Genomic DNA, 249,821 nt, shown 5'->3' on the forward strand with positions numbered 1-249,821 from the left:
ATAAATGTTTGTCGTTTAAGCCACAGTGGTAATTAGTTTTGGCAGCCCGAAAATTTTAAGATACTGGGCATTGCAGCGAACACTATAGACAGTAATACCCTGACTTATATTAACAGTAGAACATTTCTCAACTCTGTCCTGCTCAGGTAAAACATGAGAGGCAAATTAATAGTTGAAGGTAGAGGTCTTAAGAAAGCAGTTATGCATTTTAATCGAAAAGTATTTATTTGACTTCCAGAATGGTAAAGTAGGAATAATTGTTACTCTCCACCTCTTGCCCTGTTATCAATCCAGGTCATGTAGTAAGTTGTTCTGTTAATAAAGAAGTGAACTTAGTATCCAAGAGAAAAATTTGAATTATATTTGTTTCCCTCTGTTTCTGTCACTGTCACTTTTCTATCTTATTTGGAAGACTAAAAAGGCCACTTAGGGACTTCCCTGGTGGCACAGTGATAAGATGCCACACTCCAAATGCAGGGGGCCTGGGTTAGATCCTTGATCAGGGAACTAGATCCCACATTCATGCCGAAACTAAGAGTTTGAATGCCACAACTAAGGAGCCCGAGTGCCACAACTAAGGAGCTGGCAAGATGCAACTAAGGAGCCTGCCTGCCACAACTAAGACCTGGTACAACCAAATAAATAAATAAATAAGTTAATTAATTAATTAAAAATAATTTTTAAAAGGCCACTTAGGGTAGGCTGCTTACATTTCATAATAAACAGTGAAAATTCTTTTGTTTTTCTTTTCTCTTTTATTGGCCATACTGCTCAGCTTTGGAGATCTTAGTTCCCTGACCAGGAATTGAACCTGGGCCCCAGCACTGAAAGTGCCAAGTCCTAACCACTGGACCTCCAGGGAATTCCCAATAGTGAAAAAGCTTTGATTTGAGTTTTATCTTGAAAAGTGAAATAAAAATTGTGAAAGTGTATTTACTTTATATTTACCAAAATACAGGCTATAATGATAACTACAGGCTTACTCTTAGAGCTAAGAACAAGTCCAATGACTGACTGGAATTTTTGGACATAATTTTTTCCAACAAAGTCTTATAATGGCACAAGTGACATTTTTCCTTTGTATTTTATTTGTGCAGCATGAAAATGAAGATGGATATTTAACAAAATGCTTGAGGGTTTTATTAATTTTCCCACAGTCTCTCAATCCTTCAGTTAAAACTCACGGGGAGTTGAACTCATCTTTGGAAACATCTCTGCTGTCTTCATTCTTTTGGATGTTTCTCTCTAGTTGTGGACATTTCCACTTGGACATCCAAGAGACATATCAGTCTTCACAAGTCCAAAACAGACCCTTGGTTCTCAATTTTCCCTGCCCCTTCCCCACCTCTACTCCATTTTCTCTCCTCCAGCTGCCCAAGACAAATATTAGGAATTATCCTTGATTTCTTTTTTTTTTCTTCTCTCACATGTGACATCCAATCCATCAGCAAGTCCACCTGGCTCTGCACCCCCAACCTGACTCCTTCTCACCACCTCCACTGCTTCCTTCCAGAGCCAGCCACCATCTACACCTGCCCAACCAACTTCACCACCTTCCTAATGGTCTCCCAGCTTCTACTCTTTGTCCCTACAACTTCTCTCCACAGAGCAGCCAGAGTGATTTTTAAATGTATTTTTTTTTATTAGGTACAACATTTACATGGTTCGAAGTTCAACACACTATAAAAAGATAGGCTCAGAGAACTCTATAACCTACTCCTGCATCCCTCACCCCAACTCTCTAATGATATTTATTTCCATTGGTATCTTTTTTTTTAATCCTTCTAGGATTTTTTTTTTTTGCAGTACGCGGGCCTCTCACTGTTGTGGCCTCTCCCGTTGCGGAGCACAGGCTCCAGATGCGCAGGCTCGGCGGCCATGGCTCACGGGCCCAGCCGCTCCTCGGCATGTGGGATCTTCCCGGACCAGGGCACGAACCCGAGTCCCCTGCATCGGCAGGCAGATTCTCAACCACTGCGCCACCAGGGAAGCCCTATCCTTCTAGGATTTTTAAGGCAAATGCAAGCATATGCAAATATATCTCTCACCTTATTACATAAAAGGTAGCCTACTATAGAGACTATTCTACAGTGTTCTATATCTTGCTTTTTTTCACTCACCAATACATCCTAAAGCTCTTTTCATATTAGCACATAGAGATCTTCCTTATTTGTTTCTCCCGCTGCTTATCATACCATCGTTTATTTAACCAGGTACCTTTTGCTGAACAAATAATGCAACAATGAAAAACTTCATACAGGTGTCATTTCATACATGTGGAGCTGCATCTATGGGACAAAATCACAGAAATACAGTTGCAAAATCATATATTTTAGTGTATTTGCCAGTTTCAAAATGAAAATTTTAGAGATAAATCTGATTGTCACCTGCCCCGCTTAAAGGCCTCCCCCACTTCCCCATCCCAATCAGAATAAAAACAAAAAGCACTAAGACCCACAAGGCCATCCCTAATCTTAATCCTAAACAAGGCCTTCGCCTACCTCTTCAATGTCAATGTCTTTTCCCCTCTTTCACTGTGCACTAAGCTCATTGGCCTTCGTTCATCAATCTCATAAAATTATCTTTCGTGAGACGCGCAATTTCACTTTGTAGTTGATTTCCGTCGTGTTTGGACTGTATTGTCAAATATGTGTAAAAATCCAGTCATCAACTCGAGACTTGACAAAGAAATGGACCCTAGAAGGGGAGAATAGATGTCAGTGTTTAATGGGGATGGGTATATATAAGCAGTCATTTGATAAGTAAACGTTTCTAAGTTATGATGACTTTTACTCTCCTTCATAACTTCAAACTTCAGGGATTCAGAGAATGAATGCTGAGATAATGAGGACTTTCTATCATTCTGTAGCTGTGTGACCACAGATCCCAGGCACATAAAGGTGGAAGTCTAACCTTACACAGAAATCCAACACGGTCGGAAAAGAACAGTGGGCTGGAAATGGCAAGCGCTGTGTTCTGCCACCAAGTAAGCTGTGGGAGCTTAGGCAGGCCATTTTAGCTTTCTCTGCCTCATTTTATACGTATGAAAAGGAAGAAAATGGAATTCATCATGAGTCTCAACCTTTTCACTCCCCAGGGATTCCTTTTATTACCCCCACTCATTTTTATAATATGTTGAGAAATTTTATCTACCGAAAGGCATTTGTTATAATTTGTTACCACGTTCATTGCTCACTGTTAGCATGCTCATTGTTCATTTATCAACACTATATATAATTCTGAATTCTGTTTAGCATTAAATAACCAGCTGCTGTTGGTTGACCCAAAGCAAAGAAATTCATATGTTCATTTGCCCGTGTAGCTCTATCTTGTTTAATTCCTAAGGCTGGGAATCTCAGGACCTACATGACTGTAAGTTTCGTTACCAGTCTGGGAGTCAATGTCATGTATATAATCATCTAGTCCAGAGGATTTTTATTTTTATTTTTAAAATTTTTATTATTTATTTGTTTATATTTTCGCGGCACCGGGCGGCTTGTGGGATCTTTGTTCCCCGACCAGGGATTGAACCCGGCCCTTGGCAGTGAAAGCATGGAGTCCTAACCACTGTACTGCCAGGGAATTCCCTAGTCCAGAGGATTTTTTTTTTTTTTTGCGGTACGTGGGCCTCTCACTGTTGTGGCCTCTCCCGCTGCGGAGCACACGCTCCGGACGCGCAGGCTCAGCAGCCATGGCTCACGGGCCCAGCCACTCTGCGGCATGTGGGATCTTCCCGGACCGGGGCACGAACCCGTGTCCCCTGCATCGGCAGGCGGACTCTCAACCACTGCGCCACCAGGGAAGCCCCTCCTGAGGATTTTTAGATGGTGCCTCACAGAGCCCTGGGGCTCAGAGCTGAAGTGACGGTAGGGAAGGAGGAGGTGAAGCAAGGAGTCTTAGGGCCCCCAAACCTATTTTATCTAGAGTACCTCCACTTTTTTTTCTGTCCTGTATATTGTGTTCTGCCTAGGATTTTGTTTGAAGAAAGGGTTTAAGCTATTAAAAATAATTTGAAAAATACATCAATCAAACTCGATTGTATAGATGAGGATAATGAGGCTCAGAAAAGTTCAGTGAAATTTGCCCAAGGTTACAGAGCTAATTAATGGCCAAATGTTCATTCAGTCAATCAACACATACTTATTGAACATTGTGGAAATTAAAATTATAAAACTTTGATTCAGTCTTGGTCTAAAAACAATCTATGGGTCACCATGATGTTTCATCAGAAGCATTAGGATAAAAGAATCTTCTTTTCTTTTTTTTAATTCAATTTTTTTTGGCCACACCCCGTGGCTGGCAGGTTCTTAATTCCTCGACCGGGGATCGACAGTGAAAGCGTGGAGTCCTAACCACTGGACCACCAGGGAATTCCCTAAAGAATCTTATTTTCACGAACTGGTGGAGAATTGACATTAATGTGCATGCTACTCCTGTTTGGTAAGAAAAGGAAGAGAGGGCAGAAGAATATCTGCATGCTGGTGACCGTGGGAGAGCGATGAACAAAGAGTCCTGTTAGAAGACAGGCCAGGTGGGGTAAAGGTCTTATTTCAGTTTAAATTCTTAGGGGTTCTGTCTCTGACTGTCACACTATTGCTATTTTTTAGTGTCACAGAGGAGGAGCCAAGATCATCTATAAGGCTTTTTATTTCATTTCCCAAATTAAGCATGTTACCTCTAAGCTTGGAAAAACCTGTGGCTATGTGAAATGTGTTAATTTAATCTATAAGATATATTTGTAATAAAAGTCAATTGATTGAATTTGCTCAACTTAAGCTGATAATAAATTCTCTGGCCTTATGATAGTTTACCTACAACGGGGTGTTAGGTATGTTCGGTTTTTAGTCCAAAAACTACACACTCTCTGGTTCTAGCTTTCTCCCTGCAAACTATTTGAAATAAAGCGTGTCTTTGGCAGATTCAAAGACAAATGTACCACAAAGCCTCGTTCTTTCTCAGCACCAATCAAGTCAGCCATTCTTCTAGGCATTGAGGATACAGCAATGAACATGTGGAAAGAGTTTCCTGCTTCCATGGACCAGAATTGGTTCTCTTGGTTTCTGGTCCAATGCTGTTTCTGCTACACTGTGCAGACTGAAGACTCATTCTGCTCTTTTGCAAATACTTGTCATTACAGAGTGTGCTTATGTCTCCCCCATGTTATTTATTCATTTATTCCACAAATATTTATTGAGTAGCTTCTATTACCAGATTATGCTAAGTGCTAGGCATCCTGATATGAATTAGCTCTCAAGGTGCTCACAGACCTATGGAACAGAGACTTGTAAACAAATTTCAAACCAGCATAATAATAAGTACGATGGAGGGAGAGGAACGAGCTACAGACATACTACACAGCTGCAACTGATTAACTCCCTCTGGCATGATATCCAAACTTGGATTTGAAAGGTTAATAGAGGTTTCCCAGGCAAACCCAATGACCGCGGGAGTAGGAATGGCATATACAAAGGTACAGAAGAAACAAGAGAGAACATGCACATTCTCAGAACTATCTGCTGTTTGGTATTGATGGAGTTTGAAGCACAAAGTGGATTGGAGACAGGAAATTGATGGAATCTCTATGTAATGGCCTCTGTTTTCTCTGTGAGTGAAGAAAGACAGCATTTTTGGAGACTAAGGGAGGCAGAGGCTGGTAGGAAGTTTGAAGAGAGGTTTAAAAGAGCTGCTGAATTGTTTATAAAATAGAAAGGATTAGGGAAAAAACAGAAGGTCCATTCATGGAAGACTGGCTTAATAGATTATAGCTCACTCGTGTGATGGAATACTATGCAGCCAGGAAAAAGGATAGATACTGATATGAAAAGATCTACACGATATCTTATTTAGTGAAAAGAAGCAAGATGCAGAACTGTGTGTACTACTTTAACTTTTGTGTAAAAGGCAGTAGGAAATTAAAAATATTTCCTTACATGCATAAAATATCTCTGGAAGAATGCATGAGAAAGAGATAGCTTTGGTTGCTTATGGTAAGGGAAGCTTGATAGCTGGGTTACATTGTAGGGGGGAACACTTTACACTGTGCAGTTTTTATTTATTTATTTATTTGGTTGCACTGGGTCTTAGTTGTGGTAGGCAGGCTCCTTAGTTGCAGCACATGGGCTTCTTAGTTGTGGCATGTGACCTGTTAGTTGCAGCATGCATGCGGGATCTAGTTCCCTGACCAGTGATCGAACCTGGGCCCCTGCATTGGGAGCGTGGAGTATTATCCACTGTGCCACCAGGGAAGTCCCCTATACTGTATATTTTTGAATTTTGGATCACAGTAATGTGTTATCTACTCAAAAATAATTTAAAAGTGAAATCTCTAAAATTTTTTTAATAAAATGAAGAGGAATAGTTTCTTAGGACAATGGAAGATAAAACTAAATTTTGGCGTCAAGGCTATGTTCCTCTGGAACCTGGTACTTACGCCTAACTTGAGGAAATGCAAAGGGGAATCTTTATTTTCATTAGCGGAGCCTATTTGAGAAAGGTGATTTGGTTGAATCATGGGGATCAGAGCTGTAGAGAGTCTATAGAAAAACCTAACCAAGGCTTCTGGCTTGGCTTCTTGCAGCCCAGGGTCTCCAACCATGGCTTCTGCAGCTTATTTACAACATCTCTTTGGTTACATCCAAGCAGCCCCTTAAATTCCTTTACTGCACTTCTTGGTGCAAAACCATGTTGGTACAAAGTGAATTAAAACAGAACTTTGCTCTTCAGGAGCTAGGAAATTAAAGGACCCTGATTATTTCATAATGCGTGAACAAATAACGAACAGGACTAATTTTTGCATGTGGATTGTTGAATCTGGTTCATTCTCTCACAAGCAAACCCTTTTATCTCTAAGCAAGTATATAAAGAAATGTTCTAGGTGTCCGACAGCAAGCCTGTGAAGTACTGTCTATGGGCCACATAACATCAGGGAATGAGGATGCAGGGATGACCAATCTGTCATCCCTGGGGTCTGGGACCACACGGGGCAATGACAGAGACATGAAGAGAACATTGGAATAAAATGTGGTCCTTGCTATCAGGGAGGCATGAACGAAATTCCGTGGGAGCCCAGAGGTAGGAGCAAGTAACTCTGCTTGGAAAGAGTTAGTAAGGGCTTCATGGAGGAGAAACTATGTAACCCAAGTCTTAAATAAGGAGTTGAAGTTGAGGGAGGTTGAGAAAGACATTCCAAGCAGGGAGAATACAGTGGGCAAAGGCAGTGAATATCAGAATAACATGGTTCGTTCATGGGACACCAAGCAGCTTGCTCTGACTCCATGGCAGCTGCTTTTCAGGGAGTGGCAAGTATCTGGGCTAGAAAGGAAGGTCCGGACAGGGTTACAAAATGTCTTGTGTGCCGGGCGAACAAGTTTAGACTTTGTTGTGTCAGTAAAATGCCATGCTCTCAGTCAACAGGCTCATTCGGTACTTTGCCATTACTCTCAAACCTGTTTTAAGCAGGTCGTCCTTCTGTTGGCTTTCATACTCTTGTTAGACACAGAACAGGGATGTGGAAGGCAGGTTGGTAAACAGTGTTATCTTCCCCATTCTTCCTTTTTATTCTTCTCTCACATCTAATTAGTCATCAAAGTCTATTCTGTCACAAATGCTTTCTTTGTTTTTGCCTTAGATCAACCATTTAGCAAGCATTTGCCTGTGGCGAGTACTGGGCTAAAGGCTTTATACACACCATCTTATTCAACCTTCAAACAGCCCTGTGAGGTCACGTTTTAGTCAGTGTTCTTGGTCGCAGGCAACAGATGTCTTAAGTAGAAAAGCAATTTACTGGAAAGTTATCAGGCAACTCACAGAATTTATAGGAAGGTAGAAGACTAGGTTCAGGGAAGAGCCAAGGGAAGAAGCAGAGCACAAAGTTGGGATCCAACCTCAGCTACAATTCCCAGGACATGCCCCGCCATGCCTCTGGATGCTAATCTCACCACAGAGACTTCGAAGATTCTCAAGCTGACCACAGTGCCTTTGCATCACCACCCCCCAGCACAGAGAGGAGGGAGAGCATCAACTGGCTCTACTCAAAGCATGAGGAACAGCTTCTCTTTTGTGGCTTCCCAATCCCATTGGGATTCATTCAAATTAGGAAGGATGTCTAGATAATGCACTTCAAAAACGACAAACACCCACGAGTGCATTTTGTAGATGAGGGAATAGCCTTATAGCAGGTAGGTGAGGTAGTCAAGCAACTCAGCTAGTCAGTGGGGGAGCCAGGCTTGGAGCCCGAGTCAGCTTGTTTGCAAAGCCCACGTGTGATGCAGTCCTTTGCACTGCCTTCTCTAAGCCATCCCAGCTCCATTTCACAGCCCACACACCAGTCCACGCTCCCGTCACCTCGTCTGCATTACCGCCTCCTACCTGATCTCCCTGTTTTGTGTTCCCCCGTCTCAGTTCATTCTCTACACAGTTGCTAAGATAATATTTTTTGAGTACCATCCACATTACATCAACCACTTGTTTAAAAATCCGTGACTCACCCCTTCGAGAGCCTTTCCTGATTGATATCATTCCACGCCGATCACTCAGTAATCAGTGAAATAACGTTGCTACAGTGCTATCACAGATGCATAATTTATACTACACTAGGTTATATTATGCATAGTCTCTAGCTATTCCATTGATGTGTGACTCTGCTAAGGTCAGAGAGCCTGTCTTCTGCTCCTTTTGCGACTCTAATGACAGATACTAGCATCTAACACCTTGACTGTCTTCTAACTGAATCCTGGGGCCCTCCAGGAGAGTTGTGGTACTATCATCAATGTTATTATTTGCAGAGCACTTCTCATTGGCGAATTCATTATTAGCTTCCCTGACGTTTCCCAATTGCTTCCTGTGTTTCTCTGCCATATATACCGTGCCCTACCTAGATTAAGTGTGTTACAAAATTGCTAATAATGCTAACGATTTTATTTCAGCTTTTGGAAATGTTTCTTTACTCCACCCCCAAATACTGTAAGTTGAGGAAAGGTAAAAAGTGGTATACCTTTTCTTTGAGCTGGGAGGTGAGAGGAAATATTATTTAGAGCATGTCCCTCCTTTCCAATTAGGAATAATAAAGGTTATATAAACATGGTGCACCACATGCGATTAGGGAATCTGCCTGGCCAGGTGACCAGCTTGAGTTTCCTATAAGAAAGCCTCTTGCCTGGTTCCTGAATTGCTTTCATATGGCAGAGGGCATCATTACAACTAATAATGCTCTGGACTCTCAAAAACATCTAGATCCCTCTAAATCCAGATCAAGGAGGCCAAGGACCAGGGCGCTGTAGGTGTTTTACCTCCCACCTCTCTGTGCTCCAGTCTCTAGCAACATTTTTTGAAGACTTGTCTCTCTCTTGAGTTTATGACATCAGAAGAGGTCATACCTACACACACAGCACACAACTTGAGGATCGCTCCCACCACTAGAATGAACAAAACTCAGCATTTATTTAAACAATACTCATATATGCTATGGTCTCTTCATAGATGTCAAGAGGAAGGATAAAAAGATTAGGGTTTCTGTCTTCAAGGGGTTAACCTTCTGTATGGGGAGACAAATCTATTAAATGTACAATTGATGAATAATGGGATGAGGCAATAAAGTAAGTCTATACTGGGTATAAGAATGGCACATGGAAGGGAGTAATCCACTCTGTTTGGTGGCGGGGCGGGGGTGTGGATACACAGAGGCCTTACAGAGGATGAAATGCTTGAGCTAAGACTGAGGAAATAGTAAGAATTTGCCAGACAGATGAAGTGGGGAAGAACATTCTAGGAAGAGAGCAGAGAGGTGCACCATGGGATGAAAGGCTTAGGTTATTGTCAGGTATCTTGGATTCTGAAGATGCTTATTGAGCACCCATTCTTTCCTTCTCTGCAAATTTCCTAGACAGGGGGTTGAGTGTAACTGACCTCACTCCCGGCTCCAGGGATGGGTCTTGATTGGCCTTAGCCAGCTGGCATAATCCATTCCCCTGTCATAGCTGGTTCCCAGAGAGGCAGGTCCTCCAGGCCTAAGAAAATCAGCCATGGCATTCCTCAGGTTTATTAGTTCAGGGCTGGCTATGTCCAATCAGAAAGAAGCCCAGGACTTCGGCTTGAGAGTTGGGGAAGAGGAAGCATGTAAACCCGAGACCCGCTAGTTTCCACTTTGTTACTTCAAGGGGAGCCCACCAGAGGAGAAAGACGTCACATGGAGCTAAGGGAATTGCAGAGAAATGGAGCCAAATGACCTGAACAAACTCTGACCAGAGATTAAGTGGAGCCTTGTGTTCCCTTCATTCTCTGAAAGATCAAGTCGGATTTTTTGTTACTTGCGGCCAAAATCATTCTACCTGACGCAGTGTCACTGGATTTGAGGTTGGAGCAGGTAGAGGGTGGGGAATGAATGGACTGGAGAGGTAGGCATGGGCCAGACGATGGGTATAGTTTCAACTCTAGAGACAGGGAAAGCTGTCAAAGGTTTCAGGCCGTTTTAGGGAGTAACAGGATCTGATGTGAGTTTTAGAATGATTACTCTAGCAGCGATGAGAAGCGTGGCTTCTAGGGAACACGTCTGGGGCCGTGAGAACAGGAAACCATGACACATTGCCACTTCCTTCATCATGCCATTCAAGGGTGCATGTTCTAGCTCCTTTTTGCACGAATCTCAAAAGGGAATCAGATTTTTAAAAATGCTTAATCTGTGAACATATGAAATAGGACATAAATTCTTCAGGATTTTATACCTGGGAAGTAAGGATGTATGTTTCAGATGCCCATATAATTCTTCAGGGATTGAATGTAGGAGATCAAAGTTAGGGTTTTACTGTTTGGGCTATCAGTAATATGTTGGCCTCCTTCTGTTTCTCGGTAGAACTTCCAATTTGTTCTATATTCCCTCTTAACTCTTTTTATTTATTTGTCAGTGCAGTCTTTTTTCTCATTGTTTTGAGATTTTTGTTTTTGCTTTTTTCTCCCTAGAGACAGGATGGCAGTTGAAGAAAGAGAAACGTTGAGTCAATTGGCACAAAAGCCCTTTTCCCATGGTATCTCTTCTCTTGAGGGGAATTAACCTGATGCTAACCAATTTTACTCAAGAGGAGGCATCTTTGATAACAAATATTTGTCCCAATCTCTTTGGACTCCATTTATTAATTGCCAAGTAAATTCTACTGATAGGAGCCATGTGGGTATGTGACTCTGCTCCACTTCACTGGAAACTGTTCTGTAAAGATATTAAGATTTAGTTAATCTTTCTGCTTGCTTGTCGTCGCTGAGCTTCCTCTTCATGCCTTGCACTGTGCTTGATACTGGGGACAATAGGGGAGGAAAGCTGAGTCTCTGCTTAAAAAGGCTTGTGGTATAAATTCTGATGATGGGAAGTGTTTTCCTAAAACCAAGTCAATGAGGCCTAAGCAATAACACTGGTTCATATCTAAGATGGCTGTGTTATGTTGATCCTTAAACTCATGAGAGGTTTTAAAAAGCCTGATCAGATATATACAAAGAGTTTCAGATGCCATTCTGCCAGGACTCCAGGGACATTAGAATTTTGGTCATTGACCACTGACCTTCAGTCAAGGTCTTTGAGGATAAAGATGATCTCATTCTTTGTTAACAGAATCATTTCTCTCCCTCATGTGTATAATTTTAGATGGAAAATGGAGCCAAAAGCAGGTACTTGTAGAAGAAGGTGTTACCCCCAAAGTTGCCACAATACACAAAATGTCCATTCTGTAAAGAACTGTAGTTATATGTGAGAGTTAGAGATTGTTTCCTCCAAATGAATAAACCATCTTGCCCAAATGGCAATAAATTTCACCTCTTCCCCATTTCACTGTTTCCTATGGGCGATATTCATTCTCCAAAGTTCCCATTTAATTCCTTCTTACACTTTTTTTTTTCTCTTTTTTGGCTGTGCCATGTGGCTTGAGGATCTGCGGATCTTAGCTCTCCAACTAGGGACCGAACCTGGGCCCCCGGCAGTGAAAGTGCCGGGTCCTAACCACTGGACCACAAGGGAATTCCCCCTTCATACATTCTTTTAAACATTATTTGATGTAGGAGATTTACAGCAAAACTGACCGCATACTTGTGCACCAGAACCCGAGCGTAGTCCTGACCTTTATTTTCAAACCAAAATCTTTTCACATCAACTCCTCTCCTCTGCTTGCTCATTGGACTCTAGAGCCAGTGACCCTCTAATGATAAAACCAAGATATGAACCAAATCGAGCTCTGTCCTTGACTTCGCAAGGGAGTTAATCACATCTAGAGCCTGGCTCAGAGCAGGCACTGAGCAAATATTTGCTGGATAAAAGAATAAATGAAGATAATGTCTAAGGAGTTGTGAGTTAGTTTGAGTTTTCTTGAGCTAAACTGAGGACTCTGGCAGATTTAAGACCCTTGAATGACAAGCTGAGGAGGTTATATTCTCATTTCTGCTTTCAGTCAGCAAGTTTTTGAGACCCACCCCACTCTAGGAATAATAGTCTCACTTCCTCTTGACCAAAGGCACTTGGGGTTCCTCTGCTCTTGGGTTCCTAAGGAGGGAGTTTACTGGTCACAGTCCCTGCCCCTTGCTTCAGCCCAGGTCGGGGCTAGTGTAAGGGCAGGTCTGCAGTGGCATCAAAGTTATTAGTAAAGAGAAAGCCAAGAAGGAACAGAAGCATGCACTCTCTTCCTCCTTCTCTTTTCTTTCACTATTTCACCCTAACTGTCACCATTTCCCTAGAGTGGGTTCCCACTCCCACTTCATTCTACCCTGTCCTCCGAGTTCCTCTGCAGAACATTCCAGAAGAGCTGGTTTTCCTTTGAAATACAGATGACCCTAATTCCTGTTTATTGCTGGCAGGAATGCAAAATGGTGCAGCCACTTTGGAAGACAGTTTGGCAGCGTCTCACAAAAATAGACATACTCTTACCATGCAATCCAGCAGTGTGGCTCCTTGGTATTTATCCAAAGGAGTTGAAAACTTAAGTCCGCACAAAAACCTGAACACGGACATTTACAGCGGCTTTACTGATAATTGCCAAAACGTGGAAGCAACCGAGATTGAGTAGGTGAATGGTACCTTCAGACAATGGGATATTATTCAGACAGTTCAATATTATTCAGTGCTAAAAAGAAATGAGCCATCAAGACGTGAAGGAACTTTAAAAAACATGTTACTAAGTGAAAGAAGCCAATCTGAGAAGCCTGCATACTGTATGATTCCACCTTTACGACATTCTGGAAAAGGCAAAACTATGGAGGCAATAAAAAGATGAGTGGTTCCTGGGGGTGGGCGGCAGGGAGGGTGACTAGGCAGAGCACAGATGACTTTTAGGACAGTGAAATTATTCTGTATGATACTATATGATGGATACATTTCATTATATTCTTTACTTTTATTATTATTTTCTTGGCCGCACTGCACGGCTTGTGGGATCTTAGTTCCCCAACCAGGGATCTAACCCACACCCTCGGCAATGAAAGCACGGAGTCTTAACCACTGGACCGCCGGGGAATCCCCTATACATGCCATTACATGTTTGTCCAAACCCATAGGATGTACAATACCAAGAGGGAACGCTAAGTTAAATGATGGACTTGGGGCGATAATGATGTGTCATTGTAGGTTCACCAGTTGTAACAAAGGTACCACTCTGGCAGGGGAGGCTGTGCGTATATGGGGACAGGGGAGATATGGGAAATCCCTGTACTTTCTGCTCAATCTTGCTGTGAACTTAAAATTGCTCTAAAAAAATAAAGTCTATTCAAAACATACATAGATGGGTAGTTAGATGATACAGCTGTAGATGTAGATATAGATATAGATATATAGTTATAGATATAGAAATGAACTTTACTTCAGACCTTTGAGTACATGAAAACCTATTTTTAGCCCAAGGTTTCCTGGGCTAAAGAGGAGTGGGGAGGATTGAAGAGGAAGATTAAGGAAAAAGCCTTGCAAAAGCCTTGTGCTTGCTTCCAGCACAGGTAAGTAGGTGAAAAATCACAGGCTGTTTTCTGTTACTCAATGGGACCCCCCACCAAAAAAAAAAAAAAAAAAAGACATTGGTCTGATCAGAAACATTAGCTGCTACCAGTGGAAGAGCATGCAGGCTGGCTAGTCTCTCATTCTGGGAAAGGAAGGGCAACGGGAGATGGGCCCTGTGCTTGGAGACCCAGCCCTCTGTGTCTCGGATCACTTTTCCTGTACCCTTCCATTGGATTCCCAGGTCTGTGGTTCCCGGATTACCCTAGACACCAAGGGCCACCTGCATCAGAATCACCTGAAACGCTTTATAAAAAGTCAGATTCTCAGGTCAAGCTCCCAGAAAACCAAGTTCAGCCATTCAGGGATAGGATCCAGGAATTTTCCAGAATTTCCCAAGGCACTCAAGTGCAGCCGGATTTCAGAAGCAAAAAACCCTTGTTGCCGAGGGAGTCCTAGTGCCTGCTGCTGGGAAGGGAATGGGGAAGGAAGGGAGGAGGGAAACAAATGGAGGGATGTTTATCTGATATTCCTGCATGTAATTTAAAAGATATTCTTCTGGAGAAGCATCATTCGTCATGGAAGCCCTATGCCAAGGGACTGCTAGTTCTGCACTGGAGGGATTTTGTGAGCCTGCCTGGGACCCACAAATGCATATTTGAGTCAGCAAGAAAATTCAGAGTTCAAAACAATGAATGCCAGGCTTCCAATAAAGACGGAATCTCTATTCTCAGATTTTTGCCCTTTGAAAAGTTGGGACTTCTGCTGCAAGATGTTGTGGCCCTGACTTGTGACCCAGTTCTGATCATTAGATTTCTCCTTTGTTTTGAGACTAAGTCATCATCTCCACCCCTTTTCTTCTGTCCCCATGTTTTCCCTGTGGTCCCCTTCCAAGTCCTTCTCAGCTTTCCCCTCTTCCTTTAGAGGAGCTACTTGCCAGACGCTGGCCTCTTCCTTCAGATGATCTTATTCTTGTTTCACAACAACTCTGGGAGTTTGGCGCTGTAATGTTACAGATGAAGAAAGGGGGGCTCCAACAGATTCAGTGACTTGCTAAAGGACACACTGGTAAGTGGCTCTACTCCCACCTTGCCCCCTAGTTTTGACACCTAGGACCCTGTCTAGGCCTCCTACTCAGAACACCAGTCCTTCAGACCCGGGCCCTACCTTGCTTTCCTAAGTTGTCACCTCAGATTTGAATGCCCTGCTCTTGAACCCAAGCCTGGAGGTGGGTGCACAGCTGCCTCTCCGATGTCCTCGCTGCTCACTGACTGCCTCTGGCTCTCACACCAGTATCCCAGACCCCTCTTGCTAAGTGTGGGTTTCGTCTGATGAGGCCGGATCCCCAGATCCCTGCTGCATTAGGGAAAACCCAGTTCTTCTCCTGTGTTTCTCCTTTACTCTCACACAACTTCCGCATGCACACTTCTGACACCAGATGTGTGGGGTTATTCTCCCATCAAGCAATTCTCTGACACCAGCTGGGTGTCCTATACTTTAATTCAATTCTGACGCTGTCTACCCAGAGAGAGCACCAGTTCCCACAGGTTAAGGGCTCAGTCCCATGAGAATGCCCCCCACTTCAGATGCCAACTGAAAGTAGTAGGTCTCCAGGTCACCCCCACTTCTGTCCAATTTGGCTATAAATCAGAGGTTCCCACCACCCCCTCCTCTAATTCAACTGATTTGCTAGAATGGCTCACAGAACTCAGGGGAACACTTATGTTTACCAGTTTATTAAAGGATCTGATAAAGGATACAGATGAAGAGCCAGATGAAGAGATACATAGGATGAGATCTGGGAGGGTCCAAAGTGCAGAAGCTTCTGTCCCTGTGGAGTTGGGGTCCATCACCCTCCTGGTGTGAATGTTCTCACCAGCCTGGAAGCGCACTGAACTCCCTACCCTTGGGATTTTGTGGAGGTTTTCTCACATAGGCATGAGCAATTATTAACTCCACTTCCAGCCCCTCTCCCCTCATGGGGTGGGGGTGGAGGGGGGGCAGTGCATCTGCAAGCTTCTAATCACAGCTTGGTCTTTCTGGTGACCAGCCCTCATTAGAACAAGAGATGTTCCTAGTGCTCTTATCACTTAGGAAATTACAAGGGTCTTCAGAGCTCTGTGTCAGACACCAGGGCAGAGGCCAGTGTGTATGTTTCTTACTATTTACACCTGCCCAGCTTTCTATTGCCGGACTAGATTGCTGAGGATAAGCCAGAAAAATACATGCTGCTTACTATTAGAAAAAGCTTTGAACTCAGCTCTGACCCTTTTCCCTAGACTCACCTTGCTTCCTATAATTGGCCTTCCAAGAGTGAGGAATCAATCCAAAAGAAGTTGCCTTGGTCCAATTATTAAGCACAATTCTTCTCGTTTAATGCTTCCCTAAAAGCTCCATGTCCTGCTGGAGTGGCAGCCCCCTTTCTGTTTCCTAGATCAGTGGTATCCAAACTGTGGCCTGTGGAGCTCTGCTCTGTGAAAACTTGTCAAGTGGTACACGGACACACATCATTATAAGGGTATTCATTTCCAGATCCTCAACATTATTATTATTATTTTTTTTGCGGTACGCGGGCGTCTCACAGCTGCGGCCTCTCCCGTTGCGGAGCATAGTCTCTGGACGCGCAGGCCCAGAGGCCCTGGCTCACGGGCCCAGCCGCTCTGCGGCACGCGGGATCCTCCCGGACCAGGGCACAAACCCGCGCCCCCTGCAGCGGCAGGCAGACTCTCAACCACTGCACCACCAGGGAAGCCCCCCAGATCCTCACCTTTTATAGGTACTTTTTCCTAAAACCAATTTGCCTGAGGATCTGCCTGCATTTATGTCAGATGTTCTCCCATCTCATAAACTTTCCCCATTCCATGTCTTACTGTGGTGCTTTGCATGGGGTAAAAACAACAACAAAAAGGTACTACAAAATATTGATTTGGGGACTTCCCCAGTGGCGCAGTGGTTAAGAATCCGCCTGCCAATGCAGGGGGCACAAGTTCGATCCCTGGTCTGGCAAGATCCCACATGCTGCGGAGCAACTAAGCCCGTGCTCCACAACTACTGAGCCTGCGCTCTAAAGCCTGAGCGCCACAACTACTGAAGCCTGCGTGCCTAGAGCCCGTGCTCCGCAACAAGAGAAGCCACTGCAGTGCGAAGACCGTGCACTGCAACGAAGAACAGCCCCCACTTGCTACAGCTAGAGAAAGCCTGTGCGCAGCAAGGAAGACACAATGTCGCCAAAAATAAGTTTAAAAAATAAAAATTAAAAAAATATTGATTTGGTGGAAACTTTTGTATCGAGATATAATTGATGTCTTAGTTTCAGGTGTACTACATCATGATTCAATACTTGAATATATTGTGAAATGATCACCACAAGTCTAGTTATCATCCATCACCACACATAGCTACAATTTTTTTCCCCTTGGGGTGAGAATACTGCATCATTACATCCCCAGGACTCATTTATTTTATAACTGAAAGTTTGTACCTTTTTGACTACCTTCACCCATTTCACTCACCCTCCATCCCCTTAGGGGATTTCCCCTATCCCCCTTAGGGGGAAACTCTAATGGTTTCTAAGGCAAGTTAACTCACAGATCTTTCTGGCCTTCTTTATAAGTATTCCTGATAAGGGAGAAGAAACAAGGATATTTTAGCTCCTCTTAAGAGGTTTTGAATTCTATAAAGCAGAAATGGGGGTGCATATATCTTTTCTAATTAATGTTTTTGTTTTCTTCAGCAAAATACGGAGGGGTGAAATTACTGGATCATATGGTAGTTTTGTTTTTTATTTTCTGAGGAAACTTCATACTGTTTTTCATAGTGGCTGCACCAATTTACATTCCCACCAAAAGCGCCACCAGGGAAGCCCCAACCTCTCCATATCTTTGTCAACATTTGTTTTTATCTGTATTCTATTTTAGCCATCCTAATAGTTGGAAAGTGGTATCTCATTGTGGTTTTTGTTTGTTTGTTTTTTAATTTGTGGTACACAGGCCTCTCACTGTTGTGGCCTCTCCTGTTGCGGAGCACAGGCTCCGGATGCACAGGCTCAGCGGCCATGGCTCACGGGCCCAGCCGCTCTGTGGCATGTGGGATCCTCCCGGACCAGGGCACGAACCCGTGTCCCCTGCATCGGCAGGCGGACTCTCAACCACTGTGCCACCAGGGAAGCCCCTCATTGTGGTTTTGATTTGCATTTCCTTGATGACTAATGATGTTGAGCATCTTTTTATGTGCTTATTGGTCATGTATATATATTCTTTGGGGGAATGTCTATTCAGATTCTTTGCCAATTTAAAAATTGGCTTATTTGTCTTTTTACTATTGAATTGTAAGAGTTACTTATATATTCTAGATATAAGTCCCTTGTCAGATATATGATTTGCAAAAATTTTCTCTTGACAATGTGATTTTTGACATGTAACTCAGAAAGAATTCAAAGAGTTGAGTAGCACTGATATAACAAGACTCGTTCCACTCACATATATTGGGTTGGCCAAAAAGTTCCTTTGGTTTTTAAGTAAAAATAAAAGACACATTCTTCATTTTCACCAAGAACTTTATTGAACAACATATTCACCCTTTTGTTCCACTACCTTCTGCCATTTTTCAGGCAACTTCACAATCCCATCTTCCCAAAACTTTTTATCTGTTTGAGCAAAGAACTGTTCCAGGTGCTTTTACAGTCTTCCAGGGAATTGAAATTTTTTCCATTAAGAGAATTTTGTAAACACCAAAATAAATGGAAATCTGAAGGTGCAATGTCTGGTGAATATGGTGATGAATCACAACTTCCCAGCCAAGCTCTAACAGTTTTTGCCTGGTCATCAAAGAAACATGCGGTCTTGCATTATCCTGATGGAAGATTATGTGTTTTCTGTTGACTGATTCTGGATGCTTTCTGTTGAGTGCTGCTTTCAGGTGGTCTAATTGGGAGCAGTACTTGTTGGAATTAATCATTTGGTTTTCCAGAAGGAGCTCATAATAGAGGACTCCCTTCCAATCCCACCATATACACAACATCACCTTCTTTGGATGAGACTGGCCTTTGGTGGGGTTGGTGGTGGTTCATTTCACTTGCCCCATGATCTCTTCCGTTCCACATTATTGTACAGTATCCACTTTGCATCACCTGTCACAATTTGTTCTAAAAACGGAACGTTTTCCTTACATTTAAGTAGAGATTCGCTGGCGGAAATACGGTCAAGGAGGTTTTTTTCGCTTAACTTATGTGGAACCCAAACATCAAAGTGATGAATTTAACCAAGCTGGTGCAAATGATTTTCAACACTTGATTTGGGTATTTTGAGTATGTCTTCTATCTCCTGCATGGTATATTGTTGATTGTTCTCAATTAATGTCTTGGTTTGATTGCCATCAACTTCAACTGGTCTACCTGACTGTGGAGCATCGTCCAGCGAGAAATCTCCAGCATGAAACTTGGCAAACCACTTTTGACATATTTGATCAGTCACGGCACCTTCTCCATACACTGCACAAATTTTTTTTACCTTTCTTGAAATAATAAAGCATAAATGGCTGAAAATGTTGCTTTCTTTCTTCCATCTTCAATATTAAAATGGCTACACAAAAATTCACCAATTTTGATGTCTTTTTTTAAATGCACGCTGATATGACAGCTGTCACATACAATCTAACAAAATTGTTTTGACTGAAGTTAAAGACAACAAACCATCTTATGGAAAAAATAAACGAACATTTTGGCCAACCCAATATTTATATAAATGAGATTTCTTAGCCCTTATATTTACAAGATAAAATATAGGAATAGAATTCATCCTGAATCCTCTTAATTCTAGCAGTAAATCATTATTTATCCTTGGATACAGGGGAATGTAAAAACATAGCCTTGTTCATCTTGAATAATAATTTTCATTAAACATTCTAGTTAAAATTTACTTTTTATGTTTAATAATTTTTATATACATTTCTAATATACTTATGTTGTTTTGACCTATTGTGTACTAACAATTGTAAGGATCAGTTAATGTAGAAGAAACTTTTAAAAATCAGAGCTTTGTGGCCTTAGTATATTAAGTAAATCGTAGAATTTAAATATATATACATATTTTTTTGTTTGTTTCAGATAGTATTACAGGGAAATCAATAAAAGATCATCAAGCGTGAACTATTTACAACAAATGTTAATATTTACAAGATGCTAGAACTCAGACTTTTTGGAATATTTAAATTTATATACTGAAGTTCTTCAAAATTCTTTAAGGTGGAATATGAACAAAGGAGTTTGAGAATCATTTTTCTAGCAGTAGTCTACTTCTTTCCGTCTTTAATCTCCATTAGAATGCCCTTTCCTGAGGGTGGGGAATTGGGGCTGAGTGGTCTTAGATTCCCTGAGAGTTAGCAAGAGTTCCCAACCTGGGTCTCTGATACTTGTGTGCCTTGCGAAATTGCACGTAAAATTGCACGTAAAATATAAGTGTACATATACATACACTCCCCCACTCCAGTTGATCTGTAATATTCAACTGATTTTTCATAAGGTCTGTGACCTAAAACGTTTAAGAACTACTGTAACTACTACCTTCCTCTCACCTGCCTGTTAGTACACCTCATTTATCTCATGCTAGGCCTTTCTCTTGGGTACCAATTAATCACTTGCTGCCTTTACCGTACCGCTATTATCGTCTGCCTGCTGGATGTCATCTGCAGTTTTGTGTCTTCTCCCAAGGATCACCCGATCCCAGGAATTAGGGCAAGTTCCAGATACCAGACTTTCCATTATGCTCTAGTGGAACAGAGTTAAACAAATCCTGAATGGCCTTTCTATTCATTTATTTAACGAATACTTAACAACATGCCTCCTGATATACCAGGTACTATTCTGAAGGCTAGGAATACAACGATGAACAGGCAGACAGGTCTCTCCTCTCCCAGTGTTTCTCTTCTGGAAGAGGAAGACTAAGAACTAAATAAGAAACACACAAGATTATTTTGGGCAGAAGTAAGTACTGTGAAGAAAACAAACCCGGGTGATATGACGAGTGTTATGAAGAAGTAGGGTTCAGTTGGAAGGTCAGGACTCTTTAAGGAGCTAACATCGGAGCTGAAGCCTGAGTGGTGAGAAGAAAGTAGCCGAGAGGTGAACATAGTTGGTGCAAAGGCCACCAGGAGGAAGGAGGTTGGTGTTTCTGGGGAATTTCCAAGCCAGAGCTTGGAAAGTACTGAGCAGAAGAGGTGAGGTTGGAGAGGCGTTTCATCCCGAGTGCAACAGTAAGCCAACGATGTGTTTTAAGCAGAGGAGGAACTGATCTGGTTTATATTTTAAAACAAAATCCTTCTGGCTACTTTGATAAAAATGGATTGTATGGGTTCAAGAGAAGAAATAGAGAAAGCAGTTAAGTTACCATGGTAGTAGAGGCCAGAGATTATGGTGACTTGGACTGGGGTGGAGATGATATAAATGGGAAAATTCAAGATATACTTCGGAGGTGGAGCTGATAGGACTTCTAAATGGTCTGGATAGAATTGTGAAGGAAAAGAGAAGAGTTAAGGATGACTCCTAGGAAGTTAGTTTTGAACAAGTGGGTGAATGATGCAGTAGATTTAAAGATACTATTTGGGAATGTTTGGAACACCTATTAAACAGTTAAGTGACAAAGTGGAGTAGCTTTAGATACATGAGCCTGGAGTTAGAAATGTGGTCAGGGTAGAGATTATTATGGGAGTCAGGAGCTTATGGATGGTATTTAAAACAACTGTGGCAGGCTGAATAATGTCCCCCTGAATATGTCCATGTCCTAAGTCCTGGAATCTTAAAGAACCTACTGTGTATGAAGGCACTTAAAATCTGTCACTTGTAAGCCTCACAACAACCCAAGGTAGGTGTTACTATCCTCCACTTGGCAGATGGGAAACTGGAGGCTCAGAGAAGTGGAAAACCCTGTTTTGCACTGTGCTTTGAGACAGGTCCCGCTTACCTGCCGCCTCGGCTGCCCAAAAACCTGCCTTATAAAATGCATTTCTACGCGGCCTGTCCCATTCTTTGTCTAGCTCTGGCATATTATTTTTCTCACCTTCAGAGCCCTTGCCAGCCCAATTACACCACAGAGACCGTGACCACTCCTCAGATAGCTTGTTAACTGTGGAAGGGCTTAGTGGGATTATCACATAACCAACTACTCCGCATGCCAGGCCCTTTGCCAGGCACCTAACATGCATTCACAAATCACAGATTACTCTATCCATCGTCTCTGGAGCAATCTAGAAAGGAAGGATTACTGGGGAATGGGAAGAAGTCAGGAGCAGGGGCGCCTGAGTTCAAGTCTGGGGGTGCTATAGCCCTAACTTGAAGCTAAAGTAATCCTGGTCTAGTAACTTAACCATCTAAGAAAACGAGGAGGTTAACACTACAGATCATCTCTAACCTCTATCAAGGATGCTTGCATGACAGCTTTTCTTCTTTTCCCACTCCTGGAGCTCCACTATTATGTGCAGTGGCAGGGCCGTAGCGACTGTCTGCTCCGCGATGGCTGCCCTTCAGTTCCCTGCCTTAGAGGCCAGACCCAGCCGTGACTCGGCCAGTCGCCCGGGAGGCCGCGGAGCCCCTCAGGCCAGGAGCGGTGAGAAGTGGGCGATAGGTCATTTCAGGACAAGGAAGCGAAGGCTCTGAAAAACTACAACTCCCAGAAGCCCGTGGGGTTGCCAATCGGAGGACTGTGGCTGGTGCGTCTTGGGAGCTGTAAACCACGCTTCATTGCAAGGCCGCGCCGGGCAGGTAACTCGGGCGCATGCCCAGTCACGTCCCCACTAGCTCAGCTTCTTTCCTTCCTGCGGGTTACTTCTCTTTCCGGCCTCGCCCAGGCGCGCTTTTCCCCGCCCCACCTCCGCCCCCTTTTCAGGGATTTCGGGGTGGGCGGGGCCACTGGCAAGCGCGTTCCCAGGAATGTGTACGCGCGCGTTCACGGGAGATTAAAGAGGGAGGGGACTAAATACTGGGTGTGGAAGGTGGCGAAGAGGCCGCGGATCATGGAAGGCGCATGCGTTCTAGAGGCGGTGCCGCGCGGCTTCGGGAATGGCGGAGGGGCGGGGTGGAAATGGGCTCGTGGCCTGACGCATGCGCATTGGGCCGCCAGCGCCCCGCCTCCTTTTTCAGTTTCCCCTCCTCCTCCACCACCCTTCCGGAAGTGCAGCCGCCCTGGCGCCCACCAGCGGCCACCCCCTGCGGCAGGCTCCGCCCCCGCCGGCCCCGCCCCCCCGGCTCTCCGCCCCCTCCTCCGGTGGTGGTGCCGGGTTGCAGCGCCGGTCGTGGAGGTTTCGGTGCCCGAAGCCGGGAGCGCGGAGTCGTTCCCGGGAGCGCCGGCCAGGCTATGATCGCGGGTCCCCGGCGGCCCGCTCCGGCCAACCAGAGTCCCTGTCTCAGCTTGTGCCCGTGCCCGAGCGGTCTCCTCAGCTCGACCCCGCGGCGCAGTTGGCGGCGGCGCCCGCAGTGCGCCCCCTCCTCCGATGGCGGCAGAGATCCAGCCCAAGCCGCTGACCCGCAAGCCGATCCTGCTGCAGCGGGTCGAGGGGTCTCAGGAGGTGGTGAATATGGCCGTGATCGTGCCCAAGGAAGAGGGCGTCATCAGTGTCTCGGAGGACAGGTACGAACCGCTGCCCCTCGGCCGCGAGGAGGGGCGGGACGGGCCGGCGGTCCCAGAGCCCGCTTCAGGGGCTGTGCCTCCACGTCGGCGCGAGTGTAGAGCGCTCTCCCAAGTTGTTATTATAATGCGCATCCTGGTGCTGCCGGTGTCCAGCTGCGCGTGGCCGCCGCTGCGTGGCTCCGGAAAGCGGAGCCCGGACAGCGGCGTTCTGTCTGGCCTTGCCCGGGTGGCGCCTGCCGGGGCCAGGGTGGCCCTTGGACTAACGGTGCACCGGCCACTGGACCTTGGTCCAGCTCCTAGGACAGGAAGGGGAGAGGGTGGAGCTGCCCGGCCCTGCACGTGTGTGCGTGGGGAGGATGCTCCAAGCCGCTTGTGTGACATAACTAAGAGGTTTTGAGAACTCTGGTATAGTTCTTAAGGCTCCAGACCCAGGAAAGCAAATGCCACTCCCTTCTCCCAGACATTCCCACCGAATCCAGATCTCCCAGACATCTTACACTGAATTCAATGAATATTGCAAGTTGTGAAGAGTATTAGGGCTTCTGCCCAGGAGAGGTGACTTCTCTGCTTTGCCCTCCTTGTCTCTTCAAGCTCAAGGGGAAGCTCCTAGAACTTTCAAGGGACCACTGCTGCAAATAGCTCTTGAGTTCCTTCCCTTTGCTTGCTTCCTTTCTTTTTGCCTAATTTTGCTTAATTTGCTGAAGTAGAACTAGTTGTTCTGCCTTTAGTATTCTCCCTTGTTTTTCAGACAGTGCGTTTTTTGCTTTAACTTAATGACCTTTAATGCAGAAATTATGCAGAGGAAGCTAGTTTCCAGAGGAATGAAGCTTGAATATAGTAGTTATGGTTTTGATCTGGAATTGTTGCTTTTATAATATCAACTAGTATTCTAAAAAATGTCACATTATAGAGGTATGTGTCAAGGAGCTTTTAACCTTAAAATAGTAGTTACGTTTTCTTAATGTAAGTTCAAATTATGCTGAGGTAGAAAATATTTTTTTCTTGATGACTTGTAAAATTTCCAGGCAAAGGTAAAGCAACAAAGTGTTCATACTGTCTTTATAGTCATTTCAGTGCTTTGCATACAATGTGGCTTCAAAAAATATGCCTGAAAGGTCTATTCATATCATAGGTTCTTCAGTATAACTAGGATGACTATATTAATGACATATTTTTGTCTACATCATACTCCATACAAATGGCCAAATGGTGCCTGATTCACTTCCTGTGCAGATTCAAGGGAAAACATTGTAAACATACACCAATGGCAAGCAGTCTGCCAAGAACAGAAGAAATTCATGGCTGCAGTGGAATACATGGATGTAGAAACCATTTGAAATTCACGAAGAAGGCTTATGAGTGTTTAACTTTTCCATGGAGGCAAAATTCTACAAAAGAGATTGCTTCTGGACCTAGAAATTCTTTGTCACAAAATCGTGTTTTAAAAAGAATATATTGATAGACATCACTTTCTCTGTCTGTAACTACTGGAGATGAAACTGCTCAACCGAACTGCGGTAGGAAATTCATAAGTAAGTTTGTTGAATCAAGTAAGAGAGGCAGAAAGGTAGCTAAACCTAAGCTCCTTTAATAATTAGTTTTGAAACTTTTTGCTTTGGTTGATGCTTTGGGAGTAGAGGTTAGTTTTCATAGTTTTTTTTCCTAAGTGTTCAAAGGGATCTTAGAGGTTATTTGCTGTAACGGCTTCATTTTACAGATGAGAAAATTAGGCCAGAGAATTTACCTGCCCAAATTCATGTAGCTAGTGGTGGAGCCGGGCCTGGCTCCTGTCTTCTGATTTCCATTTCACTATGTTTATCCCGAAGGAAACAGCTTTAGTCGGGGTGCATTTCAGAGTATTTGGAGAAGCTGAAGTCGCGTATATGACAGAGAGTGAAGATAAGTTTCATTTGATTATGGGACAACATAAATGCAATGTTTAGCTATTTATTAAGCTTAATTTTCACTTTCCCAGTTTACAGTGTGATAGAAGATATTTTATTATGCAGTTGCTGTTAAATAAGTAAAGCTAGGATTTATTCTTTACATAATCTTTTTATTATTATTCAAGTTGACCAGTCTGTGTTTCTGTAGGTCATATAGTCACATATGACAAGAACTTTGTTATTTAGAGTTCAGTTTCTATTATGGTTTCCATTAAAAGAGAACTGATCTGTATTCTTGCTTTTCAAAATCCAGTGTCACTGTCAGTTGACATGATGATAAAGATATGAAGAGAGAATATTGATTTTCATCAAAACCTACCAAGCCATTTCCATCAACCACTTCAGTTAGAAACTAGTAGTTTTCATTCCTGAACTGTAAGGTTAAGCCACAAAATATTGTCCCATTCCTGAATGGCAGTGTCCCGTAAGTTCTTTTGAAACCTTGGTTTTCCTTTTTGACCTCTGATTCCCAATAGCCTTTGAAAACGCTTAACATTTTCCATCTATAACAGTGTTATAGGTACTTGTTATCCATTTATCTTCTTCTCCATGAATTCCCTAAGATGCTATGTGCGTCTTACTCATTGTAATATCTGTAAGGCCTAGTATGGTGGCTGGCACACAGTAGGCCCTCAAGAAACATTTATTGTGTTGGTGACTGGTCTTTTTCTTGTTCCTGAAAGCACAGCATCTTAACTGTTGTAGACATTTCATTGATATTTGTTTGAATGAACTTTATGACAACCTGTGAAAGTTCTGTTGGACAAATGTACGGAAAAGGATTGGACTGGATGGCCTTTAAAGGTGCCTTAAAACTTTGAAAGTCAATGCATTGCTTCATTCATTCCATCAACAAACATTTGAGTCCCTACTGTGTTCCAAGCACATGTGTACACTTCATTGGTGAAAATGACAAGGTCCTTTCAAGATACTCACAATTTATTTGGGGGAGGGGCAGATTTTAGAAGAAAATAAAACCACAAACTCTAAGATTTAATATTGAAAAGAGAATTTTTAGATGAGGAAGAGTATCTGGATTCCACAGCCATTGTTGTTCCCTAAATTTTACTTACCTTTGGAGGATTCTTTCACTTGGACTACCATTTTCACCCTACGGCTGCCTTTAGTCGTGGGCTGGTGATATTCTAATCTTCAGGCCCAAGAGTGGTAAAAACCCTTACCCTCAGTTAAGCACAGTTGAGCACAGTTAAGACAGCCTGGACCTTTACTGGATACCAAGGGAGAAAATATAAGGAAATAGAAGAAATATAAAAACGGGAGTTCCCTGGTGGTCTAGTGGTTAGTGGTTAGGACTCGGCACTTTCACTGCTGTGGCCTGGGTTCAGTCCCTGGTTGGGGAACTCCCGTAAGCCTCACCTCACAGCCAAAAAAAAGAAAAGGAAGAAGAAATATAAAAACGGTCTGACTTACAAGTATAGATTTGTGGTGCTATCATAAAATGGAATTTGTCCTGAGAACTCACTGTCCTTATCTGAGTCTGTCTTTGCTTTGGTTGTAGCTGGATTCTGTCTCCAAAGAATATGCCCAACTTTGGTACATTGGGTTCCTCATTTCCCAGCTTCTGTCTGGACTGTCTCTTCTGAGTGACTGCCATTTTTTTTTTTTTTTTTTTTTTTTTGTGGTACACGGGCCTCTTGTGGCCTCTCCCGTTGCGGAGCACAGGCTCCGGACGCGCAGGCTCAGCGGCCATGGCTCACGGGCCCAGCCGCTCCGCGGCATGTGGGATCTTCCCAGACCGGGGCACAAACCCGTGTCCCCTGCCTCGGCAGGCGGACTCTCAACCACTGCGCCACCAGGGAAGCCCGTGACTGCCATTTTAACATTCCTTGCTTAGGACTTTCCTCACAGACATCTTGGGTGTATTTTGGTCAATATCGATCTCTAGCCTGCAACTTACCAGGGTAGCTGGTAAGCCACCTGCAGCCCCCTTGTCCAGTGGCAGCCTCTTCAAGTGTTGAAAGCCAGAAGAGACTGCTCCAGGTGGGAGCCAGCCCTGTCCAGACGTTTTAACTTTGTAAGTTCTTTATATGCATATCTTAACACAAGTCAGCAATCTTAGAATTCATACAGAGAGTTTCTCTAGGTAATTACTATTAGACAGTTATAGAAAATTGTTCCTTCACCAGGAGTAAAAGGGGGTCAGATTTTTATCTCATAATAAGGAGATGTGTTGAAGACGGGTACAAACACCATCCACTGGGGTCATCGAAGCATCTCCTCTGCTTGCAGTGGTTAGAGAAGAGACCAAGGAGCTCTCCTCCAGGTGGGTCTTGCGGGATGAGTAGAAGTTCATGTAAGAAAGCTAGGGTGTTGGAAGGGGCATTCTAGCTAGAGGGGGAAGAGAAAACTCCTGGGGCACTGAGAAGCACTAGAACGAACTGGTTAAGAATGCACTCAGGAGCCATGCAACTTGAATTCAGAACTCAGCTCTGAGTGTCACACTTGGAGGAATCTGGAAAATTGGTGTCTCCACAGGAGTAATTGTGATAGCGAACATTCCCAAAACCTCTGAGTGCAAGAATTTGGAATTCTCTTGGGAGATAAAAAAAGAGCTGAGGGTGTGGTGGCAGGGTGTTGTGGAGGAGACCATGGGGAGGGGTCTGCAGGGGAGAGGGTAATGGGGAGGGACTGCGGAGTTTGCTTTTTCATTTTTGGCTGTGGCTCGCAGCTTACTGTTTCTTAGCTCTCTGACCAGGGATCGAACCCGTGCCCCCTGCAGTGGAAGAACGGAGTCTTAACCACTGGACCACCAGGGAAGTCCCGGGGAGGACTGTGGAGAACTGCCACCTTATATTCTGACTTCATTCGGGACAATTTAGGCAACATTGTTATCTGTGTTCTCTGTAGGCCCTAAGGGCACATAGGACCATGCAGTGGGTAATAGGAGGTCCCATTTTTGTCTCAATATATGGTCTGACCTCCAGTGCCTAGCACAGAGGAGGCAGCCCATATATATGTTCATTGAATGGATTAAGCAATGGCTGATCTATCAGCTGTTTGGAATGGAATGGGCCTGAGGAGGTTGGGAGTTGCTTAGAGCAAAGGTTTAAGTTGAACCTGAGAGAAGCTTAGCTCCTTACTTTGGGCCAGGGTAGTGTTTACAACAAGGGATAGGGGAGGGAAGCGGTTGGAATGAGAGAGTGGTTTGGGTTTTTAAAAATCTTTAAGGCCTTTTTTCCCCAACTCTGATTTTTTTTTTTTTTGGAATATTTATTTATTCATTTTGGCTGCACCGGGTCTTAGTTGCAGCACGTGGGATCTTCATTGTGGCAGGTTTTAGTTGTGGCATGTGGGATCTTTTTCAGTTGCGGCAAGTGGGCTTCTTAGTTGTGGCATGCAGGTGGGATCTAGTTCCCCAACCAGGGATTGAACCTGGGTCCCCTCCTGCATTGGGATCATGGAGTCTTACCCACTGGACCACCAGGGAGGTCCCTTTTCCCAACTCTGAACCACTCTAAGAGTTACTACTTGACTATTTCTTCTTCTTCTTTTTATTTTATTGGAGTAATAATTTTTATTGGAGTACAGTTGATTTACAATGTTCTGTTAGTTTCTGCTGTACAGCAAAGTGAATCAGTTATACATATACATATAGCCACTGTTTTTTAGATTCTTTTCCCATATAGGTCATTACAGAGTATTGAGTAGAGTTCTCTGTGCTATACAGTAAGTTCTCATTAGTTATCTCTTTTAATATATATAGTAATGTGTATATATCAATCCCAGTCTCCCAATTTATCCCTCCCCTTCCCCTTGGTAACCATGTTTGTTTTCTACCTCTGTGATTCTGTTTCTGTTTTGTAAGTAGGTTCATTTATGACTATTTCTTGAAAAGATATGTTAAAATATCATTTATAAATCCTCATACTATTGGCTCATACCATTGATTCTTTTCACTGTGAAATTGTACTATCTCGGTTCTCTGGTTGAAACCATTAGTTTTCACTAAATACTTAGACCTTGGATCAGTTCAGTTGAGCTCATGGAGTTTTATGTACCATGCATTTTATAACACTTGCATCAAAACATTTTGTAAATGCAAATCAAAGTTTTTCCCAATGTGCAAGCATAATTCTGAAAGTTGAGGACTTCCTAGAGTGATGGCGTGAGGTCTCTGAAGTTGACAAAGTTAGAAGCCATCTGAACTATTTTTTGAGTGTGTCAAGTCTCTATTTAATGGCATAAAATTAATAAACTTTCAACTATGCACTAGAGATTCATCACTTGGAAGTAGTAATTGCTGGTTTCAAGGTTCCAAAATGGGAATTTGCCCCATATGATTTTGAAAATTAGACCTTTACCCTAAATTCAGAGCATGAGGCAGGCTTCATGTCAGCAAATCTGTCTGGAAACAGGCTGCCTCTGGGTCTCTAAAGGTCAGAATACAAATTGTCTTTTTAAGAAAAAAATCACTATGGGAAAGCTGTTTAAGGAGGTTAGCTAGAGGGGCTTAGCTTCTAGTGACCCCAAAGTTCCTGAGGGTTCTGAATTTCCTACTTGATTTACATAGTTAAACCAGACTCTATCCAGGACCTCAAAGATCTTAATCAGGATACATTCATCTGGATACTGCAAGATAATGGAAAATGTTTGACGCTCCTAAAGTGAGTGACTCTCAGATTTTGAAATCCTGAGCAGCTATCTTGTATCTCAAATGTTGCTAAACTTACTTTGAAAAAGAAAAATAGGTAAAAAATCATAGGACAGTAGTAGCCATAAGAGACTTCAGAGAGTTGATCTTTTTCCAAGCAAACAAAATCAAAACTTTAAAAATGGAAATAGTATTTTTTCCTTGCACAGCATCTTTCGCTGGCTCTGTCTTCAGTTTGAATTTGCCTTTGAGAGGGAGAGATTTTATGTTTGTTGCCGAGAGCTGTCTGGATGTCCTTACAAAGTAACAGCTTTGGGGAAATTAAAACAGCACCATTTAGAAATCAATAAGTAAATGGTGCTTTAAGACAAAATAAGTAGTGATCTCTTGATATCTGTAACACTAAACTAAGTTATATTCAGTGTATACGTACCATCAAGCCAAGCTGTTTTTCTCAATTACAGTATCAGAATGGAAGGAATTCAAAAGCAGGCAGCACTCGTTTATTTTTATGTGAGTAGGTCTCCCAAGGAGAGTGCCACAATTAACCTAGAAATTCCCTAATGTAGAAAAAATAACTTCCCTCGTGCAACTTCAGTAAGCAGTCTCATTAACTTTTTTTTTTATTTAAAGGGCCGGGGTCCTCCCCATCCAAATGCTTCATTTAGTCATTAGTCTGAAAAATTGATTCAGAGATGTAAGTAACAAGACCAAAAGAGAAAAAAAGTCATCCTACTTGTCTCTTGGCAGGGAGTGCTGCTTTGTGCTCTCATGTGCCTTTCATTTAAGGAATCTTGGAAAAGAACTGGACTGGGAGTCTGTTCTCCGCTCAGCCCTGCATTGACCTTGGGCATTGGGCATTTCATTGCTGTAAACCTCAGTTTCTCCATCTGGCAGAGGAGAGCCTAGGATTTCCTAGCTGTGACTCTGACACTGTGATGTACCCACATAAGGACTAGATAAGTGTAAAGTCTCTGCAGACCTATCATCCTACACCTGGAGCTGAAGAAAGTGTGCAGAGGGGGCAAAAAAGTGGCATGCGCTCTGTGAGGTGATGTAAAACGATGCCTTTGGATAGTGGCGGTTCTTTATTCCTGGATGAAATATTAAAGAGCCGTTTGTTTTGTATTGGTGCCTAACACCTAGTTGAACTGGGTTCACTACATTCTTATTTCCAGATAAATCCTTTAGTTTCAAACACTAAGCAGTTTAGCTCTGGGTGGTTTTCTGGGCCTTAAGTCAGGGCCTGGATTGTCTAGAGTAACGCTTTTGAAACTTTTTTGACCATAAATCATAGTAAGAAATATATTTAGCATTTGCTACCCAAGACTCATGTACACTGACACATAACACACATATGTAACTGAAACGGAAGTTTTATTAAATGGTGTCCTTTTAATGTGACACACATACTGATATTTTCTGTTTTGTTGTAGCCTTCATAAAATCCTAGCTGTGACTCATGCAAATGATTTCATGACCTGTAATGGGTTGAAAACCACAGTTTTGAAATACAGTGCCTTAGAAAAGCTGTTGAAGTTTTGTATCCTCTTTTTCTCTCTATGTAGTTTTGGTTTTCTAGGAGATGGCAATACAGTTCAACTCAGGGACCTGTACCCACCAGCCTACCCCACCCCTGGCCTGTCTTACTTTTCTGAATTTCCATGGATTAGAGAATTGGCCTAGTCTCATTGGAAGCCTTGGTGTCAGAAGATAACTATTCTAAGCCCTTTCAGCCCAGAGCCGGAGAGAGTTCAGAAGAAACCAGGAGTGCAGCAAAAACAACTGTTTACGTGGCTGCATTTTGACTTCCTGTGATGTGTTCATTTATTACTGAGTTAGGACTCAGAAATGATACATCTCATCTAAGTTATGAATGTCAGGTGCTAACCTCTCTATATGACTGTGCTTTTCTTTTTAGCTGGGTGGATTTACCTATAATGTGGAGCTATTTGGGGATTTTATGTATTTTTTATGTTATTAAATTTTTAATCTCAGTTTCTAAGGATCTATTTTAAGTAATCATAATCCCTCTGGAGTGTGTTTACATTTTAAATGAAGGTAATATAACCATAATAAAGAAGAATTGCTCATAAATCTCTTAGCACAATGACTGTTTGTATTTTATGTATTACCTTCTAGCAGTTTTTTTAATGCAACTTTCAGAAATATGACTGTAATCATACACTTTAATGTTCTTGCTCCCACTTAAAATTGTGCCACCAGCTACCTAGTCTTTAATTATCATTTTAAGTGGCTGTATATTTTTCTTTTCCTTCAGTATTCACCCATATTTATTTAAAGCTTGTACTATATGAATTTGGCCCTGGAACTCCCATTGTGAATAAGATATCCTGCTCTCAAGGTACTGGTAATCTATTGGGTACAGCATCATCATTTATTTATCACCTACTGTTGGCTATTTATTTTCACTTTTGTAAATGTTATGATGAACAACATGGTTGTGCATATAGGTTTTTTTTTTTTTCCAGATTTTGGATTATTTCCTTAGGAAGAATTGTAAGAAGATTGCCATGTTGCTTTCCAAAAGTCTTGTGCCACTTTATAATATTTACAGCGACATATGAAGTATTAGTTTTGCCACATCTGAACAGCCATGGATATTATCATTTACAATTTTTTCTGGGGGAGAGGGATAAATTGGGATATGGGGATTGACATATACCACACTACTATATATAAAATAGATAACTAATAAGAACCTACTGTATAGCACAGAGAACTCTACTTAATACTCTGTAATGACCTATATGGGAAAAGAATCTAAAAAAGAGTGGCTAGGGCTTCCCTGGTGGCGCAGTGGTTGAGAGTCCGCTTGCCGAGGCAGGGGACACGGGTTCGTGACCCGATCCGGGAAGACCCCACATGCCGCGGAGTGGCTGGGCCCGTGACCCATGGCCGCTGAGCCTGCGCGTCCGGAGCCTGCGCGTCCGGAGCCTGTGCTCCGCAATGGGAGAGGCCACAACAGTGAGAGGCCCGCGTACCGCAAAAAAAAAAAAAAAAAGAGTGGCTATATGTATATGTATAACTGATTCACTTTGCTGTACAGCAGAAACTAACACAACACTGTAAATCAACTATACTCCAATAAAAATTAATAAAAAATAATTTTTTTCTTGATAAATTGTAGTACTTCATTGATGTTAATTTGTATGTTTTGGCTGACTTGTGAATATTTTTCTGTTTGCTTGTTTACTTGTTATTTTCTCCTTTTGTGAATTGTCTGTTCCTGTCCTCTGTTTCTCCATTGAAGTCTCCTGGTTCTTCTGAACAATATTTTGTAAATATATATTCTATAAATATAGTAAGGATATTAACCGTGTGTCTCTTATGTATCCAGATATGTCTTATACTCCATTGTTTGCCTTTTTACTTTTTATATAGAAAAATGTTTACTATTTAGTTTAACCATCTATCCTCTTTTATAATTTAAATTTCTTCCATCATTCCTAATTTTTGAACGTAATTCTTTACCCAGAGATTCATTGAATATTCATTTTTCTTTCATCCTAGTTATATAATTTGGTAAAAAAATAACTTTTTGATTTATTTTGAAATGTATTTCATTGGATGGTGTAAATTGAGGAATGTAATGATTTTTCTAAAAGTTGCTGTTATTCAGCATCATTTATTTATTTATTTATTTTTTGCGGTACGCGGGCCTCTCACTGTTGCGGCCTCTCCCGTTGCGGAGCACAGGCTCCGGTCGCGCAGGCTCAGCGGCCATGGCTCACGGGCCTAGCCGCTCCGCGGCATGTGGGATCTTCCCGGACCGGGGCACGAACTCGTGTCCCTTGCATCGGCAGGCGGACTCTGAACCACTGCACCACCAGGGAAGCCCCAGCGTCATTTATTGTATGGTCCTTATGCTTTCTTTTATGTTTATTTGTGAAACTACCTTATATTCTCATAAACAAGGCCTACTGTGGGCTGTGTTGTATTTTGAGGATCTCTGCTTTTAATACCTGCCCTATACTTAAAAAAAATTTTTTTTTCTTTTCTTTAAAATTGAAATACAGTTGATGTACAATATTATGTTACTTTCAGGTGTACTACGTAGTGAATTGACATTTGCATATATTATGAAATTATCACCATGCTAAGTCTAGCAACCATCTTTCCCCATACAAAGTTATTACAGTATTATTGACCATATTTCTTATGTTGTGTGTTACGTCCCCATGGTTTATTTATTTTATAACTGGAGGTTTGTGTCAATCTCCTTTACCTATTCTACCTCCCCACCCCCTTACACTTTTAATTATTGTAGCTAATGTGTTGTTCTTGATTGTTTGCCATTATGTATCTATGATAATAGCTGGACTCTCTCTAGCGGGGTCAGCGAATTAATGGGAAAGGAATCATTTGGCTCTAAATGATTGGCTCTTTCCCAAACTTCAGGATTTCAGAGTCTCAGTTTCTTTATCTATAAATTGGGAATAATGATTCCTCCCAGGATTGTTTGGAGGTTTACATGAGATGATATTCCTGTAACACGTGGCACTGTACTTGGAGCATAGATGGTGCTCAGTACAAGTTTGTTTTATTGTTTGTTTATGGTACCACCATGCCTGTTGCTGTGGTTCCATTAAGGCTTGACTATTTTAAGAATCACCTTGGATACACAAAAGTGGGGCTATTGAATTTTTGTTGGCTTGTTTCATATAGTTCTGAGTCCCTTTATCTCCTCTAGATGTGCCAAGGTGAGGTTACTCTGTCATCTTTTTACTGCCGCTTCCCAAACTTGTTCTGTGAAAGCCAGGGGTCAGGGGAGGTATGTGACTGGTGGGTTCTGTGTTCTCTTTTGCAGCCTTTTCTCTCGCTCCATTTGCCATCTTGTCCTGAAATGATGAGTTCATTGTCCCTGCTGGTCTCCTGGAGGGCCAGGGCTGTGTATCCTGCGTCTTCCATGGGGAATACCTTGAGGTAGGGATGAAATTTTAATTACCCCAGTTTAGCTGCCCTCCACTGGAAGACTGGGCATTATAAACCAGCAGCTAGTGGGCTGAGGTCCACCCGCAAACAGATTTTATCTGTACACAATGTTTTTAGAAGTTTGAATTAGTAGCCAAGTTTTTAAAATCTGGATTTCACATAAAAGTCTGGCTTGTTGGCTTCTCTTGACAAATGGGAAGATGTAGCTGGGCCAGGCCGCAAGTTCCCCTGCTGTTGGTCCCTTGATCTGCCCACTTCGCCTACGGTCATCTGAGTGAGGCCATGAGAGGCCACGCCCATGCTGCCCCTGCTGCCTGCTGGTGGGAAAACAGGGCACAGTAAGTAGCCAGAGAGCTTTCCTGTTTTCCTCTGAATCTGAAAGGTATTTTCCCTTCTATGGAGTCAGTGGTTAGAGTTTTCTTGGTATTTGGAAGAAGAAGAAGGAGAAGAAGTTGAAAGATAACCAGAATGCCTATATTTTTAAAAAATTAGAGGTGGAGGGAGGAAATTAATACACCTTTCATAAGAGATCCTGATGTTGTACACACAGTAAATAAATGTATAAATAAAGGTGTGTGTTGGTAAATTAGGCATGGCATCTAGCCTGCCCCTCTCTGGACGCCTTGTAACAGTGATTGAGGCCAGGGATCCAAGTCCCAGAAGCCTGGGTTTGACTCTTGGCTCTGCCATCTCCGAGCTGTGTGATCTTAATCATTTCTTCAAAACCTTCCCAGCTGTAAAATGGGAGTTCAGACAGTACCTGCCTCATAGTGTTATTATGAGAGTTAAACAAATAAAGTGCTGGGTCCCAGCCAGTCCTCCAGGAATATTAGGGTTTTTGCTGCCCTTCCTCCAAACTAGTTTTCTAATTATTTAATAACTCTCTTTTCTCTCTAACTCTTCTTTGTCTCTTCTTTGTCTTTGAATCAGTTTCTCTTTCCCTTTCTCCCTTAGTTTTCTCCCTAGTGCTTCTGGAAAGAGTGCTCAAGCATCATTACACTAGTTCTGTGACATTTGGAAAGTCACTAACCCTCTTTGATCCTCATCTGAAATTGATTTTTCATAGTTTGAAATGACATAATATATGTGAAAATACTTAATATATCAAACGTCCTATAAAAATGTTAAGGATTGTTATCATTTAGCTGGTCATAAATATAAAACATGACTATATACTTTGAATTTAGAGAGTTTTGTCTTCTTTATCATTTTAAAAGCAGATGAATATAATATTTAAATACATTTAAATTCTAATTTTAGAAAAACTTAAAATTAACATTATTACCTTTTATTGTGTAGAGCTGGATTAATATTTTTCTGGAGTCAGTTATCCGCAATAGAAAAAAAAGCTTCCCATGTTGTTAGAGTCTCAGTAATCTGCTTTAGTATTGATATTGGCACTTAAGGGACTTGGAAAATCCTAGCTGTCTGATGTTTTATAGGAAGATTTTGTTTGGGGAGAAAGGGTGTTGGGACTAGCTAGGTTATTTCATTATATTCTGATTTTTGAAATATTTTTGAATTCATATTTGAGTGGCTTAATAAGTTCTCTTTACATTTCAAAGTTTAGATCTTTAAACAATTTGAAAGAATGAATAATTTTTCTCCAGAAGGTCAAATTAAATTAGAGAGGTTAGTTATGCTTAATCTGATGTGTGGATTATCTGTAGGTACGTATATGTCTGTGGGCTCTCATAGTTCTCAGGTGTGGTTCTCCTACCCCCTCCGTTTTATTTTTTGTTTGTTTTCTTTTAAAAAAATATTCTACCTTACTCTTTTTTTTAATTTAAGACAATTTTTTTTAAGCGGTTTTAGATTTACAACAAAACTGAGAGGGAGATACGTAGATTTCCCACACATATCCCTGCTCTTACACATGCGTAGCCTCCCCACTATCAGCATCACTCACCAGAACTGTACATCTTTAATCAAGCATGAGCCCACACTGACCCATCATTGTCACCCAAAGTCTACATTTTACTTAGGACTCACTCTTGGTGGTGTACATTCTACGAGTTTGGACATATGTATGATGACATATCCATGTATAATATCATACAGAGTATTTTCACTGCCCTTAAAAATCCTCTGTGCTCTGCCTATTCATCTCACCCTACCCCATCCCAGCCACTGATCTTTTTTATTTTCTCCATAGTTTTGCTTTTTTCCAGAATGTCTGTCATGTAGTTGGTATCATACGGTATGTAGGCTTTTCAGATTGGCTTCTTTCACTTAGTAACGTACATTTAAGGTTCCTTCATGTCTCTTCATGGCTTGATGGCTCATTTCTTTCTTTTTTTTTTAAATAAATTTATTTATTTTATTTATTTATTTTTGGCTGCGTTGGGTCTTCGTTGCTGCCTGCGAGCTTTCTCTAGTTGCGGCAAGTCGGGGGGCTACTCTTCTTTGTGGTGCGTGGGATTCTCATGGTGGTGGCTTCTCTTGTTACAGAGCACGGGCTCTAGGCGTGCGGGCTTCAGTAGTTGTGGCTCATGGGCTCTAGAGCGCAGGGTCAGTAGTTGTGGCTCATGGGCTCTAGAGCGCAGGCTCAGTAGTTGTGGCACACAGGCTTGGTTGCTCCGCGGCATGTGGGATCTTCCCAGACCAGGGCTCGAACCCATGTCTCCTGCCTTGGCAGGCGGATTCTTAACCACTGCACTACCAGGGAAGTCCATGGCTCATTTCTTTTTAGCACTAAATAATATTCCATTTGTCTGAGTGTACCAATTTGTTTACCCATTCACCTACTGAATTGTTTGTTTCCAAGTTTTGGCAATTATCAATAAAGTTGCTATAAACATCCATGTTTAGGTTTTTGTGTGGACATACGTTTTCACCTCCTTTGGGTAAATACCAAGGAGCACCACTGCTGGATTGTATGGCAGGAGTTTTGTAAGAAAGTGCCAAACTGTTTTCCAAAGTGGCTGCACTGTTTTGCGTTCCCACCAGCAATGTATGAGAGTTCCTGTTGCTCTGCATCCTCACCAGCATTTGGTGTTGTTAGAGTTCTGGACTTGGGTATTTTTAATAGGTACGTAGTGGTATTTTATTGTTAATTTCATTTTCATTTCTTTGATGTCAAAGAGTAGAGTATTCTGGTAGGGTATCTTTTCATAAGCTTATTTGCCATCTGTAGATTTTCTTTTTGGTGAGGTGTCTGTTAAGGTGTTTGGCCCATTTTTATTTTAGTTAAAGTCCTTTATCAGATGTGCCTTTTGCAAATATTTTCTCCCAGTCTGTGGCTTCTCGTCTTTTTTTTTTTTTTAAATTTTTTATTGGGATATAGTTGATTTACAATTTTGTGCTAATGTCAGGTGTATAGCCTAGTGAATCTGTTATACATATATCCACTCTTTTAGATTCTTTTCCCATATAGGCCATTACAGAGTATTGAGTAGAGTTCCCTTATTAGTTATCTATTTTATATATAGCAGTGTGTATATGTCAGTCCCAATCTTCGTGGCTTCTCTTCTAATCCTCTCAATATTGTCTTTTTACAGAACAGAAGTTTTTAATTTTAAAGAAGTTCAGCTTATCAATTTTTTTTTCATGGATTGTGTCTTTTGTGTTGTATCTAAAAAGGCATCATCACACCCAAAGTCATCTAGATTTTCTCTTATGTTACCTCCTAGGAATTTGTAGTGTAAGTGCCTGACATTAAGCTTTTAATTGCCGAGGCATCCATTTCAAATGACATCCATCTTTTTTTTTTTTTTGCGGTACGCGGGCCTCTCACTGTTGTGGCCTCTCCCGTTGCGGAGCACAGGCTCCGGACGCGCAGGCTCAGTGGCTATAGTTCACGGGCCCAGCCGCTCAGCGGCATGTGGGATCTTCCTGGACCAGGGCACGAACCCGTGTCCCCTACATCGGCAGGCAGACTCTCAACCACTGCGCCACCAGGGAGGCCCAATGACATCTATCTTAAATAAAACATTGCCAGCTGTATGACACAGCTACTAGCAAAACAACAGGATAATGAATTAGATGCCCCCCACCTGTGAAGGTCCCTTTTTCAGAAAGCCCTGGGTAGCTAGATAACTGACCACCTGAGTGACCCTGTTCCTCCCTTCCTGCATCCCATTTCCCACTCTTATGCTTGAAATTAGCCAATACAGAGTGAATTTATGAAACCCTAGACACCCCACCCTTGGACCCTAATAAAGGCAGGGCCCCAGGTCTGCTCTTGTATGTGCTCTCCCCCCTCATCCCTCCCAACCTGTGACCTTGCTGTGTGGCTCTTAGGTGTGCTGTATACCCTCCAAGGCCTGTGAGTAATAAATCTTGTCTCTCAAAGTTCCCTGATGGTGTTTTGCTGAAGTGCATCCTGAGATCAAAATAAGAACCACAAGAGCTAGCCATTCCATAAATAGGGGCCCCAGTGGGGGAGATGTCTGCTGAGCTCACTACAAATGATATGTTCCTGAGCAAGGGCTACAGGCATTCCTAACACAGGCCCCTCCTGAGCTAGGTCCAAGCATAGGCTTGGGAGTGATATAACAGAGTTTTATTGTTTTGCATTTTACATTTAGGTTATAGTCCATTATGAGTTAATTTTTGTGAAGGGGGTAAGGTCTGTGTCTAGATTCATTCTTTTGCATGTGGATGTCCATTTGTTACAGCACCATTTGTTGAAGGGACAGTCTTTCCTCCCTTGTATTGCCTTTGCTTCTTTGTCAAAGATCAGTTGACTATATTTATAGTGGTCTGTTTCTGAGCTTTCTGTTCTGTTCCATTGATCTATTTGTCTATTCTTTCACCCATACCACACTGTCTTGATTACTGTAGTTTCACAGAAAGTCTTAAAGTCAGGTAGCATCTGTCCTTCAGCTTTTATTCTTCTTTTTCTATGTTGAGTTGGCTATTCTGGGTCTTTCGCTCCTACTTATAAACTTTACAGGCAGTTTTTCAACATTCATAAAATAACTTGCTGGGATTTTGATTTGAATTGCATTGAATCTATACATCAAGTTGGGAAGAGCTGACATCTTGACAGTATTGAGTCCCCCTATCCATGAACATGGAATATCTCTCCATTTATTTAGTAGTTCTTTGAGCTTGCCCACCGGAATTTTGTAGTTTTCCTCATAGAGATCTTGTACATATTTTACTAGGTTTATATCTAAGTATTTCATTTTTGGGGTTGCTGATATAAATGATATTGTATTTTTCATTTCACATTTCACTTGCTCATTGCTGGTATGTAGGAAGCCAGTTAACTTTTGTATATTAACCTTGTGTTTTGCAACTTTGCTATACTACCTATTCTTGAAAAATTTATAATTATTAGAATTATAATTTATATTATAAATTATAATTCATTATAAATGAATTTTTAAGAGTTGCATCCATCTGAAGGTACAGATCAGTATCAATATTGAACCCAGAAGAAATATACACACTCTAAGTTGTTGATTTGTTGATAACTGAACAAAAGGTTAATTTCTTGAGATTACTCTGATCTGAGTAGCTCCCAGTGGTCCATTGGAACCAGGATGGCCCTCTTGTAAGTGTCTTTGACTTAACTGACATTTTATATTTTACACTAGGCCCTTTTTGATATCTTACCACTAAATAATTACTGGTAAATTCCATTCTTGAATCTGAAGGACTGAACTTGATCTTGAAAACTTGAAGCAATGGACATTTTTTACATTGCACAAATATCAAGTTTGTATTTTTAGGGATGCTATTGTAGTCAGTATTTTTAGTGTCCAGCATTACTTATTTCTACTTTTCTAAAATGTTTGCTTAAAAAATTGATCTGTTGCTTTTGTTGCCTAGTAGTCCCATGCCTACATATGTGGAAAATTGAGTTTAAAGCTGGTGGCAAGTACTGGATGGATTTGCAGGGAGAATGGATCAAAATGGCAAAATATTTAGTTATTTGAAATGGGTTTTAGCTGGGAGAGTGCCACACTATGAGCAATAAATAATCATAGTCAAAAGACACAGGTTTTAAGGTTAAAAATGGTTACTTATTTGGTAGTTTATTTCCCTTAGGGACTGGTTCATGGAGACTATAACTGAAGTTCTGAATATTTGAATAAAAAATAGCAGGTAAAAATAGTTAGATACTAGCAGTATATTTAAAAAATAATTAAACTTGTTTTTAAGGTGATAATACATGCATATGTAAAATTCTGAAGGCTATACTGAGAAAAGTTGTAAGATTTTATGAAAGGAAAACTGATAGGATTTGCACATGCTCTGATAAGTGCCCTTATATGGATCTCTGGGCATTTCTGCTTTAGCGACTGTAAACTTTTCATTTGCAGAGCTGCTCTGGGATTAGCAATGCTTGCACAGGGCCTCCTCCAGATCTCCTGATAGCTGCATTCCCTTAGTTCACTCTTCATGTAGTTCACTCCTCACATGCATTGACATTTTTCTGCTTACCTTATGTTCTGGGATCCTCATCACTGTTTCTCAAGGCCTCCAGCTCAGGGCTGAGAACATAGTAGGCAAAATTGGAGCAACAGAGGTTTGTGTTGTGTGTTAGTTTGAAGTGAGGCCTCCCTCTGGTTTATAGGGGTCACTCTGAAACTAGTTGCCTTCTAATACTATATCATGGTGGAGTCTCTTAGGTTTCTTTGGTACTGTGAACAGAAATCAGCCTGGCAGGAGGCTCAGGTATCTTGCAGAATCCAAGCAAGGATGGGGATGCCTTTGGGCCTTAGGAAGTGAACTAGAGACTGGAGCATATGGAGAACCAGGAAATGCTCTTTCCATGCTGCTCATGAGTTTGTCTGTGTCTGCTTCATTCTTTTCTCTTGCTCACACTGGCTTCAGTGTTTCTTACTTAGTCCACATGGCAGAACATGGCTGCCAGCTGCTCCTGAATTTTACATGTTCTAGTCTAGATAGGCAGGGAGAGATTGATGTCAGGCACCCAGTCCCAGTTCCAGAATTCCTTGGGAAGGGACTTATTGGTCCAGCCAGGTCAGCTGTCCATTCTAGGATTGTGGCCAGAAATGGGGTCATGTTGCAGGAATATGATAATCACTGCTGCAGCCTGTGGCTGAGGAGTGGAGGACAAGTCTCAGAAAAGAGATGTAAGGTCAATAATCCAGCATGTGCCCACCGCTGGGACGGGGTGGGCATGAGATGAGCCCATGCCCTAGCAGCCTGGCATGTTGTTGGTTGTTGTTCTGGTAGCAGCAGAATAATGAACACTGACTCTTGCTTTTCTCATGATTTTCATTGCCTTCTCTTTCTTGAAATCTGCTCATGTGTATAGTGTTGACATGTTCAGGTAGCCATTTTCTCCTCATTGCTTCATTTGCTGATTTGACATGTTGACTGCTGTTTTCCTCTAGTGAATATAAAGTGAGGAATGGGTAGATATTTCACAATGAATGTTTGCTGAGCAAAAAGCCATTGTTCTTTGACAAATTTCAGCACTGGTGAATGGACCCCATATGGTGACCATATTTCTAAACTCCACGTCAAAACACATGGCAACATAAAAGATTTTCTTCCTGATGGATGAATGTAGATAGATAGATGAACATATATGTAGGTAGATATAGTTATATAATATATTTCATTATACATCTAGCAAACTGAAATCCAAAAAATGACTTGAAACGAGACTGCTAAGCACATATGGACACAATATGTATCCTATTTCAGGGAGGAAGCTGAAAAGCCTCAAGGATATTAAAGTAATGAATAATAGTTAACATTTACTGAGTACATACCATGTGCCAGGCACTGCGTTTTAGGTGCCTTTTCTTATTTAATCCTCCAGATGATTTTAGGAAGCTAGTATTTTAGTCTGATTTGAAAGATGAAGGATCAGATGCAGCCGGGAAGAGGCAGAGTTGGGGATGTGCCTGCACCTGGTTCATTGGACCCCACAGCCCTTCATTCATCTTCACGGTGCTACACCAGCTCTCAGAGGCTCTGTTGAGGAAGGTGTAGAAGGACCAGTATGGAGCCTCTGTGGAAATCACAACAGGCTGAACTTGGTTTTTCAGAGGAAAAGCTAGCAAATCAGCTAACCGATCAACAAGTGACAATACAAATTAAGTAAAAAGAGGGTAGACATCCTTTTTACATCCTTGCAATGCCTTCTTTACCTGCTCTAAGTGTTGGTATTACAAAATTGTAGATATGACTTTGAGTGGTATCAGGAAGGGCTATGCATTTATTGATGGACAGCAGGGTCTGTGAATGAGGAGGGCCTTGTTGGCTGGGTGCAGGTGTTTATAGCCTGATTTTTCTCACATAACAAGACATCTGGAGATAGGTGGTCCTTATCTCTTTCTGTTCTGCCATCTCCAGCTTGTGGCTTTCATCCCTATGTTTGCCCCATGATTGAAGATGGCTCTTTGGCTTTTAGCTTCACATCTGGTCATAAATCTATCACAAGACCACCTAGCTACAAGGGAGGATGGAGCATTTGTTTATTCGTTGATTTATTCATTTTTAACACTTTAACAAATTTGGATATTGGGGAGATAAATAGTATGATCTCAAACAAGACCTTTGTCTAGGGGAACTGCACTGTACTCTTTGGACCAGTGGGCTTTAAGCTTAGGAATAGATTGGTCCCCACATGGGTTCCATTTGAATTTTGTACCCTGTAAAACTGATGACAGCTTTTCCTCCTATTCCCAACTGTGCCTCTTCTCACATTGCAGTACTGCCTTTGCTGCTTGGAACAGATTCCCAGATTGGACAAATGCTGTAATCTAAATTCTAATATCAGGATTAGAAACGTGTGGTTTGTTAAATTCATGGATATAGATCTGGGACTTTTATGATAAATGGATATAATTGGCCATGGACCACCCTAACGTTCATCAATTAATCTGGCAAATAGAAATATCAGAAAGTTTCCCAATTCTTGCCAGCCTTTTAGAACCACCTGAAATCATTCATTTGCTCTTCTCATTTATAACCAGGTATTGAACTGCTGGAAGAATTTGTAAATGCCCAAGTATGGATGCTCTCTAATATATAGTTATAGTGTGTTTTCCACTAACATATTTAAAAAATTTTTATTTTATATTGGAGTATAGTTGATTTACAATGTTAGTTTTACAGCATAGTGATTCAGTTAGACATATACATATATCTATTCTTCCCAAATTACAGAGTACTGAATAGAGTTCCCTGTGCTATACAGTAGATCCTTGTTGATTATCTATTTTATATATAGTAGTGTGTATATTTTATAATACATATTTGCCCCCCCCCCACCAAAGGTAACCATAATCTGCTAATGTTTTAATTCTAGAATATCTGGAGCAGAAGTCCTCTTCTGGGAGTTTAAGTTATAGGTGTGGTGAGGTAGTGATGCTTTCAGCCCTCAGCATTGCCTGTTAGGGCCCGGAGCCCCTGGAGCCCCTGGGATGAGTGCTTCTGGCTGGGAGGACCCCTGTCTCATTACTCAGGGTGCTGTCAAAGGTTGGGAAGCACTTCTGTAGGGACACTCATGGCTTTTTTTGTGTGTTTTTTTTTAATTTTTAAATATTTCAGCCGCGCCGCGCGGCTTACAGGATCTTAGTTTGACCAGGGATCGAACCCGCGCCCCTGGAGTGGAAACATGGAGTCTTAACCACTGGACCCCCAGGGAAGCCCCTCATGGCTTTGACGTTGTACTTACAATAACCAACTCATCAAACCTGGCCGTATTTTCTCAGTGACAATTTGAGCAAGATATTGAAGGATGTTTTCTTTACATTATAATGTAAGTCATTTGCCCCAAATTTAAATCATAGAACTGTTCTTGGACTACTGTCAAGCAGTATGTCCTGTGGTAGAAAAAGCATGAGAGAGGGAATTATGAGACCTAAGTGAAAATCACGCTTCTTTCACTGTCTTCATTTTTCTTTTAGTTTCAGCTTCCTAATGGATAAAACGGAGAGAATAAATACGACCTTCTTCATAAGATTGTGATAAGAATTAAATGAAATAATGGATATGAAATTTCTTTGTAACGCTCTGTTAGGGGTCATAGACTCACATGGCCATAGGCACAAAGCGTGTAATATAAATGAGTGGAAAAGTCTGCTTCGAGGATAATTACTAGTTGGAACTGGGTTGGGCCTCAGTGTCAGCCGTACAAGAGGGAGTAGTGAGGATTGTGGCAAACTGGAGGGTGTTTGCCTAGTGAAAGAGTACAGCTGCTTCTCAGCTCCAGCAGATGTTTGCCATGGGGGAATGCAGGCCCAGAGTCTCCAGATCACTGGATTTTTTCAAGAAGTACTGAAAATCCTGATGTGCATGTAAAATTCTTCAATTTTTAAAGTTAGTGCAAAAATGTTTTTAAAAACTCTGCCAACCAAGCAAAATATTAACATGGGCCAGAGTCTTCCCTTTGTGCTATAAATAGTAATTTCTTTCGAAAATAATGCATGCCAATTTATAATATTTATTGACAATGTTCTCAGTTAGAAAAAGCATTTTAAAAAAAAAATGTTTTGGCCATTCTGCACAGCTTGTGGGATCTTTAGTTCCCTGATCAGGAATTGAACCCTGGCCCCAGGCAGTGAATGTGCTGGACTGCCAGGGAATTCCCAGAAAAAGTATTTATATTAGGGTTGCCTTCTTCATTTTGTCCCCTCACAAATTTCTGCTTCATATTCTTCACTGAAAGGCCCTTCCCTGAGTATGTTGAGAGGAACATATAACTGTGATCCTGCCTCTATCAAATAGAAACTCATGAAGAGAGACTTTTTTCACAGTTAGGAATCAGATTAAGCGACTTCCCTGGTGGTCCTGTGGTTGAGAACCAGCCTTCTAACGCAGGGGATGCAGGTTCGATCCCTGGTCGGGGAACTAAGATCCCACATGCTGTGGGGCAACTAAGCCCGTGCACCACAACTACTGAGCCCACGTGCCTCAACCAGAAAGCCCGCATGCCACAACTACAGAGCCCGTGCGCTGCAATGAAGAGCCTTCATGCCGCAACGAAAGATCCTGCATGCCACAACAAAAGATCCCGTGTGCCGCAACAAAGATCCCATGTGCTGCAACTAAGACCCGACTCAGCCAAAAAAATTTTTTTAAAAATTAAAATTTAAATTTAAAAATATCTAACCTCTTAAAAAAAAAGAGAATCAGACTAAGTCATAACCTTTAGTTAATAAACATAAATGCACCCAAAAGCCTAAGGAAAGGGGAGTTTATTATGAGTCTCCTGGAGAACTCCTGGAACCCAAGGGGAGAGGGAAAGTGGCTGAGCCTTGTGAATGCCATGACTTGGGAATAGGAGAGACTTGAGGACTGGGTAGAGCTATATTGTCTAATATGGTGGCCACCAGCCACATGTGGCTTTTTAAGTGTAAATTTAAATTAATTAAAATTAAATACAATGAAAAATCCTTTAGTGGCACTAGCTACATTTCTAGTGCTCAGAAACCACATGTGGCTGGTGGCTACCATATTAGTGTGGATTATAGAACATTTCCATCATTGCAGAAACTTCTGTTGGGCAGTGTGGATAGAGGATCAAGGGTGTGAAGTGGGAGGTCTAGTTAAAGGTTAAACTAAATGGTGGTGGTGCCTGGACTGAAGCATTGGCAGTGGGGCACATTGAGAAGCAGTTCAGTTACTGAGGAAAGTTACCTTTGTGGAGGCAGCATTGGGTAGGGGTTAAGAGCAAGGATTGGTGTCGGATTTGAGCCCTTGCTCTACCATTTCTTAGCTGTGTGGTCTTAGACAAGTTACTTAAGGCTCAGTTTCCTAGGTTGAAAGATGGGGATTATTGAAGCCTCGGAAATGGATGCCATATTCCAGGGACAAGTAGAATGAAAAGGGAGGAGGTGAGCAGTGTGATCAAAGAAAGTGCTGGGAAGCTTGCAGTGAGGAACGTTAGTTGGGGAAGATCTCAGAAAGAGATGGATGCTAACCAACTTTCTGAAGATGAGTGGATTTTAGAGTTGGTCCGTGTCCACATAAGGATAGCAATTTGGATTGAGAGCATGGGCGTTAGAGTGAGACCTGGGTTCAACGTCACCACTAACTAGCTCTGTGGTATTGAATAATTAGCACACAAGCTTGTAATTACCGGGACCTTTGTTTCCTTATGTGCGAAATGGGCATAGTAATAGAATTTATCTCAAAAGGTTGTGAGGGTTAAGGGATGTAATTCATATAAAGATAGAGTAAAAAGCCTGATAGATTATAAACATTCAATAGATGTTATTAAGAATCCATCCTTGAAAGGTAAAAGTTCAATATCGAATAATAGAGAATCATGGTGGATGTGGATTGTACAAAATTGGAGAAGTTCCACCAAATATGTATTATTAAAACTAAAGGGCAGGGCTTCCCTGGTGGCGCAGTGGTTGAGAGTCCGCCTGCCTATGCGGAGGACACGGGTTCGTGCCCCGGTCTGGGAAGATCCCACATGCCGCGGAGCCACTGGGCCCGTGAGCCATGGCCACTGAGCCTGCGCGTCCAGAGCCTGTGCTCTGCAATGGGAGAGGCCACAACAGTGAGAGGCCCGCACACCGCAAAAAAAACAACAACAACAACAACAAAAAAAACTAAAGGGCACCCTGTTGGAAATTTAGAATGTGAAGAAAATAATTTTGGTGTAAATGAAAAAGTTTTGTTTTTGTGAATACAATCATTACTTGTGGAACTCATTATTCAGAGCCTTATAGACAAATATGTTTAAATAAAGTTAAGAATAATTGAATTTCTGGATGATAAATCCACACTGCACGATTGAGGAGGATGCTAGGGGTGTTTGGTGCATCTGAGAGAGCCTGTCAAGATGCCGGAGACCTTTTAAATGTTCTCATTGGGGACTAATGGTCACATGCCTTACGGGATGCAGAGGAGGGGTTTCCAAGCATTTTATCATGATGAGTTGCTTCCAAGATGACTTTTTTTCCCTTGTTACTCTATGAATTTGTTCTTGTCTTTTATTCTAGCATAAATTGAAGCAATTCTCTTCTCACCATAAATCAAAAGCACAAGGCAGAGACAGCAAAAGGCAGTGTTGGGTGGTAAAGAAAAGCCAGATAGACCTGCCTGAATTAAACCCCAGCTCCTCCACTTACTAGCTGTGTGACTTCTCTCAGAGAGGTTAAAGTCATTTTTAAAAGGTGTCATGGTGGGGCTTCCCTGGTGGCGCAGTGGTTGAGACTCCACCTGCCGATGCAGGGGACATGGGTTCGTGCCCCGGTCCGGGAAGATACCACATGCCGCTGAGTGGCTGGGCCCGTGAGCCATGGCCGCTGAGCCTGCGCGTCCGGAGCCTGTGCTCCGCAACGGGAGAGGCCACAACAGTGAGAGGCCCGCGTACCAAAAAAGAAAAAAAAAAAAGTGTCATGGTGCTTGTATGTATTATAAGTATTAAAGTACAGAAGGAGTTGTAAGTAAAGCTTCTGGTGCATGATAGGATTTTTAGATGTTAGAAAATGCCTTAATTCAGTTGATTTCCAATTCAGAAATTTAGGAGATTTGGTTTTGGGTGGGGATTTTCTGTCCATAGTTTTAAGTATAGTGTCAGGCACATTATAAGCACTCAGTAACTAACTCTGCATTAAATTAATAATTCAAGAATTTATGTAAAAAAAACCCCAAATAAACAAAACAACAACAACAAAAAAGAATTTATGTAACTCTTTGTATAGGTGGAGAAGAAATTGCCTAGGGGTAAAGTTGTTACTTTTATTGCTTATTTATCTTCAGTTATACACCCAGGTCAGGTATTATTATTTGGTTGTTTGGGAAATAAGCACTTTGTAAATGGTAGCTATTATCACAATCCAGAAACTGGATTCTAAAGCAACAGTGTAGGAAATGCACCTGTCACAAGGGAACTGTCATTTGACCTTTTGTTAACAAAATATATCTTGTTTATGTCAGTGGAGTATGAACAAGGTCATAACATGCCTATAAATACAGTATTGTAATAAGAGGGAACTGGAACCTCTTTTGTAATTAGAATCATTTTGGTTAAAAATTGCAAATGTAATAAATACAATTCACAGTATGCCACTGCATTTTCAGTTTTTTGATAAAATTATACATTTTATCTAATAAAATTGAGATATTTGCCAGCACTGTCACTCTTAATTTATGATTCACAGTACCTACCTGAATGACAAAGTAATAATTTTTCACCATTTAATTCTAGTGATTGTTAGTTTCTTTCCCATTGGATGGACAAGATAATTTATCTTGCTCTAATATTCTGTGGCAGAAAGCAGTATCCTTGCAGTGCCAGTGATCACTTAATTCAGTGACTTCAACTACGTGAAATGTAACCAAAAACCGGAAAATAAGCAAAAGTGACCTTTAGCAGCCAAAATGTGATATAGAAACCCTACTCACTAAAATTTGTGTATTTTCCTCCTAGACACACCCATTAGACACTTAAATACGCTGATATTATACTGAAATGTACTTACTGAAATACAATATTTCATTGACTTGAAGATCCACATTCTTTTTAACCTTTAAATTTTTCTGACGTCAGGATTTTAGTGGCTTCAAACAATTACTGTTTACCCAAGGTCAGTGAGTTGGCCGGGGTGTCTGGTAGACCTGCCTGGACTTGTTTACTTGGTAGAAAGGCAGCAGCAAGCGAAAAGGGTAGCCCCAGTGTGCAAGCAGTTTTCCAGCTTCTGTCTGAGTCACTTTTGCTAATGTCTCATTAGCCAAAGCAAGTTACAAGGCCAAGCCCAGAGTCAAGGAGTGGAGAAGTAGACTGTGCCTCTTGATGAGAGGGGCAGTCACATTGCAAAGTATGTCCACAGATACTGGGATAGGAGGGATTTCTGAGTGTATTTTTGCCAACCATCTACCATGATATTACAATGAAATCATAGTTTAATCAATGTTTTATCTTTCTCGGTCATAAATAAAATAATGTATCTATGATTGGTATCTTAGAGTTGATGAAATAGGGTATATATATTTAGTTTTTAATTAAAACAATACATATTCAATGTCAGAATTTAAAGTAATATGTAAGTATATGAGTTGAAGTGCTTCCTCTTTCCCCCACATTGCAGATCCTAGGGGCATCTTCCAAGGACAGTTCCGCGTATATCTTGTGTGGTGGCCTGAACAGTGGCCCCCCCAAAGATGTCTCCATCCCTATCCTAGCCTCCAGATCCAGAGAATATGTTACTTTATATGGTAAAAGGGACTTTGCAGATGTAATTAAGGATCTTGGGATGGGGAGATATCCTAGATTATTGGGTCTTTAAAAGAGGGAGGCAGGAGGATTAGAGTCAGAGGAGGAGGCAATGTGAAGATGAAGGCAGAGATTAGACTGATGTGACCATAAGTCAAGGAATGCCAGCAGCCTCTAGAAGCTGGAAGAGACAAGATCCTTCCCTGGGACCTGCAGAAGGAACCAGCTATGCTGACACCTTGATTTTAGCCCCTTAATTTAGACTCATTTGGACTTCTGACTTCCAGAACTGAAAGAGAATACATTTGTGTTGATTTAAACCACTAAGTTTGTTGTAGTAGTTTGTTACAGCAGCAAATGGAAATGTATTTATTTAATTTTTTACTTTTAAAGAAATGCTTGGTTATTGGCTAGGAATTCAAATAAAATCAAAGGGTACAAAGTAGGGACTTCCCTGGTGGCACAGTGGTTAAGAATCCGCCTGCCAGTGCGGGGGACATGGGTTCGAGCCCTGGTCTGGGAAGATCCCACATGCCATGAAACAGCTGAGCCTGTGCTCTACCACAATGAGAAGCCCACCCGTAGCAACAAAGACCCAATGCAGACAAAAATAAGTAAATAAAATGAATAAATTAAAAAAAAAAAAGGGTACAAAGTAAAATCCCCTATCTTTTCTCATCAGCTCTTCCTACTGTTAATAGTTTGTTATGCATTTATAAGACTTCAGGATTAGTCACATTCATTCTCTCCTTTTTATACAAATAAGATCATATCAGACATGCATATTTCATTATGCAACTTGCTCATTTAAATATGGTCTTGGACATATTTTCATATCAGAATAAGGTGATCTGCCTCATTCAGTACCATAATTTATTTCACCATTCCCCTATTATAGAACACTTATGTTTTCCTTTCTTTCCTTCTGTTACAAACAGTGCTGAAATGAAGGGTCTTCTGCAAATCTCATTGGCTGTCACCTAAAAATATAATTGCAAGCAATTGAATTACTACCTGAATGAATGTCGCTGAGTGTGTGTGTGTGTGTGTGTGTGTGTGTGTCTGTTTATGCAAGTGTGTGCTGGAATAAGGGTAGGGAAACGTATCTTCCCATTCAACTTTTTACATATATGTTATTTTAATGTTTTTTTTAAGTTATGAAAAACACCTAAAACATAAATGTATAGTTAAGTGCGCTATTGGAAAGGAAACACCCATGTCAAGAAATTGAACAGTGTTGGCCCCTCAGAAGGACCTTGTATGCCCTTTCCTGATTACAGCCCCCAGAGGTAAACAGTATTCTGGCTTAATTATTTACCACTGTTAAGTAGAACTCTAACAAACTTGGTCATCTGGCCCTCAGAATATTAGGATTGTGATGTGAAAAAAGGCTATATGTATGTATATATATATATATATATATATATATATATATATATATGAATCACTTTGCTGTACACTTGAAACTAACACAACATTGTAAATTAACTATACGTCAATTTAAAAAAAGAATATTAGGATTATGAAAAGAGCTAATTAAGGTCTTCATAATAATATGATCAAGAATTGACAGTTGACCTTGGAAAAATTATAGAAAGTGGATATAAGAACCAAAAGCAAAGTGAGAGTTTGGGACATGTAGTGTTAGAACAGGCAGTTCTGGGACAGCTATATTTAAGGCATCAAAAAAAAAAGGTTAATTTATGTTTAAGAACAGATGAAAATATTTTAGAAAGGATACCATAAACGTGATTAAAAGAAAAAAAAATAGAATTTGAAAAGCTAACTGCCTGTTACCTTGAAAATTCACTCCGAGAGATTGCCTCAGTGTGCTGAGATGTCAAATCTATGCATCCGTTGTATGGTGCATTTGGAGACCTGATCTTCATTTTTAAAAACTGAATTGATTCTAAGGGAAGTTCCTAGGAGACTTGATTTAGAGCAAGCCCTGAAGGTCTAGTTCTCGTCCATTATGTGGTACATTTGGCCACCTGATCTTCATTTTTAAAAACTGAATTGATTCTAAAGGAAGTTCCTAGGAGACTTGATTTAGAGCAAGCCCTGAAGGTCTAGTTCTTCCTCTGTTCTGTTCTGTAGACTCCCCAAAGGAATCCTTTCTGATCAGTGCTGATTAGTCAAAGGTGGAATGGAATCTTAGGCACATGTTAATTATTATCTTTTTTTTCTGACCTATACCCAAGCCCAGAGGGTAGTACTAAAAATTGCAAAGACAAGTTTCTACCGTCAGAAAGCCTTAACTAGGTTCTTTGGTTGTGGTGGTGGAGATGCGCAGACAGAAAGGTAACATCCCTCATCTCTCATCTCAACAGCCGATAGCTGTGAATGTCCTGAGTTGCATTCAGAGTTGTATCATCTTGGCTGTGTTGCTCTCAAACTTATTTGGCTTTCTTTGGCCAAATAGCCAACTAGCTAATGCCTTCCACTGATTTTTTATGGATATAAAGTTTCAGGGATTTCAGAAGTAAGAGGAAAGTTAAAACAGAAAACTTAAGGGAAGAGTAGTTAGAGTTTGTCATTTGGTTGTCACTGCGTATGTTGCAAATGCAAAGGGGAGTGGGGAAGTGGCTTTGTAACACAAAGCAATGCTTTCACACTGTCCTCTGCTTAGAAACAGATACAGGAAATCATGTATCTTTCTGAATAAAAAGAGAAAAGTTGGCATGGGCTTGGGTAAAGATCTCTAAAATGAATCCTTAAAAAGCTCTGCTGAACACTCATTTGTTTAGGAAATAATTTCTTTTCCCCCTCAAATAAATGTGTATAAGTATTATATATTTATTGCATGAAATTACTAGAGAAAAGTTCTTTTAACTGGACTTTCGATGAATACTTGCTTAAGTACGAAAGTTTCATTCCCTTTTCTGATTTGTGTGACTCCTTGGTATCATATAACTCTGCTTTTGTGGATATGAACAGTTAGGCAACCAGATCCTCTTTGCATCCAATAATATTATTTATCTTGTTTGGTAAGGATTGCTGTGAATGTAAAATTTACAGCTGTCCCTCAGTGTTCGAGGGGGATTGGTTCCAGGACCCTAGAGGATACAAAAATCTATTGATGCTCAAGTCCCTTATATGACATGGTCTAGTATTTGTATATAACCCACACAAATCCTCCTGTGTACTTTAAATCTTCCCAATTACTTATAATACCTAATACAATGTAAGTGCTATGTGAATAGTTGCTGGTGCTTGGCAAATACAAGTTTTGCTTTTTGGAACTTTCTGGAATTTTTTTCCAATCCAAGGTTGGTTGAAATCCATGGGTGTGGAACCCACAGATATGGAAGGCCAACTGTACTTGTAAGATTCTCGGTAAAATATATAATGTCAAATCTGCCGTTAACGGATGACAATCATGGAAAACATCTGTTGTAGGTTTGTTCTTAGGATTCTTTGGTTATCTGTATTTTGTGTGTATTTGATTGTTTTTATTCTATAGATATTGATGCTATTTTAGCTCTACCCTTTGCTAGTATCATCTTTAGAAATGATAGCTGAAGTGTGGTTCTGCTTTTTGGCCTTCATCCAGAATTGGGGGTTGGGGGGAAGCAACAAAGAGGAATCTGGCTAACTTATCCTTTGTTCTAATGATGAGAGCCTGTCAATTTCTTTTCCCCCCCTACATTCACGATTTTATTTATTTATTTATTTAAAAAAATATCAGAGAGTGATAATTTTTCTTTTAAATTTATTTTATTTTATTTGGTTTTGGCTGCGTTGGGTCTTTGTTGCTGCGCGGGGGTTTTCTCTAGTTGAGGCGAGTGGGGGCTACTCTTCGTTGCGGTGCACAGGCTTCTCATTGTGGTGGCTTCTCTTGTTGTGGAGCACGGGGTCTAGGCACGCAGGCTTCAGTAGTTGCAGCACTTAGGCTCAGTAGTTGTGGCTCGCGGGCTCTAGAGCGCAGGCTCAGTAGTTGTGGCGCACGGGCTCAGTTGTTCCTCAGCATGTGGGATCTTCCTGGACCAGGGCTCAAACCCGTGTCCCCTGCATTGGCAGGCGGATTCTTAACCAGGGAAGTCCCCATGATTTTATTTTTGAGTGGTATGGGAAAGTAGGAGAAGTCAACAAAAACCAAAGTTATTGTAATTAACTTAAAATTACCCATGCTCTGATAATTTCATATGTTGGTGATTAAGAATGCTTGTCTTCAAAAATAGTTATGCAGTTAAGTATCAACAAGGTAGAAATTTTGCTTTGTTTGCTGTGTTATCCCCAGTGCTTAGTACATAAGCACTGGTACATAATGGGTGCTCAGAAAATACTGCTGAATATAGAGTAGAAGTATATATTGGCTGTAGAACCTATTGCTGATGCTTCATATTGTCAATCTGTGTGTATTTGAAAAATGCATATATTCATCGTAATTCAAGACCTCACATTTTATTATTTGAATGGTGGTCATTAATAGTTTGCTGTTTAATGACTTTTTAAAAAAGAATATCCTTTATTATCAATGAATCTATTTCATCATTTGAGATTTGGGGGAACTCTGCTTCCTCAGTACACAACATTCTCCTTGAATGAATAATAGTCTCTTACATCTGTAAAGCATGTTATACTTGACAGTTTTTTCATGCTTTATCACTTGATCCTCACTGCAGTACTGTGAAGTAAGGGGTTCCCAACACTTGATTGTCTGCCTGGTTGTCTACTTCATTCTTTCTTGCTGGCTGAACCCCAGTTTTGTTCAGGTGTCCATCCCTACCCAACATGACATCAGAACTAAATTCTGATTAGTCTAAGCCTGTTATGGTAAGTTCCTTCCCTTTGCCATGGATTGGTTTAGGAATAGGCATGTGACCCATTTCTGGCCAACGATGTGAGAGGGGAGGTCGTCTGGGAGTAAGGGAGGGAGGTACATCTAGGAAAGTTCCCCTCCCTTTTCCCCGGACACACAAGGAAGAAGCAAGCTGTGTTTTTCTGCTGCCTGCTGTCAGGACTGGATGTGACCACCTGGAGCTGCTATAGCAGTTTCATGACCGTAAGGAGAGGTAGCCCGAAAATAAGTCGGCGTGTTGAATATGGTGGAAGAAAAAGATGGAAAGAACCAGCTACCAAATGAACCAGCCCTGGAGTTGCCCTGCTGATTGACTTGTTACCAGAGAATAAATTTTCCTTATTCCAACTGAGAACATCCTAACTGATATTGGTATCCTTATTGCCCTTTTATAGGCAAGGAAACTGAGACTCACAGGTCTTTAACTAGAATAATCATCATTAGAGGCTGACTTCACCAGGAGAATTGAAACACGTATTCTGGTTCCTCATCTAGTGTTCTTGCTGTTCCACTGTGTAGCTTCTCTATAAACAGCCCTGCCTCCCTGCTTGGGAGGGAACCGATTACCAAATTTAGGTACTTGTGTTTGAAACGCATTTTAGATAGTTCCTAATTATTTTGTGGCTGATTACCTGTGACAAAGACTGCTTTGAAATTCTCACTGATATTGTTATCTACCTTCTTACCTTGAGATTTTGGGGAACTCTGCTCATAAATTGGAACTTTATTTACAAATTAACTCATAAATTGGAACTTTATTTACAAATTAACTTTTACAATTAAAGTAAAAAAAGTAAAAAAGTAAAAAAAAATTTTTTTAATTACCTTGGGAATATACATTTCAAAAAGTTTGTTACACTCTGCCTAAGTTTGTAGATATATATTTTGAAAATTGTGTTAAATTCTGAGAAGTGGTATGGCTCATTTGTAAAGGAATTAAAATAATAACTGACTAACCTACTGGACTGAATGGGAGTAGGGGCTATATGTTTGGCTTTGGAAGCTGTACTGACATTTGTTAATATGGAAAGGTATGGTTGATCATATACTTGATGTTCTTTGCACTGCCATTTACAGAATGTCCTTTGACTTTCTTGTCTGCATTCCACCCCGCTCCTCTCTCATCTTCCTTCCCCCTTACAGGTTGAGGGTAGAGAAGACTGATCAGTGGCCTGCGGTCCATGCCTTCTTATTGCAGAGCCAAAGCAGGACAGTGTTCAATCAGAGGAAAGGAGTTCATTCATAGTTGAAGAATTCAGTTAAAAAATATTTAATGTCTTTTGAAAGACACTTTGATGGAAGAGGGTTGGGTTTTGTTTTTGTTTTTTTTTGCGGTACGCGGGTCTCTCACTGTTTTGGCCTCTCCCGTTGCGGAGCACAGGCTCCGGACGCGCAGGCTCAGCGGCCATGGCTCACGGGCCCAGCCGCGTCGCCGCCTGTGGGATCCTCCCGGACCGGGGTACGAATCCGTGTCCCCTGCATTGGCAGGTGGACTCTCAACCACTGTGCCACCAGGGAAGCCCGGGTATTTTTTTTAAAAGAAAATTATTCTTGGTGGAAGCAGTGACTGAGTCCCCCACCTCCTGGAGATTACAGTGTGTGTCTCTCCTTCCTCCCCTTCTTCCTCAGGCTGAAGCAGTGGCCATGTTGGCGAGGACCTCTGTCGGGGGCAGAACCTGCTTTTCTCTTGGCCCTTTTGCTCCTTCCTCGGGTTGGAGGGCCGTCCAGCTGAAGTGAGAGGACTCAAAATAGCTCTTTAGCAGAGTGGCTAAATAGTTCCCTCAGCTTGTTCTTTTTCTTCCTAATCTAGTGAAATACTTTGAAGAATCTGATCTTGGACAGTGGTGGGGCTTTCACTGGGCACCTTCTAGAATATTTTCTTAATTCTTAATTTTATTTAAAACTACAAGTGAGCCCAAATTCTTGGGAGTTGGTTAATGACAAAAATTAAAATTCAGTTTTGTATAATTAGTAAGAATATCCTCAGTGTGTGATTCCCCCCCCCACCATTGGAAAATTTTTTTTTAATTTCACAATAAAATGAGCTTGTGTGGTGTCCTGATAAGGGTAATTTAGCACCAGAATTAACATAGGTGACACCATATGTTGCTGACTTCTCCTTAAGGGTCCTCTTGGATTTCTGTTCAAAGAGCTTAATGATTTGATTTCCTCTTTTAAAATTAAATAAATCTGTGAATGGAGAACTTTCCCTTCAAACCAGCATAGCTGTTCTTCAGGAGACCATCTCGAGCCACAAAAATGGAGAGTATTTTAAGATCTATATGAAGATATTTGGGTTCACCATGACATGCAGTTTAGATATTACATTCTGCTGCAATTAACAGAAAACCTGACTCATTAATAATGTCTCACACAAGTAAGGGGATTATTTTCCTCTTGTATTAAGAAGTCCAGAAGTGGGCATTCCAGGATTGGTCAAAGCCATCAAAGACCCAAACTGCTTCTGCCTTTGCATTTGGCCATCTTTAGTGATCTTGTCACTTCGAAGTCTCAAGATGGCTGCTCTCCAGCCAGCGTTGCATCTGCCTTCCAGGCAAGAAGGAGGAGGAGGGCAGATGGCAAAAAGACATGTACCAGCTGTGCCTGTTCTCTTTCAAAGAGCTTCCTGGAAGCTCAGTTCAGTGACTCTTGCTTGCATCTCATTAACCAGAACTGTGTCATGCTGCCACCCCCAGCTGTACACGAGGCTGGGAAATGCAGTCGTTTGGGTGGGGCATGTTGACACCCTGAATACAGTTGGAATTCTGATGGAAAATATTTTGAGAAGAATTATGTGCCTCTTGTCTCTCAACTAATGGGACTCTGGAGGAATAAAATTAATGAACATTAATTGAAAGCCTGCTGCAACCTGGATCCTGTGCTGGATGCTTCTGGGTGCATTATCTTTTTAAAGTTTCATCACTCAGAGAGTTAGGTCATATATACATTTATTTATTTATTTTGAAATATTTTATTTAATTAATTTATTTTTTTGGCCACACCACTCAGCATGCGGGATCTTAGTTCCCCGACCACGATCGAACCTGTGCCCCCTGCGGTGGAAGTGCAGCGTCCTAACCACTGGACCACCAGGGAATTCCCATATATACATTTATATAAAAGACTAAAGTAAGTTCAAGGTGGATTTAAAGAGCTAAAAAAGCAGGATTAATTTATTTGTGGAAATATTCTTGTAGTTAACCTATTAAGCTTGGAATTAATTTAAAGGACTATATCTTGAAACCCAGATATTATAATGGGAACTTTTGACAAATTTAGTTATGTTAACTTAAAAGAAATCAATGTGTTGAACCCCAGCATTCATAAATGGAGGCTTGGAGAAAATATTTGCAATATAGATTAAAATGTCTTAATATTCATAATAAAAAGCTTCTACAAGTAAATAATAAAAAACTTACCTTATTAAAAAATGAAAAATATGGAAAAGCAGCCATTTCTCTGAAGCAAATAAACAGTCCAGAAAAGCTGGAAAAAAGCAATGCAAATTAAAAGAAATACTGAAACACCGTGTTTTTGATTCCTAGCTTGACAAATGTTTTATAAAATTGATAATATCCAGTTTTGTAAGATTCTAGGGAGAAAAGGTACTTTAATATACTATTGGCAGCACTGTTAGATTGATACCATCATTTTGGAGAGCAGTTTGGCAGTACCTGTCAAAATGTGAAATGTTTGTACCCTTTGACTCAGCAGGCCCCTTCTTGGGATAAATTTTACAGAAAAAAGTGGCCTGATTTTACAAAGATGTTTATTGTAGCATTGCAATTAAATACAAACGTGGAATGGGCCAAAATGTCCATCAGTAGGGACGTGGTTAAATAAATTATGTGATGTCCATACAATGCAATTGTTAACTGGAAAGATGTCTATGGACTGTTAAGTAGACAAGTAATAAAGTAACATGTATACTATTTTTGTGATACCTCTCCCTCTTAAAAAAGGAATCTATGTATGCATATAAAACAATTGGAGTGAGAGGTCTGACGATTTTTCAGTTTTTATATGTAGGTATTTTTTGAATTTTTTGCAAGGACCAATTACTTTTGTGTGTGTGTATGTTTTGCAAGGATGAATTACCTTTTTAAAAAACTAGTAATGACTTTAAAGCAGAATTAAAAAAATAAAGGAACGTATACATTTTTAATTCTATAAAAATGCTAATAGTGATTTTTATGACTTGTTTTCCGGGAGTTGTCGGGGAGCAGAGGGGCGCAAATGATGTGGTGGGGAGAAAACAGCCTGGATTAATGAACAGCATGAATGACAGAATATTGGAGAAGAAATATTATGTATCTTTCAACTATCTTCTATGAGTCAGAATAGGCTAGATTCTGTTGCAATGACAAACAGCCTCTAAATATCAGAGGCTTACACCACAGATTTATTTCTCAGCCACGGTTCATGGCTATTGAGAGTTGTCTGTGGGCTCTGCTGACAGAGCTGGGTGGGCTAACAGAGGCTCCACCAACTTGGTCATCGCCACTCACCACGACAGCGCAGGGGCTTGGTAGATCCTACACTGGCTTTTATAGACCTCTTCCCAGAAGTGACACACATCACTTCCACTTACACCTCATCAGTCAAAGGAAGTCTTGCGGTTACGCCTAAATTTAAAGAGGTTGGGAAGTGTCATCCTACCACTTACTTGGAAGGAGGAGGTTCAGAAGATTTGGGAATACCCAGGTGACTCTCATAGTGCTTCAGGGTGGAACTGTGAGATGGGCTTCTAGACCAGCGTCTGGCACGTAGTTATAAATGTTTTCATTTTCATAGATACACAGTAATTTATGCTAATCTAGATGAATTTCTTAAGAAATATGTAAGAGGGACTTCCCTGGTGGTCCAGTGGTGAAGAATCCACCTTCCGATGCAGGGGACGTGGATTCGATCCCTGGTGGGGGAACTAAGGTCCCACATGCCACGGGGCAGCTAAGACCTCGCGCTCTAGAGCCCCATGCGCCACAACTAGAGAGCCCACGCACCTCAACGATCCCACATGCCGCAACCAAGACCCGATGCAGCCAAATAAATAAAAAGAAATATGTAAAAGTGATTTGTATATTTATTGAATGAACGGGCATTTGTTGAGTTCACATTATTATACTAAACTTGTGAAAGCTAAAAAGATTTGTTTGTGAATAGGTACTTCTTAAAAAAAATTGAGGTATAGTTGATTTACAACATTATATTAGTTTCAGGTATACAACATAGTGATTGAAAATTTTATAGATTTTATTCCATTTAAAGTTATAAAATATTGGCTATAGTCCCTCTGCTGTACAATATATCCTTGTAACTTATTTTATAGATAGTAGTTTGTACCTCTTAATCTGCTGCCTCTGTCTTGCCTGCAGCCCCCCTCCCCATAACCACTAGTTTGTTCTCTATATCTGTGAGTCTGTTTCTATTTTGTTATATTTGTTTATTTTATTTTTCACATTCCACATATGAGTGATGACATACAGTATTTGTCTTTGACTTAATTCACTAAGCATAATACCCTCCAGGTACACCCATGTTGCTGCAAATGGCAAAACTTCATTCTTTTTAATGGCTGAGTAGTATTCCATTGTATAAATATACCACATCTGTATCCATTCATCTGTTCATGGACGCTTAGGTTGCTTCCAAATCTTGGCTACTGTAAATAATACTGCTGTAAACATTGGGGTGCGTGTATCTTTTCGAATTAGTGGTTTCATTTAACAGCTGTATACCCAGGAGTGGGATTCCTGGATCATACAGTAGTTCTATTTTTTTCCATAGTGGCTGCACCAATTTACATTCCTACTAACAGTGTGTGGATAGGCACTTTTAAAGTAAGATTTTGTGACAACTTTTCGTAAATATCTTGAAAATCCTCTTCCTCCCTTTGTACATTCTAACTCTATGAAGAAAGTGTTCATTACAGGTATAAAGGAAATTTCTGTGAGGCTTTTGGTGTATTTTTACAGAACTCTAACTTAGTGAGGTTTTAATGTATATAATAATAGATTCCTATTTATCGTAGCTATCAGGGATGCATTTTTTAGTAGTAACTCTTTAGCTATGCTTGTTGGCTGAGTGGGAAGGTACATTCCATGAACAGAAAGGACATCTTTTTCAACAACCCCCTACATGCTTGAAGTCCAAGGGCAGGGTTCTTATCTATTGTGATGTCCATCATTTAGTAGGAAGTTGTTCTCTTCTGGGCTTGATGGAGTTCCTCTTCTCTTTCTAATCTTTCTTCCTTTCCCCATAATCTTCTGTCTTTTTTTTTTTTTTTTTACTATTTTTATTTTGTTTATTTATTTTTGACTGCATTGTGTATTCTTTGCTGCACACGGGCTTTCTCTAGTTGTGGCGAGCGGGGGCTACTCTTCGTTGCGGTGTGTGGGCTTCTCATTGCGGTGGCTTCTCTTGTTGCGGAGCACGGGTCCTACGTGCGTGGGCTTCAGTAGTTGTGGCTTGCAGTCTCTAGAGCTCAGGCTCAGTAGTTGTGGTGCATGGGCTTAGTTGCTCCGTGGCATGTGGGATCTTCCCGGACCAGGGATCGAACCCGTGTCCCCTGCATTGGCAGGCGGATTCTTAACCACTGCGCCACCAGGGAAGCCCTCCTCTGTCTTTTTATCTTTATTTGGTCATAAGTTCCATCCTGTTTTCTCATAAATAAGCAGACTTTTCAGGTCCTTAAATTCCTCAGGATGGAACAAGGCAGACAAATCTTTCTCCTAGGGTATGGGAGAAGGTAGAAAATCTCTCCTGCCACTTTAATCAAATGGTGGGTTGAATCTCAAGAAATTTCAAAAAATGTGTCCATAGCCTAATATATTTGAGATGTAGGCCAACTTCCTAGGCCTTCAATTTTCCATGCTGGGACTTCCCCGGTGGTCCAATGGTTACGAATCTGCCTTCCAATGCAGGGGACGCAGGTTCGATCCCTCGTCGGGGAACTAAGATCCCACATGCCGCGGGGCAACTAAGCCTGTGCGCCACAACTACTGATCCCGCGCGCCACAGCGGAGGATCCCGCATGCTGCAACTAAGATCCGACACAGTGAAAAATAAAATAAATATTAAAAACAAATTTTTTTTCCATGTTAACTTGTTTGATTTCTTGGTTTTATTTTTCTTACCTCTCTAGTTGTTAAATAGAAAAAGCTCTTCATTCTTTGTAGTACTTAAAGAAGCTTGATTATAAAGGATGAAACAGCCCCTGTGTTTCTATTTAATGATCATTTGTCCTGCCATCATTCAGCAGTCTTGCACTGACCGTAGGACTCAAACTCCTGTGAAGAGAGAAGTCCCACCTTAGCTGATGTAGAGCTACATCAGAGTTTGGGGTGCCGCTTAAGTACAAGTGACAAGCACTGTATGAACTCAAAAGAATTTTGTCTTATTCTCAGGCCCCCTGGGATTAGGGCTACATTTTGACAGCATTTCTTTCAGAGTAGCAGTAAAGAGAGGATATGAAAGATAATTAACATTCCTTTTGAGCACTTAGACTGTGTGCCAACACTGTATTATTACACTGACCCCATTAGAAGTTTGCTCTAGGCTAACAGATGGCCTGTTTCTAAGACTAGTCAGTACCAGTGATATTGATAATAAACTAAGACTCAACAGTATGGTGCTTTACTAGTCTGTCTCTGCTACTAGCTTCTGAGCTTCTTGAGGGCAGGGGCTGTATCTTGTTCTACTGTGTATCCCAGTGGTGTCCCACAGTATGTATCAGTAAAGTTAGTTCAGTGAATGCCTGTGTAAGTGGATGGGTGAATGGAGGAACCGGTGGGCTCAGTCAGTGGTACCACCTGGTTCCTAATCTGGAGAACTTGGTGATTTACAAATAACTAATGGATCTTGATATGATCAGTGGATGTGTGAAGGGTTTCCTGTGGTAGAGTATAATGCAGCCTGACGGCGTTGTATAAAAGGAACCTACCTGTCTGTTCCCGTCACTCATGACATATGCCCAACCCTCACTGTTAGTATATAGCATCAGCCTGTGACTCATTAACCCACGTTCTGACAGAATGTTGCTGGAATTTCCCTGAACACAGAACATCCCAGTTCTAGAAGATGGGAGGCTTGCCAGAGCAAAACAATACAGGCTTGGAGGGCCTCCTCCCTGCCTGTCGCCATTGTGGTCCTGGAAGAGGGCCTGGTGAAGAGGAATGAGCAGTGTCACATTCCTGTCATCGAGCAGCTGTCATAAGACTGATGGAGCTTCTCCACCTTTGGTTAGGCTAGAGAAGTGAACAAAATATGTGATGCCTTTTGCCTCTCAAAAACTGTGCTGGGATGGTGAGCTGCAAAAGCTCAAAGTAGGGAAAAGCAAATGGTACCTCACTTTCTTTCGTTGACTTTCCATTCTCTCTCTCAGCTATGTCTGTTCTCTCCTTCCTCACAAGACCCACTTCTTCCACCTCCAAAAACAGTCAAAGAAAGAAGAACTCTAGCAAGTGTTTAGTAGAGGTTCTCCCCCGGCCCTTCCAAAATTAAATAAGGAACTGAGTTCCCTCAAATAGGATTGGGGACTGTTTTCCTTACTCTGCTTCATATTGTGGGCAGTCAAAATAAGGGTGAGAAGAAACAGTGGTTACTTAAGGTACACGCAGGCAGAGAGAATGATTCCTAGTTTCTAGTAATCTGGGCTGATCCTCTTTACAAGCCCCTTCCCAGTATGGAAATGGGGGAATGGCCTAAATATGGGTCAATCCATTACAATTAGTCTGATGCAACAGTTTAAGTAGCTTATAGATAAATGCCCACTTTTAAATATGTAGCGTGTTCTGATTATATTTCTTCTCCCTCCACATTTCTCCCTAAGGTGGCATCTGGGTGCGGTAGGGGTGGGGGGGTGGATGGGATGTGTAGACCCACCTGGTGACCTCTGGATCCTTTCTGGCTCTGCCACGGACTAGCTGCCCTGGTCCATCACCTGGACCGGGGATGGCCGAGGGGCGGCGTTCCTGCGTGGAGTCTGCCGCTGAACACTTCCGATGGTCGAGCTCCTGTTTTCCTTGTCATGCTTTGTCATGCCTGGTGGTGCCCTTGGCGGGCTGCGCTTCGCTTTGGCTCTTGCAGGTATGCTTCCCCTCTGGGTCTCTGACATATCCTTCATCCAGCTCACGGCCGAGTGGTCTGGTGCCCTGCAGTCTTTGTAGTGGCATCACCTAGCCCCTTACCGGGCACTCTGTGGCCCTCAACCCATCGCACCCCACCTGTATCTGCTCGCTTCCATCCCACATCCATCCAGGCAGGATTTTCTGGGTCTTCTGGAAACAAAAGTCAGGCCGTGAGGTGAAAGATAAGCACTAGCCATTGTTCTGTGTGACTTTTTTTTTTTTTTGCGGTACGCGGGCCTCTCACTGTTGTGGCCTCTCCCGTTGCGGAGCACAGGCTCCGGACGCGCAGGCTCAGCGGCCATGGCTCACGGGCCCAGGCGCTCCGCGGCATGTGGGATCCTCCCAGACCGGGGCAGGAACCCGTGTCCCCTGCATCGGCAGGTGGACTCTCAACCACTGCGCCACCAGGGAAGCCCGTTCTGTGTGACTTTGCTGTAGCAGAGTTTACTTTGCTTTGACTGACCTGGGGTTGGTGGCGTGGCCTGCGAGGCAGTCCTTCCCCAGAGTCCAAAATGGGAAGCATGGAGAAGCCCCTGCCCTCACGCTGTGGGCACACCTGCCCGTGGAGAGGTTGGGACAAGCTTACCCACTTCTCCTGATTCCGGCTCCCCTCTTTCCCACTTTCCTCTGGGCCAGGCCTCCCTCTTTTCCTCATCCTGTTAGATATAACTTTTTTTTTTTTTTGGGCCGCGTCATGCGGCTTGTGGGTTCGAACCTGGGCAGTGAAAGCGAGGAGTCCTAACCACTGGACCACCAGGGAGTTCCCCCAGAACTTCCTTTCCATATGAAACTCGATGTTGGCTTCAGTATGTCCTGTTGGCTTCAATGTTTATGAACTTTGGGATTCCTGCTGCAAAATCCCGTGTCCCCCCTCTCCCCTCACCCAATCACGTTTCTGCTCTAACAGAAGCCTCACTGAACCAGACAGGTAGGTGCCTTTGATAGATCGGGTGGTGGTCATGTTCGGTACAAGTACTTTAATAGCACAAAGATGCTCTCTTCATTAAATCTATAAGAATTAAAGGGACCATTTTGAATTGAAGAGTCTGCGGGCTTCATATCTTAAACAGAGTTTCAAGTAATAAAGGGGCAGCTGCCTCAGCTCTCTGAGTGAAAGTTTTAAAGTACACGGTGGCCAGATCCGTCCTGTTGGGTTCCCTCAGGCACACATGGCAGTTGCCAGCAGAAAAGATACAGAGAAGATTAGATCAGTTCTGGAGCGGCCACATGGTACTAGTGGCTCAAAAACTTGGGTGGAGGGGTTTAAAGAAAAAAACCAAAAACTTCAGTATTAATGTGATGATGCTGAAACTGCCCCAGTTAGTAATGCAGTGGGATGTTCTGGTTTCAGGTCAACGACAAAAAAAATACTTCCTTCAATCCTTTTTTCTTAATTTTATCTTTTTGCTCAGTTTAACTAGATGTGCAGAGCTAGGAGTGTGTGGTGGTTGAAGAGAGAACGAGCAAGGGAACGATGGGTTGTTCAGCTTCATATAAAACAGTGCACTTTAGGTTTATAAAATTACGCTGAAATTGGAGGTCATGATAATTTCCGGTTTCATGAGGAGAAAGGGGTTAACCCAGAACACATTTGTGTTGGGCTTTCTCCTCACTCCAGGAGGCCATATGCTGATAGTATGAGCTTTTGCAGTATTTGCATCCCTAAAGATGATATTTGAATTTTAAAAGAATGTTTAAGTGGAGCGCTCAACATTCCTCTCTGTGTTCTGAGTCCCTGCTTCTTTAGGTAGCTTCTTTGTTTTAATTATTGCTCCTTATTTCAGTCCTGTGAATCTGTCCAAATACGTATAAGCCCACGCCCATTGTCTTGCAGCCACTGTCTCCCGTGGCGGCCCTCTGGTGGGTAAATGACTGTTCTTTACTTGGCCAACAGCACGCATTTACAGTGTCCTGTAGCCCACTGGCTCTTTCTCTTGTTGGCCTCAGGGACAGCTGTGGAACAGTTTCCAAGTTTCCAATTCTGAACCTGGGGGAGGACAGTAAAATGAAAATTAACCAGTAGGGATTTTAGGATAACATTCATTCATTTGTTCATTTATTAAACATTACGAACAATATGCCTGGTACTGTGCTGGGTTGGGAGCATAAAAACACAGGATACACCATTCTGTTCTCCCAGTTACAGTAGAGAAGTTAAAGTAGAGAAGGGTGATTATTTAATCCAAACTGCAACACTTTTTTTTCCTTTTGGCCACGAGCAAGGCTTGCGGGATCCTAGTTCCCCAACCAGGGATTGAACCCGCGCCGTAGGCAGTGAAAGCACAGAGGCCTAACCGCTGGACTCCCAGGGAATTCCTAAACTGCAACACTTTAAAAGCAAAGGTACACTTAAAAATGGTTAAGATGGTAAATTTTATGTTGTGTGTTTTTTCCTACAATTGAAAAAAAAAAACAAAAATGGTTGTTACTACTTAGGTCAGGACCACAGACATATACAAGGGCCATCCTGGGCAAACCAGGTGAATGGACAGTGGAAGTCAGAGCTATGCTAGAAGGATGTAAGGGGGCCTGGAGGAGGGGCAGGGAGAATGACAGGGAAGTGAAAGCACACCTGCCTTACTTTCCTCATCTGTGAAATGGGGATGGTTATAGCACCTAATCCATAGGGGTCCTTATGAGGATTCAGTGAGTTAATTCAAGCTCCTAGAATTCTGCCTAAGAGTTCAGCATATTTTTTTAATCTCTTCACCCATTTTTCAGTAGTCACCTGTGACTCTCCTTGGTTGTAGATGTTGATTTTTTTTTTGTTTTTTTACACAGTAGCCTCTCAACAGCTGTTTGTAGTTTAATCTTTCGACCTCATCGTAGTCTCATCAGTGACCCACTCATCTCTCCAGCACGCCACAGATCAGAATGCACATCCTGTGGACATTAGGAAGCTGCCTTATTTTCTAGCTTTTTCTCATTCTCTCTAGAAATTCTGGATATTTCGTGGTTCCTGTCCTCCCAATCTTATGGTCATTTCTGTCTTTCCACAACAGGCAGTTTTATATGCAGCTCTCTTTTAAGGGATGTATCCTTTTTTAATTTATAGAAGTAATTTCTTCCCCTCCCACCCCTTGCTTTTAAAATAAAGGGGCAGAATAAAGAGACATAATTAAATGACTGTGCTCCCACTGTCACCTCATACTCCTTTCAGGAGCGGTCTTTGGAGTGATTGAACCCTGTTTTGAGATAATGTAATAAAAGATGAAGGATTCAAGGAAAGATCAGGTTGGGAGAAACCAATATAAGTGGAATTGATTCATTTAATCAGAGGCTGCTCCAGGCACCTGCTTTTCTTGGGGTAGATGTGGACAGATTACTGCTGGGTTCTGATAGAATGAATTTGCTAAAAGCAAGAGTTCAGATTTCATCCAAGATACTCTAACCCTGTATGTCTCAGGCCTTGCCTGATTACTTATAGTTGTTGCCAAGAACTGTGGTCTGAGCCATCACTGTTGCACTTTTGTGACTCTTGATTTGCTTTTCCGGTTCCATTCATCACTGGGAGTGGCTGGATCTTGTGTGCTGGACGTTCATGTGATCACATTAGGCCACTTTCACTCTGCCTGTTTTACTTTAATTCAGCCTCTGTTCAACAAATATTAGTTGAGTTCCTAATTGTGTCAGGCACTGTTCTAGGCAGGGGATAATATTAGTAAACAAAACAAAGATCCCTGCTACCGGGGAGCTTATGTTCTTACGGGGAGAAATAAACAATGATCCTAAGAGGTAAGTATTGGGCTGGCCAAAGAGTTCTTTCGGGTTTTCCTGTAAGATGTTACGGAAAAACCCAAACGAACCTTTTGGCCAAGCCAATAAAGAGCCTCTTAGAAAGTGATAAGCACTGTGGGAAAAAAACACATAGCAGAATAAAAGGACTGGGAATGCAGGTGTGGGGGGCAGGGAAGGAGGTGATGTTTCCACTTTTTAAAAAGGAATGGCCAGGATGGTACTCACTGAGGAGGCAGTATTTGAATTAAGATTGGTAAGGTGAGGGGGTTAGCCATGGGGCCTTCTGGGTACAAGTCTTCCTGGCAGAGGGAACCATTGGTGCAAAGGTCCTGGGGCAGAAGCATCCCTGGTATTGATCAGGGAGGTCAGTGTGGCTGGGAGGAGAATGCTAGAAGGCAAGGTCGGGGACTGTCACAGGGTAAATGGTTGCATTGTAGACCACTGTGAAGATGTTGAGTTTCACTCTGGTAAAATGGGAGCCACTGAAGAGTTTTGAGCGGTGGAGGGATGAGATTTGACTTGTTTTAGTAGTATCCACTGACTGTTGTATAAGAGTTGCCTAGGTGCAGGGTGGGAGTGAGTGAGCCCAGAAGCTGGGGGCCCTATCAGAGTAGTAGAGGTGATAATGACCGACCAGGATGAAGGTGGCAGAGGTAATGAAAGGTGGTTGGGCTCTGAATATACAGTCATCCCTCGGTATCTGAGTGGGATTGGTTCCAGGAAACCACCGCAGATACCAGAATCTGCAGATGCTCAAGTCCCTTATGTAGAATGGCATATGTAGTACAATGAATACTGTATATACTTTCATAATCCAAACTTTACTTAGCGGTTTCTGTTCAAGCATATTCTGAATGAATAGCAGTTTAACCACACACATTCCTAGTATTAGTGGATGGTTTCCTCCTCTGAGAGTGCATGTGTGTAGAACTTGTTTGTGTAAATGTTTGGGGTACAAAACTCCTGAGTTTAATCATTTTAAAGCTGGAACGAACGTAGCCATCTTTTAGCTTCAGTTATATAATAAAAGAAAAAGTATCTGTTTATCTTAAAAGTAGTAAGCCTTTTTTAAAAACCCAAAAAGATATTTATAATATACAAAGCAAAATTGTTTCACGGCAGCCACCACTAATGTTTGGCACCTATTCTTCCATAAGAGTCAATAAAGATATTCCTCAATTTGGAGGGTTTCAGAATTTCAGTACAAACATGGCAGTTGTTTATAGAATAAGTATCTCTGGACTTGAGAACTAAGCAAAAATAGTACTGAGGCCAACTAAAATCATGTGGCATTCAGCCAAGATAGGCAGCTCAGAGTAGGGCCAGCCCTGGCTGAGGGCGGAATGCTGACAGGGCAGGGTTGAGGTGCAGCCAGAACTTCGAAAAGGAAACTGATATCAATGGAGGGAGTTTTCACCTGATGTAGCATTTAATACTTAGCCCTCCAGTGAGTTCCTTCCGTTGGACTGTCTTAACATTTCCTAGTTGGGTGGCCCAGAGCCCCCTGGCTGCCATGCCAGGGCTGCTGCCACACCAGCGGCCTCCCAGGGAAGATCTGAGGGGAGAGAGATACTGAAGGGGAAAGAATATTCTAGAATTTCACTTGAAAATCTTGAACTCTTAATTAAGTGAGGGAATGAGGCCCGAGTTTGTCTTTAGAACATAAATTCTTCAACAGTAAGGCCCAGATCTTTTCTCATTCTTCGCAGGTACTTGCTCAGTGGAGGGAAGACAGGGTTTGGAGTGAGACTGGTCGGGTTTAAATTCCAGCTTCCTGTTATCTGTGAGCCGCAAGCAAGTTTACCTCCCGAAGCCTCAGCTTCCTTCTCTGTACAACAGGGTTTTTTTCACATCTACTTACTAGGGGTGCTGTAAGGATCGGACCAGGCAACATGCACAAAGTTACAGGAAAGAAGCATCTTCCATGCAAGGCTCATTAAATAGCTCCTTTTTCTTTCTCCACCAATGGCTCAAACCATTAATTTTGATGGACAATGAAATCATAGATGTCGATAGTTTGTTGAATTTTGTATATGAAGTATATCACATTTCATAATTTATGTGATCAATGTGGCAGGGCCTAAAACAAAGTGAAACCAACCTGACAAAAAATTTTATTTTGGTGAACTTTTGGTTTACAATTTGGTGTTTCCACATTCTTCTCTTCAGTGCCTCGTTTCACATTACTGAAGACAACGGTACCAAAGAGGCAAAGATTAATTTCCATTCTTTGTGGATGGAGAAGAGGAAGGGCACGTAGCTGCTTTACTCTGCATGTCATGATTTAACCGAATGGAATTTTCTTCCTTGAGGCTTTGTAATATGTAAAAAGGACCTTAGGAACTGATGGAGCAGCATTTTAAAAGTAGGCTCAGAACCAAAGATTAAGCAGCATGATGAATTCTTGCAGGGTTTGGCCCCTCTTCAGAAGACATCCTCATGTGCTCAGTAGAACGTTTCTGTTTATAACTGTGATCCATTTTGACGGTTTTCAACTATGTCTTGACAGCTTCCTTGTGTATCAAATGCGGAGTTTGACTAGAATATTTCTCATGTGTCCTTCAGTTTTGAAATTGAAATTCTGAGATCCAAATTTTTAATTTTAAGCTATGCAGAAGCAGTCTTGGAAGATGCCTGTGAAGTTAGCCGATTGATACTCTACACTGGGAAGTCACTGACGCGCACCAAATGGATCGTGTAGCCTTCTCGTAGCCTGCTTTGGTCTAGACATTCGTTTTGTCTACAGGAGATTTAGGAGCACAGATGGTTACTACTGGTCTTAATTAAATATCTAAGAGAATTGGAGCCCCTTGGAAATGGTGCAGTGTAACCATGAATTTGTCTTAATATTGTCCTTATGAAATATGGTACATGAAAAGAGAATACTATTGGGGTAAATTGTATTTAAGTTTCCCAATTTAGCGTGATTTTGAGAAAGACTCTTGAATGTTGGAAGTTTCAGATTCCTCACTGCGAAATGCTCTATTTATCTATTTTTATTTTCCTGTATTTATCTGTAGAGACTGTAGTCAGTATTCATGAAATAAAACCATGTGAAAGGGAACTGTTACATTCTGTACAAGTGTTACACTCTACATAGAGGATAATCATTAACAGCATCACAAGCTTTTTATACAAAACTATGCAGTGTGGTGGAGAATTAGAACATTCTTACACACAACACATCAATTTGAAAGAATTCTAATTGGAAAACAAGGAGAAAATACCTATGTCATATGGCCAAAGAGTTGAGCCCCTTTCTTCAGTAGCTCTTCTCTTTTCCTTTTTTTACTATGTATATATTTTTTTCTTGTTTTAGTTTATACACATATTACATTCTTAAAAAAATATGGAAAGTACAAAAGTCTATAAAGCAGGAGGTAAGGAACCACCCATGATCCCACCATCTTGGAGCAACCACTATTAACAGATTTCTTTTAACTCTTATATTCTTCTGATTTTGGTATAGTTAAGATCATGTAATATATACAATCTTATAAACCTTGTATTCGCCTACCAGGATGTCCACAGCACACCAAAGGTGACAGGGTGGAAATATGGAGCCTTGGCCATTAAAGATATATTAGAGCTACTGAATCAACCAGGAAATGCCTGCCTTCCAGTCTTTTTGTTTAAATCAGATCCTTTTTGTTTAAATCACTTTGGTTGGGTGTTCTGTTATTTGCAGCTCAAATCATCCTAAATGGAGGAAACTATCTTGAATGTATTCATCCTTTCCATGTATAATTTCTTTTATAACATGTGGATGTAGAATACATTTCTACAAATGGAATTTCTGGGTCAAAGATGATATACTTTATTAGTTTTTGACCTCTGAGGGTTTCCTTTTATTTTTCTGCCAGCTCATCATGAGACTTTAAAAAATATTTGTTTATTTTAATTTTTTGATGTTTTAAATTGGCAACGTGTCCCCTTTTCTTCTTCTTTTTTGAAGTGTTTGGCTCACCACAGTGCCTTAGTGTTCTTTCTTTATATATACTCTTTTTGCACAACTATTATATGCCTGGCATTTTCTGCACATGTGGCCTCGTTTAATAACCCAGGAAGGTGAGTGATATTTTGCTCTTTCACCCAGTTTGTGACTCTCTCTTTTATAGCCGTAGGTGTTTGATCTTACCCTTGGCATCTTGTGTTACGTTTTCAAATTATTATGCTTCCTTATTGTTGACCTTTTTCCAAGTTTTGTCTTGCTTTATTTATCAAGTTTTCTGTTCTTTTAAAGAAGAAAAAATGGGGAGAGATAAATTAAGAATTTGGAATTAACAGATACACAGTACTATACATAAAGTAAACAGCAAGGATCCACAGTATAGCACAGTAGGAAACTATATTCAATATCTTGTAATAACCTATAATGGAAATGAATTTGAAAAAGAATATATTGGTATAACTGAATCACTTTGCTGTGCACCTGAAACATGGTAAATCAACTATACTTCCATTAAAAAAAAGAAGAATGAAAACAGTTCTCTTTGTAACTGGGAGTTAATGTGTCCAATTTTTGTTCTAATTGTGGGTACCTTTAAAATTTGTACTTATCACTGGAACGGTGTCTGTGGATTCCCCTAAACCATATGCTTCAGCACATTCTTTCCTTCCTTCCTTCCTCTCACCCATGAATTTTGTTGAAATACTTAGAAACGTTTGTCCATACGATTTTTCTTTTATATTTTGCTTCTTCAAGCATCCTCCTTGCTGAATATTTTTATCACAATGTCAACACCATTAGTGTACATAATTTAGACCACTGTAGTTTCATTAGCTTTATTGCTCACTGGTATTTGCTCACTGGTATTTCTTCTTTCTTTTTTTTTTTTTTTTTTTTTTTTGGCTGTGCCACGTGGTATGTGGGATCTTAGTTCCTCTACCAGGGAAATGAACCTGTGCCCCCTGCAGTGGAAGCACTGAGTCTTAACCACTGAACCGCCAGGGAACTCCCTGCTATTTCTTTTATACTTCTGTATGCCTACACTAAAGATGTCTATACTCCCTAAGATTTTTTTTTCCCTGAAAAGTATGTGGAAAGTATACTTTTGAGTCTTTTTATGTCTATTAATAGATTTCTTCTACTTTATAATAATGATAAGTATCGATACAATATTGATAATTTAGTTAAGTTTAGAGTTCTTAGCCCACAGTCTTTTTTCTTCCGACTTCTGGAAATCGTACTCCATTGTCTTTTCGCAGTTAGTATGGCAGCTGACAAACCTGATGTCCATCTCATTCATATTCCTTTTTTATTTTTTAAAAATCTTGCCAGAGATTCAGATTTTATTGGATTATTTTTTTCTCCCTGACATTCAGAAATTTGGGGAATGCATGGATCTTTTATGATTAATTCTGCCAAGTTCTGAGTGAATAATTTCAGTCTGAAAAACTCATTTTAAGTTGTTTTCCCCCCTTATTAATTATTATTTCTCCTTATTATTTCTCCCGTTTCATTTTCTCTTTCTGAAATTCCATAATACACATATTTGATCGGTTGTTCAGGTGCTGTCTTTTCCCTGATAATTTCCAGTTTCATCATTTTCCTGTGAGTTCTGGGAGCTTTCACTAAGCGGATCTTCACAGGCACCAGTCTGGTTCCCTGCAGTAGCCAGTCTGCATTTCACTGCCTCTGTTCTTCAGGCCACCAGTTTCACTTTTACCTTCAAATACTATTTCCTGTTGTTTTCATCTGCCTTTCATTATTGTTACATTTGTATCAGAGATTCAGTCCTTTTGAATCTCCCTGAGAATGTAAAATTTCAAATTTGTAAAGTTGTCTTGTTTCTTGCAGTTGCCCTAACTGTTCAGATTATCCCACTGGTCTTAAACATCTGAGCCTCTCTGGTTTGCTAGCTTCTCTGCCCCTCTGACAAGTGAGGTCTAGTTTGTTCAATATTGGTAGCTGAAATCTGCTTCGTCAGAGACTGTGTAGGTCATTGTTCAGTTCTTTGCACTACAGGCGAAAGTAGGGGAAAAGTTAGGTGATGGTAGCTTGTCATCAGCAGCTTAGAGTTCTGATAGCTTGTGTGGGGTAGGGGCGGGGCTGTGGGCAGTGGAGACAGCTGCAGGGCAGAGTTTCCCTTTGTTGCAGAACAGTCTTCCTTTTGTGCTGCTTTGGCAGCTCTCAGCCTACTGGAGTAGTTTCCCTTCCCCCTGAATAGCTGCCTGGCCTGGCACCCAGGCAGAAGCTCCAGCACGGCTCTTTGTCCAGCACCGGTCTTGCTGCCTCCAGCTTGTGCTCTACTCCGGGAGCCGTCTGCAGGCTCTGAAGAGGGGACCTGGTGGCCTTGGCCCCTCTGTGTGTATGGAGTGCTGAAGAGTTATGCTTGAGTTTTACAGCCATTGTGTCCCAATCCTGGCTTGGCTACTTAGTAGCTGTTTAACTTGGGGCATCTTGTTTAACCCTCTGAGCACCAGTTTACTCATGTGTATAATAATACTGAAGTTTGTTAACAGCCTAAGGCACTTTGTAGGATCTCTGGTTCTGACTGATGTTCCCGGGCCTGGCTGTTGATCAGGCTTCTCCACTCACTGTGCTCTTTTCTAACCCACCTCCTGCTGACTCCTCAAGGGTTCAGCTTTGTGGGTGGGGCTCTTGTTAAGTGGCCAGTTGGTGGTGAAGAATGTTCCCAATTGAGTTAGTTGGGTGTTCTTACCAAGGAATGATGGGGGAAGGGAGTCACATGCATCCAGGTACTCTGGCTGTAATTCTTTAAGCCACTGAAATTTATTTTAATAAATGGTGTGAGGTAAGGGTCCACTTTTGGGGAACTAAATAATTAATTAGGGCAGCACCTTTGATTGTATAATTCATCTTTCCCCCATTATTTATAATATCTTTCTAGTATGCTGGGATTAGTACCATACTTGAATCTGTTTCTGGGCTTTTTGTTCCATTGCATTGGTCAGTCTGTTTAATCTGGTACGGTGTCATGATATTTGAGTCTTCCTTCAGTGGCAGGAATAGTTGTTAAGAGCATGGGGTTTGGAGACAGGCTGCCTGGGTTTGAATTTTGGCTCCTTTAATTCCAAAAAAGTTAAGTAAATTTCTTAAACCTCTCTGTACCTCAGTTTCATCATCTTGAAAATGGATGTAGTGATAGTGCCATCAATCTGTAGGACCCATATTATTAAATCAAATAATTCTCACAAAGTAATTTCAACTGAAACTTGGCTCAATGTAAGCACTCATTAAATGTTAGTTAGTATTATTACATCTTAAAATCTCTTGCCATATGTAACACAGACTTTCTAATTTTTTTTTTTTTTTGTGGTACGTGGGCCTCTCACTGTTGTGGCCTCTCCCGTTGCGGAGCACAGGGTCCGGATGCGCAGGCTCAGCGGCCATGGCTCACATGCCCAGCCGCTCTGCGGCATGTGGGATCTTCCCGTACTGGGGCACGAACCCGTGTCCCCTGCATCGGCAGGCGGACTCTCAACCACTGCACCACCAGGGAAGCCCCCAGACTTTTTAATTTTTAAGGCCACCTTCTCAAACTGGAGATTGAAAAACTGGAAAGATTCTTCTGTTTCATGACCTTTTTTCCCCCTTATTTCCAAGCAGAGACATGGCTTTAATTATATAAATAACAACACCAAGAACTAATAGTGTAGTCTTGTGAAGTCCTGGAGGTGTGTTTTTTGAGAAAGAGTGGATGAAAACCCAACTCTGTGGGCATGTGAGGGCTGGGACCCCATTTTTACACTTTTTGTGTTTCTAGTACTAGTCCTGGTTTGTGATAAGCACTCAATACATGCTTTTCAAAATGAAGGAAAAGTAATACTTCAGCCTCTTAATAAACAAAGATATTTAAAATATGGATCCAGCTGAGGGTCAGTTAAACGTTTGTAAATTTACAATACCTTTTAGCACCTTAAGAGTGGAAAAGGCTAATTTTCTCATATGTTCAGTAGCAAGAAATAACTTTAGTAGAGCAAGGAGGACTTTTTTGCTAAAACGTTTGTGTATTGATCAAAGCAATTGGATGTGTTATGTTTGGATTAAGTGGGTTTCATCCACACTGACAAAGCAGAGTTGGAGGAGAAGGTAGAGAAGTACATATAGTTGCCCCAACAGGAAGCCCTAATCCTTTTAAATGGCATAAGAACAGTGGAGAGGTAAATTATGAAGTGATCATCATTTTCTATGCCAGACTGTAAGAACAGCAGCTCTGTGTAACTGAGAGAATTTCACAGAGCAGCATGTTTTTTGTCTGGCGTACCTCTAAGCGTATTAGATGTGATCAGATCCAGACCTGAGTAATGCCCTGTGCAAGGTGCTCTAAATGCCTGCCAGCCATTTTCTTGGGTTCCTGTCTTCTGTTGTTGTCTAAGTAGTGAAAACTTCACCAGGCTTCCTTCATTTCTCCTGTTGTCCTTGTGGTCTGTTTTATTCCTCTTTCTGAGTGGTCAGACAACTTCAGGAATAGTGTGGTGGGTAAGTAAGACCTAGGCTTTGGAGTCAGACTGCCTGGGGTAACTCCTGGCTTTTCCCTTCTGTGGCCTGGGGACCATAGTTCCTCACTTCCGAAATGGGAACAAAAACAGGACCCCCTCAGAACATTTGTGAGGATAAAGTGAAGGAAGTAAGTCACAGTGTGTCTTACAGAACAGACGCTCAGGATGGTGGTGTCTTAGTCAGTTGGGGAGAGATCGTGTGTCTGCTGTTTCTTCCTAGAAGGATGCTACTGACCCCCTCCACGAGGGCCCCGCCTGCATGATCTAATTACCTCCCATCTCCTAACACCGTCACATGGGGCTTAGGCTTTCAACATATAAATTTGGGGGGAACCCATTTAGTTCTGAGCAGTTATTATTCCTTCTACTACTGTTAGCCAACTGTCTCAGCGGATAGAGGGAGAGACAGAAGCTTTACTGTAACCACACCACTGCTCTCCGCGTCTTTCCTGGTGTCCCCATATCTGGGCAGTGCCACAGTGTAACTCTCTTCTCAGACTCTGGAAGCTCCCATTTACACTTTCACCTGGCTTTACTCAATGGAGAGGATGCCCACCAGAAGTTTCTTCTTTTTTACAATGTGCTGGATGCCCACCTTTGTTTTCCTTGGTATCAGAAAGCCTGACAATTGTCTGTTGGGTAGTTGGTGATATTTCTTGAAAGAGTTTGGCTTTTGCTGGGTTTTGCTCATTTTTGGGTCCATGGGTCAGTTAGCTTCGGCTGCCTTCTATAGCTCACATTCATGCACGCGCATTTACAGTCACACACTCTGATTTATAAATGTGCTTTAGACTGAAAAATTCCTTATTTTATGATTCTTCTTTGTTATCTAAGATAATCTGGCCATCATTAACTGGTTATTATCAAAACAAACTGGTTATTATCAAAACAGACCTGTGGGACACAAGCAGTAAAACTTGGGGAGTGACGTTCCCAGCAGAGAGGGCGGAAGGGTAACTGACCTTGACCTGTTTAGGCAGGATGGAAAACAGCCAGTCCGGTGGATTTGTGTTCTGTCTTTTTAATCACAGAAAGAAAAATCATTGCAGCAATTACCCAGGGTCAGTTAATTGAAGGGACTCACAAGACTTCACGAAGTATACTTACCTAAGACTTTGATGGATGCAATATAACAGGAGAAAGAAAACACAGGTAAACATCAAGGAGGTCTGGAATATTCCAGGTCCTTTCTTTGCACAGAATAGTGTTGTTTTTGGATCATGAGCCTTCAAGATCATATGAGGAAACCTGGCCAAGACAAATAGATCAGTGGAACAGGTAGAGAGTCCGGAAAGAGACCCACACACATACATGGTCAATTGATTTTTGACAAAGGAGCAAAGGCAGTTTGGTGGAGAAAGGACTCTTTTTTCAACAAATGGTGCTGGAACAATTGGATATACACATATTAAAAAAAATGAACTTTGATCCATGCCTCACACACATACAAAAATGAACACAAAATGGATTATAGACTTAAATGTAAAACCTAAAGCCATAACTCTTCTAGAAGAAACAGGACAAAATCTTTGTGACCAGAATCTGCATTTTACAAAACCCCCAGGTTATTTTTATGCACATTAAAATTTGAAAAGGACTGCCTTATAAGGTGAGATTTAAAGATGGGTACTGGTTATGCAGGTGAAGAGGGGGGATGGAGGAGAAACAGGTGCTTCAGCAGAGGGTCAGCGCCTTCAGGGGCATAAAGATCTGATAAGTGAGGGCAGTGGTTTCATTGAATAAGTTCACATGAGAGTTCTCACCAATGTGCAGTGAAATTTTTTATAAAGGACAATATAATGAGCTTTTTGCATCTAAAATTAAATTTATTCAAATTTTAGAATTCTAAGATCATGTTCTTTTTGTAAAATGAATGTGTTAGCAAAATGTAGATTTTGTTTTTGTTGGCAAAGTACAAACCTGGTAAACTGATGTTTAACTCACTACCCTTTCAGGTTTAGTTTTTGTTTTTGTTCACCTGACCTATGATATCCAACCAAAAGTTACTGACTATTACTGAGTTAGAGAACTAAGAATAGTTTGGTAGGGTATTGGACAGATGGGATGGTAGGGCCAGAGAAGCAGACAGGCATCAGATCCTGGAGGACCTGGTAGACCATAGAGTTGGACTTGAACCCCGCATCTTTGAAGGCTGTGACGTAATTGGATTTGCACTTTAGAAAGATAACTTGAGTGACTGGGTGAAGGGATCAGAGAAGGGTGAAATAGGAGGTGGGAGACCAGCTTGGAGGCTCTTGCAGGTATCAGTGAGAGTGTGACCAAGGCAATACTATAGACAGTAGAAAGACAACGGGTGTTAGTTATATTTTAGGAGGCAGGATTGACAGGGTTTAGGAATGTATTGGATGGAAGAACAATGTAGACAGCAGAGAGAGGAGACTTTAGTTATTGTACATTAAGGAGAATTGGCAGGAATTAGCAACCTACTGGATGGAAGAAGTAACTTTACATAATTTAAATTATTCTCTGACTTTAAATTTTGGCGAATTTAGTATAACCAAATAAGTGCAAGTCTGCCCAGTTCTCAAAACTCTTAAGTGGATTGATTTAAATGACTAGAGTAGAGTGATTGAGCATCTGTGCAGTGTAGTCCCTCAAAGACAAAGAGAAACTCATTAAAATGAGATCAGAGACTTAATCCATCTTCACACTTAAGTACCCATTCAAGAAAAGCTACGCTGTGTGTCAGAAAATGCTGATTTCATTCATTTTATTACATATATAACTCCTTGGGAGAATGCTGGCTAGTAAAAACATTGGGTTCTTCTAAGCTTTTTGGACTTTTATTTTTGCAGGGATTAACTCACTACTGCATATTATGTAGAACAATAATTTACATAGCATGTTTGCTTTACGGAATGGCTTTTGGTGGAGGGGCTGTGTGTTATGTCAGCCTTAGCTCAAGATTCTTATGAATTTCAGAATCTTTTTGCAAGTAATGAATTCTTAAAAAGAATTTTAGAAAATAATTTTGTTTCAGCTATTACTTTTACCTTACTTCTCCCACAAAAGCATAAATGAGGGTTGACTAGTAAACAGAAGGTTCTGTTTTTTCGGCTTGCTCTTTTCATTTAATGAGTTTACACGTATGCTTTTCTGTTGGCATGGCTTAAATCAAACAGGTTTTCCAAGGGAGGCCAAGATATGGTGAATTATTTCTGGTAATAGACTTTTCTTCAACCAACATATGAAGAAATTTTGTGGTTGTAGGTTCATCTGCACTTTTTTACACCATGTACATCAAGGAAATTCTATAGAAGCTTATGGGGAAGGTTCAATATGGAAGGAAAGTTAATGTGATTTTGATTTATGAACATTCATGAGTATACATTGTGTACCTCAAAAAGCCACAGGAAGGGAGGTTGATTGTAGGAAGAGAGGATATCTGTATACTCTGGTTTCTCAAGATAACGTGAGATTTTTTTAACCATTCATGCTAAATCATCACTTTACTCAAGCAGAATTGTAGAGGACAGTAGCTACTGTTATATGTTTATTTGACCTGACAGAGTAAAGATGTAGTATCAGTGTCTTTTTGATTTTCCTGTTTTACACCTCCTTTGTACTACTACAAAGCATGTCAGATGCATTTAAAATTAGTGAGAAATATGGTTAGCCTTAGTTACTTTATAAAATAGGCTGGATTGTAAGGGCTTTTGTGATTCCATCTAGAAACTGAGTACTTGTCTTTGTCATAAAGGAGAGCAGATGGATGTTTGAAATAATGTAGATTATTTAATATGGAATCTGAGTTCATTTATGCCACTAGTAGCGAGGAGAATTTAATCATCTAATGAAATACACTTAAGCACTGCAGAAAATAGACATTTTATCCACTCTGCTAACTTCAAAACAGCCCATATGCTATTATTGTCTCCTTTATCATTGACATATGCTACTGTAATTTATATATTGAGAATATTTAACATGAGAACTCTAAAAAAAATTTCCAGCAGGATTATTCTGTTACTTTGTGCCACTTTCCTTTGGGTGAATATGTTAAATATTTTGCCCCAACCGTTTACACCTTTTAAAGCATAACTTTTCAAGGTTGTTCATTCATTTTAGAGATCTGGAAGTTGTTGCCTATTCTCTAGAAATAAAGAGTGTTTCATTTGTATGTGATTTAGTAATAACTACAAATGATACTAAACCAATGCAGATTGCCAAGTGGATGACAAAAGTGTTTAGTATTACTTGAATTAATATGCACTACTGTTTCTCTATTCATAATCTCTCTGTACTTCCAAAGGAGGCTATGCCTTTCTGTTACATACAGGTATATACAGTTGTTGTAATGAGTCAAGGCCTCAAGATTGTTAAAAACAATTTATTATGGACAGTTTCAAACATATACAAAACATGAACATAGCAATATATGATCAATATTCAATGATCAGTCTTTCGCCAATCTTGTTTTATATATCTCCCCACTCCACCCTTTGTTGGGTAGGGATGCTGGGATTCACTTTAAACGAATTTTGGATTACTGTATCATTTCATTTCACCTGTTAATACTATAAATGATAAGTTGTTCTATGTTCCACAATGCCATTATCATCAGAGCTAAATTAGCTATAATTTCTTAGCATCATTTAACATGTTCAAATTTCCCTAATTTGAATGTATATTTTTTATGGTTGGTTTATTCAGAGCAGTATCCAAACAAGGTTCACACACTGTATTTAAGACAATAGAGATTTATTTATTTATTTATTTATTTTTGGCTGTGTTGGGTCTTCGTTGATGCGCGCAGGCTTTCTCTAGTTGCGGCAAGCGGTGGCTTCTCTTGTTGCAGAGCATGGGCTCTAGGTGCACGGGCTTCAGTAATTGTGGCTCGCGGGCTCTAGAGCACAGGCTCAGTTGTTGTGACGCACAGACTTAGTTGCTCCGTGGCACGTGGGATCTTCCTGGACCAGGGATCGAACCCACGTCCCCTGAATTGGCAGGCGGATTCTTTTTTTTTTTTTTTTTTTTTGTGGTACGCGGGCCTCTCACTGTTGTGGCCTCTCCCGTTGCGGAGCACAGGCTCCGGACGCGCAGGCTCAGCGGCCATGGCTCATGGGCCCAGCTGCTCCGCGGCATGTGGAATCCTCCCGGACCAGGGCACGAACCCGTGTCCCCTGTATCGGCAGGCGGACTCTCAACTACTGCGCCACCAGGGAAGCCCCGGCAGGCGGATTCTTAACCACTGCGCCACCAGGGAAGTCCTGACAATAGAGTTTTTTTTTTTTTGCTGTACGCGGGCCTCTCACTGTTGTGGCCTCTTCTGTTGCGGAGCACAGGCTCCGGACGTGCAGTCTCAGCGGCCATGGCTCACAGGCCCAGCCACTCCACGGCATGTGGGATCTTCCCGGACCGGGGCACGAACCCGTGTCCCCTGCATCAGCAGGCGGACCCTCAACCACTGCGCCACCAGGGAAGCCCCGACAATAGAGTTTTGATGTGACTTTTCCCACCATCTTTCTCTGTAACTGCCAAATTCCTCTAGATTCCTAAAACCTTCACATAACCACTGGGAATTATTATATTTTTGCTTTTTTCATCTTAGAGTGTTTTGTAAAGGATAATGAGAATTAGAGGAAGGCAGACAAAATGGATGGACTTTATTATTTTCTGCCTTAGTCTATTTAATTTCATTAGTGAAAGTTACTTCCCAAAGCCGTGTTTGGCCTGTGTCCATCTTATTCATGGAGCATTTCCAGTCACCGTTGAATTATAAGAGGTGGTATTGAAAAATGTGTGTGGTATGTTTCTTATGAGAATGTGGGCAGCAAAGAAAAATGGTTATGATATAATGTTGCATGACTGGATTCCTATTTCCCTACCAAGGCCCACATACATTCTTAGAAAAATTTTTTTTTTGTCATTTTTTTTGTGTGTGCGTGTCTAAAGTTCTAGGATATCAGAAAAATAGGAGAGTAGCTGAGTTACAGTCACTATCATGGTCTGATCAGTTCGTCTAGGAAAGGAAGTAACTTTTGATCTGATCTGGGCTAATTTCCTGTCATTGCTTGTCTTCATCTTAGAATCAGCATCTTTCAAAATTTCTTTAAGAGTCTGAGCCGTTATCTCTCAACTATTGCCTCTTTCCCCACTCTCTCTATTACTTCTTATTTATTTATTTTTATTGGAGTATAGTTGCTTTACAATGTGTTAGTTTCTACTGTACAGCAAAGTGAATCAGCTATATGTATACATATATCCCCTCTTTTTTGGATTTCCTTCCCATTTAGGCCACCACAGAGCATTGAGTAGTCTCTATTAGTTCTTACAATTATGCATATCTTAGACCTTTTCATTCTAATCTTTTTTGCTCTGTCCTTCATGTTTTTAAACTTTTATTGTTTTCCATATCTTTGTGAGGACCGTATTGTAGATTGTTTTTTATTTATCTTCTAATTGATAAATTCTCTCTTTGTGTCTGATCTGTTTGATTTGTCCATTGAAATTTTAATTTCAGTAATATGTGTTTCGTTTTCAGAAGTTCTATTTGGTTCTTTTTCCAATCTCCTTACTTTTGTTTCATTTTTAAACCTTCTCTTTTATTCCTGAAACACATTAAATGTAGTTATTTTATATTCTGTTTCTGATGATTTTAGTACCTGAAGTCTTTGTTAGTCCCTTTTTGTTCTTTTGTTTTTGCTGGTTCTCACTCTGTGATACCTAGTTTCCTTGTGAATTTTGTCATTTAAAAAAATTGTGATCCATTCATTTTCCTTAGAAATTCACCTGGAGAAATTTTTTAAGGTCTCCTTGAAGTTGAGCTCCTCTGTACGACTGTGTTTACTTTTGCTTCTACTGGTTGCCCAAGGACATTATAAATCTAGGACCACTTAAAATTAAATTCTCCACTTGAGGCTGCTCAGATGACACAAGTAGGTTATATTTGTACTGAATCTTTCATGAGGGTCAGCTTATGGAGAATAGCTTGATTTTTAGGTTTTTTTTTCCTTTCATCCAGACAAGTTTCCTTGCTGTCCTGTTTTTGCATATGGGGGTTTATTTCTTATAAACTCTTACACTAAGGGTGTAGCCTTTGGAATCCCAGCTTAAATAGGGTCTCTTATTCGATTCTCCGTGTTAGTCGGGCCCTAGGCCTTTTCTCCTATATCCTGTGCCCAATGTGGGATATAGGAGTAAAATGGATGCTTAAAATCTCCAGGATCCAAAAGAAATTTTTAAGGTTAAAAGCTATTAAAAACTCCCTTATTAGAGTTTTGGGGATCTGCAGATCCTTCACTTCAAACAAGTTGGCAGTGTTTTAAAATAACAACAATAAAAAGAAAATCAAATTCTACTGAATTTTACCTAGTGTTCTGATTGTCCTAATCCCAGAAGATCTCACACTGCTGGAAATCAATGAGATTTTCCAGTTTCTGTCTCTCGGAAAAGTGATTTGACTTTGTGAGGGCTCTGCTTGTTTTTAAAATATGGGCTTGAGCATCCGTCGCAATCTGCCATCGTCATCCATATGGCCCTCCAGGCTGGAAATGTTGTAGTCACCTATGGCTCTTTCTCCTTCCCTTGATTCCCTCTTAAAAACATATCAAGGGTTTGGTTCTTCCTCCTTATTCTCCTGCCACCAGTGTATTCTAACATGTTGATCCCTATAGCAAGCTCTCACTGGTTTTGTAGCCTTTAATTTTTCTCCTGTCTAATGCAGGTTGCTCAGTACTGCCAAAGTAGTCTTTGAAAAACACCCCCTTTCATTATGTAACCTTACCCACTTATATCTGGTTCAGAAACTCTCCTTTGTTCCTCTTTTCATAGTATATCAAGTCTAATTCCTCCAAACCCTAATTTTGAATTGGATTTGAGTGCTGGATGGGTACCCTGCTGCCCTGCCCTGCTGGAGTGGGCAAGTGAATTCCTTTTACACATGCTCAGCCAGGACGCCCTCTGTAGACCTGTTCTAAGGCCAGTCTGTCCGCAGCTGTCTTCTAATTGCTGTGACTCCGGCAACTCTGTGAAGACTACAGTTTTAGAGAGATAGTCTTTCTGCTGTGTTTCTTTGTTTTAAAGATTAAAGAATTGTTTTCTCTTTTTTAATTGTGGTAAAATAGACATAAAATTTAGCATTATGACCATTTTTTAAAATAAGTTTTAGTGGGAACTTCCCTACTGGTCCAGTGGGTAAGACTCCACCCTCCCAATATAGGGGGCCCAGGGTTCGATCCCTGGTTGGGGAACTAGATCCCACACGCATGCTGCAACTAAGAGTTCACATGCCGCAACAAAGAAGCCTGCGAGCCGGGCTAAGACCCGGTGCAGCCAAAATAAGTAAATAAATAAATATTAAAAAAAAAACACTTTTATTGGAGTGTAGTTGATTTACAATGTTGTGTTAGTTTCAGGTGTCCAGCAAAGTGAATCAGCTATACATATACATATATCCACTCTTTTTTAGATTCTTTTCCCACATAGGTCATTACAGAGTACTGAGTAGAGTTCCCTGTGCTATATAGTAGGTTCTTATTAGTTATCTATTTTATATATAGTAGTGTGTATATCTCAATCCCAATCTCCCAGTTTATCCCCCACCATGTATTATAACCATTTTTAAGTGTACAATTCAATGACATTAAGTATATTCACAATGCTGTACAACCATCACCACTACCCATTTCCTAAATGGAAATTCCATACCTGTTAAACAGTAACTCCTCATTCTCTCCTCCCCCAGCTTTGCTGTGTTTTTAAGGTATAAAATTCGTGGGCCTTTTGCTACCTGTGGCTGCCTTGGAACAGAGTAGTTAATCTACCTAAGCATTCAGAGCAGTGGCGGCCAGGGGCATTCTCTGAGTCACTGCTCTTTCAGTTTACTATTTCATTAAGTCCCTGTTGAGCATTTGTCACATGCCTGCCATTGTACCCGGCTGTAGGAATAGAGTGGTGAGTGGGATGACATAGACCCTGCCCTCCCGCTGCCTACAGAGCCAAGAACAGTATTTAAATCTGTAATATATTGTTCCTCTAGTGATTCCATCCATGGTGCTCCTAATGGGTGATACTGATGAACACTCTCGTACTATTGACTTGCTCAGACTGACAGCTCAAGGCTCGTCCTCACGTTTCTCTGGCCTGTGAGGGACTTTGGCTGGGGAGCAGTTGATGTTGCTGATGCTAATATCCAGGAGCTGTCCACCCTCCGAGCTCTGGTGCTTCCCTATGGGCTGTTCTTCACCATTGCACTGGGAATGTGTTCATTTCTTCTCTTTTATTTCCCGTTCTTTTTTGTCTTTAGTGTTTTGTTTTTTTTTTTTTGCGGTACGCGGGCCTCTCACTGTTGTGGCCTTTCCCGTTGCGGAGCACAGGCTCTGGACGCGCAGGCTCAGCGGCCATGGCTCACAGGCCCAGCCGCTCCGCGGCATGTGGGATCTTCCCGGACCGGGGCACGAACCTGTGTCCCCTGCATCGGCAGGCGGACTCCCAACCACTGTGCCACCAGGGAAGCCCCCTTTAGTGTATTTTTATGACCTTTTTCAAGCATCTCTCTTATACTAAGTACTGTATGTATTCAAAATAAAAGTACTGTAGGTATTAAGAAAATCAAAGCTAAAAATTTTGAAGTCTTCAGGGAATTCATTGTCCAGTGGGGGAGACGGACTTGCTCACTAGCCTTGATGGCTAATGTGACTGTCCTAACAAGAAACAATGTGATCCCGAAGCTTGATTTTGCCCAGGAGTCCCGAAGGCTTGTGGGGGAGTTACGCTAATGTGGGACAGCAGACAGCCAGGTAAGAGTTGTTAGACGGAAGGAGTCTGCAAATGCTAAAACCCACAGCTGTGCCAGGGCAGGAAGGCTGTGCTTAGATGTTAGCCACTAGGAGTTAAATTACCAAGACAACAAAATATGCAAAACAAGTCTAGACTGCAAGGAGACTATTTGCAGACACAGAATAGTGATTATCAGTAATAAAAGTACTCAGAATTAAGGGCTTGTGGGGGCTTCTTTCTCTCAAGGCTCACTGTTGATTTTTTTTTTTGGCCACGCCATGCTGCTTGCGGGATCTTAGTTCCCTTACCAGGGATTGAACCTGCACCCTCAGCAGTGAAAACACAAGAGTTCTAACCACTGGACCGCCAGGGAATTCCCCCTACTACTGACTGATAAAGATCACAATTTCATATATTTTGTGTGTGTTTATAATCTCTCACCTGGCATCTGTGTCCGTTTAACCTCATTTGGAGACTTCACTTCATAGATTTTGAAAAGCAGTGAAGATATTGCCACTTGATTGTCATTTTTCTTTCACGACCTTTGGTTCGAGAGAAATGACCCAACCGGTTAAAATTCCCTGGGGGGATGGCTGTAATAAGGACACCTTGATGAAGCACAGGGCTGTAAATGACCAGAATGACTGTTTTTGTTTTTAAAGCAGGAATAGCGTCCAAAGCTCAAGGTGTTGAAATATAAAACAGCCAAATCTCTTCTCCAGCCGCTGATTGCTAGGTTGCTACAGCCATGGGAATCCAGGTATCTGCGGTTCAACAAAGTCGTTCAGGTCTGACGTAGTGAGGCGGTTAATACTTGGAACTGAGCCTCTCACAGGCAGTACGGCCTGGAAGCTGGAGAGCACCCAGCTTGAGCCCCTGTCTCTGAAACCCCCCGGCCGCCTTCGTTTACTCCACACAGCAGCCTCTGTCTGTCCCTGGAAAAACCCTCAGTACAGAGATGCACAGTGTTCTGTAGAAGATTGGGTTTAGTTTATTTACAACATGTGATCTGAATGCATATAATGAGAATCTCATAGTTTGTTCTTACTACAAATAATCATAGAAAAAAATCTTTCAGTTCTGTTTTCCAAGAATTTCCACAACATTCTCTGCATTAGAGGCATTTCTTTCCCTTTGAAACAAGTCACTGTAAAAACTACAAAAAGACATTGACTGACATCCCATTGCTCAAAGTTCTTCTTAGTTTGCAGATTGCTAGGGACTGCCTTCTGTTAGTATTGAGGTTGTAATGTGTGATCTATTAGAAAAACGTTCCCTGAAAATTCAGGGTCTTCAAAACACAGTAGGATTCACCCCCTGTCTCCCCCCAGTTACTTCAGTGGTAGCAAAAATAACAATTGTCCCCTGGGAAATGAAGCTCATCGCTATGGTAACTAATGAAGGTTGCATCATTCTAGGGCACATTTTAAAAAGCCTGGATTTCGACATGGGTAGACGCCCTGTCTTATTTTACTCAGTAGCTTAGCAACCTGTGGTCTCCTGTTTGTCAGCACCCCCAATCTTCCCTCTTCCCTCAGAAAAGTGACCTATATAGATGGTTTTTTATTGTGGGCACGTTCTCACTGTGAATTTGGTTCAGTCTTATGTATGTTTATAATGACCTTATTTTCTGGACTAAAAATTAGTACACGTGCTGCGTCTGAGAAGTAAAGGCTTTTTCTCCTACTTCCCTGGCAGCCCACACTGAGGTCTTCACAGATCTTTTATGTTCTATGCCCCTTAACTTTTAGTGTTATTGAGGGCTTTGTCTGTGGCCGTCTTTTCTTCAGCACCGATGAGTTACCTTCTGCTCGTGTGCTGGTGACTCCCGGATCTTCATTTTCGGCTCAGGTCTCGCACCGCACCGAGACCTCCCGCGAGCAGGCAGGCCGTTAGTTCACTCGCTCAGTCCCCAGGCTCAGCAAGTTCAAGATGAAGTCAACGTTGCTTTGCCACAAGAATCACTCACTGACAAATGGCACCACCGTTCACGTAGCACCCCACCTCCGGTCACCCCAAGTCCAGATGCTTCTACTTCCTAAATGCTCTGAAATGTGGCCTCTTCTCTCCTCTAGGGCCTCGTCCTTTTTTGCCTGCTTACTGCCCACATCTTCCAAACTGGTTACTTCAGGGTAACCAGGCTTCTTCCAGGCCTCCCCCAAACAAACAAAAGTATTAGGAGTTTGTGACCGGCTGCTTATCCTCCAGCGGCTCCCCGGCATCCTCAAAGTAAAATCCACTCTTCAGCGGCCTCCTGCCTGCTCCTTTGTCTAGGCTGGTTTCTCATTACTCCTGCCTTGCTCCCTCCCCTGCTTGCTCTCACCTCCTTCTGCTGCACCACCCTCTCCTCCTTTCCTCTGGCAAATGCCTCCTCATCCTACATTTCAGACACCATCCTCTCTGGGAAGCTTTCTCTGCTGTCACCTGACCGGGCTCCATCGTCAGAGTTAGATGCTCCTAGGTGCTCCTGGAGCAGCACGGGCTTCTCTCCCTACTGTAGATCTTACCTTGCAGAGGTGGCATTTGTTTGCATTTCACATACTAGTACCTAGTACTGTAGATCTTACCTTGCAGAGGTGGCATTTGTTGCATTTCACATACTAGTACCTAGTAGGTGTTTAATAAATGTTTGTCGAATGAGTTAATGATCAAGTCGATTGAATGTGTAAGTGCACTTTTGGGGCGGTGGGGCAGAATTCCTAACTTTTAGTAGTCTTAGAAAATCCAAGTTGTTCCAGTCCCGGTAGTTCATTGTCCCCACTAGTATAAGCGGACTTAAAGATTGCTAGAATGTAGAACAAAGGATACATTTGGATAGGATGTGGGAGGGTGGACCTGGCATGGTGCTTGGCCGTATATCTATGTATAAATGTGTTCACACACAAACACACATGCACAGACACACAGTTCAGTAACCGTGTCTAAACTCTACTGGCAGCGTGTGGGTATCAGCACAGATCAAAGCAAGGAAGTCAAACAAACGGAAATCTGGAGGAATCTCATAAAGGGAGCATGTGACTCCCCTGCTTGATTGAACCCCTCTGTGTGAACCTGTTGGCTGCTGGGCTGAGGGTTGCCTGTGAGGAGGACACCCCCATCCTGGCTAAGGTTGTAACTCAAGACTGGCGCTGGATTCGGTTCTATGGAGGGACTTGGGGTGGGATGGGAGGCAGCCTGGGAATACCATTCCCTTACTTATTTCTTTAGAGTGTTAGTGGATGCTGGAGCTGTAAAATGAAGAATTTCTAGCTGCTTCCCGTCATCTCGCCCGACACAGTGTACAGGTTTGTCGGTGTCAGCCCAGCTTGGTTGCTGCCATCCTGCCCAAGGCCCCTGTGCAGGTGTACTCAGAGACTTCCTGACAAGGACAGGTGGGACGTGGGTGACTGGAGGGACGAATGTTTAACCGATCCTTTTGATATGTCAGAAATGATGAGCACCAGTTTGGGACCTCGTGTGGGGCTTGGCCCTGGGGCAGATGCCAAGTACGATAAAGTGTGGTTTCTTCTGACTGTTTTTAGAGCTCAGCCACGGAGTCAGCCAGCTCTGATGCTAGGAGAGTTTTGATAAATTTATCTAACATCTATTTTAACCCTAGAAAACAACAACAACAGTAACACTTTTTTAGGTTTAAGGAATACTATTTAACGCCAATATTTTAAAATAAGTTTTACTTGCTGACATGTGGTCAGCTGTGTCCAATGTAGAGTAAGACTATGCTATTTTCAGAGTGGCCCAGCTGCTGGACTGGTTGAGGCCCGCTGCGGGTACCTTGTCTTACTATAATTGAGATGAGCAGTGATTACTTCTCCCCAGTGTCTGTTTCTGCCTAATGCTAAGAACTTGGGGGAGAGGAAGAGGCAGGGGGAGAAGAAAGCAGGACATGGCAAGGTGGGCTGTGCAGTGCTATGTTGGGTTCGTGTACCCCAGGGCTTTGTGTCGGGGGTGAATGCAGTTTCCCTGCCTTTCAGCAGGGTCATGCACTTTTCTTCCCCGGTACACTGACCTCTACTGGCTTAACTCTGACTCTTAATCACAGCTGTTTTTTCTTAAATTTTTTTTCAAGGAAAAAAGTTTTCACATACTATTAAAAGCTTTTTATGTTGCTCTTTAAATATAATTTGTGGAAAAATTAACACTTATAGGCTTTGTATAGTGGAATTTACATTTATTTAAGAAATTCCTAGCCACCCAAATTGTGCCTTTGACCTCTGGGTTGCAGTATCTTTTTTCTATTTTAAGCTGCTATTACACCTCTGAATATAAGAGAACAGATGTTTTTGTAGCAGCTTATTTTTAAGTTGTAAAACTTACCAGTTGCCAGGTACATGCTAGTGTAAGGAAGGTAGTATATTTAGTGCAGAGAGCACAGGATTTAAAATAACTGCATCCACTCACTGGTTCTGGGCAAATTGCTTAAGCTCTCTGGGCTTTACACTTTCACCTCGAAAGGATAGTTTCTATCTCATAGGGCTTTGTAAGGATTAAATGTGTATGTTTGTTACTATTATTAAAATTAAAACTCATAGTATCCTGCCACCTTTCTGACCTGTACAGCTATTTTAGAAAATCTTTAAACCCGTGCTGACTGTATTGATGTGTACCTTTCTTAACTGGGATTTTTAGGAACACTGTTACTTAAAAAAAATGTGTGTTTGTATATGCTTTTATATATTTTAAAAATAATTTATGCATCAGAAAGACCATTGGTTCAGCTAACATTACGATAGGGTAACAACCTTGGTGCACGTAGGGTAGGTGCTCCCTTTATCTGGAACCCTCATGTAAACGAAGCTGCTCCATGTGTAATCGTTACTCAGATGATCTGTAGCCATTTTAAACTCAGAATGTTGAAGTGAAACTCGCCGGTGTTTTCCTACCTTCCTCCCCACCCCTTGTTAGGGAGCAGCTCTGCATGGTATAGTGGATGAGAGAGCACAGCCTCTGAAGGTGGGTACCTGGCTCACCCTCGGGCTCTGTGCAGCCTGGGCCTCTCTGGGCTGCAGAACCTTCACCTGTAACATGACAGTAATAATCATACCCACCCTGTGGGATTGTTGGGAGGCCACGACGGGCATTCTGTTGGCCAAACGGTCCCCTGGAAAACCTGGTAGACTTCTTTTTCTTTGTTTATAGGAGTATCTCTAACACATAAACTCTTAAGCATCTGGTCTAGCTTGAAGTCTGTTGTCTTCTACTTACTGGCCTTTGTGCTCTGCCCATCCTTCTCTGGTCAGTCTAACTGCTGCTCAGGAAGAAGAGGAGAATGAATCTGGTGTAGACAACCAGCAGGCTTTGCCACCTGGGACTAACACCTTGTAGGGGTGCAGAATTTGCCATCCCCAAATATCTCTCTTTGGTATATATATATATATATATATATTTTTTTTTTTTTTTTTTTTTTTTTGCGGTACGCAGGCCTCTCACTGCTGTGGCCTCTCCCGTTGCGGAGCACAGGCTCCGGGCGCGCAGGCTCAGTGGCCATGGCTCACGGGCCCAGCCGCTCTGCGGCATGTGGGATCTTCTCGGACCGGGGCACGAACCCGTGTCCCCTGCATCGGCAGGCGGACCCTCAACCACTGCGCCACCAGGGAAGCCCGGTATATTAATTTTAAGCTGGTTATTTTCTAAGAAACAGTAGACATGGGAAAAACTCTGAAAATCAAGTAGGAGTTACCGTTTTGCAAGAAACATTTGCCTTTGTAAGGGAAATCTCCACTGTGTAAGGGTATCTCCCTGGATGCAGCAAGAAGAGGATGACCAAATCTCTGGAAACTCTTATCCACGCAGAAAGCAGTGACTTAAATCTGCATCACAATCCTCCCCTTGTTTACTGTGCTTCTCCTGGTAGCTTCCCACAGCTGACTCTCCCTGTCCTCAACATCCTCTTTTGTCTTTAGCTGAGGATGGTATTTAAGGTGAGGGCTTCAGCCATTTTGGAGGGTTACTCAGTTTTCCTGGGTCTCTCCCATGTATACATGTTATTAAACTTTTGTTTGATTTCTTTCCTGTTATTCTGTCTCATGTCAATTTACTTCTTAGACCTGCCGGAAGAACCTGGAAGGGTAGAGGAAAATTTCTTCCTACTTTCATTCACCCAACAAATATTTATCATACATTTACCATGGCCATGTACTCCTAGGCTCTGGGTAGACAGTGATGAGCAAGTAAGAATATTCTTTATTCTCATGTTTCTTTTCTTTCTTCTTTTTTTTGGTCGAGCCACGTGACTTGCGGGATCTTAGTTCCCTAACCAGGGGTTGAACCAGGCCCTCGGCAGTGAAAGCACTGAGTCCTAACCACTGGACCGCCAGGGAAGTCCCCCTCATGCTTATTTTCTAGTGGGCGAATCAAATTGTAACCGAGCAGGACCCTGTGGGGCCTTCCCTGGACAGACTCCTCCTCTGTATCCTGTGCTTTAACTCCTCTCTGGAGTACCTAGACAATAGTATCTGATGCACACTTCCTGAGTTGTTTTACAGATGCTAAAACCAACACCAAATGGAAGATGTTAACTACTTAATGACCATGAGCAAATAGCCGCCAGGCCTACTGGAGCCTAAGGATTGATGTTAACCCCTGTGATACCGCCCTGTTACCTCACCATCAGCCAATCAGAGAATTGTGCACGAGCTAATCACAAACTCTGCCCCCCACCTCCTTTAAAAATGCTATCCTGCAACCCATGGGGGAGTTTGGGGGAGTTCGGGCTTTTTGAGCACTACCTGTGCCAGATTACCTGTCTGGCGCCTTACAATAGTTGCTGTACTTCCCTTCACCACAACCCAGTGTCAGTAGATTGGCTTTACTGCCTGTGGATGAGCAAGTTTGGTTCGGTAACAAGATAATAAACACATTTACAAGTAGGTAGATCAGATAGCAGACTGTGGCCGGTGCCATGAAGGAAATACATGAAATAACAGATGGTGCTATTCCTTCAGAGTCAGCACTTCCTGAACCTGCCGCCCTTTGGTCATGTGGATTAGATACCTTTCCTACATGGCCTTAAATAGATATAAAATAGCTTGTAGCTCTTATCAGGTACTGTTTTAATGATGTTTCCTTGTCTGTCCACATGGAGCTCCTGCACAGAGCCTGGCACATAGTAGATGTTCAGTACGTGTTAAAGAAATGCATGCAGGAATGGATAAATAATTTATGACACCTTTGTAGATTGAGTGTAAAATCCCTTATAACAAGGAGTAAGATGTTCAGTATGTTGGCAAAGCAGGAAAAGGTTTGGGATCTTGAACTCTCCCAAGCTATGGTTGATTGATAGGGTTTTTTTTTTTTTTTTTTTTCGGTATGCGGGCCTCTCACTGCTGTGGCCTCTCCCGTTGCGGAGCACAGGCTCCGGATGCGCAGGCTCAGCAGCCATGGCTCACGGGCCCAGCCGCTCCGTGGCATGTGGAATCTTCCCGGACCGGGGCACGAACCCGTGTTCCCTGCATCGGCAGGCGGACTCTCAACCACTGTGCCACCAGGGAAGCCCGATCGATAGGTTTTTAAACAATAGTGATGATAATCACAATACTAATTGTTGGCATTTATCCAGTGCTTGCTATGTGCCAAGCACTATTGTCAAGAACTTTACATTTAATCTTCAGAGCAACTCATGCCATAGCCTCTAATTATAATTGTCGTTTGTTCACTCATTAGGAATTCTAGGCTAACTTAAAGATACCTCTCACTCAAATGTTCAAAGTGAACTCATGTTACTCCCCCAAATCTGGTCCTTTTCCAGTGTTCCTCATCTCAGTGAATGACAGTGCCATCCATGCAGTTGGACAAACCCAAAACCTAAGGAAAGGCATTCCTTTCTTTCGTCTTCTCTATCAGTTAACATGTATTCAGATCCTGGTAATAAAATCCACTAAACAGTGGCTTAAGGTAAGAAAAAATCAGATCATCTCACAAACAAGGCTAAAGTTAGTCTAAAGGGTTGGTGGGTCAATGGTGTTTGATGTCAGTTTTTTTTTTTTTTTTTTTTTTTTTTTTCTGCACCACACGGCTTGGGATCTTAGTTCCCCAACCAGGGATTGAACCTGGGACATGGCAGTGAAAGCGCTGAATCCTAACCACTAGACCACCTGGGAACTCCCCTTAGCATGTCAACTTTTATCCTCAAGCTTGTTTGTCTCATGATCAAAGATGATTGCCTCAATTCCAGGCAAAGTCTTTATTGATTCTGTTCATTTTTCTTCATTCTTTTTCCTCAGACTAGGTAATTTCAGTTGTCCTATCTTGAAGTTTGCTGATTCTTTTGTCTTCTCATACCTATCGTTGACCATTTCTAGTGAATTTTTCATTTCAGCTATTGTACTTTTCAGCCCCAGAATTTCTATTTATTTTATTATATAATTTCTATCTCTTTACTCATATACCCTAATTGTTCATACATCCTTCTCCTGATTTCCTTTAGTTCTTTGTCTGTGGTTACCTTTAGCTCTTTGAGCATATTTAGATAGTTAATTAAAGTCTTTGTCTAGTAAAGCCAGTTAGTGTTTGGACTACTTCATTGGTAGTTATTGTCACATTTTTCCCTGTGAAAGGGCCATTTCCTCTTTCTTTGCATACTTTGCAATTTTTGGTTGAGAACTGGATATTTTATTTAATTTTATTAAAAAATTTTTTGATGTCTAGAAATATTTTATTTTTTAAATTTATTTTTTAATTGAAGTATAGTTGATTTACAATGCTGTGTTAATTTCTGCTGTACAGCAAAGTGACTCAGTTATACACATATGTACATTTTTTTAATATTCTTTTCCATTATGGTTTATCCCAGGATATTGAATATAGTTCCCTGTGCTATACAGTAGGACCTTGTTGTTTATCTATTCTATGTGTAATAGTTTGCATCTACTAACCCCAAACTCCCAGTCCATCCCTCCCTCACTCCCCCTGCCCCTTGGCAACCACAAGTCTGAGAACTGGATATTTTAAATATTATAATGTGGCAACTGAAAATCACATTCTCCTTCCTCTCTAGAGATTGCTCTTGTTACTTGTTGAATGCTGCAGTTGTCTGTTTAGTGACTTTTCCCAACCCTTTCTGCAAAGACTATATTTCGTGTTGTATGTGATCATGTGATCATTGAAGTTTCTGTTCTTTTATCTCTGAGGTCAACCTGTGATTTCTTTTTTTTTTCAAATTTATTCATCTATTTATTTTTATTTTTGGCTGTGTTGGGTCTTCATTGCTGTGCGTGGGCTTTCTCTAGTTGCAGCGAGTGGGAGCCACTCCTCTCTGTGGTGCATGGGCCTCTCATTGCGGAGGTCCCTCCCATTGTGGGGCACGGGCTCCAGGCACGTGGACTTCAGCAGTTGTGGCACGCGGGCCCAGCAGCTGTGGCTCGTGGGCTCCAGAGTGCAGGCTCAGCCATCATGGCGCACGGGTCCAGTTGCTCCGTGGTATGTGGGATCCTCCCAGATCAGGGATCGAACCTGTGTCCCCTGCATTGGCAGGTGGACTTCCAACCACTGTGCCACCAGGGAAGTCCCAACCAGTGATTTCTTTTAATGCCTGAATTTCATATAGGAGAGAAAGGTCTTCCTTCCCTTTAAATTCTTTTGGCAGACATCGCCCGGGAAGCCCTTCAGACCTAGGGGATTGAAACAACGGCCAGTATCTTCTCTAGTCTCTCAGTGAACTGCCAGGCAAATCACAATATGCATCCCCAAATTTTGGAGGACAGGGTTCCCACCCTGGTACCTGTAAGTCACTCCATGACCATGAGCCACTGTCCCCACAGCTGCCTGCTACAGGGGTGGGGCATGCATGATGGTAGCTGCAAGTAAGATGTGAAATTCATTGACATATACCAGCTTCTTCATCAAGCATTCCCATGGATGCTGCAAGTGTCTAACTAGACTCTAGAATTCTGAAACAGTGATTCTGACAGCTCAGTAGTTGATTTGGTACAGGGACTGATTCTTGGAGCTTCCTATTCTGACATTTTCCATGATGTGACTCCTGTATTTATCCTTGTTGAGATAATAATCTCCATATTAAAATGTTGTTTTGACATATATTATAAAAAGAATTTAAGTGAAGGCTGGTATGATATGTGTATAAATAATGTATGTATTGAATTATTTCTTAAGAATTATTTTCCATTATACCATCTCACAAATTGGCTGGGTGACCAAAAAGATGGAGTTTTACATGTATATGTAGTGGTGTCACTATATATCACTACATCGTATCTTATGGCCATGCAGAGAAAGTGGCATTTCTTTATTGTGTCTGTAGTTAGTCTTTTTCTCCTATTCTGATGGGGAGACCCACTGATTAACTGGGAAAGAAATCCAATACAATTTAAAACTTAGTCTGTTATGATGACTTGAATAGTCTATTTAGGTAATGTCCATCTCTCTCTGAGATTAAAATTCTCAGTGTCTGATTTTTACCCTAGGATGGTTTAAGGGCGTGGGGTGAGGGGTGTGGTGTATATGATCTTCTAGCAGCGGTGGGGCACTGTTCGTTTCCCTTGGTTTGATGTTTGCTTCTTCCTCTGGTCTCTGGGGCAATATCCCTTTACCTCCTAGGTGTGTTTGCCTTGCGTGCATGTGCTGGTGTAATTCGTGGTAGCGCCTTTCTGGTTGATAAGAACCTCCCAGTATCCTCTGGTTCATTCTCTCTTTGGCCCCTCCTCTCTGAGCTCTCCTGGATGTCTGCTAGGTCTCTATCTGGCCTTCTGGCCTGGAACTTCATCCACAGCCTTTGCTGCAGGATTACCCTGTTCCATGGTGGGTTGCATGGCCAGCCCTCTAGCTCAGTAATCTGAGTCTCAGAGTTTACCACTGCTTGACTGTGTTTGCAAAAACCTTCTCTCAAGACGATGCCGTGGCTTGTGAGACTGTGAATTTACTATGTCATCCTTCAGTGTGTGTCAGATGTTGCATATTGCTTCATTTTATCTCTCCCTACTCCCTTCCGTAGTAAATCCTAATTACTTCCCAGAGAGATGAATGCTTCCAGCTGACTGGGGCAAAGGCCCTATACTCCCAGAGCAAAACAACTACAAAAATAATTTTCAAACACTATCCCATGTGTGTATATAAATATATATGAGTATAAAATTTAATTATCCTCAAATATTTAATTATAAAAGTCATATGTAATTTTAAATGTATACAGCCTTAAATTTAAGGAATACAGGAATATGCCTTTAGAGAGGCATAAATGGTGTGCACGCACATATGTGTATATATATAATTAAAATATATATGCATGTATTATATAGAGATATGTTATAAACACATATATGTTATACATATTTGTATGTAATATATTATTAATTATAACAATGTAGTTATGTCATATATACACACAGAGTTGACCCTTGAACAGCACAGGGGTTAGGGGCACTGACCCTCCGTGCAGTCTAAAATCTGCATATAACTATAGTTGGCCTTCTGTATCTGTGGTTCCACATCTGCAGATTCAACCATTCATGGATTGTGTAGTACTGTAGTACATATTTGGTGAAAAAAAAATATGCTTATAAGTAGAATTATATAGCTCAAACCCATGTTGTTCAGGGTCTACTGTATATATAATTAAGAGGTTTGGTTTCTATCTGTCAACACTCCCATGACCAAAAATAGTGTGATTTAACACACACATTTTCTTTTGTTGCAGGACTGTTCGTGTGTGGTTAAAGAGAGACAGTGGACAATATTGGCCAAGCATATACCATGTGATGCCTTGTAAGTATCTGGATCTCTGTCTAAAAATCAGACATGGACCCCAACTCCCCTTCCTTCCCAGATTGCCTTCTCTGTATTTTCTTGAGTAGAGATGCTTGAGGGTTGGGATTATCATTATAATGGAAAGTACCTTGTTAAATCATTCTAGCTCTCAGTATGTAAAATAAGAAAATTGTTCTGAAATTGACTATATATTCACAGTTTCTGAATAAGATTAATGGAAGGACTGCAGCACCTAGATTCCTTGATTACACAGTCTCCCTCTCTTTTCCAATTTTTTTGTAAAGTACTTCCTTAGACAACTCAAAATTTTGTCCAGTGATTACATTTGTGAAGTGTGTTCTTGCATTATTGTTATACTGTTTATTCAAATTCAAAACATTCAGTGTTGGACATTCAGTCCTGAAAAGGGTTTGCTTAGGATTGAAACGTTCTGATTAGAGGTCAGTCTTATTTCCCCAGAATCTTATGTGAGAAATATGTCCTTGCACTGATAAATAGTGAATCTTTCAAATATACCTTTAAAAGAAGATGACTGATTCTTAGATTCTTGCACTGGCAGAAGTTCTCCTGCAGGGAGAGAGCTGACTCCCTTAGATATGAAATTTCTTTTTTGTCTAGTGTTTTGTTGTTAAAATGACTGAAGTTTAATTGTCCTATTCCATATTTATTTTTGTGTAAAATAATTATTTAAACTTATTATCAGTTATATTATGAAATGTTTCTCTTACTCCCCTTCCTTCAAATCTTAATTAAAATTGACATGCTAGAAAAATGCCCCGGGTTTGTGGTTTGGGTTCATGTACCCTCTGGCTTCCTGCAGTGTGCACCTCTTCCCTTGATATGGGTATTCCAAGTTTGAGTAGTACGTGCCACCACGTACAACCAAAAGAAATTCATGCTACGCTGTAGATGTGATTAAGTTTATGCCTCTGGCAAAAGAATACTGTAATAACTTAAACAACAATTTTGCCTGTTTATGAACAAATACATTATTAAGGATGTAATGGATTTCTCTGATTTTCAAATTTGTCTTTGAGGTTTGCATTTCTTTAGAATTGTAGTGAATAGATGATAGCCTGTTGTTGAACCAAGCATCCCACTCTACATTAGTGAAAAGGCAGCCTGTAATTCCAAGTGCTTATATTTTCCCCTCACCGATCATGCTTCCAGCAGACACCGTTGCACAGCCAAGACCCTGGGGGAACTTCCTTTTAAGCCTTGACGGTGATGAGGGTTTAAGTAAATGGAAAGGGAAAGGGAAAGGAATTCTCTGATTGATTTTTTTTTTTTTCTCTCATTTTTAAGTGGTATAACCAGTCTTACCTACGGTCTTTTTCATCACACTTGACATAATATCTAACAGGATGAGATGGTGAAGTTCTATAGTCCAGCAAGTTGAAGTTGACCTCAGAGGCTTGTCATTCCCATATGACTGCGAAGACAGAGGAGAGGCAGACGTGGGCAGAGTGACGAGGGCTTGGGGATGGTGCACAAGGAGTCGTCTTCTTTTTTTTTTCTTTAATTAATTAATTAATTAATTTATCGCTGCGTTGGGTCTTCATTGCTACACGTGGGCTTTCTCTAGTTGCAGCGAACAGAGGCTCTTCTTCGTTGTGGTGCGCGGACTTCTCATTAGCGTGGCTTCTCTTGTTGCGGAGCACGGGCTCTAGGCATGTGGGCTTCAGTAGTTGTGGCTCCTGGGCTCTAGAGCGCAGGCTCAGTAGTTGTGGCGCGTGGGCTTAGCTGCTCCGCGGCATGTAGGATCTTCCTGGACCAGGGCTTGAACCCGTGTCCCCTGCATTGGCAGGCAGATTCTTAACCACTGCACCACCAGGGAAGTCCCAAGGAATCTTCTTGAGATGGACGTCGGTACTTGATAGGAACCTCTTGAAGATGTGGGATCCTAAGCAGTTGCTTACCCACCGCCTCCCGCATACACACATCCATACACATTTGGTGTCATTCTCTAATGTTCTCTTTATTTGAATATCACTGAGGATACAGAGACGCCTCAAGTTGTATTTTCATCCTTTATTAAGCTGTATCCTTGAATGACTAAAGGCTGCTGTAGCTCTTGTACCTGGCATAGGTGCTCAGTAAAGAAGTACCTATTGCAGGGCTTCCCTGGTGGCACAGTGGTTGAGAGTCTGCCTGCCGATGCAGGGGACACGGGTTCGTGCCCTGGTCTGGGAGCATCCCACATGCTGCGGAGCAGCTGGGCCTGTGAGCCATGGCCGCTGAGCCTACGCGTCCGGAGCCTGTGCTCCGTGGCGGGAGAGGCCACAGCGGTGAGAGGCCCGCGTACTGCAAAAAAAAAAAAAAAAAAAAAGAAGTACCTATTGCAGACTTGAATCTGATAATAAAGATGAGTTTCCCTGAGAATATTATCATACCTTTTCCTAAATGACTGAGCATGATCTTTGAGAAGAAGGACCCTCTGATTATTTGCATAGTTTGCCTATGGCCTCCTACTAAAGGGAGTAAAAAAGGAATTACTTTGCTATTAACATTTGGTCTGTAGACCAGCAGCATCAGGATCACCTGAGAACTTACTAGAAACGCAAATATTCAGTTTCACCCCAGATCTGCTGAATCAGAATCTTCATTTTAATAATATCCCTAGGTGATTTGAATGCCCTTTTAAGTTTGAGAAGATTGCCTTTTGGCGTTGTCTGCAACATGCTGATCTATTTACATATGTTTATATCAACACATGTGAAGCCTCATGCATATATAGTGTTTATTTGTAAATACACAGATATAAGTACACGCTCTAGTTGATCAAATATTTACTGTACACTGACCGTATACAGGCCATCAAGCTAGGTGCCAGGAGATGCAGATGGACAACGCGTGAATGGTCAAGATGATTTCTGTAATCTTTCATTGTTGGATGGTTCCATCTACCGTGGAGAGGGGTAAAAGAACAAAAGGCTGCATTCTTCACAGTTGATCAGAAATTGGCTTTTATTTTCCTAGGGGTCATATGCATTCAGATAACATAGGAACTGAGCTAGGCTATAAGTTTTGTTTAACTTGAGATAAGCAGAATCTTATTGCACGAGGAAATAGGCTACATTTTTGTGTCAGTTAGAATTTATTCCTTTTATTCATTTATTGAATTTCCAAAGGGCTTTTCTTTTTTTTTTCTTTTTTTTGGCAGTTCTTTCTATTGAAAGGTGTTTTGTTAAGAGGTTACTCAGTATTATCCCTAAATAACGGTTATGTGGTATTAATTACAAAGTAAGTGGAAAAGTACAGTATATCTGGAGGCTACAATATGGACACCGCAAGGCAGATATGACCACGTTGTGTGTTTTTAGTGGTACATAATAGGTAGTATTCCAAATCCAGAAAAAAACATACAGAGACTATCTTGTACATGCAATTTATGGTTTATGTGTTTATTTTGTCCATTAAAATACCTTAAAAAAAGAGCCGAATTCATAGAAACAGAGTAGAAAAGTGGTTGCCAGGGACAAGGAGGTGGGAGAGATTTGTAAGAGGGTGTAAAGTTCAGTTACGGGATGAATGGAATCTGGGGATCTAGTGTATAACATGGTGTCTATAGTTGATGACACTGTATTGTATGATTGAAATTTGCTGAGAGAGTACAACTTAAAAGTTCTCACCAAAAAAAAAAAAAAATTAAGTATGTGAGGTGACAAACGTGTTAACTTGATGGCAGGAATCCTTTCACGATACATACCAATTCATCACATTGTACACTTCAAATATCTTACAATTTTATTTGAAAATTATACCTTAATAAAGTTAGAAAAAAAATAAAGTCACAGAACCTGAAACAAACACTGGAAAAAAAAAACCCTTTTAATATAGGATTTGTCAGGACTTCCCTGGTGGCTCAGTCGTTAAGAATCCACCTGTCGATGCAGGGAACACGAGTTTGAGCCCTGGTCCGGGAAGATCCCACATGCCGCGGAGCCACTAAGCCCATGTGCCACAACTACTGAGCCTGCGCTCTAGAGCCCATGAGCCACAACTACTGAAGTCTGCATGCCTAGAGCCCATGCTCCACAACAGAAGCCACCGCAGTGAGAAGACAGTGCACCACAGTGAAGAGTAGCCCCCGCTGCAGCAACTAGAGAAAGCCCGCGGGCAGCAACGAAGACCCGACGCAGCCAAAAATAAATAGCTTTATTAAAAAATATATATATATAGTATTTGTCATGTTCTGGGTAGGATAGTAATGTTTTATAGCATTGAGAAGAATTTGAAGTTGATTGGAGGGACGGGAGCAGAAGGCATTAGACGAGAAAGAATGAACAGTGAAGGCCAAGTTTGAGGGCAGGAGTGAGCCTGAAAGGCAGAAACTGCGTGAACTTCAGAGAGTGGTAGGTGAGAGAAAGATGAAGAGGAGACTCATCACGATGAAAAACCTAACCACTGCTTTGGGGGTGTCCTCATACCCTGTCTTTTCTGAGAAACTCCTGCTTCTCCTCCAGGAGGGATCCAGGAGAAACCAGATGTGTCTGGTGAAGGCTGTTTGCCCCTGAGTCAGATTTTCCCAGGAATTTAGAGTTTGGAATAGGATATGCTAGTCTCAACCTAGGCTGGTCCCTTGAGCTGGGAACACAGAAATGAAACAGCTGTGAGGCATTTGTGTGCATGAAGAAACAGTGAAAGCTGATGCCCTGAAAAGGAAGTGTGAATCAGGGAGGAAGGATCACTTCGCTCCAGAGCGAGTGAAGCCTGAGCAAGTGTTGCCTTAAGGTTTTCTTCCTCATCCTCCGAACTCCCAAGCCTGGCTCTGCTTCTGCCTTTGAGTTCAAGAGATATCCTCTGTCTTACTGCCATGTGCCCATTTGCGCTTGAGTCCATGCCAGTGGGTATCTGCTACTTGTCACTGCAAGTATCTGACTCAGCCTTGCCCTGACTGTACACCTCCCACTTCCTGTCTTTTTACTTTCTCCTGGATCTGTGATCTTTAAAGAGGAAGAACTGAGCCGTGCATGTCCCTATTGGTGCCTCTGCGGTGTTGAGCTGAAAATAGTGTGGGAAACGTGAGGACAAGTAAAGATGAAAAGCAGAAAGAAATACCCTGTTTTCTTTCATTTCTTTGGACAGTGCATTCAACTAATTTTAAGTGTTTCTTCCATCCAAACGCCGTGCAATGTACAAAGGGTAGAGTGTTTAATACAACAGGTGATTCCCATCTTCATGGTGTGTGCAGTCTAGTGGGGGAGGCAGACCCCAGATGAGTACCGTGCATGGTGCATGGTGTGGTATAACCAAAGAAGTAGGTGTAATGGGCACATGGTCACAAAGGGTCCCCAAGGGAGGTCTGTTTTAAACCCTGCTGTCTACAGAGAATTTGGGGTTTCCTATAAGCTGATTTTTATGGATAAGTGAGAAATAAGAGCATATCCTTATCAAATATTCTTTCAAAAATAATATCTTCTTGACATATCTCACATAGTAGCTGGAAAGTAGCCTATGACACGATCAAGTTACAGCTTGCCCAGCTGGGACCTGCCTGACCTTGGATACCAGAGGGACCTTCCTGAGGGTACAGAGTTAAGGTTTCAGTTATAGCCATAAATGTGATGATTTGTTCCAGGCTTCTAATAGATACCATTTCAGCCACCACATTTGCATCACACAGCGGAGGAAAAAAACCAACACATGAAAAGCACAAGCATTCCTGTTTTCATGGTTGAGTTATTTTAGATTTACTTTACCAACTAGGTTTGCTATTCATGGCGTCAGACAAAGGAGTGGAGGAGAGAGAGTGCAAGCAGGAGCCAGGGTGGCAGGTGTTTGAGATTTTTCTTACTCTGCGGTATTGGGTATCAGGTCTGGGCTTTTATTGCCAACTTTTCCCCTATGGAGAATAGTTAAAGCAACTTGGCTGCCAAAGGTGTAGTGAATAGGAGGTTAAGAGGGCCAGCATCTCAGGCCTGAGTGAGGGTTAGGCAATTGGAAAACCTCTGTGGATTCTGTCATTGCCAGGACAGGCAGGTGGAATTTACTTTGGCTCCTAAGCGTTTATGGATTTGTCCTCAAAACAAAACAGAAGGTGGTTTTTCAAAGGTAATTACAAATGAAGGGTACACCTAATAACTAAAATGACCGATTTTGTCGTATATCCAGCTCTCTGCCTTGGCCTGGCGTGATGGCATTTGTCCAGTCTGAGGCTGTGGTTGGGCCCCTTCAGTTTTCCCACCACTGTGGCCACTTTATCATTTGCTCAGCTCACTTTTAAAGCATAGGATCTCTACTCAGTAAAGTAGGTTAGACGGAGAAAGACAAATACCATGTGATTTCCCTCATGTGGACTATAAAGCACTAACAAACAAAATAAATGAACAAACTAAATAAAAGTAAACACATAGATACAGTGAGAAGAGAGTAGTGGTAACCTGGGGGAAGGGAGGCAAAATGGATAAAAGGGATCAACTGTATGGTGACAGATAGAAACTAAATTTTTGGTGGTGAACACGCTGTAAGGTATGCAGAAATAGAAATATAATGTTGTACACATGAAACTTACGTAATGTTATAAGCCAGTGTTAACCTCAATAAAAAATACCTCTAAAATTTTTTAAAAGTTTAAAATTTAAACAAATAAATAATAGCTAAAAAATAAACAAGTACAGGAACTCTAGTCCTCACTGAAAAACTTAATTTTGAACTGTCTGCTTTCCAGTTTTTATCGACAGCCTGGTTGAGAGAAAGGCTGTTTATTATTTATGGTGGGCAGCATGAAGGACGTGCAGTTGATTATTCATCTGTATCCTGAGATTTCGTGCTTTGTGCCAGCCTTCTGCAGAAATGCCTTCGTTCACTATGCCCTCAGCACATATTGCTGTGTGTATACAAGAAATGCTTTATCTGCTTTCGAAGTAGTTGTCTACCATCGTGCTCAGCGCCCCTTTGAAGAAGCACCAGGGGAAATCACTTTTCAGGTAGGAGAGCCAGAAACTCTGCCTTTCTCTAAGGCAGAACCTCCCATCCTGTGTGCCTCAGCGTACTGGGATGATCCAAATGGATTACAGGCCCCGAGAACTGATTTCCTTTAGCTGGGCAGGGGTGATCCGGTCATCTGGGCCCTAGCAGTCTCTTCCATTTCCTCCAGGGACTGTTCACATCTAAGTTTCTGTGTGTATCATGAGGCGAAAAAGGTTAGGAGGAACAGCTCTAAGGACCTGGTACGAAGTCCTTATGGATAATGTGAAACATGGGATCTGTTATATTCCCAACGGATTTTTATTTTTATTTTCTTTCTGTTCTTTTATATATATTTTCCTCGGTCAAGACTTTTTGCTTATTTCTATCGTTTGTTTTTATCGTATCTGCTTTTAAAGCCATTTCCAATTCTTTGTGAAATGAGGTAGGGAATGCATTTAATAAGTTATCTTAGTTAAGACAGAGTGATGCAGTTTGAACACAGTCTTACTGTTTACATTAAATACACCGGAAAAAATGCGTCGTTTAAGATTATTCAGAATCGCTTGTAGGGTAACACCTGTGCCTGGGTGGGAAACTGGAATTTTTTTTTTTTTACATCTTTATTGGAGTATAATTGCTTTACAATGGTGTGTTAGTTTCTGCATTATAACAAAGTGAATCAGTTATACTTATGTTCCCATATCTCTTCCCTCTTGCATCTCCCTCCCTCCCACCCTCCCTATCCCACCCCTCTAGGTGGTCACAAAGCACCGAGCTGATCTCCCTGTGCTATGGGGCTGCTTCCCACTAGCTATCTATTTTACGTTTGGTAGTGTATATATGTCCATGCCACTCTCTCGCTTTGTCACAGCTTACCCTTCCCCCTCCCCATATCCTCAAGTCCATTCTCTAGTAGGTCTGTGTCTTTATTCCTGTCTTATCCCTAGGTTCTTCATGACATTTTTTTTTCTTAAATTCCATATATATGTGTTAGCATACAGTATTTGTCTTTCTCTTTCTGACTTACTTCACTCTGTATGACAGACTCTAGGTCTATCCGCCTCATTACAAATAGCTCAATTTCGTTTCTTTTTATGGCTGAGTAATATTCCATTGTATATATGTGCCACATCTCCTTTATCCATTCATCCGATGATGGACACTTAGGTTGTTTCCATCTCCTGGCTATTGTCAATAGAGCTGCAGTGAACATTGTAGTACATGACTCTTTTTGAATTATGGTTTTCTCAGGGTATGTGCCCAGTAGTGGGATTGCTGGGTCATATGGTAGTTCTATTTGTAGTTTTTTAAGGAACCTCCATACTGTTCTCCATAGTGGCTGTACCAATTCACATTCCCACCGGCAGTGCAAGAGTGTTCCCTTTTCTCCACACCCTCTCCAACATTTGTTTCTAGATTTTTTGATGATGGCCATTCTGACTGGTGTGAGATGATATCTCATTGTAAGGGAAACTGGAATTTGATTTTCATTTCTGCTGCCAATTTGCTGACTCACTTCGGGCAAGTCCTTTCATTTTCTCTGCTCTGAACCCAACAGATAAACTGTCCATTTTCTTTGTTCTCAGATTTTGGTTATATGTCAAATAAGTATTTGTAAAGTACTTTCAGGTTCTTTCAGTTAAGCAATGTATACTATCATTGCTGATCTCTTTTTTTTGGCCACGCCATGCTGCCTGCGGGATCTTAGTTCCCTGACCAGGGATTGAACCTGGGCCACAGCAGTGAAAGTGACGAGCCCTAACCACTGAACCACCAGGGAATTCCCCTATCATTGCTGACCTTAACCCAGAGGGATTAGGAAAGATTGGTTAATTTGTGAGGTTGTGGCTGGATTGGTTTTCTTTTCCCATTTGTTAGAACTGTAGTCTTAGAGCAACTTGAAATTGAGAACTTAGAAAATTAAAATGATTAACATGTTCATATTGATATGTTTATGTTTGGGATGGAAATGAGTTATTTTGTATGTAAATCGCAAATGTTAATTTTCCCATTGGTGAGGTCCAAGGATTTAGGACAATGTGCTGTAGTGTGCTGTCCTACCCCTTCTGCTGGGTTTATTGGAGTTTGGGGGGAAATTCATGTGGGAAGATTAGTGATTGAAAGGTATTTAAAATAATGAATTTGGCGTTTCTGTCTTTATAAGATAGTGATTGTTTGGGTGACTTTTAGACAATATCTTTAACTCAGTTGAGGGAGTATTTTGGCAGTGGGGGTTATGTGTATAATCGGGAAATGCTCATCCTGTTGTTTAATTTATATCTTATTTCAGATAACTTCTTGGTTCCCAGCTGTGAAGTATACTGCTCCCTTGTTGGTTTCTTTCTGGTATAGGTTGTATTATAGAACCATGTGTAGAAAATAACTTGTTGTTTTTACTGTTGACATTTCCAAAATTAATAGTATAATCTGGTCTTTTAATTCTCTGTTTACCAAGAAGAAAAGGTGCCCATGGAACTTTGATATGTAACAAAAGTGAAGGAAAACATAAATTATCCAAACTGAAGATAACAGATATTAATTAATCTGAATAATTATAGCATTTATTTAGCATACTCTTATTTGATTTTCATCTGACAGAGTAATTTAAAGCTTACTGTAGTTAGATCACTTTACTGTAACTTAAAACCTCTCTGGGAGAAAAAGGGACCACTGCCAATTCACTGTAATTTTGCTGATGTTACTTAGACTAAATTAAAAGAAAACAAAGGGTTAATTTCAGTTGAGTGCATAAAATACTCGATTTAAACAAAAAACCCTTTTTAATGCTAGTCAGTTGAAGTCCTAAATATGTGTTCTTAATAAAGTAAAAAATGGGCTGAATATTGTAAACCTAATAAATATCGTCTTGTGACACACAGTTGAATGGAATAGTGTCCATGAATTAAATCTTTGCTTTGTGGTGATGGGGCGATCTTTGTAAGCCTCTCTATTCAAGGCCCTCTTATCATAGGATCCTGACATTTAACTCCACCAGGATGCCTTTGACACCTGAAGTTTTATTCACAGAAGTACTGTTGCTTATTTAAAGTTCCCACCAGCACATCCCGTGAAGATTAGTGTCTCCTGCCAAATAATGCCTTTGGCATTGTAAAGCTGTCAGAGTGATTGAAATCCACAGTTCAACCTTCAACAGAACATGTGTTTATTTGAGTAAAGTTCAACCGATCAGCAAAGGACAGGAAATAAATTAGTCATAAAATGAAAGAATTATAGGTATAAATAATAGAAATTGGGAAACTTTCCCCCAAATAGAAGTATTTTGAGAATGCCTTCTCTCAATTTACATTTTTTAAGAAAGCAAGAGCAATATTTTTTCTTAGATTGCCTGTGGGATAAAAGTGTTAGAAATACGGCCTTCCCTGGTGGCGCAGTGGTTGAGAGTCCGCCTGCCGATGCAGGGGATGCGGGTTCGTGCCCCCGTCCGGGAAGATCCCACATGCCGCGGAGCGGCTGGGCCTGTGAGCCATGGCTGCTGAGCCTGCACGTCCGGAGCCTGTGCTCCGCAACGGGAGAGGCCACAACAGTGAGAGGCCCGCGTACCACAAAAAAAAAAAAGTGTTAGAAATACAAGTAGCCAGTTTCTCTCTAACCCACTTAATTATTGCTCTGTTGAAGTTGATGTTGGTTTCAGGAGCTCATTTTTGCCTACGGCTCATATCCTGAGCTTTTCTCCCTTCAAATTATATAGTCATTAATATAATCATCCAGACTTGTGTTTCTCTTTATTTTCACCCTCCCTAAATTTTAAGCTGAAAACCTGCCTTAAACTAGAAATATTTCATTTTTAAGAAACACTCAGTATTATGAAAGTGTTTAATTTTATTTATTTTTTATTTTTTTATTTTTTGCGGTATGCGGGCCTCTCACTGTTGTGGCCTCTCCCGTTGCGGAGCACAGGCTCCGGACGCGCAGGCTCAGCGGCCATGGCTCACGGGCCCAGCCGCTCCGCGGCATGTGGGATCTTCCCGGACCGGGGCACGAACCCGCGTCCCCTGCATCGGCAGGCGGACTCTCAACCACTGACCCACCAGGGAAGCTCAAAAGTGTTTAATTTTAAAGATAAGATTTTGACAGGCCATCAAGGTCTAAAGTCCTGACACTAGTATAAGAGAATATTACTTCCCATTACCCACAGACCCCTACAAATTTCTTTCCTATTGTATTTGTACTTTTCATGACCTTGCTTCCTAAAATTTTGCCAAGTACACGTCTTTTGATTGTCATCAGTCTGAGACAGAACGGAGATGGCAAATCTCGATCAGATAGCTTGGAAAATGAGAATTCTTCTCTCATTTCTAGATGAAATGTATTTCATCTAGAGTTTTGGGATGCAGTTTTGATAGAGGAGTCTGTAGAGGGGAGCTGCATTGTAATTTTGTAGTCCTGGTTGGCCACTGTGCTCAGCTTGTGGAGAATGCAGTTTTAAGGTGGGAGGATAGAACAGCCTCTCAGCCATGTTCATCTCTGACCTGAACTTTTAGCCATCAGAGACACCCAATTATTTCTTCTTCGACTAACTAATTATTAGCGTTATAGCATTTAAAGCTGAATTCTTCTTTGGGAAACATCACATCTTTGCAACCTGGCTATACATATTGTGTTTAAATCATATTTTGTTTGTTTCCTACCTTATTCTTCCTTCCAAAGGATTCCCGTTACCATTTGGTCATAATTACCATTACTTTACTGTGTCTTATTATGCTTTGCCAGACAGTTTTGCCCTTTGATACTTTCTTGCATGGATGGATAGGCGCTTATTTTGTATGGGCCATAGCACTGGTCTTTCAGAGGTTGCTTTTTTCATTAATTTCCGGTGAGTTGAAGTTAGAAGGATCTCTGTGTCAATTTATCTACTCCTCCAACATCCCAAAGGAAAGACATTTACTATAACAACAAATGTGGGCATTAGTATTTCTTTCAATTCATTTCTTTCCTCCTTGGCCTTGCGGGGCCTTTGGGTAACCAATACAAGGCCTCTTCCTATGGGAGTGTCACAGTTGGGAAATGATTTGAGGACCATCATAAGACTCACCTACCAAAAGTCTTTACACACACACACACGCACGCACGCACGCACGCACACACGCAGGGTTGCTTGGTGTTTTACCATAATGCCTCTTTGAAGGCATGTTTGTACCTTTGGGGGCACCTGGGAGGTAATGCTGTCTGTCTCTGGCAATCCCCTGTCTATAACCATCTGGGTTCAAGCATACGGGTTCTGCAACAACAGAATTTCTGTTAAAACTTCTTTTGTTTATGGTTCTTTATAGGAAAAGTCTTTCCTTTTGAATTCTGGTGGCGTTTCTTACTATCAGTATAAAGTGATGTGGACTAAGGAGGTGACATTGGGGACAAGTTTTATATTATAGGTCCTGTATATAGTTGGTGTCACAATCTATAAATTCCTGATGACATCTATAGTACCTTATATATCATTGCATCACATGTCTTGAACATAGTAAGCATTCTAAATTTTCGTTGAATAATAACAAGAAATTTAGTAAATGGGGGGAAAATAAGAAATAAAGAAATAGCAATGATGATTTAAGGGTAGCCTGTGCAGTATTGTAAAAAAGTCTTTTAAATCACATTCAAAGATCAGTGGGTTTTCCAATTATATAACCAGATAGGAACTTTGGAGTAAATCATATAGCAAATACTTTTATGTGGCCAGGCAGGCAGCTAAGTGATAAGATTTTTCTCGACTATGTGTAGCCATTTGGGCTGCAGTCAAGTTTTGCTTCATACACTCATGCTTATATCTTAATAAATTGTTAGATATTTAAAATTTTTAACAGGCGTAGCAAAATAATAAGTGAAGACAATGCTATAGGAATAATCTCAAACACAAGAACTGTGTTTAGTTTTTCCAGGTATATTTTTATGTGTGTATGTACTTTATGTAGTACCATAATCAGTGTATTTTTTTCTTTTGCTTTTTTCTGCTAACATGATAGTTTTCCATGAAATCATTAAATTTTAATCCTGCACACATGTTATGGGATTACGAGACCTGGTGCCGTAGCATCTGTGTAGAGATTTTGCCAAAATAGTTTATAGGCCAAAGGCAAGTAAGACTGGCTTTCTTAGGGCAGTGCATTAAATATCGTTTGATTGCTTTTTTTCCAGCAGTGTTCTTTTGGGAATCTAGTTTAAATTTGTGACTAAACCAGAAGAAGATATTCTGCTGTACTGGTGGAAGTTTGCAGTGTGGGGGGGGGGGCGATTATTTTTTACGTATTTCTATTTTCTAAATATATCATGTTTGAAAATTAGAAAAAAGTACTTTTATTTTTTACGTATTTCTATTTTCTAAATACATCATGTTTGAAAATTAGAAAAAAGTACTTAAGCAGTTTAGAAGATTTTGTAGTTGTGGTCGTTCAGCGGCCTTTTATAGAGAATCAAAAAAATGTTACCAAGTGATGTGTTTATCAAGTGGCTCTGTTAGTAGAACTTGAAGTTCTTTTATAAAGATAACCTAAGTTGGGTATTTGAATATAGGACTGTGTGTTTGAATTATGTCTTTGAACCTCCTCCAGCTTTTTTTTCCTGTGTGACCTTGGGTAAGACATCTAATCATAACTGAAAAGTGAGAATAAAAACATTTGATGCCAGTTATGATTTTGATGATGGGTAGTTCATGACCTACAGCGCTACCGTGAAGACGCGGGGAGAAATTTAAAAGTTATGTTGAGGCCTTTAGAACACTATTTCAGTATAGAATAAGTTGTCGAAAGGCCCCCATTCTGATGAACAAGCATAGACAGAGAAAGCTGGTAACCGGAAGCTGACTTGGCCCCTTGTGGCTTCCAAGCACGTTTCGTTTACTCAGGCTTGGTGGTACTCAGGAAGTCAGTCCTGCAGAACTGGGAGACCCTGTCCAGGACTGGGTGAACTGACTCACCTGATTTCTTTCCTCTGGAGCCTGGCCCTGTGTCGAGTTAGTTCTCTTTTAGATTGAGGCAAAGCCTCCGTCTTTTTCCAATTGGCAGCCTCCAGCATATGCCTTGAGTACTGAGAGTAAAAGACTTCTGTTAGTTCACGTGCCCCAAAGCAGTTCTGAATTAAAAAATAGATTTCTGTACTTGGTGGGGCGAGGGGCGAGGGGGTAATAAGAGCTTTCTTTCGTTTCCTTAGTTCAGAAAAAATTGGTTATTTCCATTAAAGATAGGGCTTGCTTGGAAGAGATAGATTGGTGACAGAAGGCTTATGCAGCACAAAACATTGTTAATCTAGTCAAAGCAAATTTAGACTTGATACAGAACAGCCGAGACCATGCCCCTTGGAACTTGTCCAGTTTGAGAATATCTTATTTGTTATATTCATTAAAAGGATAACTGAGAAACTAGGGGTTAGTTGTAAAATTACTGTTTTTATTTTTCGGTGAGTGGGAGTTAAATGAACTGTTTGTCAGGAAATTGTGGGAAAAAAATAGTCATACACTTTGAGCTAGTCACTCCTGAATCCATGAGAATCATCGTTTTGTTAATTTCATCAACATGTTCATTTCTTTCAGCTCCATGTTCATGCATGTCTTTTAACCCGGAAACAAGAAGACTGTCCATAGGTCTAGACAATGGTACAATCTCAGTAAGTACACATAAATAAGATTTTCAGTTGAAATACTTCCCTTCCTGTGGAGTATGTATATGTGTATTGTGATGAGAATTATTTATTAGGTTTTTTTTTTTTCAAATTAACAAATTAATTTTCTTGCTAAGTTAAGTGGAAATTGCAGTGCAGCAAATTCTGGTGAGGTGCAGGGAGAGCTATCATCAGTCTCCGCTTAGATGCTGACGAGATTCAGCTTGGCTTACACGTTCACAGCAGCTGGAATAGTAGGGGCATTACCAGGCCACAGAGGGAACTACATGATCTGCGGGCTGGCGAGAGCAAGCTGTGATACTAGGGACTTTGATCAGACGGTTAATCGTGGTGTCACACGATTCCCCACGCAAGTGACAGAACACAAGGGAAATGGCTCTCTTGGACCCTGCGTGTCTGATCTCGTCTTTGATACTGGACGTTGTCCTCCTTCCTCTTTCTGCTCTTTGCTGTCTTCTTAACACCCTCTAGTAGGTGAATAGAATTCTGTCAATTTGTACAAATTTGTTAAGAAAGCAGAGAATCTAGATTTAGTCTGTCGGGCAGATCCAGATAAATAGTAGACCCTTCGGTTATAGATCTTGAAGGAACTGAAGTGATCAGAGACTGGAATTTCAGGTTTTACTACTTAATCATGTTTTTGCATATTAATTTTCAACTAGTATATTAACTAGTAAGACAGCTGATCTGGTAAATTCTCCATTTTGGTATATTGTCCAGTATTGCCTTTAGAGACCCTGCTTTGGGACCTAGGAATTAGAGGACCCTCCTCTGGCCACACCTCCCCACAGGATGAGGGATCTGAGGGGCCAGGGGCATGTGCCCAGCCTAAGCCCTCACTCTACCCACCTCCATGCTCTGGGTACCTGACTCTGGAATTTTCTGCTCCCAGACAGCTTAGGGCCTGCTTCTAGGGCCTGCATGGGCCTTTTCCCTGAGTCCATCCAGAGGAGGATAAAAGTAATAAATGTACCCTTAGCCTCAAGGGTGCCCCAGGGGCAATGGTTTGAGGTGAGTAGGTGTCCGCACGTGTGGGCAAGGCCCCTCAAGGTGTCGATAGAGCTGGGAATGGGAAAGGGGGTGTGGGCTGGCCCTCCCGTGTCACCACATTATGGTGTGGAACTTCAAGAGGTCTAAAAATTCTAACTTTGTACCTGTGCCTCCAGGTGGTTGAAGGTATATTTGTCAAGATTGGAGGAAGAGACCGTATTTAATAGTTTAACTTGATTTATAACTTTTACGTATTTAGGTACATGGAATGTGGGTCTCCATTTCTAGTCTTTACCCAACCCCCCTGAGGGGTCTGAAGAGGTGGGCCTGACATTTGCTATTTGATCTTTAGTCAAAACACTTGTTTGGTGATCTTTATGGAAATTTTTAACAATATTGTTACATATAAATCAGTCCATTGACAAATATTTATGGAAGTCCTATAAGATCTAATGCATTGTAGATCTGTAAAACCTGCACCTTAGGAGGACGGAAGAGAAGATCACGATACAGACCTTTGTCTTCTTTAAGGAGAGCCATTTTTAATAAGTGGGGTGTACGTACGATAAACTTGTTTTTAAAAGATAAGGGGAGATAACTGGATTGTTCAATGAATTGAAGTTTCACCGCAAAGGAAAATCTGAAAAAATAAGCTGAGATCCATTTATTGCCCAGCAGTTCGTGCACTAGTATGTGTAACACTGTCCGCGGAAAGCCTTATGTGTGTATAGCATATAGGTGATTCTCTGTATTTTTGAAATCAGTGTAAGGGGTTAGTGGGTACCGATACATTTGGCTTTGAAGGCAAGTTGAGAGCGAACTAAGTTATGGAGAGTTCTGGCTTTTATTGTAAATAAGAAGAGGGGCGTCTTAGCCATGATTCCTTTAGTAAATGAAAGTGCCAGAGAATCAGGACTTAAATCAGGAACCGGATTCTCCAGGTGTGTCAGCTCGGTGTTACCCGATCTTCTAAAAAAGATTAAGGACCTGGCTTGTATGAAATAATTTCCTTAGAAGTATTTCATCTATGTTGCTGAAGAAGATGAGTTGTATAACCTACCTATTCTCATCTGAAGAATTGTAAAGAGCTCTGTGTTAGGGAACGATACAGTGAAAGAACAGGGTGTTTAAGGTTCCGAATTCTCATTGATCACTACAAAAATAACCGGTTCTTTACTGAAAATGCTTATACAGAGTCTCAGCTGTTTAATAGTTTACTTCCTGGATGTGAGAAATCCTTTCCAGAGACTGTAAGTTTTCTGTTCCTTGAATATAGCAAATACATTTTGGAAGAAATACTATTGGTTAACTTATTTTGAAACACAGAAAGGAGGAAATTGGAAAGTAAATCCTTATTTCACTTTATTTTACTGAATAAAAGAGATTTAAGAGGCAGTTAACCTTGTGTAACTGAGTGCTGTATTTAAAGATGAAGTAGAGGTAACAAATGCAGACCACTCTTTCAGAAGTTTGGCCACAGAAGGAAGTGGAGAGAGAGAGGGTGAGTGCTAGAACAAGATATGATAGTAGATGAGCAGCAACAGGGTCCAGGACGATTTCAAGAATTTAGCTTTGGGAAAGAATGGGGAGACTTTCAATTTTTAAGGTAGGGAAAGAAAGAGACAGTATTGAGATGTAAGGGAGGAATGACCTTTTATTTTTCTCATGAAGTAGCAAGTTGGATCACCTACTGAGAGAAGCAAAAATGAAGGTGGTATATTTTCATGTCTATAACTTTTGTTCTTTCTGATCATGTAGCCCAGAACCCACTTCTGCCATCTTGGTCTACAGTCCCGATTATCTCTCAAGGTCTTGTTCACATGTTATCTTTTCGTTCTCTCTCTCTCTCTTTTCCTTCCTTCCTTCCTTCCTTTCGACAGGTGGGTCCTGAGACCTCCCAAGTAAAATTAAAATTAATCACACACAGTACTCAATAGGTTAGTTATATCACATTGCTTGTTTAATCTGTTTTGTAAAAAGTTTTCAAGTCTGTCTCCTCCATTAAATTGTTGAGTATTAAGGAACTGGCCAGTCTTTTGTTCATCTCCTCTCTCAGTGGATCTTAGTGTGGTACCTTGTGCATATTAGGGACTCAGTGAATAATTTGTTAAATAAGTTGTTGACTAAAGTATAAACACTATTATTATTAATATAGCTGGTTGTAATAAGTACCTGCTTAAATTCTGAAACAGTTTATTGGTACAGTTCTTTTGCTATTCAAAATGTTTTTCACAATGGAATTAACTTCCATAGGGGAAGAAGGTATGCCAATAATTTAATTCACCCTGAGTTTGAGTTTTCAGAAATGCCTTCTGTTTCAATGTTGACAGAAGTCAGATTGTGCTAACTGCTATTCATACTGAAGCAGGACTTTAGATTTTTCTGTCATAATGACTCATATATTCTAGCCAACCAACAAATATATAAATATCAACTGTGTGAAGAAGATTATGCTCAATTCTAACATGTGGCTCCTGGTCTCAAAGAACTTATTCAGTTGGGGCAAAATGAAAAATGAAGTTATGAAATACCTAACACATAGTAAAAAAATAACAGCAAAAGTAGCAGCACCCCAGTGAGTGTGATGTTGGCAAGGCAATGAGGTCAGATAAGAGTAGGAGAGAATGGTCTGGGGCAGCTCCATGGAGACTGGATGTGAGCTAGGATTTGATTAGCTAAAGATAGGAAGGAAAGGTATTTCAGGCAAAATGAATGGCATGGGGAAAAAAAAAAGATACTCATCTTTATAAATATATTTTTTCTTCTTCATCACAACTCTTAGGGTGCCAAAATTTTTATTAAAATCTTGCTAAGATAAATGCATAGTCACTGAAGATTTTTCGAACAAGGCCCCAAATGATAAAATCTCTGTTCTTTGTAGATTACTCTCATACATGTGTTATGGGAAGTTTGATTGGGATGAGAGGAAACAATTGCTGTGTATAATGGTTAGCACTCAGGATAGAGGTTATTGTATAAAAATAAATGATATTGACCGTGTATGGCTTTGTTGTTACTGTTTTGGTAGTTCTTGTGGTTATTATATTCTTAGAGTTCATATAGTTTATTCAAGGGAATGAAAGAGGAAAGAGAATAAACCTTTATTGAGCATCTACTATGTACCAGGCGCTCTGCTTTACATACATCCCCTCATTCCAGCTTCACAGTAATTCTATGATGTAGGTGGTATTACTCACATTTTTCGGATAAGGAGACTAAGGCCTAGAGAGTTCACGAGCTTCTCCAGCTCACTTAGCCAGGAAGCAGCTCTCAGCAAAGCTAGGGACTCTGTGTGCCTTGAAGCCTGGGCTTTCTTCTCACCCCATGCTGCTGGCCAGGAACCACTCCTGCCTCTGTTAAAGGCTTTCCATCCTTCCTGTTGCCTCATTTGTTTATGGGTCTGTCTCCTTCACTAGACTGTCAACTACATGAAGGCAGAGACCATGTATGCTTCAGTGTTGTGTCCTGGACCACTATAGATGTTTTGTAAAAGTTCTGTTAAAGGAAGGAGAGAAGGCATTTCAGTTCCCATCATCAAGATGCTACAACCAAAGTTGGGCACTTAACCAGCAGGATAAAATTACTCTCAACAGTTGAGTGTTATTGTGTGCATTTACAGAGTGCATCGTGTGTTTAAATGACCGGTTTGGGCATGTAGAAGATTTTGATGTCCATACGCTGCTTCCTGAAATTAATAACATAGATACATGAAGAAAGCAACTAAAAAACCTAAGTAGAAACGTTATGTGTTCCTGAACGTTTGTGGGACTGATGGAAATCCTTGGAGTTCCTTTCCTTGTAGATGTGTCACTCTGGTCCCCGCCCACATCTTCACATTGGTTTCCTCTCTGTGTCTCTTTGTCTTCACATGGCCTTCTTATAAATCACTGGATGAAGGACTCACCCTAATCCAGTATGATCTCATTTTAACTAATTACATCTGCGGAGACCTTAGTTCCAAATAAAGTCATATTCTGAGGTTCCGTGTGGACATGAATTTTGGGAGGACACTATTCAACTCAGTACAACTGGTAATAATATTGTATCTACAGAATTTCCCTAACAGTGTCCTACCAATTGATTAGGAAACCATTTTGTGAATGTGTAAAATGATGCCTTTGGGAAGAGGTACCTAAAGATATTAAAAGAGGGGGAGATAGGAAAAGATTAAAATTGAAAGGGAGACCTTAATTTTTCTATCTAATGCCACCTTCCCCTAGATTAAGTGACATATATTAGGTAGGTCACGTGTCAAGATAGTGGTGGCAGAACTAGGACTTCCTTGATCACTGGACAGATTTTCTTATCACACCAGGCTGATTTCTTCACACAACTAGGACAACCGAGTTGCAAGGAATTGCCCTAGGATGGTCACTAATGAATTGGAAGCTTGTGTTATTCCATGGATCTGGCCATTGCTAAAAAAAATATTTTTTTAAGAATTTGAGCCTTTAATGTAACAAGGTGGTTTGGATGAGTTGTTTATTGCTATGAGTTATAATGAGCCTACAGGGACTGAACCCAAATGGTGAGGTCACGTTCTGCAGTGAAGAGAAGTAACTTATGAATAAAGCACTTCAGCTGTACCCAAGCTGACTGTACAGTCGGACCACTCCTGCTGGAGGGAAAGTCCTGTTAAAACCTTCACCTTGATTGGCTCGGAGACAACAGTGCTATAGCCGACTGGCTCCTGTTTGTCAACCATCATGGCACATTTCAGGTTTTGTACTTAGAGAAGAATTGATGTTGCTTCTGGAATTTCCCTGCCTCCCAGGATTTCTAATGTGGTACCATACGTGAAAAGTAGCCTAACCATGAAGTCAACGGAGGCTGGATTTGAAGACAGTTTCAAGAGGCCTTGTGTTCAGAGAAATGTGGACCTGGAATCTGTAGGGCTTCCTTTTAAACTCTTACATAATCTCAGTACTTACACTAGCTTATGATTGTCTCATTCTCCCATGGTTTCTACCACAAAAGACCATCATTTCTGAGTCATTTCATCAGTCTATGGCCCTGGGCTTTCTAGTGTGGGGAGTTCCTTTTATAGACTGTTAGGTGGCCATTCTCTTCTGAGCTTGTGCTAATAAGTTATAGTAAACTTAAATATGTATAAATATTTATATGTCAATATTAAATATCTACATATATATATATATATCTTTTTTTCTGCTTAGCAGAACAAGAATCCCTGAGTGCTGACATGCCAGTTGCTTACTGTTTATTCATACAGTATAATTCATCGAAGGTGGTTTTGTCAAAGAAAACACTTACTGCGATCATGGGAGTTGTTGTCCCTTCAGTATTTGTGTGGGTCACCAACCTTCTTAGAACCTCTCAAGGACAAGCCTGTCTCTTCCAATTGTGTCATTGTATAGGTAGCCCTGTTGTCTTTTGTTCAGTACCTGAATGTTATCTAAAAACCTGGTCAAGTAGTACTGAATGCATATGCCAAGGGCTTTCTTTGGCTGCCAGTTATTTTGTGGCACCTCCATTACAATTATGAATTTTTGAAGAACTTCTTGATCGCCCTTTTAGACCGATTCTGTAGCATGAATACTGGTAGGAACACCCAGATTGCCCTATATTTTAAACTGGGTGCTAAGGAGATCCTGTAGAGTGTGTGGTAGATTGAAATCATTTATACAATATCTACAGGAGGTATCTGCCACAAAGGATGGCCTCATTAGGGTCATTGTATTACTATTTTATTTATTTAAAAAATTTTTTTAGCCATGCCATGCAGCTTGCAGGATCTTAGTTCCCCGACCAGGGATTGAACCTGGACCACAGCAGTGAAAGCTCTGAGTCACTAAATCACTGGACCACCAGGGAACTCCTTGTATTACTATTTTAGAAGGTGGTCATCTTCTTTTTATTGGAGTATAGTTGATTTACAATGTTGTGTTAGTTTCAGGTGTACAGCAAAGTGAATCAGTTATACATATACATATATCCACTCTTTTCTTTTTTAGATTCTTTTGGTGGTCATCTTCTTACCTTGGCCACATCAAGCAGCGTATCTATGGTTCAGAAAGGCAATAGCTAGGAATTGATGAGCGTATTATGTTCCAAGTTACTTTCCCTTTGTCTTATTCCTTAATAATCTCTCCCTCCCCCTGGATCCTTCCCATTGGCTTTTAAACACACTCAAATTTCTTTTTATTAAAAACAAAAGTTGCTTATTAAAAACAACTCTCTTCCCTGTTCACCCAGTAGTCTCTCTCTCTTCTCTCATTATCAAACATCTCCAAAGACTTGTCTTTTTTTTTTTCTGCGGTACGCGGGCCTCTCGCTGTTGTGGCCTCTCCTGTTGCGGAGCACAGGCTCCGGACACCCAGGCTCAGCGGCCATGGCTCACGGGCCCAGCCGCTCCGCGGCATGTGGGATCTTCCCGGACCGGGGCACGAACCCGTGTCCCCTGCATCGGCAGGCGGACTCTCAACCACTGAGCCACCAGGGAAGCCCTCCAAAGACTTGTTCGTAGTTGCTGTCTACATTTCCTCCTTCCCCTCTTTACTGAAACCACTGCCATCTGGCCTCCAGTCCCATCAATCTGTCCAAACAGCTCTGGCTGTGATTATAAAAGCTCTCCACATGCATCTGTACCACTGACATGTTTAGGTCCTCATCATGTTTGACCTCCCAGCAGCACTCAGCTCTGCTGTTTCCTCCTGAAATACTCCCTTCATGTCTATCCACGACACAGTACTCCGCTGGCTTTCCTCCTGTTCCCTGGCTGTTTTGTCTCTGTTTCCATCACAGGATGTCCTCGGACCAGCTTTGGTTCAGTGTTGGAGTTTCTCAACATTTGCCCTCCTAGGCCCCCGCTTCTCCTCTCTTTGGGCAGCCTCGCCAGTGTCATGGCTGCATTTGCTGCCCATGTGATCATAACTCTCAACTTTTAAGCTTTGTCCAGACCTTTTCTCTGAAATTCCAACTTCCTTCTTAATATTTTCTGTTGAATGTCTCAGAAGAACCTCAAATTCATCAGGTCTAAAATCAGACTCCTTTTCCTCCCCTGGTCTTTTCCTCACCTGGTCTTTCTCAGTGTCCCCTGTTTACGTGACTATAACCACTGACCATCCTGTGGCACGAGCCAGGGCTCTTTGGAGTTACTTTCCTCCTTTACCCTCAACTCTGTCCAGTCCATTATTTATGGATTTTTGCCCCCTAAATACCTCTCAGCTCCCCTCTCTCTTCATCATCATCATCGTCATCGTCACCATCACCACCACCACCATCGTCATTATCCTGCTCTGTCGTCTCCTCGGACCCCGCCCCCTTCACTGGTCATCCCACATCTGCGCTGCCTCTTCCACTCTGTTTTCCATATTGGAGCTATAGAAGGATCTTTTCAGAATACACATTTTATCTCGACATATCCTCTGCCAGACCTCTCTCAGGCTTCCCTTTGCTCTTAGCACACAGGCCAGAATTCTTCCCATGGCCTATGTGACCCTGCTGGGTCTGGCCCTGTCCTCCACAGCCGTGCTTTCCGCAGTGCCCTTCCTCCCTGAGTTCCAGTCTTAGCTGCCACTCTCAGTTCCTTATGCCCACCTTGTTCCCTCCGTTCCCAGGGCCTCTGCCTGGAGTGTGCTTCCTTTCTCTTCGCCTACTTAACTCTCATCCTCCAGATCTCAGTTTACTTTTCCTTTCCTTGGGGACGTCTTCCCTGATCTTCTGGCAGTTCGTGTCCCCAGATTATAAGTGTTCATAGCATTGAGCGCCCCTCCTCTGTAGCAGTTGTCATAGTTCGTATTTTATGTCTTTCCTGTGATTATTTGATTATTGCATGTGTCCAGCATAAGCTCTTCAAGGCGGCAGCTATGTCCGCTTGACTCTCTTACATTCCTAGCATCCAATGCAGTGCCCATGAATTAGAAGTGCTCTGCATATATTTATAGAATGAATTAATGAGTGAGTGAATGAATAGATATAGTCTATCAGGTTGACAATATATAGAGGTCAAGACAATATGTAAGAGGTTAAGTCTGAAATCAGACTGCTAAAGTCAGATCACAGTTGTGTACCCACAAGTTGTGTCACCCTGGGCTAGTTGCTTTACTCTCAGTGCCCCAGTTTCCTTACTGTAAAATAGGGATAATAATTGTATCCATTTTACAGGGTTGTGATGAGGATTGCATGACATACACATAAAGCTCTTAGGACAGTGCTGGTATGCGTCAAGTGCCCCATCAACATTAGCTTCTTATCAACATTACTGTCACCAGGAGCAGCAGCATCTTCCGTCGGCAGGAACTAGGAAGCTTTGGTTAAAACCTCTGTCGTGTGGCTTTCGCAGGCCAGTTACCAGGGGAGGAAATGTCTTAGTGATGGAACACTCCTTAGGATGCTTCAACTTACTTCTGGTTCCGTCTTGCATCTTTGCTGCATCATTACAGTAATTCACCACTGATTTGTAAAACACGGGCTATCAAATACTATTTTTTTCTGCAAAAAAAGTTTATTATCCAAGTTATTACCATTCATCACCCTCAGGAAAAGGTTGAGCTTTGAGAGGACCCTAAAGATTGGAGAGGATGTAGCAAATTTTTCATCACAAGAGTCACTCTTCCTCCAGTGGACTGACTGGAGTCCTCCAGGGGACTGACTAACCCCAGTGGGTTACCAGCCATCGAGAGCTCTACCACTTTCTGTTCATTTGGGAATCTGAGTTTTATAGGCCAGAATGTCCAGAGAGCTATCTATGGTCCTGCAAGTATTCTTTCAACACTAGGAATCGGTCTTGTGTCACAAATCTTCTATTAACCATTTCCATCTAGACGTGTGAGAATAATATTCTCTGTGTGCACACATATTTTGCTAGTTTTTATTTTGAGTTAATCTCTTATACAGACTATAGAGCCCGACCACGGTTCTCATGTCACTGTCTTGTAGATGGCAAGGTTCAGAGCCCAGAGGGGCTGAGGTGGCATTTCCATGTCAATTACCTTTAAGGCATTCCTCCCAGAGTACCCTGAGGGCAGCATTTGTAGTGAGGTGGATGGACCTAGAGACTGTCCTACAGAGTGAAGTCAGAAAGAGAAAAACAAATACCATATGCTAACACATATGTATGGAATCTAAAAAAAAAAATGGTTCTGAAGGACCTAGGGACAGGACAGGAATAAAGACGCAGATGTAGAGAATGGACTTGAGGACACAGGGAGGGGGAAGGGTAAGCTGGGACGAAGTGAGAGAGTGGCACTGACATATATACACTACCAAATGTAAAACAGATAGCTAGTGGGAAGCAGCCACATAGCACAGGGAGATCAGCTCGGTGCTTTGTGACCACCTGGAGGGGTGGGATAGGGAGGGTGGGAGGGAGATGCAAGAGGGAGGAGATATGGGGATGTATGTATACGTATAGCTGATTCACTTTGTTATACAGCAGAAACTAACACACCATTGTAAAGCAGTTATACTCCAATAAAGATGTTAAAACAAAAATTTTTTTTTAAGAAATTAAAAGAACCATCTGACATTTATTCCTTTGCAATAAAGCTTGAGAACTCACTAGAGCCAACATGTGTGAAGGAAGCAGTTATTCTTTTATAGCCCCTACGGTTGCTGGATTGCCACCACCTGGTGTTACTACACCTACTCTTTAATCTGAGAGCCTTGGAAGCAGGCTACCCCCTTGCCGGCTAGAAGCTTATGGTAGCAGAGAGGGGAGTAGCATTAGGTATGCCCTGGTCCCTGGGGTGCAATGCTGGTGTTCACTGCTGGGCTTGTGTTTCTTAGTTTCACTGTGGTTGGATGCTGCTGACTCAGGGCGGTGGTAACCCAGAGGGGTTTTTGTTTCCAAAGTGGATGCCCCTCCCCATTTATTTACCGCTCCTCCAGCACCACATCTTGAATGTAGTAGGCGCCACAATCAACTCATCTCCAGTTTCGCCTCCTTAGAGAGGGAGGATGACTCTGCTCTCAGTTACCAGCAAATGTTACATTTTTATAAATAATCATTTGGTGTAGGAAAAAAACATCAGTATTAGACCATAAGCTCACTGAAGCAATTTACACAGTTGCAAAAAGACTGCTAACTGTATTCCCACATAGAACAAACAGCACAGCTTTTCCATTGGCTGCAATCACTCAGGCCCAACTGGTTTGCTCTGTTGGAGAGCAGTCAAAACAATAGGGCAGGTTTTTCCTCCTGAAGCTTATCTGTCGTGGATGGGAGAGAAAGGACCTAGAAGGGTGCCTGCTGTTTGGTGAGTGGTGGCTGGTTAATTAGTGGGGTGCTGTGAACCCTGAACTCTCTCCAGACTTTCCCACCAGCTCTTCCTTCTCTGGCAGAGCCTTAGATGCCTGATGCTCTCTAGGGTTCTACCTTGTGCTGTATACTCTTTGTTCGTGATCTTCTCCTGTAATTATTCTACACCGACAGCTTTCAAGGCTGTGGCCCATTCTGTCCTCCAGAGCCTGAACTCAGACTCCAGCTGCTTACTTGGCATTCCTCCCACCTGGGAGTCTCCAGGACACCTCTGATTTAGCATATTCTAACTAGAAATAATTCTCTTGTCCCCAATATATGCTCTTTCTCCTTATTCCTTCAGTAAATGGCATCACCAAGTAGACCCAACCAGAAACAGGAGTTAGAGTAGATCCAGATTTTCCCCCAAACCTCACAGCAATACTGCCCTGGCCTGAGTATCTCAGAGCTGCTTCCGGACTCTCCCCTTTTGTCTCCTTTCACGAGGACTTTGCAGGTTTCTGTCTGCCGCAGCATTTGCTTGGACTGTTGCAATAAACTCCAGACTGGTCCTCCTGTCTCTTGTCTCGGCCCCCGGCTACTCTGCCATCAGATGTCCAAAATTCTAGTGTAATTAGGCCACTCCTCTGGGTATAAACTCTCCATAACTTCCAGAAGGATAAAGTCCAAATTCCTTGATTCCTGCCCACTTTGTCAGCCCTATATATCGCAACTCTCCTACCCAAATATCAGGTTTATTGCTTGCCCTTGTACGTGGGGTCCCCTTGCTAAAAAAGAGGTGTTATCCCTTACTGACCTCCTGCCCTGAGAAACTCCTCTCCCACCTTTAAGAATTAGCCTAAAACCCCAAACACATTCTTCTGAGAAGGTCGCCCTGCCTCCAGGGTATGGGGTTCAAAGGCTCTTCTTCTTCTTTTTTTTTTTAAACTTATAACACACACGTACACATCCTCAATTTGGTTTTGTTTGTTTTGTTTTGGTCACGCTGTGCAGCATGCAGAATCTTAGTTCCCCAACCAGGGATCGAACCCACGGCCCCTGCAGTGGAAGCCGGAAGTCTTACCACTGGACTGTCAGGGAAGTCGCCAAAGGCCCTTCTTCTTCTTTTTTTTTTGAAGTTTTTTTTTTAATTAATTTATTTATTTTTGGTGGTGTTGCGTCTTCATTGCCGTGTGTGGGCTTTCTCTAGTTGCAGCGAGCGGCGGCTACTCTTCGTTGTGGTGCACGCCCTTCTCATTGCGGGCTCTAGGCACCCGGGCTTCAGTAGTTGTAGCACGTGGGCTCAGTAGTTGTGGTTCGTGGGCTCTAGAGCGCAGGCTCAGTAGTTATGGCGCACGGTCTTAGTTGCTCCGCGGCATGTGGGATCTTCCCGGACCAGGGCTCGAACCCGTGTCCCCTACATTGGCAGGCGGATTCTTAACCACTGCGCCAAAGGCTCTTCTTAAGAGTTCTCTATCATTTAGTTCAAATGTCTACTTCAGAATTTACGTGATGATTATTAGTTCACATGTAGGTTTCATCTATATGATTGTGTATTAAATAACACATATATAGTTCCTAAAAGTACCCGGTATATAGGACAGATTTAGTCAGTGCTGATTCCCTTGTTTTCTTGACCTCTGTTAGCCCAAGCAGCTTGAAGGCAGGAGCCACGTTCTGTGCGTGGCCGTTTCCAGTACCCAGTCCAGAGCTTGCATGAATTGGAAGCTCAGCAGTAGTTTCCAGGTGAATAAAAACCAGACCGGTTTCCTGCGTGTTTTCATCCAGAAGCTCTTTCTCCTTTCACTTGCATTCTTGTTTTCTAGTCATCCTTACAGAAGCCCTCGTTTCCCACCAGCTCTCTGATATGGAGGAAGCCAGTGTTTTCATTCTTTTCCCTCCCTTAATCAGGTAGAGCTTACTCAGAGTTGGTGGGAAAAATCATTGTTAACACACTGCCTTCCTATAGCAGGGGTAGACCCTCCTGGTGGCTGAGGCATGAACTTGGCTCCCAGAGAGAACTGCCTCTGAATTCCAGCCCTACCATCTTTTAGCTGAATAATGATGGATGAGTTGGTTAACTTCACAGAAACTTCAATTTATGCACTGTAGATTGGGCATAATAATACGTTCCTCATGGGGTCGTTGTGAGGATTACCTGAGGTAATTTATATAAAGTCCTCAAAAACTGGTAATCATTATTTTTATAACAGAAATTCTGTTCATTTCAAGAAAAGATGAACTTGAATTTACTTCTTGGTAAGGTTAATAAGTATATCTGAAATTAAAGAGTATTATTTTTCATGCAATTATTTGCCACCTCAGTTTAAAGATAATATTTAAAAACTCATAATTTTTAAGCCAGTTTGTTTCTTGTGAGCACCATTTTGGGCTAGTAAAACTGATTTTATATGTTATTTTTTCCAGTCTTATTGAGAAATAATTGACATACGTCACTCCGTAAGTTTAAGGCATACAACGTGATGGTTTGATTTACATATACTGTGAAACAGTTACCGCAATAGGTTCAGCTAACCTCCATCATCTCATATAGATACGACAGAAAGAAAAGAAAGAAGAAAAGAAAAAAGAAAATATTTTTCTCCTTGGTAATGAGACTCAACTCTCTTGACTCTCCTATATATTGTACAGCACTGTTAACTATATGTAATGTTTGCTTTCTACTTTTGCTCACTACTTGCTATCTGCATATTTATTGGTTTGAATAATGTTCAGGGCTGAAAATTTGTGAATTTCAATCCAGAAAAAGGTACTTTAACATTTTAGTACAGAGACCATGGTTAGAGACTGTTAACATTAAAAAGCAACACATCACTCTGTTTTCCTATTGACTTAGGAAGTAAAACATTGATTAGTCCTAAGATGTGAGTTAAAAGAGTATACTGTCCATTTTTGGGCATTGATTACAAAAAGTAATAGCTTAGCAATTAGGCTCTCTTCCTTTTTTCTTTTATAATTTGACCCCCTGGTAATTGTACATACTTTGATTCAAACCTACCCTAGCATTGAACCCTAAATAGAGAAATCTAGTTCCTACTTCCACATCTACTATTGATGAGCAAATCGTTTAATCCTTTTCTGGTGTTTTCTCTAAATGAAAACATAAACTGTATGTCATACTTATATACTGTAGCCATCACTGAAATGTTATACCGTATAATATGTTTGTATAGCATTATAATATAGTATTATTTTCACATATTTCAAAAGTATATTAATAGAGAGCTACTATATAAATTAATATATTCTTAAAATGAGATTTTTAAAAAAATAAATAAATTTATTTATTTATTTTTGGCTGCATTGGGTCTTTGTTGTTGCGCACAGGCTTTTCTCTAGTTGTGGTGAGTGGGGGCTACTCTTGGTTGTAGTGCACAGGCTTCTCATAGCAGTGGCCGCTCTTTGCAGAGCACAGGCTCTAGGCGCACAGGCTTCTGTAGTTGTGGCACATGGGCTCAGCAGTTGTGGCTCGTGGGCTCTAGAGCACAGGCTCAGCAGCTGTGGCACACAGGCTCAGTAGCTGCACGGCATGTGGGATCTTCCCGGACCAGGGCTTGAACCCATGTCTCCTGCACTGGCAGGCGGATTCCCAGTTACTGTGCCATCAGGGAAGTCCCAAAATGAGATTTTAATGCTTTCATTCAATTCTTTTAACACATGTATTTTGAGCAGGTACTATGTGCCAGGGAGTTTTCTAGGTGCTTGAGATACACATCAATGAACTCTCCCCTCTCCCCTCAAAAACATCCCTCTCTTTGTGTATGTTGCATTTAGTAAACATGAAATACGATAATTCATGTATGTTAGAAAGTAATAGATGCTATGGGGAAAACAGAGAAGAGTGAAGGGGATTGGAATATGAGGGTGGGGCAGGGAGATGGATTGTGATTTTTTTTAAAGGCGGACACGTTAGGCCTCATTGAGAAGGTATCTTTTGGACAGAGGACTTGAAGCTTGGGGTAACGAATCACACTGATATCCGGGAAAACAGTGTTTATTTTATTTTTTTATATGCTTTTTTGCCTTCTGTATACTTTCTTTTTTTTTATATTTTTTTTGCGGTACGTGGGCCTCTCACTGTTGTGGCCTCTCCCGTTGCGGAGCACAGGCTCCGGACACGCAGGCTCAGCGGCCATGGCTTACGGGGCCAGCCGCTCCGCGGCACGTGGGATCTTCCCGGACCGGGGCACGAACCCGTGTCCCCTGCATCGGCAAGCGGACTCTCAACCACTGCGCCACCAGGGAAGCCCCTGTCTTCTGTATACTTTTAAAAAATTTTTATTTATTTATTTTTGGCTGCATCGGGTCTTAGTTGTGGCATGCAAGATCTTTTGTTGTGGCGTGGACTCTTCATTGCAGTGCATGGGCTTCTCTCTAGTTGTGGTGCGTGGGCTCCAGAACACGTGGCCTCTGTAGTTGTGGCATGCGGGCTCTCTAGTTGTGGCGCTCGGGCTCAGTAGTTGCGGCGCGCGGACTTAGTTGCCCTGTGGCATGTGGGATATTAGTTCCCCTACCAGGGATTAAACCGGCGTCCCCTGCATTGCAAGATGGATTCTTAACCACTGGACCACCAGGGAGGTCCCTGGGAAAACAGTGTTAAAAGAGAGGCACAGCCAGTGCAAAGAACCTGAGGCAGGAGTGTTTATAATATTAGTACAATTAAAATCTTGACATATTTCTCTTTTATAAAAACAAGAAGTGATTATTCCTTTATTTTAAAATATTTATTAGCTTTCATACGTGGTATAATGGGAAAAATGTTGGACCTGTGGGAGATACTGTTGTAAGACAACAAAAATTCCATTACTTTCAACTTAAAATCTATAGGGAAGGATAAAATAATCTGATCAGCGATAGCTCTAATTTAATGCAGATTCTGATCAATATCATAAAAGAGTTTATAGTGTCTCTTGAACTTCAGCAAAGGAAATATCTATTCTGCCTGGGTGATCGTACAAATGCAGACCTAGAAAGTTAGGTTTGAAAAGTGTTGGAGATTGGGGAAAGGGAACAGTTTCTTGGGAAAGGAGAGACTCCAGCAGAGGCTAGGTAGTAAGAGATGTTTAGTGCACTGTCAAGGACAAATGTCATTTAGTTGGAAATGCACTGGCAGGGGCATGGGTTCAAGAAGGATGGTAAGAATCTGATGACTAAATGTGTAGGAGAAATTGAGTGGAGAGAAAGGGTAATTGGTGAGGATTACTCCCAGGCCAAACTCGTTTTGATCCAGTTTACAACATTGCTCCTGTCTACAGCCAGCCTGGGTCCTGACTGGTCAGTGCCCATGACATACTGCTTGGTCCTGCTTCAAGGTGTCAGACTTGGGAAACAGGGATGATGAAGGAGGTATTAGTGGTACTTGGTACTTATCTTTCTTTCATGTCTGCTGTATATTGTATTGTCATCCAGATTCTCTGAAGAGTGGATTGATTTCAGAATTTGCCCTGTAATATTTTCCTTTGCTCATAGAAATTCAGTGAGACATTCACCTGGTTTCAGTCCCCTTTTGAAGAGCCTCTTTGAGGTTTGTGTGAGTTAAAAGATCAGTAGATAAAAAATTCAAGAGATAGACCCAAGTTTCAAACCTGGGTTGTGCAATCAAGTACACCTGTGACCTTGAATAAGTCCCTTAGTATCTCTGGACTTCAGTTTAATCTAAAGAATGAGTTATTGTGCTAGGACCCCTTACAAACTCTAAAATTTCAAGAAATCCAAAACTTAACAACCAAAGATCCAAACTTCTTTCACCAGCTGCTTTCATAAGTAGGAACAGTAGTTTCCAGCCTTGGCTATTGCACTAAACTTCATGACATCACCTATAAGCAGTTTTCAATTTCAGCAGGCAACTTTTATGTTCAGAACAATTTTGTCAAAAGTTTTGAGCCTTTTTTTGTTTAAAAAGTAAGTATGAACAACTAGCCTTTATGTAAACTGATCTCCCATGTAATTTGCTGTTAATATTATGGCAGAATTTTTATTGTGTGTGGATGTTTTTACGGTATTCAGTCTCTTTCACTATCTGTGCAACGTAATGGGGACGCAGAATACTTCAGCGACTTTGTGGGATACATCAGTGTTCTGGCTTCATATTCTGGCCTTGAGCAGGATATTCCTTATTCACTGAATGACTTCCAAGAGCATTTGTCTTTAAGATTCTGAAATTTGCCAGAGGCAGCCATGGAAGTGCTCACATCTAAACTTGTGTATCTTTTGCCTTTTACCCTCTCGCTCCCTTCCATCCTCTTGGGAGAGATATTATTGAAAAACTAACTGCATCTGGTTACCTGCATTCGGTGCTGAAGGACTAGGGGTAGGAAAGCACAAAAACATGTTACTGTTGATGTAAAGAAAGGTGAGGACAGGTAAACAATTAAGCACCCAGGCAAGCCTAGAGAGAGAGTAGGTAGACGTGTGTTTATGTGAGGAAAAACCTTGAAATTGTGTTTTGTGTCTAAACCTGTATCTGAAGGAGAATTTTTCAAAAGTATTTGTAAACCTGAATTTGTTTCTTTGTAGGTGATATTTTGAATCTAGAGAGGCCAACAGCTGCTGTTGCTACACAAACCCCAATTATCTTTTCTCTTGGTTCAGAGGCTTCCAAGTAATGTAACATGTTAGTCTTCTTAGAAATATGACTAAGGGTTTCTTACAAAGTTTAGACCTGAGGCTGGGGGTTTGCAGCTAAAGCATTCCTTCTCCCCACTTCTTAAAATGCATGTAGTTAGAAAAGATTAGGGCCATTAGGCATTTCATGGAAGGGGGAAAAGGCTCCTACCCTCCCAGTTCCTGGGTGGAGACAATGTTCCATCGTTTGGTAGCCAGCGAAGCCTCTTTTCATAATTTAAAAACAAACAAGAATAACTCAACTCTCCAGGCAAATTGGCAGAATCTGAGTGAAGGTTAATCAAAACCAAAAGTCAGGTCAGTCACTTACCCAGTTGTTCTCAAACTGTGATCCGTGAGGTCAAAGCTGTTATCATAATAATACTAAGATGCTATTTGCCTTTCTTTTTTTCCATTTTCTCCAGAAGCAGAGACGAAGAGCCAAATATCTTCTATTAATGAGATTTGCAAAAATGGAAAACAATGCCACTCTTTCCACTTAATTTTTTGTTCTGCACAATATAGATATTTTCATAAAGTATGTTATTTATATTACCATGTAATAAATTTAATATTGTTATTTTAATGAATTAATAGTCTACAATTTTCTCTGTTTTAATTTCAAATATGATGAATATCAATAGATCCAACCCAGGGGTTCTCAATAATTTTTAAGAGTAAAGGAAACTAGAGACCCGAAAGTTTGAGAACTGCTGATTAAACAAAAAGACAACTAAGAGGTACAAATTGCAGGCCACTGATTGGTAAAGTGTGGAGACAGCCATAAGTAAGAACATGAGAATCTTCGAGGTTCTTTCTTAGCATCATCCTTCTGGGATTTGAATTTTTTGGTTCTTGTGCAGAAAGGAAAAATAAAGCACATATCGAAAGCAAATCCAAAGAGAGAGCAAGACATATTGGTAGAAAAAGGCCAAATGAGAACCCCATGGATGAGATGCAGACTCCTTCGCTCCTCCTTCCGCAGAGTAGTGACCTCCTACAGTGGATGCTTAGCCCAGAGGCTGGCTAGGGGCTTCATATGGGCTGGCTAGGGTCCTAGTGAGAAAAGATAATTAGGCTGGTCAGATTCCTGCCTTGAATTTGAACCTGGAGGTACTAAGAGAGCAAGCCAGTGGATGAAGGTAAAGCTGAAAGGTCACGTAGAGAGGGGCCAGAGGGGCGGTGATGGCCACATGCAAGCTCCAATTATGAGGGAACAGAAGCTGAGTTGTTGGATGGGACTGGTTGGTTGAGAAAAGATAGCAGAAAAAAACAGAGATAACAGGAGAGAGGCCCTGAGCCTGCAAGAGAGAGACAGAAGTGGCAGCGTGGTTTCAGTGGCCACCGCTTCCCGTCTCTTTACAGTAAATCCTCTCTTCTTTACTGGCTTGAGTTCCCAGCAACCAAAAGAGCCTGAGTGAAACATACAGAGTAACACAAGTGTGCAGATTATAAGGACTAGCACAGTTTGTATGATTAAGACTTGAATTTGATTCTGAACCACCTGGTAGCCAAGGCAACAAGGAGACACTGTTAATCATGAAACTGGGTAATAAAAAAGAAGGCAGTTATAAGGGTAGTTAAGAATTTTCTAATACTGAATTTATAGTCAATCACCTTCTTATGTATGGCAGTTCCTTAAAAGATTAAAAATAGAATTACCATATGATCCAGCAGTCCCGCTTATGAATATATATACCCAAAATAATTCAGAGCAGGATCTGGAAGAGAGATTTATACACCCATGTTCATGGCAGCATTATTCACAATAGCCAAGAGGTGAAAGCAACCCTAATGTCTCTCTCTCTCTTTTTTTTTTTTAATTGGGGTATAGTTGCTTTACAGTGTTGTGTAATGTCTCTTGACAGATGAATAGATTTTTTTTAATGTGGTAAATACATAGAATATTATTCAGTCTTAAAAAGGAAGGAAATTCTGACACATGCTACAACATTGATGAAATAAGCTTTCTGAAAGGGCATTTTGCTTTATGAAATCAGCCAGTTACAAAAAGACAAATATTGGGGCTTCCCTGGTGGCGCAGTGGTTGGGAGTCCGCCTGCCGATGCAGGGGACACGGGTTCGTGCCCCAGTCCGGGAAGATCCCACATGCCGCGGAGCGGCTGAGCCCGTGAGCCATGGCCGCTGAGCCTGTGCGTCCGGAGCCTGTGCTCCGCAACGGGAGAAGCCACAACAGTGAGAGGCCCGCGTACCACAAAAAAAAAAGAGACAAATATTGTATGATGGTCCTCATGTGGAGTATCTAAAGTAGTCAAAATCATAAAATAAAAAAAAAAAAGATGGTTACCAAGGGCTGGGGGAGGGCTGGAAATTAGTGTTTAATGGGTATAGAGTTTCAGTTTCATAAAAAGTTCCTAGAGATACATTGTGCAACAGTGTGAATATACTTTACACCACTGTACACTTAAAAATGGTTAAGATGGTAAATTCAATATTACGTATTTTTACCACAATAAAAAATGTCAGTCACCCTCATGTAAATTAATAATTGAGGTACTAAGTAATATATTTGACAATGTTCTGAACATTTTTAAAGCAGAAGCAGAAATGGATTTTACATGGAAATGTAAAATGAGAATTTTACCAATATGGAGCTTCCCAACACGATTCTGGCTTTAGATCAATTTCTACTTTATGAAGGCAGATGCAGGAAGAAGACACCTCTGTTCCCAACCAGAAATGTAGTACCTATGTGTTCAAGAAACTTTTCATATATTTCCTCTCCTCAGTAATGGCTTTGCCTAGGCACACATAGAGGAGTACCTCAGAGCTGTGTACTTTGTGACACTTTTGCTGGGTAGTTAAGCTGATGACATTCCTCCCTTCATTTTTCATCACGTTTGGGCTGAGTTAAGAGTTCCTGTTTATTTTTCGTATGACCTTGCTGTTGGTTTGACTTTTTTTTTCCCCCTGTGGAAGAGGAAAACCTATACAGAGACTCTGATTCAGTTTTCCTTATAATAATTAGATTTATCAAGCATTAAATCAATTTATATGTTCTGATATGCAACAAACACAACAGACTCAGTAGCAAATTATCTGATTTTAGACATTTCTACTCCCTCAAGTAGTGCTATATTTTAAGAAATAAGAGCTCATTGGCAAACTTTCAACTAAAGCAAGAAACTTTATATTTATATATATTTTTAATGTGGAAGATACCATGGTTCTATTATTAGAATTCTTCAGGATCTATTTCACTGAAGCTTGATAAGTGAGCAGGTGGGCCGTGCTTAGAGCTGTGTAGCATTCCCTTACTGTAAACTCAGACAGAGTCAGGATAACCATGGGAACAGCAGAGGAGGCAAGCTCCTTGCTTGCTAATTTAATTAATATTGATTGTTCAAAAGTTCTTATATTTTGCAGTGGTTGAACATCACTTTGTAAGAAAAGAAAGAGAGAGAGGGAGGGAGGAAGAAAGAAAGAAAACTGGTCAGGAAATATACTTGGTCTAGGGTGAGGGCTGCTGCCTTGACATTCACACAAAATTAGGGTGTCTTTGAAGCGGTGCGGATACTTTAATTTCTTCCAGCACCTGGGCCATACTGTGCTCCTGTCATGCCTGCCTGGTCCCTGGATGGAACCAGAAGCTGCAGCATGGCACTCTGGATCCTAGTCTGCTGTTCCATTACTTCCTGCATTTCCCAGAAGAATCCAGGACATCCCTGGAACTTGTGATGTGTAGGAGTCTAAGGATGACCAGAAAAAAAGCCCAAACATACCTTTCATTTGAGTGAAAACATAAAGTACTGCCTGTTGACCTCTTTCTTAGACTGACAAAAAGCTGAGGAACAACTTGACTCAGGTGAAGGTGACCTCTGTTACCAAACAAGAGCCCTGGTATCTACTTGACAGAGGAGTTTTTATAAACCCATAGGAAATAATCATCGTTCTTGTGAAACGTGCCTTGAGAGGGTCGAGAACGGCATGTGTGTACACAAGCACAGGCCTTGTTGACATTCTTTAATGACAGGGCATATTGGCAACTTTTCCTTTCAGTACGATGTTGCCCAAATAAAGGAATACTACCATCTGATTGACTTATTCTGCAGGACCTGGTTTTCATAGGAATTCAAAGAGACGAGGAGTAGTAGAAAAGTGTTGAAAAATGTATGAAGAAGCTTAGTAGCATTACTCCATTTTTGTTTTCTGCTGCAACCCCCAGTCCAAAGCTCCATCAATAACGGCCCTTAACATTGGGACATAACCAGTCTTGCCAGTTGTTTTCTCTTTTCTTATCTTTCCTTAATTTGATCTGAAACATGCCTTCTTCCTTTCCTTCTAAATCTTAGGAATGGAATGGTGCTTCATTCTGCCTTGGCAGTTACAGTTGTGTTAAATGTCCCATGTAACCTTGTACCCTCTCCTGTATTGATCATGTCACTGTAGCTGCCACAAATCAAGACTTTTAGTGGGTCAGTAGTGTCTCCCAGGAACTGTGATATCACTATTTTTCAGTTTTAGTCCAAAAACAGCAATCATAAATCTGTCTTTTTTTTTTTTACTCAGTTTACCGAGGAATGAAAAAACAATCCCACTCACAGAAATTAACAAAAATCTAAATATGATCTCAAAAAGAAATATGTGAAACTTTGCTGAAGAAAATTATAAAGTGAAGAAGACTTTTAAATGTCAGTTCTTCCTGTATTTAGAGATTTAGTGCAATTCCAATCAAAATTCTTCATGTGATCTTTCTTTTTGTCACAAAAAAGGTTATTATAATGATCACCTAGCTACATTTTTTTAAGAAGAGAAATTAGGACACACATAGCTTCTGTGTTAACACATATATTTTTTTTAACACATATTTTGTACCTGCAGTAACTAAGTCATTTTTATTTTGACGCAAGAATAGAATAGCAGATCGATAGAGCAGAGTTAGATAACTACCGAAGAGACCCATTATATGTAAGAACATAATATATGGTAAAGAAGACATTAGAAATTAGTTGTGGATGGGAAAAGTTTTTAAATAAATAGTGCTGAAGCAGTTGGTTTTCTCTTAAGAAGAAGATCAATTTTGAATTTTAATCTTCACTTCATGTCCTATACCAAAATAAATTCCAGGAGCTTAAAGCACCTTTAAATGTACAAAGTAAAGCTTTAAAAAAGAAAAACAAAAAGCTGGAAGTAAACAAACTGGGCATTTATAAACAGTCTCTATCAGGAAGAACATGTAAGCTTAAAACTGGAGATCACAAAGGAAAATATCATATTTGATTACATAAAATTCAAAATTTCTCACTCTGAAAAAGCTGCTTGAATACAATTTAAATGAAAACAACAAATAGTTGCTTAAAATATGATAAAGGATACTATGCTCAATCTGTGATAAGCATATACAAATAGATAAAAACACTAAAATCCTGTAGATAGCAGAAAAAGTCACAAAAGAGGAAATATTAAGGGCTAGTAAACATTTTAAAGTGTTAAAGTTTTTTAATTCTATTTTTAGCTAAGGAATAGCAAATTTAGAATTACAAATTGGCTAGAATTGAATAAAATAGGCTCTCGTACACTGATAGAGGGGACATAAATTGACACAAACTATTTAGAAAAAGTATTGGTGATATGCAATGAGAGCTTTAGAACTATTTGTACCTTTATATCAATAATTCCATTTCTAGAAAACCATCCAAAGAAAACCATCATAAAAACAGACAAAGATTATTTATAAAGATAATCTCAATTTTTTATAGTAATAAGAACTGGTGTTTTAGAAACGTTATGGTCAGGGACTAATTAGTTAAAATCTTATATAGCCTTCCAGTGGAATATTATGTAGCCATTAAACTTATGTTTTCAAAGAATATTTAATAACATGGGAAATGCTTCAATAGTACTACTATTCCAGTTGTGTTCTTATGTATACCAGGGCAAAGATTGAAGAGCAAAATAATCAAAATATTAACAGTATTTATCACTATTTGGTAGAGATATAGACAATTTAAATTCCCTTCTTGATATTGTTCCATAGTTTTTGTTTATAGTAAGCATATTACTTCTATAATCAGAAATTAAATATTAAAAATAAAGCACAATTCTCTAGTGCAGTTATTTCTGAATTTGAAATTCAAATAGACAAAAAATAAGGAAAAATATACACTATTTGAAAATTATCATCAAGTTTCATTGGACGGATATACAAATAGGTCTAGAACTTTGGATGAAATACATTTTTTTCTCATCTACAGAACACTTATAAAATCGTTAATCTTGACCACAAAGAAAAATCTTAACTAAATTCTAAAAAGTAAAAATGTTATATGTTTACTGAATATAAGCTAATAAAACTAGAAATTAACAAAAAATAGGCATAAATGTAACTGCTTATAATTAAGAGTTTTTTCTAAGTAACTCCTAATTTAAAGAGGAAATGAATATATAAGTGATATATTTCTGTAATTCATAAAACAATATAGAAATTGTTTTAAAAGCAAGCAACTTTGTATCAAAACCTATGGAATACAGTCAAATCTATATTTAGACAATTTTACCTTAAAATATTACTACTTTAAAATAAAGATGTATACATGTGAACCAGGCATTCAGTTTAATTTATGAACAAGTGATAAAAATAAACCAAAAGAAGGTTGGAAGAGAGAATTATAAAAATAAATACTGAAATTAGAGATAGGGAAGACAAAAAGACAGCAAATAAAACCAAAAGCTGGGTTTTAGGAAGTACTGATAAAATAGATAAATTCCTAGCACGTGTCATTAAGGAAAACTATAAAAATAAAAGGCAGATGCTATTAAGCATAAGAAAACAGATACAACCACATTATATTTGTAACCACCTAATTCTGCTATAACACAACATACGTTTTTTAAAATCACTGCACTGTGCAGAATCACACAGTTAAAACCATAGGACATATGGGGAAAATAGGGACGCAATACTCAAAAACTTTGTCCAAACAACAAAAACCAAGCAACTTTGCTGGTGATACGTAAAAAATAAAGATAGGACACTCGTTAAAATGCTAGCACAGTTTTTACACGTGTATTAAATGGTTGGGGAATCCATAAACATTACGATATATACAGAACTTTACCTGGAAAAAAACCTGAAATTTGCTTGTGGAAGTGGACCTCAGAAAGGTTGCAGCTCCTGGGACTCCCCTGGCGGTCCAGTGGTTAAGACTCCGCGCTTCCATTGCAGGGGGCGTGGGTTCCATCCCTGGTTGGGGAACTAAGATCCCGCATGCCTTACGGTGTGGCCAGGGATCGAACCCAGGCCCCCTGCATTGGGAGCATGGAGTCTTAGCCACTGGACCACCAGGGAAGTCCTGAAAATGTATGATTTTATAACAAAAATAAATTAATAAATTTGACTCAAGGAGAGGTAGAAAGCTTCCATAGACCAATAACTGAAATTAGAAAAATTGTTTAAAAGTTGCTATTTTTAAAAGGACCAGGCATTCACGATTTTATAGCTGAATTCTCTCTAATTCTTCAATCAGAATTGTTCATTATATTCCAGAAGATTTTTTTTTTAAGGTAAGATGCTTAATTCATTTTCCAAAGGTAGCATTTATTTATTTAACGTAACTCGCAAAGAGTACTTACTGTGTGCCAGGCACTGTTTTAAATGCTTCATAAGGATTAACTAATCCTTACTGCAGTCTTATGAAGCTATTACAGAGAAGAAAACCAAATCACGGAAATCTTGAGTAACTTGTCCAAGGTCATGTAACTAGTACATGTTTTAGCTGGGATTTAAATTTATTTATTTTTTATTTTTATTTTTGGCTGTGTTGGGTCTTTTTTGCGGTGCGCAGGCTTTATTTGGTTGCGGCGAGCGGGGGCTACTCTTCATTGCGGTGCGCGGGCTTCTCACTGCAGTGGCTTCTCTTGTTGTGGAGCACGGGCTCTAGGCGCGCGGGCTTCAGTAGTTGTGGCACGTGGGCTCAGTAGTTGTGGCACGTGGGCTCAGTAGTTGTGGCACGCGGGCTCAGCAGTTATGGCTCACGGGCTCTAGAGCGCAGGCTCAGTAGCTGTGGCGCGTGGGCTTAGTTGCTTCACAGCATGTGGGATCTTCCCGGACAGGGCTCAAACCCGTGTCCCCTACATTGGCAGGCGGATTCTTAACCACTGCGCCACCAGGGAAGCCCTTAGCTGGGATTTAAACCAGACAGTTTGGCTCCAGTGCCCGAGCTCTGAACTCTTACCTACTACTGTGCTTTGTTATCTTTAAACCAAAACTCAAAGAAGATATCCTCAGTGGCTTTCTGAGTTGTATGAAGTACAGCTCTGGCAAGGCCTAAACTCTGACTTCCCCTAGTGGCTGCTAACAAGGATAGGCAGAAGGAGGGGGGAAATAAGTTCTGTGGAGTTGTGATCAAATTTCAAAACAAGGGAGGAGAGAGCTGGCAGATAAATTCCCTCTTCATCCCCCTCTCCAATGGATTCTTCCAAATTCTGGTGTTTGTTCTGTCCAGAGACCTATTATATGCTGGAGAACTAGCTGGGTTCTTCATGAAACACGGCCGAGCTTAGTGATACACCATTCATCTTTTTTTGCTTCACTTTGCTTCCCCCTCACTCAGACCACTGATATCACATCTCCAAACAAAGAAATAGCACTTAAGTTTCACCTCTAACTCTACTTTTTAGGAAACCAGGCTGCAGTAGAATTTGAAGACAAAATTCATAAAACAAGAAATGAATATGGCAAATAAACATATAAAAAGTGCTCTGACTCATAAGCAGTTAGGGTAATACGTACTAAACCATAGTGAGTTATAACTGTTTTGTACATTAATTTGACAAAAAATTGAAAAGATGAGTAATATCTAATGCTGATGAGATATGGGGAAATATGCTGTCGTATGAGGGCCGGATGGTGGGGAAATGAAATACTGCATACATCTAGAAAGTGATCTGGTAGAGTTTATTAAAGTATTAAGTGTACACAGTCTTTGAGGCCAGCAATCTTTTCAACATATACATTAGTTCATATGTTTATGCATTCAAAGACATTTCTTGCCGTATTTTTGCAATAGTAAAAAATAGGAGACAAGCAGAATAAAGTCGATTTAATGGGGGATACTTGAATAAAATATGGCATATCCATATTTTGGAGTGTGTTTTGTCCTGGAAAGATAGTTCTGATATATTATAAATGAAAAGAGCAAGTTGTAGAATAATACCTATAGTGTGATCCTATTTTGTACAGCAAAACAAACCAAAAAAACTATATATGTTTGCATAAGGGTTTTCTTTAGAAAAAAAAAAAAGATGTGGAAGGATACCACAGACCTTTAACAAACACTGATTCCTTCAAAGGATTGAGACAGAGGGTAGAGATAATTACTAACCTCTTCCTTATATATACTGTATTGTTTGATCTATTACTGTGAGCATTAAAAACAGGTGTGATGAGAACCCAGCAGCTTTCCCTAAAATCAGGTTCCAGGCAAGGCTAATGATTCCTTTTCAACATTGATTCCTTCTCATGATTCCTTTTCAACATTGTACTAGAAGTTCTAGCTAATGCATAAGACAAAAAAATGGAAATAAAAGGTATACTGATTGGGAAGGAAGAAATAAGACTATCTTGTTTGCAGAGATCATGATCATTTATGTAGAAAATCTAAAAGAATTGATTAAAAAAAAACTCGTGGAACTTATAAGCAGTTATATTGAGGTTTCAGGATTCAAGGTTAATATACAAAAATCAGTCATTTCTTGTATATCGGCAATGAACAAGTAGAAATTGAAATTAAAAACACAACACCATTTACATTAGCACCCCAAAAGATGAATTAGTTTATTGTAAATCTAACAAAATATGTACAAGATCTATATGAGGAAAACTATGAAACTCTGGTGAACTAAATCAAAGAACTAAACAAATAGATATTCCATGTTCATAGATAGGAACACTCAATACTGTCAGGATTTCAATTCTTCCCAATTTGATCTATAGATTCATTGCAATCCCACCATACAACCCACCAATCCTTGGTATTTACCCAAAGGAGTTGAAAAATTATGTTCACACAAAAACGCTCACACAGATGTTTATAGCAGCTTTATCTACAATTGTCAAAACTTGGAAGCAACCAAGATGTCCTTTAGTAGATGAATGGATTAGTAAACTGTGGTACATCCTGTAAATGGAATATTATTCAGTGCTAAAAAGAAATGAGCAATCAAGCCATGCAAAGACATGGAGGAAACTTAAATGCATATTAGTAAATAAACGAAGACCATCTGAAAAGGCTGCCTAGTGTATGATTCCAACTCTATGGCAATCTGGAAAAGGCAAAACTTTGGAGATGGTGAATAGATCAGTAGTGCCAGGGCTTAAGCGGGAGAGAAAGATGAATAGGCAGAGCACAGAGGATCTTTAGGGCGTGAAAATACTCTGTATTATACTCTAATTGTGGATAGATGTCATTTTACATTTGTCAAAATCCACAGAATTTATAACACCAAGAGTGAAGCCTAGTGTAAACTGTGGGTTTCGGGTGATAATGATGTGTCAGTGTAGGTCATCAATTATAACAAATGTACCACTCTGCCGTGGGATGTTGATAAAGAGGGAGACTGCATGTGTGAGGACAGAGGCTTTATGAAAAATCTCTGTACTTTCCTCTCAATCTTGCTGTGAATCTAAAAATGCTCTTAAAAAATAAAAATTAGGATGATAGATATGTAGACAGCTGAATATAAAGAAGGGAGGGTAGAGAGATGGATAAGATAATTTAAAATGTGTATATCTTTGATTGGTCAATCCCAACAAGATAATCTAAGCTTCAGCCAAACTTTTACATTATATTGTTTGTAAGTTTAGTAGATAAAATCGTTTATAAAGTCAATTTGGTAATATCTATCAAATTTAAATGGTCATATCCTCTGGTCCAGCAATTCTACTTCTAGAACTTTATTTTATTGAAATACTGCTAGAAATATAAAGAGATACAGTACATTTTATGTGATTATATTTATACACAACTCATTTTTAATTAAGATAATTGACATATAACATTATATTAGTTTCAAGTATACAACATAATGATTCAGTATTTGTATATATGGCAAAATGATCACCACAAGCCTGTTTAACATTCATCACCACACACAGTTACACATTTTTTTTCTTGTGATGAGAACTTTTAAGATCTACTCTCTTAGCAACTTTCAGATATACAATGCAGTATTTTTAATTATAGTCACCAGATTGTACATATCTCAGGATTTATTTTGTAACTGGAAGTTTGTACCTTTTGATCACCTTCACCCCTTTTGATCATCCCACCCTGCCCTGCCCCTGGCAACCACCAGTCTGTCCTCTGTATCCACGAGTTCAGTTTTCTTTGGGGTGTTTTGTTTTGTTTTGTTAACGATTCCACATGTAAGCAAGATCATATGGTATTTATCTTTCTCTGTCTGCCGTATTTCACTTAGCATAATGCCCTCAAGGTCCATCCATGTTGTCACCGATGGCAAGAAGTTTTTTTTATGGCTGAATAATATTCCATTGTAGTTATATATCACATTTTCTCTATCCATTTATCCATCCATGGACACTTAGGTTGCTTCCATGTCTTGGCTATTTGTAAATAATGCTGCAATGAACATGGGAGTATATATATGTTTTCAGGTCAGTATTTTTGTTTTCTTTGGTTAAATACCCTGAGGAATAGCTGGATCATATGGTAGTTCTATTTTTAACTTTTTGAGGACCCTCCATACTGTTTTCCATCGTGGCTGCACCCGTTTACACTCCTACCAACAATACAGAAGGGTTCCCTTTTCTCCACATGCTTGCCAACACTTGTTGTCTTTTATCTTTTTGATAATGGCCATTCTAACAGGTGTGAGGTGATATCTCATTATGGTTTTGAATTACATTTCCCACATGATTAGTGATGTTGAGCACTTTTTCATCTACCTGTTGGCCATCTGTATGTCTTCTTTGGAAAAATTTCTGTTCAGATCCTCTGCCCAGTTTTAAATCATATTATTTGTGGTTTTTTTATTGATTTGTTTGAGTTCTTTATATATTTTGGATATAATCTATTATCAGATATATGATTTGCAAATATCTTCTCTCGTTCAGTAGGTCACTTTTTTGTTTTGTTGATGGTTTCCTTTGCTGTGCAGATTTTCAGTTTGATGTAGTTCCACTTGTTTAATTTTGTTCGTGTTGCCTTTGCTTTTGGTATCATATCCAAAAAATCATCACCAAGACCAATGTCAAGGAACTTACCACCTATGTTTTCTTCTAGGCGTCTTATGGTCAGGTCTCATGTTCAAGTCTTCAATCCATTTTAAGTTAATTTTTGTATATGGTATAAGATAGTGGTCCAGTTTCATTGTTTTGCATGTGACTGTACAGTTTTCCCAACAGTTTATTGAAGAGACTCTCCTTTCCCCATTGTATATTCTTGGTTTCTTTGTCATAAATTGATTGACCCTGTGATATTTTTTTCTAACATCTTTATTGCAGTATAATTGCTTTACATTGTTGTGTTAGTTTCTGCTGTATAACAAAGTGAATCAGCTATATGCATACGTATATCCCCATATCCCCTCCCTCTTGCATCTCCCTCTCACCCTCCTTATCCCATCCCTCTAGGTGGTCGCAAAGCACCGAGCTGATCTCCCTGTGCTGTGTAGCTGCTTCCCACTAGCTATCTATTTTACATTTGGTAGTGTATATATGTCACTGCTACTCTCTCACTTCCTCCCAGTTTACCCTTCCCCCTCCCCATGACCTCAAGTCCATTCTCTACATCTGTGTCTTTATTCTTGTCCCCTAGGTTCATCAGAACCTTTTTTTTAATTTTAGATTCCATATATATGTGTTAGCATACAGTATTTGTTTTTCTCTTTCTGACTTACTTCACTCTGTATGACAGACTCTAGGTCCATCCACCTCACCACAAATAATTCAATTCCGTTTCTTTTTATGGCTGAATAATATTCCATTGTATATATGTACCACATCTTCTTTATCCATTCATCTGTCAGTGGACACTTAGGTTGCTTCCATGTCCTGGCTATTGTAAATAGTGCTGCAATGAGCATTGTGGTACATGACTCTTTTTGAATTATGGTTTTCTCAGGGTATATGCCCAGTAGCGGGATTGCTAAGTCATATGGTAGTTCTATTTTTAGTTTTTAAAGGAACCTCCATACTGTTCTCCATAGTGGCTGTATCAATTTACATTCCCACCGACAGTGCAAGAGGGTTCCCTTTTCTCCACACCCTCTCCAGCGTTTATTGTTTGTAGATTTTTTGATGATGGCCATTCTTACCAGTGTAAGGTGATACCTCATTGTAGTTTTGATTTGCATTTCTCTAACGATTAGTGATGTTGAGCATCTTTTCATGTGTTCGTTGGCAATCTGTTTATCTTCTTTGGAGAAGTGTCTATTTAGGTCTTCTGCCCATTTTTGGATTGGGTTGTTTGTTTGATATTAAGCTGCATGAGCTGCTTGTATATTTTGGAGATTAATCCTTTGTCAGTTGCTTTGTTTGCAAATATTTTCTCCCATTCTAAGGGTTGTCTTCTCATCTTTTTTATGGTTTCCTTTGCTGTGCAAAAGCTTTTAAGTTCCATTAGGTCCCATTTGTTTATTTTTATTTTTATTTCCATTTCTCTAGGAGGTGGGTCAAAAAGGATCTTGCTGTGATTTATGTAATAGAGTGTTCTGCCTATGTTTTCCTCTAAGAGTTTTATAGTGTCTGGCCTTACATTTAGGTCTTTAATCCATTTTGAGTTTATTTTTAGCTACATGTTATATGTATATTTTATACTACATGTATATTTTAGCTACATGTTACATTCTTTTACAAGTAGCTCTCCAGTTTTCCCAGCACCACTTATTGAAGAGGCTGTCTTTTCTCCATTGTATACTCTTGCCTCCTTTATCAAAGATAAGGTGACCATATGTGTGTGGGTTTATCTCTGAGCTTTCTATTCTGTTCTGTTGATCTATATTTCTGTTTTTGTGCCAGTACCATACTGTCTTGATTACTGTAGCTTTGTAGTATAGTCTGAAGTCAGGGAGCCTGATTCCTCCAGCTCCATTTTTCTTTCTCAAGATTGCTTTTGCTATTTGGGGTCTTTTGTGTTTCCATACAAATTGTACAAGTTTTTGTTCTAGTTGTGTGAAAAATGCCATTGGCAGTTTGATAGGGATTGCATTGAATCTGTAGATTGCTTTGGGTAATTTAGTCATTTTCACAGTGTTGATTCTTCCAATCCAAGAACATGGTATATCTCTCCATCTGTTTGTATCATCTTTAATTTCTTTCATCAGTGTTGTATAGTTTTCTGCATACAGGTTTTTGTCTCCTTAGGTGGGTTTATACCTAGGTATTTTATTCTTTTTGTTGCAGTGGTAAATGGGAGTGTTTCTTTAATTTCTCTTTCAGACTTTTCATCATTAGTGTGTAGGAATGCAAGAGATTTCTGTGCATTAATTTTGTATCCTGCTACTCTACCAAATTCATTGATTAGCTCTAGTAGCTTTCTGGTAGCATCTTTAGGATTCTGTATGAATAGTATCATGTCATCTGCAAACAGTGACAACTTTACTTCTTCTTTTCCAATTTGGATTCCTTTTATTTCTTTTTCTTTTCTGATTGCTGTGGCTAAAACTTCCAAAACTGTGTTGAATAATAGCGGTGAGAGTAGGCAACTTTGTCTTGTTCCTGATCTTAGAGGAAATGGTTTCAGTTTTTCACCATTGAGAATGATGTTGGCTGTGGGTTCATGTGATATTTTTTTAATAAGGAAAACTGGAAGCAGTGTAAACATTTGTCAATAGAAGGACATTAAAAACATCCTATGCAGGGCTTTCCTGGTGGCGCAGTGGTTGAGAGTCCGCCTGCCGATGCAGGGGATGCAGGTTCGTGCCCTGGTCTGGGAACATCCCACGTGCTGCAGAGCGGCTAGGCCCGTGAGCCATGGCCACTGAGCCTGCGCATCCGGAGCCTGTGCTCTGCAACGGGAGAGACCACAACAGTGAGAGGCCCGCGTACCGAAAAAAAAAAATCCTATGCAGTCATTAAAAAGATTGAAGTTGCTAAGTATGTACTCATATGGAATGATGTGCATGATTTGTTACCAGAAAAAAGTATTGTTAAATAATATTAATATTTTGTTTTATTATTCCAATTATACTTTCCATAATAATTATCTCTGAGAAGTGGTATCATAAGAGACTGTTTAGTATTTATCAGTCTTACAATTCCTAGGATAGCATATTGTTTCTTTGATCAAAAAAGTAATAATGAAAAAGAATGCTGGCAATTTCCCATGCTTTCTCCATGATTATGTATCTATTTTCATAGGAAAGACAAATGAACAAAAAATTAAGTTTACCTATGCAGTGAACTGGTAATTGTATTGTGTATGTGTATGTTAACCTTAAGCACAGATCTACAAGTTGTTTATTTTATACCCTGCCTGTTTCCAAAAGGAATGAATGTACCTTTTCCCCAAGCTAAAGAACCAGTTCAGTATATTCAAAATAGCCTATGCACTAGATGAACTCAGTAAACACTTGCTCAAATAACAGTCGTCTTTAAGAAATTTGTTTTGTGTGTTTGTTAGGAAATTTGGGGCACTCTAAAGTATGGGGCCCAGGGTTGAGCTACTCTTGCCGGGGATTAAGGGTGGTACTGAACCGTTGCTCAGACACATGCGTGACTTCTTACCCACACTGTAAGCTCCTTATGGGAAAACAACTTGACTTCTTTAAAAATTAGTCTTCTCTCTTCAGTTGTGAGTCTAGCTCTTCAGAAACGAGAAATGAATATAGTGACGCTCCTTGTAGGAATAATGATACGAAGTTTTAAAAGTGACAAGTTGAATAATGTTATTACTGAGACAATCATGGTGAAGAAAATCCATTTGTAGATAAGCTTCTTAAGGAGGGCTGGGATGGAAAAGCAGACACCCAGAGGAGCTTTGTTACCGTGTTCATTCTCTCGCGTCACCTTGTGCATTATTTAACTTTGTGGCATCTATCACAAAAACAGTATAATTATTTACTTCTGAAAAATCACACAAACTATAAGAACTCAGTAAATACCCAGACTGCAAGTCGCGAGTCTTTGTGTCTGTCCTCCCACCACCTTTCTTGAAGTCATCAAGGAGAAATTCTGGAAGCCTCCAAATGTTTTGAAAAGACTCATTGTTCTGTTTTTAAGTTCAGATAAAGCCATCAATTTATTACACTTCACAGCTCTCCTTATATTTGACAGCCTACTGTTTAAGACTATATGGGCATTTTGCATTTGAAAGAAGGTAAGGGACTCAAAACCTGGCTGGGGCTTATAAACACTTGGTTGGCTTCTACATATAGGTCATTGTATGTGCTTAGGTGAAGCATGCAAACATACTCACACACAAAATCACCTCCTATGTGTCCTCACAAAGAGTACACACAGTGTGTTATATAGAAACTGATATTTTTGAGTACATTTGATAGATATCCAAACTAACCTCGTCAGATTGGAAGATACCTTTTACATGTCCATTTTTTCACTATTTGTTGACTACCTACTGTACCAAAGCACTGTGCCGGGTGCCGTAGGGATATAGGGATGAGTAAGATGCAGCCTTGAGAAGCTTGTTGTACCAGGAAATAAGCTACTGTTATTAGAAACAGAATCTTTAAAATAACTCATTTATTTCCCTAGTAGAGGGTTGCCCTCCGTTTGCTCACTGGCCAGAGCCTTGCAAAATTTCAGTTGTGGCACCACAGAGAGAAAAGTAATTTGAATTGGATTTACCTTCAAAATTGACCAGGATCAGGACTTTGAACTTGATCCAGTTTTCTTCTCATGTATACTTGAAAAAAAAAAATCAACTTCAGAGTTATAAGGTAAAAACTATGATAATTGCATTGGATTGTAATTATGATTGTTACTTTTAAAGAGGTACAGAAAATGCTGAGTTGATTGGCAAAATATTCATGTTAGATATAATTCTGTGATGATGTTTGCTTCATACAATCCGGTTTTACCAAAACATATTTATCCACTTACAGAATTTCTTTTTGCTTAATATTTTGCTTCTCTTTTGCAGGAGTTTCTTCTATCAGAAGATTATAACAAGATGACTCCTGTGAAAAACTATCAAGGTAGGAACGAGAGCAGTGTTTTCATTGTCTTAGACCGTGAAATGTTTCTCAGTGGCTTCCACTGCCACAAGAGAGGACTTAACTTTACAGCAGTCAGCGGGAACAAAACAGCTACGCTTTGTGGTGAATATTATCCCCATTTTTGAATTAAGAAGCAGAGGCCCAAAGAGATTGGGCGTGTGGTCTTGTAGCTGGTAAAGTGTGAAGCCAGACCAGGTCTGTGTGACTCCAGAACGTACAGCCTTTGTCCTTTGTCTGCCCGCTCCGCCCCACTGCCTGGAAACCCTGCAGAAGACTTGGAGAGCGGGATCCAGGGTTGGCTTTCCATGGAGCTCATTTCATTATTGGGTAAATATTTTAAAAGGCTGAAAGTGTTCATATTGTCTAAGGGAAGGAATTCAGGTTTTATTGTGTCTTCAACATTGGCAGTGTACTGCAAGCCCTTTATATAGTATAGATCAGGAGCAATTTTCACTGACGATTTTTTTCATCCAGGCCAATGTCAGGGGTCAGAACATTAGAGGTAGACGTCATTTCACTTAGACGTCATTTCTTCCAAATCTCGTGACCTCATTCATGATCATCCAGCCTCTCCTCTGATACCCTCCAAAGACATAGCAGCTCCTCCTGATTTTGGAAAATTCTAAGCATTGAGTTCTTTATTTCTAGATTTTGAGCCAAAATTCATTTCCCTATGGATTTATTCTTTAATTTTTTTTCACATATCACTTATCCAGTATTTATTGAGTACCTATTGTGTCCCAATAACTGAGAATTATAATAGTGAACAAGACATGCATAGTATCTATGCATCCCCCATGAAAATAGATGCAAAAACATCTACACAAAATTTCAGCAGATCAAATTCAGCAATATATAAAAAGGTAAGTACGTCACAACCAAGTGAGGTTTATTCCCAAAAGAAATGAAAGCAGGGACAGATATTTTTATACCCTTATGTATAGCAGCATTATTCACAATAGCCAAAAAGTGGAAACAACCTAAATGTTCATGTATGAATGAATGGATAAACAAAATGTAGTGTATCAATACAGTGAATTCTTACTTGGCCATAAAAAGGGAATGAAGTACTGATACCTGCTACAATGTGGATGAATCTTGAAAACATGCCAAGTGAAAGAAACTAGACACAAAAAACCATACATTGTATGGTTACAGTTATATGAAATGTCAAGAATAGGAGAATCCATAGAGACAGAAAGTAAATTAGTGGTTACCCAGGGATGGGGAAGGGGGAGTGGAGGGTATGGGTTTCTTTTTGAGGTGATGGAACTTTCTGGAAATAGTACATTTTCTATGATGATTGCACAACGTTGTAAATATACTAAAGATCAGTGAATTATACACTCTTAACATGGTTTAAATGGTGAATTTTATATTATGTGAACTTTATCTCAATTAACATTTTTTAAAAGGTCAGTGATACCAAAACCAGACAAAGACATTACAAGAAAGGAAAACTACAACCCAGTATCTCTCATGAGCTTAGATGTAAAAATCTTCAAAAAAATACTAGCAAATCCAACAATGTATGAAAAGAATTATACACGATGACCAAGTGGGGTTTATTCCAGATATGCAAAGCTGGTTCAACTTTTGAAAATCAGTGTAACCCATCACATCAAAAGACTAAAGAAGAAAAATCATGTGATCATATTAATGGACGCAGAAGAAACATTTGATAAAATCTGACACCCATTCATGATAAAAACTCTCAGCAAATTACAAATAGAGGGGAACTTCCTCAACTTGAGAGAGAAACGTCTATGAAAAACTATAGCTGGGCTTCCCTGGTGGCGCAGTGGTTGAGAGTCCGCCTGCCGATGCAGGGGACGCGGGTTCGTGCCCCGGTCCAGGAGGATCCCACATGCCGTGGAGCGGCTAGGCCTGTGAGCCATGGCCGCAGGGCCTGTGCTCCGCAATGGGAGAGGCGACAGCAGTGAGAGGCCCGAGTACCACAAAACAAAAAAAACAAAAACAAACAAAAAAAAACTATAGCTAACATCATACAGTTGACCCTTGAATAATGCAGTGGTAAAGGGTACCAACCCTCCCCACAGTGGATAATCCATGTATAATTTATATCGGGCCTCTGTATCCGCAGTTCCTCCGTATCGAGGTTCCTCTGTGTCACGGTTCCTCCACATCCGCGGATTCAACCAACCTTGGATCATGTAGTACTGTAGTATTTACTGTTGAAAAACATCTGCGTATAAGTGGACCCACGCGGTTCAAATGTGCATTGTTCAAGAGTCAACTGTACTTAATTGTGAGAAACTGGATGCTTCCTCCGTAAGATCAAGGTCATGGCTCCTATTTAAGAAGTACAGCCAGGCTTCAAGCCCAGGTTCCTGAAGCTTAACAATACGTATGTATCTTCAAAGGGTTTCTTTTTGAATAAGAGAATTCTGTCACCTTAGAAAGATTATGTGCTTTGAGTTTTAGGGTTTGTTTTTTGTTTGTTTTTGTTTGTCTTTTCAGTAGTCATAGGCAGCCTGACAGAGAAAGAGAACCAACTTTGGCAGAGAGACTAGGGTTTTAATTCTAGCCTCATCACTCATTGATTATGTAGCTTTGAGCAAGTCACGTAACATTTTTGAGCCTCTGTCTCCTCCTCTGGCAGCTCAGAGGGCTGTAAACCCCCTTATCTTCTGGGCTACTGTCAACCCCTTGGACTTACAAAGTAACAGAAAGATCAAAGGCCCCTTCATGAGAAAAGGGAGCGAAGCGCTGGGGACCACTTTCTGCCTGCAATAGACGTGGGTACAGTTGAAAGTGAACCATTAGAGAGTTCACTTTTATTCCACCATTGGTGGAACTTAAATTGGGCATTTGATGACACAGACATGACAAGATCTTCAGAAGTTTCTCCAGGAAGTCCCATCTTTTAGTTTAAGACAATGTTTTGATCTTGATGGTGGCCGAGTCTCTGAAAGGCAGATATTATTGTTAACAGTATTATTGTTTCTATACCCCTTCTCAATCCCTTTAGATTCTCCAAGCGCCAAATATCGGATTTTAAAACATCAGGCATTTGGTGAAATGTCTGTCCCGGAGGTATTCACTATGGTTCGGACTGTATTGTTTGTTAGCCAGTCTAGAAGCGCCATCTTGGCAAGGCTGGGTTGTGTCTGTAAAAGGAGGAAAACACCCAGCTTTGCAGAGTCATTACAATGACTAAGTGAGACAATATCTTTAAGTACCTGGCACTTGTTAGACACTCAGAGATTGGCAGTGATGCTGTTATTGCTGATAGAGCTGCATTGATCCATCCATGTCCAGTCCTATTTTCATGATCCAAATGGGAAGCTGGTGGCTTCTCTGTCACCTCGTCACACACAGGATGAGTCTCCTCTCACCCACCAGGCTGCCAGCTCCTGGGCACAGAGCCCAGTGGGTCCAAGTTCTGGGATATCAATCTTTGTTTATTCCAGTCAGCTCTGTTCAGTGGCCGTGGACCCCCTATACCTCTCCCCCTGGAATTGTGTAAGAGGAAGAAAGCGAATATTTTACTGATTTTATTTGGTAATTGAGAAGCCATGAGATTGGCCAAACTACTCAACTCGATCATGCCTCGGTTTGCCCACGTGTAAAATAGGGAGATGGAGCAGATGACATGAATAGTTCTTCTAACTCTGAAATTGTGTGATGCAGTACTTCCGTGATGGTGTTGTCCTTGTATATAAGCAACCCTGGGAAATTTGCTCTCATTATCTCATTATGTATGCTTTGACGTAAGGGATATTTCATTCTTTTTTATATGGCACTTGGGAATAATTCTGCCCTCCTCTCCAAGCCCCAAACATTTGATTTCTCACAGAAAATTCATCTAGAACTTTGTTGTGGATTTAAAAGCAAGCCTTCATCAAAAGCAGAACAGTAATGCTCTTTGCTTTTTTTAAAGCTTAAATAAACAGACACCAGTGAGTTTATTAGCAGAACGTTGTTCCTAATGTGTTTTGTAGTCACACTGACCTGCCTTTCTCTAGTCCAGCAGTTCTAACATGTCTGAGAGAGGTGGTCCAGGCCCTTTGGGTGTTAGGAAAATTTTCTTTCTTTTTTAAAAAAAATAATTAATTATTTTTTTGGCCACGCCACGTGGCATGTGGGATCTTAATTCCCCAACCAGGGATCGAACCCACATCCCCTGCGTTGGAAGCATGGAATCTTAACCACTGGACCGCCACGGAAGTGGTTGGGGAAAATTTTCTTATGGAAACGCGGATGTGGTCTTCTCCAGGGGCATGCCTGTCCCCCTAATGAGAACCACTGTTCTAGCCCTTGTTTGTAATGATTATATACTATTCAGCTTACTCTGGGGTGGGGAGGAGAGAATGATGCACCTCTGTGGACCATGCTTTACCAGCCTCTTTTAGGATGCTTTATCGGTTGTTTTCTTGTCTCTTGGCTTTTAGCGCATCAGAGCAGAGTGACGATGATCCTGTTTGTCCTGGAGCTGGAGTGGGTGCTGAGCACGGGACAGGACAAGCAATTTGCCTGGCACTGCTCTGAGAGTGGGCAACGCCTGGGAGGTTATCGCACCAGTGCTGTGGCCTCAGGCCTGCAGTATCCTTTGCTGGACAAAATCCCTTGGTGGGAACTTAGCTGTTGACTTCTTTCTTTCATGAACATTTTGGGTATGTGCAGCTTGAAAGTTTCTTGTTTTATTTGCTAGTTGCCCTACTGATTAAGATGCTTATAAACTGGACTTCCCTGGTGGTGCAGTGGTTGGGAGTTCGCCTGCCGATGCAGGGGACACGGGTTCGTGCCCTGGTCCGGGAGGATCCCACATGCCGCGGAACAGCTAGGCCCGTGAGCCATGGCCGCTGAGCCTGAGCGTCCGGAGCCTGTGCTCTGCAACAGGAGAGGCCACGGCAGTGAGAGGCCCGCATACCGCAAGAAAAAAAAAAAGTGCTTATAAACTTTCCTAACACATAAATCATCAAGGGTCCTCATGTAGGTGGAGTAAAGTAATTTCACCTGAAATAAGTTACTGCCGAGCAGGTTGTGGGTCTGCTGTGATACAAAGTCTGACATCTAGACAGTACACAGCCCAGATTTGTGAGCCTCAGCTGTCAGAAAGAATTATGGAACGTGGAGATAAAACTGTCACTGAAATACAGTCTTTTATTTTTGAACAGAAATAATTTACGCATAGGTATTAAGGTTGGAAACATTCCCATTTTGGTGCCTGGCAGAAGAACCACAGGATTCCTATTCATTTTAAGAATATTTATTGAGAGGCCACCATGCCGGGACCAGAGCAGGCTGACTGGTATCTACACAGTAATGCTACGCAGTCTTTGTTCCAGGTACCAGACTTTTCCAGGATATGTAGAACGATATTAACTCTTATCTCTCAAGTCTCCAGGGTCCATGTGCTCAGTGTGAACACCTGCCAATGCTGGGTAATCCTCACATCCAGCCCCCTGGGCTCCAGTGAACACAGGCCTGACAAGTGAGAAGCCTGCACTGGTGATGCTACCACTCTGAGGAGTAAAGGACCCTGAGTTTCTTCTTTAAAAAGCGTAGAATCTCTCCACCTTCTGACAGATGAGGAAATAGTTATAAACAGATCACTTGTCTGCAAAAACAGGATGAAACAGTAAGACTTGCTTTCAGATTTTCATCTAGTATTTATATGCCTGTTCAGTGATTTGCAACCACCTGACAAAGTATTGCACCTTGCTGTTTCCTTGCAGACATGTGACAGTAGTTGTGTGTGTGTGTGTGTGTGTTTAGGCTAATGTCACTCTTATTTTCCAACTGGAAGGGCAAGATGAAGAAACTGAGAATGGCCATATGGAAGGCTGTAAAAGTGGCATGTTACCAAGAAGACCAGAAGCAAGGGCGACAAGGAATGGAAATCAAGATCACTTATCGGGCTTCCCTGGTGGCACAGTGGTTGAGAGTCCGCCTGCCGACGCAGGGGACACGGGTTCGTGCCCCAGTCCGGGAAGATCCCGCATGCCGCAGAGCGGCTGGGTCTGTGAGCCATGGCCGCTGAGCCTGCGCGTCCGGAGCCTGTGCTCTGCAACGCGAAAGGCCACAACAGTGAGAGGCCCGCGTACCGCAAAAAAAAAAAAAAAGATCAACTTATCTTTGAGAGGGTGCTTAAAGAAAGAAACTCCAAAGTTTACTTTCTAAAAGCCAGTTCAGACAAGCATAATGCTTGAATTGAAATACATGAACTCTCCTGCCAATGGATTAATGATTTCTTGTAGTGTTAGTATTGGATCTCCCTTAGAGATCATCCATCCAATTTCTCATTTACAGGTGAGCCAGCTGAAGCCCAGAGAGGATCACATGCCTTATCTGCAGCCACCCAGCTGGTATGTAGGAAAATCACCACCAGAACCCAGGTCTTCTGCCTTGGACTGCTGGTTTTTCCCATTATACTGCATTATCCCTCTGAGAACAGAACTAATGGCATCAATATAATTTGTTCTTAACATGCTGGCTTCTATATCACTAGCCACGCCTAGTGAGGTATCTTCTGTATCACCTAACCAAACTAAGGAGTATAGAAAAAAATACAGATCTTGCCCTTAAGAAGTTTACTTTTTAAACGATCTGAAAATGAAAACAAAAAACAAAAAACCCCACAAGTACACAGAATTAAACTTGTCCTGACTCTTATAGTCTTTGACTCCTCTCTTCCGGCGTCTCCAAAAGTCATCTTCATTTTTCGACTCTTCTTTGCCATGTGGTTTACCAAGCAGAAAACAAACATGTGATTGGCTATCAGAAACTTGTGTGTGCAGTGAAAGCCTCAGGCTTCCTTCCCCAGTGCAAATGACCCTCCAGTCCAACCTTGCTATTAAGGTGGAAGGCAGCTGCAATACTGCAGACAGAGAGGCCCTTCCAGAAGACTCCCTCACCTCTACCAGCTCTGCCTCCTTAGCTCCAATTCTGGAACCACAGTGCCAGCCCTTGCACCCGGGAGCATCTGTCTGCCTGGTATTTTCCCAGTGCCGCATGCTCATGCATAACAGCACTGCTTTTGCAGCCGAGACCCACGCAACTTTCCCAAGGCTGCAGGGTTTTTTCTGGGAGCTGCCTGATGCATAGATTGTTAACGGGCAACCCATACAGTGTTGGGGTTCACGTTAAAATTCAGTTTTTAAACATGCTTTTTTCATGGGAACCCTCCTCCATCACCTCACCCCTCCTCTTCATTCTGCCACCTTCTGTACTTACCGGTTTTTGGTCTTTTTGGTTTTTCAGTTTTTTAGTGGTAAGGAAAGGAAGAAGATCTGTTAAAATAACATAAAATGTTCAGAATAATATTATGACCCCTATTTCTCTTCATAGTGGGCACTGGTGGTGTACATAAGAATTTTCTACAGACGGATTGATTCTCTCCCATCTGCACCTCAAATAGTCAAGCCAACAAGTGATAGAATAAGTCAGATTGACATCACCCTTTTTCCTCTTATTTCAGGCCTCTTAGCAGAGAAGTAAATAAACAATGAAAGTAACCAAAATTCAAGTAGAGAAATAAAGGATGACAGAGACTGACTAGTTCACAAGTTGAATTATCAATTTCGGAATCACCTCAAAATCTTTGTTGCTTTAAGTGAACTAATATTCACTTAACTATTTAAGTGAATATTAAGTGAACTGTCATGTTAACAACAACAACAATAAGAAGAAAGTGAAGGTGAGGAAAAAGAAGAAAATATCTTACCTTTGCGGTCCCTGAGAGTTTACATAGTACTTCTACATAATGTTACTTTGTTCACTATCAAAACATAAAGACCTAATTCTCAATTTTCACGTGTAGAAAAGCCTCAGAGAGGCTCAAAAAGATTAAGAATAAGAAACCTTTTCAAGGTCGCATGACTGTTAACTGGCAGAACCAGGATTAGAACTAGGGTATTAAAATCTTTGCACTAGCCCTCTGCACAACTAGATATAGCAGAACGGAGGTATTTCCCAAAGGTCCCATGGCAGGCTGATGTAGGAAATAGAACTGTTTTCCTTTCCCCACTTCAATTGCTGGTCTTTATTTTTGTGAATACTTTACCTAGCCACACCTTTCAGTCTGTCACTTGACCAAGTTTTGGTCACATTTTTCATGCTTCCACAAAACTAATTCAGGTACTCTTCATTTTAAGAATTTATTCCTGTTGGAGATATTTCCAAGATGTCACCCTATATAGTCAAATGCCTTTCCACCAAGCGTTCTTCTATCTATTCCTATTTGTGGAAAGAGTACTGAAAAGCTATTAAGATTATCCTGATTTCCATATTTCCTCATATCATACTAAATGCCAATCACTCTGGCTTTGAGCATTATTATAAACTCTTAGGGTTTTGTTTTTTAATAATATATTCAGTATATTTCAGTAAATTGCACCCCCCCTTTTTTTGATGCTCATATTGTCCCATCTTTGGCCAGTAAGAGCCACATCATGTTGGCTGCTATGTCTTTTTGATACAGCCCCACTAGCCTTTGATAGCATCTTTGCCTTTTGACACGACATGTCTTAAGCTCATCTGGTACCTTCCTGTCCCAGTCCTGGAATTGGCCATTTCTCTTAGGAATGGTATTCAGAGATAGCTAGCAAATATATGTATGTGTATTTAAAAAAAGAAAATAAATGATTAGTTCACATAATATTTCTAATTCAAATTTAACATTATAGCATACTTCTTTTTTTTTTTTTTTTTTTTTGCGGTACGCGGGCCTCTCACTGCTGTGGCCTCTCCCGTTGCGGAGCACAGGCTCCGGATGCGCAGGCTCAGCGGCCATGGCTCACGGGCCCAGCCGCTCTGCGGCATCTAGGATCTTCCCGGACCAGGGCACGAACCCGTGTGCCCTGCATCGGCAGGCGGACTCTCAACCGCTGCGCCACCAGGGAAGCCCCTTTACGTCATTTCTGTACTTGATTCTTTTGGACTAAAAACCTTTGTTCCTAAACATCAGCATAATTCTTTATTTGCTTTATCCCATGGTATATTTAAGTTGTTTGAAATAGTAATAGCAATATTATAATAGCAAGACTACTGAATAAGATTTTAGATTTTTTTTTTGCAGCTTTCTTTGTCCTGAGAATATATTCTACCAAGAATGTAGAGTCAAAATGCTGTGTTTTAAAGTCACTTGAAATAATTCTTTTAACTCTGTGGTTATATCAGCAAGTTGACAGTAGGTTTATTCACTTCACTTTGTTGTCGATTTAGGGGATTTAAAAAAATGTATAAGTATTTTTCACATGTACATAATTACAAGATTCCATAATGGAAACAATGTAATGAGAGAGAAGTCTCACTACCACCCGTTTCCCGTCAGCTTGTTTCTCACTTTAACATTGGCAGCCATTTTTGATCAATCTTGATTTATCAAAGTGCTTCCTTTTGTAAATATAAGCACACACACACACTTATATTTATGTTTCCCTCTTTCTTACACGAAGGTAGTGTAGCATATAAACTTGCATAAACCTTGGCTTTCCCACACACACACTTAATAATATATCCTGGAGGGACTTCCCTGGTGGTCCAGGGGTTAGGACTCCGTGCTTCCAGTGCAGGGGTGCAGGTTCGATCCCTGGTCAGGGATCTAAGATCACACATGTCGTGGGGTGCAGCCAAAATTTTTTTTAAATAATAATAAATATAAAGTTAACAGAAGGCTATTAAGGCTGTAACATCTAAGTCTCTATTTAAAAAATATATATATATATAAAATAATATATCCTGGAAATTACTCCATGTCAAATTTCCCAGCTGTGTAGTATTCTTTTGCATGGATGTATCATAGTTAATAAGTCCTCTTTTGATGGACTTTTGGGTTGTTTTCAAACTTTAGCTCTTACTGTAATACGGAGTGAATAGCTTCAGGCATGTGTCAATTCACATTTTGGCCATTGTGCCTCTGGGGTAGATCTCTACAAGTACGATTGCTAGGCATTACCAACCAGGGAAGCTCACTAGAGACTCAGGGCCTTGGGTAGTTACTGGAGACTGACTGGTCACACAGGCACCCTCTTCCTGCATGTACCAAAATTCCAGACTCCCATAAGGAGGACTTCCCTGGTGTCCAGTGCTTAAGACTGTGCTTCCACTGCAGGGGGCAAGGTTTCGATCCCTGATCAGGGAACTAAGATCCCACATGCCGCGTGGAGTGACCAAAAGAAAAAAAAAAAAACCAGACTGGCAGAAGGAAAGCAGGTGTTTAGCATAAACCATATTGTTTGTACAGTTAAGGCACAGTCAGCCACTTTTGTCTGTTAACGGTGGGAACCCTCCTGAAATCCAAGTTCCCAGATGCCACGCCAATCTTGTAACAGCAGCCTTTCAAAGGATAGCCTGCTAGGTTAATTTTTTTTTTTTTTGCAAAGCACCATTGTCATTTCTTGAACCATCCATTCATGTATCTTGCCTGTTTTTTATTAGGTTCGTAATCTTCTGGATTGCTCTTTTTATATTAGTATTCGGGCCTTTTGTGACATCAGTTGCAAATATTTTTTCCAATTTGTCTTGTGCTTTGCTTATGGCATTTGTTTGTTGTTTGTGTATTTGAGTCATAGCTTTTTCCACTCCAAGGTTATAAAGGAACTCTCCCATCTAGAACTTCTATTTTTCATTTTTTACATTGGAGTTCTTCCTGGTATAAAGTGAAGTACAAATCCTGTTTTATTTTCCCAAATGACTGGTTCAGTTTGTGCCAACTTTTCTTTTTGCCCTTCTTTTCCTTATTCATTTGAAAAGCCACCTTTATCGGATATGTACTAAATTTCTGCATGCTTTGGGGCCTATTTCTAGACTTTCTTTTCTGTTCCATTGGTCTGTTTGTCTAAGCACCACACTTTGAATTAAAGAGACTTTATAACATGTTTTAATATCTGGTAGGGCTAACCTCCCCCATCACAGTACCATATTACTCTTATTTTCAGAATATTCCTGGCTCTTCTTGCTTATTGATTTTTCTATGTGAACTTTAGAATGAACATACCTAACTGTAGGAAAAAAACCCACATGTTGATACTTTTATGGGGATTATATTAAATTCATAAATTCATGTTGTGAAAATTGACATGTTTATCATGTTGAGTCTTACCGTCCAGTAAGTAATGTCTTTCATCTTGTTATGTCCACTTTTTGTGTCTTTCAGCATTATATTCAAGTTCTCCTCCCGTGAGATTTGCGCGGTGTGTGTGTGGAGAGAGGGGGGTAAACCATCCACTCACTTTTGAGAAACGATCCTTAATGCTTACATGATAGATTTGATGTTGAAACCCGGCATGTGTTCATTGGTGACCACTCAGGCCAAGTAACCATCCTCAAACTGGAGCAAGAAAACTGCACCCTGGTCACGACATTCAGAGGACATACAGGTGGGATTGAAAGCAGACCCTCCATGTGCTGCTCTCACAGTGACCTATCGCCTGCTGCATGTTCTGATGTTCACAAGATGTGGTGTGCAAGTGACGAGGTACAATCTGGGCTTGTGCAAAGATACACGTGATGCGTGTGAGTGATTTCAGAATGGTTCAGTAAGAATGGTTCAGTAAGATACATTGTCAGAAATTTTCTCCATCAGTCAAACAAAAGAGCAAACAGTCTATTTCAAAAATGGTGGTGATGTGGTTCTTTGTCATGCTACGCTGGAGAAAGCCCTTGTTTGCATATGTTAATTAGACATTGTTTGAGGCTGTGTGGCAACTGCACAAACAGTTGGACAGAAGGACAGCTGCCTCGGTCTGTCCTTGCCATCCTTGGAGCGAGAAAATGGTATGCAAGACAGACTCCTACTTCCAAGACAAATGAAATGAAAAATAGATTTGTCATGGGTAGCTAGCCTACATAAAAAGGTACAAGTTCCTCTTTAATTTTCCTTCCTCTGGGGCTCTTTTCAAGGCCCCCTTTATGTTACTGGTCTGCTCAAGGTCATTTAAGCAAGGTGACAGACTGTATCCACACTTAACCTTTGAAAGACTTGAGTAAATGATGATGACTAATTTTTTACTAGTATTTTTAACATGTGATGTTGACCCTGGAGAATGAATAACTGCCTGTTTTCCTGGTTCTTAATGGGCTTTTGTGTCTTCTGCAGTTTACCAGCCCATGATTCAGTATAGAACAAGGTTAATATTTGAGTTTAGACGTCATATAAGAACAAAAGTAGGTGAATGAGGATGTAAAATGGGATAGTATCTAGCTCATAAGGGAGTTCCTAAAGGGAAAAAGAGCAATGCAATAAAGAGAAAATTGAATCCAGGGGAAAGATTCATAAAAGATCATCTTAATTATCTACACCTGAGGCAGGAAGAGCACATGGAAATCTCCCCTGTGGATAGAACCCAGGTCTTTCCTGATTGGATTTCTCTTTTTAGCCACCTACACTCTGACCAAGCCTGGCCTGGTGGGGACCTGAAACTATCTCAGGTCAGGACTGTTTCACTGCTGAGTTCAGTCTCCTAATCCTTGGCTTCCCTAAGCCCTTAACTCCACCTGCACTTGTTCTTGCCCTTGTTGAGGAGTCCTTCCCTTGATCCCTCACTGCCCAGCATCTCTGCCCCATCTTCCCTTCCTCTCCATCGCTTCAGCCACACGTTTCCCTGCATTCTTAGTTCAGGCCCCCTTGTTCCTCCTTGTCGGTAAATTTCACCTGTGGTTCAGAGTATCCACGTCTCTCCTGCACACTCAGCCGCGGAGTCTGCACTCGGGTTTGGGGTCACAGCACGAGCCTCAGCTCATCGTCCCCAGTGCAGAGTCGTCATTCCAGTCCAGGCTCAGGAGTTGCCTCACAGCCCCTCACGTAACCCGGCTCTAAGTCCTTCGTACACAGTATGCTCCTTCTCTCAGTCCCTCAGCAGCTTTTTCAGACCTTCCCCGCTCTCCCTAGGCCTCCTTCAAAGAAAAACAGAGGTTATCAAATACAAGCTTTTTAAAAATGTTTATTTCTTGGCCACCCCATCTTCCCTCCCCAACAAGCAAGCTTTTCCTTCGCTTTCTCCTCATCGCTTGCCCTCCCGCCTCGTGCTGTCCTTGGCCCCAGACTCATCCTCCTGGGGGTCTCCACATGGAAAGTTAATTTTTCGGTCTCGCTTTGGACCAACTCTTCTCAAGTTTCTAACATACTGAGTTCCTTGCCTCTGTTAAAAACAAACAAAACCCCTCTGATCCCATCTTATTTTCTTCACAGCAGTGCCACTTTTTTCCTTTGTTTTTCAATTGCAGTAAAATGTACACAACCTAAAATTGATGCTTTTGTCCATTTTTGTGTTCAATTCAGTGGCATTAAGTACATTCACATTGTTGTGCACTGATCACCACCATCCATCTCCAGAACATTCTTCATCTTGCAGAACAGAAACTCTGTGCCCATGTAACCCCCTCCCCCCAGCCCCTGGCAACCACCATTCTGCTTTCTGTCTCTGTGCACTGCATATGAGGGGAATTGTGCAGTATTTGCTGTTCTGTGACCGGGTTATTTCACCTAGAGTAATACCTTCACGTTGTCGCAGTTAGCAACGCGTCTTAAAAAAGTTATCATTTTCCCAGCCGTTTCGCATTCTTCCCTCCCGTTGGCTTTCCCGCCACCTGCAGTTTGGCTCGTCTCTATCACTCCTCTCACACTGCTCTCCCCGAGGTGGCCAGTGGCCTGCTGGTAGCTAAATCCAGTGGACATGTGTTTTTGGTGGTTGTTTTTTTGCGGTACGCGGGCCTCTCACTGTTGTGGCCTCTCCCGTTGCAGAGCACAGGCTCCGGATGCGCAGGCTCAGTGGCCATGGGTCACGGGCTCAGCCGCTCCGCGGCACGAACCCGTGTCCCCTGCATCGGCAGGCGGACTCTCAAGCACTGCGCCACCAGGGAAGCCCAGACATGTTTTAAACTCTGTCCTGTTTAACCTCATGGTAGCGTTTTACATTGTGGCCATTCCTTCCTGCTGTGACTGCCCTCGATTGGCTTCTATAACACATTTCCTCCCACATTGAAGTCTCTGACTGCTCTTTCTCCTCTCCTTTGGGGTCGTCTTGGTGGGTTCTGCCTGGGACCCTTGTCTCTTCACCTCCTGGGCTCTCCCTGGTTGACCTCGGCCACTACTCCCAGTCAGAAACAAAAGGCATAGGGCTTCCCTGTGAGCCACAACTACTGAGCCTGCGCGTCTGGAGCCTGTGCTCCGCAACAAGAGAGGCCACGACAGTGAGAGGCCCGTGCACCGCGATGAAGAGGGGCCCCCGCTTGCCACACTAGAGAAAGCCCTCGCACAGAAACGAAGACCCAACACAGCCATAAATAAATAAATAAATAAATTTAAAATCATATGGGCTTCTAAGAAGACCTCTGCTTAAAAAAAAAAAAAAAAAAAAAAGAAAAGGCATAGTCATTGTTCTCGAATTCCTCACAGCCCAGTGAGCGAGACAGAAGCTAAACAGTAATTATAGTGCCTGAGGGCCGGGGTGTGTGGAGGAGCGTCTGGGGCACGGGAGCAGCACCAAGCATGTCCAAGAACACGGAACGGTCGCGTTGCGGGGATGGGCGTGGGAGTTGGTCAGGGAAGGTCTCCCCCCGGGGGGTGGGGGGGAAGATATGACTTTGACCTAAGATTGTGGCGGAGGAGTAAGTGTTGAGTTCATGAAAGAGAAGTAGGGAGAGCAGGGCAGGCAGAACAAACCAGCGTAATCCAAGGCCTGGGGATTTGCAAAAAGCGTGGCTCTCTTGGGAGCGCCTAGTTACTCTTTTTGGCCGGAACACTGAGTATGTGGGTGGTGGGTGTCAGCCAGAAAGGAAGTGAGAGTCAGTTCAGATCACTGAGAGCATTATCCTGACATCAGGGGAAAACGGTGAAAGAGTTTTAAGCAAAAAGTTAACCTGATCGGATTTAAAAGATTGCTCTGGTAGTAGAGTAGAGAGTGTGATGGGAGAGCTAGTAGGAAACTGTCCCTCGCAGCGTGGATATGGTGATGGGAGAGCGGGGAGTGGATAGACGTGCGGTAAAATTTTAGAGGCCGTGATAGGCCGGAGAGTTCCCAGATTTGGCTGAGGCAGAGGTGGCTTTCAGCTTGACCTTCTGGCTCCTTAGAAGTCAGGCGTTGCCCAGAGCACCGACAGGAATTCCCCAAGTTCTGTACTGCTGCCTCTGGGTCAGGAAAGGGACAAGTAGCTGCTTCTTACTGCTGTGAGGTGAAAAGGTGGCCCAAGGATTTCATGTCTTCCGGATTCGTTCCAATATAAAATACTACCCGATATTGTATCTTATCTTTCTGAAAGAATGTAAAATATTTTCACATGATTTCATCATGAAATACTTTGAGGAAGACAGGACGTAGCCCGGAAAGGTTGTTATCTAACACGAAGGCAAATAAATGTAGCAGGTCACCTATCTAATTTGTTATTATTCCTAGACAGTAGTATCTACCCATCTCCAGTCTGGCTACAGCACAGGTCATTCATTTAAAGCTAAAACAAGGGCATCTGAGAGATTCCACGATGATGCAAACATTGTTGAGCTCTTCCTATGCAGTAAGTCCATCTGGGCCCCGGGAGGTCCCAAACTCAGCCGGACACAATTCTGGAGAAAGGGGCTGTGAATGGAGAGTTAGTTTTAACCTCCTGACTCCCTTACCCCCCAAACAAAGACCTTAAGATGAACCTAGATCCATTAAAGAGTGATCTTGGGGATCTAATTACTCCAGATCCAAACTCAACAGCAGACAAGTCTTCAGTATGTGTATGGAGTCAGCCATTCACCCGTCACTCTCTGTTACAGTACAGAAGGTCATATAAAAATGTGAGTTAGTGATGGAATCTGCCTAATAGCCATACCCAGAGGCCAAAACATGGCACTTACTAATCCATAGGGATTTAGAAAACTAATTTTATGTTCTTATGCTCCCTCTGCTGGTTTTATTTCTGGAGCTAAATGCCAAATATCATAGTTCTTTGATATTTCTGCAGAAATTAGAATATATTTCTGCCAAAATGTCACACGCTGATTTGAACAAAGGGGAAAAATATCAGATTTTGGCCACTGGAAACTACTAGTATCAATAAAATCTTTTTTTTTTCTTCTAAAAATTTTTTTGGTTAGTATGAACATATTGGAAATAGGAGGGCTTGAATGTGAACCGCCCAAAGCATACTACTTAACGGAAAATAAATACAGACTTGTTCATTGACTGTTAGGAGAACTATTGAAAGTAACAGTGTAGCTATAATAAAAATAACTAAAACAAGGACAGGTACAGTTTAGTGCAAATATGTAAGTTCAGATCATTAAGCTGAAAGCTTAATTTTTGTTTACAGTAGAGGCTTTCACATCTAATAGATGTGGATTTTCATCTAGAGTCCGTCAGGTCATTGGCTCTCCATGTGATGAGTGGTGCCACTCATCGGTGAATGAAATCAGCCTAGTCCTTGCCCTGGTTCAAATCCCACTCATGGAATTAAAGCAATAATTGGAAATATTATGCGTGTAACAAGTGTTGTGAAGCCCCGATGCCACGCATGGACTTCTTTGGGAACAGTTAACAAGAGGGCTTCTTGTCCACAGAGTTAAAGGGGGGCTTCTAAGAAAGTGATGTTTAAACAACACCTTAAGAAGACTGAGGAGTTACCCAGGTGGTGGGAACATTCCAGACCCCGGATGTAGGAAGCAGGTTTGAAGCCTGCAGTGGGTAAGTGTGAATGGAGTCCAGTGGCCTGTGTGGAGAGCCAGGGGTGAGGGATACAAATTGACGTCCCAGGCAACGTGAAGAACTTCGGATGGACATTGTTCTCAGGCAGTGGGAAGCCAGTGGTGGAGTTGAGGCAGGGTGGTAACGTGCTTTCCGTTGTAACAAATCGTGGTAGCAGCGGGTGGTGGATTGAGTGGGGACGAGGCTGGATGTGAGGAGGCCTTTTAGAAGGAAGCTACTGCCGGAGTCCCTGGCAAAGGGGACTCCTGTCTGGACCGGGAGAACAGCAGCGGGTGTGGAGAGTAGAGGAGGGGTTCAGGGTCTGTTTAGGAGACGAGTCAGCAGTGCTTGATGATTGGTTGAAGCAGGAGTGGCTTCCATGTTTCTGTCTGGAACATTTGGGTGGATGGTGATGCCATTTACTGAAAATGGGAACGGCAGAAGTAACAGCAGGTTTGTGAGAGAATGTCATGGTGCTTTAAACTGAACATGACCAAGAGGCCCCCTTGAGGAGGCGGCAAGGAGTCAGCTGGATGTCCCGCTGTGGGTCTCAGGAGGAGGGTGTAGCCTAGAGACGGAGCACATTTACCTTTCCAGAAACACTCATCACTTCAACCTGGAGCAAAATGCAGTAACTGAAAGGTTACATTCTCTATTCAAGAGGCTCCGTGGTCTGAGGACTTCCTTGGCTGCCTCTCCTCTGGCCGCATTTTGCCTGCACACCCTCCCCCTGCACGCGTGGTGGGATGTGCGTGGTGAGATACCAGGTCGCACTGGTAGAGACAGAGCCAGCAGTTTCCAGCCCTGACTCTGTGACCCTCCACCTAGTCTTTAGCTTTTGCAAGATATGTTGTAAAAGTCTCCAAAAATTAGCTCACTGAGCATTTGGTAACATGTATGAAATTTCTAAAAATGTTTATACTCTGATCTGGTTCCACGGTTGGGAAACTCTTCTAACTAAATCAGAAATGGGAATAAAGTTTTATGTATAAGAATGTTCATCCTAGCAAAACGTATAATAGTTGAAAGTTAAACAACCTAACAGTAAGTGAAATAAGGTACATCCATGCTTTGGGATATTATGCAGCCATTAAAAATTCCATTTATGAGAGTATAAAATAGTATAGATAAAACCTTGACTTTTAAGAATGAATTCATTTATGTTAAAAGTTATTCTGTCGGTTATATTGTGGAGGGCCAAGGCAGGGAGAAGCATATAATGAAACCATGAGGGAGAGCTCTGGAGCAGAAAGCTGGAGTGAAGGACAACGAAATGGAATAAATGATTTTTGTCAATTAAAATATCATAAACCCCGGAAACCCACAACCATCGCAGCCCTGGCTCTCATTCTCCATCCTGGTTATGGGTCATGCAGGGCGAGGAGGTTGGCCCGGGTGTAGACGGAGAGGGCGGAGCATCGTGTCTGCACTGCTCCGCGAGCTGGGCTCGCTGAGGTGGCTGACTCGCTGCCGCCAGAGGCGTCGGGTGGAAAGAAGAGACTCCCCGCCCCATTCCTCTGGGCTCCTCTGTGTCTGCCAAAGCCTCTGTTGTGACGGCTTATTGCTCTCCTTTATCGTCCTCCCGTGCTGCTTTGCCATTCAATTAACGGGCCAGGTGAGTAAACATACACTGAGCCCCTCTGGTGCACCCAGCTCTGTGCACTGTGCTTGAATACAAAGATGTGGAGCCTAAAGTCTACAGTGGGGACAGATTTATAATCCAGCAAAGTCGGATCCAGTGAGTGATGGTGACATTTAGAGACGTGGGCAGAGGTGGGAGCCTCACCTAGATTGGGGGTGTTGGGGGGAAGGCTTCCTGCAGGAGAGGGCACCTGAGCTGCACCTTGAAGAGGGAGAAAAGGTTACCTGGGGGATAAAAGGTAGGTCTGGCGCTCCAGGCAGAGGGAGCAACCGCGTCTTGTGAGAGAATGGCTCCACCGAACACAATGTGCGTGTCCTTCTCGTTCCCAGAACTAGCATTGTATATTTGTGTTGGTGTAGGGTCTGAGTCTTATTTGTTTTGAATATATCCACAGAGCTTAGCACAGTGCCTGCCGTATAGAAGATGCTCAGTACCTGCTTGTTGAACTGATTTGAAATGAATGCTGTGATTTACAATTTATAAGCCAGCCTCCAATAGAGACCCGTTGTTAGGTCATTTACATAGAACTGGGATGGGACCACAGGGTGATTATTTTGCCTCCCCAGTCCCATCCTGTTTCCTGTCTTACAGCTTTTCCTTCCATCTTTCCCACTCTTCCTGAAGCCTGTGGTGTAACAGTCTGAGCCCTGGGAGAGTCTGATGAATATGCCCTGGCTTGCTTTAACCTGGTTGTCTGTTCACTCTTCCTGACTCTGTGTTACCAAGAACTCCCCTTCCCAGCTCGGGCTCCTTGCAGCCTGATGTGATGTGCAAAAACTAGAGGTGGACCTTGTTTCTAAAACTTTAGTTGATATTATGATGGTTGAGATAGCATGGGAACGCGCTGGTCACTGCCTTAGGCTAACTCAACAAAAAGCAGTGTCACAGAGATGGTCCGGATGAGGTCTCCTGCACTATAATCATAGCTCACGTTTATTGAGTGTTTCCCATGCACTAGGCACTGTTCCATGTGCTTATATATATTCACTCATTTAATCTTGTAAATTTGTTTATTTTTAATTTTTTTTATTTTTGGCTGCACACGGTATTTGTTTTTCTCTTTTTGGCTGCGTTTGGTCTTCGTTGCTGCACTCGGGCTTTCTTTAGTTGTGGCGAGCGGGAGCCATTCTTCGTTGCAGCACTCGGGCTTTCTTTAGTTGTGGCGAGCGGGGGCCACTCTTCATTGCAGTGCATGGGCTTCTCATTGCGGTGGCTTCTCTTGTTGCGGAGCACGGGCTCTAGACACGCGGGCTTCAGTAGTTGTGACTTGCAGGCTCTAGAGCGCAGGCTCGGTAGTTGTGGTGCACGGGCTTAGTTGCTCCGCGGCATGTGGGATCTTCCCGGACCAGGGCTCGAACCCGTGTCTCCTGCATTGGCAGGCGAATTCTTAACCACTGCGCCACCAGGGAAGCCCCACTCATTTAATCTTAACAAAACTATTATCATCCCTCTTTTATGGATGAGAGTTCTGAGGCTCAAAGTCTTAAATAACTTGCTCAGCGTCATATACCTAATAAAGGTAGAGCTGTCACTTGAGCCTAGAATCTGATTCCAGAGCCTTTGCACTTCTGATACCATATATCAACTTCCCATTTCTTCATCATAAACCATCCTTATCCCATAGTCACCAACAAAGGCCAGAGGGCCTGCTTCTAGTGGTGCAATGCTGGTAGATATTGGTGTGTATTAGTTAGGAGGAGCTGAATGGTGTCTATCACTTGGCACATAGAAAACCCTATTTAAGTATTTCCATGTTTGTTTGGACAGGATGAACAGCCCATCCAATTCAGTCTTTAAAGTTAAATAAGCCTTTCTAACCATTCTTTTTACCAGTGCCCACCATTATTTAAATCTAACACGATGTTTTAAAGAACCTGAGCCACCCATTTTACATGTTGTCTAAGTCCATTCTGGCCGCCATAACAGAATACCATAGACTGGGTGGCTTATAAACAACAGAAATACATTTCTCACAGGTCTGGAGTCTGGGAAGTCCAAGATCAAAGCACTGGCAGATTCAGTGTCTGGTGAGAACCCACTTCCTGGCTTCTAGATGGCTGTCTTCTTGCTATAACCTCACACAGCAGAGTGGGTGAGGGAGCTCTCTGGGGTCTCTTTCATAAGGGCACTAATCCCATTCATGAGGTCTCTGCCCCTGTGACCTAATCACCTCCAAATATTGAATACGAATATGATTGGGGGGGGACACAAACACATGTTAAATAGGGGAAATCATATATTTGTCATCTTTCTCTTTTCTGTCCCCCTAATCCTTAACTAGTCAAGCAAGACCATCTCCTTGAGATGAGCATTCCCTGACTTAACAGGTATGAGTAGTGGAATAGGTGAAGACCAGCACAGAGACAACACTGGTCAGCCAAGAAAAGAGACGTCATGTGCCTGTTTCATGTCCTAAGAACAGGCAAAGGACAGTCATTCATGTACTTCCTCCTTCGTTCAATCATTTGCTTATTGAATGCCTACTGTAAGGCAGGCAGAATTCTAGATCCTGGGGATCCTGTGGGAAAAAGCCAAAGCCCTGGCCCTCCTAGAACTTATATTCTGTTGGGACAGTAGGCCATGTTCTGAAGAGAAATACCGTAAGGAGGAAAGTGGTAAGAGTGGTCAAGGGAGGTCTCTGAGGAGGTGGCATTTGTGAGGGAACAAGCCAGTGATAATCTAGGGGAAGAAAGTCACAGGCAGAGGCAACAAAATGCAGAGACCCAGAAGTAAGAATGAACCTGGCCTGTTCTAGGAACTCTGGGAAGCCCAGCTGACTGGAGCAGAGCTAGTAAGGTGGGGGAGGAGAGAGAGGGAAGCCCCTATAGTGGCAGAAGCCAGATCACCAAGGGCCTGGAGAGAACTGTGGGTTTTACTCTGCATGGGATGGGAAACCACAGGAGTGATTGAAGCAAGGGGTGTCGTCATCTGCTTTGTGTTCTTCAGTGATCACTTTGGTGGAGAACAGACAACAGGGACAGGAGGGGAAGCAGGAAACGTTGTATGAGGCTAGTAGTATAATTTCAGAATTTAAAGAAGGTGCTGAGAGTCCCATCCATCCTTCACCCCTATTCCCCACATGTTAACATCTTTGAAAATTACAGTACACATATCAAAAATAAGGAAATTTTGAAACAACGCTGTTCTTTAATCCGCAGACGTTAGTCACATTTCTCCGGTTATCACACTAATATCCTTTTTCTGGTTCAGAATCCAACCCACGACTACACCCCACGTTTGGTGATAACGTCTCCTTAGTTCCCTTAACCTGGAACAGTTCTTCAGTTTTTCTGTGCTTTCATGACCTGGACATTCTTTTTTTAAAGATTTTTTTTTGATGTGGACCATTTTTAAAGTCTTTATTGAATATGTTACAATATTGCTTCTGTTTGATGTTTTGGATTTTTGGCCCCGGGGGCATGTGGGATCTTAGCTCCCTGACCAGGGATCGAACCCTTGCCCCCTGCATTGGAAGGAGAAGTCTCAACCACTGGACCGCCTGGGAAGTCCCAACCTTGACATTTTTGAGTGCTAGCCTGACTGTCCTTCTCCCGTAGAAAGTCTCTCCATTTGAGTTTGTCTGATGCTTCCTTATGGTTAAATTTTTATACGAATAAAACAAAAGTGACGATATGCCTTCTCAGTGCATCATATCAGAAGGCACGTGATACTGATTTGTCCTCTTACTGGTGATGCTAACTTTGATCGCTTGGTTAAGATGGTGTCTGCCAGGTTTCTCCATTGTAATCACCCTTGGTAATACATCAGTATGTTGTGAGGAAATACCTTGAAACGTTGAAACTATGTAAATATTCCGTTTCTTATCATATATCTGACAAACTAACTAGAGTACTGTATTTGTATACAAATCTTTTTACATTTGGCCTTAGTACCATTTTTCATAGTTAATTTTGTCAATTCTTCCCCTAACCCCCTTCAGTGAGGTTGTACCACTTATTTGTAATATGGCTAGGTTCACTTGTTTCTGTTCATATTCCATTTTGGGTTTTCCTTCCCCTCCCCCTCAGCAATACACACACACACACACACACACACTCCTAGTTTTTATTTTTTACTTGTTTTCGAGTATGTGAAATAGTAACATGATTCCAAAACTCAAAACCAAACCAAAAAAACACAATAAAAAGTGTCTCTCCTTCATCGCTTCTCCATTCCTATTCCCCAGCCTCTCCCACACACCTGCTGTAGTTAACAAATCTCAGTAATTTCTCATCTACCCTTTTTTCTTAGATGAGAGGTAGCATAATGTAGATATTCTTTTGCACTTTGCCTTTTTCCCTTTACAGTATATCCTGGAAATCATGTCATAGCCATCCAGCAGGTCTTCTCCATTCTTTTTCATAGCTGCATAGTACTCTGTGAATGTACCATAGTTTTATTTGCCCACTCTCTTATATGAGCATTTAAACATTGTTCCCAATGTTTTGCTATTTCAAACCATGCTGAGATGAATAGAGTGTGTATTTTGGTGTATTTGATGGGAGCAGGGACAGTATCTTCAAGATAAATTCCTGGAAGTGAGAGGGCTGGATTGAGAGCTCAGCGCATACGTAGTTTTGTTGGATATGGCCTTCCCCATGTTACTGGTTTGCATTCTCATCGACAATGTATGAGAGTGCTTTTTTCCCCCAGAGCCTTTACAACAAAATGTTTGTCATACTTTTTAATTTTCTAGGCAAGAATTTTAATTGTGGCTCATACAAGGATAGTAGCAGTGGAGATGGTGAGAAGTGCTTAGATTCTAGATGCATTTTGAGGGAAAAACCAATTCAGAGTTTATAAGTGGGTTGCTTTGGAGGCTAATGAAACAGTTTTCCAACCAGGGTTCTCTCTAATTCTGTTTAAGTATTAGGCATCAATATTAACAGTCTAAACTAATAACTTCTTTTCACTTGTCTGACATTTTTGAAGCTTTGGGTGACTCTCACCTTCCTCTTGGACCAGCCTTATTATAATATTCTAGTAATTCTATGGCATTGTAGTAGGTAATGGTACTGCTCTAACAAATAACTTTCAACATTTCAGTGGCTTAATGCAAAGGCTTTTTCCTCATGCATGTAACAATCCAGTGCAAATGTTCCTGTTCTTTTCCATGTGGTGATTCAGGGTCCCAGTCTCCTTCTAGAATTTCTCTGTGTCCTGGCGTCTTGGAGTCCTCCAGGAGGAAGTGTAAAGAGAAAGTGGAAAAGGAACGTCTTAACTGCCTCGGCCTGGGAGGGATGCAAATGACTTCTGCGTACTTTCTGGGTTCCCTTGCTGAGAACTGGTCACATGCCCCCTAGTTGCAAGAAGGGCCAGTTAATGTGGCCCCTGTAGGAAGCAACTTTCCAGGGAGCACTGTATATACAAGAAGAGGGAACATGAATTTCAGTAAACAATTAGCTGACTCTGCCACAGATATTTAACAAAGTGAGTCATTCTAGTACTGTGTGGGAATAAACATTTTGCACGATGGAATGCATATCCTGAAGCATTACATTCTCAGATACTGAAGGAAGGTTAAGGTTCGGGGGATGGGTACATGAAGTTTAATAACAGGGAGAGAAGATGAGTTATACAGAAAGAGAAAATATTTAGCTTTGAAAGGCTAAGTAAGCATAACAGAGGAGTTCCAAATAACGAGATTTGTGGATGAAAAAGTGATTTTTGTGTCTTCATTCATCTGCTCTTTCGTTCATTCAACAGGTACCACCAGAGCCTGTTTGCTGCTGGCCCTGTGCTTGTTTTGGGGTGGGAGTAGGGGAGGGAAGAGGAGATGGGAGCTGCAGGGGGTGGTCAGCACAGGTGCACTGGGGGAAGTTGTGTGTATTCTTACAGGGACAGGAATATATACAAGCAGAATGTCGTGCAGGTATAGGGAGAAGCTATTAAGCATAATCCAGGATAGTGGGGTTTTTTTTTCCTTTGGACCTTGAAAAAATATCTTCTGAGACATTATATAAGAGAAACTTTCCTAAAAGCTTTTAAAGTGCAGTACTTCATTAGAACAAATTGATGATCTAAAGAAGAAAAATGTCAGATTCCAACAAATAAGAAGCAACTTGTATGTTCTTTTCAGAATATAATATTTTTCAATACAAATGAGTAAAAATTTCTCTTATTCTTAAGTATTCATAAGCTTTGTGCTCATCTTATACATAAAAAGTTACTATTGTTCTCAGTACACAAGAAGTTTGATTTATGATGGGACTGCCAGGGAAGAAAATCTGTCATAGTATTTTATAGCCAAACCACTGGAGTGATGCGAATAACCATCTGTACTGCACACCACAGTTTACAGAGTGGTCCCAGGTAATTGGTCCCGTCATGCTCACTGTAACCCTGTGAGGTAGGGGGTGGTTAGGCTGATATTATCCCCAGTGGTATCGTCGTATTACCATCATCCCCAGTTTACAGTTGAAGAAACTGACACTTGAGGATGTAAGTAATTTTCCCAGAATCTATAAATTTAAATTCCCAGAGAGAGAAAATAAATTTTAAATTCTGATATTCTTGTCTATCAACACTTGTATTCAAGAATAAAATCAATCTAACTGAGCTTTTTTAAAGCCCCGTTTACTGCTCACCTGCTGTCGGGATGTGGGGTAGACGGGGCTTAAAAACTATGGTCAATATTTCCAAACAGTGCGGTATTTTCTGTTCTTAGAACTATGTCTATTTTTTGAAGGTCAATTAATTGCCTTTTTCATTCCCCTTTGGTCTTTACAGTAATTGATTTTATGGTACATTAAATTTTGGGGAAAAGTGCATAAAGGGTGGGACTTTTATTCTTGGAGCCCATTTTTTTCTCTTTGGGGACTTATTTGTTCTTTCAACAGAAGTTTGTTGTGTGCCAGGAATTGCGCTAGCTCCGAACTCCTCTGCTCTCACAAGTTATTGGTGAATAATGTTGTCACTTTGTGACTAATGACCAGCTGTGTCTGTTCTCTCAGGTGGGGTGACTGCTCTCTGTTGGGACCCCGTCCGGCGGGTGTTGTTCTCGGGGAGCTCCGACCACTCTGTCATCATGTGGGACATCGGTGGGAGAAAAGGAACAGCCATCGAGCTCCAAGGACATAGGTAAGGCTGCTTGTGCTTTTATTTTTTTATTTATCATTTATTTTTAAAATTTATCTATTTATTTATGTATTTATGCGGTACGCGGGCCTTCACTGTTGTGGCCTCTCCCGTTGCGGAGCACAGGCTCCGGACGCGCAGGCTCAGCGGCCATGGCTCATGGGCCCAGCCGCTCCGCGGCATGTGGGATCTTCCCGGACCGGGGCACAAACCCATGTCTCCTGCCTCGGCAGGCAGACTCTCAACCACTGCGCCACCAGGGAAGCCCCAAATTTATTTATTTTTTATTTTTGGCTGCACTGTGGGGCGTGTGGGATCTTAGTTCCCCCACCAGGGATCGAACCCACGCCTTTGGCAGTGAAAGCACCGAGTCCTAACCACTGGACCACCAGGGAATTCCCTGCTAGTGCTTTTATGAAGAACTCTGGGAAGAGATTCCCGGCTGAAAGCTGGAACAAAGGCATGCGGGCCAGTCTTTGTGGCAGGAGCTTAGCCTGGGGATAATGTGACAGGAACGCAAATAATGGCCACTTTGATTTATATCTGTACATAAGTATGTTTATTTATTTATACCCCATTTTAACCCACAGAGGATTTGAGAGTGCTTACAAAAACCACAAAATAAAATAGTGGCAGCAAAGAAATAAAAGGTAAAAAAGAGAACCAGGGAAGACTATAAGAGTAAAAATTTGAGAGTGAGAGAAAAAAGAGCTTCAGAATATAAGCTATGAAGGCCTACAGAATTTCTATAATTGAGTTCAAATGTGGTTTCAAGGTTCCTGGCAGCTTAAGGAAAAGGCATCCTCACCCAGTACATGTTGTTCTTCCCCAGATGTTTACCGAGTACTCGCCTGATTAGTATCAGGCTCTTCTTCCTTAAGGAGTGGATTTCAGGAGACTGAGAGGAAGAGCAGAGAAAGCTTTGTGCTTCCTTGGAGCAGTTCTCAAACTTTGTTGTCCGCAAAGAATCACTGAGAAATCTGTTAAGTAGATTCCTGGGCCCTGTCCTCTGAGATTCTCTCCACTGGTCTGGAGCTGCAGGCATCTGTGTCGTAACAAGCCTCCCAAGTAGCTCTGCCAGTGACCCTTGGACAACACTCTGATTTGTCCCACGTGTGCTGCCCGAGGTCCCCGGAGGCAAAGCCTGATCGTGATGCCAAAAACAATTTTCAGTCTGCTTTAGAACTCTGAAGCTAATCTGAATTGTCTTTAACTTTTAAAGTTTTCAACCTGATCTTAACTATGACTCTAATATATCAACTCCCATGAACTGACTGGTTTTAAGTGGCATTAGCTCCGCCTGTAGGTCTGCCTGGAAACACGAGTTTCAAAAACTTCTCCTAAGAAGTTAAATTTACAGTTTGGAATTATTAGATATGAGCTAATTCAATTTTACAGGGCCCATGCACAAATACTTATATTTTGTGTTAGAGTTTAATTTTAGAGATGTAACTACTAAGTCCTTCATTCCCACATGAGAGAACAGATCAGTTGTCCGGGGCTATACTTGGCTTGTGGGACCACTCAGACCTCAGTATCAGCTCATGAAAGAAATCACTCCCTTATATTTCTCTCCATGACAAGGGGACACATATCGAGATCACGTAGAAGGAGTTGACATCATCCATGTAAGTGAAGAAAAAGAAAAACAAAATACAGCCCTGTTTCCTAATACTTGGTTACCAGCTACTCTACTAAGAAATTCCTGCTACTCGGGCTCCCTCCGAGAAATCAAATACAGGCTTTGAATGAAGATCAGCAGTATTTCTTGGACTCATTCAGGTTAGCTCATAACTAGTTTTATTTCTACGCAGTGGTTCACAAAGCCTGCAAGCAGGGCGAGTGTCAGTACTCACCGCCAGCGTCACTGGGTGCTGTGTGTCCTTAGGCAAAACATTGTTCTGGGAGACTTGCATCTACAGTTGGATAAGAAAGGAAAAGCTATAAAGTGGAGACAGAGTCTCTCAGTTCCAGAAAAATGAAGCCTAAACTAATAGGTCTTCCAGTTTCTGAGACATACAGGCTTGGCCTTTTAGAAGATGAAACGAACCATACTTGGAGTCCATCCTGATAGGATCGCACCCTGGAGCCTGGTGCGGTGGACAGGCTGGTGAGATCAGGAGCTACCGGTCAGAACTGCCTTGAACAGGAAGAACAGCAGAAGGCCTTGCCTGGTGCTTTATTTATTGATAATTCAAGCTTAGTAATAAGGTGGAGTCTATGAGGTGCTCCTTGACACCAGGTCTTAGTCTGAGAGGGGTTGCCCTTGGTGTCACAGAACTAGGAGAAGTAAACTTCCTCAGCATCGTTGGTGTCACGCTGTGAGAGTGGGTTTGAGTGCCCGAGGTGGGGATAGGGAAGCATTGGAGCTGCTGACAGATGGAGGAAGACGGGGTTCACAAAGAAGGTGCAGGAAAGAAGGTCAAGGGCATCAGGCAGGATAAGGCCCACGTTCACAGCAGCCATTCCTCTGCCCTGAAAATTGGCCACTGGATTGGTGTTTGGTGATTCCTGTATTTTTCGTTTTTTGTTTTTTTCCAAATTATCAGCAATCTTTTCTTTCTTTTTTTTTAAATTTTTATTGGAGTATAGTTGCTTTACGATGTTGTGCCAGTTTCTACTGTACAGCAAAATGAATCAGCTATACGTATACATATATCCCTTCTTTTTTGGATTTCCTTCCCATTTAAGTCACCGCAGAGCATTGAGTAGAGTCCTGTGTGCTACACAGTAGGTTCTCATTAGTTGTCTATTTTATACATAGTATCAGTAGTGTATGTATGTCAATCCCAATCTCCCAATTCACCCCATCCTTGATTCTTGTTTGAGTAGCGCCTAATACTTTGTCAAAGAGCTTTCAAAACACACAGACACCTCAGTTTAATCTTACAATAACCCTATGAAAGAGAGAGGTCAGATATCATTTTTTCGGTGAGAATATTGGGCTTCCATCCTCAAAGGCTCCAGCTGGTAGCTTAGGTCTCCCAGACCTCAGTTCAGTCCAGCAGAGAAAGCTTCTCAGAACCTTCTTTGTATCCAGCGCTGTGCTAGGCTCTGGGGAAACAAAAATGAACATTGAATAACATGGTCCCCACTATGCCCCATGGTGTTTTCTTTCTTTTCTACTTTAGAGGCCAAAGACTTTCTGTTTGGGGCCTCAGGCTGCCCCTTGCTCTCCTACAATTCCTCATTGTCCCACCTTCCCCCAGGATGACTGTTGGTGGCCAGAGTTCCAAATCAGGGGCCCAATCGTTGAGCTTGGGCACCGGGAAGAGCAGACTGGACCAGAGATTCCCCACCCCTCAGGGTGGGGAGACTGCCTTCCCCTCTTCTGGAAACGTCCAGCCATAGTGTGGAGGGACAGCTCCCTGTGGCTTCTGTCCCAGGTTCTGAGCTTTCACACCATCCTTCATTGGCAGAAATACAACATTAATGTAGCTAGTTTGCAAAGCAGAGAGAGCTTTAGCACAAGTAAGTGATTGATGACAGCAAAAATGTTTCCAAGTCCAAGGAAAAAAAGCTGAGAAAGTATACTTCTATAGTACAATAGTATCTGCATTTGAAGCATTTTGGTATTTTTATTCCCTGCAGCAAGTAGAACATGATTACGTGCCAGCTCTGGGGAAAGAAAGGCAAAGAAAAGGTTCCAATTTCAGGGGCCAGTTATGTTTTTCAAGAATCAGTTACCAGTTAGATGGATATTATTGAAGCATAAACCTAGACATTTATTGTCCCGTGCCCACCTTGTCAAATCTAATCATGGGACGTGGACCTTTTAGATTCTTTTTTATTCTGATAGGTATAGGATAATACCTGTCATTTCATGACTGACTTTTCTTTCATGGCCATATTTTTTCTTTCTAATAGTGTTTTCTTAGGACTCTAAGACTTTCTGGCAATTTAATTTAATGGTAACTTGATTTAAAGCACAGGTAAAGGTCTGCGTGGTCCCTTGTGATGGATCCCTCCACCAAGACTGGGATCCGCAGGCTGCATGAGGCTCAGTCACAGCCGTGACCCTGGGCCCACGTGGCCTGTGTCTTTGCCTCCTCTTTCCACAGCCCCAGCTCTGGGTTTCTCTCTTCCTCTTCTTACCATGGGTAAGACTTTTGTTATAAGCATCTTCGAATTCTTTTGGTAAAGAAATAGGCTATTCATAAATAAATAAACATTGGGAGAATTTATGCTTTTCTCTTATATCAAAGTTATGAAAGGAAGTAAAATTCTTGCACTCAGGTTCTTCTGGGTTTGGGGGAGAGGGACCAAGGATAAATATGTATGAAAGCTTTCTCTCCTTCCAAATCTGAGATTAGGAGCGTTTCTCATTGTCACACTAGAGAATCATTAGGGGTGATGGGAAGAGATGTCTTTTCTATTTTTAACTATTTAGCTAACTAAAGACATAATAGGTCAAAGTATTAGCAGCTAAAGTTCTTTACAGAGGGTAGCATCTCATCAAAGAGCGAGGGGTTGTATAGTGTGGTGACTAATACTAGCCTTTGAGTCAGGCCAGGCTGTATACGAGGCCGCCCTTCTGCTGAGGGCTCTGTAGGCTTGGGCAAGACACCTCATCTCTGATCTTCAGTTTCCTCATCTCTAAAATAAGGACAATATTGGAAAGAAAAGCTCTCAAAGGTTGTCAAAAATCAGAAATAATACAATGCATGTAAAATAATCAGAACAAGAATAAGGGGTAATTAGTGGCAATTGTTAACATTATTCTTGTTAATAAAAATGATAATAATTCAAAAATCGAGCTTTCAGATAAGATTACTGTTTCTCCCTGATTGTAGCATTTCCAATGGAAATATTGCCACATACACCTACTCCCTCTATACCTAATATATTCAGCAGATGTTCATTGAGCTCCGTCTACAGACCAGACTTTGTATTGGGCTCTTAGGACCCAAAGGTGACTAAGAAAACAGTCCCTGCCTCTATGGGGCTGTGCTAGACGTATGAAAAGGTGGTAAAGGTGGGTCAGTTTGCCATTTTACTGGAAAGTAGGTGGCCTCAGTGAGGGAGATTCCCTCTTGATCTGGATCTTAGTAGATGAAGAGATTCTCATCGTTCTGCTCAGGATTACCCAAACAGAACTGCATGAACTAAATACAGTGTTCTCAGGAAACTGCACGTGGACAGAGGGCCAGTGGCTGATCTGAACCTCCACTCTAGCCAGTGAACAGCAAGATGTTGCTGACGCACAAACCAATGTTCCCGGAAAGGAGACCCCAAGTTCAGGTTCAGCCTTGGCTGTTGTCCAAGAATGCCTGGGGAGACTATCCTTCTAGGGTCCCTTTGGTGTGGGATAACCCTAAGTATCAGTTATCCTGGAGACCTCTCATGTGTGGATCGGTCACGGACCTTCTCTTGTCCTAGGAGGTCTGGAAAACTTAGGAATGTGGGAGTTAGAATATAAGAGAGAGAGATCTCTAGGAGTTACGAATATAAGAGACAGATCTCTAGAAGCAGATGCCTAACTGGTTAGATTTCACCAAGTGGGCTGGGAATTTTCATACTTTGGAAAGTTTCGTTTCTTTGCTCTACATTTAAGTCCCCCCTACTCTGGGGATGGAACAGGGCCTAAGTTGACGTTGGGGTAGATGTTAGCCTGTGTCTGAAAATCTGTTTCTATAAAGAGGATAAAGGCTTCTCTACCCTTTTTCCTTAAGAAGCGTCAGACACAGGACCAGCTTCATGGGCGTGTGACCTTTGCAATCACACGAGGCCTCACGCTTAGAAGGGTCCCATGCTTGGTTTAATGCTCTACTGTCACCATCTTGTAATTCTTTATTTTTTTGACAAGGGGCCCTTTGTTTTCATTTTGCGTTGCGTCCTCCGTGTTACGTAGCTTGGCCCGATCAGAAATACTGCCTCTAGGGCTGGTGAGAAAGGAAGTGCGGCCATCCCACTAAGAATAGTCTTTGTAGGTGGTGGAGCCTGTTGGTTGTGCAAAGTGGGGTCTTTATACACTCATAAGAGATTTGCAGTGCAGTTCATGGAATGCTCATCTATGAAATAACCAGTTTTGAGATGCTTTCTAGTATAAATGCTACAGTGATGCCAGATCAAACACGAATGCAAGAAGAAGGTATCTTTTACTTTTTAAAACCGTTGATCTGTGAACCTGGGGATGTTCCCTCATCTCGTTTTTAACTGCAAGGTGGTTGTATTTTGAATCCTTAAATCAAGAAGCCCCTGAGCAGCTTTATTGCAAAGCTTGGGATACAGCATTCATCACTGTGTCCTCCTGTGTTGGAATATTAACAGGACTGGAGTCCCATAAATTATGTATCTGTTGCTGAATGTTGCTGCCAGCTATGAGTGGCAAAGCACTTCCTTCTGTAGCTTATTTCGTTTTGCAAGATCCTTGACGTGTATCAAGGTGTCTTAACAAATGAAATGTAGTTCAAATCACAGGGCGGTTATGAATCTGTTCAAATAGATTTTCCTTCTTGCCCCGGAATATCACAATGGTGTCAGTCCATATTCTAAAATGTATGAAGTAACAACCAGGAGAGATAGAAAACAGTTGACTTTGTTTTTTAATGAATACATGTCAAAGATTTTATATTAGTCATTAATTAATAAAGGAGCCGGTAAGATGTTACAACCAGTTCAGAGGAAAATCCAGAGTAGAGACATGCAGAGGCAATGGAGAATGCTGCAATGAATTTGTATTTTCACAGTTGACTTCTTCCATGTGAGGAAAAGGATGTGGAAATTAGTTGCATCTTCACTGGATAAAATTCATTTGCAGTAGTATCAGTTTTCTATAACTTACAGAGTTATAAAATAGCATAAAGATACTGAAGGTACAGACCCCCACAGAGTCAGAAAACCCAGAAGGGTGTGCTAGACCATACCTGATATTCCATTGAAAAGATACCCAGTAATTTCTTTTTGCCCATTTCAAAGTTTTTTGACCTACCTGCGAGTTCTTCCCCCTCCTCTCCTGTAATCAGAATAATCTCAAAGATTATTCTTGATCACAAAAAAAAAGGCTGGTCTCATAAAGTTTGGCCTAATTATGTACATTGGTGCAATAAGAGTGTAAATTAACCTGTAGGCCATCTTGGTTTGCTTTGCAAATATGGAGCCATACAGTATTAAACAACTGTTAAGCCCACAAAATTTACAAAAGTTTTTATAAGGAATCTTGGATTGAGCTTTTCAGAACCTCTGTTGTCTGCTATCCCAAGGCTAGGAAACTGAGCCCAAGAAAATCTCCACCATTTTTCACCTATAGTACTTATAACCTTGGTTGAATTCCTCGAGGTTTTCAACATTTGCTAGCTTCCTGGCCTGGTAGCTTTCTTACCACCTGTAAGGCCAGGACCCTGCAAACCAGGTACCAGGCCAGTTTTCCTTTTGGGAGGGGGATGGCTATAGGCATTGACTCCCTTAATTCTTAAAGGGGCTAGTCATATCTGATTCAATGAACACTACCCTCTAATATGATACTCTAGGTAAGGCCTTGTCTGCCCAATGATATACTATGGATAGATTCTAATTAAACCTGTGAAGTAACTATACTGCCATGAAAATCAAGGGGACTCAGTAACAGATTTTGAATTCTGGGGGATCTCTGGGAATTGGATATCATTCTTAAATGTTTGGATTTAGCTTATCAAAGCAGAATTTACTAAATTGTAAGTTAGAGATAGCATAAAAAGTAAGAGAAAAGGCAGCCTCATATATCCAAAAAATAGAACATTAAAGCAACGTCAACAGTATTCCAGACAAGTAACCACAGTAAAATTTCCCTCTTCAGTTCATTCAGTCCTGTGTCATTAATTCTTGTTCTGCTGGGTTTTGGTTCAGCAGTCTGCATTTGTGAAGCCATCTGCATGCAGACTAAAAAGAGTCCAGAAATCCAAGGAGATCCTGACTCAATCCACTAGCACAGTTTACAGATTATCTAAGCAATGTCAGTTCAGTACCCTTTGCCTAAGAGTCTATTTGTTTAAATACCAGTATTTTAAAATACTTGCTATATAGAGTCCTTTCCCAGGAAACTCTGAGATTGACCTTTCTGGCCTGTAGCTTATAGTGGAGGCTTCAGGCAAGAATCAGAATAATACAAAGTTACCTGTAGATATTAGAGACTTAATGGTTAATTTTTACTGTTATAAATAATATCAGAATTGAGAAGAGTAAGACTCTCTATTGAGATACCCTATATAACTATTTCCTAAGAGATTTGATCAGTATTTTGCCTGCAGGTAAAAACAGACAATGAGAGCACTGATAAATCTCCAGGGTCTTCCCATGCAATATACAATTTCAGAAATATATTAATAATATTTTACCCATACTGACTTAACCTAGGGAAAACTAAGCATCTCCTCTGATCCGACGGCTCTTCCTGTAACACAGTAAACAAATGCAATTAGTAACACAGCAATTATGTATAGCATCTCTATCTTTATAAGGCAAAGGGAACAAATCTTTATGATTTTTCTAGGACCCCTCTAGAAAATCTTAAAGATAGTTTTAGATAATCTAAAGATCGTTTTTAGTATTTAAAAATATGCTAAAAAAATTTTTTCCCCCAAAATACAGGGTTCAGTGTGGGAAAGCAAAACCATTTTCAGAGGATACTTGATATCTTTAGATACTTGATTAAGATAGGAGCACAGGTGCCTAAGAAACAATACTTGGTTATCTATATAATCGAAGTAACAAGAAAACATTGGAAAATAAATGTAGAAAGGAACACAGTCTTAAAGAATTTAGGTCTTTTCACAAATGAGGGCCCTTGTTCCTTTTTCTTTTCTTAAATAATCAAGAACTTTTCAAGTCAACATAAAGCTCTGAAAATAATTTTCGTGAGACACAGAATCTCTGCTAGCTAGGCAGATTCCATAGGAGGTAAAGAATATCCTTTTGCAGTGTAGTCCAAGGCATTACTCAGTAAACTAAGGAGGCAAGCCATCAAAACCGAGGGAACTATGCCAAAATTTTAATGTATTTTATAGCTTTTTTTTAAAGACTCGAGTATTATAAACCAAAGCAAGTAAGATTCATTTTCCATGTTTTGTCTTTTATTTTTCTCTTTTATATTCTGAAACAAATTTATATTTTACTTTGGAATTGCCTTTTTCATTCATTTATGCTCTCTCGAAAGTATATGATGGAGTTTTCCAGAGGCTACCTGAGTGACATTATAACAAATGCAGAAAGAGATGAGTATTTGGTTCTTGCCTATTAAGCCAGACATTAGAAAGACTTGCACAAATATTAAACAATGCCATTTTGTCTTCAAAATATTTTGTTTTGGGAAATATAGTTATTTTCCCCAAAATATATGTTATTTACGTTAAGATGCAATGGATTCATCATTGCTATTTTCAGATGAATCAATAGTTTAAAAATTTCTCAGATTTGATTTGACTTCACTGCCGAGGGCCCGGGTTCGGTCCGTGGTCGGGGAACTAAGATCCCACGGGCCATGTGGTGCAGAAAAGAAAAAAGAAAAAAAACCAATACTTTTTTTTTTTTTCTTCCCCCAAAACACAGACACAATCGTATTTCCTTTTCATTACTGCACCTGGCATAGTCTCAACCACCCATTTTAATTATAATAATTAACCAAAGTAACTAACTTATATTTCATAGAGAAGATTGGGAGGAGGGAGGATGTGGATAATTGAGAACTTTCCATCACATGCAGGCATTTTAGCACAGCTAGACTAGCACAGCTCATGAATCACGTGACATCAATTTCTACTGTGACATACATCACTTTTGCATCCCCTGAAAGTGGCAAAAAGGAACATGTTCATTTGACATGACTCACCTCAGTTACAGCCTCTCTACAGCACACAAAAATAGGCCAACATATATAATCATATATGCTTATTATGCTTTGTAATCGAAGTTTCAGTTACTTAGAAATTATCTAGGTAGGTATCCAATGACTGTCAATTAGCTCAACTTACTATTAGTCCATTGTAAGTTACCTAAAGATCTTGGGAATGATCTTTAAGTTGATATGCTATAAAACATAATTGCTGTATATATAAAAAGTTTATCAGAATAATTAATTGAACACAAACTTATTTTTTAAAATCTTAAACATTATATAGGCATAATATTAGCTTATCTGACTAGTTATCCTACATAAATTTAGGAGAAATCAACCCAAGTAAAACAAAATGTACCTCTGCATTATATTTAACGCTGATTAATCCAGAAAAAGACATACCTGTGTTTTAAAACTCATCACGCTAGTCTTATTTGCCAAAGAGTTACCCTAATTCTGTGAACTTGGATTCTTAAAATATCACTGAGTTGGGGTGTATTTTCTGTGGAATAATTTTTAAGTCTAGTAAATTTAAAGTTTTAGAGGTTCAGTTTCCTTATTTTCTGTGAAGTTTAGGAATATTTAATTTATATAAGCGCTTGCTTATCTTTATAAGCAAGTGCTTATAATATAAAAGATGCCATAATCTAATTTATTGGTACCCTCTGGAAACAGGAAAGCATTCCATACACAAGACGTAGAGGCCCTTCTGAACTGCAGACACGGACGCACAGAGCTTAATGGCTTCAGTCCTACAACTGCAGCCGCAAGTGAAAAGTAAACACAAAAGCACACAAAAAATCACCAGTTGAGATTTCACAGAGTTATTCTCCTTCCCAGTGGCCACAGAATTCTTAATGAATTTGAGCTCAAAATGGAAAAATATTCAAACAAAAACAACCGAGAAACCAGATTCCTTGTTCTCTTTTTGCCACGGGAACATAGGTCTCTATCATCTTTTGTTGGTGATCAAATTGTCAGACCCTGAAGCTGAATTCCCCACCAAGGGGGAATAACTTGTCAGCCATGTATGAACTAGAAAAAAAAATAAAACACAAAATCAGTAAAGAGGGCACGAAAACTAGAGAGACAGAGCATCAGTGAAACTCAAGTCTGTTGCTGTGTTGGATTCACCCTGGGGGCCGTCTTAGGCAGCACAGGTTACCTGGCTCCGTCAGGTACGCCCAGCGGACACTTCGTTGGATGACCTTACAAATATAACATGAACAGATGGCACAGACTTTACTTAATTGATCATTTAAGGAACCAGTACAACAGCTTTTTTCCTTAAGTGTTGGTAACTGACAAAGACTACCTCTTCTTGGGGCCTTAGCATCTTACACGAGCATTTTTAAAATTTGAGCTGTAGTTGATTTACAATGTTGTGTTGGTTTCAGGTGGACAGCAAAGTGACCCAGTTATATATATACCTATTCTTTTTCAGATTCTTTTCCATTATAGGTTATTACCAGATGTTGAATATAGTTCCCTGTGCTATACAGTACGTCCTTGTTGTTTATTTTATATATAGTGGTGTGTATCTGTTAATCCCATACCCCTAATTTACCTCTCCCCCACTTTCCCCTTTGGACATAAATCATAGCAATATTTTCTTAGATCAGTCTCCCAAAGCAAAAGAAATAAAAGCAAAAGTAAACAAGTAGACCTAATTAAACGTATAAGCTTTTGCACAGCAAAGGACACCATAAACAGAACGGAAGGACAACCTATGGAATGGGAGAAAATATTTGCAAATGATGCAGTCGACAAGGGCTTAATTTCCAAAATATACAGACACCTCATACATCTCAATATCAAAAAAAACAAACAACTCAATCAAAAAATGGCAGAAAGGGACTTTCCTGGTGGCACAGTGGTTAAGAATCTGCCTGCCAGGACAGGGGACACGGGTTCAAGCCCTGGTCCGGGGAGATCCCACATGCCGCGGAGCTACTAAGCCCGTGCACCACAACTACTGAGCCCGCATGCCACAACTACTGAAGCCCGCGTGCCTAGAGCCCATGCTCCACAACGAGAAGCCACTGCAATGAGAAGCCTGCGCACTGTAACGAAGAGTAGCCCCCGCCCGCTGCAAGTAGAGAAAGTCCGCACGCAGCAACAAAGACCAAGTGCAGACAAAAATAAATAAATTTTAAAAAAATATGGCAGAAGACCTAAATAGACATGCCTCCAGAGAAGACATACAGATGGCCAACAGGCACATCAAAAGATGTTCAAGGGCTTCCCTGGTGGCACAGTGGTTGAGAGTCCGCCTGCTGATGCAGGGGACATGGGTTCATGCCCCGGTCCGGGAAGATCCCACATGCCGCGGAGCGGCTGGGCCCGTGAGCCGTGGCCGCTGGGCCTGCGCGTCTGCAGCCTGTGCTCTGCAACGGGAGAGGCCACAACAGTGAGAGGCCTGCATACTGCAAAAAAATGTTCAACCTAGCTAATTATTAAACGAGCATTTTGACTTATTTTAAGTGTTGAAAATCTTGAGTACTCTCCCAATGTTAGCATGTTGACAATTCCATCCGGTTTCCAAGATCTGCTCTTGGGTGGGGCTCAGCGGTGAGTGTGCATGTGACCAACTGCTGGGCTTCCTTCCCTCAGGGCTCTCTGTGCTCTTGGGAACTGTCACTAACTCTTGCTTCTTTCGCAGTGACAGAGTCCAGGCCCTGTCCTATGCACAGCACACGCGGCAGCTCATCTCCTGTGGTGGTGACGGTGGGATTGTCATCTGGAACATGGACGTGGAGAGGCAGGAGGTAGGTGTCACAGCAGCCTCGGGCCACCCCCCTCCTCAGCCACTGGGCTGGGCTCTGCAGCTCCTACCCTGCTGAAAAAAGCTTCAGCCTCCCCTCCTACTCACTTCTTCTTTCTTTTATGAGTAAACCATGAAATAAAACATGTTGTGTCAGAAAATTTAAAAATTCTGGTATGAAAGGAGCTTCCTTTTTCTTTTTTAACCCCTCATAAATTGGCACGTAACACTTAACGTAATGGAGGTTTCGTAAGAATTTCAACTGAGACTAAGCTGGTTAGACTTTAAATCTGTTGTCCCATTACAACAGCAGTTCAGGCGAGAAAGAGGAAGCAACTATTTTCAGGTGAGTAGCCGTTTGCTATGAAGTGCCTACGAAAACAGAAAGCGTAGTACTTTACGTTATTGGGGGAAGTGGTGGCTAGTGTGTGAGAAATGGTATTTGATGAAGGATCCTTAGTTTGGTATTAATAGAAATATTAGAAATAATCTTTTTGTGTTTGCGAGTCATATTCTAAGCAGTTCTCCAGTTATAAATATATACATTGTCATTTTTTAGGCATATATTTAAGTTTTATCATAACATTCTTTTTTCAGTGAATTTTCTTTTTCATCTTTGAGCATCTTAACAACGATTTGCTTACTGAATATCCTCTTTGACAGGTACTTTGAAGTTAACCATTTTCTCATTTCCCTAGAATTATGCTGGGTAAACTTTCCCTTTGACAGTGTGTATTCTTCTAATTTATTTCCTTGCAGGATGCAAGAATTAGAAAAGCAACACTTGAAAAATTAGACAAAAGCGATTTCCCAACTTCTTTCCATACCCTCACCCCAATCTCATTTCAAGGGAGTAGTTGCTATTACCCATAATGCAGTGCCTTTCAAATACCAGTAATTAAATGCTTAAGGAGATTGAAGCTTGATTTGCTCAAACCATAAATCCACAGGAGTTCTATTAGTAACTAATTAAAATGATCCTTGCCGTCAGGAAGTAGGGAATTGTGGACTGTTGCTTTTGAAAGTACCACTTGGCCCCGTGGGCGTAAAGGCAGAGATGTCGGCACAATGTGTGCTAGCCAGGCCCCCATGTGACTCGTTATTCTGCATGGTGGCCTGTTTTGGATGACGGACAGTCACACCTGGTCTGTCCTGGCTTCTTCCCAGGCCTGACTGGCCAGACTTGGGGAGGGGAACCGCTGGGCTCTTTTCCCTCTGTGCACACAGCCTCCCTCCTTGATAGACAGAGGCCCAAAGGAGGATAACGATGCAGTGTTCCAGAGACGGAACCAGGTGGTTGGTGGGCAGTCCTCCGAGCCATCTTGCTTCAGTTATGCCTTTTGACATGAAAATATCTGGGCGCTCGGTACTTGGTGACTATCTTAAATCTTCTCGAGTGATTTAAAGCTCTAAATGAGCAGTGCTGGTTCCATCCACTTTTTGCACGTGTCCCGTTTTGTAAACATACATCCCCTGGGGTGTATCTATGGAGCTGCTACCTAGGTGTGGCAAGTGCCATGTGGCGCTCAGCTCAGGAGGCCTGAGGTGTAAGGAAACTGTCCCTGCCCTGAAGGGCAGGTGGCCTTTCTGGAAGAAAAGACATGGGGGAGAAAACTTCAGAGAACTATTCAATGGTATAAATCATTCAATCACAGTTGGTGTGAGTTAGAGCATCCGGACGGAGGATTGTCATCGTCGGCTTATGTTCTCAGCGAAGGGTCTGTGGCAGGAGAGAGTGTTAAGAGCTTGACGGGCCTGAGTGCACTCCGACCAGAACAAGAGGCACCAAGAGCAAAGAGCGGGCAAAGTGGTCGTGCGCAGAGGCAGAGGCAGAGGCAGAGAGGAGGGGACGGCAGCCGGGGGGTGGGCCGGCGGGGGGAGACCTCAGGTGGCCGAACACAGATCAGGTAGACATCCCATAGGTTGAACGTGTGTTTGTACAGTTAATGAAACGCAATTTCTCACAATTTTATTATTTTTTTAAGTATATATAATACAGGTTCTTTGTAGAAAAGTTAGACTGAGTACTTGTTAACAAAGAGAATGTCAATTATTCCTGATACCACCACCCAGAAATACTGCCCTTCACATGTTGGCAAACATCCCTCCTTACATTTTTCTCTGCAGATACATGTCAGATTTTTGTTTTGGACAAAAAAATGGAATCGTACTACACATGCTGATTGTTTTTCCCCCTTTTCAGAGCCCTACTGTCAGTTCCCTCCTCATAGACACCCACTTACGTATTTCATGTGTGTCCTAAACCAGCACGCTTCCTTGTAAAAGGTGTAGCAGGGTGTGTGTGTGTGTAAGTTGTTTGTAAATCTTCCTGATTTTCCTGCATCGTAAGTGTACTGAAAAATCACAACATAGATAAGTCTTTTAGAGGTAAAGTGTTGTCTTCAGCTAAAAAACTTTGGATTATTTTATTAAATCTGTCTTTAAACGAATTAGGGCAAGAAAATTACCAAGTAAGTGAAAGGCTTACTTCTTTTCTTCTGTTTTAATAAAATAAATAGACTAAGAATTAGAGCTCTTAAAATGTCCCCTTTTAACTTTTTTTTTTTTTTTCTGAGAAAATATGTAGCTTTAGGTTCATTTCTGCTTAAAGGTAGGGGAATAGGCTAAGTCCCTGAGTCTGTTCTATAACAGGTCTTCCTCAGAAAAGGATTACATCAACAAAGTCCTTCCTGAGCCTTTACTGTGCTGCTGTCCGTTGTGAAGCCCGGAGAGGGGAGGCCGTTGTTTACCGTATTTCTCAAACTTGTTTGAGCTCAGGCCTCTTTTACAGTAAGTGTCCTGTCAGTCAAATTGGCGTGCCCTGGAATTCACTTTTGGGAAACCCTGGGGTTGGGTGTATTTTCCCCGATTCCTTGGGTTAGGTGATATATGGAAAGAGACCCAGTCTCTCTGCCAGAGGATGAATTTACAGAGTAGAGCATGGAACTCTAGAAGCAAATGTAGTGTCCCCCTATGGAGAATCAATAAAGATTTTATAAAGAATAGCTTTAAGCTTAACACATCCTTTTTGACATAGTTTGACATAGTTTAGAGTACTCGCCATGGGATGGAGAATAGTGAACAAAGCCAGGATATTACATGACCCATGAGGCAAGAAGCAGAGCCTTACACCCTGCCAGGCCCTGCCAAGACAGAGGACTAGTAGCTTCCCTGAGAACCCGCCGCTGTGGTCAGGTTCTGTCCCTCCAATGCGGGTAGCTGCATGCATGTGTAATAGGCAGGTGTATGTAATTGTACACAATCAGAGCAAATATAATTGCATATGATCGGGAAGTATGAGATAACGTCCTAAATCCTCAACATAGCTGTCAGTGGTGTGGCCCCTGCATCCCCTCCAGCCTCAGCCCTTCATACCCTTCCCACCCCCCCCTTACTCCCCCTTTTCCCTCCCCTGCTCCCCCCTTACACACACCCATGCGCTCCAGCCATCCTGCCCCTCTCTCAGCCCACTGTGCCTGGTCTCCTGCCATGCATCCCCAGGTCTCAGCTTGTTATCATTTGTCAGAGACAAAGTCCTGAACCCCAGCCTAGGTCATCCCACTCTCACAGCGCTCTGTGCTTCTCCTTCTCAGGCCTCTGATCCTTACACTGATTCAGATCATAACGATTATTAATAAGATTTTCATATTAAGTCTTCCCTGATAAATTACGAGCTCCACGATGGTGGAGGTTCTTTCTCTTCACCACTACATCCCCAGGACCTGACACATCATAGGCATTTAGGAAATATTTTCAAAATGATCGAGAAATCACACCTCTGTTTCTTAGAAACACATCTTGATCATGTAAGTTTCGGCAGTGACACTGGTTCCACTGTCTGGGCTGCTTCTCACTGTGACCTGTTGTGTGCTTTATTTGACAAGACCCCTGAGTGGTTGGACAGTGATTCCTGCCAAAAGTGCGATCAGCCTTTCTTCTGGAACTTCAAGCAGATGTGGGACAGCAAGAAAATTGGCCTGAGACAGGTGGGTGATACGGATGCTTCCTCAAAATGTAATCGTGTAGAAATAACTTTACCTTGTGATCTTGGAGGAAGTAGCGCCCCTGGGCGAGAGCTGCAGTGGGAGTAAATTATTGCCCTGGAGTCACTTTGTGACCGCACGCTAGTTTATTCCCTTTCTCTCCTGTAGCTCATTCCTGCTGCATTCAGTTTCCGTAGGCACTTGGTGCCAGTAGTTAAGGGATATGATTTTAGAATTCTAGTGGCATCTAGTGAGATGTACCTTAAAATTAGAGGGGCCGTGCTTAGCTTATATTGGTACCAAACCATGAAATTATGTAAGTGATGTTTATTTCTTCTTAATTTCATTTTCCTTCCTTCCATCTTAGTTTTAGTTATTTATATCTACTTATAATACAGCATTTTCAATCTGATTCCACGGTTGGGCTTGTTCTGCCCCAAGGAAGTCAAATGCCAGTCGCCTAGCTTGAGCACGGCCAAAGTGCAGACAGTAGATTGAGTCAGGTTTCGTCCCAGTTCTTCACCCAGCAGCGAAACCTCTGGAGGTGGCACTTCTGGACACCCAGCTTTAAGATAACCCGACCGCTGGGTGGGTCCTCTAGTTCATAACGGTGATAATTGGAAAGCACCGAGACTGGGGAAGGGGGGCGGGGTCTGGGGCCGTGGCACGATCACATGTGCTTCCCAAACAGTCCTCATCCTGAATAAACAGTCCAAAAAGAGGAGCACCTGGCGTGTTCCTTCAGTTTCCTGGAACATTCTGGTTTAGCATCCTCACCTGCATGCTATGGGTCACACCTGAGCCTACCCGGCCAGGCCGAGGTGCGCAGCCGCAGGGAGCATGTTTTCTCTCCCTCCAGCACCACTGCCGGAAGTGCGGGAAGGCCGTCTGCGGCAAGTGCAGCTCCAAGCGCTCCTCCATCCCTCTGATGGGCTTCGAGTTTGAAGTGAGGGTGTGTGACAGCTGCCACGAGGCCATCACAGATGAGGAGTAAGTCCCAGCAATCCGCAGAATTGTCGAGGTTAAGGAGGAAGCCGGGTCTAAGGGCTTCGCCCAGCGCCGCAGCCATGACTAATAGGGCCCTAGTCCTGCTGGTTTCTAATGCAGACCGTGGCTGGTGGGCAGAGCCCTCCTTTCCACCAAGAGATCATGTTCTCTTGTGGGCAGGAGGAGAGAGTGCACGCTGAGAAATCATCTCTGTGCTCTCGTCAGTCCCAGGGGTGTGTGCCGTGAAATGTTCTTGTAGCAAACTCTCTGTCTGCTCATTTTCTTGAGAATTGCCCAGCAGTGCAGGAGCCCTGGGTTTACCTTCTAGCCCAAGCCGGTATCATTATAGGACCAAATCAGCCCACAGGCTCCAGAGCTTTTGTTTTCCAGGAAGAGTTAAGCCACTTCTCCTAAGAGGCCAGTGCCGCCAGTTGCCCAGCTACTGAGTCTTGCTGGTCGGTCTCTCCCAATAACCCAGGACCTGAGGTTACTGTGCCGCTGTGCTTTGTTGGGGGGTGGCAGGGAGGGTGGGACAGATCCATGTTGTCTTTTCATTTTTTTAATCTATGTTCCTTTTTTTTGTTTGTTTGGTTTTTTTGGCCACACCGCACGACATGCGGAATCTTAGTTCCTCCACCAGGGATTGAACCCGTGTCCCCTGTCATGGAAGCTCGGAGTCCTAACCCTAGACTGCCAGGGAATTCCTCCCATGTCGTCTTTTTCATGTCAGCTGTTGTAAAACAGATGTAAACAGAATGCTCTTCACCAAGTTTCCCTTTTAGTGAATTACAACAGGATCTCATAGGGAACTTATTGCCCAATTCTCCCACCTCCATCCACCCCCACACCTGTTTAGAGTAAAATCATTTTACGTACTAGATGGGTGTCTTAAAAGCTGCATGTAGGGCTTCCCTGGTGGCGCAGTGGTTGAGAGTCCGCCTGCCGATGCAGGGGACACGGGTTTGTGCCCCGGTCCGGGAAGATCCCCCATGCTGCGGAGCGGCTGAGCCCGTGAGCCATGGCCGCTGAGCCTGCGCTTCCGGAGCCTGTGCTCCGCAACGGGAGAGGCCGCAGCAGTGAGAGGCCCGCGTACCGCAAAAAGAAAAAAAAAAAAAAAAAAAGCATCAGAGGAGGTCAGCATTTAAAGGAAATTCTTGGCAAATTAATAAAACAAAGCGTTCTCTTACAGATAACCCTAATGTTAATGTATGTGTTTTTTTCATTCTTATTTAGTCATAGCAAATGTTAAGTAAGATGCCCTTGCATAAGTAAGCATTTATGTTCATTGGTTATGTTCTGCTCATCGTATGTGGTGAAATTAATGAGTTCTCATTAAATTAGAGAGCTGCAAGAGACAGGATATTCTAGTTTAATTCTTCATTAAAGACACAGACCCAGAGAGTCTAAGTGACTACAAATTAAACCTAATTCTTTAGTTCTAAATATTTTAAAGTGATCAGTTTTAGGATACTGAAGATCTGTTCTCCAGATTGAGCAATTAACAGCCATCTTCAGGGAGCCCATTGCCGAGGAGCGGCGATGTGAAACATGATTAGAAAACTGCAGTCTCCTTCCACGTCCCTGTCCCCTTTCCCACATCACTGTTTCTTCTGCTTTCTTCTCCGTGGGAGCATGTGCATTGCCTCTAGAGTACCTAGGCAGTTGACCAGCCTTCTTACTAAAAAAATACACAGATTAAAAAACTAAAAAGCAAATAACAGTGTTTGTTAATATATTGTTTTACTTGTCAAAGCATCAGAATGCCACAGAAAAACCAGATCTGCAGTTATACCAGGGAAAAGAGGAGAAAGAATGAAGAGCCCTTAGATGAGAATGACAGTCTTGGGCGTTTTAACAAGTGTGCTTTTTTTTGTTTAATGCAATAGACAAAGGTAGACTATTTTACCAGCAAGTCCTTCTGAGATCAAACTTAGCAAAAGCACTGTGGGTCATTTTAAAGATTTGTTTACAGCACAGGTAGAGAGCCTCACAGACTCAGAGCAACAAAATCTCCAAAAGGACGTTTAGAAACTTCAACATCTTTTGACCATTTTGGAGAGTTATAAGAATCCTTTTACCCTTTTTTTTAAAAAAATCATAACATGTCACCAGGGAATAAAAGTAGCTCTGCCTCTCACTGTTGTGGCCTCTCCCGTTGCGGAGCACAGGCTCCGGACGCGCAGGCTCAGTGGCCATGGCTCACGGGCCCAGCCACTCCGTGGCATGTGGGATCTTCCCGGACCAGGGCACAAACCCGTGTCCCCTGCATTGGCAGGTGGACTCAACCACTGCGCCACCAGGGAAGCCCCATTTTTTAAAAAATTTATTAATTTATTTATTTTTGGCTGCATTGAGTCTTCGTTGCTGCATGTGGGCTTTCTCTAGTTGCGGTGAGCAGGCTTCTTATTGCTGTGGCTTATCTTGTTGTAGAGCACAGGCTTTAGGTGCACAGGCTTCAGTAGTTGTGGTGCACGGGCTCAGTAGTTGTGGCTCGCGGGCTCTAGAGCACAGGCTCAGTAGTTGTGGCGCACGGGCTTAGTTGCTCTGCAGCATGTGGGATCTTCCCGGATCAGGGCTCGAACCCGTGTCCCCTGCATTGCCAGGCAGATTCTTAACCACTGCACCACCAGGGAAGTCCCAGGAGCATTTCTAATAGTGAAGTCACTTTAGCCATTTGGCTAAAAATTAGAGCTTAATGTCACTCTAGATCTTCTTCCTTTATATACCACTGCCTTTTACTCTTGGAAACTTTCTTTGCTCCCTCCAGACGTGCACCCACGGCGACCTTCCATGACAGTAAACATAACATCGTGCATGTGCATTTTGATGCCACCAGAGGATGGTTACTGACTTCGGGAACTGACAAGGTTATTAAGGTAGGATGCTCTCTTATCTTAGAAGCTTTCCGTCTTTGGCCCTGTGTAAATATACAGGAACCCCAAGACCACATGAGGTCTGCTCCAAAGCTTACCCTTGGCAATGAGCATTTTTGAGAACCTGCTACCTGCCGTGAACAGTCACTGGCTGTACACACCAAAATAAGACATGGCTCTCGCCTGAAAGGAACAGCTAGTCTACTGGGGACATACTTTTAAAAAGACAGTTAATAATAGGTCACATGTTCAGCAGCCCAAAGAGTAATATGGACAAGAATTACTGGACGAGTTCAGGAGATGGAGATGGCTTCAGGAGGGGGTTTGAGCTGAGCATTGAATGAGCCAACAAGTAATAAACAAGATCTTTTCCCAGTGAGATCAATTACCCGGGAGCAGTCCTCCAGGGCCTGAGGACTGCGCTAGACCACATGGATTTTGTGACACAGCAGAGGCACAGGACTGAAGGGGCCACACCTGTGTCATTCTCTGAGGCACCCAGAGGCTCAGGTTTGCCTCGTTCACTGAGCCCTACTTCCTGGGCCCATTCTGGTCCCTTCTTGGAGGCGGCAGCAGGATGGGGCGGTTGAAATAACCCCCTTTGGAAGCCACCAGACCTCTGTGACTTCGAGCACGTTTAAAGTAAATTCTGGGAGGCTTGGTTCCTTTATTTTTGAAAATGAGACATTTCGTAGAACTGTTTGGAAGATGAGATGAGATATAGAAAGGACACAGCACATCTTGGTACCCATTTGTTGCCTCATATGTTACTTCCCTTCCCCCTTGAATGAACTAATCTGCCTTTATCCTCCATCAGCCGGATTAAAATTTCCAGCTGCCATTGTCCTGTTTTTGAGGGTTACGTTGAACTTTTTGATGGACAAATACTATTTTATAGATTTATAAATGATGTTCGTATAGTACTTAGTTCCTTGTTAAGTTAAAAAATACACTTGAATTCAGTTACAAAGACTGGATGCTCAACACAGTTAATGGTAGTTCATCAGAGATCTTCTTCTTTTTACAGTTGTGGGATATGACCCCGGTTGTGTCTTGATGCCCCTTCCAGGCACCAGAAAGATAGTATTTACTCAAGAAACGGTTGTTCTAACCTAAATCATGACTGGAGCTGTAAAGCAGATGCGTGAGTGGTGGGAGAGAAGCTGAAGAGCTGAGCTGAGCTTGCGTGTGACCCGCACACACGGCGGTGAGCGGTTGGTGAGCTCTTGCGAGGGAACTCTTGCAACTTGTTCATACGATATAAAAGAGGATATTTTTTTAACAAGTGGTTTATACAGTCTGGCTGTGCTACCTTGTTTTGAGTATACTGCAAACTCAGTGTGGGGTGTTTTAAGTTTTATATTTTTCACCACTTCGTTTTAGTTGTTGCTTTGTGTGTCGGAGAAATGAGGCGTGTATAACTGTTCAGGGTGTTTTCGGTAGTTATCAAGTAGTTTCCGTGTTTCCTTCACTGGGACACATATCTCGTGGTCGGCATCTTTTTCTTCTCTATGTATCCACCCTCAGCTTCATCTGCTGTTCCCCAGAGTGTAGGTATTCAGTTTATTTGCAGTGTTTCTGCTTTCGTAGAAATCCCCTCCCATTGAGAGACCTGGAAAACCATTCATGTGGATTTCCCAGCTGACTCTTGAATCGCCTGAGAGTGATCTGTTTGTGATATCTAGGTCGTACGTGCTCTCATGGAGTGGAAATGACCTTGTGTTTCTGCCTCAGTTTTTCTCTGTCTTTCCTGCATTAAAAACAAATGTTGTGAGAAAGCCACTCCCAGCCACAAAGTAGATTTTCATAACTCAGGCCTTCAACTCTCAGTGCCTGGATCGTTTCTAATTCAGCTGGAGCTTTCTGAGCCTTTTAGGTTTTAGTTTTATTGACACAGCTCTCTGTCGCTCTTCATATTAAACACAAAACAAAACAACAAAACCCTGTGTCCTTCAAGAATAGTGTCTTTAAAATGCGTTGTTCTATGTGATGTCACCTCTGAACTTGAACATGTTCGTTGCTGCGAGGTTGTATCCTGCTTTATTCCTCACCGTCTGTATTTTCTTCTTTCAAAACGAGATATTTAAAGATTTTTATCTTCATGTATTTTATGAGAACACTTTGCACACTTTCATACTAAAATTGTGTGATCTGAGACATAAAAGGTACTGAATCCTACAGTTCATGCTGTGTTCCAGTTGGGAATGTAAAAAAAAAAAAAGAGGGGCAGGGGGAGGCTTTAGGAGATGAATCTAAACTCTAATTTTAAGGGAATCCACTCAAACTTGATAACTTGAGATATTCTTGTGTGTAGTGACTTAACTTGGGATATTGAAGTTCTTTTTTAAAATCTTATTTTTGGGGGCTTCCCTGGTGGCGCAGTGGTTGAGAGTCCGCCTGCCGATGCAGGGGATACGGGTTCGTGCCCCGGTCCGGGAGGATCCCACGTGCCGCAGAGTGGCTGGGCCCGTGAGCCATGGCCGCTGGGCCTGCGCGTCCGGAGCCTGTGCTCCGCAACGGGCAAGGCCACAACAGTGAGAGGCCCGCGTACCGCAAAAAAACTCGTATCTATTTTGTAGTTTACTACTAGAACCTGGAGCCACTTAACTAAGTTGTACGTAATAAAGGACTGTGTGTTGGAAATGAATTGTAGGAAAGAATCGCTGTTTTCCCTTCCTGAACTTTGGAGCCCGGCCTGTGTATAGAGAGGCAAGCACAGCGATAGGGAGACGGTGGATCAGGCGCGCGGCAGACCTGAAGTGGATCTGAGTTGGGTCTCGATGAGCTCAGACCCCACTGGGAAAGCTGATTGTCTCCTTTGGACCACATGTGACACCGTGGTCCCTCTGGTCTGTGACCCTGCACTTCAGTCCAGCCATCTCCCTCCCAGCCTCTCTGTATCCCAGCCCACAGGGCCACTCAGAGGTTGAAACCACTGGACACCTCGTTGGTGACGAGAGTCACGATCAGTAACCACAGATATGTCAAGGTATCCGTTGCCCTGCCTTTTCCTTTCTCCTCATTTGTGTAGGTGCTTGAACTTGGTGAGAAGCGCTTAGCACGCCAACTGTGTGTGTTTATAATACTGTGAATTCTTGAGTATTACATTATCTCCACCATTTTTGTAACTCGTAGATATGTGTTGGTGTCGGGGTGCCTTCCAAGCATTTTTATGGAATGGAGGCTTCATTCATTAGGAGTGGAAGCTGGTGCCAGCACTTGGCTTTTCTCCTGTCTGGGTTAACTCTCATAGTTCTTGTTTTACCCCACTGGAATTGCACTTTATATATATTTTTTGCTCTGTTACTTCAACATACAGAAGCTCTGGCAAGTAAAGCCTAACAGGATTATGCTGGGAAAGTGGCAAACCCGCACATACCGTGCACGTGGCTGTCCTTCATTTGGTAGGATAGAACCAATCACATGCTCTCAGCTTCTCCAAAGAAATGATGTTACTGGAACCTTTAACTGCCTGGGTTGTCTCCACAGTAGCACAAGTGGTTTTAGATTAAGTACTTGGAGTCAGGTATCTTTTTATCTGAGGTCAATCAACCATGATGTATTTCTTACTGGATTGTTTGAATTATTCAAAGAATCATAAAATCACAAAACTGGAAGGGATCTTCAGACATCTAGAATGTTCCGAGCACAAAACACTATAGTCACACCAGGCAGTTAGAGATCGCAGAGGTATCAACAAGGGAAACCTGAAAGAATTTTCGAGGAACAGTTGTTTTAGAACATTAACTGGTAATGGCGTGAGGGGGAGCAATGACTTCCAGCCTCGAGGCAGGGAGCTCTCGGAACCGGGTCTGTTCCTCTCATTGTAGGCACAGCCTTTGGCCCCAGCCCGTGGTTCCAAGCGGATGGGTATGTGCAGTGAGGTAGTTCCTGCAGGTCTCCATCAGCATAAACTCCTTCCTACACTCTTCCCCACAGACCACCCCAGCTACAAAGTTTAAGTGGAAATCCAGGGGCACTGAAAGCCCACCTCACCCTCCGTGTGTGGGTTGGCACTGAGCCAGTCTCTTCATTGACCTTCTTATGGAACATTGCCTTTCTTTTCCTGTTTTAAGATTCATTTTTTCAAAAGCAGAATTTATTTTTTTCTTAACATTAATCAGTTTTTAACGCCTGAATTTTGCCTTTTAAGCAAAGAACTAGATCTAAACTATGTTATCAAAGTTACTAGACATAAATATCCATTAAATGACATTCCTTTGGTTTGGTCTTTTCATAGTAGTTTAATTGTATGTAAGTGACCTTGTCCACTAAGAGTTATATTTTAAAGTGAAGGAAAGCATTTTGCCGAAAACATTCTTTTTTTCCTTTGAAACAAAGTTATGTTTTTCTGGATATGCAAGTGCCTATCTAGCGACATGATTGGGAAACAGAGATTAAGTCCATCTTGAGCACTGAGGGATCTAGATGACCCTTGAGACTCCAATTCTCATCCAGTCCAACCCTTTGTTGAGTGTCCACCACACTCCAGGCTTTGAACCAGGCCCGGGGTCATCCTGTGGCCTAGATGGATCATTTCAGTGCCAGGTGGTAAATCCAGTGACAGAGGGCTGTGGGGTCCTGTTCCAGGAGCTGCGCAGGTGCTCCTACCCGCACGGGTGGAGCCAGGGGACCTTGCAGAGGAAAGGGCTTCTGAGCTGAGAGTTAAAGGATGAGTTGTTGTGAGCCCAGGCTGTGGGAGCAGCGTAAACAAAGGCCCAGGACCTGCATCAGCCTGGTGCTCGGGGCCCACAGGCGGTTTGGAGCTGCCAGAGAACATCAAGTGCACAACTGCAGTCCTGGAGCCTGAGCTCTTGTCACCGTGAGACGCAGATGCTCGTGGCCACAGAGAGAGGCAGCACGCGGTTCACCACGCACCTCTACCCAGAGAGTCAAGTTTCCCTGCAGCTGAGGCTGGTATCAAACTTTCTTTTTCTTTGGAAATACCTTGAGTTATTATCCTAAAATGACCCCTGGTAACTAATTTTTGAACTTTGTTGGGGGCACAGCCCCTCACTGGAGGCTGTGAGGTGGGGCTGGAGACCACTGCTTGCACAGACTTGGCCTGGATGAGCTTACGGCATACTGATTCCGCTATTACCTGGGGGCCCAGGTTAGGAGCTCCCCTTTGAAAAAGGACAGGCCTTGACCTGTGGAGGAGGTTGTTCTGGACAGCGGTGGCACTGCACCCACACGGCCTTCCCGTGAGCAAGCAGGCCACTGCTGCCCTCATTTCCCTCTGGCTTTGAATCATTCTTGCAAGTAATGGTCATTTCAGTACAATGTGGTAAATGTGATAAATCCTCATCGCAGTGGCACTCGCCAAGCGGAAGGGAATGTTTTTCTCAATTCGGCGACAGTAAAAGAGCTCAGGCAGCCACCGCCCTGGAGACCCGACTCTACCGAGCAGGGGCATCCCGGCGTCCCACCGCGGGCCTCGGTACTTCCTAGTACTGATACTTGTATTCCATCCACTTGCCTTTATCCTTCAGTGCCCAAGTATCATGTGTCCGTAACTTAATTCAGGGACATCCATGTTTTTAGTTTGTAATTTTGCCTTTAAACATTATCCTTTCCACCAAGAAGCCTGTTTAGGCCAAACACAAGAAAGCAGGGTGTAAAATTAGATCTGTCCAACACTGGAATGGGATTCCTCTTTTGTGTTTCTTTTGCCAGGGAATTTTGGAACAGACAGTATGTAGCCCCTTGTCTATTTATAGTGGAATAGATGTGGAAAGATTAAAAGCCTTGAGTAGAAGTTGAATTCAATGATTGTTCCTAAGATCCCTTCCAATCCGTGATCCTATGATTCCATGACTGTTATTACTAAACTGACCTAACCATTACCAGTGACCCGCCTGCATGTGGCTGACTTCACTCAGGTAAACGGGAGCACATCCCACTGCCTTTGTCTTGTGTCACATCAAGTAAACTGCTTCCAGTATTTTCCCGTCTAGAGCCCAGGAGGTTTGAAAAAGATGAAGGTGCAAGTCAATCATAGTACCATCTCATTAAAAACAAATACCTCAAAATGTTCACCTTCGTGAGTGTACAAAAGTGTATCTGACTTTCTTGGGAGAGAAGGGGAATTGTAGGTCGGCTTAAAGGTTAGTTTTAGAATGTGACTTTGATATTTAGGATCCTTTCTCCTTTTTATCCCCCTTGGTTCTCTGGGAAGCATGAGAGGGTAAACTGTAACACAAAAAGGAGAAATGGTTTGAAAAAAGTATTTCACTTATACACACTTTTTCTTTCATTTAAATAGATGGCTGCCTTATGTTAGTAGCATATGAAGTATGGACCAAAATACTTGTGTCGCTGGTAACCACTGTATACTTACATATTTGTGTTTTACGCCATCTGCTTTTTTTTCAAATGTACTGTCATTTTGCAGAAGAAAATCTTTATATGAAAAGTCCAAAAACTGTTACTAACTGGACAACCGGGAAGGTGCTAGCCCCACATTCGTGCCTGCCTGCCACTGTCTCTACAACAGGGGACACGGACGCTTCCACCCTGCACGCCCACCAGTCTACAGCCACGTTGGAACCTGGCTGCAGTGGGCGTGTTGCTTTATGGATGTCTTTTTCTTTCTTTTTGAAATGAGATTCTCCAAGGGGTCAGGCTGAAAATGTAATAAGCCCAAAGCTGGAAGAGATTTATCAAACGTGGTTCTAGCCAAACCCTGCTGGCATTTGCCACACCCTCTGCCACTAGATTCCCCCAACCAGACCAAGCAGTCTTGACATTGACTTCCTGAATGTGATTAGGTGGGAATAAGCAGGGATTTCCCACGATGTTAAATGTATCCAGTTCTCCATTCAAATGCTGCTGAATGTCGTGAACGTTTCTGAACTCTGCTCACTTTCCCACTGTGCTTCCCGCTAACCAAAATGAATGTGTAGCCATGACCAATGTCAAAGACTCAATGCAAGCTACCGCCACGGTTTAAAATAAATCTCTGGAAACCTTCCTGCACCTGTGGTCCTGTCATTGTTGTCGAGCTGTGCCATGTGACACACACGCACTCCAGCAGCCCTGCGTTGGCGTTCACCATGGCTGGCTGAGCAGACCTTTTTATTTTCTTTATCTTTCACACAAGGCTGCTTTACCTGTGGCTGATAAACTTTCCAAACGAAGGAGAGGACTCAGGAAAAATACAGCCAGGAAAAGCCTTCGTAAAAATTCATGAGGCCCATTTTACAGATAAGAAGTGGGAAGAAGTCGATGACTTGCACGCTGTCAAAGGGCCGGTGGGAGGGGCGGCCGGTTTGCCCCTCCTCCATCCAGCCTGCCCGTGCCCGCCCGGCCCCGCCCACATCCAGCACCGCCCACACCCAGCACCGCGGCAGCCCCCAGTGTCCTCCTTCAGGAAAGGAGAGATTCATGCCCGGGGGGCCGCTGCTCACTGATCTTCCAAGCGGACTCACCAGAAAGCCCCTTCCTAGGGGCTCCTCGGCTGACAGCCTGGACCTGAGCACCTCAGGCACGTCTGAAGGCCCCGCACCGTGGGACTGGTTGAGCGGTCCCCAGCTGGGTTCTCCTCCGCTGTGGGTGATGCATTACGTTTATTTCGCCGTGACCATCCAGAACGTGTATGGAGCTATCCTAAATCTGTTCACCGATTTTGTTACAACTTTCCCAGCGTCACTAAGACATAAAATGCAAATAGCTTAGAAGTTTTACCAAACAGTAGCACCGGAATGCCAGGTGCGTAATTCAAGCCACTTTTTTTTTTTAACATCTTTATTGGAGTATAATTGCTTTAAAGTGAATCAGTTATACATATACATATGTCCCCATATCTCTTCCCTCTTGCATCTCCCTCGCACCCTCCCTATCCCACCCCTCTAGGTGGTCACAAAGCACGGAGCTGATCTCCCTGTGCTACGCGGCTGCTCCCACTAGCTAGCTACTTTACTTTGGTAGTGTATGTATGTCCATGCCACTTCTAATCGTAGCAAATGTAAATAAACCAGGCCATGGAATCTTTAGAAAAAAACCACATCCCAAAGGAGAAATTTACACGGGAAAAGAAGATACTGCGGAAGAGGCAGATTCGCTAGTTCCCAGCCCCAGTCGTATTTACTTTAAAATAAAAGCTCCCATTCTGTGTGGCTCCTCATTGCTACAGGGGGGTAACCTTTAGGGGGATTTTCTTTTTTTCCCGTGAGTTTTAGCACACTTGTCAGTTAAATGCTGATGTTAATAGCTAACAAACATATATCAAGTCTTTACGATGCACCAAGCATTCTTCTAAGTGCATTACTAGTAGTTCACTAAATCGTTAAAACCACCCCTTGAGGTAGGTAGCACTAAAATCTCCACTGACAGGGAAAATGAGGCCCCCAGAGGGTAAGTAAACCACCTGTGGTCCCACAGTGAGGAGATGGTGGGTCACGGCTTCAATACTAGGTTTTGTATAAAGAACGGGGCTGATTTCTATGACTGCAGAAGGAGAGGAAGCCAGCTCAGACCACAGCAGTGGAATATGGGCCAATCTACGGGGACGTCTAGACGTGGGGTCTGTGTACTGGTCTACCCCTGGGCCACACCTTCCCATATTTTCTGAGGCGGTTCCAGCCCCGCGTTGGGTCTGGCCTGGCCTATTTAAATCTCTGAGCTAGCTCTTCCAGGATTTCAATTAGTTTCTCCTCTTCAGCCGGTGAGGACGATGTCCTAGCAAAAGGCAAATGTGTGGGCACTGGTTTCCGGTCTAAAAGTGAGAGGGAAGAACAAAGGTGTGAGCAGCGAGGCGGCGTGGATGAGCCTCTGCCCGCCACTTGGGCCCCGGGTCAGTCATGTCACGGACATCTGCCGGGGAGGGGCCCACACCGGACGGAGTTAGATGCCACCCCTGCCTTCAAGGGTCCCCCCAGACGATGAGGTGCTACAGAAGGGAGACCGAGTTGGGGAGTACAGGTGTCGGGCTGGGTTTTGAGGGACTCCAGCAGGCTGGGGGGAGGGTCCTCAGGCATGGGTGCCGGCGGGGGTGGGGTTTGGGCTTGGGGAGTGTGGAGTGTTTTGAGAACCGGAGAAGGTATGGCCACGCCCCCAGCCGCCACAGGGTCACCAGAGCTCCATCATGGCTCAGGCTCAGGCGGCCACATCCGTGGTGGGGAAAGAGGCGGAAGGCCCTGGCCTCCAGCATCCGCCCTCAGCATGCCTCCTCTCAGACTGCCCGTCGGGATGCTGCCCAGGTTGGGAGCAAACCCTCAACAGATAACTGCCCCCGGAAGCAGAAAGAAGAGACTCATTCCCTTTGCACTGCTGCTTGCAGCTCCCATCCCCGGGCCTTCGGAGAGGGAGCTTTCATCTCCGCGGTGCCCACAGGGCCCGGCCTCGCCCAAGACTCAGAACAAGGATGACAACCCGAGGATTTCATCCTCAAGGGACCCACTGAGTTCAGAAAGGTGGATGGAAAAAGCGGGTGGTGCGAAGTCAGAGGTGAGGCCCTTCACAAAGCGCCCCGACAGGCGAAGGAGCCGCCCTGCCAAGGAAGGCCGGGCACAATCACGGGGAAGGGGAACAGTCCCTCCCAGACCCAAGCTGCACGGAGAGGAGGGTCGGGGGCGCCTTCACACCCAGGGAGGAAGTCACCTTGGAAGAAGCGACCGCTGGGCTGCACGGCGTCAGTCGGGGCGAGGGCGAGCCACAGCACGGTGTCCGCGCCCTGGGCCTCAGAGCGCAGCCTGGCCCCCAGCCTGGCGTGGAACCCGGGCATCGACAACCGCACACCTGCAGGGGCGGGGGGGGGGTACGGACAGGGAGGTGAGGACAGCATCCTCAAGCCAGGACGCTGCCCGCGCTTGGCTTCTTCCAATGACAAAATAACAACGATGAAACGGAACGGGACCACAGACTGCCCTCTTTCCACTTCAACACAGCGTTCCTCCAGGCTGTCCAGATTTCACACAGCCTTGTCACAAAGCCCCTGAGGTGTCACCCTGTGGCCTGGGAGGGAACTGCTGCTCACCAGAGCCCCGAGTGTGTTGGGTCCCGTGTCCCCTGGGCCCCGGGCGCCCAGACCAGCCCGTCCCCTGGGAGCAAAATCTCCAGCACCTCCCCGCTTTCCATCCTAGGAAAGGAGGGTCACACTGAGGCTGAGAGGGGATCAGACTCCCGCTTCCTGGGTGAACCATCTCTCGCCAAGGATTCTGACCTCTCCGAGGATCCTGGCTGATGGCTCCTCGGGCTGCACTAGTGTTTCCTGCTTTTTAGGGAGGAGTGTAGTAAGAAGGGGAGGGACTTCTTCATTCCTCTGCCAAAGCTCCTCTAACTCGTCCTCCCCCTGCCCCCCACACCCGGCTACACAGAGGTTCCCTTCCTGGTGTCACCTCCCCAGGGCACCCGTCCTCACCACGGGAGGCCCAGCCCCCGCCCACAGACCTCGGGGAACACACTGTCCCAACAGTGAGCACGCTGGGAAACAAAACTGTTCTCTCGTGAAGCCAAGGAAAGAAAAGGAGGCAGAGAAAACAACGTCTGAAAGCCGTAATGAGATCAGAGGATTTCAGAGAGAGAAAGGATCATCTAATCTAAGGCCCTCAGTTTTTATATTAAAAATATATTTTTTTTCTTTTCACAGAAACAGTACTTGCTAATTGTGGAAAAATTAGGAAATACTGATGAGCAAAGAGAAGGAATTTGAATCCTCCGTCACAGCACTCGGGGAGGACAAGTGTCCCCGGCCTCAGGCCCCTGCCCAGCCCTCCCTCAGGCTTCTGTGTCCCCAGACAGGCCATCTGCACCCGAGAGGCCCAGTCGTTGCCCTGTGACCTGTGGACAATAGAGGGCAAACTGCACCTTGACCCAGATGGTGGATCCAGGGAGTGGGCTTGGAGCACAGATTTTGCAAGCACACAGGTTGACATGAGGACTGTCAGGGTGATGTCCTTGGGAGGATGACAGGCTGGCTGCCCTCCACGGCCTGACGGAGCTACCTGGTCAGGCAGGGCTGGGCATGTCTCCCATCCGGAAGCGACAAGAAGCCACCCTCTCGCAACACCCCTGGCCTGAGTCCCTCCTGGTGTGCCTGGCTGAGGACACCCCCTCTGCGTTTAAAACAGGAGGCTGCCAGACGTCCTCAGATCCGTGCCCCAGAGGGCTGGTCTGCGCCAGCTCTCCTAGCCAGGTCTCCACGGGATGCTACGTGGCACCAACATACGCCTTCTTCCATGGGGATATGGGTATAGCAAAAATAAGACCCTAAGGCACGCACAGTTTGGGGGACTGATACCTTCATTTAATGGTATAGTGCAGTTTTCCTTTCCCATAGACATTTCTCCCCAGCAGTTTTCAGGGCTGAACAGATTTCTTGTACAGGTGCTCCATAATTTATTAACTCACTCTCCTAGCACGAGTGCTGTGGTGAGCAACCTCATTTTCCACATCTCTCATTATTTCTTAGGATGAATTCCAAGGATGTATATACAAATGTTAAGGCTTCTGCTCAACCGGCTTTCAGAAAGGACGACAGCACGTGTACGAGAGAGCCTGCTTCCCACGACACTGTGGCCGGGCCCAGCCGGGCCATCCTGGCCCCCCTGTGCCTCAGTTTCCCCATCTGGAAATGGGCATGATGCTAGTGCCCACCGCAGTGGGGCTGTGAGGACACACGCGTCAGTATCCAGACACGGCTGTGAGCAGCTCTGGGCTCTCAGGTGTCCTGGGGGTGCTCCTGTGCTGCTGTTTTCGGGGGAGGAGGAAAGAGCTACAGAGCCCACGTGATTTACCCCAGGCCACGGAGTTGGGAGGGCCAGATCCCGAGGAGAGCTCTGCTCTCCCTCCCTGCTGCTCCAACGCGCTTCCAGAAAATTCCACTTGTCTCCTTCGTGATTGTTACTGACCTGTGTGCATCACTACTTCTAGGAACCCGGGCGGCGGCAAGGTGGCCTGGCCTATCCCCACGTTCCCAGCGTCTCCCGTTGACTTCCCTCGGTCCCCCTCGCCCCCCTCGGTTCAATTGTTCGGTTCGTTCCTCTCCGACACTCAGTGTGCACTGGCTCCGCCCGTCCCGAGGGAGGGGCCCCCAGCCGCACCCCACCCCAGGGCTGCCCCCTCTCTCCGCCAGGCGCGGGGCAGATTAACAGCAGCTCCGCCTGTGAGGACCGGCCTGCCCCTCTCAGTGAAAACGAAGCCATTCCTAGTCCTCCTGATACTTGTTTTAGGCCAGTCCAGGGCAGAGTCAGTCCTGCGGCCGCCCAAGATACCTCTAGATGAAACGCAGGCGCCGTGGAAATGAAAGACCTACCTGGGGTGTCGACCCAGCCGGGATGCATGCACGAGAAGTGGATGGCCGGGTGCGCTCGGGCCCACCGCTCCGTCAGGACCACCTGCTGCCTCTGCACGGGGTGGGTGGGGGGCGAGGATGAACAAACGGGAGCGGGGGCAAGGGGGCCCCTACTCTGCCTCGCCCGCCCCCCCATGTCAGATTTTACCTTGCCCTAGAATCGGCTCTCTACCCCGCAAGCTCTGGCTACAACCCAGCGCTGCGTCCCAGCCCCTCCGTTTGAGACGCAGACAGACCAGCACCGGAAATGAGGGAACGCCAACGCCGCACGCTGCCCGGGGGCTTCCCCCTCCCCTCCCCCTCCCCTCCCCCTCCCCTCCCCCTCCGGAGATGACGCCCAGAGAGTCCTCTTTCCTAGTTGCTTGTGTTGCGGTGTTCGTTGCTGGGGCCCGCTCACTGTGTACCCTGGCCACCGGCACAAGCCGGCACTGAGCGGGTGTCCGTGGACATGTGAAGGAACTCCTGCCTTGGAGTGTAGGACGCGTACTGGGGGATGCTCAGAGAACGAGAACACAGCTGTTGCAAATTCCCTGAAAAATCATCAAGTACCCCCCACTTAAGCCTCAGCTGCAGGGAGACTACTGCCCAATCCCAGGGCACTTTGATTACGTTTTGCAAAGAGCTCCATCTGGGCCTCATTTACGGAGTGGTTTGTTCCCATGTTCTCTGGAAAAACTGTCAAGAAGTATGGTTCCTTCAATTGTCAGGATTGAGTCATGAGAAGTAATCCACCAGGAGCTGGCCTGGGGCTCGCTGAGGGAAAGCGGGGCAGAGCCAGGGCGCGGGGGGGGGCGGTTTCGGACAGAGGCAGACCACACCAACAGGAGGGACAGCTGGTGGGCACTGGCAGCTTCACAAACGACGAGGGAGCCCACCCAAGTAATGAACTGAGGGGCCAGAACTATAAGTGTGGAAGGTATACAGCCGGCTTCTAAAAACAGCTGTGATGAGCTGAGGAACGGCGGCGTGACGACACTTCCTGTTAAGATCCGGCATGAGATCTGGACCCCTGCCCTTTCCTTTCAGAATTGGATGCACATGCCCTTCAAAGGGAGCCCGGAAACCCAGCGTTGTTCCAGGGGCATCTGTCCAGCCAGTGAGCAGGGGCTGCCCAGGGAGAGAGGAGTGACTTCCTGGGTCCATATTCCCTCTGAGCCGTGCCGGGCAAGGAACCCCTGCTGGGCTCCTGCTGTGGCGGCCACCGGCTCTCGCCATGCTCTTTGTGGGTCTAAGAAACCAGGGAAGAGAGGTGGCGGCCTTTGTGGCTCTTCCTAGGGGCTAGCTGAAGCCCCCCAGCCCCACCCTGGTCCAGGCAGAGCTGGGCTGGGCCAGGCTCCTGATGGAGAAGAGGGTTCTCTCTCCACTGGGGAACATTCAGGTGCTGCTGGGAATTACTAAGGTCCAAATTAACGTGAATCCCAGAATTAGCCTTCCTTGGAAAAGCACCCAGGCGGCAGCCTTGAGAAACTCCCCTCACTCACTTTGTTTTGTGCATAGACCATGGTGCCATCGAATGCTGTCCTTTCTGACTGTAGGTCATCGGTATTCAGTTTCTGAACCAACATTCCTCCGGAGGAGACTGTTATCTGCAATAAATATAATGGAGATATGTACAGAAAAGTTCATAATACCCTCCCATCCCTCTTCTCTGTCAAGCAGCGTATTGGTTTCTTGTTGCTACTGCAACAAATGACCACAAACTTAGTGGCTTATAAAGTCGCAGATGAATTCCCCCACTGGAAGCTCTGGAAGTCAGAAGTCTGAAATGGGTCTTATGGGGCTAACATCAAGGTGTCAGCAGAGCTGCATTCCTTCTGGCAGTTTTAGGGGGGATCCGTTCCTTCCCTTCTCCAGCTTCTAGAGGCCACTCGCATGCCTTGGTTTGGGGCTGCACCATGCCGACCGCCTCTGCTTCCACTGTCAAGTCTCCCCTGACTCTGGCCCTCTTCTTAGGACCCCTGTGACTACACTGGCCCACCTGGGTAATCCACGATACCCTCCCCATCTCAATACCCTTAACTTAATCACACCTGCAGAGTCCCCTTTGGCCACGTCAAGGTGACATTCACAGGTGCCAGGACCTGGACCTCTCGGATCAGGGGAGGTCATTATTCTGGCCCTCACAGCACAGAGAATGCAGCCTTCCTCCCGACTTCTCTGATTTCCGTCACTGTAACCCGTTAGCCTGTCCCCTCCCCTTTGAGAGGCAGGTTCTCCAGGAAGTGCACCCACCCACCCACTGCTGACTGCCTTCCCCGGCTGCCCCTGCTCTTCAGAAGCTCCCCTTTCTGAAGGCTTTGCCAACTCCCAGATGACACTGGGGAAGAGCCTACAGTGAGGGCTGGGGCTTTGCACAGCTCTGCCTCCCTTTTGGCAGGGGACTCGTTGGTTGTGTATGGGCAGCAGCCACCCAGCCGCGGCAAGAGGCAGGAGCAGGGAGGGTGGAGGGCCCCTGAGAGCGGGGCAGGGGGGGCAGGATCGACAGCTGGCTCCCAGGAAGTCTCTACTGCCAGAGCGAGCATTCTGGAATCCCAGGCCACGCCTACAAGCCCCTCAAGTACGTGTGTCCTGAGGACAAAGCCGCAGGCTGACCCTCACCTTGACCTGGATCCCTCCCCGCTTCACGGGCCCCTCCCTAGACCCACCTGGACGCCGTCTGGGCTGGCACACCGCTGCTGGATCTCAGATTATCAAACAGAAGGCCCATGGACCCAGGGGCTCCCCCTATGGACGTGGACAGCATGGCCCCCTCGGGACAGCTGGGGCAACAAACGTAGGACCACTGATTTCCCATCAGGAGCAAAGTCATTTACTTACAAAACACCCCCAAAGTCAACTCACCACTCTGGGGTCGTGTTCTTTCTCCAAGACGGGGATCAGGGCGGTCGTGAGAACATACACACCTGGGGAGGCACGGAGCATTCATGAGGGTGCATGGGGCCATGTGGTGCCGCGGGACCCCTCCTCTCAGGTGGCCGCGGGGTGGTGGTGAGGCAGCACCGTTTACCTGCTTCCTCCGGGTGAGCGTCAAGTGGCTGCCTGAGCTGCGGTCCCCTCCTCTCGGGGGGTTTCTAGTTGGATCGCTGGAACCAGCCCTGAGTTGCTACTACCCACTATCCTGTCCCTTCTCCAGCCTCATGGTTTCCTTTCCCCAGGATTGGAACAAAGATGCCTTAGAACCTCAGGGACTGAGACAATAAAATGTCCACACCAGAGGAAGGAAAAAAGCAAACTGCACAACAGTCTGTGATCCCACTTGGCAGAGAAAAAAAATGTACATAGACACATATGTTCATTATGTCTAGAGTGTGCACGGAAAAACATGAACAGGAAATGTGAAATGTAGCAACAGTGCTTAGGCCCCAAGGGTGGGATTAAGTAAAGCGTTTGCTTCCTTTGCTGGGCATTTCTGTACGGTTTGAATTTGAATATTTCTACAATGAGCATATAACCTTATGGTTATTTCTGCAATCATAAAAACTGTATGTCTAACATTTGTAATGAAATGAGAAAAATATTGTTGAAATGTATCTGACATGGAGAGATATTCACAGTACATGGAATGAGACGTTTACAAAACGGCAGGAGGAACAGAATTCCGTTTTTGTGAGGAAAGATGTGTCAAAATGAAGAAAAAGTATCTGCAAGGATGATACTGTGGTGCACTAAAATGTTCAAAATACTTATCTCTGAGTGGGCAATTATTATTTCTGTGTTCTTATGCTTATGGTTTTTTTTTTTTCCAAACAATGAACATATATATTACCTTGTGTTAACGGGTTGGGGGTCGGGGAATTGAAATGAAAGCCCTGGGCTCTTTTTGGGCCACTCGTCAGAGTTTCTGCCTGCCCAGCTCTGCCCACCACCTTGAGCCCGGCCCTGCACCCAGGCTCATCGGAGTGGCCTGGTGTCACGGAAAGGGCGCTGGGGGGAGCCGGGAGCCTGGATTTGAGTCCTGGCTGGCACCTACCAGCGGTGTGACCACGGGCAGGTCGACAAAGCATTTCAGCCTTGCTTTCTTTACTTGTGAAAGGGAGACCATAGCTGGACAGCCCACCTCCTAGGATCACAGGGTTTTGTGGTGAAACGAAAATGTGCACGTAGACTGGAAAGCTCTCTGTGCACATTGGTTGTTGCCATTTTATTTCATTATTATTACTATTCCTATTATTATTATTATTAGCAATTCTGAGTTGTGCCCTTCACGCCACACAGCATTCTTGGTGTCTGCACCCCAACCTGTCGCTGAAGGTGCCAGCCTCGTTAGTATGCAGGATTTTTAAAGTCCGGCAAACGCTGGGTCTCTGACAGCTGTTGGCCTCCGTGCAGTGGCCTTGAACACTTTCTTTGCATTCACTGCTAGTGACTTTCTCTGTGATTTAATTTGCGAGAAGTAGAAAGGACTTCTGCCAAAAGCTATCAGCCCCATCAGCCTGCCGTGACGGATTGTCATAAACGACTCCTTGGCGTGAAGGAAATGAAAGCTGGGAGCAGGTTCCACACCACAGGCCTGCACCCCTCCTCCAGAGGCTCCGCTGCTTCCCTCCCAGAGGCCCGGGATGGGCCGAGGGCCGCACTCGCTCACCCCACTGGCTGGGCGCTCCTCCGAGACGGATGAGAGCTGGGGTAGCCCCTCTGCGCCTCTCCCCCGACCCAGGAGACCAGTGATGTGTTTTGTTTTCTGCTTCATCCTCTGCGAGAATATACCCTACCGGTATCAGTTTAGACGCTAACAGAGTCACCGGCAGGAAGACTAGCTGGGCCATTCATCCCTACCAAATACGCTCACCTGTAGGGCACAGCCAGGTGGTAGGTGATTTTTTTAAAACTCCTGGAGAAACTGCAGTTTTTAGCAGCAGACCTTCAGGGCCCTTTCTATCATTAAAAAAAAAAAAATCTCCCGCATTCCAAATCCACAAAACGGGCCTCTCCCATCCTGCTCTCTGGGTCCCCCCGCCCCCAGCAGATCTGAGCCATCGTGTGCTTCTATATGCTTTTTGCCTCCTAGGTCCCCAGCTTTATCATTTCAAAGCACATATGTCACTCTTCACACACAGCAAGCATTTCTCCTCCCTGAGAAGGAGATGAAGCCTCTCTCTTTCCAGCCACAAGTGATTTATCATCCTCCAGCCTCCTAGCCAGCTTTCTGAGGCCTTTCCTGTGTACCCTCAGCATCTTTTCAGGCCAGCAAAGAGAAACACAGGAAGAATCTGCTACATGCCCAGTATAACCTCCCTGTTCCTGCTCCGTTCTGCCTATAAAATTTCTTGCCTTGTACAGTTCTTTGAGGCTCCTATCTATTGCTAGATTGATGTTCCCCAATTTAGGAATCTCTGAATAAAGCCAATAAGATCTTTTAAAAGAATCTGCTAAGAGAGGTTCTGTGACTTTTCCAAGTTCCCAGCAAGTCCACGCAGAATGGAAAACATGGCAAATCTCCCTTTTCTTGAGTCCTTCAACCACAGAGTCCCAACCGACTCTGGTGCCAAGGGAGCAGGAATGAATCCCGTTGTCTGCAAGTCACTGCTCCTTTAGGATGAACATGGCACCAGGAGCTCCTTGCCCAGCTCACAGATCCCACCACGGGCCCGCTGTTAACACGGGCGCCAATGCCACTCTCCTTCCCCAAAGCTCTTCAACACTCCAGGCGCCCAACCAAATTCAGCAGAAAACTCCTCGACCTGGTGTGGTAGACTTCTTCTGGAGATGTGCCCCATCCCCTCCCCTTAGGGCTGGGCCCTGCATCCTGTAACAACACGTAACCGAGTCATGACCCGGGGCCAGGCACTGTGTTTGAGCCACGCAACCTCGACCCCATGGGCAGAGGAGACTGAGTTAGGGGTGACACCTGAGCCAAGCTGTGCCAGTCGAACCCTCCCCGCAAGAGCATGGGCACGGGACCCTTGACTCAGCGGCCGCCATATTTGGCCCATGTGCACGGAAAAGCATCCTGCAGAGACAGGAGGGCTGGGATAGAGTCTGTGGACAAGGGTCCCAGAGAAACAGGAAAAGTTCACCCCAGTTCCTCACGCTCTCCTGTCCTGTCCCTGACGCTCCCAAAGCCCAGCTGTGCCTCTGCCACTAAGTTCTGTGAAGGCTGCCCTTGCCTTCCCCGCAGTAAATCAGTTTTGTTTAGTCGGCTTGAGTGGGTTCCTATTCCTTGTAACCAGACAATCCCTAAGACACTGGGCTTGGCCTTAGCTAGAAAATCTACCAGTTCACCTGTGCTCCCCAGCTAATAGGAATATCCTTGGAAAGGTGCAAGCAGCGCGCTGCTGGAAACAGCTCTGGGTGCCTTCGGGTCATTCCTATCTTAGGACGAACCAGTTTAGTAACTTCCACTCCCCTGAGACTGACTAGCCAAGACCAGGGACGTCTGGGGGATTCAGAGCTTTGATGAGGAGAGAAGAAGAGAACGTATTTTAGTCTGAGCTCCTGGGGGAGGGCAGGTCTGGGTGTAGGGAAGACACCTTCAGCCACAGGGTAATGCGCCCAAGCTGAGTTCTGCTCCCAGTAATAAGCAAAATAACTCATTATCATTATGACTCATTAGTATTTTTAATTTACACAATGCCTTCCTTCCAAGGAACTCATTATGTCGATGGAGGTTCATTACGAGAAAGAGATTTGGGAGTGGAATTTATGTTGGACGTAGTCTTCTAAATACGGCAACAAGGACCTTTATGACATGGGTACGTGACTTGAAGCCAATCTCTCTCTATAAGCTCATTAGGAAGGGATGTTACACTGTGTCGAGCCGGGTAACGCTGAAGGAGAGGTGCGGAGTACTCTTAAAGCACGCCTGAAACCACATTTCCATCAGAATAATAAACTCATGGTGCTCCTGAAATCATACCACATCATGGGTATGATATATTTCAGTAGCATTAAAAGTATTGTTTGATGAGAAAAATCTACTGCAATGTTTACATTTAGCATAGGAGAACTGATTGGAGTTTCTATTAAGAAACCTTCACAGCCAGCTTGAAATAAGGCCACTTTGGTTACCAAGCGGGTGTATTCGGGTATATGCTCCTACCAATTGTACTATCTGCCGGAGAAAATGACTGTCCCTCTACCCCTGGGAGGTTACTGGTGTAGATTTTAAAGGAGCAGACAGTTGCGTGATGAATACTATTTGGTACCTCTCCCATTGGTACAATAACACAAACATCCCATAGCGAGCCTAGAGGCCTCACACACGGACTTTACAAATTATATAAAGACCATTTCAAAGATCATATTACCTGGGGAAGCTGGGAGCACAGAGGCCCAGAGAAAATGAGGCATTCAGAGGCATTAGAGTCATCAGTATCTCGTGGGGTATTTACTCTTGGTTTGGGGTCAGACAGCGGTGAGGATGAGTCAGATCTTTCCCTTTGCCCCCAACCTCAACCTCCCCCGCTTCCAGTTCCACTTGCTAAATGCCAGACCCAGTGATAAATACTAGGGATACTGTGAGAACTCCCTGACTGCAGGGTGTTCACCAGGCATTAACAGGTTATTATGTAATGAACCTACACCCACAGTGAGGTCAGTGCTGTGCAGAAGAGACGGCTCTGAGCACATGGGGTGGGGTGGCGGTGGCATCGGGGCCGAGTTAGCAGTGAGGTGACACCTGAGCTAAGATTTAGAGGCGAGAGAGGCAGGACTAAGCTGCAGGGTGCTAGGAGAGGGTAGGGATGGGAGGAGGGTGTCCAGGCGTGGAGCACAGTCTGTGCAAAGAGCCTGGGGGTGGGAGGGCTCACTCAAGGGTGGCTGAAGCTGTGAGCAGCTGGACAGCATTGTTTAAATGTGGGAATGGACACCTGTGAGCTCTACCTGTGAGGTGGGAAGGGTCCACCTGAGAGGAGAGGGGAGAGCTCTGGCACCTGTCTTGGGCTCCAGGTAACCCACAAAAGTGAATATGCTATCACTTCCTTGTCCTCCCCAGGCCATCCAAGGTCTGTACCTCAGGGTGCTACAGCTCAACCAGTGTTTCTGGTGGAAGATGACTGCATCACTCCCTGCTGTCACATCCGAGAGGGAGGCTGTTGGTACTACACCTGGGGCACAAGGAAACAGCCTGCTTTATGGCAGGGAGAGAATGGGCTTATTAAAAGCATGAAGGTGCTTAATTGGGATTTTGTTTTTAAAATTCCCCAAATGGGTGTGTGGTAGAACTGCTGTGAGTAGCTCTCCTTTAAAAACACCCATGGAATCCCAGCCAGATCATCCGATAGGGTCCTAGGCCCCCGGGCCAGGATGGGGCCGGGCACCTCACTGGCTTCCTGAATTGGGGCCAGTGCTCCTTGGCTGGGAGAACTGGAGGCGTGGTCCCCACGGGGCCCCGAGGGAGCTCGCCCAGGCCTGGGCACTGCAGTGGCTCAGACCCCACCCCGGAGTGGCAGGCTGGCAGGCAGGTGGGGAGGCCCATCGTGGCCCAGGGGCTCAGCTCTGGAAGGTGTTTGTGCCTCATCCAAAGCAGCCTCAATGGCTGGCAGAAAACCAAAGCCAAGGGGCAGAAGATCTCTGACTTTTGGGTTTATTCATTCTGTCCTTAGGAGGGCTGCACAGGGCCCCCCCCCCCCCCCCCGTGCAGTTCTAGACCAAGAGCCTCACCCAGGGCTCCAAAGCCCTTCTGGGGGCCAAGGGGTCCTACCTTGTAGCTTCAGGAGCTCCAGACCCCACCAGTCTCCCCTGATGCCTGAAGTCTGGCCTCCTCACCCCCAATCTATCAGTCCGCTGGGTGAAAATGTCTCGAGAATGAGAGGAGTGATGAGCTAGGGCTTGCCCTAGAAGATAGTAAAATGTATGTGAATAATGAGAATAGTGCAGTCGTGACAATAATGACTAGGTCAGTGGAACGGACTGGAGCTTGGAAAGAGAAGCAACTTAGTGAGAATTTGGTATATGAGAGAGATGGCATCACAACTCAAAAGAAAGGAAAGATTATGCAATATATAAGCAGAGCTGTGACACTGTTTATTAAAAAGTGTGAGAAGAAAGAGAGAAAGAAAGAGAAGAAAAGGTTCCTTACCGACCTAATACCCAAATTACTTCCAGTGGACGAAAACGCTAAATAAGAGAAAATGTTGTAAGAAAATAGGGGGAAAAACAAGTATTTAGAGTAACCAGGATTTTTTTAAACCATAAAAACGAATAAATCAGTCTTAATAATAAATATACAGCCTGATTACATAGAAAATTTAAACTTCTGTGTGACCAACCAAAGCACCAAAAACAGAATTAAAAAGTAATTTGCTAAACTGGGGCGGGGGAGGTGTCAGGGAGGAACGCACTTGTGATAAATGTGCCAAAGATGGCTTATAAACCAACAGTTTAAAAGACGATGATCACAATTGAAAAATGGGCAAAGGACATGAACAGGCAACTCCCCAAAGAAATACAAATGGCCAATAAATAAGCGCCATCGCCAAGTTCAATATCACTACTAACCAAAGCAATGCAAAGAAAAGTAAGATGCCAGATTTCATCTATCACTTTTGCAAAGGTCATTCTTTGGGGGATGATGGGTGGGACCCAGAGCTTGTTGGGATAGGGAGAGATAAGTACTAAGAATGCTGGTGGGAATACAAATTGCTCCAATTTTTCTGGTGGGCAATTTGGTTAATGTATCATGTATTTGGCAATTTGGTCAAAGGTCTCAAAAATGGTCACAAACTAGGTGTCTGTAATTTCACTCCTAGGAATCCATCCTAAGGCAATAAGCAAAGATCCACACAAAAATGTATGAACAGAGGTACTCATGGTGGAATCATTTTCAATAGAAGTTGGAAACAAGCTAAATATCCCACAATAGGGGATAAACATACTAAACTATGGCACATTCATACAACAGAATATATTCTAAAGAAAAGGAACATTTTAAAGGATGTTTAATGACATGAGAAAACATTTATAATATAATGCTACCTGGAAAAACACAAGACTCAGAATGGTATACACACTGTGGCCCCTCCTCGGAGTAGGGGACACACATAGAAAAAGGCTGGAAAAAACAGACCCATGTTAATGGTGGTTTTATCTTAATGATGGAATTACGGGAGAGTTTTGGTTTCTCTTGGATACTTTTATTTCCCTATTTTCTAAAAGAAGACACATTTGTCTTATGACTAGAAAAAAGCGATCCTGAATAAACGCCACCTCCCTACCCTGCCCCACACACAAAGTCCTAAGATGGCACCTTTCTAAGATGAGCACAGATCTTTGATTTACTGAGCTGTGAGCTGGGACCCAGAAAGGAGTGTAGCCCAAGGGAATGAGAGAAAGGAGACGAAATGTTTGGAGGGAAGGAACAGAGGAGGCGTGAGGAAGGGAACTGGGAATGGTGCAGAATGCGGGATGCTGCTGAAGCCATACTGGTTTTGCTGGGGCCCTGATAATACTCCAGCGTCCATTCATTCCGTCGTTTGAAGAGATCAGAGGGGCTTGGGCATCTTGGGGCCAGATTTCAAAACAGGAGAAGGACACCTAAGGGAGCCCTCTGATGTAGCTGGACAGCATCCCTCTCTCCCTCTCCCTCCTCCTGCATCTTCCTCTCTCCCTACATCTCAGGGGCTTCTTAGGGGAGAGGTGGTACAGAGAAAATTCTAGGACAACGATGAGGTCACTGAGGAACGATGGGAAGGCCAATGAGACAGTGAGGCTGGCTGATCACCTTTTCTTTTGTGACTACTGCCTGCTTCCCAATTTTACCCAGAACCAGGTGGGCTCACAGAAATCATGAACTCTGGCTCCGGTCAAGGGTTCCTCATGGGGTCACCTTCCCTCACCCCAAGACTCTCCTGGACAGCAAGACTGCCATATCTCCGTCCACAGCCTTTGCGCATTCCACTATCCTTGGAATAGTGGAAGAACTTTCTCTGGCCTCTGCACAGCACAGCATGGAAGGTGCCTCTACGTTTACTCCTCACCAACTAATGCTTTTTAGCACCTACTATTATCAGGCGTGAGCAGGGTGACCTATACTCTAGGCTGGAGGGAAGACAGTACCCCTTCTAGGAGTGCACTGATTTGAGGAGGGCACCTCAAGTCAATCATAGTAAATAGTCTGCTTCTTACCAAGAAACAGACTCACTGTGCTGAGAGCTATGATACTTTCCTACCTTTTTGCTTTTTCTTATATATTTTTACATCCAGTAAAATTCTGTGTGGGGGGGGCGGGGGTGTGTGCAGCTCTATGAGCTCTTGCAAATGCATACAATTGGGTAACTCTATGCATTAGATTGTGGTGTGATTTACAACCATTCCGTCACCCCAAATATTCCCTCACAGTCACCTACTACCTTTGTGGTCACACCCTCCTCCCACCCCTAACCACCAGCAACCACCGATCTTTTCTCAGTCCCCATAGCTTTGCCTTTTCCAGAACATCATATAAACAGAATCATACAATGTATCCTTTTGAGTCTGGCTTGACTTTAGCCAATGCATTTAAGATTCAGCCACATTGCTGCAAACATCAATGTTTTGTTCCTTTTTATTGCTGAATAGCATCCCATTGTATGGAAGCACCACAGTTTATTCACCAGTTGAAGGACATCTGGGTTGTTTCCAGTTTGGGGTGATTATGAGTAAAAATAAAGCAACTATAAACATTTGTGTACACATTTTTGCGTGAACACGTTATTTCTCTTGGGTAAATAACTTACAACTCCTTCTTTAACCCTCACCTCTAGCCTATAAAGGTATCATGATCTCCATTTTACAGAATGGGAATGTGAGGCTTGAGGAGGTTTAAGCACTTTGCACACAGCCACGTAGCTGGAGGAGCTGGATTACCCACCCAGTAGGTCAGCTCAAAACGGACTGAGCTCCTCGTAAGGGCCAGGCAGTGCGTGCACTCAGTGATTCATGCTCTGTGCCAGAAACCACCTATCAAAGGGTGACTTCTATGGTGCTACGATAGGGTCACAGAGGGTGCTCTGGGAGCCCAAAGGAGGAGAAGCGCTGGCCAAGCTCCAGGCTGGTGTGCTCCCAGCGAGTCACGGAGGAGAAGTGAAAGTGAACCAGGAAGGGGACGTTCCAGGCACCGGAGCCACAGGAACAAAAGCATGGAGGTATCCTGCTGGTGACAGGTTCCAAAACTAACGGGCTGACTGGCAGAGGATCCATGTTGGGAAATCATGGAAGTATGTCTGGACAGGTGGGGGAGGTACCATAACAAAGGACTTCAGTTCCAGGTGAAGGGATTTGGATGTTACAGCAATATTAGCTGACATTTCTACAGTGCTTACTATCCCCAGGTACTGTGTCTTTCTGGGAATCCTGAAGGTTTGGGAGCTGGAAGGTTTTAGGAGCCAAATGGCACATAGGTAAAGCTCCGAGTAAGGCTTATTGACACATAAGAATGCCTGGCACCAAACACCTTTAGTGCCTGAGGGCCTATTTCACCTCGGAAGTACTCTTCTCTGCTTTCCTGGGGTTTGGACCCCAGCTCCCTTCATGGACGAAAAGAGAACTTAACCATGTGGTTACTGACACCGTTTATGTGTCTGACTCCCCCGCTGGACCAGGAGTCCATATAATTTCTGAATCCTCGTCGCTGACCACAGGGTCCAGCTTACAGTGTGTGCTCTTTAAATGTTTACTGAACAAACAAGACATTTTGCTCATTAAATATTTGGGGTTAATAGTTACCACATCAAACTCAGATGACCCATTTCCAAAGACTTAGAATGTAATAAAATAGACCCTTGTCGTAGATTACTGTTTGACAATATTCACCCTCTCTTCCCCAGTTACCTGGGAGGAGTATGTTTCCCTGACTCTCGATTTTGGGCTCTGTGAAATGACTTGCATTGGTCAGCTGGACGTTAGCAGATCTGAAGCAAGCAGGGGCTTGCAATGTGCTTGCACACTTGGGCTTCTGCTATTGCCACTGGAACATACTCTGGCCAGCCTAATGGTCCAAGAAGGATGCAAGAATTTGGAACATAATGCAGACCCAACTTGCTGCTTAGAGATACCCTACTGAGCTCAGCTGACATTAGCCCACCCAGCAGACCTGCCTAAGAGTCAACAAGAAATACATGCTTATTTATTGTATGCCTAAGAGATTTGGGGGTTGTTTGTTATGTAGCAAGAGCTGAGAGATACAAGCCTATAGCAAAAATGGACCAAATATAATTTTGTTGTCCTTTATTTAGGAAGGTGAGTCACTCAGACTCTGATTTCAAACTACTTCTGATCCTGTTTCCTTGTTTATGAAATCTATAAAGTTGTTATGAGAACTGAACGAGATAGTCCAAGAAAAACACTTAGTGGAGCCCCTGGCACATGGAAAGTGTTCAGTGTGTGCCATTATTATTACTATTATTATCATCATTATTATTAAGGTGTTTCTGGACCCTGGGTCCCTGCTTTAAACAGCAGTTACCATTGGGTGTGGAGCTATGCCGGTGAGCAGAAAGCTCCAAATAACAGACTGTGAAGGGACAGAACATGTACCGTACACTGATGTAGGTACGTCCTTCCAGAATGACCTCAAGTGAACTTTCCCACCCTCTGCCAAAGATCTAAGGCACCACTGCCTATTACAGTCAACTACCTGATGACACAGCTGTCTCGGAGGAGGTGGATGGCATCCTTGTCTCGTGTGCCGTGGGTGAGAGGGGCTGAGAGGCGGGTGAGAGTTGTGATCGGCTGATGCCCGGGCTGTGGCCAGCTGCCAGCACAGCACTCAGCGAAGCACTGCGCCCCTACCCACCCCCCACCCCCCCCACACACATCCGTCTTCACTCCTCACGGGCTCTGAATGCCACTGAATGCCAACAGGCAAAACGGATATGGTTTGAGAAGACCCGAAACACAGGGGCAAGTACAGCAACCAAACAGCATCTGTCTCACGAGATCACTTTACCTCCGCGCTTCGTCTCCCCACAAATCTACCCTGGGGCGGCTCATTTTTGTCCCTAGGAGAGTAAACTATGAAAACCTCTCCATGCCCCACCCATCCCCGCAAAAGGAGAGGGAGAATGATTTCCAAACTTTATCTGATTCATAGACTGTGATGTCTTCACAAAGAGCCACATGCAGCCATGGGCTCTGACAGTATTTCACTAATCCACCACCTCCCGAACTCTTAGGATCTGGTGATAAATTCTGCAAATCCTACTGTGTCCTGTCCTCAGAGTATCAGGAACCTACTGATGTTTGGCTGGGGATTGGAAGTATTTCTAGAGGCCAAATGGAATCTTAGAAAATAGCAAACGACCTAACCTGTGTTACATGATCAGGCCATGAAAACATGTTTCACGTTAGCAAGGCAGCCAGCAGTTTCCTAGGACTCAGACAGAGGTACGGGCTGTTTGCTTGGCTCTGCACCTGCTTCAGAATGACAATATTTGAACCTCTCTGTATCTCCTCATCTGTAAAGCAGAGGCACGTCAAGCTGCCCTCTCTGTCACTGACTCGCTTCTGTATATGCTGGACTACGTCTTCCCCTCTGGAGAGGATGAATAAATATTAAGCATGAGAATTACTATGCTTCTCAGAGAGGTTGGCAAGATCAATAAAATGTTTCTAACACAGGTAGGAAATGAAAATGAAGAGATATCAAGGTCCTTAGAAGCAGACCGGATCCAAAACAAAAGTACAACATAATCAGCTGTATAATCAAAAAGGCAAAAGCAAAACCAAACAATAATAAATGATAAAATAAAATTTTTAAAAAAGGGAATTCCCTGGTCGTCCAGTGGTTAGGACTCTGCGCTTTCACTGCGGTGGCCTGGGTTCAGTCCCTGGTGGGGGTACTAAGATCCAGCAAGTCTTGCAGCGTGGCAAAAAAAAAAAAAAAAAAAAGGCAGTTCCCTGAGCGTCTATCAGATCTGCCCCACATTCTCAATCAAGGCAGATTCCCAGGAGGCCCTCTAAGCAGTGTCCCCAGCCCTGGGCCATGCTTCTCCTGGCATGGCTGGTCACTCCCCTCCCAGCCTCCCTTTAGCACTTATCTCACGATAACGCAGTGATGGGTCTGAGGGAGGAGATGCTGGGGGCTGGTAGAACTCATCTTGGTTATGAACATGGGCTCTGGAGGCAGACAGACTTGGGTTCAAATTCTGGCTCCTCCACTTGACCTTGGGCAAGTTATGCAAGCTCTCTCAGTCTAGTGTTTTCATCTGTTATGTACAGGCAGGAATACTTCCATCATAGGGTGGTCACGTGGGTTCAGTGCCATATATACGTGCGCCACCCACGAGTGCCCAGCATGCAGCGCACACCCAGGAGCATTTAGCTGGGTGGTGGATGGGCAGGTGGGGAAGCAGCAGAGCAGGCAACCCCACAGGGCCCTGCACTTTTTGAATACAGGGGCCCCCTATTTTTGTTTGGCACTGGGCCCCGCAAATCACAAAGCTGGTCCTGGAGAGCAGCCACCTGGGAGGCCAGCTGCTAGGACCCTAGGAGTCCTTGCCACCCAGAAGAGTTAGAAGGCAAACCCCGGCATGACCCCACATGTGCGCACTTTTGTACTTTGGGCAAGGATACCACATTTGGAACAAAGCGAACGTTGGGAATATTTTGTACTAAACCTGCAGCGTTTCATAGCAAGCTCCCAGGGATTTGTTTAAGAAGAAATAAGTGCAACCTCAGTGCCAGGGAGAAAGGTTCTTCCCCACTCCAGATGCTCTCTTTCTCCTGGAGGGAGAACAATGAACATCCTCCCTCAGCCCCTTCCTCTCTCCATTGCGAGGACGGGGACCACTTAAAAACTGGAGTAAATTTAGGGGTAGTAATCTGGGCTTGCTGAGCTCTGCTCCCCACGTCTTCCTCTTCCTGGGAGGGGTTGGTGGTGTCTGTCTGAGGCCAGCCAGATGCAACAAAGCAAGTGAGGCTGGCGAACTCTGGGGTTTAGCATTAAGGAAGCCATTTGGCTCTCACGTGAGCCATGCTCTTCAACCAGCCTTATCTGTAACAACAGTGATCTGGGGCTTTCATCCACTGTCTTAATCCTCAAATTGTTCAGTTCTTGGCTGGGAAGAGGGTTACTATTTAATGGACACCTTCAACGACAAACACAGGAACCCCCGCCATTCATCTTGTGACTTAGGATGAATTAAAATGCCTTATTAAGGGGCTTCCCTGGTGGCGTAGTGGTTGAGGGTCCACCTGCCAATGCAGGGGACACGGGTTCATGCCCCAGTCCGGGAGGATCCCACATGCCACGGAGCGGCTGGGCCCGTGAGCCATGGCCGCTGAGCCTGCGTGTCTGGAGCCTGTGCTCCACAGCGGGAGAGGCCACAACAGTGAGAGGCCCGCGTACCGCAAAAAATAAATTAAATAAATAAATAAATAAAAACTAAAATGCCTTATTAAAAGCTTCACTTCCTATGAGGAAATGGTATAGTCACTGGGGAGAATCTTAGATTCATTGCATCTCCGAGTTGAAAGGCGCTGAAATAGTCTACAGTTGGTCCCTGACTTATGATGGTTTGAATTACGATTTTTTGACTCATGACGGTGTGAAAGCGATACACATTAGGTAGAAATTGCACTTCAAATTTTGGATTTTGAAACGTTCCCGGGGTGGTGATATGCGGTATGATGCTCTCTCGGGATGCAGGGCAGCGAGCCGCAGCTTCCAGTCAGCCAGGTGATCACAATAGTGAACAACCCTCACACTTACAGCCATTCTAGAGCCAGACAACCGTTCTGTTTTTCACTTTCAGTATAGTATTCAATAAATTACATGACATATTCAATACTTCATTATAAATTAGGCTTTGGGTTAGATGATTTTGTTCAACTGTAGGCTAATGTAAGTGTTCTGAGCATGTTTAAGGTAGGCTGGGCTGAGCTACGATATTCGGTAGGTTAGGTGGATTAAATGCATTTTCAATTTACTATATGATCAACTTATGATGGGTTGACTGGGACCTAACCCCAATATAAGCTGAGGAAGATCTGTACTCCAGACCCCTTGGTTTGAGATGGAGAAAATCCAAAGAGGTTAAAATCCTGGTACATTGGTTTTCAAACTTTAGTGTGCATCAGAATCATCTGGAGGGCTTGTTAAAACACAGATTTCTCAGCCCCATCCTAGTTTTGGATTTAGTAGAGCTGGGGGTGAAGCCCAAGAATGTGCATTTCTACCCAGCTGCCCGGTGATGTTGATGCTGCTGGCCCAGGAACCCTACTTTGAGAATCACTGGCCTGGCACAAAATGAGTCAGCCTGTTATTACAGAGCAGGAACCGGAACCCAGGGGTCCTGCATTCCAGGTGAGTGCCCTTCTTGGCCCATCTTCTGGTCTCGTGGTTGCACCTTTCTCAGCCCTGGCTGGAAGCTCCCTTGGCTACAGTTTTCATGTTTGCACTTTCTACCTAAGATGACCTTGCCCTTCTCACCAAAGTCATGTCTATAATGAGCCTTGAGCTTCCTAGAAAAAAAAACTTTAACAATGCTAAGTATTCCTGGCACTAACACATATTATGTAAAACATGAAAAGAGTGTTTTATGAAGAAATAATAATGCAGTGAAGGATATATTTAAAGTAAATGCAATCACGCCAAGGACCAAGAACCCAAAAAGTAGATCAATGTTTTCTGATCCTCCTACAGTATCATTTATGTCTACAATTATTCTGCTAAAAGCAAACAAGAAAACTGCTTACACTTACCCAGAGTGTTGGTAGCAAAGTTTTTTTCAAGTCCATCTTCCGTGAGCTCTCTCTTATTGACCATGCAACCTGCATTATTGATCTAGAAAGTACAGTTCCCATTTCAAAATAAAGGAAAATAGGGCCAAAGGACCTGTTCCCAAACCCCACAGTTCCACCACCACCACCGGTCCCACATTCATGTGACGACAACAGTTCTGCTCAACTGTCCCTTCACTCCAAACCCCGTCCTGGAAAATGCCATTTGTGCAGCAGCCTCAGCCACGGGACTGTGCAGAGACCTCCGACGACCAGGGCTTGGCCCGGCAACCTAATTCGTGATAAAGTGCCCCAGGAATTCGTCTAGACCAGCGCTGTCCAATAGAAATATATAATTTTAAGTTTTCTAGAAAGTGACCACATTAAAAAGGTAAAAAGAAACAGGTAAAATTGATTTTAATATTTTATTTAACTCAATATATCCAAAAGAGTATCATTTCAAAATGTAATCAATACAAAAATGTTAGTTTACTCTATTTTTTTTTTTTTTTTGTGGTACGCGGGCCTCTCACTGCTGTGGCCTCTCCCGTTGCGGAGCACAGCCTCCAGACGCGCAGGCTCATGGGCCATGGCTCATGGGCCCAGCCGCTCCACGGCATGTGGGATCTTCCCGGACCGGGGCACGAACCCGTGTCCCCTGCATCGGCAGGCAGACCCTCAACCACTGCGCCACCAGGGAAGCCCTGTTTACTCTACTTTTCACACTAAGTCTTCAACATCGGCAGGTTTGTACACTGGTGGCACATATCAGTTTGGACTAGCTACATTTCAAATGCTCCGTAGCCATATTGGACAGCGCAAGAGTAGACCTGAGCCTGAGTGAACATTTCGGAGCACATTAGAAACTATTTGGGTAGAAACGCAGCTCAGCTCAGAGTATATGCGAGGAGGAGAAGGACACCAGCCCACCTGAGTCCTCTAGCTCTCTCTGGAGAGCAACTGACTGTGTTACTAAAAGATGTGCTTGTCTGCAGCAAGCGTTCTTTTGGACTAAGCTTTTTATTTAATTTCCCCCTGAGCCTCTTATTTTAATATAGCAACCCCCAAATCTACAGAGTTCAGGAATACCAGTATACAAATCATCATTTTATGAAAAAAATGGAACCTCCCCATCCCCCTCACAGACCCAGTGGATGGTCCCTTCCTTTCCCCACAAATCCAACCAATAGGGTTAGATTGACTCCAATGAGTGAACCTGATAACTGAACAGGCCTCCCCATAAAAGATTCTCACTAAGGTGTCACCATAAAGATCCACAAACATACACACCAGTCTACAACCACACAGGCAAGAAACGCACATGCATGAGATTTATCCCGTACTTATGTTTACAAAGCTCACCAGGACATTGAGGGTATGTTCCTGCTTGAAATTTTCAACAAATTTCCAGACTGTCTTGGGATCAGATAAGTCCACAATGTGCAGAAAGATGTTCTAAGCCAGAAAACAAAAAAAAATTGTAAAGCCTTAAAAAAAAAAAAAGATAACATGTATTTTTTCATTAAAAATGGTTTTTTAAAAAAATGGTTTTAAAAATCAAATCATTTGGAATGATACAAAATGGAAAGTCTCACTCTTCAGAAGTACACCATTGTTCACAGTTTCTTGCAAATCATCCAGAAATATTTTAAGTACATACAATATTTATAAATGTATTTTTCAGGCATTATATATTATACATTTTAAGCATTATGTGTGTGTCCCTTTTCCATATAGATAGGATCAGACTATACATTGTTCTATATCCTTCTTTTTCACTTAACAATATGTTTTAGAGATTTTTTTCTTATATATAAATCTACCTTATTTCTTTTTTTTTTTTAACCAGGTTGTTTTCTTATTGTTGAGTTTCTTTTTTTTAACATCTTTATTGAAGTATAATTGCTTCACAATGGTGTGTTGGTTTCTGCTTTATAACAAAGTTATATATCCCCACATCTCTTCCCTCTTGCATCTCCCTCCCACCCTCCCTATCCCACCCCTCTAGGTGGTCACAAAGCACCAAGCTGATCTCCCTGTGCTATGCAGCTGCTTCCCACTAGCTATCTATTTTACGTTTGGTAGTGTATATATGTCCATGCCACTCTCTCACTTTGTCCCAGCTTTCCCTTCCCCCTCCCCATTTCCTCAAGTTCATTCTCTAGTAGGTCTGTGTCTTTATTCCCGCCTTGCCCCTAGGTTCTTCATGACCATTTTTTTTGTTTGTTTTTTAGATTCCATATATATATATGTTAGCATACGGTATTTGTTTTTCTCTTTCTGACTTATTTCACTCTGTATGACAGACTCTAGGTCCATCCACCTCACTACAAATAACTCAGTTTCGTTTCTTTTTATGGCTGAGTAATATTCCATTGTATATATGTGCCACATCTTCTTTAGCCATTCATCTGTCGATGGACACTTAGGTTGCTTCCATGTCCTGGCTGTTGCAAATAGAGATGCAATAAACATGCATTGATCATTTATGTGCATGGCTGTGTGCACCACTGTCAAGGAAAAGGGGGCATTCAGCATGGCTCCTCCATCAAGGAGTTCTGAGTCTACTGGGGGAGGAGGCTGCGTCCAGAGGTAACAATGTCACAAGGCAGAAACTGACACGCGATGTAAGCAAGGACTGAGTCACAGAAGAAGTTGTCATCTTATAGTTAGGATGTGCCTTCGATAATCTCTTAGGAGCAAAATATTGACAAAAACTCCCAAATGATGGGTAGGAAACTATGACACATCCATGCAAACGTATGTTTTGTGGCCATTAAAATGGCCTCCTCCCCCAGTAGACTCAGAACTCCTTGATGGAGGAGCCATGCTGAATGCCCCCTTTTCCTTTACGGTGGGGCACACAGCCACACACATAAATGATCAATGCATGTTGTCCCTTTACCCCTTTTTCTCTGTACTCAGCACATAATTGAGACTTGTGTTCTCAACATCCAGTGAACGTGAGGCTATTCCCCCTGCGCTCCAGCAGACGTCAGGGACTTACCACCAACCCAAGGCAGATTCCTGCTGCTGGGAGCTGAACCTACAGGCAAAACTCTGAGCAACAGCTGTAACTCCCTTGATAAAGCAGAGTTCAGGGCCCTGTCTCAGTTGCCCCATTAACTGAGCCATTGAACGCAAGTCAGAATTTCTTTCTACTGATTGATCTTAAAACATATTTCCTCACCCTGAGACAAAGGCTCAGAGAACGAGAAAACAGAAGCAATCCCACATTTTCATGCCTCAGAAGGTCTGTAATCAGCTTGAATACCATATTTGGCTTAAGTCTGGAACAACTGAATCTTCCTCTGCCTTCAAGGGAGAGGAAAAGCATTGTCCGTACAGGACTACGCTCTTCTAAAAAGTCTCTGAAGGCCCTCACCCAGACAGAGCGGACATGAGGCTGCTGACTCACACCTGGGTCAGCCGTGAGCGTCTACCAGTGACGGCAAACCAGGTCCACACACCTAATCCTTTCGTTCTGAGTACTTCCCGGCAACCACCCTGGAACTCCCTCCCGCCAGCAGGGCTGCGACACTCACAAAGCCAGGCTCAAAGAAACAACAAAATTCAAATGAGCAACAAAATTCAAGTGAGCCAAAATCAATTTTACTCTGATCATCCCTCAATCTCCTTGAGCTTCCTGGAAGCACCCAAGGCATCGCAGAATTAAAAAGAGGCAGCAGCAGGGAAGAGGGACTCGCCATTATAGACAAATCAACCTTGGAGCCTGGTGAAATGAAGCGTCCTGAAAAGGTGAAGGGAATCATCTGGGTCCCTCTGCGAGAAACCAGGAAGCCCAAAGGCACCCAGAAGGAGAGGCCAGCAGTCTGCTGTGACCAGGGGAAGGAACGAGGCAGGTGCCAGTGTGTAAAACCCTGATCTGCTGATCTACACATGAAGAGGCTGGACCTAGGAGACTCACTTTAAAAAAAAAAAAATTTATATATTTATTTATTTGGTCACACTGGGTCTTAGTTGTGGCACGCAGGCTCCTTAGTTATGGCATGTGAACTCTTAGTTGTGGCACGCATGTGGGATCTAGCTCCCTGACCAGGGATCGAACCTGGGCCCCCTGCATTGGGAGTGCAGAGTCCTAACCACTGTACCACCAGGGAAGTCCTGTACTCACTCTTTAAACCTAAAGAGGATACAAGTCTGGTTATTGAAACTGAGCAAAACTCAACTGGGATCCTTCCTATAGGTGAACCACCATCATCTAGCTTCTGGGTGGCCCAGGAGTCATGAGTTGACATCACGGGAAGCCTCTACCCAGGGCAGAGGGTGAGTTTGAAGGGTAAAGGGGAGGCAGTACATGAATGTGCCCTTGGAAGTAGAAATCACTATGTAGGAACGAGGTGATAGTTACTATTAATGTCTAGTACTCAGGAAGCTAAACCAGTAATTCTTAAGAAGGTGGAATTCCACGTTGGCCTGGGAGAACTGGAGAGTAGAAACCCCTGTTTTTTATCTTGGTGTTTTGCTGTTGATGGGATCAATCTCCACAAGACAGAAAGCACATTGACAGCACCTTCCAGCCATATCAGGAAGCGCAAAGGTTGCACTGTACCTCTGTGATCTTTCTCCGGGAAACCCATCACTCCATTCTAATCAATGAGAAACACAGCCGGCCAATCCCAGTTGAGGGAGAGTATACAAAACCCCTGGCTAGCACTCCTCAAAACTGTCCGGGTCATCAAAAACTAGGAAGGTCTGAGACACTGTCACAGCCACGAGGAGACATGACAACTAAATGTAACGTGGGGTCCTGGATGGGATCTGGGAACAGACAAAGGGCGTTAGGTAAAAACTAAGGAAATCTGAATGGACTTTAGTTAGTAATAATGTATCAATATTGGTTCATTTGCTTAACAAATGAATCATACTCATGGAAGACGGACGTTAGCAAAGGGAAAACTGGGTGTGGGGTAAATGGAAAGTCTGCATTATTTTCACAACTTCTCTATGCATCTGAAACTATTCTGAAATTTTAAAGTTTATTTTTTTAAAAATGTTGCCCATGGGGAATTCCCTGGCAGTCCAGTGGTTAGGGCTCTGTGCTTTCACTGCTGGGGCCTGGGTTTGATCCCTGGCTGGGGAACTAAGATCCCACACGCCACTCGGCGTGGCCAAAAAAAAAAAAAAGAGTTGCCCAAGGAGATAACTGCCAGACAAAAGCATGGTGCCCTTCTATCCAGGCAGCGAGGTGGTGATGAACTGCATGTGGCGAGGAGCTGAAGGAGGGTCCACTCTGACTCTCTCCCTGGGCCCATCAGGAACATTGTGCCAGACACAGTGGCTGCTGCCCTGGGAGTTTGCTCTGTGACAAGCGCTCCTTCCCCCAAGCTTGGGGCCACACACACCCTCTCCAGAAAGAGCCCCGTGGCAGGATACTGAACTCTCCGTACTCCACACACCTGATCTTACCAAGCCAGTGCGTCCAAGCAGCTGGTTCCCACGTGACCTTGTCGTTCCCTGGTGCCCAGCCTGCCCACACACGCCTGGCTCAGCTGGCCTGCCACACACCCCACCCAGGCTCTCCTGCCCAAAGGACCACCGCTCTTTGATGTCCACCCAACTATGCACCCAGGACCAGTCCTGCCAGTGCCCTCCCTCCCTGCTTTACCGGCCCAAGCACTGATGAAAGAGAACTAGGGAACTTGAAAAGCAGAGAAGGTAAGGTTGGGAGTGGTAATAATATTAGCATAAACAATGTTGATAACAGCAATAACAGTAATAGCTTCTATGGATCGAGAGCTGTACATACTATGATACCCTGAACTTCCCATGTCATAGCACTACCATGTTATGTCAGCCAGGGTCTAACAGAAACCACTTGCAACAGAGGGAATTGAACGCAGGGGTTGGTTTCCCAGAGGAGAAGGGAGATGAGAGCTCATCTGGGACTGGTGAAGAAACCCGGAGACCAGCAGCAGCAGGAAGCGCCCACCAGCCCTAGGCTGCAGGAGCAACGGGAGGGGCTGATGTGACCTGAGCCTGAGAGCAGGGCTCGCCCCCAGAAGCAGGAACCTCAGCGGAGATTCAGCTGTTGCCACGGAGGCCAGATATCCTGTTTCCCCATTCCTCCCGCCCCCTTCCTCCCAATCTTCCTCTAATACCCGCCGATGGTCAAACGCAGGCACGAGGTGGCTGACGTGGGAGCTGGGGGAACACATACTTCGGAAGCCACGCCATCCACACCTCCCTGCCCCACCGTGATACAGAGCCGATCAGGTGGGCCCAGGGAGGCGCACATCCTTTGTTGAAAATGCTTGTTGATCGCTTAATCCTTACAAGACTGAGAGGGGCTGTACTGCCTCTACCATGTCAATCTCCAGCTCCCAGCATGCTGCCTGACACGTTCACACTCAAAGAGATGTTCAAAAATGAACAAAGTAGTATCACCCTACTTTTCAGATGAGGAAACTGAGGTTCAGGGAAGCTAAGCACACTGCCCCAGCTCACAAGGCTTCGTGAGCGCAGAACCGGCACTCAGATGGGAGCCCCGCTCCTTCCCATATACCCCTGATGAAGCTGGGCAGTGGTGCCTCTTTACAAACAGGAAGTAGCAGCCGATCCCGGGGAAGAGCCTGGAGGATGCATGAGTCAGGGAAACCACACCCACGGGGATGAGCAGATGGGCACCACCGGCCCCGGCCCCTCCGAGCACTCAGTGCTGGCGGCCACTTACAAACACAAAAGAGGAGAGGATTTTCCGTGGGTTTGTGAACGTGAATGGGGGGAGGCCGCAGGTGAACGGCTCCCTCTCCTCCCGCCCCAGGAAACATGCTTGCTCCCCCTTTCAGCACTACCTCCCAAAGATGGTGCAGCTGGACATAAGGAGGTCTCAACAGCGTAAACAGCATCGTGTCCTCTTTCTATATAGATCCACTTTGTAGAAAAACATAGCCCAAACCAAAGTGGGCTGGGATCCAGACAGAGCCTCCCCTGCCCATAGCCTGAGATTAGTATTCCTGTTGCATCCTGCAGCAGCACCAGTGAAAGTTATCAGCAGGCAGACAGTCAGCTTTCCATCTCAAGAACTGCAGCCCCCAGATCGCAGCTGCCCTTGCAGACGTCAGAGGAAGATTTAGAGACCCTCGAGCTCTCAGCCAGCCCTAAGCCTCCGGGAGGAATCTGATGGCAAGAGGCTGCGGAGTCTGCGGAAAGTCTCTTGCCTTGAAAACGTTACTGCAAGACGTGGAATAACCTTCATGAGCAGAGGCAAAATAGTCCATTCTAGATTGGGGCATCTGTTTTCTCTTTAGCCACGGCCCAAGCCTGAGGGCGCGGGGCACTGTCCGCCCCTCGGCTATGGGCAGTTGCTGGAGAAGCAGGTGCACAGGACAGAGGAGGAAACTCCAGGTGGGGCTGGAAGCAACACGCTCTGGAGCAAAGGTGAGGGGCCCGTGGTCACTGCCAGCCAGCCCCCTCCTCTCCACTTGACACTGGGAGTTCAGGGGCCTCCATCGGGGCCAGCTTCCCGGGGTACCACCTGCACAGGTGCACAGACCCCACAAGTGGGCCCCGCTTGTTTTTTATTTCTTAATTCTTTTTTGATTACTCATTCCTTTTGTTATTACTGTGATGATTTTTAAGTCTCCTAGCAATAACACTTCGGACTTTGGAACTGTTAACTTTGTTCTTATTAGAGACTCTACGGTGTTACTAAGCCAGAGTGCCTTCAAGGGGGAACTTTTTTTGTGTGTGTGTGCGGTACACGGGCCTCTCACTGTTGTGGCCTCTCCCGTTGCGGAGCACAGGCTCCGGACGCGCAGGCTCAGCGGCCATGGCTCACGGGCCCAGCCGCTCCGCGGCATGTGGGATCTTCCCGGACCGGGCACGAACCTGCGTCCCCTGCATCGGCAGGCGGACTCTCAACCACTGTGCCACCAAGGAAGCCCCGGAACTTTTTTTAAAATTACTTTTTATTGGAGTACAGGCCCCGCTTGTGTTAATGCTATGCCTTCGCCGTCCTCCAATTCTTAGGCTTTTAACACCAGGGTCCCACACTTTCGTTTTGCGCTGGGCCCTACAGATTATATAGCCAGTCCTGGTTCCGACTCTCTCAGAAGAGGAAGCCCACAAACCGTGAGCCAGCTCTGAAAGCTCTCGAGAGGAAGTGGCTCTCATCAAGGCCAAAATGTCATTTGTTGTCCCTCTTTATCCGAAGACCACTGGGTCAGTTTACAGCTTGGCTCACCCTGAGTCACCTATGATGTGTCTCACTGACGTGGCCTCCCTCTGTGGGGGGGACCCCAGCAGTGCCACGTCCATATCATGTCTCCCCAGCAGGCACTGATGCCTTCATGGGGCGTGGGATCAAATCTCACTGCCCCCCTTATCCCCAGTCCAGCCCAGACTTTGAAAAGCGGCAGCTCAGAGGAGCGAGGGGGGAGTGGGAGAAATTGGGAGATTGGGATTGACATAGATACACTACTGATACTATACATAAAACAGACAACTCATGAGAACCTACTGTATAAAACAGGGAACTGTACTCAATGCTCTGTGGTGACCAGAATGGGAAGGAAATCTAAAAAAGACGGGATATATGGGGACTTCCCTGGTGGTCCAGCGCTTAAGACTCCGTGCTCCCAATGCAGGGGGCCCGGGTTTGATCCCTGGTAAGGGAACTAGATCCCGTATGCCGCAACTAAGAGTCCATATGCTGCAACTAAAGATCCCGCATGGGGCAACGAAGATCCTGTGTGCCGCAATGAAGACCCAGAGCAACCAAATAAATAAATATATATATATATATTTTTTTTTTAAGAGTGGATATATGTATATGTATAACTGATTCACTTTGCTGTACAGCAAAAATAAATAGAATAGAATAGAATAAAATAAAATAAAATAGGACCTCTGTCCTGAAACACATTGAAAAAAAAAGAAAAAAGAAAAAAGAAAAGAAAAGTGCAGCTCCAGCTCTGTTGGCTGAGGCTGCCTCCCAAGCGGAAGCACAAACAGGCCACTGCCAACTCGGGGCGCGTGGCCAGGAGTCCAGCCCCCTGCACTGCGGACCCTGCAGGCAGGAACCCCCCAGCAGGAGGGCCACAGAGCAGCTCACCTGGTTCCCGCTCTCCCTGATGATCTCACCTCTGGCACCTTCCGCTCGGTTTTGATCTCGACAAACCAGGTGAACTGTGCCACCTGGTGGAATTCAACAAAACCGTCTGTGAGGGACAGCGACAGTGACAGCTATGGAGACCAGCTTTTCCAAATGAAGGACTAAGACATACGGGCTCACAGAAAGAGTACCTGAAATGGAGACTATTCTGGAAAATCTAGACAGATGGTCCCCACAGTCAGAGCAGCAGATGTAAGAGAGAGGGTGATCTTGGAACCCGTCCTCCTGCCTACCTGAGCTGACTGACGGTGCACCTGGGACAACATCCTGACTTAAGGGTCTGAATATATCAAGGATAAGAAGGGTCAGTTTCTGTCCTACCAGCATCCCTAACATCTCACAGAGTACCTGACACACAGGTCTCCACCTAGCTGCACTTTGGACCCACCTGGGAAGTTTTTAAAGCTCTAGATGACGGGCCCAGGCCTGCGTATGTTTTAAAAGCTCCCCAGGGAGTCTAATGTTCAGCCTAATATGCAGCAGGAACTCGATAAATATTTACTGAATGGCTGAGTCCATAAATGGCTCTCAGACTATTCCAGCAAAAGCCATACCGTCATCAATCAAGGCTTACTTAAAGGGGACTTACGTTGTCTGCGGCAGTTAAGAAGTAAGCATTATGGAACCTGCTTTCTTCACCTAAAATGGCTGCTTTTTAAAATGGGGTCTGTTTAATGGGAAGCTACACGCTAATCACAACCAGCCCGTCTGCTTTATCCTCGTCCCCACAACTCTTCAGAGTACCTCCCAGTTGCTAAGATGCAGTTAATCTTCCCCCTGACTTGGCAGATAATTAAATACAACTCCAAATGGTATAATATTCCCCTGAAAAATGCCTAACAATTTTAGAGAAAAAAAAAAATCTCGAGCATCTTGAAAAGTGATAAATTCCCAACTTATCTCCCCAACTTCTGCCGGAACATCCATTTTTCCTGGAGAAGGGGCTCTGGAGAGACACGGCAGGCTTTTCTAGCCACCACAGTGCCACTAAGTGACCCAGGGCAGTTGAGCTCATGCAGGAAATTCCGGCATTTACCAGGAGGAAGACTTCAGCTGCCTGAATAATTTACGGGCACCCAGAGAGGCGCTTCCCCAAATCAAGCTTAGGGAGGAGAAAGGGGAGGCTGTCTCCAGCTGCTCGAAACCTGAAGGCTGGACACCAGGAAGGAAGAAGGAAGTTCACTGCACGCCCCTCTCCCGTTATTCTGGGGGCTCTGGTTCTTAACTAGGGTCCACAGGAAAATTGCGAGGGACTCCCAGTATCCTTCCCACCCCCGACCCCGTTGTTGTTGAGAAGACAGGAACTGGAGACCAAGTATCCAGGTGTTTTTTGTTTTAAGGTTCCACTGGTGATTCAGACGCCTAGGGTTGGCCGGATCCCCTCACTGCTCTTAATCAGAAAACAATGACATGTGGACAGGACCCCAGCTCTCCTGTGAATTAACCGTGTTGAGAAAAGCCTCCTCCAGTCACTCGCTCTGTCCGCCTCTAGCTTGAAGCTTACCGCACAGCAGCTGTGCCGATCAGCACAGGTCACTGTTCAGGGCTCCTGGCTGTGCTGGCTGCGGCCTTCCTGACCCTCCTGTGACACAGGGCACTCTCCCCGGTGTGGACCGGCCACAGGCTGGCCTCGGGGCCCAGTGCACGCACGAGTTAGCAGGCTGCTCACCTCGTTTGGCGATCTCGAAGGCAGTTGCTTTTCCAATGCCGCTGTTCCCCCCGGTGACCATGAAGGCTCTTCCAGGGACTTGGACCTCCAACTCATCAGGGATGAAGTCCTTGGATGCAGACTCATAGCCACTCCTGGAAGCAGCAGAGCCACAGAAGGAATGGCCGTAAGTAGCTGGGAACACAATCTCCTGTGGGGAGGAAGCCTAATTCTGCGCTGGGCATCATGCTCTCTCCGGCACATCCTGCAGCCCCTTTCTTCCTGGGCTCCCCCTGCTATCCTCCCTGGTCTCATGAACACCACCATCTCCTCCAGGCCTACATTTCCTATACCGTTAGCTTCCTGAACTGAAAATGCTTGGCGATTCCAACAATTTGGTGGCCAAACTACCTTTCTCTGACTGCCTCTGATACCAGGAGGTGCCCCCCACCCCAAAAAACCCTTTGATAGATAGATCTTTGGGGGGGCCTTTTTCCCACAGTGGGGGGAGCAGAGAGGAGCTTAGGAGACCAGGAACATCACGCCTACTGCACCGCAGGACAGGTGTCTCTACCCAGGTATAGAAGGACCACGGCAAAGTGGATAGATTTGCATGTAGGGAACGAAGGAGGGGACAGGTGCGGTTATATGAGGGCTGCACGCCTTCAGAGGAAGCAAGCCTCCTTCAGGGCCACAGGGTGTGTGCTGCACAACCCTAGGGGGCGCCGTTCCGATCACAGTGATGAGAGATTCGTACCTGCATCAGGACAACTTTCTGCCGGATGACAGCAAAGCACATAGAGAGGGAGGTGCTTCTTCTAATTTGCACAAAGGCATCATATTGGATAGAAACCACCCTGAGTTCCTTAACTGTTTCTCTCTGCTTTTTGAGCTTCCTCTTCTAGCTTTACTGTCCTAGTATTTCCCAGTTACAAAATTGGCTGAGGCGGTAGAGGCAGAGTGTAGGGGGATTGGCAGGAGGAGACCCACAGGGCGGAGCTCTCCCCACACACCAGCAGGCTGGGGTCTCAGCTTGTGTCTCTCACCCAAAGAGCTGATTCCCTGCAATGCAGAAAGCAACTCTTTCCCCCAAAGGTTCTGGAAGAAGCCCAGTGCCCTCCCTGCGCCCTGTTTACACACAGACTGCCAACAGCTGGTCTCCTGCCCCATGCCCTGGCACAGCACAACTGCCAATTACATGCCTGGACGCTGGTGAAGAGGGCCAAAGAATGTTTATGAGCTTGGGTCTGGTTTTGCCACAGGGGCGGTCATGGCCCCTGGTCTCACAGTCAAGAGACCTAGGAGAATGTTCCTGTTCTCACCATCTGTGACGCACCCAAACATCCAGGGCGGCTCAGAGAATGCCCTTCCCATTGCTTCCGCTGTTAGTGGGCCGCTTAGCGGGGCAAGCAAGACTTCTGACTGTTCCAAGGCCTCCTGAAAGGCTGACTTGAAACTAAAAATAATATCAATCATAAGGGCTTCGGATCAAACAACTTGGATTTAAATCACAGCTCTGCCTCTTAACAGTTGTGCCGTCTCATGTGTTGGCTTAACCTTTCTGAGCTCCTGTCTTCTCATCTGCACAAAGGGGATAATAAAAGCTACTTCCTGGGCAGCCTGGGTGAGATAATGTATGTGAGGCATTTATCACACACTTGGAATAAATTAAGAGCTCAATAAATAATAGTTGCTATCATTATTACTAGTATTAATAACGACATGAATACCTTTCACATTCAAAACTAAGCTCATTGCCCCCGCACCCCACCCCCTAGCCCTTCAAATCATTAGGGACTTTGAGAGTAATTTAAACTATAACCAAAGATGAAGCTGGAAGATTTGTTTTTACCCACAAGGTCCCAGGATCACTGTGAAAAGATTTTCTTGCAGAGGAAAGAGGTTTCTCAGAAAGAATCAAGGGCCAGGAAGTCAGTGAATAGGGGCCCAGGCAGGACAAGGCACTGGTGGGGAGCAAGGAAGAGCTTTCCAAACCACCACAGGGCCAGAGAACATGCCCCAAGTAAATGCCCCACAGGGACCCAGCCCCAAGAGCCCCCTCCTCCTGGGGCAGGAAGCTGAGAGGCTTTTTTCTGTGACACACAGCTAGAGTAGACCTTAACCTCTGGGCTACCACATCGATCCTATTAGAGCCTTAGGTTTGCTGAGGACGGCTCCTGTGGATTAAACCTCTTCCTCAAACTCCAGACTGTGAGCCAGTTGCCAAGTGGGTGGTGCCAGGCTGGGCTAAAGGACACGTCATAATTCCCTTTGTCCTTTGCCTTCAACACAGGGATTCCATCCTGATCCAGTCTGTTGTTAATAAGACAACTTAGTTTGTTTTGTGTCCTCCCACCCTCTTTTTTCATCTTTATAAACTCTTGATTTCAGTTCTTATTTTTCAGACATAGAGAGACATAAATGACTTACCCAAGGTCATGAGATGGTAGGTAATGAAGCCCAACACCCCAGCCTAGGGCACCTTCTACCTCACGCTCAGAGTGGTCCCCAGACAAGCAGCATCAGCATCACCTGGCAATCTGTCTACGGAGTCAAACACTCCAGGGTGAGGCCGCGCAATCAGTGAGTGGTTTCACACGCTCTCCAGGTGATTTTGATTCAAGCTGAGCAACTACTGTACTTAGTGTTTCCTGAACTCCCTGAATACAAGAATCAAGCTCCCCGGCAGGCTTCCCCCAGTTTATCCAATATGGAATTTGCTAAGGTCCCACCCACACGTGCTAGGAGCTTAGGAGTCAGTTGTTGTAGCTGAACTACCCCCTGGTAATTCTTAGGTTCGGGCAAGTTTAGGAAACCGTAACTAGATCCTGCTGCCTAGGGGCCCAACATAAGGAAGCTTTATAAAAATCCTGGTGTGCCAAGAAAAAACACTGTAAACCCAAACTACAGACTCTCAAGTTGGAATCAAAGTAAGGTGTTGTCTTTCCCTCCAATTCACTAAATACATAATAGAGGGAAACCCGCCTAAGTTTGCACCCCTCCAACTTCATGGAAGAGTCTGGGGAGAGACTTTTAGAAGCCTGCTTTCCTGGGGCAGGAAGCTGACTCAAACTTTTCATGCTGCATTCCGTGTTAACATGGAAAGATCCAGCAAATGGTGGCCACTGCCTGTACACCCCTTTGAAAGAGGCGGCCATGGTATTCACCTAAATGCAGTGGGTCAGGGTTGACGGCTACACTTCCCACATTCTCTGCAGCACTGGCCCCTGAGGAGGGTCTGCACTTTTTCCAGAAGGATGTGGGGTGCAGAGAAGGGAGCAGCAGTAGCTGTCTCCCCTTGGAATGATGCCTGGAGTCCTGCTATGATGGAAATTTGCCCGGGCTGCCTTAGGAACTGATAAAAACCCTAGTGCAGGGAGGAGAGGAAGTCTCCTAGAGATGACTGGGATGCACAGGAGAAACACCTGTAGGATTTTTAAATAAAATGTCTGTCGAGGCCCCAGTGCACATCAGCTGAACCAGAATCTCTAAGGGGAGGGCCTGGAAAATGGTATCCTAAATTCTCCACTGGTGATTTCTGATTTCAGACAGGGGTGAGAACCACTGCGTAAGCCTAACTAATTCTAAGATAAAAACCACCGGAGAGGTGGTTTCTGCCAAAAGTGGCCACCCCTTAAAACCACAGCGAGGGCGATCACGGGGCCGCTGAAACCATCCAGCACCGTTCAGCAAGCTCACACTGGGTGCAGAGCTGACCTGAAACCCGCGCCCGGAATGTTCCAGCTGGAGGGAGAGGTCACAGTCCACAAGCCGCAGTTGATTAGTGAGGAAAAAAACACACCCAGGAAAGTACTAAACAGAATCTCGACTAGCAGCTCAGAACTAACCCCGTCTGATGCCGAAAACAGCCCCACGGAGCCTGTATCGGAGCCCGCCCAGCAGGGTGCCAAGGGAACACCCTGGAGGCTCTCAGGCGCCTGGGCCGCCTGACGTCAGTGGGTGGGGCCTGCGCTGCAAGGCCCCGCCCCCGGACGCCAGCCAGGTGCGGGGGTCGCGCCGGCCGCCGGCACATCTGCCCGCGGGCTGCCAGCTAACGGGCGCCTCCGTCGCTTGGTGGGTCCAGGAGATCGCGGGGAAGTCGCGGGCGCGTCCCCGCTAACCTCGCTCGCGCACGCCGAGGCTGGCCACGTGACAGCCGGACGGCTTGCCCCCCAACCGGCAGCCCCGGCCCGCGGCCCCAGGCGCGGTACCCTCTGCATCCTTACTTGGTGTATTCGCGCAGGCCTTTGGCGAACCACACGGCGCTGCGGTAGAGGAGCATGGTTGGGCGGGCGCCGCACGCAGAGTCTCGCGGGCCCGCGCTCCCGGTGCCCCCGCCCCGCCCCGCCCCGCACCCCGGGCCAGCCAGCGGTTACATCATCCCAGTTACATAAAAACCGCGGCCTTTGGGGCTTTTCTCCACTGGGAATGCGACGGCGTCTCCGTACGACGTGGAACGCCCCTCCTGCCCCGGATCTGGAGAGTGCCCCCTCCAGCCCCAGCCTCAGAAGGCTGGGGAGGAGGGGGGGGAGGGAGGGCAGACGGTGCTGCGGGCCGCGCTGAAGGCCTGCATAGTCACCTCTGGGTCGAAGCCGGGCGTCAGCACGTTTTGGGGGTATGACTAGGATGCAAAGATGGCACCGAAGCGCACCTCCTAGAATCTGATGACCCAGAAAATTGTGTGGAATAAAAGCGATGAGGCTTACTGATACTAAAAAGATGTCTTCATCTGATGGGTTTATCATAGGGGTTACTGAAAAACCAGCATTTTCTAAGTTCCCACCTACCTTATTTCACGAAATGCCCCCAGTATCTAGGCGGAGGGACATGGCCTCTTCAGCAGGTGCAATAAGTCAGGTCAGTAACATGCACACAGTGAAACGATTGTGGAGAGGCAGGGCTGGGTCTCTCTCCCTCCGGAGAGGTAAGTCTGTCTCCAAAGTACAGACCTGTGCCACTAGTTCTGCAGCGTCTTGCAGTGCCAGGGGCCCTTTATCTCCTCCAAATCTTCATCAGCGTCCCCGATCCCCCAAGGCCAAATAAACATACTGTGTTAGTTAAAAAAAAAAAAAAAAAAGCATAGTGGCTGTGTCAGCCTACATCCTAGACAAGTCATCCAGCCCCTTCTGGGCCCCATATGTAGGAATTGGGCACCCCTGTCCACATCTGACCTCCATCTCTAAGTCCCAGTTAGGAAACCTCTCGCCGTTAAATTCTGTACTGGTTTACCCAACTCACCCAGAGACTGAGACACACTTACATAAGATGCGCAGAGACCAGCTGGTTTAATGGCCTCATTACCTAGGATAGACAATATAGGATCACTGCCCCCTCCCAAGTGGGCGTGTATTTAATGCAGAACACCTTTTGAAACAAATTTCCCCAGAACAGCTTGCTCCTCTGAACAGGACTGTGAGGTTCCACGGCATTGCTCTTATTTTTGACAGAGTGATGAAAGGAAGTTTAAACAAGTGGCATTCTGTAAAGCCACCCAGCCTGGTGTGACTTTCAATGCCAGTCAGGTTAGACCAGGAGAACATTTTGGACCCCCAGAGTTACACAACTGTGCTTTGTAGACTCTGTGTCAGTGATGGAAAAGGTATCAGTCTGCTCTGAATCTCTCTCACCACCTCAGGAAATGTGCTTTTGGCTCACAGAGGGGGTAAGAAATTCTTTTTAACCACACAGTGTATTGAGGACATCAGCAGCGCCTTGCAGTAAAAGGGTGGGTGGAAACTGAGCTCTCTCCACCTGCGGTGTAAAGCCCGGGATGCTGCAGACCTACTCCGTCCTTAGTTTTCTTGTTGGTGGAACGGGAATGAATATGCTCACTTCATGGGGTGGTTGTGATGATTAAAGCCATCTGTAAAGAGCTGAGCAAACTGCCTGGTTTCATTCGAGGTGATCAAAAAACGTTCACTTCCCTCAAGTTTTCTTCTCATTCTTTCCCTCCTACGCTACACCCATGCTGTGTACATTCCATCCACGTTCCATGAGTGCATGAAGCATGTAATGTTTATCCTCAAATCAACAAGTATCCACTAGGGACTGCATTGTACACACTTCATAGGAGATTTTAAGAAAAGACAACCTCATCTCAAAAGGGAACTCCAGTCTCCCCTGGATGACAAGCAACATACACACCAAAAAGAAACAAAGGACAGGACGGGATTAATGGGAAAAGGGTCCAGTTTAAGTGGGAGTTAGCTGAGCTGGATTTTAGTTCTGTTTTGTCACTGATTCTCAGTGTTACCCTGGGTAATAGTGATAAAATTTATTGAGGGTTTAATATGTCCAAATATTGTGGATTATCTCACTTAACCCTTACAATGACCTAGTAAGGTTGTTCTCACTATTATCTCCATTTTACAGATGAACAAACTGAGACTTAGAGGGTAAGCCACTTGGCTGAGGTCACAGTAAATACACACTGGAGCCAGGACTCGAGCCAGGCAGTGGGATTCCAGAGCCAACAGCCTCTCACTGGACCGTACTGTATGGGGGCAAGTCACCTAGCCTCTCTGGGCCTCAATTTTCTCATCTAAATGAAAAGGAAATTAGATAGATGACATCTGGGGCCCCTTCCAGCTCTGATTTTCTATGACTAATAAGAGAATTACACAAAGATGTTAAATAAGTTAGGCCCAAGGTGCTTTTAAAGGAGCGACATCCAGTGGGTGTAGCTGCTTCATTTCATGTGGGTAGAGAGCCTCGAAGATATTTCTTCTGTGTCCCTGGTTCCAATTTGCTACTCAAAAGCCACACAAAGAAGTCATCCTCTAAAGCTTGCTTCTAATTGATTTAGAGCCCTGAAGCTAATTTTGACGAAACTGGAAGGAGAAGCAGTAGGTGAGGATTGAGAAATCTATGGCTTTCTGCACAACAGATACACATGATGGGAAGTCTGCGTGCACACACACACACACACACACCAGTGTTTGCATCTCTTCCACTGAAATTCAGTACCAGTTCCTCCAGCCCAGTTGTCATGGCAACAACAGCTGCCAATGAGATCATGGAAGACAAGGTTATAATGGCAGTGGGTGCCTTAATATTTTACCTGGCAAAACCACTTAGGTAATAAGCTGAATAACCATAAATCATAAATCCATGGGAAGCGCAGGCACCGCTCATTGTACGTGTTTAGTGTGCAGCTGGGGGTGGGGAAGAGACATGAAAGCGAAGGGAACAAAAAGGCAGGCGGGTGAGGTGGCGGGTCGGGAGGAAGGTCTCTGATGCTGATCCCTGTTTTTCCTCAGTGTCCTGACCCTGTCTGTACACGGATTAAGGAACCCGTCTCTTCCATATTCACGAGAAGGGATAGGCGCTCCCAGCCTTAATTGCAAAAGGCTTATAAGAAACCCAAGGCTGCCTCTTGGGGTTCACACTAAGGGAGGAGAGAAGCAGCCCAGGGATGACACGGCAGACAATGACCCACCCACACGGGCACCCAGCAGGAGGCAGAACCCCACTCAGAACTGCCTCTCTGGTTGCCTCCCCAAGTCACTTGATGCCACCAGTTTTACAGACTCGCTCTCCCCTGGGGCAACCGTCTGCTGCCCATCTGAACCAACTCCCTGAAGGGCAGATCCATGGATTTAAGGGTGTCCTTCCTTTCACAGGAAGCTAATCGTGGGGCGGAGGCCTCTGGTAAGAGAGCTGTCAGTGGGGAGAGAGACTCTGCTTACACCAAACACCCTTTGGTCCCTTTGAATTCTGTACTATGTTCATGAATTACCATTCAAATTAAAAAACACACAAAGGCGCACCTTCTTTCCCTAGCCCTGTCCACTTTCCAAGAACCAGGCACATGGACGAGATGGGCCAAGGGCGGGGCAGTCGTGATGCCTGGGTCGATCAGTCACCCTGTTAACGGAACTGATGAAGGAAATGGTTTCCCGCAGACGGGGCTTGTGTGGGTCTGAAAGTCTACGCAGTCTGTTTCTAGGGCTGTCCTTTCAGGGCAGACAGGTCCTCAGTGCAAAAGCAGTCGGAGAAGCCAGAGAATGCTCTGATGCTCTGAGGGCTTGCTGTGACTCACCCTGACCAATGCTCCCTGTACCACCTGGTTCCCACTGCTGGCTCGGGAGAAAGGCCACCAAGGGACACAGGGAGAGGGCAGCAGACACGCAGTGGCAAGAACTGGGATCAAGAGTCAGAAGACCTGCGTTCAGCTCTGATGCCTCTTCACAGGAGACACTGCACCTCTCCGAGCCTCAGTTTCCCCTCTACACGGCACTATAAACCACCCAGTCCTTGAGGCATAGGAGTGAGGGTGAAATACAGGACCTTTTCTCTTATTTAACAAATACTTATACTCTACTTGCCATGTGCCAAGCACTATTCTAAGCTCGTTTCAAATGAGTAGACTGAGGCACAGAGAATTTCAAGGTGTGTCCACGATCACACTAGAATCTAGAAAGTACCAGAGCCAGGATTCCAACCTGACAGTCGGGGTCCAGACCCCACATATTTAACCCCTTTTCTATAAGGATGGGAAACTTCTCCTGGGGGCTTCTCTTCAGTTTCTTCCTTCAGTCATTTGTGTGGGGCTGGAAACTTCCTCTACCATCTCCTTCCTCTTTTTGGCTGGTTGATTGGTTCCTGTGTTGACTGGGTGGCTGCAAGTTCACCGTTCCCTCCACCAGCATCTCCCCCACGCCTACCTCTCCCCCCCCCCCCCCCCCCCCACTAAGTCAGAGGCACTCAGAGACAGAAGGCGGGGCACTAAGACCTCAGTCAACTAAGAGTGAGACTGGGTTTTTGTGAGCCTGTGAGCATGTGTGCCCTTACATATGCGTGGAATGTCTAAATGGCCCTGCCCTTGCCAGCTGTTTAATCCTGGGTGATTCCATCATTCTGGGGAGGCTTGGAAGGATTGAGGAATACATGATTTTATTTACCTATTTTTAAATTGTGGTATAATATACGTAACATAAAATTTCCCATCTTGACCCTTTTTGAAGCGCACAGTTCAGTGGCATTAAGTACGTCCACACTGTCATGCAGCCATCACCACCAGCTCTCTCCAGAGCCTTTCATCTTATAACACCTAAACTCTGTTCCCATTAAACATTAACTCCCTCTTCCCCCCCCCCCCAGCCCCAGGCAACCACCATTCTGCTTTCTGTCTCTATGAATTTGACTGCTCTAGGGACCTCCCATAAATGAATGCATATAGTATTTGTCCTTTCGTGACTGATTTATTTCACTTAGCATAATGTCTGCAAGGTTCATTCATGTCGTGGTGTGTGTCAGAACTTCCTTCCTTTTCAAGGCAGAATATTAGTCCGTAGTATGTATACACCACGTTTTGTTTATCCATTCATCTCTTGATGGACACTTGGGGTATTTCCACCTTTTGCCTATTGTGAATAATGCTGCCGTGAACATTGGTGTACAAATATCTTCTAAAGACCCTGCTTTCAATTCTTTTGGGTATATAACCAGAGGTGGAATTGCTGGATCATATGGCAGTTCTATTTTTAATTTTTTAAGGAACCTCCATGCTGTTTTCCGTAGCAGCAGCAACATTTTCCATCCCCACCAACAGTGCACAAGGGTTCCAATTTCTCTACATCCTCTCCAGCACTTGTTATCTTCTGGGTTTTGCTGTTGCTTTATAGTAGCCATCCTAGTGGGTGTGAGATGGTATTGCTCTGTGGTTAATTATTACTTTTGTTATGTATCTTAAAACATGTTTTATAATTTCTGTGATATTCAGGTGCTGCCTCCGTCTTGTGTTCATTGCCTAATACAGCTTCTTAATCATACACACACGCTCACACACAGATGCTCTATTGGAAGGATAGTTTGCTCCTTACGTATGTGGTTTTGCGGATGTGAATAACACAGAACCAGTTCAGCTTCTTTTCTCTTGCGAACTTTAATCCACTGCGGGGGACCGTTGAGTTGAGTGGCCCTCGGGTGGGTCACGTGCCCTTGATCTAATCGGATCCTCAATCATTTCACAGGGAGTTTGGGTTCAGTCAGGCTCATTTGTTAGGCACACGAGGGGGGAACTGACAACTACTTTGTCAAACTGAGCTCTCAGTTGTTCATTTGGCAAAATAAAATGTCAAACTACTAGTTTTTCCATTTTGATTCACAGAAATGATCGGCCCTGACAGTTACAGAGAAAGTGCCTATTTAAATGAGTCTTATGTGTATTGGTCATTTTTGAGGCAGGTCTCTTTGCGTTGACGATGGAAAGAAGTTCTTGGTTTATAAATGGAAAAAGGCAGGTTGCAGAGTAGTATGAATAATGTGATGTAAATTATATAAAAATCACATATTTATGCTTAAATATATACAGATATGTTCTGGAAAGAGACTAAAAGATGAATGCTGGTGACCTCTTGGGGGACTAGAACTAAGAGTTACGGTAGGGTTTGAAATCTTTTACTTTTTATTTTTTTAAAATTTTTTCAGACACATTTTTAATTAGTAAACTAAATGATCACATCACTTTTTAACCTAATATGCATATTAGCCTTATATTACTTTTTTAAATTAATTTTTATTGGAATATAGTTGCTTTACAATGTTGTGTTAGATTCTACTGTACAGCAAAATGAATCAGCTATATGTATACATACATTCCCTCTTTTTTGGATTTCCTTCCCATTTAGGTCATCTTTTAAGTTTTTATAGCCTTTGACACTACTTGAATTTTTAGCCATAAGCGTGTATCACCTTTATAAAGAAAACAAAGTTTTAAAACAGTCATTTTAGGAAAATAAAAGGGCTTACAAAAGGGACTATACTACTGATATAGCTCCTGCCTCCAGCTGTGGAAGGATAGCCCTGTCCTGGGTCAGGTTCCTCAGAGGCAGAGCCTGAAGTGGAGCTTCACTTAATGTGATGTATTGAGGGGGTGGTCTCAGGAGAAACCAGAATGCAAGCCAGGGAGGAAGGACAGGAAAAAGGAAGAAGCTGGGAAAGGATGTGGCTTCTGTGAAGTCTGGCCTGACCCCCTGGGGAGCTCTGGCGCGTAAATGACACCAGAGTTTGACTTGTCCTGAAGCTGGGATGCCCTCTTGTCCCGATCAGTCCTTAGAAACGGATAACCGTGTGTGTGTGTGTGTGTGTGTGTGTGTGTGTGCGTGCGCGCACGCGCGAGCGTTTGTGTGTGTATACGTGTGCATGTGCAAGGGAGTGGTAACTCATGCACAAGCTGGCTCTACCCAACCAAGGAAGGGCTCCGGAAAGGCTGCAGGTGTGAGCCATTAGCTTCAACACCTGCTGCAGCTGGGGTGGCCCCACTGGGCTGGCACAAGGGACCAGGGGAAGCTGGGCCACAACGCCTTGCCCCAGAGGACTGGCAACTGAACTGAAACTGCCTTCTTTATAAACACACTTATAAACTGTAGACTGACTTGCAAAATGCCTTGTTTGTGTGTGTGGCTATGGAAAAGTACAGGCTACAGGACATTTTAAAGGCTGAAATATTAAAGTAAAGAGATAAAGAGTGAAAAAAAAATTCGTCTTGGAAGAATCCAATCAGACTGCAAGATTTTTGCAATTGTGGGGAAAATCATTCACGGGAGCTCAGTGCTGTCAACCAGGGACAGAGCTATTCAGGAAGGAGACGATGCGTGTTCTCACCTTGATAGTGCTGGGGTAGGGGGGCAAACTTCATGGACAATGCATATCTTATCATTGATTATATCTCCTTTGATGATTTGGGGGTTGAGAAAGTTCAAAGCCAGACTTGAATCCAGGACTAAGTAACACAGGGAATGTGGCCAATGAATACAGGCAGGGATTGATCTTGGAGGGCGTATTGCAAGGCGTAAAATTTCATGGGCTGCCTTGACATCTTTGAGCTTCGGAGAGGCCCAAAGGCCTAGCTGAGAGTCCTGTGCTTTCACCAGATCTGCCCCCGCCCCAGCGGGGAAAGCTACTCACCCGGCTAGTTCCCTGATCAGTCAGACTGGCCACACCCCACCCTCTCGGCAACCTCACAGGCTTCACCTCCCTGCCAGCCTGCGAAATTATTCAGACAAACCAATCCCATCCTCCTGCGGAACTAGAGGTTACCCCACCCTCTTGTTACTACAAAGCGGGACCCCTTACAGCCCTGGTTGTTCACTGTGTTTCTGCATGCAATCTCCATGTGGCATCACGCAGCAGGCCACATCCTCCTCCCCAGGCTGTGAGTATATGTGACTCAAAAAAGGCTGTCAGGGCTTCCCTGGTGGTGCAGTGGTTGAGAGTCCGCCTGCCGATGCAGGGGACACGGGTTCGTGCCCCGGTCCGGGAAGATCCCACATGCCGCGGAGCGGCTGGGCCCGTAAGCCATGGCCGCTGAGCCTGCGCGTCCGGAGTCTGTGCTCCGCAACGGGAGAGGACACAACAGTGAGAGGCCCGCGTACCGCAAAAAAAAAAAAAAAAAAAAGGCTGTCCATCTCACCTGTTCAATGTCAGGTGCTGTGTGTTTGGCCACCCTATTTAGGGCAGGGAACCCCTCTCTCACCAATGGAATGAACAGGAGGTGATCAGAACAAAGGGCTTTTGAATCATGAGACTTTTCAGGAGCGTGATTAGAACGTGCCATATATGTGAACCTTTGATACCACATCTGGTATGGTACAAACCTGCAGAAAGTACCAGTTGCCTTTTCTTTTCCTATAAAGTGGAATTATACTTCCATACAATGCAGTAAGAAAGTTTAAACTTTAAAAGCTAACTGATCTATGGAAGCGTTCCAGAGAAAACAACACAAGATGTATTTGAAAACACCCCACCTCCTGAATGTAAGTTGGTACAGCCACTACAGAAAACAGTATGGAGGTTCCTCAAAAAACTAAAAATACAGCTGCCATGGGATCCAGCAATGCCACTCCTGGGCATATATCTAGACACAAATATAATTCGAAAAGATACATGCACCACTGTGTTCACAGCAACACCATTCACAATAGCCAAGACATGGAAACAACCTCAATGTCCATCGCCAGATGAATGGACAAAGAAGATGTGGTACATATAGAAAATGGAATACTACTCAGCCATAAAAAAGAATGCAATAATGCCATTTGCAGCAACACAGATGGACCTAGGGATTATCATACTAAGTGAAGTCAGTTAGACAGAGAGACAAATACCATATGATGTTACTTATATGCGGAATCTAAAATATGACACAAATGAACTTTTATGAAACAGAAACAGACTCGCAGACATAAAGAACAGACTTGTGGTTTCCAAGGGAGAGGAGATGGGAGAGGGATGGATTGGGAATTCGGAGTTAGCAAATGCAAACTCATATATAAAATGGATAAACAACAAGGTCCTACTGTACAGCACAGGGAACTAGATTCAATATCCTGTGATAAACCATAATGGAAACAAATATAAAAAAGAATGTGTGTATATATATGTATTTCAATTTAAAAAACGGAGACACCACCTCCTATTTTCCTTCTGCTAAATAGCAAAATGCTGTCTCCCAAGATATCCAAGATAACTTGGATGCTATGACACCAGCTGACCTGAAAACTGAACTACTGAAATTCGATCTCTATAAAAGAGAGATTTGCTTTCTTCTTAATTCCATACTCATAAAAAGAAAAAAATACCACTAGAATCAATAAGAAGGATTTTCTGTTACTTCATTTTTCTAGAATCTCCACTACAAACCCATCCATCCACCTGAGGATTATGAATTCTATGGAGCAAAATCTGCCTAGAACAGGCCCCTGATGCTTGTCGGCTTCCGAGGGGAAAGTCTGCCCCTGTGGTGATGCCACTGGTTTAAGAACAAGTAGAGTCCCAAGGCTTGGAGGAGCCTCTCCCCTCAGGGCACTCTGGAAAGGTGCTGAGGAACAAACTGACCAAGTTTATTTCATCAACATGAAAATACCCCCAAGGAAATGAAGCACAAGATTCAGCTACACAAAAACGGAAGCTACTGACCACTTTGCCTCTTCCTACGGTAAACCAGACGGAAATAACATGAAACACTGGAAGTAACATCATATTGCCCTCATGGTCACCGCCAGGATTGGGCCATCCTGGGTCAGTCTGTGCCTCTTGCGTGGGCTGAGGACACGTGTGTGGTTCTCTAACCCATGGAATCAGCATCAGTGGGGACCCACACATCAGAATACCTGTGGGCTGGGATTCAGTACTTTAAACAAACCCGGGGGTAGCTCTGATGTTCACTGAGGTCTGAGACCCACTAGTGTGGCCGACCCCAATGGAATGATCCCATTGCACCGCAGCCAACTGCCATCTCGAGAGATGCAGGCAAGGAGTAGAAGCACGATGGTGTTTTTGCACGACGCCCATCGTAGCAAATAGAATTAAGTGACTTCAGTGTACACTTTTTTTTTTTTGCTGCAGACTTTTCTCAGAAGGGAACAACGGATGATTCCTCCTAACCGTGTGGGTCTCTTCTTTGAGTTTTCATAACATCCAAAAAGTTCAGCTGTTACCTTGTTCATTTCCCCAGAGCACCATTGCCTTAGGACGTTCTGCAGAGGGGTGGCCGTGTTTTGGGTCAGCCTTGGTGCTTCAGTCTGCAGGTATATGAGTGTAGAATGTCCGCACTCCAGGGCCCTGCCAAGTGATCACAACTGTGAGCTTGCCACACTCATCTTCTATCAAAAGCCCAGATGAGGGAAATGGTACTAATGGAATCAGTTCAAGGGCCAGCAGCCCATCACTTCCTACACAGTTTGCATGTCATCTCTGGATTAAGTCAGACCTTCAGAGAACCATGGTTGTGGACCATTTGCCTTGGCCCTGAACGGCTTTCTGGAAATGCGCCTCGTCATAAGCGTCTCACCATCCCTTGAGGGAGGCCCTAATAAATTACCATTCAGAGCCTGCCGGCATGTGGGTATAGCATACTGACGATGTCACCCCCTGAGTCACTCAGTGTCCCCTCCGCAAAGTCATGCACAGCAGCTCTCTGGGGTTCACTCATTTTATTGCTGGCCCAGAGAACTGTCTGGGTCCCAAGCCCATGGAGCACCTTGCCTGCCCGCAGACCCTCTCAGGCCCCCAGCACGGAGAGGGCAACGTGCAGCACGACGAGAATGCCATGGGGCATCACAAATGAGGGCAGGAACTGCAAGCTGCAAACCCTCTGATCTTCCTTCAGGGCTCAAGTGAAAAGGAAACTAGAAAGTACCCAGAGGGGCAGGGGTGGAATAAGGGCTCTCCCCTCTCTACCCAGCAGAGGGCAAAGCTAGCACCTTCTTCTTACCTGGGAGGAAACCAGGACCAAACGTGACTCCAGGTGACAGATGCCTCCAAACTCGATGGAGATGCGCCATGGGACTCACGGGTCCTTTTCTCTTAAAGCCACGGGCAGGAGTGAGCCTCTCTTGCTTTGAGCTGACACTTCTGATAAAGGAAGGTGCCCCACACCGGTGGCCACTCAAGGGTTGGTTTGATTATGAAGTACACACACACCCCCACACACACAGCAGCCCAGCTCCGTGTGAAGACAGACAGGAGCTGTGACACATGACAGAGTCTTCATCTAGAGCTCTCTAGCACAGGGGCTCCCCCCACCCCAGGGGCTGACACCCTGACACGGCACCCAGCTCCTAGGAACCTCATCTCACAATGGCGGCGAGAGGGCACGGTAGTGGTGGCTGTTTGGTGTCATCACGGACTTCCAAACAAATGGATTTATAGACTTCCAAACCCTAGCCTGGCATTAAGTAGATTTGCTACTGTAGAGTATTTAAACTCAGAGACCAAAAGCACCTACATTAGCCACATTGCAGGCAACCCAGCCAAAACACACTAAACTGGTTTATGTCATCAGCGAATCACAGAGATGTACAGAGATAACCAGGGAAAGAAGCAGACTCAAGGCCAAGCAAAGGATCTGCAGTAACACAGAACACGCTGTGAAAGCGACGCTCTCTCTGCGATGCCAGGCTAGTGGGCCAGACCACAGCTTCGAGCAGGAATCTACTTCCTCGACCTTGGCAGATTTTACAGCTGTCCTTGGGAGGCCCCACCCGTCAGCGCAAACCCAGCTGATCTGGGGTTGGGAGAGATGCTCCTTAACTTTCCCCAAAGGCA

General features: G+C 43.2%; 2 protein-coding genes, 1 long non-coding RNA gene and 1 other non-coding gene across 8 annotated transcripts; 1 reads left to right on the forward strand and 3 right to left on the reverse strand.

Annotated features, from left to right (window-relative positions):
• Positions 1 to 1,768: 1,768 nt before the first annotated feature.
• On the reverse strand, positions 1,769 to 22,538 carry LOC114888254. Its single transcript, XR_003791746.1, has 3 exons — positions 22,354 to 22,538; positions 2,502 to 2,697; positions 1,769 to 2,288 (listed from the first exon to the last, which is right to left on the reverse strand). It is a non-coding gene; the product is annotated as an uncharacterized LOC114888254 (long non-coding RNA).
• A 649-nt stretch (positions 22,539 to 23,187) lies between these two features.
• On the forward strand, positions 23,188 to 194,343 carry WDFY2 (WD repeat and FYVE domain containing 2). 2 transcript variants are annotated; one of them, XM_029209766.1, is made up of 12 exons: positions 23,188 to 23,568; positions 97,713 to 97,780; positions 112,236 to 112,309; positions 147,218 to 147,272; positions 151,709 to 151,859; positions 158,526 to 158,638; positions 172,520 to 172,646; positions 185,114 to 185,219; positions 189,100 to 189,201; positions 190,058 to 190,188; positions 192,953 to 193,061; positions 194,086 to 194,343. In XM_029209766.1, the coding sequence occupies exons 1-12, from the start codon at positions 23,432 to 23,434 to the stop codon at positions 194,113 to 194,115; spliced, it is 1,203 nt and encodes a 400-aa protein (XP_029065599.1). In that variant the 5' UTR covers positions 23,188 to 23,431; the 3' UTR covers positions 194,116 to 194,343. The 2 variants fall into 2 exon arrangements, with proteins under 2 accessions (XP_029065599.1, XP_029065598.1); XM_029209765.1 differs by lacking the exon at positions 194,086 to 194,343 and having other exon boundaries at positions 192,953 to 193,861.
• Positions 194,344 to 195,169: 826 nt separating this feature from the next.
• On the reverse strand, positions 195,170 to 238,084 carry DHRS12 (dehydrogenase/reductase 12). 4 transcript variants are annotated; one of them, XM_029209771.1, is made up of 10 exons: positions 237,998 to 238,084; positions 233,793 to 233,926; positions 232,064 to 232,146; positions 224,350 to 224,442; positions 222,970 to 223,051; positions 208,192 to 208,253; positions 206,832 to 206,936; positions 205,312 to 205,402; positions 202,659 to 202,796; positions 195,170 to 201,774 (listed from the first exon to the last, which is right to left on the reverse strand). In XM_029209771.1, exons 1-10 carry the CDS (start codon positions 238,051 to 238,053, stop codon positions 201,665 to 201,667), a joined length of 954 nt encoding a protein of 317 aa, XP_029065604.1. In that variant the 5' UTR covers positions 238,054 to 238,084; the 3' UTR covers positions 195,170 to 201,664. The 4 variants fall into 4 exon arrangements, with proteins under 4 accessions (XP_029065604.1, XP_029065603.1, XP_029065605.1 ...); XM_029209770.1 differs by having other exon boundaries at positions 195,170 to 202,796; XM_029209769.1 differs by lacking the exons at positions 195,170 to 201,774; positions 202,659 to 202,796 and having other exon boundaries at positions 202,822 to 205,402.
• Positions 227,036 to 227,108, reverse strand: TRNAG-CCC. Its single transcript has one exon. It is a non-coding gene; the product is annotated as a tRNA-Gly (tRNA).
• Positions 238,085 to 249,821: the final 11,737 nt, after the last annotated feature.

This window comes from Monodon monoceros, unplaced genomic scaffold (genome assembly GCF_005190385.1).
Source record: "Monodon monoceros isolate NGI ecotype Baffin Bay Population unplaced genomic scaffold, NGI_Narwhal_1 Super_Scaffold_8, whole genome shotgun sequence".
Taxonomy (NCBI): Eukaryota; Metazoa; Chordata; class Mammalia; order Artiodactyla; family Monodontidae; genus Monodon; species Monodon monoceros.

What these genes read in the sequence shown, in the direction of transcription:
- WDFY2 (XM_029209765.1), top strand. Translation starts at nt 23,432, where the DNA reads ATGGCGGCAGAGATCCAGCCCAAGCCGCTGACCCGCAAGCCGATCCTG. An exon ending in TCCTGTGAAAAACTATCAAG is followed by an intron (nt 147,273 to 151,708) that starts GTAGGAACGAGA and finishes CTTGGCTTTTAG; the next exon opens with CGCATCAGAGCAGAGTGACG. An exon ending in AGAAAATTGGCCTGAGACAG is followed by an intron (nt 189,202 to 190,057) that starts GTGGGTGATACG and finishes CTCTCCCTCCAG; the next exon opens with CACCACTGCCGGAAGTGCGG.
- DHRS12 (XM_029209769.1), bottom strand. Translation starts at nt 238,053, where the DNA reads ATGCTCCTCTACCGCAGCGCCGTGTGGTTCGCCAAAGGCCTGCGCGAA. An exon ending in TCAGGGAGAGCGGGAACCAG is followed by an intron (nt 224,443 to 232,063) that starts GTGAGCTGCTCT and finishes TTTCTGGCTTAG; the next exon opens with AACATCTTTCTGCACATTGT. An exon ending in CTTTGCTACCAACACTCTGG is followed by an intron (nt 208,254 to 222,969) that starts GTAAGTGTAAGC and finishes GTGCCTCCCCAG; the next exon opens with GTGTGTATGTTCTCACGACC.